A 246,385-nucleotide genomic window follows, 5' to 3' on the forward strand; every position below is an offset into this window, starting at 1 on the left:
GGTAGAAAAACTAGCTGTTCTTGCCCAGGTCAAATCAGCCCTAAGAATAAAAATCTGAGTTCTAATACTCAAAAAGACCCTGAGGTTATTATAATGTTATGAGATGACTTTTTCTTATCTGAAGACGCAAGGAAGTCCTGAATTTTCCTTCCATTATTCTTAGTACTCATGTTATAAATGAAAATTTCCTACTCAGTAAACTCTATTGATCATTTAAGTGCCTAGCCTTGGAGACAGGCAGACAATAAGTTTGCATTATTGTGGTATGCACTGACACGAATTTAAAAGTACTGTCAGTCTTCCATACCAACGTTTAGATCATAAGATCGCTAGAACTTATACAATGCTTAATTCTTTAGTCTCTTTATCAATATGCCCTTTACCAGGGGTATTCAGAAGTAGGAAAGCATGCATGCAGAGCAAGATCTATCTAAAGCTTAGAATGCTGTACAGGTCCTACTTATGCAAAGGTTTATAATTTCACTTAATTCTGCACACCATCAGATCAACAGGCTACCTTTCCTTAGGTCCTAAACTCCTATGCTAACAGAGCTATTTGTGTCTCAAGTTGAGGATGTGAAGCATCAAGGCTGTTGATCAAAGGTGATTACCAACATCCAAAACTCATTAGGCAGACCAAAAAGCCCACAAGATTCACTTCAGAATCGTGACATTTAAAAATGACTTGTTTTCAGTTCTTTTCTGCCTTCTGGGATTGAAGTCCACAGGCACCACATCTTTCAGGCTTTCATCTAGAACAAGAAGGATAAAAACCCAATTTGATTATAAAAAATGAAAGTGCTAGTTCTTACAGATTCCCAGGAGGGGTTTAACACTCCACACAGAGCGCCTAATATGACAGTGTTCATGACCAACCCAAGATATTAGCATGGCTAATGCAGCCACTTGAATTTTGTGCTCCATAGAACTGTCCCAGAGAGCCTCACACAGTTATTAGATTTCAAATGGAAAATTTGATGAAAATAATGATGTAAAAAACTGATGCAGCTATGACAAGAAGAAACGTTTAGAATCTCTGAGTGTTGATGCAGCTCAGAGAATCTTGCAAGACGCTAATTAATGCATAACAGGCTACAGTTTTACTGGCACAGAAAAATGCAATCAATTAGAAGTGAAATACATGACTCTCTAAGGACAGCTCAAAGATCTAATGGAAATGGAGATGAAAGGAGGGAACCAATGAAGACTACAGAAGACAAGTTAAAGCTTGCAGAAGAAAAGATAAAGGCAGCAAAACAGAATGAGTAATTGCTAGCTACAGGGGCTGAGGGGTGTGAGAAAGTCTTTATCAATTATAGAAAAGAAAAGAGAGCAGTGCAAAAGCTGGGAGACCAGCCCTGCACTTAGCTAGGTGGGTGCCCCTTTCTCTCAAATTAATGAAGTGTTGCACTAGTATAGCTGAGAACAGATTTGTGCCCCAAGACTGTAACAATTCCCTGACAGTGAAGGTCTCATGGCCTCTAGGAACTCCCAAGGAAAAGGAGTGGAAACTAAAAAATACATGGAGGAAGAACCCTGGAGAACATATTGTAAGGAAAAAAACTTGAATCACCAAAGGACAGATATCTTATTTTTCCATCTCTAATTCTTATTCAGCATGATTTCTGTTCACAGTTTTATCAGCAGATTGTTGCTCACTGACAATTTTTGTTGAAGGTACAGAAGATGCAATATCTGTAGGGAGAACAGATCAGTGATCGTTATGGGCCAGATGAAAAAATGCTGAATTACACTACCTAAGTATATGTGTGTCATCTATTGAAATACCTTATCATTACCCATAACAATATCAAGTCAGATTTATAGCTTATGCCTTTTCTAAAGTGTTCAGGAAAGAAATAAAATTTAAAAAAAAAAACAACCTTCCCTTATTCCTTACCTAGCCCATGTAAAAGGCACCAAGAATTGCAGTCTCTGCGTTTTGAGGAAGCATTATTATTCTCTCAGTGTTCTTCTGGAGGGTGAATAAAAAGTTGATGATGAGATCTGGGTAAGAGGCAAGGCTGCTGATCACCAGGCAACTCAACATGATAGGAAGGAGCAGTGCAGTCTTTCTGCACAGTGATTACACTAAACGTCCCATAACCAGAGACCTCCGTCAACAAGGACGAGACATTTATATGCAAGGACAGCTGAGTGTCTATCTCTAGCCTGAGATATTTGCAATTGACTGTAATCCTAGGGACTTCATCTGCTGTCCTATTAAAGTTTGCCTTGATGTCTAATGAAATTGTCCGTGCTCTGGTTTAAATCCAATAATTCCTTCTCAGTTCTCACCAACTAATGAAAATAATAGGCAACTACTCTGAACTCTATGAATTTGTAGGCATCTATCAAATTTCTATTCTCTAGTCTGAAGATGTTTTTTTCTCTAGACTCTTTCCTCTCTGACAATTATAATTTCTAACTCTTCAGTCTCATTACTAGTATCTGTCTGTTTTAATCATTTCTTTGAAAAACATGCTTCCAAAAATCAATATTTCGATTGAGGGTTCAGTACACAGGCCAGTCCGTTGTTTCTGAGTGAAGAAGAATCACTTCTCTTTTTTTTTTTAATATTATAGCATAATTGTGTTAGCTTAATTTGAATTTGGTGTACTAGTCACTATCTCTGCTAGTGATTTCTCCACTGGTGGAAGAATACTTCATATTCAGTTCTCTCCTGCAGATTCTAATATTTCTCTCCCAATTTGTCTGTTCATTTTTATGATGACCTACAAGCAGAGCTGCACTGTATAAGAATAGAGTCCAAACTGACCAAGCAAGAATCCTCTCACCCCAGGCCAGATTTACCAAGTTCAACACCTTAAGTATAAGGTAAATACAAAAAGGTATCTCACAGCAAGGGCAGTATATCACATGTGCATAGCACGTTACCTATAGTCTTCACTCAACCTTCCTGATCCCACAGGCCAAAATGTGTGTCTACGTAACCTTTAACATATCAAGAAGCTGTGCCTGGCTTAAGCACCTGGGAGCAGTAGAAACCCACCACGCTGTTTTACAGCAAGGAGCATGACATGTAATAGGCCACTGAACCACAAGGATCTCCACCTGAGAGCACAATGTCCCACTGACACTCTCTGCCCCGTGCCCCCCACCTCCTTACTGCACCCCATTGCGACAGACACACAAGCCAAAGACAAATGAAAGGTCCAGCAAAGGGAACTCTCCGTTATTAGAAAATGTGCAGTCAGGCTGTGCACCTCAAGTCTCACATCTTGCCAACACACACATGCACGTTAAAAATCAGAATAATCCTACTCGAGGTACCTAGGCATACAGGACAACATGCACCTCTGTCTTTCTCTCAGTTTTGTAGTTGCAGCACTCACTGGTTGAGCCTTATCCCAACACCACTATGATATTTGTTTATGAACACCGGGAGAAGCAGCTGAGTAATACCAAACAGCTGCAATTGTTCCAGCCACAAGCACTCTGCATGGTAGCTGGAGATTAGAAAAATTTATTGAATAAGTGCTGTAACTCAGCACTCCCTGACATACCAGAGTCCTTCTGTATATTATTATGCTCCCCAGATCATGGACCACAGCAACTGACAGCAAACTCCAATTTCAAAGACTGGTAAAAATGCAGATATTTACTATCTTTTATATTGAATTTACAGTATTAAGCACATGTGTGTCAAGAATAATTTCTGGCTGAATTATCTTACTATAAAATTCTCAGGAAATACACATAGTCACAGACAATATCTTTAAACAGAGATCAGCTATGGCATGTATGTATATATATCTCTGTGTGAACAAAATTTCTAAGCAACTGCTATACACATGCTTTCTTTCTTATTTCTGCTAATATTAATAGAGGCTGTCTTAGAATATTATTTGCATGTTACTTATTTGTTCATAACATTGATTTCCTGAATTCACATATCATATTAGCCCAAACAATGAAGAGCATAGCATGCTGATATATAATTACAAAGCTGAAGCTGGAGTTTGTGACTCGATGAAGAACAACTCACAGTCACTGAAAATTTAGAAAATAACTTCTCTTTTTTTCTTTTTATGGAAGGATAATGTCTCATTCCCCCCAAGAAGATATGAAGATGTAAGGGTTCCATACTATCAGTATCACTCTAACAATGATTTTGGTATTTTTAAAGACTTCTGCTGCCTTCAAAATTTCAGTCAACTCCTGTAGTCCAGTGCAGATGACCTGTTCAAGGTCTTTTGTATCATTTAAGCCTTACTTGAGTCCTCAAAGTAGTTTTTGGATTAAATGTACTTCCTGTTGGCCTTCTGCAGTCTCTATGAATTTTCCCTATCTAGTTATCACTATTAGCTTCTAGTGCAGCTCTCTCCCCAGGCTGAGAATTATTAGGTCAGAAATACTATGTTAAACCAGCTACCATATTCTTGTGACCAGATGTTGTGGTTTAACCCCAGCCAGCAACTAAGCACCACACAGCTGCTCACTCACTCCCCCCATGGTGGGATCGGGGAGAGAATCCAAAGAGTAAAAGGGAGAAAACTCAAGCGTTGAGATAAAGACAGCTTAATAGGTAAAGCAAAAGCTGTGTATGCAAGCAAAGCAAAACAAGGAATTCATTCACTACTTCCCATCGGCAGGCAGGTGTTCAGCCATCTCCAGGAAAGCAGGGCTCCATCACACGCAACAGTTCCTTGGGAAGACAAAACACCATCACTCCAAATGTTTCCCCCTTCCTTCTTCTTCCCCTTAGCTTTATGTGCTGAGCATGATGTCATATGGTGTGGGATATCCCTTTGGTCAGTTGGGGTCAGCTGTCCCAGCCGTGTCCCCTCCCAATGTCTTGTGCACGCCCAGCCTACTCACTGGTGGGGTGGGGTGAGAAGCAGAAAAGGCCTTGACTCTGTGTAAGCACTGCTCAGCAATAACAAAAACATCCCTGTATTATCAACACAGTTCCCAGCACCATATAGTAGCCCCATACTAGCTACTATAAAGAAAATTAACTCTATCTCAGCCAAAACCAGCACACCAGAGCTGTGTTGGATGCCTCTGGACTGCACTGCAGTGTGTAGTTTAGATTCACTCTCAAACCACCAGCATCATTGCTGCGCCACCAGCCCTGGTCTTAGGAAGATTTTGCTCCAGGGGAGGGTGAACACCTTGGAATAATGGACTGCTTGGTTTGTAGCTGCAACCAAAGGAATGAAAGAGAACTAGCAATGAACCAAATAGGGTTGGTTATTTAAATTTCACTTACTTGTCACATCCGCAAAGGTAATCAGGTGCCTCTAAAAGTTATAAGCCCCAACCACCTTTCACCAGCCTTATCACATAAAAGTTTCAGCAAACTGTAGAAGCCTCTCTTCAACCTATGTAAGAATTATTTATGATGGAAGACACTAGAAGCAGGAAATGCAATCATTGCATGCATTCGTTTTCCAGGGACTTCACTGGGTTTTACATGCAATTGGTTAAAGTTTCATTCAAGCATGAATCACACTTTTAGATAGATTTGCACATCAAACAGGCCTTTCAAAATTACACAGAAGATTTTCAAACTGCACCTTTTTGCACCTGAACTTCTCAGATCTTGGAAAATGTATTATTTTTAGTATAAGTTCAGGTAAGATTTGGGGCAAGTGTGGTTTAATATTTGGTATCAGAATGACTCAGTTCTCTAATTGCAGTTTGAAAGATGTCAAGTAGAATGGATAACACTGTCCTCTCAGTTGCTCTGATAAATTTAGTTATCTCACTGATCTCCATGGAAGTGAAAATGAAAAAGAATTTATGTTCTATTTTTTGCCTAGGACAGAATGTTTCCAAAGTGGTGCAATATATATTATGCTTAGTGATTCAAACCCATGTATTTGTATTTCAGAAAAACTCAGGCTCTGTTGGGCTAGTTGAGTTTAAAGGCCAAGGAGATCTTCTAAACTGATAGCATTTGCATTTCTGTGGTTGAAGAGGAGTTTTTGCTGATTCAGGCTTTCTGAAACTCAAAAGGTCAAAGGTCAAAGAAAATCTCTGTGCTGCATCCAATGAACCAATAATCTAGAGACTCAAGGTATTTGGTAATATTACGTTCAAGAAGGGGGTATGAATATCTTCCCTCCTTTTCCTTGCTGTATATTTCAAGTTACTTTTCTAACACGGCAGTAAATCTGAAGATAGAAAAAGCATTGAAAATATATCACTCCATGAAATGGAAATATTTTATTTCCAGTCACATGCAGTACTTTGAAGGTGAACTCTATTTCATTTTCTGATGGTACTCTTTTCTTTCTATTTTTGAAAGCTTTGTGCATAGGAGAACAAAGGGAAAGGATTCATTCTCTTCAGATGTAGTTAGAAAAAGGAAAATACAATACAGTTAAATGCAGAACAGATCTGACTAAATAGGTATTGTTCTACAAGAAAAGAAGACATTTAATCTCTTGAAAGCAATATGACACTAATAAGTTTTGTAAAGAAACCTAGTTAGTAGAGCCCAGTATAAAAGCTCTATTTAGCATGTGTAATTCTGTATTATTCTTTTAGTCATGTATTGGTGTAAAGAACTTGTGAAGAAAGAAAATGCACAGGTTATAGGCTTGCCAAGGACCTCTAACAGATAAAAGACCATTCCTCTGATATTTCATGCAGCCAAGTTATTTGATTTGAGTCATAATCTTGGCAAGCTCTTAAAAAAATTGTGGGTTGGCTGCCCCTGCAGTCCTGTTGGGTAGCTGGTCCAGAATGACATTTCTCCCACAACAAAAAAAAGCTTTCAATTAATTTCCATCTTAAATGCATTCACAGTCAGTTAATATGTCTTGTTTCTTCCTGCAGTTGTTTCTTTTTTTATTTCTTGTATTAGGTAATTACTTACTTTGCAGTTTAACTGGTTAATTACAAGTTGTACTTTAAGAATTATAAATGGTTATACTTAAAAACCAAAAGGTTGCATTTAATTTTTATGGGAGAGGCTTGTGTTGTTTTCTGTTGCTAGATAACACTGAAAAATATTTAAACCCAAAAATTACAATTTGAAATTGGGTTGTAAGGGCTGGATTTCACAAACTGCAATATTTGGTGTAGCAAAGTTAACTGCTACCCAGGGAGAAATTCTTTCCTTTATACACAGGCTACGTATCCATTCATTCCTACTGCATCCCTCAAAATTGGGATTAAATTGCTGGTCAGGAATCAGAGTGTCCCTTTGCCAAGGGATGTATTCTGCTTGATTAAGTAAATTGATCTCAAGGACTCCAGTGCCTTCTTGTTCTGCAATTTCTTGGTTACGTTGTACTTTAACATTAATATTGTGGCTAGATAAATGGTAATAAATACAAATGTTTAAGACTCCCAGCCACAGGCCTCAGCATTTTGTAGATTGTAATAAATAATTCTTGATGTTTCCTAGGGGTATGGAAGAGGCAGTTATTAAGGCCTGCCAAAAAAGAAATGCTGTAAATCCCATAAGCACAAAATATTACCAATTCTAGCAGAGATATAAAGATTCACTGGAGGAAGAATTTGTACTTAAAGATTTCTGTGAGCATCTGTGTCAACAATCAGGTACTACAGGCATTTGCAAAATTTCTCATCTCGCCCTGGAGACATGTCAGCACCTAATTTTGCTCCTGTCAAGTCTTTCACCTTACTTTTTCTCTGGCCTTTCTTCCAATCCTGTAAGTGTTGGCATCTTATTGCTCAGCTTCTGCTTCAGAAAATTATATTCTCTCCTCACCCAATAATCAAATGGTCAGAACACTCACCTATTTTGTGAAATGTTGATTCTCTGTTTTGCCTGGGAGTGTGTAAACTCACATCTTCCACTTTCCATGCTAGTGCAGCCTAAAGAATGCTTCAGAACTGTATGAAAAAGAAGAGCAGACGTGGGAAAGCCCTGCTTCAGAGCATACTTTAACTTGGAGCATGAGAGGGGCTGAAAATCCTGAAGAGGAGGAACTAGGAGCCTTATCTCCTACATCTCAGGAGAGAGAACTCTGCGAAATGGGGTATGTGGTGGGGGAGGGTGTAAGCAAAAATAGTTGCTCAAGCTCCTAGGGGTTAAGGTGCCCAAGTCAGCACGCTCTTTTCCAGATTCAAGTATGCCACTCACGGCACCATTTGTCAAATGTACTTGACATGACCTACCTTCTAGATATTATAGGCCTCCCAAGCCCCACAGAGATGAGGCCTCTGATCCTGCTCCCTAACAGCCTTCAGGCAAAGCCAAACTCATTAGCTCAATCACTCTCTACTGTCCTTGAAGACAATTAAAAAATGCTTGCGCCTTTTCTTCCACCAGAAAAGTCATGACAGAAAAGCACCAACAAAGAGCAGGAAGCTGTACATTCTCCAACCAGAGCAGCTGTTTGCAAACTTCACTGTGCCAATGACCTTAGTGCAATGGAGGGTACCAGGCTGTAAATCCTTTGCAAGAGAACAGCTCTGAAAAGGGCCTTGCCACTTCTTTTGTGGTGTTTCCAGCAGTTTAACTTAGTATACTAGATCCAGAAAAAAAACCTTTTTGTGGTATTTAACTTTTCACACGGACCACACAGAGAAGTAAAGCACCTACTTTGGATGTTTTGAGTTCCACTATGCTATACTTGGTCAGTCTGGCCAACAGCGTGTTTCTCTGCTTAAGCCCCAAAGGAAACTCCAATAAGAAAGATAACCTCAGCCTTGGCAAGCTTTTCTGTGTAGTTTTGTCTAGGAGACTCCTTAATCTCAGACATCCCAAGAGCATTGCCCCACACTACACTGCATTGTCTCCACAGCAATCGCAGACAGGAGAGGAAACATGGTCAGACAAGGAAGGGTTGCTCTTCTCAAATGACAATTAGGATTCTCCTCCAACTTTCACATACTACAGTGCAGCATTTGCAGGGACTTGACACAACTCCCAGGACCTGAGATACCCATTTTGATCATAAAGCAACTGCAATGGGACACCGAAGAGGAGGTGACTGCATAACCATATGATGTTGGACCTTCTGTAAAATGGACCTTTTCCAATTCAACAAGCTATCAAATATACACTGCAACAAATATTTACACATCCACAAACAGTTCCAAATCTGAGCATGGCTTGATATTGACAGCCTACCTGAATCCACACTCAAACATGACAAGCATATCTCTACAACTGATTAAAAGAAATCTGAATTTATATATAAAATAAAGCAGTTAATTTTTTTCTCAGAATATTTTCCTGAATATTCCTCCTACTTCAGAGTAACAAAAAGAAAATGCTGAATCTCAACATCTTATGCACGTCTAAAAAGACCCACAAAAGCATTCAGGTATAACGCTCCAGGAAACGGAGAGGTTCTGTTTTTCATGATCAAGACACAAAAAAAAAAGATCCACAAGAAGATGGTTCATTCTGCTTCCAAGAGCTGACTTTTTTCAATGCACTTCACTAAGTGATTAGACCTTATTTCTCATAACGATGTCTTTCCTTTGTCAGTGCTGATTACCACTGATTCTGACCCCAGTTCATCTCAGTTATATAAAAATATGGTCTTGCTAAGAGGCCATTGTTAATGGCCATTAACTTCTCAAGCAAAAGATCATTGCTTTCTGTGTGGAGGAGATGCACAGGGTGAGGAATGGAGAAGACCTCACTGCATGGTTTTCAAAGCTGCTTTATACTTATGTCTGAATAAATCACTAGAGTTTCCTGTAAAAAAAAAAAAAAAAAAAAGCCCACTTGTTTTCTTTGTTAAAGTTAACTAAGTTAAAGTTTTCTTATGTCTAAAGTTAACCTCTGATATACAGAATAAATAAAACATTCCTGTAACTGATCACCTAATACAAAATCCAACAAGTTTCTGATCTCCCAGTATCATTTTAACCTTTTTAAAAAGAAACCTTACAACATTTGTTTTAAAGAGAAATAATTGAATTCTGACTCACAGCAATAATATGTAGCACAATAGCTGCTACTAAGATATTATCATTTAATCTGTCATATAAATAATTCTATGGTGGTGTAACTCTATTCCCTAGGGAATATTCAGCCCTCAACCCTCAGCAGGTCAGTCTAGGTATCACTCAGGTTTCACTTAGGCTTTAATTTGAGAGTTCACTGAGTGCATATGGCTCAATTTAGCCCTCTCTGCAAGTGATTCTCACCCAAACAGTGGTTATGTCTGAGATTTTTTCTTGCTAATGTCAGTAATGATGGAAACTGAAATAATTTTAAAAGAATGCACTTAGGGAACAGATAATATATGATTAGATCATTATGTCAATGTTGATTTCTTGAATGTTTTTAGAATATGGTATTTGTTATCTCCTTTATTAGTGGTCCAATATTTACTAGAGGTTGCAGATGTTACTTCCAGTGAACAAATGCCCAGTTTGTCCTATATATTTCTGATTCTGCTTAAAAGCTCATTTTTATGTCTTTTTGCTTCATATAGGGTATAACGTGTATATACCATCCTGTTTTTCTTTCACACTTACTTTTTTGGAAGCAGGCACATATTTTGCAGTCTCTTTCTCACAATTTTCCTTGACAAAATATTTAACAAGGAGTTGTGGCTCCTCTTCTCATCCTTGTGGAATTTTTCAGTATGAGGGACATGGGGTTTAGTGGGGGACTTGGCAGTGTTAGGTTAACTGTTGGACTCAATGATCTTAAGGGTCTTTTCCAACCTTAACGATTCGATGATTGTGAGACATATGACTTGCTACCAATGGCACTAGAAATTAGAATCAACTTTGAGAACCGCTAATCAAGGTTCGATACACAACATTTTTTAACATTCTCTACTTGCCAGAACAGGAGTTCTGTGAATACTACTATCTCTAGTCACTGGGGAGCAGGATCACACATGCCATCTGGCTAATGCTTTGCTTAGCAGCAGTTTAACACTTAAATTTTGCCCAACACTGTCTGCTAAGATGACAGTCATCATTGGTAGCTTAGTTATTTTCTTTTCCTGTTTTGCACTGATTTAGAGACAAGTAAAATGACACTTTGAATGGAATATTTACGGATTTAATTCTAGAAAATGCAGTTTATAACACAACATTTTTATCAACAGGACTGTGATTCAGATGTTTAAACTGCTGAACTGTGCATTGATATTTAAAATTCTATTCTCAACTGAGCAAATACTGATTGATACACCAACTACTGCCAATAAGAATTAGTGTTTTATGAAGTGTGTCATCCATCTGTCTATTTAATGGAGAAGTAAGATTGTCCAATTAACACAAAGCTGGCAGCACCTTAGCGATTAATTACAAATACTTTCCACAATGTAATCTAATGATTTAAAATACACTATTTATCATGTGAGGGTTTGGGGTTTTTTTTAGTTTTCATACCATTCAGGAGAATTTTATATTTTAAATCAATGTCAGCAATTTTGATTTCTGCTTAATGTTCACAACCAAGAATGCCCGGGGGGGGGGAGGGGGGGGTGTGTGCACATAAGAACTCCCTATATATTTTTAGAAGGTAATTCTTTTTTACACACACACACAAGCAAAGTAAACTTATTCCCATAAGTAATTCTGTCCCCCTGAGGTCAGCGAGATTTTTCTGCCTGAGAAGCATAACTCCAAAGCATTAAACAGTGAATAAGTTTCCTACCAATGGTTTATGTAGCTCCTTTGTGCTTAGCTTCAGCGTATCTCTATTAAAACTAAAGGTTTGATTCAGTGTTTATTCTAGCACCAAACATTGAAGGACTCATATCATAATCCATCATTCTGAAAATACAAATGAATAAGGCAAGGTCTGTAAGTCCTTTTGCAAAAGTATGAAGTGCTAACCATTTATCACTGATGAGACAGGTAATACCAGGACATTAAAAGCTAAAATGGTTCAGAAACCTTTAAAATAGCACTTCTTCCTACATGAGATTAACTGAGATTCCCATCTTCCCCTCAGTATTGTTAATTCTTTGAAGCAGAATCCATTATTTCATATGTCTATGTATTGTAGCACACAAGCCCAATTCTGATTTCAGCCCCTAGATACTATCAAAAAATAAAATTTAAAATGGTTTTTTGGTATCTGAAAAAAAAAAAATTCTTAAAATGAGAAATACATGCTTCCATGTCCAAAACAAATTGTATAATGTACATAGCTCACTGAAAATTTGACATCAGGGGAAAATATTGCATTAAGTTCCTGAAGGGTCCTACATATATATGACTAAAAAATAAGATTTCTTTTGAAGCAGATTTCTTTGTACTTTCCTCTAGTTCTGTTTCAGCATCAGACCTGGTCACAAAAACATCTTGCATATGAAATGATAAATAGCCAGATAATAAGATAATAATACAAAACAATAATTACCATGAGTGCTTAAGATAAAAGCAGCTATAATATTTCAAGCTGTAGTCCTGTCCACTGAAATATATCTTTTCAAGAGCACTGAGGCTCAAAGCCAAATAAAACACACAGATAAGACTTCTATAATCTCTATAATGGAAGGCTACTGGAGATTCCACTTCACATATCAAAAAAACACATGCATCTAATGCCTGCACAGAACCAATCTTTCGGGGGAAAGAACACCCATGGCATATCCTGATATTGCAATTTACAATCTGTAAAGACAAACCCAAATAACAACAACAAAAAAAATCTCCGTTCAGACTTTTTCTGAATATTTTGCTCTAAGGTTTTGAGCACAGACTCTAACATACTCCTTTCTTGGGCGTAACTGCATATTCTGCACTAACATATTTAAATTAGTTTTGCCAATGGAAACAAACGGTACAATAAGATGAGGAGTGACCTCGTCTTGCATCTTTTAATTTTTTTCTATGTTTTGAAGTTGTTTTTTTTTAACAACAAAGGAGCAAAATGTAGTGAAACATTCTCACATACTATCCAACTAAATTCCAGAATAGGCTGGGAAGAGTTAAATGAGCAACTCAAGAGGATTCATACAATAGCTCTCTGCTCATTGTCAGTAACTGGAATGCAAAAATTTTTGCTTGATGTGTAGCATGATAGATGCAATAGTAGTTTTTGCTACAGAAAGCAATAATTTTTTTTTCATTTGGATTAATAAAAAATTGAGATCACTGACTCACTATGGATAAATAAATCCTTACCATCTATCATAAAGGTATCACAGACAACATATTGGAGTGCTCCCAGCAAATGCAGCTGCTGCTTCTTCTGGTTAAAAGACCTGAGCCGCTCTCCAAGGTAGGCATCTGCTCTGATATCCCAGGTTCAGTAGTTGAGTAGCCCAGATCATTCAGAATTTTTATTAAGACTGCCAACAGCAGCAGCAACTGAATCCGTAGATGGAATAGCCATGCAAAGAACACAGCGCTGACACAATGTGATCTCCCTATTTCATTCTACAATGAGCAAAATGTGTTTCAAAAGGACCTTTATCAAAGTCCCAAACCAGAAATCTAAACCTGTTAGAAAGGGAAGTGTGCTGGAGAGACTGGCAAGAAAAGGGGACAAAGACCATAGAAGACACCTGAAATGGGAGCCAGGTGCTCACCATTAAAAGCTGATCTCCCTGCTGACATTAGAAGAGGAAAGCACATATTAGAGCTCTGCAGAGCCACAAGATAATACTAAGTAGCACCACATCTTTGACTTGCCAATGGGCATCCATTTGTAGAAAGACAAGACAGAGACCAGCAATAAAAACTCATTTGAAAGACCCTAACCAGTGCTGGCAGGAGACATTCCACTGAGAAACCTGTATGGAAGATGACACTACAGAATTGATGATGGTATAAAAACCCAAGTACAATGGAAAAGAATGGTGTAAATTGGGGAAACATTGTGGTTACACTTGTAGCATCACACAGGTCTTGGAGATCCTTTACTTCTTTTATGTATACTATGCTACACGTGACATAAATGGCTGAATTTGAACATTGTTTAGGGAATGGAAGGAAAAAGCAAGAGGCAAAATGAGAAAAGCTTGTTCATGAGGTGGTACACCAATTTACTGCATCTGTTATGGGAGGTTCCCCTATATTTTGCATTTACAAATAACTTTTTTAACAAAGCAAAGGCAATATTGTTCTCGGCAAGCCATGGTGTGCTCACATTCATACTAATGTTCATGCTGCTCTTTCCCCTCACTGTGTTTGTCAGCTGTCAGCCTCTATGAGAAAGCTGGTGAAGTAAAATTAAGGGGATTCAGTTCCTTCGAAACACTGACATTCAGGAGCTGCCAGAGGCTGAACACCCAGGTGCTGCAGTAGAAATGCACTGAAAGGCAGAAGACAGCAACAGAAAGGCACAGAAAATTTGGAAAGAAAAGCAAGATACAGAGAGAAAAGCAAAAGCAAAATGACTGTGCAGGATATAGTGTAAAGCAAAGCCCCAAATTTTCAAATGTCAATGTCTAATGATAAGTGCTGAATCTCTATTTTTCACCCACAGGAATTTGCCTGACTATAAATTCCTATACAACACTGTAGACAAGGTTATAGTACCATAGGAAATAAGGCTTGTATCTATCCCTGCACAAAAGTGACAGCCCTGTACCACTCAAATATGAAAACAGGATCTCTATTCCCTGAGATATACGTGCAGCCTTTATTCACAGGGGTGGGACCTAACCGTACTCTTCATTTCAAAAAAAGGTTCAGGATCAAGCTCCATATTTGTGCACACTGGTTAGGTACAACAGAAAACAAAAAAAATTTCTTTGAATCTGCTTATTTAAATCAGTACCTTAATTTTTCTGGGTCAGGGGCTGGGAATCAGGATGAAGACATCTACCAAAACCACAAAAACTGAAAACCTCGCAGCCAAATATTTGGGAGGAGGGGAAGAGAGAGGGGCATTTTTTGGTACAAAAACACTTCTCACTTATAAATTTTCAAACCACTTTTAAGACAAAACAAAAGTAAAAAAGTTAAAATGCAATTTTAAAAGTACGAAAAATTCTCTCCCACCACCTAGTTAATGTATATGCGATCTCAAATTGTGCACCTGATGTGATGAACCGGAACTTATCTGAGAAATTCTGGTATAATGTTCATCAACAGGAACGTAAAGAATTTACACCAGCAGGTCTGAGAACAGAATCTGACTGTTTCAATATGACCAAGATTTTCAGTCAGCCCGGCTCTTCTGCTACCCACAACATGCCCTGTTAAATGGGCTGTTAATCTGTGTTTAAATGTCTTCATATATACAACAGGGTGTTGTGTATGTGCACAGTTAGGCATGTAGTTCGGTGTTTTCTCCAGCTAAGATGCTTATCTGAATAATGAAGAATTTGAATGAAGTTGGATTTCTTTGTGATTTTTTTGGTTGTTTGGTCATGACAGGGACAGAAAGGATTTGGCAAAAATATCTTACAGAGAGAATCTTAAAGAACTCTATAATTGTTCAGTTTATCAAAACAATTAAGAAATGTCTTGACTACTATATAAAGATCTTCACAGGGAAAAACACAGAGTACTAAAAGCCTTTATAATCTAACAAAAGGCAGGTAAATAAGAAGACATATTCTTAACCACGATGATGATACATCTGTGGAGACTGGTGGCAGATTCTCTAGAATGCCAAGTTTTAAGACTGAGATTGGCTCCCCTTCTGGGGATGATAAGCTTTGGCTGAACATTATCAAGAGCATGTGTCAAAAGTCAGAATTCAATGGGGACTGAAGGAGTGAAAGTGAAATTGAGTGGGCACATCAGGGATCAGACCAGATGATCTCCTTTTGGTGAGCAGTCACTTACATAGCAGGCCCATTGACCTCAGGCCCTTCGAGGGGTCAAGGAGATTGGGGAGGTGGAGGTAGTAATGCATTGTTTTGCTGTAGACTCTAATTGCATGGGGAAAAAAAAACATCAGAAGAATCTTTTCTGAACACTTACTTCAGCTTTTCCAAGTGAACTTTTGTCAATATGCAGCTTTAATCTGAGGCTTAAACAGGAAAAATCTGATTGCTAGAATAGATGATAGTTTTTTCCTCCCTTAGCTACGCATTTCATACCAGTTCTGTAGGACCAACCCCAGAAGAAAATGAATGGTCTGATTATACAGTATCGCAGTGTCTCAGGTAACAAACGCATGACAGCTATTTAACCAATACCTGGGTAGCCAACCGGTAAGGGCGGTATTAATGATTTTGCAGAAAGTTAACTAAGTACATCTATCACTTTGTCATGTAGGGTAAAAGAAAGCATCAGTCACAGAATAAGAGGGCAGCAGTCTACGCTTCCTTTTTAGGTTCTGATGAAATCTGCTCTAAGAATCAATACAATTGGAGTGGTGAACTACACTCAGGCTGATTAAATGTAACAGGAATAGAAAGGGGAGGAGCAGGGCCAGCAACTGACCCAAAAGTAAATAGAAGGAAGCATGTTATAGGTCAGCAAAACACCAGGGGTTTACTAAAAGGCTATCCAATGGTCATGCCCTAAAAATCTGCTCCAGGGGCTTAGCCATTCCAGTTACCTTCAACTGAGTGTTTCATTTTGGCCAGTGACAAAGTTTCAAAATCCTCCTATTCACACACTGACTGCACTCCCACAATCAGATATTTCCAATACCTTCCTAAGAAGGTCCATGCTGAAATTATCCCTCCTTGGGATAGATTTGCAGCTGGAGTGAATTAGCATCTTCAACTGTAACCTCAGTTTACAGGAGCTGGGATTTCAACCAGCTGATTTTTACAGCTCCTCACTGCAGTAAGCAAGTGTATACGATTCCTCTCCTCTCCTTCCTCCCTTGAAGAACAGGCATTGTATATGCTCTTGTCCATCACTTTTCCATTTGCTAACCCCTAACAGTCCACTTCAAGCGAGCTTCTAGCACATGAACAGCTCTTTTGATCTTTTTTCATTCTTAAGACAACCTGTTCTTTGCTGAAGCCTTATCTTTTCAATATGGCCTGCAGAGTGCTTTTACGCAAAACTGTAACTAGGGTTGGTTGAAATATTTTCACTTGCAACTGTGTTTTAAAAGAATTTGCTGCTTTTCTAAAGTTTTTTTCTGATTTTTGAAAAATCCATTTTTACAGATTTTAGATTCTTTTCTAAAAATTTTTACTTTCTTAAAAGAAGGAAAAGTAGCTGAGGAAAGTAAAAGTAAAGAGTAAAACAAAAAGGGTAACACCAGAAAGCCAGAACATAGCATCTGAAAAACTCTAAGTTAAAAATAAGTCTTCCCAGGAATATATGAAAAATAAATCTATCCCTTTAAAAAAAAAAAAATTTAAAAATTTAAAATCTGTGGAAAACATCTCATTAAAAAAAAAATCAGTATTCTAATCCATATTCATTTTAATTGCATTAGTAGAATATACACTGAAATCTGTTTCAAAAGAACAGTGCTCTATAAATAGTAATCTATAAAGACCATCTACACCTAGTTTTTAATTATTGTGGAACAATGCATTGTTTTGTTTATCCAGGTGTGAAAATAGAAGAAAGAAATATATCCCCATGGTATATTCCCTGAGCTTAAGTAATCTTTTGTTGTTGTTGTTAGCAATTTCCTCCTTCTTTAAAGTACCATCTATCTCTTTAAGTAGGCAAACTCGTTACTTCATAATAACTTAATTGCTTGGGAAACAGCTTGTGTCAGTTTGAGTGGCAGACAGGAACAGGTTGCTCGTGTAGCAGAGGGCACAAGTAGCACCTGACTGTAGCCTGCTCAATTAACAACAGGCTGCCCATTCCACACCCTTAAAACGTGGAGGGTGAGCCTTGCTGGCACCACAGCTTGAATCTGCTCTGCTGCCTATCAAGTGATTAGTAGGTGCTCCCTGGGTCTTCACCTTTCACCATCAAGAAAATCAGTTCCAGAGGGACATACAAGAACTTGCACAACACTGAAGAGAATTAATTTTGCAATGGTCACTACCACAAATATCTTTGCTATGGAAATAAACAGGCAGGAGGAAAAATAATAATAACAACAACAACAACAACAACAACTTCATGCTATGCACTGTATCTCTGCATCAGTGATTTTTGCCTTAGTTTCTCTATCATTAGCAACTTGATTAAAATACTTAAAATTAAGAAATGCTGCAAGGATTAGGATATTCTTTGAGCTGTTTAGGAGCCTAAGCACCATGGACTTAGGTTGCTCATGGTGTTAGTCCTGTATGTGAGGCCTGCACAGGACTTTCCAGCAAACCAGCTGCAAGCTCAGGTCCCACTCCAGCAAAGCGTTTAAGCACAGAGCCCTTAACTGATTCCAGTGGGATTATTTGCTTGCTTATAGTTAAATGCACACTTAGACTTTTTGCTGGGTGAAGGGCTAAATTACCTCAAGGCAGCGATCCAATCCACGCTGCTTGGGGCACTCTGAAAAGGAAAGAAATAATGGTATTTCACACTGCTCATCCAGCTTGTGCTGATTTTCTATTCTCGGGCCAGATAGCAGGGGCAATTACTGTCTCACGTTTGTGCAGAGGGTCACCATGTCCCCCAAGGAGAATTGGAAAGCTGCCTCCAACACTGTGCAGCTGCCCTCCTACTGCACTGTCATTACTAGGGAACGCAGGCTGCTCCGCTGTATCAGCATTAAACAGGACTGGAGGCAGTCTTACAACAGGACTGTTCTTAAGCTTTCAGCTGCTGCTGTTGTTTTTTCCCCCTCCATGTAAGACACTTCACAAAGATGCTTTTTCGACTTGTCTGCTAAAAGAAGTAGGCTGAATTGTTTTCTGTAAAAACTCTAGGAATCCAAAATCTCTTGTCTTAACACTGGGGCAGCAAAACAGGATCTTCCACCACATTTTGATTATGTCAGTAATCAGAACAAGTTTCCCAAGATACATCTGACCTTAAAACAGTAGGAAACTGCCACATGCCTGCTTTCCCCTCTTTTCCTTTACAACTTAATTCCCTGCTCAAATAAATAGGATACCTCCCCCTGATCACTCATGCAATAGAAGTCGTCTGCCTCAGTCAGGGAATGACAAAGCACCTTAAGCCTTTGGCTTGTAAATATTTAAGTCCAAATATTAAATAATACAGATCTGTGCCCATAAGAAAGAGACAAACCACATGAACCATGGGTCCATGGAGGGACATCTGGAGAGGTATTTCTGCAAAACTCAAGCACCCGTTACCTATGTTCTTCTTTGGCCCTGATATACAATCAGGAAGAAAAGACAAAAGGTTGATTAAAAGGCACTTGGATCAGGAAAAGAAGGAAAAGACTGTGCTTAAAGTGGTGCTGTTCTCATACGAGTTACTTTTTTCCTTCCCACACGTGGGCAGCAAATGCTTCAACAGTTCACCAGATTCCCCCTACCCCTTATCTATAGACTAGTGCTTACCTATCTCACAGAAACTCTGTAAGAAAAAATATTAAGTGCTGACATACTAGAATGGGAGAAGATTTATAAGTGACTTAGATAAGACTAAAGGAGGCAAGAATTAGTATACACTGAAGGAGACCGGAGTGGTTATCGACCTGGAAACGTTACATTCTCAGCAGCACCCCAAAGGCTCCAGCTTGTGTCCTGCAGCACTCTACCTCCCATGCCTCCTCCCACCTCTTTCATTACAAAGCGTGACATTGCATAAATGTGCCCCTGACTACCAATAAAACAAAAGCTCTGCAACTTTGATTGCCTACAAGAACAGTTCTTCTTTGCTTTGATGGGAAAGAGTAACACAGGAAAGGTATCTGTAATGTCCTGGGTAAATCCAACTTCTACTAAGCACACAACTTCAGATGCCCAGAAATTCTCAGCTGCTGTCCTTGGAGAAATCGCCCCCTCTCTGGGAGCATGCAAGCACATGAAAGTGCAACCCTTTCCTCTGTCAAGGTGCGTAACAGCCCAAATATAAACGAGAATCAGGCCCGGTGATCTTTCTCTATCAAATTAGGGGAACAAAGGAAAAATAAAGGTAACACTAGCACACCTCATCACCAAAGCACAGACCAGCAGAAAACCTACAGACATTCAGATGTCCTCCCATATTTCTTTTCCAAGGAATAGCCTGCTTTAAACAGACCTTCCTATCTCTCTGCACAGATCTGAAGATGTCTCAACAAGAACAAAAAAGCATTTTCATCAGAGTGGCTTTCTTCTTTGCCTTTTAAGAGTGATGTATTTCTTGTTCATTTTATGTGAACACTGAATATTTAGAGGCCTAATACATGCATCTGTAAGGCATCCAAGATTTCTCATGTAATCCCAAAGGGAAAATTTACTGATCCAATCACTTTGGTACTGCATCACAGGGCACCGAAGAGAAAAGTCAATAAAAAGCATCAGAGCACAAAAAGGCAAGCTGTAATCAATATCTGATCTTGGTTGGGCTGTCTGGTAAAAAAAAATCATTTAAGACTTAAATTTACTTCCTTGTGCACTCTCCTTAGACAGTGAAAAAATTGAGGGGCTATTTCCTAGTCTTTTCCTTTATCCTGACTTTTTTTTTTTCCTTTTTCTTTACCCGAGAAAGCAGGCAAATATTTTGATACTGAGTCAATTGACCAGGCAGAATTTGGCAAGAGCACAGCAGTCAGTCTTCTATCTTCTGCAAGTCAAATGCTGTTATGCCCAAGTCACCTGCCTGACAGCTATTCAAGGGCAGAGAAAGTCACCACAACAAAAAATTGCTTGTGCTTTGATAAAGGAAAAATAATCTCAGACCAGAATACCTTAGCAATTCCATCCTTATCCAGAGGAAACATTATAAAGTAGCTACAGCTGTATAAAAAAAGAAAGGAAAAAAAATAAATTTTGCCTTTCCGGTGTTTATGCTTTTAATTAAACAGTGTAATGCTTGGCTAAGTGCAAACCTCCCTGACAATTTCTTCTTAGAGATTCATCCTAACACAGGATAATCACACTCTGAGAAAAATCTGTCACTCAGTGAGTTTAGAGATAACCTAAGCAATAAACTTAAACTAGGCACCTAACTATCAAGCAGTAAGAAGTCAGACGATTGCCAACAAAAATCTGCTGGATAATGATAGGCACATGCTTTGTTATGAATGGCTCTGTTTTACTTTGAAGTTTGACCCTGCTGTTTATCCATCATTTGGTGACTGTAAAACTTACCTGTACTCCTATCACACATTTTAAATTTAACAGTGGCTTTTGTTAGATTTGACACATTTCTGCATTTTTAATGCCTTTGTCTTTTGCCATGTTAGTTGTTTATAAACCCAGTTATACATTTTGCAGATGCTTTCAAGTCTTTCTTTGCACATATTTTAAATATTCAAATTTCACTTCATCCCAAGTCTTTAAATCCTGGCTGTTTTCTTTTTCAATTCATTGTACATTCATTGGCCTCACTCCCTGTTGAGTGGCCAAAAACAAGGTGTGAATGTTTCATCCCATATAGGAATATGTAGATTGCAGTAGTGTCAAGCAGTTTTAATCTACATGCAAAGTGCTACCCAATGGTTACCTAATAAATTTCTGAGTACCTAATGAGAATATCTGTCTCTCTATACAAAAAGCTGAAATATTTCAAAGGTGCAAGGAATAATAAATGAAAAATCATCAATAGCAATGCAATCCTTTTCCACTGTGGCTTATCACAAGATTTTTGCTCATGCTAAGGTCTGCAAGCCATTTCAGATATGTTAAAGTCACAAAAAACACATAACTGGCAAAATACTAAACAAATAATAACACCCACGCAAAAAGTAAGAAATTGATTTTTTTATCCCTCCCCCACCCCAATTTATGAAACAAAATACTTCAGCAGTCTGTAAATGATCAGCTGAGAAGGCCAAGCGATTTAAAAATAACCAAACAACAAACAAAAAAACAAAGTACAAAATCAGGATATTTCAGCAGTATTCTTACACGCATCAACACATTGTTATCCTACAGGTGCTGCTCAGCAGTTCATTTGCCAAGGGTGGGCCCTGCCAGCACCCCCACAGGTAATACTCATTCCCACCCACTCTACCACCAAGCTCAGAGAACTGGGAGGACTGACAGCAAATCTTACCATAAAAAACAGAGCAAAAAAGGCCTTTTCCACGTCTATTACAACTTGCTGCCCTGCCCTGATTCATGACCCTTCCACACTTGGTAAATATGACAATATATACACATTTTCAAGCAAACAATACTGACTATATCAGAAAATTTTAACACTAGCTTTTCCAGAGCTTCACATCTGTATTTTCATAGAATCACAGAATCATAGAATCGTTAAGGTTGGAAAAGATCCTTCAGATCATCGAGTCCAACTGTTAACCTAGCACTGCCAAGTCCATCACTAAACCATGTCCCTAAGCACCACATCTACACATCTTTCAAATACCTCCAGGGATGGAGACTCAACCACTTCCCTGGGCAGCCTGTTCCAATGCATGACTACCCTTTCGGTGAAGAAGTTTTTCCTAATATCCAAACTAAACTTCCCCCTGGTGCAGCTTGAGGCCGCTTCCTCTCATCCTATCACTTGTTACTAGGGAGAAGAGACCAACCCCACCTTGCTACAACCTCCTTTCAGGTAGTTGTAGAGAGCGATAAGGTCTCCCCTCAGCCTCCTCTTCTCCAGACTAAACAACCCCAGCTCCCTCAGCCGCTCCTCATAAGACTTGTGCTCTAGACCCTTCACCAGCTTCATTGCCCTCCTCTGGACACGCTGCAGCACCTCAATGTCCTTCTTGTAGTGAGGGGCCCAAAACTGAACACAGTTCTTGAGGTGCGGCCTCACCAGTGCTGAGTACAGGGGGGTGATCACCTCCCTGGTCCTGCTGGCCACACTAGTCCTGATACAAGCCAGGATGCCATTGGCCCTCTTGGCCACCTGAGCACACTGCTGGCTCATGTTCAAGCGGCTGTCAACCAACACCCCCAGGTCCTTTTCCGCCAGGCACCTCTCCAGCCACTCTTCCCCAAGCCTGTAGCATTGCATGGGGTTGTTGTGACCCAAGTGCAGGACCCGGCACTGAGCCTTGTTGAATCTCATGCAGTTGGCCCCGGCCCATCGATCCAGCCCGTCCAAGTCCCTCTGTAGGGCCTTCCTACCCTCCAGCAGACCAACACTTCCACCCAACTTGGTGTTGTCTGCAAACTTATTGAGGGTGCACTCAATCCCCTCATCGAGATCGTTAGTGAAGATATTGAACATATATTGAAGACATATTGAAGATATTGAAGACATATTGAACATATTGAAGATATTGAAGGACTGGCCCCAACACTGAGCCCTGGGGAACACCACTCGTGACCGGCCGCCAACTGGATTTGACTCCATTCACCACCACTCTCTGGGCTCGGCCATCCAGCCAGTTTTTAACCCAGCATAGAGTGCACCCATCCAAGCTGTAAGCAGCCAGCTTCTCCAGGAGAATGCTGTGGGAGACAGTGTCAAAGGCCTTACTAAAGTCCAAGTAGATAACATCCACAGCTTCCCCTCATCCACTAAGCGGGTCACCTTGTCACAGAAGGAGACCAGGTTAGTCAAGCAGGACGTCCCTTTCATAAACCCATGCTGGCTGAGCCTGATCCCTCGGTTGTCCCGCACGTGCCACGTAATGGCACTCAAGATGATCTGCTCCGTGACCTTTCTCAGCACCGAGGTCAGGCTGACAGGCCTGTAGTTCCCTGCATCCTCCTTCCGACCCTTCTTGTAGAGGGGCGTCACGTTTGCTAGCTTCCAGTCAGCCGGGACCTCCCCAGTTGACCAGGACTGCTGCTAAATGATGGAGAGTAGCTTGGCAAGCTCCTCTGCCAGCTCCCTCAGTATCCTCAGGCGGATCCCATCTGGCCCCATGGACTTGTGAGCATCCAGGTGGAGGAGCAGGTCAGTGACTGCCACTTCTTCAACAACTAGGGCTTCATTCTGCATCCTATCTCCATCTCCCAGCTCTGGGGCCTGAAAACCCCAAGGATGATCAGTCTGACTATTAAAGACTGAGGCAAAGAAGGCATTAAGTACCTCAGCCTTCTCCTCATCCTTCGTGGCAATGTTTCCCTCTGCATTCAACAAAGGAGGGAGATTCTCCCTGGCCCTCCTTTTGTTGCTGATATATTTGTAAAAACATTTCTTGTTATCTTTAATGGCAGCGGCCAGTTTAAGTTCTAGCTGGGCCTTCGCCTTTCTAATCTTCTCCCTGCATAACCTTCTAAAGTTCAGGGTAGTGGTTTTGCTAACCCCCTTCCTTACTTCTCCAAGAATCGAAAACTCTTATCACGTCATGGTCACTGAGCCCAAGACAGCCTCCGACCACCACATCACCCACCAGGACCTCTCTGTTTGTAAACAGCAGGTCCAGCGGGGCAGCTCCCCTGGTTGGTTACCAAATACATTTCAATCCTATTTTCCTTTTCTTTTATGGGTTTCTTCAGTCCTTTTATTTTCTGAAAAGTCCAATTGCCAAATTCTGCTTATTCACCTAAAACTTGAAAGCTAAGCAGAAAGGAACTACAGACCCTGAAATGAATGTGCATTGCCAGGAGAGGGAGAAAGAGGAATCTTTCATGCAGTTTTAATGAATATATGATCTCTGAACTTAATTCTTGACCAAAATTCCCTCCTCAAATTCTGTGGTTACATTTTCTGTTTCAACTTAACTAGCTGATGCAGCAAAGTTTTTGTCTGAGAAAGTTACCAAAAGTCTGGTAGAAAGTGAGAGAGACTCACAAAAACTTGGAAGTAGACGTGGAAAAGAGCTATTAAACTATTACCTTTACAGTATTGGACTGTTCTCTGCAATGTGTTGTCCTGTCCAGTCACTAACATTAGCAATGATAAGGCTTCCATCAGGTGTCCTGAGAGACCACACTGCTGCCTAAAAAGCATCATGGAGATAACATGGCAAGGACAAGACCAAGAAATAGTCAAGAACATTATTATAACCAGAGTTGGTGATACTGCTTATCATTAAGACTGCCTGATGTAGCAGCATAAAATTGCTTTCAGTTGAGAGTTAAACCATTTTAAACTCTCAGGAGCACATTCCGTTGCCCTCTTGCCAGTCGTTGTGCTCACCAAGAAGGGTCAAGTCACCAGCTTTGATTGCTAACGTCCATGTATGCTGCCAGCCCCATATGGGACTCACCTGAGAATACGCATAAGGTTTTTTTAGGTATGTGCTGGAAGTGGCTCAAGTCCAGTCAAGCAGAACCAGCCATTAAAATGCAGCTTTTTATTGAGTCAGTAGGCCACAACCAGCAAGCTCTGCCTCCTGAGGTTGCTCAGCCTTATCCACCCATGTTTCCTATTCTGGTTCACAGGTCCAGCTCTTCCCTCCTGGTCAGCCCCATGAGGTCCCTGCAGATTTCTGCCCCTGGTTCTGTCTCTGAAAAAACTGGCAAGATATCCGTTTTACTCTTTTTAAAACTCAGGAAACAAAACTCTGCAATAAAAGTACATTAAGTTCACAAAGATAAATATTCAAAAGTTAACAAATACCAGAATTACAAGCTGCTTCTGAAACCTTGTCTCAATCCCCCCGTGCATTATCTAATGGTCTTTTAATTTCCTGATTGTGTGTTATTTTTCCCATTGGGTCTTGTTATTTCTACCGATGCTCCTTAACATAAATAAAATTGCCTTCTCTGTACTGGTGTTTACATCGTATTTGTGGGACCATATCTTCAACTCACGTACATCACCATTGTTGCCATAGCTTCCAAATTATAGTACCACACATCACCAGAGACTACAGTCCACAGACTGTTACCAAGTTCCTTCATGCTTGTAGACTGGCCCATCGCATAGTCATTAATCTAACCTCATCATCCAAAATTTTCCCTCTTGCTCCTTAATCAGTTTAGTTGCTTGGCTGTGAAACCTACCACAGAAACAAATCAGATCTACAGAAAGGAGTCTCTCATCTCTCTGCTCCATGGCATCATGCCCATATTGCTACCCTGAACTGAAATGTAAGTCTCCGAGTATCAGACTAGCACATGTTAACAACTGGCCCCACAGCATCAGACTGAGAGACCACCTATGCCAGCATCTTGCTTCTGACAGTAGCTAAAAGTGGATGATTAGGGAAGAACGTAAGAACAGTGCTGCTGCCTCACCACGCTCTCCCACCTTCTGGCAATCTACAGCTCAGTAGCTTTTCAGCCGGAGGTGGTACCTCTGCATTTAATTGCCCATAAAGTATTTCTCACCCATGAATTTGTCCCATCAGTTTTTGAAGCCATCCAAAGATTTGGCATCAACAGTCTCTTGCAATAACGTATTCCACAGTTTAGTCATACATTCGGTGAAAAATCACCTTTCTATCGTTATTGTTTTGAACTAGTACCCAATTAACTTAATATCTCTTAATGTGTTTTTTTTAAATGAGAAACAGTGAACATCCATCCCTATTCATCTTGTCTGTGCTACTTGTAATTACAGATCTCTATCTTCTTCCTCACCAATCTCAATGACTATTAGTCTATGTGGTCCTCTCCTATACAGAAATAATTCCATACTTTTGATCATGTTCTCTTCTCTGTGTACTTTTGCAGCTCTAGTTCATATAATTCAAGGTCTGGCTGCTCCACAGATTTAGAAAATGGCATAATTATTTCTTTCTTCTTTATTCTCTTAGGTCTTTCCCTGTAATTCCTCACATTCAGTTTGCACTTCTGTCTGCTGTTGAAACCACAACTTGACACTTTTCATAAAACCATAACCATTACGACATCACTTTTTTAGGTGGCCTCAGAACTTATCACTGTGTATTTGAAGTTCAGATTATTTTTCCACAGATGCATCACTTTATACATCCACATTAAACTTCATCAGTCGTTCTACAGTTAATACCGTGAGATATTTCTGCACATCTTTGCTGTCAGTTTTTATTACCCTGACTATCTGAATATCATCAGACAACTCCATCTACATCTCTTTTCCATGTTATTAAAAAATATACCACACAGCACAGAACCTCATGTGTCTCCAGTAGTGGCAGGTCTCTACTGATAAAACCAACCTTTACTTCTACCTTGTTTCCTATTCTAAATTCACATTAGTTACAGTTACCATAATATCGCAGTTATATATTGGAAGTCATTCGTGTTCCCAGGATGCCCTAAGCACACTCTTGTAACAATACCTTGAGCACTATAGTAACTGAACCTTTATCCCTTCTCATGGGTTGGGGGATGCTTCTTTCCATTCCCATTCCACATGACAGCCTAAAGACCCTCTCTCTGTGGCACTGTGAAATGCCTATGAACTTAATATAATGTCCATTCTTCTCTGTTAACTTTATAGTTCTAGGGAAATAACTTCATTTCTATAAGCTCATTCTGCTAATTTCACAGGAATTATGCCTTATATGACATTTGTTCCACTATCTTACCAAACAGAAGAGAGAACTAAAAAATATATCTATCTTTATAAATGTTAAGTGCATGGCCCGTTAGGCTTAGATCAAGAAAAACAAAATTGTTATGCACTTTGCTTCCAGATTTCTTTCCCACTGGATTACTGTTAGCAGTCTTTCCCTAGCACAAAAATCAGAAGGATAACATCTCAGCCTACTGCATACCTATAACATCTCAAAATCGGCTGCTGTTCACAATATACATTTTGCATTAAAGTGTCAATATCGGTGCAGAAAAACAGTTTTTATATGCCAAGAAAATTCATCCTTTCAAGGCTGAAGCCAAAATCTTCTCTTAATGTTAATGGAGCTCATCCAGCCTTCTACCAGAAACAAGGCTTTGAACCAATTACCCTGTCTAGACTTTTCACTCAATAGTCATCTTTTTTTTAAGTTCAAAACTTCCTTTGTGAATATTGTTATGAGTGATACAAGCTAAAAATTTCAAAAGCATCTATGTGACCTGAAAGACCAGTTCTCACTTTAAAAATGACAGGCATGCAAACGTCTAGCCATCATTGAGGAATTTCAAAGGTGCGTAAGTATGTTAACCTTTTGGAAAGGAGTTACATGGTCCTAAATCCTTTCAAAAATAATGGCAAGTCAAGTATGTTACAGCACTAGTCTCACTTCTTCATGCATGAAGTCATCATTGGGGAAATAAAGTTATCAAAGCCAGTGCATCAGTCATGGTAAATAAGGTTTGCAGGACTGGTCCTATGTCACACTAGGAAACTGCACAGTGTTAACATCCAGTGCACATGCAGATAAAGTTCTGGAGGCATACAGAGAAGTAGCTTTGTTGTAACTTTTCTCTCTTTATTGAAAAAAGTGAATTAAAGAAAACTGACATTATTGCTCTTGATTTTTTTTTTTTTCAGAAATTTTAACTTCTGATAATAAAAACATTATATTGTATAACCCCAAGCTGATGTCTTTGGGACCAAGACCTGAACTGATGATAGACTTCTTAGGTCATACCGCTCCTCACTGACTTGACTTGTTGAGAAAGAAGTGGAGCTTTAAAGCATACCAGAGCAAATAATCTCTGAACTCTTTTAACTATCTCATTGGAACAGATTGAAAGAACATGTTGAATCGCTACACAGCTAAGATGCATTTTTAAAAACATCAGAGAGAAAAGAGGATAAAAAGGAGGGGAAAAAACCAAATTAAAAAAAAAAAAAAAAAGATAAAAACTTGTCCCATGTACCTGGGCTATAATCATCATCGTACACCAAAGAGCTTCAGTTGCACAACCTTTAAAGGGGAAAATTGCCATAGAAATGACAGCAGAAGTGGGCGGGGAGGAAATTAATCTTATATCTTGGAATGTCATTTGAGTATTGGTTGGTCTTTGTTAAAAGATGTGAATTTATTCATTCTTGAGTTTATTAATTCTTGAGTTAATTCTTCCTTTAGTGAATTTGTTTAGATAAATATCAGTATATGAGATTAACCCACGAACAAGTGTGACTTAGAGGGCACTTAAATATACCAAACATTCAGATTTCTTTTTCAGGCAGTTAGATGAACTTGGCCCAACAATACTTTATCAGCAAGCCATGGGAGTTTAACTACCAGTGCATCATTTTCCTAATACATGCCTGCTAGCCTTTAAAATTGTACCTTATAGTAGTCATCAACAGTACTGCAATGGTAGAAGCTAAAGTCAGAATTTGCAGCAGCAGAACATTGATAAATAGTTAATGAAGCTTAAAATGATTAATAGATGTTTCAAGAACATTTCAATAATTGATTATTAATATTGAACCCAAAACTGAATCCAACATCTTTATAAGCTATAAAAAATTGTATGTCCAAGATACTAGTTGAAGCTAATTACCATTTATTACTGGAAACTTTCAGTGTGCTGTTTACAGATGGCTTAAGCAGTGATATTGAGGAGTTTTTCAAATTATTTTGCATATAAGACATCTTTTAAAAGGGAATTCTTCATCTTAAAAAGGCTTAGAGTAGTGATAAGTTGCTAACCATAAAGCCCAGCACTATGGCTTTGCAACAGAGCACAACACAGATATGAACTTTCAGGATCTTTGTGAAAATCAGTATCATTCATCAAAGGATACTTGTTTGCCAGCTATGACAGCATCTATGACAAATTTTCTCTGGTTTCTAGGAAGGAAGACTCTGGCTATGCTGTGCATTACAAACTCATTTGTCTTGAATCAAGCCTGTCTCAGGCTCCACAAAGCTGACACAATGCAGAGGAGAATAAACTCTGCATTGCTTCACCTGGTGGAAAAAAGTACAATGTACACCAAGTTAGAAGAAAGAGACCAAAAAGTACCTGTCTACCACACTGTCTAGGTGTGCCGACAGGACAAGCATCTGTTGGCCCCTCAGCACCTAGATTTGCACCACCCAAACAAAGATAGCTAGCAGGGATTTTGGTGCTCTGCTCCATCATCAGTTACTGAAAGAACTGGTGGAGCGAGAGAGCACTCATGCTGCCGAGGGAGGAGAGAACCAAATCTCTTCAGCACACCCAGAAAGTAAGCACGAGGGGACAAGTGCAGTTAAGTGGAGCCCTCTGCTAGCCCATCCCCACACATAAACTAATAAGCACTTCTACAGCAGGTCTACAGGATCTTCCTATTCCTCTATCAGTTATGCCTCTTAATCCTGTTCCATGGGATCAGTCAGAGACTGATCTTCCTTTGCAAGATTCTGCTTTTGGTTCCACTGAACAAGTGGAACCCTAAAGGAGGGGGGGAGCTGTGCCTCTGCACTTTCACTGCACAATAAGGTTAATGATACCGACATACTTTCCAAAGGGCTTCGAGCTCCACCACCAGAAGTGTATTATAGACCTGGGGGACAGAGCAGGAAAGCCTCCAAAGTTGTCTGTGTCATTTCTATCAGTAATGCCAAACAATAAGACAGCCTATAATAAAAGTAAGAAACAGAAAGATGATTGCTTCTTTGTGCATCTGATGTTGCAGCAGAAGTAATGACTTTGCTGCCTGTTGGCAGAACCCTGAACTGTACTAAAACAGTTTTCATCCATCTTTTCCTTTCTTTTCTTTTTTTCAGCTTGACAAACAGGCAGTAAATATAAATTAGCATTGGTTAGACTCAGAAATAATGCCCATAGGCATATGGAAGAAATGACACTAACAATTTGTAGGTAGTGTCAGTCAGTTTGCAACTTTCTCCACTTCTTGTTATTTGGCAAGATGGGAATCACAGCAGATTCCAGCAGCCAATTCAGAACAGCAGCCTCTGATCTGTGCATTTTCTTCTACTTGCGAGCTAAAAAATATTCAAACATATCCTTAGAAAACTTCATATTCAGCAACTAGGCTTTCTGGATAAGACGCACTTTCAAAGACATTAGATTTAACCTGTAATTATGGAAAAACGGGCAAGTAAACTCTGAATCTAATTCCTTGTGAAAAGCTGTGGGTTGCAATTGGTGGCTCAGAAACTTTGGGGAAACTCTCTGAGAACATTTGGACAAATGAAAGCTATTCAGTTCAATGGTGTTCATGACCCATGTTTGTTGCTTGTGAGCATGCTGATGGATGAAGTTTTACTCACAGTAACATTTGGGAGAAGCTTATATTATTGCCAGTGTGTATGCTTGCACATAAATCCGCATGCTAACACGAGGACACATTTGCAAGACAATCTGTTACAGTTTTCCCAGAGAGAGAACAGAAGCAATGTAAAATAATTTGAATGACCAAGTATACAGCTTGGAAGAGCATGCAAGAAATACCATTCATGCACAAACAATCCCCAGTAAAAAATACACTAACTTTCAGAATTTTAAAGACACAGGGCTGTTCAGCAGAAAACCCTGGTGCCACATTTGCAATAGCCAGTTATTACTACAAAGACAGAGAGAGGCAGCCAAGACAAAGGTTGGGAAGAGATAGACTATCAAAATAATCATCTGCAAAGGAAAAGCAAAAGCTTTGGAGAGTGTAAGATCAGAAAAAGAAAAATCAAATGCATCTCTGGATCTGTAGCGGGGATCCCCAGTAGTGGGGATTCAACAGTGCCAGCCTCTGCATCTAAACACCCAACTTTCCCTTGACTGAACAAAAGACCACTTCTGTTCTCTAGGCTACATCTTCAGTTCCTTTCTTTGGCTGTGTCCCTAGTGGAAGATCTGAAAAAACCCACAAATGTAATGCAGATCTGGCATAAGCACATGACTATATTTCCATCAAATTAACCACAGCATGCACCATGGCCAAGCTATTTGGTATCCAGCTCTGCATTGCCTGCTGCTGTTCATATTCACTGCAGGATGTGGGCAATGTTCCATCATAAAGATATTTGTGGGTGGCTCCTTGATAAGAATAATCTTTCTTTTTGTGATGTGAACCACCACTTCAGAAAAAAACATTGGACTATCTTTGCACTATGGAGATGTGTTTCATCTCTAAACACGGCACAGACACCAGAAATACATCTTAGCATTTCCTGGATAGATTTGCAAGCTGCAATGAGCAAAAGTCCACACTTGAGCCTCACAACAATCCTTTCTGTGGCAATACAGCCATACTTGAAACGGATTTGTTTCATGTTCAGCATGAGCTACCTACAACAAGATAACCTATGAGCAGAGCTGGGGATGCATATGCAATTCATTGCACTGCTAGACATTCTGTCACGATGACAACATTCTCACAGGAGCAATAATTGCCATTCCCTTTGCAACATCTCTGACCTAAGAAGAGGTATACTACAAATGCAAGAGGTTTAGCAACGAAGGAAGCACTGCAGAATAAGAAACATTCATTAATTCACAAGTGATCCTGAGACAACTACTATCGAGAGGTGTTAGCCACTGTGAGGCCCTATGCTCCTCCTCCCCAGCTGGCTGGTCATAAACATTGTCTTCTTCCTCTTCACCAGCAGAAATGGCTAGCCTCATACAAAATGGTATCCCAGATCTTCATGTAGAGAATCCCAGAAGTAATTAGCAATTAGACCTGTGTAGTAGCTTAAAAGTCAGCCTCCCCTATGAACAGAAAACCATCCCAGTGTTCACTGTAGTCTTTGGCTTTCTTGTAACTTCATCGCAGATCCTTAATCTTGTTTTGCAGTTATCAAAGTCAGTAAGGTATCCAGGTAGATACACTTGCTGTGGTCAGTAGCATTGTCCCTTGAGTTCCCAAATGAGGCACTCCCTTCCCATAATCACACCATGTCCAGTGCTCCAGCCCACACTGGGTGAGGGTTACAGAGCTGGGGAAATGTGATTGTCAAGTTCATAAGTGGGGTGTTCTGGCTCTGGGTCAGACGCCAGTGCTGCCTCTGGTGACTTGGTTGATTGATGTGCAGTGGCATGCTGTAGTTCAATGTGCATGAGTCAAGCTATTAGGTGTTGAGACAGGCAGAAAAGAAAGATTAAAATCCAACAAGCATTCAGATGAAAGACAGAGTGCCTTGGGCTTATATAAGGATGGCAGCATCTGGAATAAATCCAGGGACTGGAGCACTGAGATTTGAAATAGGGAACTGAAAAATATTGGCAATAAATCTCATGGTTTTCTTATACAAGATCCAGTCTTCAAAAGGGACAGAAACAGTCTAAATGATCTAGCCAGAAATTTTCAAAATGAATGCCTTCCTTTCAGAATTTGTTGAAAACCATAAGCTGGTGTTTTCTTCTTTTGCTTGCAGATTTTTTGATCTGGTATGAAACACCCTTAGATTAGACTGACACAGGACTCAGCGTAATAAGCACAGGGGCGTACTCAGGAGCTAGCGAGCAGAGGAACATCTCTGAAGAGCAGGCATCCAGAGCCTTTTGTGTGTCTGACAGACCACAGAGTTAACACAGAAAAGCCCTGGTGTCCCACATTAAGCTGAAGAAAGGGTTAGCGTGACCTGGCTGCAGGTTAGGAAAGAAAGGATTTCTATCCCCGTAAAGATACACATGGGGAGCTGTTCATAACCAATACAAAAGGAATCATCTGCCACCACAGTGCAGGAAGAAATTGTTGCATCTGATGGTGGAAGGGATACATGATTGTAATAAGAAACTGGATTTTGTTCCATTTTTCCAATCCATTATTCTATATTCCTACAGTCATATGACTCTGAAATAGGTCAAGTAATGACATAGATCATGGGACAGCCAGGCACAACCTCCAACAGCTGCTGAAAAATGAGACTGTGGGAGCCTAAATCAGCAAGAAATACAGAGTTTTAACATCTCTCAGCCAAGGTCAGACTAGACAGAGCTTTCTCCACCAAAAGTCCTAAAGAAAACTTCTTCCCTCTCCAGTGGCCTATCTCAAGAGACCAAGTTAAGAAATCAATGGTTTCATTTACATTATGCATATAATCAGACCTTCCATACACAAAATGGCTTTTTTACCCTGGCAAGACAGCTGAGAGGGACATTGCCTTGCTTGCTGGAGCCCAGCAAGTATGGGAAATTGTAGAGTGAATTTAGCTGCTAACACAATATTTCTGAACTTCAAGCTCTTTCTGATACCTCTGTCTCTTAACAACTTTTTATTCATTACAGTATTTCTCCTCCCAATTCAAAAGAGACTATCAACAAAATTTTTAAAAGACTTCAATCATAAAGTAGTGCCCTATTTTTAATACACTTAGAACTACAGCACTTCTGACAAGTTTATTTTCCTTTATACATAAACCATTCTAGTTTGTATCCGTTATATCATATTCTAAGTCTTCTATTAGTCTCCTTTTCCTTATAGTTTCAAGCAATTTACTATGTGCTAAAGGAAGACGAGATCATGGTCTGTAAATCCTAAAATCATCACAAGTGCCTTTTTAAAACATGAGCCTGCTATTTTCTATTCATCAGTACTGCACAATAATAGCTGATTTAAAAGCTAAGACATTTCATTCATGTTAAAAGGAAAAATAATACAAAGGAAATTTAACCAGACTTCCTTTGTTTTTCAAATGTGGTTACTCTCTCATTTAATCTTAGGACTAGATAATGGATTTATGGTGGAATTTTTTATTTTCTTTCCCTTGACTTGCCCAACCACCAATATATTATAATAATTTCTATATAAACATCTTCAAGACTAGGCACTTTGAATGCTTTTTCTTTGAGGGTTGTACTTGTAACCTCATCCATTCTTTCTTTTCTTTTCCATTTATGTGGACTGGTTAAGGTTTACTCTAAGTTTAAATGTGTTTGTCTAGTTTAAACAACACTTCTGCTTTATTTTAGGGATAGAAAAAAAAATCCCTAAAAGCTAGTCTGATACAAGCAGGCTATAAATTGTATATTTATTATATTTTTTCTCTAAATTCCCTCACCCATTACACAATAGCTTTTCATTTGCTTTTCTATTTGTTCTCTCTGTGCTGCCTTTTAGTTCTCTATCTCTTAAGTGAAACACTAGTGATATAGCAGCAACGTCTGAGGTGGAGTCAAAGCCACGCTGTCTGAGTGGGTTCGAAGCTAACCAAAATAAGTATGCACAAAACAGACTCTAGAAATAGCACCTTCCTACCCAATAGACCTCCTTCCAAGATGTATTCAGTCATAGCTGTGCAATTTAGCTACTACCTATAGGGTTTTACTGCTTTCCACTCCACATCTCACTGACAAGCCACTCATGAGCCTCTTCTCACTGAAGAGGAAAAAAGACAATTGTCTTCTTTCTTGCAGCTCCCCCCAGAACTGTGTGCCCCATACAAGCCCCAGCCACATCTGTACAAAGGTGCTAGGAACAAAAAGTTTTGCCTCACGTAACCATGCGTGCACAGCTGGGTGCATTTGCCAAGGAGTGAAAACAAAAGGAGCCAATGCAACACCCACATCACAGGGTGGCTGTGGAGGGTAGTGCGCAGAACAAATAGCAGATGTTTGCTTATAAACTGAGAACATTTTATAACAGATATGGAAAATGCTTAGAAACAGCAACTGCATTGAAAAACTACTTTAACATTTTTTAATCTATGTTCTTTACCACTTGGAAAGTTTGTAAAATACAGTGATCTGTACTCTACAATTTTGTAATTTTTAAACATAGTTTCCTGCAGATACAACAATACTGATATCATTCCCGCTGATACAATAACAACATATGTGGCCAACTCCATTTATTTTTTCAATGGTTACCAAATTTCAACAAAATCTGACAGATACACAGAGGACTCAAAAAATCATTCTGTTCCTCCAGGCTTCTTGGAAAAGCATAGCCACATAGAGGAAAGTGTCCTGCAACAAGACACCAGCTTAGTGCAGAAACTCAGGTACTGCTGGACCCTGGGGATTCCACATGAGATAAAGTGAAGTTTCTACTGACGTTTCACAGACTTTACACTCACTCATAGGACAGAAATTGTCATAAACTTATGGCCCCAGAAGTGCTTATTATTATCTCACAAATATTGTCATCAGCCCCCAACATAAAAGATGTTAATATTATAACATAGACAAACAGTTTTAAGCAGGGGCTAGTTTGCTTATCTTAATTTTATGACCAAATTTCTGAGCCACCCTGAAAAACTCTGGCCACCTTAACTTTTCTGGCAATTCAAAAAAAAAAAAAAAAATCCCACAAAATAGTGGCAGAGAAAAGAGAGTTTAAACTTAATTCTAAGTGTAGGGTCTATTACACAGCAGTATAGCATTCCTGTGGTTAGGCTGTTATGAGAATACTGCACGCCACTGCCTGCATATCTTTACATTTATTTAAGGGATAATCTTTATTTCTTAGTGCTGTACTATATAATGCCATAAACAGCTGCTGAGATTAATAACTGAAGTTAAATCAACCTCCAGAGCTGTATATAGAGAGCATACTACAGTGCCACTGAGAGCGCCTTATTGTATTTTAAAGCAAACCGTAGCATTGTAAGAGACAGCAATATTTTTCTCCGCTTGGGGTGGGGGGGTGTGGTGCAGATCTGAACTCTTTCTTGAGGTTTCTGGTGACATACAGCATACACTAGATGATGGGTAGGATGCATGAAATCTGAAGTCTGCACTGATTAAGGGACAGAGGGAATGGAAAGAGTAATTAAAGACTGCTGCAAAGTGAAAGCACATTAGCTAAAGCTCATTAGATTCCTGTATGGGTACTTTGCTTCTGAATGAGGGTCCACACAGAGATGAATTCACCTTCAATTAACATGGTTTTACATCACACTCTAACTTATTATATCTTGACTCTACTGGACACGTGCAAAACGTTATTTTACCTCACTGTTAATGCTTCAACTAACGTGGTTTGACATCACACTCTAAGAGATAGTAAGAAATCTTGTTAAAGTTCCTAAGGCCAGTCGCTTCTAAGCACCATCATGCTCAGCAGCAGCTGACAGAGGTGGCTACTGCCACCTCTTTGTCCCACCCTGTTATCCATTCTTTGTGCTGCAGCAAAGGCTGAAGAACAGGCAACACAGACTCACCACAAAACACAGCCCAGCATACTAACATAGAATTGAAGCAACGACCACCTAAGTTAACATGCTGAGCCATGGCTGCAGCTGCTGTGCCTCTTATTTCCAGTTCCCATGAGATCAGCTGTAGAGGGCTAAAGCTGTCTCTGCTGGTATGAAGGTGAGAAAGCTGTCTCAGCCCACTGCAGCCCACAGGTCCACCAGAGGACTCGAAGCCCAGCACCAGGCACGTGCAGCCTTCCCAGTGCTCACAGTAAGGACTCCTATGCTTCATTCTTTTTCACGAATGAATTCAAACAACAAAAGCCTAACCTGTCTGAAAGAGGAATGCCCTTTTTCAGAAGGGCTATGACCATCTTTGAACTATTTTCCTTAAGTCCTACGTGATGTCTTTAAGTTGTGACAGCTTCAAAGGAGCATCAACAGCCTTTTACACTCACACAAGGTACTTCATGAAGGCTCAGCATCTTATTTTTGCCAGATTAATTTGTCATTATTATAATTCTATCTAACTGCTTTAGCATCCCTTAAATTTATGCACATTCATAAAGTTTAACTGTGACCAAAAGCTGTAAGATTAGGCAGAATTTCAAATTTTTAACACATCTAGAGCACCCTAGTGACATTTCTCAGGGAGAGGAAAAAAGAAGCAGTAGCAGCAAGCAGAGGAAAACCCTGAACAGAAGGGGGGAAAAAAGGCACTTAAAAATACAGGACAGAAAAAGCACATGATGAAAAGCAGGAAACAGAAGTGAAGAAAAAATAATTGCAATCTATTTATAAAAGGTTTACCATAAAAATGGTAAAAGGGAAGGAAGGAAATTGACCTAACATAAAACCACCATGGTGTAAAGCTGCTCATGCAGCCTATGACTTTAGCCTTCCATTATGGGGCTGATGAACTACAATGAGGATTGCACAATACATGGTCTTCACCAAAAGCACAAGTTGTGATAAAGTACCCTGCTCTTCAGGAGGTTTGTTTCTGTCAGTTTTCCTGTTAAGAAGTGACAGTTGCTTACTGAAACCGGGGTGGGGGGGAACAAGAAAAGCAGCCCTGAAGTTCTTTGAAAATATTTCTGCACTCTATGAGCTACAGTTAAACCTAAACCTCATCTTTGCTAACAGTATGAAATCGTGGTCCAATTTCCACTGAAATCACCAATATTGCTATTGACTTCAGTGGGTTTGAATTAGGTCCAAGTGTCTCCAAACAGCTTTGAGAAAAAAAAAAAAAAAACAACTGGTAATTTTAAAGCTGATACTATCTCATTCTTCCCCACATTCAGCCAAGAAAAAGAGTTTCTTCACCTTCAGAAATTGTCCTACTTCTTCCCAACTTTCAGTTCTCCTTTAACCTACCAAATCTCTCCCACAACAAAGTATTTTGCACAAACACATTTATGAGCTGGAGGCATTCTTATAAAGACCTCCAGGATTTAGGGCTCTGTTATTGACTTTAAAATGCAAGTTCCAATCCTGGGAGGTTTTCAGTGTCCTCTAAAATGTGAGCACTGTCCTTATTCCTCTTGATTCAATTTATGCAAAATTAAATGCTTTCCTGGGATATGGACCTAACAAATCCATTGCTTAGGTTCAGTTTCTATTAAGTTGGAACCTTAAGACCAGATGCAGAACTGGTATTAAATATTGATTTGTTTCACTTTACTAGACCATTTGTGTAATGATACATTTTCAGCTTTGGACTTTGTATTAGAAACACTGGTATTTTCCTTTGCTTTTTTTAATAAATTTTGTGAAAATATGATAGTGAACATCCAAGATTCTTCTACATCTAAGGAAATGGATTTTAAGAGGAAAAGCAGCTTAATCAAAATAATGTTTTGTGCCATTTAAGAGAGTCACTTTGGCAAGTACAGCTATGATGTGAACAATAATCTAGGCTGGTTATATTAATAAATCAATAGTGGTTTTAATAATTCAGTAATCAACAGGACACTGCATTAACTTATTTTGGAAAGAGGGTAAATCTCTGAAGTCAAAGTGCAGAATTACGCATTCAACAGTCTCATTCTTCTTAGCATTTAGCAGTTGGTTTTCAATTTAATCATCCCTTTACAAATATAAATACATTCACTGAAAGAAGTTTCTGCTATGAATCGTTCTAGTTACATTACAAAGAAAAAGAGAGTAGTAAAATAATTCTAATAATCTAGATAACAGAATAAAATATACAAGGACTGCAAAGAAGTGATTTAGGATAAATTCAAACCTGAATGAAAAAGTACATCTGTACTCTGCCCTTTCAATTTTTCAGTGTAACAGACCGAGAGCCATTGCAAAAGCTAGCTCTCCATTAATCCTGCGCAAAGACTCTCTAAACTGCCGATTCCTCTATGTGGTAATTGTCCCATTTGCCAAAATTAGATGAAAAACAACCTGATTACACACCTGCAAGTATGCAACTGTCCATCAAGTTGGCAGTAATATATATCAATTACTCAAATTCATCTTGGTATTATGCGCATGGATCACATGGATGCCCTGCGTTGTCAGACTGCTTTGGTCTTACACTTGGAAATGAAAGCCATTCCAGAAATGAAAATGAATAATCAAGGTCAAAGAGCACAGGTAGGATAAAGGACATTGTGTACTGAGAGATGCTCATATCTTGGCAACTTATGTGCACACTGTAGAGAACGATCAATTCTTCTTTGTTCTCTTCAGACTAAAACACTACAGAAGCAGCTGAGTCAGAGATTTGGAGCTGGAGCTATTTTTCCCAGCAATCGTCCTTCAAGAATTTTGAGAATATGAGACTTTTAAAAACAAACATGCTGGCTATCTGAATTAGAAAAAGAAATCCTTAAGGAGACTGGAAAAAAAAAAAAGGGGGGGGCAGGGTGGTTAATCAGTAAAACAGTCTTCCTCAAGGATAAGGTGGACAAGGAATGCCTGTGCAGTATCAACAGCCAGCATTTATAAATGAGCCTCAGCTCTTGTTGCTACAATTGTCTTTTTAAAGAGAAAAAGCTGAACCCTGCCAGGAGCTCCTCCTCCCAGCGGGGCCAGGAGAGCCAAAGGTACTCTGCATCCAGCACAACCAGCTGCTGATTGCGTCACTGAATTGACGCAACCTGCTTCTCACCTACAGAGTTGTCCAACTGCACATGAGAAGCCCGTTGGGAGCAGCGGACATGTAGTCAATGGCTGTGATTCTTAGAACCATTAGAAGTAGGAACTGGAATAAATAATGCTAAACCTGAACACATGATGCAGTCGGGAAGGGCAGTACAGGACACTGAAACAGTTATCGGACCTAAGCTCCAAAACACCTACCAGCAGTCCCTGCTGGAGGGTCTCTCTACCAGAACAGGGCACCTTTCCCCAGCACCCTCCTGGAATATCAAGCATTGCTGCTCTCCAGAAATCACAATTTGGTACAGTCACTTCTTCCTAAGGGTTAAAAATGACCTTCTCAGTCTACAAAAGCAAACATTTATGGCCAAATCTTGGAAACTAGTAATAAGCACCAATCTCGAAAGCAATGCCACAGATGATGCGATGGAGGCTTCCAGATCAAAAGTATCTTTTTCACTTGCAGTAAAAGCTCATCTTTCTCTACTTCAGCTTCTCTTTTACATGGCAATCTGCGACTCAAGGTGCGTTGGAGTCCAAAGACAGATAAGTGTTTATTAATGGAAAAGGTAGAGAGTGCATTAATGACAATTTAAACTTGATCTTTTTTTCCATATGGTCTAAAGAAAACAAAATATGTGCTAGTCTTGATTAAGATAAGTTCTGTTAACTTTCAGTGTAACAAATGAAAATTTAAATCACTCTTGCTTCTGTCACTTCAGAGTTTATTTGTTCTGAATATTGTTGTTTCTAAGTAGCATGGTGAACACAGTTTAACAGCAAGAGGATTAGCGTAGTCTTGGTATTTGCAAATTGTCAAAGCTATAAGTATTTGTACACTTATGCAGTCTAAGAGATATGTTATCATGTGATTTATTTTAACCAATCATTAAAAAAATGTTGATGTTTTGCTAAAGATATTAGATTATGCTTAGAGCAAACTCTAAAGTGTTAGGCCAGAAATTTAAATTTACTTATAAAAAAAATCACAGTAACTGCTAATTAGAAACACATTTGATTAAATCATGCCTTTTTCATAGATATATTACATTAAAAATTTGATTAAGTGTTCAGAAATATTTTTCTTTACAAATTAGCCACTTCTGCTGAAATAAATCAGGAAATACCACAACAAGAGTGACGTGTGTAACGTCCATGTATATCTGTGGGTAAGCATAGTAATACAAAGTCTTGTAATAAAAAATACTGTTTTGCTAATAATGGTTCTAAATTCAGAAATTGGTTCTCAGAAGGATTAGGACCAGCAGTAGTTTGGTGTTTCTTTGGCTCCATCCACTCATTCCACCTGCACTCATTAAAGAGTAAGTAGAACTGACTCAGAAATTTAAAAACTGTATTTCTGTCCTTCACTGAAATTGCAAAATAATACTTCCTCTCCAAATCAAAGACAATGTTGTTCTTTCAGGCGGAGTGGCTGTACTGTAAGCCTGCTGAAATTATCAAACTGAGTAGTTCTCTAAGCATTAATAAGATGTAATTTTAAGACAGCATAGCCCTGTAATTATTGCATTTTTACAGCTTCTTTAACCTGTGCTTTGTCTTTCCACCTTGCTTGTTTTGTAAGAGCCCCTTATTTAAATAAACATTAGTACAAATGTGGTTTTAGGAATTCGTAATGAGAATAGATTAATGTGCAGTTTTCCCATGTTCTTTCCATTTTCTGTGTAGGAATAGATCAGTGTGCTGTCATTTCCCTGCCACTTCTTATCTCTAAGCGTTGTCATTATGCCTACCTATTGTCAGAGATATGTATCATATTAGTCAGTACCTCATCGTAAAGATATCAACTTTTGCCTTTGATGCTGGATCAGGCAGCACTGATTTCTACATATGTACAATCATTACCATAAAGACTTAGCAAAAGACAGCTGCTACCTCACAGAAAGAGCCTGTGGTTATGTGAAGTTTAAGCTAGAAACAGTCAAGATGCCAACAGCACCTTCCTTGGGAAAACATCAAAGAGGATTACTCAGCCTACCAATCTCCCCCAAAAGAAACTCCTGCAAATTGTTTGAATAAAGTGTACTCTATGTTAAATAGACTGGCATAAACAATAAAAAAAACGATTAGAAGGCACTTAATTTATCAGAAACTTCATGGGGTAAATGCTGATCTAATGCATATTTCCCAGGTAACAGGCAGCTGTTGGTACCATAGCAAGAAGAGCTGCAGGAAGCAAAGAAATGCTGCCTCTTGCTGGGGCCCGTGGTTCCTCATGCATTTAAGGTTTTGCTTATCTCTGCCTGCCCTCACAATAGCTTAGCTTTGCTATGTTGTGCATTTGGAAATTGTGACTCCTGTCTGTGCCTCAGCTGTTTTTATGTCCCCTAGCCAATTTGATCCTAAGTGTCCGAGTGTGGCATATAAGAGGACCAATGTGTCAAAGCTTTCCTGCCTCGACATATGACGAAGATCATAAAACCCCACATTCGCTTTATCACGTACATGGCTGTGCAGAGCAAAACAGAGCAGACTAAATTTTTTAAAGCCTTTTCAGTGCAATTTAACAAATATTTCTAACAGAAAAACTATTAAATTTAGAACTATAAAACTCTCAAATGGGAGAACTTTGGAAACCAAAGGTCCCCCATAAAGTTTTGGTTTTGTCAAGTGGGCATCTTCCAACAAGAAATAAATATACCAGCAAGTTCCTGAGCAGCTCTACTGTCCTGCCCTATACTGATGACTGAGTTATAACGCAATTGTATCAGTGCTAAAACAGCAAGATGGAAGAAGTAAAGGTGGCAGCTGTCACATTCAGCACGGGGGTTTACCTTGCACTGCGCACTGGAAGAACATAGAAAATGAGGTGCCAATATAATATTTGCTTCAGTGCCTGCTTTTCACACAATGACAAGAAGAAATAGACTGTGTTGATCCACAGGAGAAACTCAGAAGTTTTAATAAGACTGTAAAGACTGCCTGTCTGGAGCTGCGCTACGTGCATTTCTGGGAGAATGCTGGCAGCACAGGCTGCTGCCATTTGCACCCATCTCATATCCTACCTGCTGCAACTATGGCTCCATAACAGAGATTTTGCCCTCTGACTTGCCTTATTCCATTTACAAGCAATAAAGACCATTGTTGACACCGAAAATACACAGTTGCTCTTAGTGCACAGTATTAAGTGTTTCCAGTGGCATGTGCACAATGACACTTGGAGGCTCTGTTATAAATTACTGGCTCTTTACCCCTCTCCTGGACACTTTTTCTTCATCTCTTTCCACTTCTTCCCATGTCTTTCCATTTCTAAACTTGTTAGAAACGAGAGTCTCAAAAGAAAGATTTGTAGGAGACTTTAAAAGGCAAAAGATTAGCTAGGTATTTTTTTAAAACTCCTCCAACCTTGCCACTTTTGGCACACTACTTTTCTCCTGACTTGCTAAATGGCTTTGCTCAAGTATCAAAAGCATACAGTCCTATTAACTTCTCTGCAGGACAATTAGTCTGGGGACAGCTACCCCCCACTATCTGCACCTCGCTTCACTTGTTTAGAACTTGCCCAAATATATCTTCAGATCATTTAATAGTGCCACATATCCACACCTTTTATTTGCACAAATTCTATGCAAGGTGTTTTGTTTTTCACTACTTTGACATCTCAGTAAACAGCAGTCTGATCCTTGATGTCGTGTTGGGTTTGCTCATTTTCTCTTTGAATACGCTGTTAGCCAACAACACTGCTGAATGCCTCTCTCCGTTGGCAGAGCCTTATCAAAGGAGCATCTGTTCCCAGAAACTGGATTTACTTTTCAGCTAAGGGAAAAATATCCATATGGCTCTCCATGACTCATATAGAATTGTTCTGTGAGTCAGTGCATAGATAATGACCACTAACCAAGTTTCGATATTTTCAAAAGTTCTGATGTTCCTGCTTGTACTAGAAAGCTCCAGTAAAAACTCAAATACATTCAAAATATTAATAGCTTGTTGAGAAATTGGTATTCCCTTCCTTGTCTTTCATCCAGCAATCTACACAAAAAAAAAATTACAACAGAGTAATTGAAGTAGGAATAGTTGGAATATGAGTTTTCTTAATCTCACACATTGCTTTGCATTTTTCCAGATCAAAGAAGCGACAAAAGTAAGAGGGGTATGGAAAATACTGACCTACATTGCTACTTTACCCAATTATAAATATCAAATGCTGAAATATATTCACACTAATGCTTCATGGGACAATAGCAGGGTTTAGCCCACTAACTGATGCTATTAATGTTCTAGTGACCTGCGTGAAGCTATTCTCATAGCACAACCAAAAGTGGAGAGAAACATCATGAATGCACCTTCCCTACTACATGATTTCTCATCATAGTGAAGCTGAACTAAGAGTTTGCTGCTGAAAGCAGGTTTTATTCTTCCTCTTTAAGAACCCTACTTTTCTTTCCTTCTTGCTGTATTCCTCTTTCTCAGTCTTCCCTTATCACTCAGATCAGCTTTCCCAGACCACTATCATGCTGGCATTGAAAATATTCTTTTTTTTTTTCCTCCCCCGGATTACTTCTTTGCTGATTTAGCAAATTCTAAACACACAATTAGATAACTACCAAAGCTGGCAAAACATTAAGTGACACATGGCACAGTCTGGAGCAAGAAGAATAGAGGAAAATAAGATGTTAGTGATCAGCAACAACAATCTGTTAATTTGGATCAAATCCTAACACAAATCCACAGCCTTACAGTTCCTGGAGTCTTCAGGTGAGATTCTCAATCTGCCATGCTCAGTAACCTGCCTTACAAATTCCTGATAGCCCCCTGCCCCCCGAAGGTTATACTCTAAACAAATACAGCAAGGAGCAGGCAGGAAGACAAAGAGATTACTCAAAATCATCCAACATTTCAGCTGTCGGGTCAAGAGCAAGATTTGGCTTCTTTATTTGCAGATCAGCATCAAACTCTAAAGATACTCCAATCTGAAACTTTCAAGGCCTTCTGGTGTGAATTTTCCTATTACAGGGGTCCTGATAGTTCTTGGTCTGACTTTACTCCAGCAGCACGCAGATCTTCAAGTCGAGGTCTAAAAGAATATATAAACAAGGTCGAGTCCCAAATATCAGTTTATATCAGTACTCTTGCTGTTCCACTATCCTGATCAGATAAGTATTAGTGAAAAGAAGAATCACAACAGAATAAATTCCAAAAAAAAGAATTTCAGATGTACATAAAAATAAATGTTGTTAAGAGCGTACCTTATTAGCACACTAAGATGCAGGGAGGCAAGCAGCCTGGTTCATAAAAACCTAAATCGAAAGGCAATTGTTGGTCATGGATCAGCCTGCTAAGAGGTCCATATGCAGACTAATAAATTTAGGTATACAAAAACAAGCGATACTAGACAGATTTCCTATATCATTTCTTGGTGTAAAACTTATGAAGCGGTAAAGTGGAATATTTAATCATGAAATATAAAGATGCTATAAATCCTCTAATATAAAACATATGCATTGCTATCCAGCCATTGTTAAGAATGGAAATTTTACAATGCAACACAGCAGCTGTTCTCTTATATAAACTGGTCTGGAACAATGGCCATTGCAAGCAGGAAAGCACAGAAGCCAATGGCTATGTCTAAACTAAAGCAAAGGAGAAGGAAAAAAAAAAAAAAAAACCAAAAACACAAACAAGGTGAGCCCCTCCCAAATACTTGGAGATACTGGTACCACCTCCAAGGGACTTTTTCTAGACAAGTACACTAAAAAACCAGTTACATCATGGCTCAGCCCCTCCATTCCTGAAGATTTAGTAAATTAAGCAGCTTTATTGGCTGAAGGTCCAATTAGGAGCTCAGCCCAAAAGCTCTGTAACTTACCAGTATCCTTAACGTACTCCGCAGAAAGATATTTTGTTGACTTATTTGAGAAACAAGTTCTCTTTCATTTTTTCCCTACACACAGAACCAAGCATAGCTGTGTAGCAGCTACTGACAGTGACCACAAACCTAGCTCATCAACCCCTGCTAAGCCCAGCAGTTACCAAACCACTGCGGCCTTAATAATAATTATAGTACCAACCCACTCTCTAATGCTGCATCACCAGTCCTGCCACCCCACTAGTCACACAGTTATGTTCATCTATCAGCAACAGCCCCAACCCCAGCTCAGGAACCCCTTGATACCACAGCCTACAGTATATCATAGTGCAGTAACAGTTTTACAGTGGTCTGCCTAAACCCAAACCTACCCAAACCTCTGAAACCATAACCTCAGTGCTAGAATGAGCAGCTCCTGCCTGAATAGAATTAGGCATATCTAGATGCCCCTTTTGGAAACAACTTGAAAATAACTAAGCGATCTGTTCAAAAGCAGCAATTCAAATGTACGCGTTTATGCCAGATGAAAACCTAGCCTTCATCCAGCCTACAACTAGATCGATGACCTCTGCCAGGCAGAATGATACATAACTGGAATTTCTAACATCACCAAGTTATAACACAATCCATTATTACAGTTGTCATCTGACAATGCCAACGGCAATTGATAATTAAGTCTGGAAACCCTATAAAAACTTGTTGTAATTAACAAAGTAATAAGAACTTAAGGTAAGAGTTGTTCTATATCCAACCAACCTGACTATCCAGACTTGTGTTTATGGTTTTAGTTTCAGAAATAAACCTGAAAGCCCTGAAATCTGAAAGTTAAAATCTCAGTGTTAAATCCTTTGTTGCTTTTGAATGAATGTATCAGTCTTTACTAGCTCCCAGAAAACACTGTGTTTCTGTTTTTAAAAAATTTACAACTACTCTAGGAGAATGAAAACATGGACTCTAAAATGTCCAGCAGACTCATCAAAAACATTGGCTTTCTGGCACACTACCAGCAAGAAACAACACCACAAGTGAAAAATGTACAACATTTTCAGAATAGCATTTCTACCCCTTCTGTTTTAAACCCTTACTTCTAAGCAATAGAACATCTTCCCTGATGAGCACACGCAGAACAATAACTGAAAATCCAGTCTGTTCTTATGCAGCCCTCCTCTGCATTATGCTTCTGGGATCAGTATATTTCCATTAATGTATACCATTTTTATAACACCTCTCAGTTTATTAGTTTACTAGATGACCACCAAAAGGATATGAACCTTTCCAACTTGTTAAATAGAATATTTTTTAAAAAGATAGGACCAGAAGTACAGCCATAGAATAAGTTTAAGGTAGAAAAAGCAGTGATTACCTTCTTCTGTGACATATTTATGTGTATTTGTACATAATAACCTGCATGCAAATACTGAACTTATACTTTTTTTTGCTGTTGAGAAAAAAAAAGTATACATTTTCCCCCTACTTGGATTAATAGCTTCATGTTACTAAATTTGCTGTCAGCAATGCATTACTATCACAAAGCAGTAATTTCAGAGACCTATGAAAACCTATTGTGAGTAATTGTATTTTTTTTCCCATTTAGGAACACAAAGAAATCCATTTTGGCAACAATGTCAGGTGAAAGTAAAATTCTCCACTCAGAATACGGTCTCCTTCAAAGTTTCTTTTGCACTGTTTTTGACAAGTAGAAATAATTGCTGAAAATAATTTATTCAGGGGTTTACCTATTTGTTCTTTGCAAATTCCATATCACCAAAATGCAATTACAGTTCACACTAGTAAGTCTTCCATAGAGAATTTTATGAACACTTATGCAACTGATTACGTGTCACATGAAATTTCCTCTTAAAGTCCTGGGGCACATCATCTCCATCATCTGCTGTTGTTCCTGACTTCTGACTAGATGACTTCACAGCACTCTTTTAATTCATTATAATTATTTCATTAAAAATCAAATTTTATTGCTTGCTCTAGCAAATCTCATACAAGAAGCTGCAATAGACAGGCTCTGCGTATAATAGATAATTTTGCACTTGCCCAGGTACTCATAATCTGTGAATGCCAAAGAAGCACAAATAGACTGAGTCTTGCTTTCAGCTCAATGAACAGTTCATAACACATTTTTATGCTGTTGATCAGCCATATTTCTGCATTCATTGTCATGGGTTTTGTTCTTTAAGGAGCTGAATGTAATCACAACATTTCAAAGCTGCATTCTGTTTCAAATCAGAAAGAAAATTTTAAAAGTTTAAGGGATGAGAAAATCTAAAGAACAGCAGCATGAAGTTGCCAAAGTTTCATTCTGAAAGAGCTAAATCTCTGTACAAAATTAAGTTGATGCATTTTGGTTCATGAAGCCAGGGTTGGGTGCAGACCAGTGACAGTTGTTTTCAGTCTGCTCCTTATGAAACTATTCTTTTTCAGCCCACCCCTTTGCCTGGGATAGGAAATGGTTTTCACCATACCATTGGAATAGCTGTTCCATCCACACTGTGTACACAGCCATGTGCAAACCCACAATTACCATGTCATAGGCATCATGAGAGACAGCACAGCCTGTCAGGGAAGCCAGCCACCACAAGGGATCAGGATGTTGAAGAAAAGTGCAACTGATAGACAGCTTTATTCTACTTATTAAAAACATTCAACTAAATTACGTAGTCCAAATAAAGGATGAAATAAAGTGAAAACATCTATTTTGAATTCTATTAACTAAAATTGAAAATATGAGTGAAGAGACCTCCAAGATTTGTCACCATAAATATCTCAGGTTTGGAGGAACTGCATTTTTCATCTGAGAAATCTTTCCAGAAAAAAAAGAATTCTAGCCAGCTCTGTTTCTTTATTTCTTAATTCTTCTACTCACTGTTCTGCTAACATTCCAGTATGGGATTTCTCATCATTGTCTTCGTTTCCCCTGAATTTGTCTCTGTGCTCTTAGTCCCAGCAACTTTAGCATTTTTCTAAGGACAAAGTTTTCAAAATACCTTGCTTAATAACCAAATCTCATTATCTGGAATTTGGGGTTATACTTCTAAGAATATTTTCTGACATTTCTGTCATAAGAAATTCTTCATTTTCATATTGTACCTGTTTGAGAATAATGTGGGTTTTTCCACCAACGCTGCCAAAGCTTGGAGCCAAGCTTCCTTTTATTGTTTCCACACGTGCTCTTCACTTTCCCTCATTTTCAATTTATCTAGTGTTGATGTGAATTTAACCCTGAGGTTGCTGGTATTAGCACCACAAGGTACTGTGTACTCCATAACCATTATCATCTAAGCAGACAATGCAAACCACAGCAAAAGAAAGTCTGAAGAAATTGAGCGGACTGGATTTCTGCATTATCTGCTTATTGCTTTTCTTCCTCAAACTCCTATAGTCTGCAAAATATTTATAGCATTTTTTACTGAAACTTTTTGAGATCCTGGATGAGGAGTAGAAAGACTAGAATTTATTGTCGCTATTCAACCTAATAGAAATTCTAAAAAAATCCCACTGATTAACTATTGTAATTATAGGTCTATTGCTTAATCCTCAAATCTTTTGGGGCATGAAATTAAACAATTTTGTAGTATCTATGTCTTTGCAGTGTCTTGGAAGGAATCACAGAAGACCCTCACAAAAGCGCTCCATTCTGCTGTTGTCTGCAAAGAAAAGTGGATAGGGTGAAATCAACACCGGACAAGAACAATAGACAGCAGCAAATAAGAAAAAGCAATGTGAAACACAACTAGCTGCACTGTCCCCAGACCATACATCTTGCATTTCAAAAATACTTTCACAACAGCTTCACTGGATCCAAAGCACAGGGCCAGTTTAGAGAATACTTTCTGCCTTCCCTACACCCAAACCTCAATGTATTGCCCAGCCACAGCACAGGCAGTTCATATCACCAAGGGCAAGTCCTGCCTGACCAACCTAGTGGCCTTCTATGATGGAGTGACTACATCAGGGGACAAGGGAAGAGCTACGGATGTCATCTATCTGGACTTCCATAAGGCCTTTGACACAGTCCTCCACAACACCCTCCTAAGTTGGAGAGATATTGATATAATGGATGGACTGTTCAGTGGATGAGGAATTGGTTGGATGGTCACATCCAGAGGATAGTGGTCAACAGCTCAATGTCCAGGTGGAGATCAATGACAAGTGGTGTCCCTCAGGCGTCTGTATTAGGACCGGTACTGTTTAATAGCTTCATCAATGACATAGACAGTGGGATCAAATGCACCCTCAGCAAGTTCGCAGACGACAGCAGAGGGACAGGATACCATCCAGAGGGACCTGAACAAGCTCGAGAAGCAGGCCTGTGTGAACCTCATGAGGTTCAACAAGGTCAAGTGCAAGGTCCTGCACCTGGGTCAGGGCAACCCCTGGTATCAATACAGGCTGGGGGATGAAGGGATTGAGAGCAGCCCTGAGGAGAAGGACTTGGGGGTACTGGAGGATGAAAAGCTGGACGTGAGCCAGCAATGTGCTCTCGCAGCCCGGAAAGCCAACCATATCCTGGGCTGCATCAAAAGAAGCGTGGCCAGCCGGTCAAGGGAGGGGATTCTGCCCCTCTACTCTGTTCTGGCAAGACGCCACCTGGAGTGCTGCATCCGGCTCTGGAGTCCTCAGCACAGGAAGGACACGGACCTGCTGGAGCGGGTCCAGAGGAGGGCCACAAAAATGATCAGAGGGATGGAGCCCCTCTGCTCTGAGGAAAGGCTGAAAGAGCTGGGCTTGTTCAGCCTGGAGGAGAGAAGGCGGCAGGGAGACCTTATTGCAGCCTTTCAGTACTTAAAGGGGGCCTACAAGAAAGATGGGGACAAATTTTTTAGCAGGGCCTGCTGCAATAGAACAAGGGGTAATGGTTTTAAACTAGAACAATGTAGATTTAGACTAGATATAAGGAAGAAACTTTTTACAGTGAGGGTGGTGAAACACTGAACCAGGTTGCCCAGAGAGGTGGTAGGTGCCCCATCCCTGGAAACATTCAAGGTCAGGTTGGACGGGGCTCTGAGCACCCTGATCTAGTTGAAGATGGCCCTGCTTGTTGCAGGGGGTTTGGACTAGATGACCTTTAAAGGTCCCTTCCATCCCAAATTATTCTATGATTCCATGTGCACGGGGAAGCTTGCTAGCCCTTTCCAGTGAGCCACTGGTACATCAGCGTTATGAAGGGAAGAGCAACAGTGTGGATGCAAGCCATTGTCCCACAGCAGCTTTTAAGACTCACTAGGAAGCTTAATCATGAGAGCTAGGAAGAAATCAGATGTATAACTATCTGTGAGAAAGAAGGACATCTATCTGGAAACAGAAAGAAATACAAAGCTGAATTTCTCTAATACTTTTCCCAGTATTAAAAGTTATGATGGATAAAGTTGCTCAGAAGCAGTGGGATAATGAACTGGAGAGAAGGATGAGTTGATGATCCAACTGTGATGAGGGAAAAGAGATCTTTTTGATGAAAGCCTCAAACCATACCTGAAACCATACAAACATTCGCTTGCAGTAGCTAGATCTTTGGGTACTGCTTGACACTATAGTAACAATTTAAGATCAGATTCTTGTTCCTTCACAAACTTTTATTCCTAGCACCCATTTAAACAACTGACCATACCATCCCATAACCTAAAATCCGTACCCTAGCTGCCTTCTTAGCTCTTGTCATAAGAAAACAAGAGTAATAGCCCCAAAAAAGCAATGCTCACCATATTACCTACTTCAATTCAACAGCCTAGAGCCATGTATTTTACTGCTAATAGAATAATACCATTGTGTGATTTTGAAGTGGACAAACAGTATTTGAAGTGAATAAACACTAATTGCAAGCATGGGAAGGATTTGCTTAATTAAAAAAATCATAGCTTTCAGCTTAAGTCAGAGGAACATACGTACGCACACCACCATAACCAAGATCACACTATTAACAAAAGTTTTAGCACCATTTCATACAGCACAATATTCCTTTCCCAGATATGTCTAGTCTGCAGGCAATCATTTTAGCTTTTCCCCATGTTAACTTTCTCTTTCTGAAACCCATTGAAAGATTTCTTAAACAAATATTTGACTTTAATCCTAACAAACCATATGTTAGACCCTAAGGGTAGTCAAAGAAAACAGCAGAGCTGCCTGAAAAGTTACTAGATCCTATAATCCGCACAGTTGGGTTGCTGAAACCTGCAGATCCTGCTAATTAAAGGGGAAAAAGGAAGAGGTTGAGAAAAAGTCTACGTAAACCTACAACTAACAAAGTTTCAGTTGGAACATACTAGGTTTTTCTAACTAGAGAGTAGCTAAGGTAAAATAAATAGAAGAAATTACTTAAATGTAACATTCTTATATCAAATTAATCCATTTTCTCAACTACATTTAAGGATTTTTTTGTTCCCCAAAACTATTTTTCACTTTCGATAAACTGCCAGGCAATGCTTAAGGGGCCAGGGTAGACTCTGCGCAACAGCCCAGAGTCTTATTTTGAGGATTTAAAATCAATGCCTAGGCTCCCTGCTAGCTCTCCTTACAAACAAGAGTTTCACCCAACAGAAAATGCTTCAGTGGTGTCAAGACCCACTCTTACATGTGCAGAGGGTGGTGACAATACAGATAGCATGCATATCTTTACTTAGGTTTCCTTCTCATGAAATCAAGAAGGCTGCTTTGATACATCAATGTTTATAAAGGTTGGAAGAATTTTTCTGAACATAATATGTCTAATAGATTTATGTCTACAGCTTTAGCATGTTTGTTTCATATTTCAATTAAAAAAAAAATCCTAAGAAGTAGAATTATTACTTCAAAGGAAAGAATTATTTCAGATATTTGAATGTTGCTCTTGGTTTAAGGAGTGGTGGGCAGTTGAGCAAAGACTGTACCATTGCAAGGTACATGAACATGTCAAGAGGCACTGAACACAGTGTATCTTCAAAGGAATTAATAAAAACAACCTATTTGTCTCTAAAGAGATTTGAGGAACTTCATATCTATTTTGAGCAGGTGACAAGTGCCACCCTCAGACTAGGATGTAGAAGTTAATCAAAATCCCTTTGATAGAGCAGGAAAGGCTTCCCTTGGCTTCAGTGAGCTTTGAATCATGATCACAAGCCAGTAATCTTCAGTTTTCCAATTGCAATAGCACTGAGACTGTAGCCTACTGACTTAAGCAGTTCATACTCTTTAGGAAGAACACCACTAGCAGCTTTTTAAGCCATTGTGATTACTTTCCTCTTAAGTTTAATTAACATGTTTCCATTTGCCATTATTGTTTTTCCTCACATCAGAATACTATCATCATTTGGGAAAAAGAAGGCAGGGGAGTATCCCACTGCTGAAGCACAAGATCTCAGGGTTTTCTTTCTTTGCTTTTTTTTGATGCAGGTACCCATGAAGCTCTCATACTAATATCCTTGGTAAAGAAAAATCTTGCATCCTCCCCACAAATGAATAGAAAAGATGCAGTTTTGCACAGAAATCTCATTAAACCCATACTCTAGTCCATATCCCACTAAAATTTAGCCCAGCTATGCCTCTAATACATGGAACCAAGAACAACATATGCAATTCAGCATTTGGATGCTTCATTCAATTTTGAGGTCCCCAGTACAAGAGAGACATGGAAAAATTGGAGGGAGCTCAGCAGAGTGTCACCAGGATGGTCAGGACTGGAACACTTGACCTGTGAGGAGAAGCCAGGCTCAATCACCCCAGAGAAAGAAAGTCCTGGGGGAGTCCTAACAGCAGTCCCCAGTACCTATGAGGAGGGTATCAAGATGACAGAGCCAGGTAATTCTATGAGTCTGTGATCCTATGATTCAGTCACTGGACTCTCATCTTTCACCAGTTTCTCCTGACCACATTTCCTTTTCCATAACAGGGGGTAGCCATTACTTTCAAGCTGCAATTCTGTGTCCTTTATGACCGCTTATACTCTCCTAACCTCATTTACCTTTACAGAAAACCACGTCACTACAGCAATGCAGTAGTAAAGTATTCGGAACATGACACATGAATAGTCATACCCAAAATAGCACCAATAAAAGAAAGAAGAGTGAGAGTACTATATTTTGCAAGAAATTTTAATAATTACTCATTTTTCTGGTGTAAACACAGATATGTTAACACTCAAAACAGCATTGAAGTCATTGTAAATTAAAGCAGCATGATAGTTGACGGAATTGTAATAGGAGGAACCTGGATACAAAAACCTGAGGCAAAACAATGAAGTTAAATGATATTTCTTCAAACAATAAACAGATTCCAGCTATAACAATCTCCTTTTGTGAAAGGCAACTTTTAGTAGTATGCTACCTTGAGGCAAACTGTCAGTATTTCCCTTTCTTGGTTACTAACCAGTAATTTGCCACTGTGAAGGCACAACCCACTAACCCAAGCCAGTAATTTGTCACAAAACATCACAGACATTCTTACTAGATGTCAGCATGTAGTACATCGATTTCATTATTTATGGGAAGGAGCCCCCACCAGGAAAAGAAAAATCCAGGAAGGTGCCACATGTCAGACATTACCCAGGACTGAGCAACTCCCAATGGTGCCATCTTGAAGTCAATCCAGGTTTTCTCACCCTCCGCAATTATAAAGTGGCACTTTCCTCCAAATTACTCATGACTGACTTAAGTCAACAGTGGAGTCTAAGAACATACGTAATTATGATGTCATTCTTCAGCAAATTGATGAAATCCGAAGAGAAACCCTCCTGTGAACCAATCTTTTCTCACCTTTACCCCTCAGAAAAATTCCTATTCATAATGAAGATGGCATCATCAGAAATGGTCTGTGTGGTAAAACAAATTACAGGGATGGGGATTTCCTGTTTCTTTTTTCTGGAATAAATATCACATTGCCCTTCTCTGCAGCAATCCTTTTTAAGCAAGTAAGACCAGGTCATCACAGGTGATTCAGTGCTTAAAGGTGAAGAGAAAAGCTTTGTAGGATTTTCTTTTAAAAGCAGCTGTCTGCAATTCCCATCAACTTCAGTGTTCCTTAAAGGTAAATGTTTGCTTAAACCTTTGCAAGAATAGGTCTGGGATACTCAAATTAAAAAAAAAAATAATTAAAAAACAGACACTTGTCCTTATCAATGTCTAGCCTAAATATTTATATAATTACGCACATAAGGCTAAGCACTCCAATATCTTTTCAGAATTGGGGTCATAATGAGGAAGCTCACATTAAAATAATATTCCATTTAATGTAATTAACTTACAAAATACAACAAACCCCAGGAACAAAACATAATTATGACACTCATCTTCCCCAATTACATCCAAACAGAAAAAAAAAGTCCTTAAGAATAAAATATAATCATTGCACTCATCTTCTCACTTTGAAATACTCCTTCCATCTGTATTGGCAAATTAAGCCTGAACAGAAATACAAATTAATGTGAAATTACTTAAAATAACATCATTGAAGCTATTTCCCAAGTATTTTGCTCAGATGCATTATGATTTTGTTCAGGCACAAAGTTTTGAAAAAATCTTTAATTCTCAGATTGCCTATTTATTACTTTCATAGCTTACATACATAGCCCTCTGTGCTAAACACACTAATTAAATGTTTGCACCATTATGTGTGTAACTAGAACCTAATGAATGTTGTTATCCCTATGTAGGACATTGATACTCAAAATGTAAGTTTTATATTTGAGTAGTAGAAGCACATTCTATATACCATCACAGTACTCAATTTTCCCCTGTTCTTTGACTACAATTATTCGAAACTGAAGACTTTCTGTTGCCCAGTATAAGTCCACTCATTGTACCTAAATATTCAGCCTTAATATGTATAATGCTACTGCTTTAATGCACTGTAGAATGAGACTGAACAATCCACTCACTTGCAGTGTGCTCAAGCTGTCAGTAAATCCAAAGTAAATTAGATAAGGTCATACATCAGTACTTAAGTGGAAGATTTATCACTTTTGATTTTTTCCCCCCGCTCTCTTTTTGCTAAAATTTACATCTCCTGAATCTTGTGTTGCTCTTGTAAATGCAGAAATATTGAGGAACCAAATTTGAGACTCCCAACGTAGCTCAGCTGTCATTCCGAGCAAGGAGCCATGCTGGGTTTGTCTGCCCACCTGATAAACACTGAGCAGTCCTAATCAGTAGTGATTCAAACCGATGTCCCAGAAAAAGATTACAGGCCTCAATTTTTGTTTTAGGTGACTAGGCAATCTTAGTACCAGCAAATACTGTTCACACTGACCCCAGCTCCTCAGCACTGACCTGAACAACTCTGTTCAGCAGAAGGCATTGCCGAAGCTCTGAAAGGAGCTGCATTTCATTAAGGCTGACTTAAAGCCAGTGCAAAGTGCCAGGTCTTTAATGAAAGGGTCTTTCAGGATACCCAAGTCCTTCATGCATCTCATCAGCTGCATTTAGATTCTCTGTGTACACTCTTCTGCTTGTCCTAGCTGTAGTACCAAGTAAATTTTGTCTGTGAACAGCCTTTTATACAACGATGGGGAGAAGGGCTATTGGCCTGAGATGTTCCCTCCACAAGTGAGCAGTCCCAACACCTCCTTGGACCAAGCATGAAAAAGCTGATCGAGGGAGCCCTCCATAAGCCCATGTGAGGGCATGAAGAAAGGCCATAGGCACACAAGCCCTCCCCAGAAATCAGGTCAGCAGCAGTCTGAGATCATAAAGTACACAGCATAGCTCCAATGGATGCTAAATCTGGGCCAATTTTACTTTCTGAAACAAAGTATCTGGCTTCTTAGGAACATCTGTCTTCTGTTAAAGATGATTTTTCAAAAATTGAAGTGCTGAGGTTCACAAAACTTTTTTGTTACGTGTGGAAAATGTAGGTTTTTTCCAGAAAGTCTGAGTCTCAAAACTGCATCTTATGTCTCTGCAACAAGAAAAGTTTTGGGGATTTTCACTCTTAACTGCAGCCTTTGGACATAGGGACGCTTATTTTTTTAATATTTAACTGGATTTGAGGGATTTTCAAACAGAACAAGTAAAATCACGTTAGCTGAAATCAGTAGGTGATGTGTTGAACGAGTGGATAGTTTGCAAGGTACAATGTTTTTATACCTAAATGAAGTTTCTGTTTAGTAGAGTAAACAAAGAGAGATCTACTTAAATCCTGAACATATTTAATTAAAATAAGGTAATTATTGTAGAGTTATATTTGAACAGACAATACAGTTGCAGCAATTATCTGCAATTATGCAGCTCCAATCACAGAATAATAAACGTTTCAATGTCACTAAGCACAATAAGGATAATTACTCTTTCCATTATTCTGATAGGCATGTAATTAACAACTTTAGAAAAAAAATCTTTATGGGGACGTAATAGCCACACTTTAACTACAGGCTGATTGAGAATGATCAAGGTATTCAGTGCAGAAAGGAAAAGCAACATCCTCAGTTGGTTCCAACCCAGCTGAATTGTCAGGTACTTCCTACAGAAATGGCATTTATTCCATGGTCACAATAAAGGGAGTCAATCATGCTTGAATAAAATCCAATGCTTAACCAAACAGGACCTTAAGATAATAGTATTTAATAACACAATTGAAAAAGCCTTAAATAAAAACTTGTCCTGGATAACCAAATCCAGAACAGCGGTGACGCCATAGGTTCATTTAAACATATAAACTGGTTCTTAAATATTACATCCTCAGCCTAAGGAAGAGGAGATTTGAGCCAAACCATACAGTTTCTTTAAAATTGTAACTGAAAACCAGATGGGAAAGAGATCAGAAACTCTGGTGACAGTACTAACAGAGTGTACTCCGGGGATAACACAACTCCTTCTTACACTGTCTCCAGATTGTCGGTTTTTCTGTGGTTCACCTTCAGTGCCACACAGCAACTGCTGCCTTACAAGAACCGGTACATCTAAGAGCTAGACACTACCTCACGCTTCAGTCTGTTCCTTGATCTGAAGCACTAGGCTTTACCTATTTTGCAACAGAGAACAAGCGTTTACTTCTACTGGCAAGAAGGCACGGTATGTCATGGCCACACCAAAAAGAACAGTCACATTCAACCAGCTGGACATGGCCATGATACCACCTGAGACCTGCCAAGCAAGCCTGACATTTCAGCACCCATCACCTCTGTTGACACTACCAAACACTTCTCAGACCACCTGCTTCCCGCCTGACAGGAATGACCAAGAAATCCCCTCTCCACATGTTCTTCTCAGTCACCCATGACCGCTGTGGTGTACCAGCTAACTCCCAGATTGGTTCCCTTGTACTTTAAGCATATTGCTGACTCGCCTACGCCAGGGAGCAAAGTTACCCTGGGTTTTCCATTCAGTCAAACAGGGAAAGGGAGATGTCTCTAGGTGAGGTCTGGGGACTGAATTACCCCTTAGAAAGGCTCGTCTTACTTCACTGGCTCCTGCAGCTAAACTGCCAGAGGGTAACTCAGCTGCATGCCTGAAGCCAGATAGGATGAGTCTAGACCTAAGAGGAGAGCAGCCTTCCCTTCTCTGCTGTCCACTCTTAGCAAGGGTGGCACAGCAAAAAAAGGGGGGGCCTGGGCAGGGTTGCCATAGCATCACGCTGTTCATCACCCAGCACACAGTTCAAAGCTTCAGGAAGAGTGACAGATCTGCTGCTGTTCCCAAACCCAAGCTAGAAATTTTTTTCCTCCCTTCTAATGTCATATCTATGGGACACAAAAGACAACCCACAGACACCTCCTCGCTCTTTGGCCAAGCCCTCAGGAAAATATAGCTCTCTTACTGGAAAGGAGTATCTCCTATCTGTACAAAACTCAGCAGTGGCCATTATTTTCAGGGGAAGTAATGTGGGTTTAAAGTGGGATTTTTAAATGACAGTCAATTCTAGACAAGGCCCTGACAAGCTCCCAGATTTTCCCTTTTATGAGTGGTATAATATTTTCTGCACATTTTCAGAACCAGAAGCCCATCTAGGAGTCAAAACACAGGCTTTCAAACACAAACATTTTAGAGTGTGAACTAGAATCAAAAATACTAAAAAAATCTCATTTTTGTCTCCCTGGCCTAGACAAAAATGATACGCAACACAGAAAATACATTTGCTGGGGAAAAAAAGGTACCACTCTTATACAGTTGCAGTTATAAGACCTGAAAAAATGAATGCTCCATTTTGTACAGTTGAATGAAGTAAAGGTTTTAGAAGCCTCTTTCCATGTTTTCCCTCAGTGTTTAGGTTTAAAAGAAAATTGAGGAAGCATAGTGCTTTTAAGAGAGACTGCTGAGACCTTCTGCTAGGCTAATGGCTTTGCCTCCACAATATGTATTTAGATTTGAGACTTGACAAATACCATGCACTGATTGCAAGGTTCAAATGACAGGCTCGCCCCAGCCATGGTCCTCTGCCTGCAGGCTGTTCATCATGTATCTGCAGCCCAGGGCCACAGCCTCCCTCTCCCAGTCTGGGATGCTGGCAGCGAGGTAGAGCAGGTCAGCCTGAGTTGCCACCTGACGGGCAGGAAGGGGGCCAGGTACCTCCAGGGACCCAAGGAACATACTCCAGCTCCCCACTGGGTAGAGCCCTACAGAAAGGCACAATCCCTGCCGGCAGCTTGTGCTTGCCAGCACCTGCTCCCTCAGACATCTGGTGTGCACTCACCACAAGACCTTCATACATGAGTTCACCTGAGCTGGTAGAGAAGGCAGCTAGGAAGTCAGGATTTTAAAAAGAAGCAAATCCTTACCATTAAGCGCTACCATTGTGTATTGGTTTTGCGCAGCAACGTTTTGGTAGCAGGGGCGCTGTAAGAAGCTGCTAGAAGCTTCCCCTGTGTCTAACAGAGCCAATGCCAGCCAGCTCCAAGACAGACCCACAGCTGGCCAGGGCCGAGCCCATCAGCGACAGTGGAAGCACCTCTGGGATAACGTATTTCAGGAGGGAAATGTTACTGTGCAACAGCAATAGCAGCCAGAGAGAGGAGTGAGATTACGTGAGAAACAGCCCTGCAGACACCAAAGTCAGTGAAGAAGGAGGGGAAGGAGGTGCTCCAGGCGCCAGAGCAGAGATTCCCCTGCAGCCCCTGGTGAAGACCATGGTGAAGCAGGCTGGCCCCCTGCAGCCTGTGGAGGTCCATGGTGGAGCAGATATCCACCTGCAGCCTATGGAGGACGCCATGCCAGAGCAGGTGGATGCCTGAAGGAGGCTGTGACCCTGTGGGAAGCCCGCGCTGGAGCAGGCTCCTTACAGGAACTGTGGAGAGAGGACCCCACACTGGAGCAGGTTTGCTGGCAGGACTTGTGACCCTGCGGGGGACCCACGCTGCAGCCATTCCTGAAAAACTGCACCCCGTGAAAGGAACCCATGGTAGAGCAGTTCATGAAGAACCGTAGCCTGTGGGAAGGACTCATGTTGGAGGAGTTGGTGGAGGACTGTCTCCTGTGGGAGGGACCCCACGCTGGAGCAGGGGAAGAGTGTGAGGAGTCCTCCCCCTGAGGAGGAAGGAGCAGCAGAGACAACATGTGATGAACTCACTGCAACCCCCATTCCCTGTCCCCCTGTGCCGCCAGAGGGGAGGAGGTAGAGAAATCAGGAGTAAAGTTGAGCCTGGGAAGAAGGGAGGGGTGGGGGGAAGGTGGTTTAAAGGTTTAGTTTTTATTCTCTTATTACCTTACTCTAATTTGATTGGTAATAAAATAAACTAATTTCCCCAAGTTGAGTCTGTTTTGCCTGTGACAGTAATTGGTGAATGATGTCTCCCTGTCCTTATCTCAACCCACAAGCCTTTCATTATATCTTCTCTCCCCTGCCCAGCTGAGGAGGGGGAATGATAGAGCAGCTTTGGTGGGCACCTGGCAGCCAGCCAGGGTCAACTCACCACACATTGCTACTGAACAAAACACTCTAGTCTTATCTCTTAATGGATTTCAGCCATTTTGAACTAAAATGTAGAAGGAAACCAAAACCAATCAAGCACTTGCCCCTCACAACTTAATCTACCACCTCTTCACTAATAGTAGAAAGAGGAGCCATGCAGTTTGCCCGTTAGGCCAATACTTTTTTGGCAATTCAAGATGAAGGGAAGAACACTTTCTACATTCAAGCAAGGCCCTCCCAGCAAATACTTGATCAGTCATCATGCCATATAAAAGGGGTTGTAGCTTAATGATGACTACTGACTCCCATGATGATTAGAGAGCATGGGGAGGGCCAAAGTCTCCCAAAGAGACAGTCTGCATCAATAGAGGGTAAAAATGTCCTCAATATGTTCAGAAGCAAAATTGCAATGACATCTGCACTCTACTGGTCAGACTTTGCTTATTACACAGTATAAAAATGTCTTCTTATATTAGGTTTTGTGACAACTACCCATCCCTTGAGTAAGTTACAAACACCTCCCCTGGAACTGGATACCAATTGTTGCCTTTCAGTTTGTAGCATTTCAGTAACTAGGCATTCTTCAGAATAATGAAACATTAGGATAGGAACTTCAGATTTCGTCTACAGCAAATATAAATATACTTTTCCTCTATGTTTATTCTACACAGTTTCCAGATTCTTGTTTTAATATGTTGGTGATGTTTGTGCACTTTCGTCTAAGGCGACTGAATTATTTTTCCTCCTAGTAGTGTTTCCTTTTTTGGGGGGGAGGAAAGATATTGTCACAACAGCTCTATTGGTACACATTCTTCACTGGTATGTTAGCACTTATCTTTCACTTTTTTTCCCCCAAAAGGCTGTGCTATTGCAGTGCTCCAGTTTTCTTCTTTCTACTTTCTATGTTGTTTTTTTTTTTTTACTTAATTCAGTTCTGAACTTTGAACAGTTTTCCTTTTGAGCAAATTCTAGTTAGTTCTCTTATTTGGAGGATTTGTCATAATGTTGACTAGCTTTGTATTTATGAAAGTTAGTACTCATACCTATTCTGCTGCGTTACATAGATGGCTTTCAACGTCAACGCTGTCTTCACCTTTCCCTGTGCCTCTAGGTGTGTAGTGTACAGACCATTTGGGGGGGGGCGGGGGGGGGAAGAAGAAAGAAAAACCACACCACACCCACACATTTGTATTGTCCTACTCTGTAAGCTGTTGGAAACCCTGCCAGAGAAAAATGCAGCAACAGAGAGCCCTAGAGGCCCTGTCCTGCATTGCACTGAATAACTCCTACATATATACATATTTTCACATACACAGAATGCATGCCCTATCTTTTCTGTACATCTGATGCACAGAAAGCTTACAAAACACTTCAGACATAAGCTGCAGTTATATGACATCCATCGCTTTGTTCAGTTACTAGGTGCAGGTTCGTTTAGTTCTTTGAAAATGAATGAGGCAGAAGAGTGTTTTGTTTGTTCTTTGTTTGGAAAAGTAGATGGTGATGTTTGAAGACTGCAAAGGACCGTTCTTGCATTGTTCTTTCCTATTCCACAAACAACAGACCTGATTCAATGCCTACAAAGTAAGAAAAGTGTCATTACAGTGGATTCTAGACCAGCTCTGTAGCCTACTAATTTTCCTAAAGATTTAGGAAATCACAAAACCCACAATACCTTTTCGGTTCAGATGAGGAGCATGTGGCTGCAGCAACTGCACTCATTAAAATCTCTTTGAGGTAAGCTTGAAGTGGTGAGAAGAAACAAAAACCTTTTTTAAGAAATCCCAAATGCATTATTATATGTAACACAGGCATCATCAGGTACCGTTTATCTTTCCAAAGTACTGTCAAGCCATCTGGCAGAAGGTAGGTGAAGAGCTTGTGTGAAGGAGCTTGTACCACACCCATGCTCTGAGGATGAAAACTACTCTACCATGTGCCTGACCACCAACCATGAGTCTTTGACAGAGCACACCCAGAATAAGAGCTAAAATCCTACTACTACTACCCAAGATCCGAGACTGAACTTGCTGTACCACAAACACACAAACGTAGGTCTGTTTCACAGGGACCGTTTTATCTCAGGTCCTGATGTTTTGTGATTATTTTTGAACCAGAGCTTGCCTTTCTAACGGGAGAAGTCCCCAAGCAGGTGTATCCCAGCTCAGTGACTGCCCCAGGACACCTCTCTGGTGCCATTCCAGTATCTCTGGGAGCCTCTTTCCCTGCTGCTTCTGAAGGAAGAGGGCTGCGGGCATGCCTGCCAGCTCCCAAAGCAACACTTCCTCTTAGAAAGTGTCAGGATGTCTCAGGCACACTTGCAATGAAGAGCTAAGCCAAAGGGCAAGGGCTTAATTACAGAACACTGATTTGTTCAGTACCCAGAGACATAAAAGTGTTTAAATCCATCCCTGTCTGCGACTTCTCCTCAAGCCTGCTCAAATCATGTTCTTCCACAAAAACTTAGATAGGAGCCACGCAGAGATCTCTTCTGTGGCATACAAAACAGTTTGTTCCTCATCTTTACCCTGCCTAAACAGAAGGGCATATTTCTTAATATCTGTCAGTTTTTTCACTTTTTTTAACCCGTTAAATTCCATGGTAAAACAAAACAGCATTCACAGCCTTCAGGAGAAATAAAACCATAAGGATCTCACAAGGAGGCCTCAACATGATAAGCGAGAATGTCTGTCATTTCCTAACACACTTATAGACAGAGATGATGCGTGTGGGAGAAAACACTAAAGGATCAAATTCTGGACATCCTCAAATCTATACTGGATAGGGAATCACACCAATATAAATTGCCAGATTCTCTTCTTGTTTAACTCATATGTGCATATTAAAATATTTTATAACCTCAATAAGTTTCTTAGCTACATTCTGTTTTAAATACAAGACATCAATATAGGTATAGTACACCATATGAATCAGCAGAACTCTGCAATGAGAATTATTTGACTGGTATTGATTACATCAAGCCACACACAGATGCAGGAAAAAACCATAAAAACAGTTCAGGTATACAGCCACCTCAGCTAGACAGATCACACAAAACATCATGTCTTTGCAACATCCCCCTTGCTTGTGGTAACTGCAAAACGGATGCTTGTCTTTAAATTGGCTCTCCTCAACCCTCAGCTGATGGTGACAAGGTAGTTTGCTGGGATTCTCCTCCTTTGCCCACCTCCTTCTGCTCCGAGGTCAGCTCCAAAGAGGCAGGTGGATTTTTCCCTCCCCAGCTTTAACCATCCCTTTTCTTCAAAGCCTCTCTCTCCTCTTCATTTCTTCCCCTCCAGAACAGCTACTGGTAGTCTCCTTCAGAGACCACATCTTTCTCTGAAACTTTTTCTACATTTCTTTCTATTGGCAGCTCTCAGATTGCTAGCCCCAAAATTCATGAACTATGGATCAGGCTCTAAAATACCACAAAACACTAACGACACAAAGCTTAAAAATAACAGCTGTAGTTTGGGGATGTTTGCTGCTTACTCTCAATATCTGTGCATGATACTTACAGCACTGCAACCCGCACACCTTTTAGTGAGTACAGAGATGTTGACTACTGCTGTGGTACCCTCAGCAGAAGCCCCTGTGGGAAAATCAAACCCCTTTGGGATTGATACAGCACCTATGCATAGTAAGAGAGAGTAGAGAGTCCCCACACCATACAGCACCCAGACAGCTGGCCTATCATTAGATGAGAACAGGACAGGACAAGACTCAAACTGGTGATCTACCCATGAAAGACTCCACAGCTTGCTTAGCTAGGGGCTAAGGCAGAGCATTGCAACTGAAATTCCAATGACCTGCCATCATCTGCCAGGCTTCACAGGGACAGAGGGGGGACGCGTTTTCTGGCAGTATGTGTGTGTGTGCATGTGAAGCTTCCCAGCTTTTGTATGTGTGTGTGTGCATGTGAAGCTTCCCAGCTTTTGAAGGCTTCCTGCAATTGTCAACACTGAACCTCACAAGCTTCCCCAGTCATTTCTACAAAGGAAGAGGGGACTATTGGGATCCAAAGAACAATGTTGCTGGCCAGTGGTCAATTACATTTTTGGATGAAAGAACCTCCTAACTGATCTATTATCCATTCCACCACGTTAAAAATTTTGGACAACCTCATGTCCATATGTACAATGTGTGCATTGTGTGGGTTGGTTAAATAGTCCCAAATATCTGATGTCAAAAAACCTAGGAAAAAACCCCACCCTCCAGCAAAAGCTTGAAAAAAGGTCAATAATGATCAGCTTGAAAGTTATAAGGAGTGCCTAAAAATATAATCAAAAAGTGTGGATGCTTTCTCAACATATAATCACCAAAAATGATTCACATGAGTCTAATTATATGTAAAACTGTTTGCATTTATCTGGTTAAAAATAAAAAAAAAAACCAAAGGAAACTCAGAAAAGAGCAAGCCTTAATTCAGTCTGATGTATTTATGTATTTGGGAAAATATTCCTTACAAAAATTAGAGTCTATAGTCATAACCAAAATTAATGCAGAGAAATAGCTGTATGTGTGTATATATAAATATATATATATGATTCTCTTAAGGAAAAATAACTTATTTCCAGTAACTGAAGTCTTACTTTTCACTCTGAAATTAAGGGAAAATCCAAGTATTCAGATGTTTAATAATCACAGTAAGCAATGTCATAGCTAAACAGAAAAAGAATAATTTTTGCTAAAAAATGTGCCAAGAGAAAATAGACAGCTTTCTGGATAAGTAATAATCAACAGCAAACTGCAATGCCATTATGTTTTACAAAGGACAGAGTGGAATTTGTGGAAAGATTAGAACAAAAAAATAAAGCAAGCTATAAAAAGCCTAGATACCTGACAGAAGAATGAGAAAAGGACACGGTCTGGTGTTCTGCAGAAATGATTCAAATAAATCTGTACTTTGGCAAATAGGAAAAGGAAACAGAAAACATGCAGTAGAATCCAGTTATTTTTCTTTGCTATTTCATTTGACAGCAATAATATCTAAGGTCATCTCTCATATAAACTTACCCTAAATAGAAACATTTTGCTTCTGTTTACATTGAGATTGCACAGTAAAGTCATCATAGTTTACTCATGTGGTGTTCTCCTTTATCTTGTATGGTTCCTTACAAAGTAAAGTAATACATTTTCTAATTGGAAAAAAAAAAGCTTGTATAACACCAATAAGTGTTATAGGTAGTGAAGACAGTTTTACCAGCTTATAAAAATTGAAACAGGAAGACGGCCACAAAAAACTCATATTATTCACAAGAATACAAAACTCTCAGGATACTAACTTCAAATCTCTCTATCTCCTACTATACCATATTTTTGGCAAGGCTTATAAGCAATGTTTCTACCTCTCAAAACTGTTAGGTTCCCATAACATACTGCCAGCCACCTTTGTTGAAAGAAAACAGCCTTTACTACTCTGACTATTTTTCAAAAGTTTCCATTAGTCTGCAAATAAAAATCACATAATAGGGTGCTTTTACAGGCTGCATAAAAGATGTTTTCACAGGAGTCTTTATACACATATGTACATATATACACACACATAGAACTAGTTTGAAAGCAGTTTTTTTCCTGAAAAGAAAGGAGAAGCACCCTAAAATTTTTCAAGGGATAGGTGCTCTCTGGTTTTGGATTTACAGTACCAGTACCTGAGTTACAAAATATACTAATGTTACAAAGATCTTGGAGTAATCACCCTAAAAGTTTGACTGCAGGTATAAAATTCTGTATCTGATCATTTCTATGATGTATTCAAAAAATTCTGCCCTACATCTTCTTATGTTGTCCTTTCTCCTTTTTTTCCATACATTGATGATACCACTAATAATGTGAATAATATTCATGCATCAGTCTCATACAACGTATGTTGCCATGCTCTGTATCTTGTTAAGAGGGGGAATGAAGGTGCTGATCTCTGGCAAAAACATTCTTTTAGCCAAAGTTCAGATCAAAGTGTTAGCACTTATAATGAAGTACCACCATTAGAATGAAAACAAGTCTACGTAATTGCTGTGACAATAAGTAGGGTAAGACTGTATTTAATGTCCCCCTTCATTACAAATCCATTTGGCATCCATTCTAATTGCCAGCCTATTCTCAGAAAAAAAAAAATTATTTGATGTGCCAGTGGATGTCATATGTGCCTTGTACTTTTATAGCACCTCTGTTGTAATTCAACATTAATTATATTTCACATTGATACACTGCATAATGCTGCAATATGAAATGCTCACATTTTGTAAATGAGAAAATTAAGCTCACTTTTGTCTGTTCTAATCCCATTTTACCCTTATTAAACTTCAGTACCAGAACTCTCCTCCTCTTCTGTTGTATTACCAAATCCATGAACACACAAAGTGCAGCTCTTTCACACTGAAGAGAAAAAAAAACTTTGCCACCCAAAAAAAAAAACCCCACACACACCCCACCAACCTAGTTTTCATCACTTCTGTATCTTTTTAATATATTTTCCTGCTTTTGCACTCTTACTGGGATCATGAAATACAAGTAAGCAGAAAAAAATGGAGCACTAGATTCCAGTCATCACAGATATAGAAATAATAAACATCCCTGACACCACACTACTGGCGAATGATTTTAAGAAATATGTCACTTCATGTGTACCCTGACCTCTTCTCAGTTAGTATGACATTTGCTCAGAGATGTCTAGCGTTTATTTTCCCATAGCTGTGTTTAGCACAAGAACATAGGATAAAAGATAAAGACAAAAAAGAAGGCAGTCAGAGGTTTTTGATCTTTTATCAAGTTACAGACAGCTATCCCTGTTAAAGTGAACATGATTAGTATAGAATAAGGAAATTAAAAATTTAATAGTACAGTGGAAGATACACATATTTGTGGGGAAAAAATATTTTTAAATATCAGGACAGTTTTTAAACTTTTTCTGACGTCCCATCATTCACATAATTCATAGAGGGGCGTCTCACCTATCCTCCACCTGTAGGAACTTGTGTCAGTTGACTTCATTTCACCAGTACACCAGACAGCCTTTCTAGGGAGCCTGTGCATGTGTGAAAACCTTAGGTGCTTAGTGTGGTTAGACAGGTTGAAAACCCAAGTATGTTCTTTAAACAATTTAGCTAAGCAGTCCTTCTGTCAAGCATTTATGTCAAATGTGATGCTTCTCAAACACAAGCTAAAAAAAAAAAAACAAACCAACAAACCAGGAAGAAACAGACAAAAAGGGAAAAATAAGAAAGTATGAACAAGAGAAGAGCTTTAAGGTCATTCACTTACTACTATTTTAGAGTGGAACCTCAGGAGACATTGCTTAACTCTGTGGAAAGGTTGCCCACACTACACCAGAAGACCTGATCTCCTCTTCATCAGTGAAAGCAGGAAAACCTACATTTCCACATACAATCGGTTATCTCAGGTTGCAAGTTGTGTGCACACCGAGGAAGCAAAGGATACGATGACTCATGCAAGACCCCAGCTACAGCTGCCTAAAGCCCCTTAGGCAGAGCGCGCCTAGATGGGCACTCTGCATGCAGTGTTTCCTCGAGAACTCGGTTGATTTGCCACCTATTTCCCTTCAACAGAAACAGGCCCTTTCTGTACTGGGTCTCAAAATTTATATAATCAACCACAGTCTTCATCCAATTTCCACAGGCCTTGCAACCTTACTCATAAGTGCTGGAATCATGCTTCTTTACAAACTACTTGGGAGGGGAGGTCTTGATTTTCTAAGGTCAAGTACCTAGGACCCTTTAAGATATATCACACTGACCAGCTAAACACACAGAACTACAAAATCCTCCCTTACTTTTAAGCCTGTAAGGAAAAAAACTGTGTAAAGCAATACCCTGAAGAAAACTGGAAAATAAAACTACAGCAGAAGAGAGGAAAAAGAAGAAAGAGAAAGGATGAAAGGGGAGATAACAGTGAGATTGAAGCTTAAGACAGAGTTGTATGTACCTCATTCATTTCTGCTTTTCAAGCAAGGCAAGAGGCCCATACAGCAAGCTCCTCCAGAGCTACACATGAACAGCTATGTCGTGAATTGAAAAACCACAGCTGCCTAGCCTAAAGTAATGCCTTTATAAACCACATTTTTACTCAGTAGCAATTTCGCCATGTCATTTTCCAGCTAGAGAAGTAGGAAAGAAGATATTCCTGTTTTTTATACAAACACACACTCCACAACAGTGTACCATATACTGAAAGTGTCAACCAGTGCCATGAAAATTGGGAACAAACTGGGGACATCTCTGCAGAAAAGACACAGAATAAATACTGCATAAGAGCTATTTAACAGAAGTTTTCTGAAAGTACTCCAACTATAATGGGTGGGACATTCCTTATAAATCTTAGAAATTATTAAAAAGTTAAAGTTGAACCTTGGGACTCCCATATGAAAAATGGATAGGTAGGTGCTTGTAGTTTCCAGGCCACTTTCAAAGAAAACAGTCTTACAGTTTCTCAGTAAAGTACACATTTACTGCATCTAGGAAACATCATAAATAGACTAAAGTGAATAACTTTTTTTAATACCATAAATAAGCTTTCAATAAAAACTCCTAACAATTCTCCTACAGTTAGTTACACCATTCCCAGACATGTTGCTGTTACCATATACTTAAATATAAGGCTTCAATACAAGAGCCATGTTTCTGAAACTTTATCATACACCTATAAAAGTTTCATGTTGAATTATTAGATTTTTACTATGATTATAGTATGTACATTATGTATTTCTAACAGGCATTACAGGGCTTGAGAACAGGGACAGTGCTTGCTTTCTCTATCCAACACTTCAGAATTAGCCAGCTTACATTCAGCCAGGTATCTCTGCACATAGGAACGCTGCAATCCTGAGGTGGAGACTTAGCCAAAAAACAAAATCTAGAGCCTTTATTCAAAGGATCACAAGTATCAGCATGTCATGCACACAGCAAAAACTTGTTATGCGTGGATCAGCCACTGAATCCATAAAAGATTTCTTTAATATTCTGCCTTTACAGTGAGAATTTCTTATGCCATTTCAGAAACCATGACTGTGTCCTGGACCTGTACCAAGCTTCCCGAGCACAGCAGCCTACCCTAAACCATGTATGTGCAGGCTCAGAGTATCCTGTGAAGGTCTAATGAGTCTCCTCTTCGCTGCTCTCTCTCAGCCAAAATCAGATGCTGTAGTAGCAAAGCTCTTTACTTCAGCCAAAAATCATACATAAATTAATAATACAAAAGACCAATACTCCACAGAGACAGTATTTTTGAAAGTTGTCTTCACAGCATGACAGCGTTAGAAGAAATGTTCTTTGCCAGAGTAGGTTAGCCATCTGGAATACTGCAAAGGGATACATTGTCACCCTATCAGCCCATTTAAAATTTACTTGACAGTTCAGTTGGATTTAACATAAATACTATTGTTAAGTTAGCTAAAAATGAAAAAATAACCAATAGAACAGAAATTGCAGAAGTCTCCTCTTATGGCAGCTTATACTCCTTAGTCACTTTGTATGTAATCAAAGCAGTCCTGTCAAAATTTGTCACTGAGAATTTGCAGTAAAAATTCTGGTTATGCTAATCTTTGTCCTCTATTATCCTTAGTAGGACTTTCAGAGGTGCTGCCCTAGTGAGCTGCACAAGTCCTGACATTTAAAAATCAAGCTTTTGACATTTAGATTTACTTAGAAGTACCCTAACAGCAGCTCAAAATAAAGGTTGCATATGTGTGGGTGTGAATGCATGTAAGTACGTAGGTTTTCTTTGAGACACCTCTACCTTTCTTAATGCTGAGCCTTTTTTCTGAGCCACAATATGTTTGGTACTTGAAGTCAAATAATAGCAAGTTCATAGTCAAGATTTAACCTATGTCAGTGAAAGAAGGCTATTGAAATGCTAATTGCTTCAGAGTTACACCGACTGCTGGCTGTTCAACTTCATTTGCAACACATACTGATATGTGAAAGCCCAGATTGCAAGACAGTCCACTGCAACATTCTCTGGGACCTTGCAGAGCCAGTTTGGACAAAGTATTAATTCACCAGAAACTGGTCAGTTCTGGGCTTCCATTCTTTTTAGCATAGGTCAAAAAAGTTTTTTAATACAGTTCAAGTCTTGCAGTGGTTTACAAGACAGAGAAGTACAGTTATGCCCATTGTACAGATCAGAAATTCAAGCCTCAGATATACACAATCTGTACAATATCACCAAGTAGATCAATATCAGAATGGGAAGAGAATTTACCCTCTTTATTCTGACCAGTGTGATATGCAATGAGTTATCTTGACACCTTTGATTTTCTCCAAGATTTACCATTGTCACTACTTAGTATCCCAGTTTAAAACATCTATTTTAAATGCATTTGATGAAAGCATAAATAATATTAACATGAAATTGAAACAGATTGTTTTTGAGGACAGAAAGAGCAATACACTAATTATTACTTAACATCATTTTCCAGACAGAAGGCAGAGAGAACTGTCTAGCTTCACATGTAGGCTTCTCTTACCAGAAACTCACCAATTAAAATTTCTCTTCCTTGCATAACCCTAAGATTCTTTTAAGAGACAATAGAAATAGCACAAGGTCTCCAAATGGGATGTCAATTTATGCTGGCAGTTAGATGTTGAGTTATTTTTGTTTCTCAGCTTTAAAAAATAGGAACAACTAGAATGGCAATGATAACTTCATATTACATTAGATAAAGTGAATTATTATGCTCACATTTGCTCTTCAGAGCATAGACCATAATGTATCTTGTTTTGAAGTCCCAGTCACTTTAGACCAATATTAGGGCACTACCTAATATTGCCACATTAGGCAACAAGCACTGACATCACATTTTTGTCTCTCTACTGTGCTTTGAGATCCAAAGCAACCACAGAAAGGAAGTTCACATGTAGTACCTAACTTCCGAAGAGGGCATAAGTCATCCCATGCCGAGCTACAGGATGTCACAGCTGGACTGCTTTTGGTATCCAGATCAGTTAGGTCAAAGCTGCCTGATTTAGTCTGCAGTTAATTCCATACTGCAGACATACCTGAGTCCTTGTTCTGTACCTTCAGGCCTTGTTTAGCCACAGGACAGTGGCCATAGCAGAACACATAAAAGTACAGTTGTTTTAAAGGAAATGGCAATGACAGACCCTTTATAAGGCTACAGAAGAACCCAGAAAGGAAATAGTGCTGTACCTTAGGTGATTTTTATAGAAATACAGGTCAAGATTCAATGGATGAATTATTAATAAGAGAAAAAGTATCACTTTTATTTTAATTGGTTATTTTAATAAACGTTGCCTCTGATTATTTCCTGACAAGGCTTTTTTCTCATTATTGCTGTGAGAAGCGATAATATAAAGCCTTCAGAAAAATGACAATGCAATAGAGCAACTGTACAGCAAATACAGACATTTCCAAAACACAAAAAAGAGCCCCAAAAGAACCTCATCCCTGTCCTCACTATTTGCTGTTTTATCAAGCCCTATATAGTAAGAAACACTCAGAGAAAAATAGAAAACACTTTTAAAGGACTATTGTTGCCAACCCCAACTGAAGCCAAAACAGTATCATTAAACAATCCAAGAAGAAAAATATCCTGCTGCAATCAAATACCTTTTCAGCAACCTGAAAGTGAAGTTATTTAGAAGAATGAGAACAGCTGACACTTACCCATTGCTGTCCCTTGACTCATCTGTCTAGATGAATCATGATCAAATAAACCCACATATTTGCAATGGTCTTTTTTTATAAGGCTATGAACAAACTGCATTACCATACCATAGAGATTTCAGAATTCCAGCTAGACCAAAAATTTATTTCTAGTGTCCCAACTATTTTGCAAATCACTGCACCAAAACTCTGCAGCATCCCCACTAACTCCTGCAGTACTCATTTTTTCTGCTGTGCTTCAGTGAACAGTTCACCAGCTGCACCTTTCTGCATCAGAATAAAACAGACATAGAAAACCTTTCAAATCATCAAAATGTAAAAATAATTTTTCCTTTCCCCTCTGTCTTTCTTTACATCCACTGACTGCCCCAGGTGCTTGCAGAAACCACGATATGTTCATCTGATTGCACTAGTTAGGAGACACAATGAAACTACAGTCACTGTAGGAGGAAGTACTAGAGGTTTTAGCTCATTTGCCTCTCAGCTTCCACTTTTTGTTTTCCTCACCACATCCTTGCTCCTTTCCCTTAGACTAGAGCATAAGCACAATACTTTATAGACCCCTCTTTATTAAAAAGAAAATTATGCATATTGTGCACTAGAATGTCTTGAAGCTTTACTATTCCAAAAATCTATTTGGTGTTTCTTTCCAAGAGTGACAAAGCAGGACCAGACCACAGTAGAGATGCCTCATGCATTCACCTAGAGTGGCTGCTAGCAGCTCATCAAGAGTCTGGGGATGGCTGTATAGGTTTTATCAAAGCCAAGAAACACACCCAGTCTGTTCCTATAGGATTGGAAAATTTAAATTTAGAAAGATATTAAACATCCAGTCATACTTCTCAAGTACATTCTGGTCAGAAGAAAGGCATTGTGCAAATTAGCACAGAAGAGCCAAGTTGGATGTTCTTGGAAAAAGCTCTTGCCATGCTCACACAATGGAGGAGGTTTACACCCGCCACTTCTTATCACTGCAAAGAGTCTTGCATGAGAACAGGCACCCAGGAATGGAGGAACAGCTAATGAAAATATAAACAGATTGTACTTTGCAAAGGGCAGAGAAGATCAAAGCTAACATGTAGTCTGAGCCCAGCACATGTCCATGACTCTCTTTTCCACCAGAGAAGACAAAAGCAGGAAGATATTCAGAAGAATACAATCTAGATGCTCTTTCTTAATCAGATTTCTTGTTGGCAGCTTTGTTGAACCACTTAGTAAAAGAGAGTCTAGTAATTAGACAGCAATCTCTATCTGCCCTGTTCTAAAGTGTATTATTCTTTTTTCTTCTGATAATCTTTCCCTAGTACACGTATTCCTTTTCCATGTTTATTTAAACAGATTTTATCATTTGCATTCTGATTTACTAACTCTTCAGAGCACTCTGCATTTACATTTGTATTTCAAAACTGCCCTGGAAGTCAGCAGGATGCCAGTAGTCTCCACATCCCCCTGAGAGCAGACGGCATGGTGAAATAACACCACTAATTGATAGTACATGCATTCAGAGCAAGTGGTGTTGGATGCAATGCTCTTACCACCTGGTTTTATCCATGAATAAGAAATCAGAAGAATAGCAGTAACTGGCAAATATTGTTGATATCATTAAGTTGTGCCTTGAGAATTAGCCAAGTTATAGATATTACACAGAAGTACATAATTGGTCCTTCCCTCAGGGAAATATATTAATTTGATTAGTGGTGAACCCATATTCTTTTCATTAGCTATTACTAGCCTTGTGGGAAAAGGGCCTTCTGTGCACAGGTGGCTTGGACATGTCTTCATGCTTTCAGGATCTCTCTTTATGCCAGTGGGACAGTCTAATAGAGGCAGGGAAGTGATTCAAATTAATTTTCTCTGGGCTAGCAAAACCATTTAATTTAGTCTTGTGAGATAAACCAAGAACATGTAGTAATGAAGACAGCTGAGGCTGCAGAAGCTGGCCAAAGGAGTTCAGGGCTCTTTAACAAGATTCTGCTTGGAAGAGCTCTGCTGGCTTTGATTTCACAGCTTCAATGTGAGAGAAAAAAGCTGCAGTTTATTTACATATGAGCTCCTTTCCTTTGCCCTACTTTAAATGGTTCCTCACCACCACCACCCCACTTCCAGCCTCTGGATTAGAAGCCAGCTTTTACCAGAACACTTTTTTCCAACCCTATCAGTAAAGTCAACTCGGTCCATACTACTGGTACAAACACAGTAGAAAATAACCTGAAGATTAAGAAATATATTCCTGCAGTCCCAGTTTCTACTAAAAACTCACTGTTCTCTGAAATTCAAAATAGAGTAAAATCTAAAAAAGCTTCCAAGGGAGAAGTCATCACAGCTAGACTGGTCCTCTCCTTCTATGACTATGACTAGGTCACCCACTTAGTGGATGAAGGAAAGGCTGTGGGTGTTGTCTACCTGGGCTTCAGTAAAGCCATCATTTCCCACAGCATTCTCCTGGAGAAACTGGCTGCTCATGGCTTGGGCGGGTACACTCTTCACTAGGTAAAAAACTGGCTGGATGGCTGGGCCCAAAGAGTGGTGGTGAATGGGTGAATGGAGTTAAATCCCACTGGCAGCCAGTCACAAGTGATGCTCCCCAGCACTCAGTATTGGGACCGGTCCTGTTCAATAACTTTATCGATGATCTTGATGAGGGGACTGAGTACACCCTCAGTAAGTTTGCAGACGACACCAAGTTGGGTGGAAGTGTTGATCTGCCTGAAGGTAGGAAGGCCATACAGAGGGACCTGGATGGGCTGGACCAGTGAGCTGAGGCCAGTCATATGAGCTTCAACAAGGCTCAGTGCCGGGTGCTGCACTTCAGTCACAACAACCCCATGCAAGGCTACAGGCTTGGGGAAGAGTGGCTGGAGAGCTGCCTGGCAGAAAAGGACCTGGGGGTGTTGGTCGACAGCCGGCTGAACATGAGCCAGCAGTATGCTCAGGTGGCCAAGAGGGCCAATGGCACCCTGGCCTGTATCAAGAATAGTGTGGCTAAACAATTCTATGATTCTGCCATCACAATCCCAAGGAGAAGCAGCTAACATCTGACCTCAGGCCATGGTTCACATGTTTTTTCAATGCAAGTATGTAACAACTGCTTTCAAATCCACAAAATCACAATGTACCCCAGTTCTATGCAGGCCTACATTCAGGCTTCAAAACATGTTCTCCATCTCCCACAGAAATCTCATACTTTCAGTAATAACTCTGAAAAATTATTCTGATTCAAAGTCTGGTATCTTCCACTACTTGTAGTTCTACTAGTGCCTCAAGCTCAAATTTTCCTTCACCTCTGGATGTGTTACATCCTTTCAACTGATACCAAGAGGATCTATGTCACAGGAAAGAACTGTGATTGAAAGTATTCATAAAACTAAGTCCAGCTTGGGAGCTCAGCCCTTAAAGAGGAAGCCAGACATCAGACAAGTAAACTCTAAGTGCCAGAAAGCACTGCAACAGAACATCCATGCCAACGTTTTTAGTTTAGAGTTGCAATATTTTAGCTTTGTGTTACTTTAAAAACATATATAGATTTATATTAAAAAAAAAAGGAGAGGTATCTCCCCACACAGCAGTTATTTTTTATGCAAAAAGATACAAAGAAAATTATTGAACTGGAAAAACATTTTTTCATGAAGAGAAACCGCTTGGATAAAAATACCAATCAGCCTTGCCTCACCACCTGCTGTGGCAGAACCCAACAGGTCAAGGAGGTGGCCAGCTCTTACGCACAGAACCCGTTCACTCTCATGTGCACCTGCACCAGTATCTCTGACCATGACTTTCCATACACTCCCTGCTCATTCCTCTTTCCTGCACTCACTCCTGTCTCCAGGAAGGGAGCACTGCTCGGAAAGCTAGCCTCCCTATCTCCCTGCAAGAGTCCCCCAGAAGCAGGCTGATAACCAGGAAGAACAAACCACAGTGACTTGCAGGATGGAGCCAGCTGTGCACCACACACAAAGGAAAACAGCACAGGGGATAGTTTGGCTTCCCTGAGCATACCACCTCATTTCTTTTGCGCTGGGCAAGGCAGCTTTTAGTACTGCTCATACCACAAGCTGTGGCACAGAGCCCAGATACTCACTTCCACTGCAATTGCTGCTTAAGAGGCTTCCAGAGTACATTTATACAATCCATTTAATGATTTTATTAGCAAATACACATTTATTAGGAAGTCCTAAGCTAAACAAACAAGGAAGTCATCCTGTGTGCTGAAAAATAAGCTCTTTCACAAAACTGAAGCCTCTCAATACTACACTTTAGCATTAACCTTTACCCTATCCCATTTTTGTGTTAGGGTTTCACAGTTCATTCTTAAATGCTGTTAAGGCTTCATGTACTCCATTGAGTGTAAATGAGGGCCTATGACGGCTTATCACTTTGTGAAATGTGACCTTGAATTATAGGACTATAACACTGTTAAAGAGTGCTAGGACATATTCTAGTGTTTTCTGTGTTCTGATCCATCTATGACAGGACTGGAAACCAAGCAGAGATACTCTCCATGGAACGTTATAGTACTTCAGGTAAATGCACTGAGGCAGATAGCTGAATCCTGACCTCCTTTTGTACCGAGTTCTCCACTCCTCTTTTTTCCCTTTATCAAGGCATGTCACTGTAAAAATACCATAATGAGGAAAACTTTTCAAACAATATTGTTCTGAAAAGAGTCACCTTTTTCATATTGCTGTATAGTTGCCATAACAACTTGATGCAACATCTTATTTAATAATCATTTGCTGCATCCTTTTTAGCATTTTAGTTGTCATGACAACATGCATTTTATTTCAGACCTATTTCCCCAGTGCTCTTAGGCGTGTTTTAGTTGCTTTGAACGAAATCATACTGTCTCCACTGAAAAGATCAGAAAGAAATCTGATGCAGTGTCTAGGAAAGAAAGCATCTTTTTGGAAAGATGTTCTAAAGCTATTGTATAACACATAACTGTGTCTTTCCCAATGTATGTATGATTACTTTAACAAAAAGCTTAATGCAAATACTGTATTTGAGAACTGAATGCACAGAATGGAGCTATATAAATCTCCAACATTCCATCTAAAAATAAGCAATAGCTATTGATTTAAAAAAAAAAAAGAGTTGTTTAAACTAAGGTAGCTATGCTTTCGATGTATAGCTTATAGTGTAACATTGGCTTCAACCTCTCCTGCCCTACAGCTAGGTCAGATATTTATGTTTGATCAAAGCACAATAATGTTATTTTGCACTCAAATATAACATTAATCTAGAATAATTCTGAGCTTCAGTGGAGGAAAAAAATGCTGTGACAATCTGATATTGATCTAAACTATATGCTGTAGTGGAGATTTACACTTCTTTATTATTCGCTATGAGGTGGTTGTCATGAAAGTGAGCTAATGTGCAAAAAGCTACACAATCAGTGACACTTTTGCTGTTGAATGTCAGAAAAGAGTTTACAAATTGTAAACTGAGATTTGTAATTTACAGTATCACAAGTAGTAAATTCACACTGCTTATATAGAATAGACAGATCACAAAGTTCACCATGGAAATAATTATTCATAGATATGTCAGGCCAAAGACTGAACAAGTTCTGGTCTCTTTTTCCTTTTTTTACCTCCATTGACACCAACACAAACTTTGTTACCTGGAACGTACCCGTTTCCTTTTGAAAGGAGTGTTACTACCTCATCACTTGAAGTGCAGACTGCAGAGATCTTACAGTGCTCAGCTTTTTGCAGCTGTCTGAATTGTAAAATATTTACAAGCTGTGAAAACTTAAGATCATCCCAAAAAGATTTCCAACCATTTCCTATTACACATCAGAATACACTTTATGCATTTGCAGTCCTTAACAAATGTTTTCTCAACCACGGGAAATGTTTCAGCCTTCCTTGAATATTTCAAGCTTCTTTTCCCACAATGTGAAATTTGGAGTCATCCAAAGTGCAACATGTGGTTTCTAGGGTGCAGTAGCTGTAATGGTAGGAACAGTGAAGCACATATGTGTAGTTAGGGAGATAGAGGTTATGAATTTTAGAGATATGAATCTTAATTTCCATTTTATTGCTTCTGTGAATTGGTATCATGTGTGCTGTATGCAGGTGCAGCTTGACTCCCTCATTAACATTTTCTTCAGATCTAATAAATCCTATTGCCCAGGCATCCTACTCTGGATCTGATGCTTCCCTCTAAACACTCTATTTCAAAAGTACATAGCAGAAGCAAAAACATGGAAAAGAAGGGGGTTGTCTGATTTTTTAGAAATATGGAGAAATAATTTATTTGCAAGAAAAATGCAGAAAAGACTAGAACCCACAGTAAAAGGAGAAGGCATGGAAAGTAATTAACAGATCAGATATCTTAATCTTTTTCTTAACACAAGAACTAAGCAAAAATTAAAACACAGAATGTTTTGTCACTTATTATCAGTGAACTTAGTAGACCAAATATTAAGAATTTGGCTAAAGAAATAGCTGCAATTACCTAAACAAGATGCAATAAAAGAATTATAAGTCCTCATGCTCAATTGTTAACTGCAAACCATGTGAGAATGGAAATTTCCTACTGGTAGAAAGTTCCACGGACATTTACCAATTTATAGACAGACAGATACATAAAAAGAGCATTGCAACAGACAGTGGTAGAAAACGGTGTACCTCCTACAAATGCACAACATGCAACTAAGAGACAATTTAAAGAGAAACTAAATTAAGATCTAATTGTTTTGAAGGGAAAGAGTGAGATAAGAGGAATGTGAAAGTGAGTTAATATAAAAATCTTTGAGATGAGAAATCTTTCAGTTATTTAAATCTTGCTGCTTGCAATTATGAAGATACTACATGCAAGATCTGTGCTGATTTATTGATCTTCAATTTACTCTTGACTCTCAAAATGTTCTTAACTGTTACCATTTGTGTTAAAATACTTGAAAGCGGCTTGCTTTTTTTCCCCCACAACAGTATTTCTTTTGTGTGAATTAAGAATTTATTTCAGGAAGAGATCAACATGAATGCTTCTTAAGAAATGCAGTTGCTCTAATGATGTTTTAAAGGAAACATAAATGTTCATATTCTTCCTGAGCTTTATATTGGGATAAAAGGTAATTGATAAGAACCTATACTAGTACAAATGCACTCCCCTCCTCCTCAAACACATTTGTATGGCCTTATTTTTCAAGTATCAGCACTCTTACCAAAGTCAATCCAGTTTCTATGCTGTTACTGTTTTAGCTAGATGATAACAATATTTCCCAAACTCAGTTTTCTTTCAAATCATCAGTATCTATGTCTGCTCAGACTTCCATTTAGCATTTCAAATAGGAAATACTACCTTTTTAGTTTAAAGGTACAAGTCTCCTTCAGTCATCACTTTTGCAAATAAACTCATGGCATACAGCATATAAGAGGAAAATACTAGGTATCTTATTTTTATATCTTTAAGTTTCAAATATGAGCATTTTGCCTGAATATTTTTCCTCTCTTGCAATATTAAAATCAGGTTGTCTATTTTGATCCATCAAAAAAATAGAAAAAAAAAACTCTGCTTTTTCCTAAGTGCTAGCTTTTCTTTAGAAATCTTTAACTTTCTTATGCAATAAAGCTGAAATACAGTTACAGCTACAAGGTTTTTCCTCTTGATTTTATTAGCATTAATTTATTATTTTTCAAATATACTCCCTTAACATACTTTGAGAGCATTTAGTAATTAGAAGAAAACCTGCAATATCTGCTAACATTTTCCACCAAGAAGTATTGGAATCCTGGTTGAAGTAGGTTTGCAGAGCCTGGCCTCCTAGAGTAGCCAGCTCTGAAACTGGCCTTTAAAAGTACCTGACAATAGCTTCTTGCATTGCTTTTACAATGCCAGCCTGTTGACTGTAGCATACCAGGCGTTGGAGATAGGAATTTATTTTTAGATATATCTCATTTTATTTCATGACATAACAAACAGAATTGAGAAAACATTAGAATAAAAAAAAAGACAAATTTAGAAAATCTTAATTATCTGTAAGAACTTACATAGGTCTGTGCCTGTGGGTGCTTTCTGTATGTGGAAAGAACAGACAGGACATCATGTCTAAGAATAAGAGGCTAACAGTTCTGCCTCCTACAACACCCTAGTTCACTTTTAAGTCCTTATTATCAGAACCAGTACAAAGCAATTGGAGAGGGAGGGACAATATGAGTAGGTGAGTCCCTTATAACAAATAGTTGTAATCATTCAACACCATAGCTTGACTCTATGGTAAGACTCTTCCTCTCAGTTTCAGTGTTTGGATATGAAGCATAGCACTGGCCAGTCACTACCTTGTACAGCTCTGAGAGGGGAAAAAAAAAAAGAAAAAGAAAAAAAGGCAAGTGAAGCAGCTTCTGCAGCTTCCCAACCTTTGCAGGTGAGGTAGGTACCCAACAAGTCTTAAGGAGCTGCCTACAGATTCACTGGGCTGTTCTAAGTTGCATCAGCTGCAATAAGCTCCAGCACAACAGTTTGGCAGGTGGAGGTTGCCAGAACACATCAGTGATACAGCAGTAACCCTTCTCTTTCCAACTCTCTTCAACACCTACAGCTCACTAGAGTACACCTCAATGACAGGAGAGAAAAAAAGTTGCCTGCTTAGCCAATCTTTACAGCAGTTTTTTGCTGCTCTAGCAGCATACAATGGACCCAGGAGGTGCCAGAGACTGTCCCTTTAGGCAGTTCTCAGTAATGCTGCTCTACAACTGCTCAACCAAACTACCAGGGAAATAAAAGCGCACAGTTTTATTCCCATTCAACCAGAACAAAACCAAACCAGTAATCTCAAAGGCCCCTAGGTTCAGGTGATGGCAAGACATGCCTTTAATAAAGGGAGGCAGGCATTAGCATGTATTGGGTGTAAGAGGAAAGAAGAGGGCCACTTTATGCCTGAGGAAGTAATCTGAAGAAAAGAAGGTGCATGTGGGACAGAGTCCATGTCATATTAGTCCCTACAAATGACTCCCAAAAGTAAGAACAGAAAATATAAGTAAGGAAAAGGGGTAATAAAGGGATTTTCCAAGTCCTGTCCCAGCATCTGCTCCTTTGTGTGTTATGCAGCAAAACCCTGTCATTTCCAGGCCATGTCCACAGCAGTATCTCTGTCAATCATAATGGACCATAAAACACAGCTCCTGGTCACATCCTTTCCCAGACAGCTAGGAGGATAACTTACTTTATTAGAGTGACAGAAGTCTTTCTGGAGCAATTTGTTTGCATTATTTGTAATAATGCAGAACACTGTTGCATCCAGTTACCACCATCTCCATGGAAAACAATGGCTCTTGTTCGCAGTAAGCAGAGCCAACTTTATTATTATGCAGAATCACATTCTGCGTCATGGCAACTGGGAATTTGATATCATAGTGCTGCCTTTTTCCAATGAACTGACTCATTGCTTTGATAGCAGTGTTAATTATACCATTGACAGAACTGCAATTAAATTAACATGATCACAATTTACCGTTGACCAATATCAAGCAATTTACTTCAGACAACTACCAATTAGATAGTTTTCCAAAAACGCCCTCCAGAGACATGATTTGCAAGTTCAGCTGTTAATCTAATTGAAGCACAAACAGTACTATGATTATTTATCTAAATGTTATATGGTCTAACAGGTCACTGCTGCCCTTCGGACATCTTGGAGTCTTCACTATTTACCTTTAAGCAGATATGAGGGAAGAGAGTAAAACAAGTACTATCAGTACCATCTCCCTTAGAAAAGCAAAATCTACCCCCACTTATATATCCAGCCCCTGGCATGTTTTACTGTAAAACACTGCAAGAGTTATGGGGAAATTACTATAATCTTGCTGATGAAAGGCCATACAGCAACTCACAGGAAGTATTCTGTTCAGTAGTTATTTTGACCCTAAGTCAAATGGAAAGGATACCAAAATTTTATAAAACTTACGTGGCAGAATTTTTTCAAAAGCTAAAAAATTTCTCTCAGAATAGCAAGTTTTCCTGCTTTCTGTTCCGAGTTTCATTTTTTGTAATTTTGTTCATTTATAAGATCTTTGAGGAGATTCCAGAGCCATCCTTTCTACAATATATCTAAAAACTTAAATCCAATTATTGATTATACTTCCTGTTTAGAAGATTTTCCCATATTTAACTGAGCCCTTTATATTTTAAACTGTTTAAACAGCCATTACTAATTTTTTTTTTTTTTTTTAACCCCAGAGCAAGTAAGCTTGGAGTATAAAAACATCTGTTCCCTACAGTCAACCAGCATGACCGTGGCACTGGCAAAATGTTCTGCCAGGTGTGAGAGTGCCTCAGTGTCCTGGACCAGGCAGACAACAGACCCCTCTGTAACAGCATGTCAACACCCCAGACATGAGCAGCATCTTGCTTTTACCTGAATGTGCTAGGCAACACTGCAAGCAGAATTAATAGACTCTAAAAGAAGTTACACCTAACCCATGAGGGCCAGAAGAATTAGATTTGATTTGTGAACCCTATGGAAAAAGAGGAAGTTAAAAAATGGAGCAGTTTTGTTCCCCAAAAAAATGTTTGCAGGGATGTAAGCTGGATCAGACCTAGTGAACTCAAAGACCTATTGCACAGTCTGACCTTTTATTTTTATTTTTCTGTGTAATTTTCAAATATTTACAGCACTTATCCAGTTATGTCTCCTATTGAATAACATCACAGCACAGTAAGGCACATTGTAATTATCAATATAGAACCATATCTGCTGTAGATAGTCACCTTTTATAAACATTAGTCTGAAATGTAATACACGTAGGTTAGGACTGATTCTAATACAGAATGAGAAATTTTTAGAGAAGCTAGTCAAGGCCCTGATTTCACCCTCCTTTTAAAGTTTCTGGAAAACAAACAAAAAAAGAAAACACAACAAAAAAACCCACAGAAGACACAGTGGCAGGATACCTTACAAAATTACTAAATACATCGCTCCTCTTTAATAACAAGAGGACAATAGTACCAAAAATTTGTCTGGTGCTTTAGCAATCTACAGATGACATATCTGTTCAAGAATACAAAATTAATTTGAAAAGTCCTTTCATGACAACAAGGGTATCTTTTATTTTATAGATTCCTTTAAAAAAATAAATGAATAGGTAAACCCATACTATACACACTTCTCGAAACTTTCCTGCAGTGCAAAGCAGTATTGAAGAGCAAATCCTAAACACCAATAGAGGAGGTTACACCTAGCCCATTGACAGAGCCACGAAACATTTACCTTTCACTCTGATATGCCTACATGCAAACATTTTTTTGAATTTGCATTACTGACAGCACTCATTCTTAAAATACATTTTGCACATGTTCCTCTCCTTTGCCCTTCTCCTGTTACCTCAGTGCACACACATCCTACTTCTCTGCCCCAATCTAAAAACCCACATGAGCGAGCAATTATACAACATAACCTGAGCAACGGTGCGCAGCTTTGGACAACAATCCCGATACTGCAACAAAATGAAAAGCAACAGCATATACAAATGCCATTTTTCGCAGGGCTGTCTTGCTGCCCTGCATCACTTACTAACCTTAGGGCTGCCTTGGCTCTCCCATAAGCTGGTTCGTCTTTCCAGATCCCACAAGCATTGAATCCCATCAATTTTCCTCCCTCTCCTACCCCCCACCTTTCTTTGTTGTGGGCTGGGGGAAGAGGGAAGGAGGGGGGAAACCAGGCAAGAAAGTAAAGCCCTTCTCAAGGTCTATTGGGAGGCAGCTCCTCCTCATTTCTCCTTAAGATACATGCAGCACCCCTTTTCCTTGAGAATCTTTGAAGTCTTTGAAGCAAAGCACAGTTTCTCTCCTATGCAGATCAAATATCAGAAACTAATCTAATTTTACTCTTAAATACAGCTGCTTCTATTTTGAATGATACATTTTAGATGTAAAACAAGTAATATTACATTGCTAGGTTGACATAGGCAACAAAAGAATGTATTAAGTCCTGAGGTCTGGTTATTCATCCTGGGGGATTTCTGTTTACAAGACCAGCTGACCTATTGCATTTCACTCACACTAGAAGAAGCACAAGGCAAATGTGTTCCATAACGCTCTTCATCTATTTACTATGGTCAGTCTGAGAGCACGTAAACTCTTATGTCTTGGGTGAACAATTTAAAGTCTCCAATACAAACTCTGGAGAGGTTGTCGACAGTCCATAAAGCGTTCATTTCTCACTTACACTATTAAATATTAATGGTGGAATAAAAATATTATTATACCAGTTCACAGGAATTGTCAAGCTTCACTGAGGAGGACAAAAGACATTACCATTTGAATGTGATGGATACTACTCAATCATGGCTAATAAGTGATGCAGTAACTTCGTGTTAGTACTGTCAGCATTTAAGTGGAAAAAAAATCCACTTCAAATAAAGTTGGCTATTTTCGCATCCTGAACAATTTCATTCGGGACATTGCACCAAAGCTATAACTACGCTGAAAGCCTTGGGACTGTGGGCAGACTAACCATAAAGACAGCTACAACAAAACCCCTAGCCCATGATCCACAGGAATCTATTTAATACCTCCAGCATTCATAACACTCTGAAAGTACTGACTACGCTTTGAGCCACTTTACAGCTGAGACAACGACCTCAGGATTAAAAGAAATTACTTACTTGAAAAAGGGACATTCAAATGGCCGATGCGTCAGAGTATAACTTAGTGGGAAGTCCCGTTCAGGCTCTGTGTCTGCTGAAACAAATGAAAAGAACAGCCAGCATTAGTCTTGTGTACTTGCAGACATGAATTGAGAGCTTGTTCTTCTAAGTAGTGCCACTGAAATAAACTGTCTGTAAAGAAAAAGTTGATCCGAAACCCACTGGCTCTTTCCTGGAAGTCTTTCCACTGACATTAAAAGACATCCACTCAGGCCACAGCCTCATACTATTAAGTACAACTCATTAGGATCAAAATCTGATCCTAAATATATCACTACAGACAAGAACAACTGTTACCTCAACAGATTACACATTCATCTTTATGGCTGAATCGTGTATTCCTGCTGCGAGTTTTGCAAACGTTTATTTGGTTGATGTTTTTATTTCCTTTTGGCATTAACCAGTGTGTCACTTATCTTTCATTTGGCACACTAGCATGAAAAACAAATAAATACATCTCCAAGCCTTCAAAAATTTCAGCAACTGCCTTTAAAAGAGAATCCTGCTTACACATGAAGCATTTATTCCAGTGACCACCATCTAAGCTAGGGCTGGCAAAATTATTGCCCCAAATAAATCAGCAGCCTGAGGTAGGTAATCTTTTTTCCTGTTTGCTGCCTTCACCTCTTATAAGGTATTTGTTCACTGCATCTGTTTTTGGGCTATGTGAGACTATTAAACTACTTGTTGGCAAAATATTTTGACACATTCTTCCTTGGCTTTGGCTGGTCACACTAGGGTAACGTAATATTCCTTTACTCTCTCATACAGATACTTCCATAACAAAGAAGAAAGAAAACCTGCAAACTGACAGTGGTTAACAAATGATACACATTATAATTCTCCAAGTACTACTGTAAAGACAAAGCAGTTTCCAAAACATCCACTAACAGCCTGGCCACTTGATCAGCTCTTTAGAAAATGAGTGTTCAAAACCACTTCTTCCAGCTACCTATGATCTTGCACTTTAAAATAAATATAGCAGACAAAAGGCAGAGGCCTTAGCTGAAAACACAGGTCTGCTGTAACAAAGACTTCTACAACCTCATCTGCTCTGCACATGTTACAGTGCAAAATGGCTAGAAGTACCAAAAAAATGAGAAAGCAATCTACAAGTTCATTAATGTGTTTTTTAAAGGATGCTGACTTATGCTCCCATCCATCCTTTTGATTGCAGCAAAGGATAATTTTGTAAGAAAAGAAACAATCAGGAGGAAGAGGGGAGGCTGTATTTTTCTGTTTCTATCCATCTTCTGCTCCAGCTCTTCAGCACATCCAGCATAGATCTGCACGTTCCCCAAGGAGCTTGTCATTTATCTAATAAAAGGTGAGATTCTCTTAATGTCAATGGAGCTGACTGGGGCTGTGCTCCATTAGAAGGCTCACTGAAGTGAATGTGGCTATTTGTACAGCAAGAGAGGACCCAGCAAGAGTCAAGGCAGACTCAATATCGAGCATTAAAGCATTGCCTTTGGTCAACAACTTCCCCAGCCAACTTGACTCACTAGCATGCGAGTGTATTCTCGAGTTGATAGTTCTCTTCCAAAGCACTGGGGTTTTGCAGGTTTTATGCATTGTTTTTTGGTTGTTTTTAAATCTCTTGAAATGGGCAAGTCCTCTAAGATTTAGTGGATTTAGCTGAACTGCATACCAGACAGTACAAATCATTCAAGGATGCATTCTGTTCAAAGGTGAAATAGATTTCAGTCAGTACAAAGGGCGTAGGATGCCTGGGAGGCTCATTTGGCAACAGAAGTGATGCATGACATCGTTCAGTAAAATACATCTTTTCAATTAAAATTTTATCTACTGGAGGTTTATTTAAGTTACAGCAAACAATTTAAAAATCTACAGCTCAGTGATGTGTCAGAGAATACATGCTCTGTTATTTGCAAGCCGTTAAAATCATTGGTCCAGATGCTTCCTTCCATTTTCTGCCATAAATGTGAAGCAAAGTCACTGCAGCCAGGGGAATTATCCCACTTCTGTACTGCTGAAACTGAGATCAGGATTCAACTCATCATTTGTCATTAGCAAAAAGGAGGAGGAGAAACCATGCTTTTTCAAAATAATAAACAGTGAAGAACACAGTGCTCCATAACACATCTATTTTTATTTTAAATGGTTTATCCATGGCTGAAGAGCTTGTAGAAAATTAAGCTTCATCAAAAATCTTATTCATGCTTTCCAAACTGGAATGAATAGTCTGTCATTTTACTTATGCAGCTCTTTCAATTCTGTGCTTATGGAACAGTGGTTTTCTGATTTGTTTCTTCCAGTGTGGGCTACTGATTGTGTGCTGCAGTTAAAGCCTCTTCATCTTAGAAAAGTTATTACTAATGCATTGTGGGATGCCAGAGCTACTGTTGAGTGTCCGGTAGCTTCAGCAGTTCATCAGACTGAAACTAGGAACACACAGCGGGTGGGACATCTGCCTGGAAAGCTACAATAGCATCAGTCAATGACACACACACACAAATTATTATAATGACTCATTATAAACTCTTTGTGCCTCTAGAAGAACACACATATCACAGCTTGCCATCTTGTTATCATCAAGAATGTGAAAATACTGCTTAAAAATGGGGAAATGTATGTTCATGTAAACGTGCATATTTATAGGAAAGGAAGAAAGTGACAATTAAACTATATTGAAGTAGAGGCAAAACACACAACACTGATGAAAGAAAAGCCTCTTGGAACTATGCACACAGCTCTTTCCAAAAAGTCAAAACAAAAGCAGTTCTTTTTTTAGAGTGAATATGTGAACGTGGAAATCCATTTGTATTTAAGGGAAGGGCAGTTACACAATATTGAGTGGCCATAAGAAAACTATGGAGTCTTTCACGTTACAGACATTTTCTTCTTAAATTACTAGGATTTTCCATCTTCTAGGTCATTGTATCTGTTGTCCAGGCTCCTTCTTACACATTATATTAAGGTCTAAATTTAAGCCTATGTAACCTGTTTCCATTCAGGGCCTTTTCTCTTTGCCACATTTGGAAGCGTGTTCTAGCACGCTAAGAGTTTGTGAAAGTGAGGTGAGCCAGTCCACAGCTGCAAGCGCAAGATTTAGAACAACTTTGTATTACAGAATAGATTAATGGTGAAATAACGACTTTGATAAACAGTTAAATGATAGAAAATTCAATACTTAATAAAAAGTTGAAATGAAGGTTTATTGACTGGAGGTCAGATAGGCAGAGAGAGAAAAAATTCTGCCTTATGCATCTCTAGAACACTTTACTCCCAGCCTGAACTAGATCTAGGAATATAGGACAACCACGAAGTCAAGACCACTTTGAAAAGTATTTGACAAGCACGTACCCTGTCCTTAGCCAGGTTTCTTCCACTCTCAAGATGGAGAAAGTTACATTCTGATAGAACACTTTCTGGAGGTTTATCCAAAACGTATACTTTACTGGGGACTACAGCTTTGCAAGAAACTGATTTCTCAGACATACTGAACAAAAGAAAATGCAGAAAGCAAAAAATGATTAACCTAAAACGTTGTTCTTTGAGGTAGCTTACACAAAACACCGAGTTTTGGAAGTACTAGTCTTCAGGGCACCATTTACAAAACAAAGTTTTAGCAGCAACCCATCCTTTCTGACTCTGCCCCTCACCAAGAATGTAATGTCAAAGGGTCTCCATCTCTGCTGCTGGTATCCTATCAGCAACAGAGCGTTTACAGGAGCAGAGACACATAATCAAATTTCTTGCTTGCTCTAGCCCATTGCAGCACCACTAACGGATAGTGCAGAGAACCCACTTTCCAAAATAAGCCTTACACATAATGTCGTGATACTTTCTTGGAAAATAAGAACATTTGGTTGCAAATTCTCACAGATGAATGGTGGAGTGAATCAGGATCTCCCACAATCCCAGCAAGTTCTCCACATAGCAGAGTGTGACGATGTTGAAACTGCTGCCTGCTGCACTGATGTATATGAACGAACACGTGCCCCAGGACAGAAGTAGTTACAGGATATTAAAAGAGTGAAATAGCATAGACACTTTTTATGTTTTATAGATACTGGTTAGTGAATAACAGACAAAAACAGCACCTCAACAATGGGCTTGCCTATGGTTAGCATCATAGAAACACCTTTCAGCATCCTAGCGAAGGCCATTTACTAGTATGCAGTACAAACCACTGCTTATAAGCTTTCATAGCTACTTTGTGCTGGATGAGAAGTGCCTCTTCCCAGCTGAGCTCTCTGCATGCTATCACGAACACAGTCAGCACAGCAAAATCACAGTACACACAATGTTAAACCCACTGTCACCTCAAGGGCGACTTTTGGCAAACAGTCCCTTTTATATTAATCCAACTTTTCCTTCAAAGTTGTGATCCGTTTGTCCACTGGCTTTTCCCATCTAAATTCCTCTGAATAAACTGTGCACCAAATCAGAACTGACAACGAGCAGACATCAAAAGTGATTTAGTTCTCCAGACCACTTAACTATTGAGTGGCAGACACAGCAAAGGAGATGCATGGATTCCCTATGCAGCAAAGTTTGTGCTTTTAAGAAAATGTCCCACACAAGTCAACTTCACAAAATAAAAAAAAAATGTTAAAAAAGAGAGAGGAAGGGAGGAGGACAAAAAGGGGTGCTCTGTTGCTTTCTTAGGAGAGAAAGAGAGAGCTTACAGAAACTAAGAATAGGAATGAATACTTGAATACCAGGCAATGAAAAGACACAGAAAAAGAAAACTAATCCAAAAAGAAAAGAGGCATTAATTTGGAGATGCCTTGACACGGAAAAGGAAGCATACAAACTAGAAGAGTAAATGGTAAATCATTTACTAGTTATATTTCTTCACCAAATTGGTGAAGGAGGTTAACAACACTGAGGACCACCTACCAACCACCAGTTCCCAGACACCACCAAGGCCTACTCCTCTCACTCTGAAGAGCTGTCATGGTGTCATGGAGGCTGGTGGCTCCCCAGGGCCTTAGTGCTGGAGCCAGGACCCATCTTCACTGCCCCAGCCAGGGGGCAACAGGGCAGCCCCAACCATCAGGCACCTCCCCAAGGCTAGGCCAGGGCAGGGCTGTGGGGCAGCTGTTGCACTACTGGGGCAGGGGCTGATGGCCCCCGGGGGCTGAGATGGGGTCCTGGGCTGTGGGCAGGGTGAGGGGACACCCCAGGGCCCTGACAAGAGCTTTTATCAGCAACAGTAAAGAAAGCGCTTGGGGCAAGGCCTGACTGCTCTGGGAGCCTGGCCAGGCACATGCTGATGTTCAGAGGAAAGCTCCCAGCCCCGCACGCGCCGAGGTCAGTGCTCCCCTAGATTGCCTCCCGCAGCCATGCAACCCCACCTAAGGCCGCCCCATGTACCTGCACCCTGCAGCGCACAGAGGCTGCGTCCACCTCCGGGAGCGGCGCAGCCCAGCGGCAGTGGATCTGTGTGGTAAATCCCAATACCACGAGGTCTGCTCGGGCTCCAGTGGGGCCCCTGGGACCCGAATGCCCATTGGCACCCGTGGCGTCTGTTGCTGCGCATAGCTTGCAGCTAAGCTTCCTCCCAGAGATACCCAGCTTGTTCAGCCTGCAACCAGGTGAGGACGCACACCGAGGCACCGCAAGCAGGGCTGGCAGAAGACTCGCTTCTGTAGGTGCGCACTCAGATATAGCTACAGCCTATTCAAAGAAAACATGATCTGAGCCCATAGAATGCAGTAGAAGCTGTGGACATCAAACAGCATCGAATCCAGGCCTTTCAGGAGGCGTATAAAACTCCTTTCAAGCACTGCCCCATCACACTGACATCCCCCCCATCTCCATAACTGGGAGGTAGTTTAAACCCTTGTCTCCTCTTTCAGTTCATTTCTTATCTGAAGATCAGAATGAAAGCCAGGCACTCACATCTCCCTAGAAGAAAATGATATTTTTATTTATGGAAACATATTTCCTAATTTACTCAGAGACCAATATTCTTGCTCTTCTCTCCCAAAAAATACCTGGCATTTCAACCTAGCAGTCCATAATATTCACACATATACAGGATCTCCTTCAGGCAGCAGGAACTGCTTTTCACCTTAATCTCAGTGCATTTAACAGGAGATAGTGGGTTTTCTTATTGGCAGCTTGACTGACGACTACTGTACCCAGCAAGACAGACCAAAAGTGGGATCCCGAGGTTACAAAACTAACAGTAAGTCATCCCAGGTTGCTTACTTCCCAAGTCACAATATTTTTCTTATCACCCTTGTCACTATCAGGTAGCATAACACCCACTACAGGGAACAACTACTGTTATTCAAAGTAATACTGTTTCTTGGGGAAACTATAAACTTAACTGAAACGTAAACAATATGCTTTGCTCTTATGCAAATATGTCTGGTAATAAGACAAGAAAAGAAAAAAATCAATGGCAAGAAATGGGCAAAATCATAACAGTTTGAAAAGTTCTCCATGACACATCTGCTGTTCTTTAAATGAGACAATCTGTTCATTGCAGGAGCTGCTTCCCGAAATCCAAGTTTTCTCTTCTAATACCAACCACTTCCAGCATTACTACTAAAGCCTCGTTCATTTCCTTTCTTCTGGCCCTTCTTCTGTTTTTATAAGAGGCATTTCTATAGCCTAGAACTATAAAGCACTTGAAACTTTGAAAAGTCCAGTGCCAGTTTCCAGAAGGCATTAAAACAAACTTTTGTGATAACAGCAACAGTTAATACAGTCACAATCAAAATCATGTTGAGTAAGTAGTATAATTTCACAGCCCTGTAAAACCAGACACAAATGTGAGCTCCCTCAAGCGAGTCTTATTCTTTTTCTTCACATTTTTTTTTTTTTCCCCACTTTTTGTTCTGTTTCCAGATACCATCCTCCCTGTTGGCTTCCAGCAGTGCCTGACAATAACATGAAATTACTGTGATGTTGCCATGCATTAACAAAGCCAGTCCAAATCACCTTATCCTGAGAAGCTGACCACAGAAGTATTCCCTCCTGTGATAGCAAAGTATTAATTGTTACTCTCAAAGAGTCAGTTAAACAGGTTCTTTATTGTTAGAAAAGAATTTCTAGATAGCGGAAGACAAACAATTTTGTCTGGACAGCACCACATATACATTCATAGAACCTACACAGACTATTCCTGTCATTCTTGTCATTTTATTTCCTCTGTGGGATCATTTTATTTTTCAATAGAAAATTAAGCATTTTAGTATCTTTACTTTTTGGGGTTATTTACAAAGATGCTGTCTTTAAATAATACTGAGGGGAAAAAAGTTTTAAGTGGATCAAGGTATTGGAAACTCATGGCTTGGACTAGGTAGTCCTTTTCTCCCTTACTAGTCCAGACTCATCAGTCAAATTTATCTCAAGTACCAGAGCCATTAGAGAGATTCCTCTTAACCTGTAAGGTCAATACGAGAATTCAAGAGAGTAGTAATACATTTCATTAATCTGAAAAGTTTTTCCAGTTAAATAAATAATACATTTCTTTACTCCATTCCCAAGCAGAATCTCCAAATATTCATTGCATTCAACACATTATCTTCCGTTGATCCCAGAACAAAACACAGACTCTCTACTACGAGCAAAAAGATCAGCCTTCAAGAAGAGCAGAGATATCTTAGAAGCATGTGCAATACTTCCTTCTCTTACATGAGGGAACTGGATCCACAGCCTTCCTCACACATACAAGCCCTACCCAGAGTAGGGCATTGCTCTATTCCTTATTTTTCTTTAAGTATATCACACAATGTCAAGCAGCTCCCAACAGCAAACCCTCAAGAAAACTCCATATTCTGTTCATGTCATATGAACACTTGAAAAACAACAGGATTCACATACAGGTCTATCCAACTGCTATTTGCTCTCATTTTAACTCTAATACTTCATACGAGAGTCACGGAGAGAGCGAACAGTGAGAATGACTGTTTCTTGATAGTTGGGACACTCACATAATAGGAAAGAGCATCACCATGCCATGATAAATTCAGTAAATAATTGTTTACACAAAGCAGAAAATTCAATAGGAGAAACAAAAAAAAAATTCACCCCCACACACTCTGGCACATTTTTTTAATGTGGTTTTCTTGAAAACAAGGGACATATTGGTTTAGGCAGAATCCAGAAGAAAAAAAGAAGTTTTATCTTGGCATTGACATCCTGAATGCCTTCATTTGCAGTTACTGGATGAAGTTAGACTCTTCTTCCAGCAGCCTTCCAGGTCATAGGATGCATCTAGTTTGGTTCAACAGTGGTTTTGAAGTAGATCTTCCAACCATCCCTGCTTACTGTGCCTTGCTTCATGTCAGGCAGAAGTTTCAGAAAACATAAGGAGGAAGCCTTTTGGAAAAAAACAAAACTGAAAGATGTTCTCCAGGACCACACCCAATGCCTTCCAGTAACTAAGGGGCATCCAGCCCATGTGTCAAACTAGGACTAGTCCAAAGCAAAACCTGCTGAAACATATAGTGCAGATGCCAAGTTCTCATCATCAGTTAGTCTGCTTTTCAGTTCTGCTTCTATTGTGCCATATTATTTTCTAATATAGATGTAAGCCTAATACTATTTTCTTTCCTGGGCAAATATATTTGGCAAATTTAAGCCAACATTGTGAACAGTTTTGAAATAATAAAGCCTGTGCATTTGGATTAATTTTAATGTTTGCCTGAAAAGGTTTACCTTTTCTAGATTGACTCGATGGGGTTACCAGAGCTAAACTGCATAAATAGATACCAGTAGAAAAAACAGTGCCCACTTAACTTGGAGCAGTCACATAAGATTTACAGTGACCCAAAATGGCCAGGTTGGAGTGGGTAGCAGCTTTGCTGGTATTCTGAAAAGAGCCCAGCAATTTAACAGGCTTGGTGGTTTAGCTAGTCTAATGAGGGGTGGAAAAAGGCAAATGGGCTACAATAAAACAAAAAAAAAAATGCTCATGGTTCATGCCAGTTCGCAAACACATCACTAACACAATTAGAGGAAGCAGTTAACCAAGCCTTAGTGTTCCATGTCAAGTACAGCAGAACAAAGACCATACCTGCTGAACTTTACTCCTACTCACATTTTTCCTGTTCAGTGAGTAAAAAGAGAAACTGGCTGTAAATCTGCTGTCCCACCAGAGTTGTTTAAGTAATATTTGTAAGCAGTTGAAAGTGCAGTACCTAATATTGTATTGCCCCAGGTGGTCACCAAGGAATGAAAAGATTAGTTTTTCTCAGTGGATTTCCAGACAACACAAAGACAGACTGCAAGGCCTGTCTTTGTATTTGCTCAACCCATGCTGGAAACTGGAATGAGTCTTCAAGTTATCATTAGAATATAAGAGATAATCTGATGCCTGTCATAAAAGAATTTGTGCATTATAAGAATCTTGTTACCTACAAGAAAAATAGAAACTGACTTTTTTCCTAAATGGGGCTGATTTAAAAACTGCTGACTAGGAAAAACAGTCTTAGAATAATGATGGTATTTGATAAACTTCTGAAAGAACATAAAATTCCGCATAATTCAGGTCGAATTCCCCATTAAAATGGCTGAGAATCAAAAAAGAGCTGATCTTTGCTAGTGTAACAGAACAAAACCAAGCTAGACACATTGAAAAAAAAAAATCTTAAGAATCCAATTTTAAAAGCTCTCTTTTTCAGCTTTACTAGCATTAATGCTACAGCATGTAAAATGATAATATTGAGCATAGTATTTTCAAATAAAAAGATTTATTGAAAATATTAAAAGTAATGCATTATCAAATGTTATTTGCAAGCTAACCAAGAAAAGCCAAAGTCTAATATCAGAACTGTATAAGTGACCCAGAGTCCTTTAATGATCCTGTTTGCCAAAAACATTCAGAGCAGACTAGAGCAGACTAAATGCATTTTGAGAACATTTACACAAATAACCTAAACTGAACACCGAATCAAAAAATCTACTCAAAAACCAGTAATTAAGAATCTTTGAGGTGCTCTTTGTGAAGTTATTCTCTCTCTATTTTACTGTGAGACACTACACAGACACCCATTGTACAGGTACACCATACCATACTCAATCATCTGTGTTGGCCAACTGACACTGAAAGGCTTAAGTCAAGTGCCACATTCATTTTCTAGTGAAGAGGCTCGTTATCTCATGTATGGCTTTCAAATGAACAGTATCTAACTACTGGTTTTTTTCCCCTCCTGCAAAGCATGCAAATTGTTTAGAATTTGAAACAAAACCCTCTCATAATCATAACTTCCTGATGAGCTGCTGAATCATGTATCACTTATGTAAAAATTCTTAGGGGTTTATTTTATCATTATTTTCCACAGCCAAATGTGTAATGTCTTCTTTTAACACCTTGGTTTAATATCAGCAGGTAAAAATACTCGCTCGTTAATATTATAGCCCATTCTTCTGAAATAATTTCCCTGAGAATAAGAGCTTCTGAGTCATCTTCTTATGGTTTGCTTCGCATCATTCTGCTATAATTCTGAGTCTCTTCCGGAATATATCCGTCCCCATTTTGCATAGGATTCTTTTTAACTCTAGCAGTTAGATGCAAGCAGATGCCTAAAAGTTAAGCTTCCTTTACAGGCTATGGAAAAAATATAGAAGACCCCTAAGGGTGATTCAGCTTATCTTGAGCACCCACTTAAAGCAGAGGTTGATTCATGTCTTCTATATCTCTTCTCCTGAGTAACAGATACACTTTTAAGAAGCTAAAGTCAGACAAGATGAAACCCATTGCTAATGCTTTACAGTTGTATCTGCATCAGCAGCTAACATGGTGCAACAGGAGTGCATCTGTAGAGCAAAACACTTGGTGCTGAGAAGCACCATTTTCACACTAGGTACAATTCAGGGAGAGAGGGGGAGCAGTATTTCAAACTTGCTGTAGTCTATCCCCACAGGCTGAAAGTCCATTAGCAGCTGGAGCTTATTTAGGTGTGCTTCTGCAGCATGTCTGGCAGTTTAGTTTTATTACCAGTTTTCACAGCCCAAGACTGTTCCACAATGAGAACCCAAATCAGTAAGTGGGAAAATGCAAGAGGTTCAATTTAAAAGCATGTTCTTCATCCAAACTAAACTGCTAATGTAGATGTATCCCAAGTCAGTATTTGTGCACTTTGAAACACAACTTTGGGCTTGTGGGCACATTCAGTCAGTGCCCTGCCATCCATGCAATTACAATCCCTTTGGTAAACTGCCCGCTTTCCGTATCAATACTGCATTTTTGACCCTCGTTGCTTATGTTAGAGTGCCTTTCATTAACAAGTGGGGCACATGTGATGTTTCAAATGAAGGCCCAGCACCAGCTACACCGCCAGCTCTACTACCCTGAATGGAAATGCCTTGCCTGGTACTTCTGTGGTTGCATCTGACACCTTCATATATAGAGACATCTCCCTCTTACTCCACAGAGGACCAATTTAAGAGACAAACAGCAATGGGACAACAATACTGTTGAGGGTGAAGTGAAAAGCTGTTGGCATGAGTTAAAGAATGAAGGATTCCAATGCTCCCATTTTCTCAAACACCTTATTCTTGCCTTTGACCTTAATGAGTTTTTCTCACTATTCAGGTTTTAAAAGTCTCTGATGAATCTAAGGGCAAAACATTTTTGTTTTCAATAAGAAATCAGGCCAAACACAGTATGACACAAACTAAATTGAAAAGTACTCCCTAGGAGCAAAGTAAAGACTAATAACAGACACTCTGAATCACCTGATGGTTTATCTCACTAGCAAGTGTCACTGCTAAATCAGGCATCCTTTGTTACCATAGGCAAGGGATTGCATGGAAAATTTAAATCTCACAAAGGGAACCATTGATTTTAGAAGAGAAGAGAAAGACCTACTAATAATGAACCCAGCAACAATATAACTTCACAGATATTTAGCAGTATAAACTGCATGTCTTGCATCCTTTGAGTAAGCACAGACAGCCAAAGGTCACTCTGCTTTGTTACTCACATCAGCGCATTTCACTCAAGAGGCTCATCTACCACCCACAAGAAAGAAATGTATGGATAGAAATCAGCGTTTTGCACATGGAGCACAGTCACCAACATGCTCCTTCATTTCAGGAATGCTATAAATTTAAAGAATTTCCAACCTAGTTGTAAGCAGTAGAGTGATTCAGCAGAGATAAAGCAATAATTCACAGTATCTTCTAGCAGGAGCAGGGACAGAACTGGTATTTCTCTCTCCTCCTGCTCCCATAGCACTATTAGAAAAAAGCTACCAAAAAGGCTTCTCTCATCACCAGAAAGAAAGGTCTATCTACTCCCACACCACAAGCCTGCACTCTCATTTCCCCCTTGATCCTTTCAGAGCCTCCCTCCAACCACCTCCATAGATGAGAAGAGAGCACAGTTAGAAATCACTCCTGGCCCCTGAACTATCTCAAGTGAATTCACCATACCCAGAGAGCACGTGGAGAAGGCCAGCCATTAGGTTTCCTTGCCTTCACATCCCAGCAGCTCTCTGCTCCTCCGTCTACATCGTCCCTTGCACCTGCAAGTCAAAAGGGGTAAAAATATGTAAAGTAGAACCACCCTAACCTTTATATACAAATACTTATGTTCCCCTGCCAGCTCTTTCCCTTGTACCCCTCAGTAGGAGTTATGTCACTCCTCAAAAGCAGCAGATCAGACTCAGAGATAACAGAAGTAGCACGTAAATTGTATGTTTGCATCCACATAATGCTAAAGCTATCTCTGCACCACAGTCAATGCGCCTTGAACTTAAGTCAGGTTAGACAGAGCTAACTGCAGCAACAAGCTGAGTGCAAGGCTGAAACACCTTTCCTGGAAGCTTAGGAAATTCTTGGCAGCTACCCCATGCTACTGCACTCTTGCCAAGCCAGCTTATTTAAAGTTAACTTGGGTACACCCCACTGCGCAGTCACGCTAGCAACTATGCACGAGTAGATAAACCCTAAATAAGAAGTTACATCTTTCCTGGTCCAATTCCCCACTGCTTTGTATTTAGTCACTATATAACTGATAAAAAGTGATTACAAAATATTCCAGTTCTATCTGAAAGCATTTCATATATAATATACATGTTCACATAATTAATGTGAAACAAAGCTTTAAGTATCTATTATAAAGATTCAAGGGAAGCTAGAATTAAATGCAAAAGGACTAATTCAGTTCTCTTTGAGAGGCTTTACATCAGATTTCCATTGATATTAGTGTATTACTCCCAATTTGCATCAATGTAAGTATGAACAGATACAGGCCCAAAGACTATAAAGAGACTGAGTCCACAAAACGGGAAAAGCAAGAGCAAATTACATAAACAGAGGAACCCTTTAAGCTATGCAATTCCTAAATTTGCAGCACCACACATCATTATTGCTGCATTTATTTCTACTACAAAACAGTTTTTAACCAACAAAAAAAAAGTTGCCTTACTAAACTAGAACTTTGAAGACTAAAATCTGTCAGGACAGTCCTGAGAAAAGCTAATCAGAATTTGTGTTTCACAGGCAATTTGAGATCTGCTCTTGATAGTCTTTAGTATGGAGGCTTTTTGCTGAACTCTACCCTAAATTCTAAACCCAGAGCTTTACAAATTTTATAGAAGTTTTTAGTTAAGAATTATTTAGTGCTGGTGTCAGCTCTGTCAGACTACTGCATTCCTGTCTTCACATACGAAATAGAAAAGCTGACAGTTGCTTCTCATACAATAAAATGCAGTGAATTACTACAGTAAGAAAGTTTATTGAAATAGAAAGTGCATGATTTATGTCAATTTATTCCAAAATTGCATAGAAGGACATTTTTCACCATCCCTAGAACATCACGCTAAAGCTTTTGGCATCTTACTTAGTGCTCTTTTTACTGACTGCTATAATGTGTCCTACAACCCTTTTCTTGCCTTATACCAAGGCAAAAATGAAACAGAAAGTGATGTGTTCAGTGCTGTCATCCCACTTCATGCTTTACACAAAGATACAAAATTGGTTTTAGTCAGTGGCAGAAGCTTCAGTCAATAGCTCAGCTGAGCATCGTACTTTATCTGGACTAAAAGTACAAAGACGTTATACCTTTATACTCTGAATTTTTAATCAATTCCCTGCAGCTGTTATTTGCAACATCTTTGGTTTTGCTTACTAAGAACACTAAATGAGATTCAATACCATGAATGTTTTCACATAGTAAACATTCAGCTCAACAGTTTAGGTATTGTGAACTAGTTTCAAGTAACAAATATATATGACAAGAAAGAAAAACTGTTCACAAGCATTCTTCTAATGAGGCAATAACAGCTGTCTCATACTATACGCTACCAATTATTCTCATGTAATACATATACTGGTACCAGTTAAAGTTTGTCCCCAGCTAGCAGCCCAGGCCCGAGTTTGCAGTGCAAGTTTCTCCTCTTAACACAGTGAAGCTGAACAGGGAATACAGACCCTAAACTTCAGGAAAAAATGATCTCTAGACTCAAGTCTGGAAACCACGTCTTATTACAGAATCCCAAAGGACAAATTGAGATCCAGAATTTTAATCTGAAATTCACTATAGCCTGAGAAGACTCGTTTCACATTTGGAGACTACAATTTAGATAAGACAAATCAGCGTCAACCATTAACAGATACCCTTCCACAACCAGTCTAACGCCTGAAACATCTACCTGTAAACCATGTCAAGTGGCATTAGCAACAAGGTCTATTCTGTGGTCTTTTGTCCTGGTTATTTGCAAGGTTGCTACACATTCATATTTTCCATCCAAATCACAGACTGTGTGAAGAAGTATTTGGATATTGAAACTTGACCCACACACACACACGCTAGTCAGTAATGCTTCACCTTTTCTCAAAGGTTTCTGACCTTACGTCAAAAATTGATATGTCATGAATAATTAGACTTATAAGACCTCAACATTTCACTGAGTATTGGTATATTATATCTGTCATCCTAATTATGCCTCATCCTATGGCTTCATTCTGCAGGTTTTCCTTGTAGTGTCAGATACTTCTCAAAGGGGTAGCGCTGCCAAAACACGTGGGATTACTCACGTAAGAAATGTAGTGCTTGACAGCAAAGTACTGAGATACATGAAGCCCAGAGAGACGAACAGTGCATACAAGATACACACTATAAGAGGAAAAAGCTTTGCGAAGGGGAAGTAAAGAACAGCAAGCAGTCCATTTCCTTTGTCCAGATGCTGCGTGCTGCCCCAGAACACGCAGCTCCCAAGCCCATGGGAGGGGGCTCCTCTGCCCACCCTCAACACTCTTCCTGGCCGCCTGGGCTGCCACTGTGCACTGGCTACACATTTCTTTGCACATCCACACAGGGATTAACAATATCACCCCTAGACTATAAACTGTTCAGCAAAATGCCTAGGACACTAGGTAAATAAAATATTCTCATTCACATTTGCTTCCATAAAACAGCTTTGACTTTTCTTTTCCAAGCAGTTAAATATCTCCCAGGGAACATTCATGTCGCAAAGCCTTAGGAGTAAAACAGAATGTATACTTAGCTCTAAAGCTAGGTCTATCCTATATCTGTGCAGCCGATCACCACCACCACCCTATGAAGTTTCTCTTGGAGCAGTTGGTCTAAAAAAAAAGTCTCTGTTCTCACCTTGCAGTCACCTTGTAGCACAGTCTGATGCCCTGCACTTCTGGATCACAGCCTGCCATCTGGACTTTTGTCTTCCTCTGAGCTCAGTCCCTGTCCTGGGCCACCTCACAGTTGTTAATTAGTCGCACTGTCTACATGCAAAGTACCCTACCCATCATCATTTATATTATAAATGCTTTTTCCCCCCTGACTCTCTGCTATGTTCCTGCTGCTAAATGTCCTTAATTTCAAATTCTTTATGCTAGGTTTTACCTTTAATAACACTTGAATGAAAAGCAATTTTAAAGCAATCCATACTGTCAGCTGCCCCCTCAAGCAAATGTGATTTCTCTTAGCTTTGCCTTCATGTCTAGGTTAAGAAGTTAAAATTAATTAAAAAAAAACAAAGCAAAACAATAAATTTTTAAGGTCAATCATTGACTAAATCACATTTTTATACATTTCCCAAACAGCTGCCTATATGCTTGTGAGTTCTTGCAGAACATCAGTTTCCACTCCAGCCTACTTGCATCACTACAAGTTTTAGCTTGTAAGAAAAGCTAGTGTAACACATGACAAAAGGAAAGTTTTAGCAATGGGAAACCAACTAAAGTGAATTGATAATGAATACAACGGCTGACTGCCAACATGTTCTGTTCTGCTGATATTATACCAGCATGGTGGCATCAAGGAAAATGAGGCTTTTTGAACTGAAGAATTAGGCAACCTTGAGAAATCACCCAAACAAATGAAAAGCTATTGCAGTCACAATTAAGGAAAATATTGAGAAAGCATATTCTTACAGACATAATCCTAGACCAGGATCCAGAAAAAGAAAGCTTCAGGTTCTGAGGTTCTTAAGTTTTCAGAGATCTATGGTATGATCCTCAAATCAGTTGCTTTGGTAATGGCAGAGCAGAAGAACCTATCAATGCAAGTAAGTGTTTTTTTGAAAATCCTGTACAATGGTTAAGCACTCAAAAAGCACACAAATGTGCAAATGCCATCCACCTCAAATTTCCCACAATGCCAACATGTTTTTGAAAGTGTCATCCCAGTGACTCTCTGATTCTGCTCCAATAAGACAACTATTTTTCTGCTCTCAAATTTCCATCTCAGCTGAGGTCTCCAGTAGCGTGTGAAGTACAAAGGATAAACTGGTCAGTAGCTATAGCACAGGAATTCTCTGGGACTTCCTCTACCCAAAGAGGTAATGGAGCTAGCAAGAAAGGACCAGCACTTGTTCAGATAAAAGTTTGTCCAAATACTGCAAAGCCAAACTGACCTGGAACAGCACGGACTGACTGTTTTGCATTCTTTGATGCAAACAGACAGAAGTGGAGCATGAATGTGAGGGAAGACACAGGTGATTGAATAGAAACAGCATAACCTTGGGCACAGAAATATTTCAGGGCAAAAGCACAAAAGACACTGAATTGTGCAAGAAGAGGAAGAGACCTTTGTGTAATCCAGCAATTGATTTATGCGTCCCCATTGTGAGATTGCCGTCCTTCGCAACAAGGGACTCATCACAGCAACAAGTAACAGGCTGAGAGACAAGCCATACTGAAGTCCACAACAGTCCTGCCAAGGATGTCTTGTTGCTCCTCTCAGATTAAAAATAGCTTGCACTTTTGTCTTTCAGTAGCTCCATGTAAGCTATGGTCTTTGTCTTTTTTTTTTTTTTTACTTGCAAGTTTAAAAAAATGAAGACATTTCTCAGGCCTATCAAACTCACTCTTCAATTTGAAATTAAAGCTAGGTTCTTTGGCTTTCAGTATCAAAGGCCACACCTGACCTTCAGCTAAATCTCAGCCCCTCCTATTACTGCCCTTTGTTACATTTGTGCAGAACCAGCTCAATGTGTTTGTATTGTAGAATCATAAGTGATCACCATCAGTGGGCTTGCACAAGGGTATGCTGACATAGCAGGTCAAGGTTGGTAGTTTCCTGCCGCAGTCCCACTATTTAGGTTACCTGTACCACCACTTTTGGAAGCCACGCTGGCTGCTGCTGGGAGACAGATGGGACAGCAGCAGCTCTTGTGCAGAGGATGAGGGAACGGCCATTCCCACAGCAAAGGTCACTCATTCCCTCGTATCCCTGACATAGAGAAGTAGGTTCAACAAGCCTCATTCTACAGGCCTCTCATTTCTACTGTCCACCCCAACACCGGCCTTTCCCCCTACCTTTGTCCCTACTATAGCATGTGCAGCCTGGGTGCCTCCCACTTGGGGCAAATTCAGTACCAGCACAACACTGAGAAGCCTTGAATGGGTTAGAGGACACGTTCCGGCCCTGCCTCCAGACCTAGGAACTTGCTCCACAGATAGTGCTCCCCAGCCAGAAGCAGACCATGCACACATCTGCTCAAGCTCAGTGCTGCACGTGTCAGAGTCCTGCAGCAGCATCTCTACTACCACAGCTGGCATCTGACCCCACCTTCCCGCCAGATGTGAGACTGCTTTCCTGAAGAAGCTTTACACTCTGGTTTTGTTTTTAAAAGAAACGTAGTTTTTTTTAGGAGCAGAACTCAGCATCCCTCTGGAGACACAGGGAAGCCCACTATACACTGCATGGCATAATGGCAGCCCACCAGGCAAGCATTACAGAAGCCCTGGAAACCAGAACACCCTTTAAAATTGGTCCACCATTAAACAGGAAAGGGTGGTGATGATGATGATAAAGATATGCAACTCTAAATTTTGAATCCCTTAGGAAAAATTTTATAATACTATTTCTCATGGAGCCCCAAGGCAAAACACACAAAACACCACCAACACCCCACCCCCCCAAAAAACCCACCACAGATCCTGAGCCAGGAGATAACAGTATACCCACATAAAGCCTTTAAATAAAATTATTCATGAAGACATGCAAGAAAAGAGTTCTGCTGAAGTTTTAATTCTTTTCTCTCAGGCAGTGTAATGTACATCACTGCAAATTAAATATTCTAATGCAAATCAGGTCCATTTCTGAAAGTCACAGTGACCCAAGCAGCCACCCAGAATAAAATCTTGCCAAAGTTCCCTCAACCAAAGGACAAGTCTAATGGTTCTCACAGAACTGTAGAAATACATTTTCTCCGTCTCATATACAAATGCACACAACTTGAAATGAATTCCTCTGAAGAAAATGAGGTGGCTAGCAGTTGTATGAAAAACTAATGGGAAATTTAATAAGGTACCAAAAAAAAATTGCGATGGACACAGCTATTTGATATCTCTTACATTTCATTCTGACTTTTAAATAATTAATTTTAAAACCAAACAAACAGTAATTGGGTTTTAATAATTGAGAGAACGCCAGATAAGGAAACAATATCTAACAAACAGCAAAGAAAATTAAGAAGTAATGGAAATGGTCTTAGAAGATCCAGATAATTTCAAAACACGGTTCAATGTATTTCATTTTCTCTTCCTGGGACTTCATTCACCCTTGAATCTCATTCATGTTCTTGCTTAGTTTCTTCTTAAGCAAGGCTTCAACATTTTATGTACTGCTGCAATACTATTGTGAGTTCCATGACTTGCAGTAGTTAACACTGCAATAGGATGGGCTTGTACTTATTCAGAAGCAGTTCTGCTAATGATGTTCATGATCTGCTCTGTAGGATGTATGAGTAAATTCAAAGATGCATTCTTGCACATTACACCTGCAACAGCTCTTTGAATAGCATACCATTTATCACTGCCAACTCTGTTTTTGATGGATGGCTGCACAGAAGAGAGGACCTGCATACAAGCAACAAGCAGGTATGGGCAAGTTGTAAACAGAGAATCAGTGCAGACAAACAAGAGTGTGTGACATGGGTGGGCACCGATGGGAGCCATGATCACTGATGTCCAAGAACACTTAATTTTGCTCTGTCTTGCAACCTATTTAAGAATATAGGCTGTGTTATGTATAAGGATCATGAGATAAAGGTCAATCTATTGTCAGCTTTTTTCATCACATGGAAGTGTGAGGGCTGAAAGGGTGCTGTGAATTTACAGTATTTGAAAGCCTGCATATTTCAAAACACGTAAAGGAATTTCACAAGAGCCTTGTATGGAGAACTCATGAGAGACCTCAAGCAACGAGTCTGGATTCTCTTAGAAAGAATAAAGAAGCACTTCGACTCATGCCAAAAGCCCTTGGAAAAAAATTGCAGTGTTTTTCCAATCCCTCACTATCCTATACATTTGTTTAGTTAAATGAGTCTAATGTGAGATTCACAGATATGTGGTATGTCTCTGATATGACTAAGCCAGGAGCAATTGGCTTAGCACAGAAATCCCTAAGAATGCACTCAAAGTCCCCAGATGGGCAATAAGCCCATTGGTGATGTCTCCAAGCTGTGCTCTGGGAAAGCTGCTGCCCCAGAACACTCCAATGACGACCAAAAGGCCTACATGGCTGAAAGTTTCCCAAGGGCCACAACACAGTTCAAAACCTAAAAAGTCACTCATGCTTAGCAAAGCTTTAAAAAGTTACAGCAATTTTTTTTGTTGCTGTATTATTGTAAAGCATAAAATTAGCCAACGGCACTCCTCTCAGTCATGAGCTAATGCATGGTCTGCTGTGCTGAAAGTCAGCAGGATTATTCCGACTGTTGGACTAAAAGTCAACAAGCATGTACAGCGATCCAGGTGCCATATGACTAACATGGGCTACATACTGTAACACCTTATCTCCTACAAACCACTGCATAACTTTTATTCCTGGAGTAGCTGTACCTCACAAAGTGGAGTATATCTTGTCCCAAGACATATTACTACACCCCTGAGCATCAGCAGTTAGAGGCCTGGTCAGGAAGTGAATCAGAGCCAACTCAGCAGCTAAACTGCTTAACCGTCTTTGCTGGGTGGCCCTTATTCTTTTCTCAAACCAGTGCAAATCAATTGACTGAAATTTTTACCACTGTAACTGAGAGAAGAATGTGGCTCATTCTTCTCAGGGGATGCTCTGAGCTAGATTCTAGCCTGCACAGCACACCTCCGCAATCCAGAAGTCCTCCACTGCACACAAGGACTTTATTTCCTCTCTCCCTATCAAAAGAGGGGGTGGGAAACCTGCTGTTTCCTGGTAGGATACACCGCAGTGAGTAACCAGAAGTTGTGTAGGACTGAATCACAGTCCTTGAGAAAGCTAAAGGATGTGCTAAGTTAAAAAAACCCACCTGCTTGCCGTTTGTCATATTAGGGTGGCATTTATCAAAGAGCTTAATTAAAACCCACTTTAAACAGCATTGATGCAATTATAAACCAGGTTTCACTGTTTCCAATATTAAAAAAAAAACACAACACAAAAACCTCACTTATTTCTTCAGTAGCACCCATTATGGAGTATTTACAGGGGTCTTTTTCCTGTGATTTGTCTCCTTAAATAACATTTCCAAGTTGTTTGTTAGTATAGTTTACCATCGGCCAACCTAACACCTGACTATCCCAGGTAACACTATCTGAGAAGCTAAGTCATGCCACCTTTAAGAAAAGGTCTTGAATGTCCTTTAACCTTTGCCAGACAAAGAGTTAGGAACGAGGAATCATTCTTCCCCTTTAGGAGTGATGCTTTTGAAAGAGTGATTGAGAGGGGAATGTAAATGTCAGCCTGCTTCTCTCCCTCTTATGAAGATGCTGCTCCCCTGCTGCGCTACAAGAGTAGCACAATGCTCCAGTTGCTGCAGAGAAAAGCCAGTCAGCTTCTGCAGGAGGCAGAAGGGCTGTACCACTCTCCTGCCTCACTCTCTGACTGGAGCCAGCAGAGTCAGCAAGCAGAGCCTTTGATGGGAGGTCAGCATTGGCAGCTCTCCTTTTCATATGCTTACTTGAGTGGGTTTCAGGCAGCCAGGGAGATCACTGACAGCAGAACCCATGGGGCCTAAAGACTCAAAGGCCTTCTTTTCACACATCCTTAGAAAGCCCTGGCAGCCTCCCTCCCTCATTTGCCACTGCTGCCAAGTTCACTGCTGGCTGTCAGACTTACGCCCTATTAAAACAAGATTACAGGAGCAAAAGCGTACCCGCAACCACCTTGCAAGCTGTTTAGAGTCCTGCAGTGATGCTGGATCATCACCCTCCGGCATCTCACTCAGGTTCTTTAATGTTGTTCACTCTACACTGCTGCTGCTTCAAAAACCTCTCCAAACTCCCCTTTTCAGCTTCTCATCCTGCCAACATAGCCACAAGGAGCCCTAAGAGGCACACTCACAAGCCCCAGCAAGGCCCAGGGTTTTTTCTCGTTTGAGAGCATGGGTCTCCCAGGCAATTTTAAGTCCCTCTTTTCTTGCTTCAGCCCCGATAGTATTTGCTGCCCAGCACACACATTATAAACGCACACAGATACAAATGAGACAGGTTATCATCCTGCTTTCTTGACAAGATCTGCCTTTTAAAGTCTCTCCTGGTAATAAGAAGAAACAACTACTGCTGGAAAGCACTTGGAGAGAAATAGCATCAGCAGCACAATGTAAATAATTAACGAAACCATTCTTTTAGATTGCGTTATGCAGAGAGGAATAAATCATCAGACAAGCATTAAATATTTCATGAAAGTTATCGTACAGTTGGAGAATCAAGTGTCCTTCTATATCATTTCAGAGCATGGAATAGTCATCAATACATTTAAGAACTGCCTCTTATCCCCTTTGCAGCACCGAAGGAGATGGATTCTCTTGAATTCTACATACATTAAGTTTTCTACATCCGCTAAGATTTCGGGGGGGGGGGGGGGGGGCGGGGGGCAGGGAGAGAGAAACAAACCACCACACAGGCCTTTTTATGGCCTCTCAAATTGGGTAGCCAGAAATTGAGGCATACAAAATTGCTAGTAATTTCTGAAAACACTGACTCACTGAGCTAGTAATGAGCAGTCGTGTTGCTGAATGACTATTGAAACAAAAGACATTATCCACCTCCCTAAGTGATACTTATTAGCAATAAATCTACCCTCTAGAGAAAGAAACAAAGCAAAACCCAACCCAACTCTATTTATAGAGTTGTCAAATGAACACCTAACGTAGTATCATCAGAATTAATAGGTAGAAAACTGTGGAGCTCATTCAGCCACATAACTTACTCTCCAAATCATTTAACATTAGGTTTTTTAGGAACAATGGATGTTTTAAGTGTCTTGTGATTTTTGCTAATGATACATTTTCTCTTAACAGGCTGATAAAATTCTTAATACTACCAAAACAGAAAACAATTTTTTGCAACATAGAGCCCACGTGGAACTGAAAAAGTATAAATATTTTGCTATTTATCTGGTTTACATTCCCATTTATCTATTTTAAAATAGATATTTTTCAGGTTTCTTTTTATCACTTATACTCATTACCAATGGTAAAACTGCTCAAGTTTCATCATTTTCTGCCAAGCTTTTCCCTCCCTCAATCTTTAGCTGTTCTTTTTCATCCTACACTGAAATCCCAGGTCCTCCTCAGGCCTGATAAAACTAAGGCAGTGCAGTAACCAGAGAAAAAGCAAAGGAGAATTAGAGCATCATGGTTGCCTGCTTTGCAGTTGTAGGAAGCCCAAAGTAATCACTAATCTGAATTGAGATCATTATGTGCACAGGACCTGCACCTCCTTCAATTTCTAATATTCAGCCTACATTGAAAAAGTCAGTGCAAAAAGAGTTGGAGCTCTGTAAATACAAGAGCTTTTTTGCTGGCAGAGTCTCCACACAAAAGCAAGATATGACCAGAGCATTGTATTTCTAAGCTTCTGACATTGTTTTAACTTGTATGACAACACATGCTGAAGCCATTAATGGGTATTTTTACTTCACTATTAGATCAAGATAAAGTGAGTTATGAAAGTTCTCATGTGAAGAGAAATGATTTGTAAACAGCAAGAGAAAATTTAAGTTTGCCCTCAGAGTAAAAACTTTACTTTTACTTATTTCTAGAAGATTGTTGATGATGGGAGAATCATAAAATTATTATACTGCATATTGCACAAACTCTACAAAGATAAGACTTGTGAAGCAGTGATTATTGGAGACAATTATTTTAAAACACACTGGTAGTATGCATCCCTGCATGTAACACACACACACAGATTCAGTCTAAATCCTAGCACCCAGACAAAGCCTGAATAATACAATTCTTTCTTAAAAGCATGGGAAGGGGACATTTCACAATTTCTCAAAAACTTCAGCAGTTGTGTAGAATCAGAGCACTTCAGAAGTGGTATCAAAATGCAGCCTCCAAGTTCAGAGCTGAGAAGAAATAAATGCAGCAAAATTTCCTGAAAGTCCAGATAACACAAAAATATGAAAAAACTGAAAATCTCCTCATTTTAAATAATGAGTGAACAGTTGAGCACAAACTCAGTCTGTTCAGCAGTTGCATCTCCAGTAGGCAGCAGGTGCAGCTTCACGGCTGGAGTGGGGAGGTCCTGGATTCTGAGCCAAAAAGTGCTACTGACTCACCCCCACATTAGAAAGGTCTTTGACTGCATCTGGTTTCCAGTTTTGCCTCAGATTCATCAATTTCCAAAGCAAGACATTGATACCGAGAGCAGGTTTAACACACAGTTACCCACAGTAACACCATGATAAACAGGCAAAGCTTTATATATATGCACTGAAGTGGTTGGTTGCTTCCCCCTTTTTCCTAAAAAGGCCAGCCCTATTGCTTTCTACCATCTAGTCCTGCCCTCTACTCTCAGACAGCCTTTGCAATGCTGAGAACACCAAAATATTACATTTGCAGCTCATTATAAAGCCCAGTTGTACAGGGAGGGAATAGATGTGGGTTTTTTCCCCTCTTCCCAATTTACACACAAACAGGCAGCCAGGCATAGCCCAGCCCAGAATACACATCATCATATTTTATCTGAGCTAATGGGCTATAGCTGGTGCCCCATGTGTTCCGTAGTAGGGCCAGATGCATTCAACCAAAATGCATTTTGGTCTCTGGTGCTGCTGTTTTAATCAGACTTGTTATTCTCACTTCTCCTAAAACAAATTAGTCAAAATGTCTTCTTCTAAAATAAATTAGTCAAAATGCCATTATTTTACCCAGTATCTAGTCAGTCTCTGCTATGCCATAATCAAAATATACCCAATCGATACCTTTGAAAATTTCATTTTATTTATTCAAGCCTATAAGAGGCTCATCAAGCTGCCCTATATCAAATCCAGTAGTCTGATTAACCAATTAATCATCATCTTTGCACACCATCCAGCATAGCACAACACTATTATCCTGCTTTCTCCTAGCAAGCAAAACAGAAATCCACATGATCACATAATGAAACACCAGTGAGACACAAAGCACTGAGCATATTATTTGATATTGTTCTGCAGAGAGCATATGTGTCCAGTTGTCTTCCAACCAATGAAGCGGGGTGGTTGTGTCTGACTTGTGTTATCCTATAACATTGCATAATTCTAACAGCAAACGAGATTAAAATAGGCAAGCAAGGGACTGGACCATTTCCCAGAAAGGTCTCTGAAGGCAATCTATCCTTCTTAGCAACTAGTTAGCAACCAAGAGATTATTACTACGGATTAAAGAATTAGATAATAAAACAAAAAGTCTAATCAGAAACACTATTGCCAGCATTTTACTGTCACAGGGCCCATTGAAATAAAATAAAAAAACAAAAAGCTCTAAAATGATTTTCATTTTTTCACAAAGTTAAGTAAAGGAATAGAAAAAGAGGTCTAGAGACACATGACAAAGATGGAAGAAATCCAGATTACTGAAAATCTTTCAAGGAACATGAAGGAAGGAAAAAAAAAACCCACAACACAGTATTTTTTAGTAGCTTTAATGGCTTGGCTAAATCTAAAGTCATCAAATCTCCTGGCACTGGAGTTTGCATTTGTGGACACTGTAATGACTCACACATTTAGAAGAGCTGGGGCATATTCAGATCTGGTTCAAGCAAGCATAGTTCTCCTAAAGTTAGGACATTCTTCTTCACCTGTACCAAGGACAAATCCAGACTGTCGGCCACACAAAAGCCGGAAAAGTTAGTGATTACATTCTGAACCTTAAGATCTTACATGCTACTCAAGTTTTCTAGGCAACTAGCAGTACAGTCATAGGGAAAGATTAGTTGAGCCGTGTAATCCAGTACAGAAGACCAAAGGAAACACTGCAGGAATTAAATGTGTTTATGCAGATCACATAACACCTATACTACCTCTATTATTCCACTCCATACACTGGAGCAGCAAAGGCCAGGATGCCAGTCCAGAAACCCTGACCCTGGGTTCAAATGGGATAAATACTTGAGATTTCTAAATAGAGTGAACATTAGTCTGTCTGAGACAAGGAAAATTCCAATGCAATTGCAAACACCCATAGCAAAATTCAAGAGGAACCTAACTAAATAGTCTTAAGACTAAAGAATTTGTCAGGTTCCCTCTGAATTTTTTTTTTTGCATGCCAGCATGCCATGAAAGCTCCAGAGGCTTTCTTTGAAGTTTTCCTTCACTGTTTCTTCCTCCAACATGAAAAACAGTAAAATAAGACTATATTAATGACAAATTAAGGAGGCTACATGATCAAACCCACAGAGTTCAGAGAATTCCAGATTTAAGGTTAACCTAACTTTCACTGTTCCCCTACACATGTGTTTTCACACAGTTCATAATGTACAGTGACCAAAGTGATAGATCCAATAGATTTTAGGGTTTATATGCAAATTTATACACTTCCAAGTAATTTTACCACATATTTATTCAGTTCTAATAGCTGGTTGAATAATAGTCACTACAAACCTAAAATTTCTCTTTTGGTCTTTCAATGTATTGTTAATTTAACTATTTCCTTTTAGCTTCATCTTAAAAGGGATGCTGTAATAATTATTAGTTTAGGTTATTACATACACAGTCTGACATATCAGCTATTTGCATCCCTTTGGGTATTAAATACTGTAATTAAAAAAAAGGTATAATTTATTTCAGCAGAATTACTTGTTTATATTTCCACTAAGAACAAAAGTCAAGGCTTCTGGTATGTTACCATTTCTTCTAGACTCACTGCAATATGGAGATACTGTTCATTAACATTCCTAAATTACCAGGTAAGATGTCAATAGCTACATATTTCACTCAGCTTCCAAAAACCTTAGAAAAATTGTACATTGGCTAAAATAAACTGTTTAAAATTACAAAAAATACTGTCACTATTATAAACATGTAGGACACATGAGTTTATTAGTCAGCTGACAGACTGTATTGTCTAAGTTCTGTCTAAGATCACTTGATAACCAAGAAACATTACAAGCGCAAGATATTTTTCAAAAAGATTAACCCCTTTCCTAAGGTCAATAGACACTAAGTGATGAATTCATGGAATCCACTTTAAAAATAAAGAAAACAAGCAAAAACCACCTTCCAGCTTGAAGCTTTCTCCAAAGTTGACAATTACAAGCCAAAATCTTCAAATTCTGAGTCAAACCCAGAAAGTTAGCAACCCTAAATTCTTTTAAGGGTTTTTCCTTCAGTCAGGATCAATGTGTCAAACCTTGTTCCAAGCCAGTACAGATTTGTGATCACTCTTGATTCTTTGAAGCTCAAGCACCAAAAATGCTTATGTTCTCTAGCACCAGGGAAACACCGCTAGTTCAGGAAGATATGAACAAACATACCTGCACAGGTAAACCAATGATTTTTCTCATATCAAATAATTACATTCCCAATTATATTTGCACCAAACATGTTAGCTATACTAATTTTTCCAGAATAAATCTGGAAAATGTTTGTTTTCTCTTTTCTTACCCATTTTTCAAAGCTCTGTAGGCACCTCAGCATTTTTCCCATATCAGCTCATACATTTGCAAAGGCTTCTGCATTTATCATCATCTGTATGTTTAATTAATATGTTGTTTACTTGACTTTTCAGATCATTAATAAAGATGTTAAGGAAAATGCACTTAACACTTATCTCCATAGCACTATTGGACATCTCTCCACAATCCATTGCTTTTCCATTTATCACTTTGTCAAGATCCTTCTTCTGTACAAATCAAATTAGAGTTGGGTTCCTAGTAAAAACCCAGAGTTTCCTTCACAATGAACCAGTCTGACTACAACGTGTTTCATTTGAGCCACCATAATAATTCATCTGCAAAAAGAATATATGGTAGAGACTAGGTTAAACGTTCAATCAACTGCGCTTGATGAAGTTTACTCTGGATTACTTCAGGAACTGGCCAGGACAATCTGAGAGCTGCTCAAGATTACTTTCATGAATTCATGGAAGTTGACTAAGATCTCTGAAGTTTAGAGAGCTGTGGTTAGGACAGGAGGGGAAACCCCAGTATCATTCATTCATTTGTAAAATACATTAGAACAAATAATAAACCAAGCTTTTTACTTATATCATAGCTGCTTACAAAATTCAGCATGGATTTGCCAAACACATTTAAATTTCTTCTAGGGTATGAAAACAATGAGAACATAAGAGTGAGTAAGCATGTGAGAAGTACTGCAATGGTTTTTCTTGCACATAAAACAACTGATATGAAAACACAAGCAGACCAGGATAAAGATATGTCAGTAAAATCTAAGCTGAGGTACTACCAGGTTCAGGGCATCGTACATTAAGAAACTTGTAGCCTGATCACAGGTGAATCCATAAGACTGCAGGAAGAAGGTTCAGAAATCTAGAAAATCTCTTATTTGGTGGTTATTTCTTATGTCCCCAATATATTACAGTACTGCATTTTCAATTAAGAAGATGGAGACTAACAATTTACAGAGACTCCTGACAGCTAGGAAAGAACAGTGATTTTAACACCTACACTATTACATCAACTTCAATCAGTTGTGTGTCACATGCACACAACTAGTCTTACTGAAAACAATCTGACACATTGCAAAGAAAGGAATTCTAGACATAGCTACCAGATACTTTGCTATAAAATTCTGGAACTTTTAATTAATAGCAAACGTTTGCCAAGTTTCAGAAGGCTAAATAACCAGAGTCTCATTTAAATCACAGCCCTTAAAAATTGATCCATCATGGACTGACCTGGCTCTGAACGTTCTTTTCCATGTACTAATTAAACTAAGTTGGGAGCTTATGGTGAGCAAGGCACTGGAAAAGCACTGCAAACTGCTAATCTCTCAATCCCTATAAAAAGTTAACAAGTTATCTTAATGGACTGCTGCCCCAAAGCTGTGCTGGCATTTAAAATTATAGCACAAGTGTTATTCCAATAACACTGTTTACCAGGAAACACATGCCACTGGCATCACCCCAAACAGTTTAAGGTAATCGCACTTTTAAGCCATGGAGAGAAGGAATAAAAGAGCTGGCACCTCAGGGGAAAAAAGTCTCATTCGCATCTACTCCCCATCCCAAGTCAAACAACAGCACAAATTAGCCCTTATGCATCCTCCTTTTCTCCCCAGTGTTACACACAAACTGCACACAGAAAAGAGAGCTGCAGCAACAGCTGAAGGATAATCATGCCAAATTTATATAAAAAAAAATAGCTCATACTACAAGCAGCTGAACTATTTCAGCCTGCAGCCTCTCCATGGGGCAAAGCGCTCAGCTATACAGCTTCCACAAAGCCAGTGCGCCTCTAGCAGTAAAAGCATCCCAGAGCACCTATAGAAGGCTTACGCTGGAGAGATTACAGTGCAAGCAATTGCACTCACATCCAGCTCTGTCTGCTGGCCAATGGGGAAGGACAAGCAACCTGTCGACTCGTCTTCCAAGCAGTTTGTAATTAGCCATTACCCAGGCTCTAGAGGGACTTTATGCTTTCCACTGCCTCTCCTCTATTGTGCAAAGAGAAGGATGAAGGTTCCTATCTCCCTTGCTGAACCAAGCCTACCAAAAACCCTGGATCCCTCTCAGCAACTGTGCAAGAGCAAGCATGCCCAAAGGCTTTGTTCAGACATCTTTTTGTCACAGAACTGAGCTATTTACTACTTTTAATACAAAATGAATTAACTTCAGCACACTCGGACAGGACACTTGCCAGAAAATTATTAGGTTCAACAGCATGCAAGGTACTGTTAAAGGAAGGAACATGAGACCGATTTCAGCTGCTCCCTCCACCCATCTTTTTACCACCTATACTGATTTAAAAATGATCAGGACAAGCAAAGCTCTTCACCAGTAGAAAGAGCTCTCTACCAGCCTCAAAGAACACAGCAAGATCTGAATGACCACAAAGGAGAGAGATGGCAACAAGTCTTTGCCCTAAGGACTCCATTTCTCATGGCCATACCAACTCAATGATAAGTTTAATCTTGCGCATGCAGAAGGTAGGTTTTCACAGGTGCCACTCCAATTGAGTAGAAATACTAAAACTTATTAGCCTCCTTCTTCTGCACATAAAGATAAAATAGTAGGACTTTCTGAGATTGTAGGTGAATATATCTGGGATTATTATCCTCCTAAATTGCAGAAACTGAAATAAAAAGAACAAGTGGGATAGGTCCCCTGGAGCAGCCTCTTATCCATCACATCAGGTCAAACTAGGTTTTGCAACAACATAGTCAGCTCTGCCGTAGTGTAAGGGTACAGGATGAGTTTAGGGGCTTTTGTCACTACATAAGAGAGCCTTAAGCAGCACAAGAGACACTCACCAATGGGAAAATATGGTTAAAACACTCTTCCCTTGCTCGGGAGAGCTCTACCATTGGAAATCAGCTCAGGCAAAACAAGAAAGGAACTGCATGGTTGGAGTTGCCCTTATCTGACAGAACATCATGAAAATGTCAAGGAGACAATCAAGAGTGAAGTGTCAGGATTTGGTATAACATGCCTTTGACTGGCACTGATATTTTTGGAGACGAGAAAATTGTACATTCAATCTATCTGTACTTGAGAAAAGCATTTGATGTAATACCACATGATACCAGCTAAAATATAGAAGAGAGGAATTAGCATGGTGAAGCAGAGTCTGACTAAAAGGAGTTGTGCTGAAAAGCAGAAGGACTGGAAGCAGATTAGCAATGGGCTTTTCTCAGGCTCAATCTTGGGATGATATTGCTCACTATATTCACTAGCAACCTTACAGAAGCAATCTTGCCATGACCCACACACTTTTCTTTCTCAAGCAAATGCTTGGATAAACAAATGATCTCTCCTGTGTGCCCCAAAACTCAGCAAAATTTCCCTTCAGAAAACCTAAAAAGAGAGCAATACTAAATGACGTGCTCCCATCACTAGCTAAAAATCTGTCACTTGTTCTAGTTGTTTTTGAAAGCAAACTCTTTACAGAGAAGTTAGAAATAGCATGGCCAAAGTGTTTATATAGTACAGGAGGAAATCACAACAAACTGAACTACCCAAGGTCTTCAAGACTAAAGCTAACTGAACATTGACAGTTAAATTAAAACTAAAAGCATTTACAGTTAAAACTGAAAAGCTGCATTAGATTTTAAAAGTTCAGCACATTTTCACAAGTTAAAAAAGTGTTTGCAATAACTTATAAATGAAGTACAAGTCCCAGTGTTATTGAAAAAACTTTCCTGCTTGAAATGCCTGAAAACTAAGGTTTATGACAAAAACATCAATAGAACTTTAAGGTAATTGAACAATCCTAGTCACCAGAATGATAAACAGATTCATACAACTATTACATGTCATTTCACAGGAAACAGCTTTCAAATATATATATTTTGTTTTCACACTTAGAGGCAAATAGGAAAACAGACAGAAATGCAGATAAAGTTGTATCAGATATCAAGGGTGCCAAAACAAGCTGTTAAAAGCTATGAAAAGAGCAAACCTGGAGTAACTCAAACTGTTCTGCAGCACATAAGCTCTGCAGAGAAAAAAATTGCAGACTAAATTCAGTTGATTTATTTATTTTCTTATACATCAAGTGAACAAAGGAAAAGTGAACTCTTAATCCCTCAGTATAGTCTTATTTTTCTTTATTGTTCCAAACTGTACACATCAACCTCACAGGTAAGCCTGAATCATTAATTTATGACCAGAAAAAATGATTGCAAAGAACTGTTATACCATTTATACAAGTAAAATCAATTTATTATGAAAGATATGAAGAGTAGGAATAATAGATAAGGAAGAAATTGTTAAAGTCAAAGCTTTGCCTGCTCTCCAGATACTACTTTAAAGAATAAGTGTCAACTCAGATTTACTGACAAATCATGTGTTAAAAACAATTATCTCTCTTTCATCCTCTGTATTTACTTATAACTTTTAAGCTGACTTGACCTTTTTCCTTTTCCCACAGAATAAATGAAACACATTTTTCCTATCACTTAGCAAAATAGTTAAGTAATCAGAAACTCAGCAGTATGTTTTTTCTGGCAAATGTGGCTGTTGACACAAGGAGCTAAGTTATCGTAAGTGCATGGACAGAGCATTACGGGACAACTTCTCACATCTGTTCTCAGACCCAGGACCCTGCAAGGAGGATTTATAGGTATATCTTCTGGCTGGCATACTCTGCTTAAGACCACGGGGTTCCAGAATAATCAATGCACTGGTATGATAACATTATGGATTTGATGCAGATTCTGATCAGGCAAGGACATGCAGTTGCTTTTTCAGCGAGCAAGTTGGAGTATGTGCTTTCTTTACTCCAGGAGCTGAAAATACAGACTCAGTAAAGTTCAAGTGATGCACACAGACAATATCTAATCCAGAAGTCCTGGTACATATTACAGACTTACCCCATTAAAATTTTTGAATAGTTGAATTGGCAGAGCAAGTTAATAACATAAGTGCTTTTCATTATGTAGCTCCGCAGTTTTGATCCTCAGTAGGTACCCTTAATCCAGACTTAATATATCTGGGAAAGTCTTGAGACCATATCCCACAGAATTTACAATAATCCTAGGCAAGTTGAATTTTCACCAAAAACCCTGTGACAGCACTTTTCTCCATCAAACATGCTTTTTCTTTTCTATCCCAGCTAGGCTTTGAGGAAGCCAGAATGGAATTTTCAATCAGTGCAAAAAACATCACAATTCTTCCTGAAACCCTAAATCTCCTACCCACTCCCCCACTCAGTATCTCAACTGCCCAGTTGTATAGGTTTTGCTTGCTAGGAAATGTTCTATAAAAGGCTTGGTTTCACTTATTTCACAACAGGACAAAACCAGATCTTAAACCTTTCTGATTTTCGTCAAAAATTGCTGTTTCAGAGCATCCCCCAGTTTTGAGTCCTGCCATGCTGCACATATGATAACCAGCTACTACCATGTCCAGCACATTTGGGATCAGAGAATAATTGAACTATTAGGAGCACAAAATAGACAGAAACTGTTCAAAGCTGATCAGTGAAGAATTCCCATTACCCTGGGAAGTCTCCTGTGACAGGCTAGGAGAGCCATTTTCACCATCCTGCCCCACAGTTAGTCTGCAGGAGAAGAGACCAGAGCAGAATAAAAGCAAGAACCCTTGCGCATCTGTGTGCCAGTGATGTACGGTCATGAGGTGCCCTGGCAACATGGACCCAGTGGGCTACAACCAGTTCCTCTGATCTCCTCCAACCTCCTCTGCTTCAGGCCGCAGCGTAGACCAGCAGGACAGCCCTGAGTTGTTTGTCTAACTTGAGCTATACCAAAAGATTTTCCATTGAAAACACAACAATTTGTCTTTCATTTTCCAATTCAGAATTTTCCAATGCAAAGGAGCTCTTAAGGTTTAGTGATATTCCAGCTTATGCATCTCAAATATCCTTATATATAATGAACTACTCATTGCCTGTTAGTTAAAAATAAATTGGCCATATATTCCACTTAGAGTAGTTTAGTAGCTGTGTAATTTACATAATTTTAAATTATACAACCAATAAAGTACTAATTATTGTACTTTTCTGTTATATTTGAATTTGCAATAAAAAGGTCTAAGGCTGTAATTAGTATAAAATCAAGTCATTCAATTGCTATTCTGAACATGGTATAATTACAATAACAAAATCAAACTACAAAGTACTTTCAATAGGTGGTTAGGATACATTAAAGTAGATCTTTAAGAGCTATGCTGATTTAATTGCAAATTAACAAAACTTTTTATTAATACAGACATATTAAGAATCCTTAATACTGTCTGGAGGGAGAAATATATTTTATGGTTTAATAGAAGCGTGAAACTTTTGGCTACGATATCTCAAGCAGTACGTTTTTAAAAGAAATTGATTCGGCCCAGATCCAGGAAAGGATTTGCTGTCTGAAAGTCTGAATTTGCTTTGTTCAACTCCTGGATGTGTAGATCCAGAGCAGAACCCAGGCTTGGTACAAGCAGCTAGCCTTTTTATATGATATATATCCTTGGCACCTCTTCTTAAAGCTCTCGACTTCCAGGGTAAGGCATAGCTTACCAAAGGATTTTCATAATGACAATTCTGGTGACAATACTCCCTCTCACCCCTACTTTCCGTCTAAGTTTATGTATTTTAAAAAACAAACAAACAACCGAGTGCTCTGCACTAGTTCATGCCTCAATAGACCCACAAGAGAAGCCTAGCAGAAAGGTCAGTCTCTCAGCCAGCCATCTCTCTCAGCACACCTTACACAAGCAGAGAACACCAATGAACGACACACAGGGCAGGACCCCCAAAGAGAAAGTCTCCCATGATTTGGGCAAACTGAGTTCTCCACATTGAACAGAGTTTTTCCTGTATAAATCCAGCAATGACAGTCTAAGACCACACCATTTACACTCTGAATTCTGGCATTACCCAGATTTCCAGCTGGCTGATTAACTTGGCTTACATTTGCTACTTCTAATACCTGTCTTTTCACCACTACTTTGAAATTCTACTAAACCTTCACATCAAAAACATACAGAATAGTTGTGCCTCTCTCTCTGTAGATAATAAACACTGCTATATTTGCTTGGTAAGCCCTGCAAAGATGTTAGTCTGTGCAGCAATAGACATAGCTGTTTTTCCTCAAAGTGGTGAAACCAACTACCCCCCCAAACATGTTTAAAAGCTCAGAGGGAAGGCGGGAAAGTTATTCACATAGCAACAACCTAACAGTTCAGTCGATTTTATTTATTTATTTTTAAGTAAGAAGAGTTTTAGTGCCACACTGACACAGCTATTTTTATTCATTTGTAAGCCACTTCTCAGCAGTAGCAATTAATGCTATTGCATACGCAGTCCGCTGTGAAGTACATTCTGAAATGGTTTCTAAAAACAGTCTAGCTAATTTTCCTAGCAAAATCTTGGAACAGCTCTGCCAAAACATCCAGACATAAAGCAATCTTGTTCAGACAGGTCTTAAATATTTGTCCCCTCACTCTGAAGTATTCCTTTCAGCCACGTCATTACATTTGGATTGCGCAGATGAACACAGATTGCAGTGCTGTTTATAGTTCTATAACTGTAATGATGTAATTCTAATTTAGAAAAAGATATTAATCTGTAAAGCAAATTGCTTTTCTTGTTAGCAAGCCTTATCCTAGTCTGATGGCTGATTATAAAGTAGTACTGTAGGTTGAAATTAAGCTTCATTGTCAACTGCAGACTCATTTACCTAGGTAAAATGTACAGCCAGGACCGATGAGTGAGTTTGTTTTCCAGATTTCCTTCTGCAGCACAGAAGGGAACACAAAGCGTGCATTCCCTATGCATCCAAGCATGCCAGTGACCATGAGCACTTAACTGCCCAAGGAGAACTTTGCTCTCAGTAGTAAAAGACCAAAACTACAAATATTATGAAACATGGCAAGAGATTAAGAGAAAAGAACCACTAGTGTCCCTAGTCTGGTCCCATGCAATAGCAGAGAATTTATTAGGTAAATATCCCAGCTATCCCAAGTGGTCTACTGTCATTAATAGTGCTACTCATAGCAGTTTTAAAGCTCTGCTTAAGCTCATTAAGAGCTTAAGATACAAAATCAGGTCATATTCAAGCTGTTCAAAACAGCAATAGTCTGATTTGTCAGTTTATTTGACAAACTCTTTTTATGTCATATATAAAGCATACTCATACATAGCAGAGAAGAAAACGCATGCAGGTGACAGGGGACCACAGACTGATGACTGGTAAGCTGATGGTCTCTGATGCAATGTAGGAAATTAAGAACTCAGCCTCATCTCTGGAAACTATGCCTCACAAGAAATTTCACATGTGACTTTTCTGAGCAATTCTGCTGTGCCCCTGAGGCTTAAGGAGATAAATTACAAGTTATGAGGGCCTAAATATTATCTTAATAGGGGCCAAACAAGTACAGACAATGGTATTGTGTCAGGCTGATATCCACATAATTAGTTTCCTAAAAATAAAAGCTCTTTTTTGCTCTGTACTGCACTTCATCTTTTCCTCTTCAAGAGGTACAAAGAAAGTTTAATCATCCTAAAGGCTGAAGAGGCTGAAAGTAAAGATTCTCAAGCACTGAAGAGCCCTCTGCAGAGAAACACCGCAGAGCTGACTAACCTCTTCAGAGCACAGGAGCATCTCTTCAATAATACAGAACAATTAATACTTTCAATTCTTAACCTCAATCATCTGACAAGGGAAACTAACACCTTTTACCTTCATGGCTTCTTTTCTTCATCTCTCCTAGAGCATTTGGACTCCTCACTGCAAAATAATACCAGTACCTCTTCCAAGCTGCACAGCAACAGTTTTGAGAGAGAGAGAGAGAGAAAGGAAAAAAATAAGTTGTCTTTGAAGTTATTGAAGAACCAAGGCCAAAAAAAGTCCAGAGGGGAAAAAAAAAAAAAAAAAAGAAATTTCCAAGGCAGTTATCCATCAGTTACCAGGCATCTTCTTTATAAAGGCGACGACAATTCTTCTGTTAATTACTGACACTCTTGTTTCTCTACAAGTTGCAGACATACCACCCCAGCTACCAAAGCAGACATTTTCATTAGACATCCCCAACAACTCCAAAGAGAATTTGCCACATAATGCACAGAGCACATTTGCTTAAGAAAGAGGGAAGCGGGCAGCAATCAAGGGCACATGCAATTCTTTTTCAAAAGCTGCCTAGTCTTAGGGATGGATAGTACCACTGAGAACATCTTTGGTCTCCCAGCTATTTGAGCAGAGAAGTGCAGAAGCATGAATCACAACCTCCATGAACTTTAAAGGGTCCTTTTGAGAGGAACACAGAAAATTTTGGGTTTTTTTTTTTTCTCCCCACAGTTGCACTTTTCTTGTAGCTAAGGCAATCCTTTGCAAGCAGGTCTCTTCTCTGACCTGCGCTGATGCAATTCAAGGGCTTTCTGGGAATTTAACATCAGCCCACAGTCAGTAGGCACAGAAGATGGCCTGCCCACAAAATCACAGTGAGAAAGAAAGCTTTGTGACAGATAGCAGTAACCTGGGTCTCATTAAAACAAATGAGAACTTTTCTTTAATTAGTTTGAGACACTATTTAGGTGGCATGCGAGACTATGGAGATATGTAGCAATCACTTTCTCTCTCCCTCTCCCTCAACTTGTCACTCTAGCTTAATAGTTCAGCAAAACAGATGCATCACTCTCCTAATCAGTTTCTAAGTAAACAGAGTCTATTGGGTTTCACATAGCACTTCTTACACTGACTTTAACTTGCATGCCTGGACATTCCTGATTAAAGTCTCACCTGCCTTTCTCAAATCCAATTTTAGTCTATATCATGGCTGTCCATCTGTAACAGACATAAGTTCAGCTCAGCACTAGAGCATTATCAATACATAAGAAAGAACTTAAAGGAGAAATGCAAAACTAAGAACAAAAGAACATTTGACAAAGAAAAATCAGTAAGAGGTCAGGACCCCAAAAACCACACCATGTGCTCTCCAGAAACAGAGGAGTGTTCACATCATACTTATGCTGTCCAGAACAAGCATATCCTTCTGCCATCTATTCGTCTGTGTATGAGCACACATTTGTAGTCTAAAAGCAAAACTCCAATACACAGCAAAAAATGTATTTCCTTTCTGTTAAGGCCAGAAGTACTTTTAGCCTTTCACACTTTACCTCCCTTATGATTATCTGATCTTTGTATTATATTTCCTCAAACCTTCACATACTTTTTACCAAGTGGAGTATCATATTGTCAATTTATGTCTTTATTAGCTCGCTTTGTCCTTCTCCTACTTTCAGTGATGCATGCAATTCACTTCAATTTGATATTATCTGTTAATGTCATTAGTGTGTTCTTACACCCACTCTGATGTAATTAGTGAAGATAACTTACTGAAAACATTAAGACACCAGGAACACAAAAAACCATATATATCAACAATTAAGAGGGGAAAAGTCCAAGTCTGCTACAGGGCCAGGTTTCATCACAATAATTATTATTGTGACTATTCATCATCTCTTCCTATCCTAATAGGGAAATATATAAGAACAGAACTAACTTTATGCATCTTAAAGGCCCAGCTGTGGAGAAAAATCAATCCTTACCTTTATTCCCAATCTCTGAGGAAGTTTTTGGTCTGAGTATTCAGATCTCCATCAGATATCCACCCTAATTTAAATTAATCAAGCAAATATTACTTTATGAGACATTGTATCAAGTGCTGCACTAAAATCCAAATATTATAATAGGTACAATACATTGTGTTCCTTGCCTTGCCTTCCCTCCAGTTTCCCTTTTTATGGTTTTATCTAGGAGTATAACCTAGTTTGCCTAGCAATTGTTAGTTTTTTATAGAGAGACACTGATTGTCACTAATAGCTCCATCATCCTCTGGAACAGACTTGTTGATGAAATGCCACTAAGTCAGGGAAAGACAGTGCATCTCACTGCTGGCATGTGCAGTGCTAGGATAGGATTCGCACTGATGCATAGTATCACAGAATATGACCTCTGGAGGTCACCAGGTCCAGTACCTCACTCAAATGGCCAGTGAGACCACATCACTCACAGTCTTGTCAAGGCAAGTTTTAAAATTTCCAAGAATGAAGACTGCACAACTCTGGACCCTTGTTCCAGTGTTTTGACCACTCTCCTGGTAATAAAAAAGAGTTCTGAAACCAACAAATACCTCTTAATACCTAATTGGATTTTCCTGCATTTCAGCTTAAGTCCTTTGCCTCTTGTCCTATTACCACACATCCACAAGAAGTTTCTGGTTCTGTCTCCTCCATACCCTCTCCATTAGGCAGCTGATTACAGCCCTAAGGTTTCATCTTTACCCTCCTTCTCAAGGCTGAACCAACCCAGGTCTCAGCCTCTCATCATGGATCCTAATCTCCAGACCTCTGACCAGCTTGGTGGCCTGCACTGGACTTGCTCTAGTTCAGTATCTTTCTTGTATTAGGGAGCCCCAGGCTGCAAGTGCTACTGCAAATGTAGTCTCACAAGTGCCAGAGGGGAATAATCATTTTCCTCAGCCTGCTACCTACAGTCTTGCTACTGCAGCTCCTGAGGTGGTTGGTCTCCTTTAATCCTTAACTGCTGCCCTATCCACCAGGCCCAAGAGGTCACACATGGTCTGGAAGATGATAGGGTTTCCCCTGTTTTGGGCAAAAAGCAAGCATTACCCATCTACAATCAGCTTCCACAGGGTTCCATAGGATCAGGTCCAGCACAGTTATTTCTCTGCTACTACTGGCCTACCATTCACTGCTGAAGACATTCCCAGCTATCTCTTACCCTGAACATGACTAGAATAAAGTGGAACACCTATCAAATTAACATTTTATTAGCAAGTGGACATAGGACCTCTAAACACCACTGACTTCTAGATCATGCGGGTTGAAGTCAAGCAAAAGGTTTTGCATGCCCAGAGGAAAAACTGTTCCTTTCTCTCTTGTTGCCTCTAACCTGCACAGCAATCTCTCATCAACCCCATGCTCCCTCTTTCTGGAATTAGCTTACACTCTGCTTTAGCTTCAGGTTTTACTCTTGTGATAATTTTTTTTTTTTTAAAGCAGCTATTTCTGCCTGGTGAGCACAGATGAGGAAGGTAATTAGGCCATTTGTTAACTCTTTCCAGATTTTGCAGTTGTGGGAGATGAATATAGCCAATTACTAGTAGGTCAGTCTGGGGAACTACCAACATACGATTCATGCATTCATTTGGTGTTTCAGAAGAACTACAAATTAAAGCCTGTAAACACAGCTAGACTGAACACAGTTTCTCTCCCTCTCTGCCTGGAAAGATTTTTTTTTTTAAAGAAATATTTAGTATTAATAACAATTTTCACCACTATTTTTCATAGCCGTAGCTGGCTCAAGGTATAGGCTCTAACTCTACTCAATCTCCTCTAAAACTCAAACAAGCTTTCCCAGATTCTCAAATTTTTACTGACAGTTCCTAATTTTCTGAAGTCCTTCAAATCACCAGTGAGCCCATCCAGACTCCCAGGTAACCCACCCACCATTGGATCCTCCATGCTCCTCTTCCTCCCTATAGCCCTATTAACATTTCCCAGATTCCCATTGTCACTTAAATCCACACCAACTCTTTCCCATTCTTCCCCTCTCTACTACACTTACAGCCACAGGAAAACTATGCTAACAAGCCACAACAGTTCACAACTGAAAATAACACCAGCAAGCAAAAAGTCTTCCCTTCAAAGGGAGACTTTTGTTTGTTGAGAGACAACAAACCCAGACGTCCGAGCAGGACACGTTAACCTGTGCAGAGGTCCAGTACCTGTTAGTACCTAGAGGCTTGTTCATTTGGATACCCATTACGTTCCTCATTGTAAGTGTATCTGCAGGCATCTTGAGACTCCCGATACCCCTTGGATTAGAGCTACTGGGAGAAAGAAAGGTGCAGAAAGGAGATCAAGTGATGCAACTGCACCAAAACCCCCATGCCAGAAAGGAAGAGGTGTCAGGCTATAAAGATGGATGACAAGTTATGAAGGTAGAAAAAAGGTGTTCACAAACACGTCGGGCCAGAGTTTGTAGTAAGCTGCTTTCTACTGTCTGGAGCTAGGATCTGGAGGGACTACTGGATACACAATTTCTTTTTTAAATGCAGTCCGATTTCTACATCACCATTAAATATTTTAAATATTAGCCTATTCCTAATTCCTGCTCCTATTGCTTTCATAATTCCTTATATATTACTTTATAACAAAAATTATGAAGACTATCAGCAGATAGCCTCCTTTCCTTTTTGACTTTTCATTAGTTAAACAGTCCTAAAAAGGGTTTTCTACATATAAAAATCTCACACGCCTTAAAAGACAACAGGAGCTGCTTGGGCTGCACACAGCTGTTTCACGGTCCACTGGAAAGAACATGTGAATGAATTCATTTCCAATGGCATAATGTTCATGCTCCCAGCCCAAAAGAGGTCTGAGATATGGCACTTTAAAACTGTGACATTTTTTGGAAGGAAATGTTGTGTCGAGTTATTTCTAAAGGTATTCATTTCTTTACTGATGCTCAGTACCTTTGTGTTCATGGTGACTAAGGAGCCTAGCTTTCATACAGCAGTCCCAGAGCTTTCGCCCCCAACATCTGACTATCTCTAAAAAAATGCTTTTCACACATAGGATATATAGAATACATGATGTGTGTTGTGACAGAAAAGCTTTTATGGTTACTTGTCAGGCTCTACTTGCCTAAATCCTTTGGGCCTTTACCCACACTTCTAGGTATGTAATAAGACTGCTCCCAAGGTTATGCTGAACAAACCTTTATCAGGCAACCTTTAACATCAATGGGACTACAATTATTTAGGCCAGCCACAAGTTTCCCATGATACAGTTGTACTGTATTAACCGCTTTTTCTTGTATTTTTACAGTCACCATTTTTGAGTACTTAGGTTTTTAATCTCAGCTGTTGAATTAGTTCTAGTTTGTATGTATAGAGAGAAAGGCAAATACAGTTGTCATTCTGAAAATAATAAATGTATCTGTTCCACATATAAGCTGATGGTACTAACTGCATTCCTTTAGAAGAAATAGATGAAGCTGACCTTTTAACAGGATATCTGCACCAAAAGTACCACTGCACAAGGGAAGCGTCTTCCATTCAAATTCTTACTTCAAGAATTCCATTATTAGAGTACAGCCACTTCTTATTTCACACTGCTGTTACTATCTTTCCTTTTATCAGATGGAATATTCACACTTCAGTGTACTGCCCATTTAGTGTGGCTAACTAGACTCCATTCATTTTGTCTTATGTGACAGCAATAAAAATTTCTGTGATTCTTTTTTTATAAATCTTGCTGACCTCTTTGAGGAGTGAAGAAAAATAAATATGTACCTGAAAGTAGCATCAGCTCACATCTGATCCAATAAATTCTTTTTTTTTTTTTGTTCATGTCCCTAATCTTTTGTGTTAACTATGCAAGTTCTGTTCTTCAGGTCAGGAAGATTATGTTTATTTGCTTCTGTTGGGCATTTACCGCAGATTTCTACCATAATTTTAACTACCGCATTAAAACAAATTTCCTACCACAAGATCCATACATCTATTTATGTAGTTAAAATGTAATTTTCCAAATGGTTTCAGCCATAAGTACTTTTCAAAAATGTTATCCGCTACCAGTATATTAAAATGATATTTTGTGCAACACGACAAATGTGTATAACAAATGGTGGGCAGTGAACAGGAAGTAAAAATACCTCATTTTCTCTTGAAATTACAATAGACTCAACTCCAACATCGTGTGCTTTTCTACCCATCAGTGCACTCAATTAGAGTAAATTCAGCTCAATACCCAAACTCTCTCTGTAACCCCAGTTATGGCAAGAAGCTTCTTAATCACATTTAGCCTACGTCCCAATCTCTATCCTTTTTCTAAAGAAAATCACCCATTCGTCAGTCCTTTTTTTTAAATTTAAAGGACAGCTCAAACTCATTGGGCAATCTTTGTAGCTAGACCAGACAGAATTGCTTCAAAAGCAGGCAGATCCTCCTGTCCTTCTCATCAAGCTGTGCCACTGAAGCCTTTAGAGCGAGAGCTCCCACCACACTGTGCAGGCAGCCTATGGGAAACATGCAAGTGATACACCCTACAAAGAACATCAGGCAACTTATATGGCTCATATAAATAGAGAAGTAAAAACTGAGACATACACAAAAGCAGATAATAGTATCGTAGGAGGAGTGGCAGGTTTCAGCAAAGGTCTCCCCCTCTACTACACTACAGATTTTTTTTCTTTCCTGACTTGGGCAGGCACTGTCAATGTATGGCTTCCATCAAATTTCTATTTTCTATAGAGTTTCTGCTTCTAACAGCTTTACCATTGCCCTATACATGCTTTCAGATGGGCTGCTTTTTCACTTCCTTCCAAAATGTTGATACTCAACTTCAAGAATGCAAAAGGGCTAACTTTTGCTCTATTTTAGGCTGGCTTTATTGAAAGATTCTTCTTCAGTTCAGGAAGGAGTTCTGTTGAGCTGTTTTAATCAGCACAGACACTTCAAGAGCAAGCATCAAGCTGACAGAATTGCCTGTAGCACTAAGTAAGTTAAGGGAGGAATGCACTACTTCAGATTACAGTTCCACTATAAATTCCCAGCTGGGCTGGCATCCTCTCTAAAACAGTATTAGAAGATGGAGACAGCAAAGACTAACTTCAGATCCTTCCATCTTCATTATAAGGGCCTCTCATAATACATTTTTTTGAAATCCTGGTAAGCTTCACACCGCTCCCCCGGCTGTTTCACACTCCATTATAGCTTTGCTGTAACACCTTCTGATCACAGCCTAGATATTTGAAGGATTGTGTTGCTCTTTTTAGTCCTGAAAGGCAAGCTTGACCTAATCATGCACTGCCCCTCCAATTAGCAAAAAGCATCATATGAAGACATTTCTCAGTGCAAATCTTATACCTTACATTATATAGTTGATAGAGAAGATCATTCAGCCACTTATTCACTTAAACCTAAAAAGATTATTTTTTTCCCCTCTTCCACACCATTTGCTGGAGAATTCAAAGACCAAACTCACAATAAGTCAGACCATGAGCTTTAAAATGTTAACATGCTCTTTTTCATCACAGGATTTCTCGTCTGTTTTGCAGGTGAAAGATTACAACGCTCAATAAGAGATGAAGGGATGAATAAGAAGATTAAAGACAACAGTGCTGCAGCCTCCTGGTCTTATACCTTGATCTGCTTTAACAGGAATCTTAGGACCACAGATTTCAAGACTCAGCTGAAGAACTGGGAAGTACACCATAGCAAACGCAATATAATCTCAAGCAACATCCCTCAAGTGGAAATCTTATGCTAAGAGCAGATGACATGAAGTAGAAAATTACTAGAAAGACTAATCCTTGCTCTCAGTGTTGGTGTTAGAGAAAGCCCAGTAAAACAGAATATAGCTTAAGAAGGCAATTACCAGACAACTTTCAGTATCACTGAGTTTCTGCAAGCATTTTCCCTAGTGGCCTGCATTTAAAAATAGACACCATAAGCAGAAATTCTAGACCCAGACTAGGTCTCCTAAATTTTCTGCAAGCCCAGCCAACAGTCTGGAAACTAGGACTGAAATACCAGAGCTGCGTAAGCCTGCTGTTGGATGTATTATGGTTGAGAGCAAAGCGTAAGCTGCAGACTAAGGAGGAAATGCAAACCTGGACCCAAATACAAATCTTCACTGGCTACATCATCTGTATTGCCGAGAAATTCAGCACAACAGAAACAAATTACTAGGTGAAAGCAGCCAGTGCTAAGACCTGTCCTCAATACTTGTTTGATGACCCTGTGGGCAAGGTAACCCATGCACTGGCTCAGCACCTAAGCTCTCAATTACGCATAGGGGAGCACATGGGGTACTCCAAGGGGAACACTGGGGCAACCGCTTTGACCAGCAAGTACCAAAACCACTCTGCAAATCAGGCTGACTTGCAGGGAACAGAGATCAACATAGATTTGTTAAAATAAAAATAAAGTGCATTTGTGAAAGCTCAGGGGTTATGACCACGCCTAGCATCAACAGTTACTGGCTTGAAAGTACAGCAGTTCCCACTGGCACCTATGAAGAATAAATTTGGAAATTACTCTAAGTTTTAAAAAAACAGTAGAGAGCTTAACTTCATTTCTTTAAATGTTTCTCCTTCTTCAGATTAATTCTCATGAGAAAGACACTTCTGCTCTTCAGGACACTTGTCAGAGGCAGGACACAAGTTCATGCATTAAAATTATACATGCAGCTGACATAAGCCCCTCTCACATCCTCCCCATAAATCATGAAACAACATTGAAGCAAAAACCCAGTCAGACACAACTGAAATTATTTTCATGAAGCCATTTGGATTTTTGTTTTCCTTTGGAGCTTTAGAGCAATGGGAAAAAACTTCACAGTGAATAGCCGAGACATTTTAATTTTGAAATTGTAACCATGCAGAAATACTTGAATTCACTTTTCAATATCTACATTTTGTGAGGCTAATTTCTCAGGGTAGTATTTTTTGATGGCAGACAACTACATATCACTGACTTTCAATAGCGCCTGAACATTTAAGTTCCTTCAAAGCTTTTAAAAACCTGCTTTTGAAATCCATGTTGTTTAACTTACTACAAATTACTCACTTCTAGCAGAATTCCATTATTCTCACCTAAGTTGCTTAGTAGTGCACAAAGCTACTGTTAGAAGGCCAGCTTTGGTTTAAAGAGAAATCTGGACAGGGATTTGTAGGAATTCATACACTACCTCCGCCAGACTTTTCTTTGTCCTTTGCCTCACTTTGAGTCCTCTATCCAATAAATATTCAGGCATTTTAATTCAGCCTCCACAGAACACCATGGAGTAGCACAACATTGTCTATACATGCCTTCAAGCAACTGGACTCAAGCCTGAGGCTCCAGTATAGCCAATCTCTGCCCAAGTTTTCTTCTGCAGTGTGCAGTAGTCCCATTCAGGCATCATGTGACATCCTAGTGCTAACAATTCACTTACCTCCTCCTACCTCCACAGTAAACTGCTGATGAGTTTTCCTATTTGTCCTTTGAAAACAGGAGTCAAATGTATACAAATATATGAAGTATTATTAAAAACAAGCCCTCAGAAAAACTAACCTGCAACTCTGTTGTAGAAAGTGAATTATGAACACAACACTTTCACTCACTACAGGCTTTGTCCTCAAGTTTTGGAGCAGGAGGGATGAGGTATTCTTATAAGCACTTAACTCACTGCTTGTGAGAAATGAAACAATAGTCATCATGTCTTTAATTATCTTGTGAATGAAAGTGTTATTAGAACATACAACACACTGGCTGCTGTTTGTTTTCTATGTCCACAAGGTGCTGCACAGCATGAGCTTGAGTCGAGCACTGGATTTCAATGCTCAGATGACATGCAGTTTTAAGGAGGTTTAAACCACATCCTACAGAATAAGTATAGCAAGTACCTAAGGCAGAAAGCAAAACCCACCGGGGCTGAGTCCTGAGCCCATCTTATATTCCACCCTGGCTGCATAGCTTTACTTTTCTGACATCTGCTCTGGATAGGACAGCTCTGCCTACCACTTACCTGTCTGTTCTTACTCTCCAGAATTATTTGACTTTTTCTTAGCTGCCTTTTCTCCAAGGCATGCAGGTACCCCATCTTGTCTTCCAGCTGCCAATCCCTACCTCTTTTTTGCAAGCCTATCTACATCAACTTACTTTCCAGCTTCCAACTCACTTTATCTTATCTTTAGTGTGACTTGTCTTCTACTTGTCAAAACCTTTTCCTCAGATCCCAGACAGCTAACCACATTCCTCACATCTACTTCCCTTAACCCCCAATGCATTCAGCTTCCCCTTTTGGAAGCTATGCACTGGGTTTAATTAATGTACAATGATGAAGTTACAAAATTCGACACCATAAATGTTGACCGCATGCTAAAACAATTGCAAACCAAAGAAAATAATCAACCACCGATGAAATATATTTACATACTAGGGAAGCCGTGCAACTGGCAGCTTTAAAAAACAGCATATCACTTTTTCTGTGGTTGTTTCCCTTAGAACCAACTCAGTCCAATGCATTCAAGTACCCTACAGATGGAATTACTGATGTGCAACTGCTTCTGGCTGCTAGCACCTGTCAACTTACTCATAGATGTTATGAGATATAAATTTCTATTAGCATAAGTCTCCTGCTAATGCACGCTTCTGTTATTTTCATGCTGCCTTCCCACTCTCTTGTAGCAAATAAATAGGCCAGGTTTATTTTTTAGTTTCTGTAGTGTCATGGTTTAACCCCAGCCAGCAACTAAGCACCACACAGCTGCTCACTCACTCCCCCCACCCCAGTGGGATGGGGGAGAGAATTGGAAGGGTGAAAGTCAGAAAACTCGTGGGTTGAGATAAGAACAGTTTAATAATTGAAGTAAAATGAAATAGAATAGTAGTAATAACAGTAATATAATAATACAATAATAATATACAAAGCAAGTGATACACGATACAATTGCTCACCACCCGCCAACTGATGCCCAGCCTGGCTGGGGAGCAGCGATTGCTGCCTGGGGACAATTCCCCCCAGTTTACATACTGGGCATGATGTCATATGGTATGGCATAGCCCTTTGGCCAGTTTGGGTCAGCTGTCCTGGCTGTGCTCCCTCCCAGCTTCTTGTGCACTGGGCAAAGCATGGGAAGCTGAAAAGTCCTTGACTGGTGTAAGAACTACTTAGCAACAACTAAAACGTCAGTGTGTTATCAACAGTATTCTCATACTAAATCCGAAACACAGCACTATACCAGCTACTAGGAAGAAAAATCAACTCTATCCCAGCTGAAACCAGGACATGTAGGTGTTTTAAAACGACGGTTAAGTTCACTAAGCTCTTGTGAGGATGAACATATAATGGGCACATATATGGTTCTGACAACGTGTCAACTGAGACAGCATTTTTGTAATATTTTGGAGAGGTCAGTCTTGCTACTTTATGAACAAGGTTGTTTTCAAAATTTCCATGAATAGAACGTTCTAGACTCATTTGTCTTTTGTGATACATGAAAACAAAATGTAACTACAAAAATTTTGGTTGTAGTCAGTTTAATATGAAGACAGCATTGAGAATAGTTCACCAATAGCATAAACTTTTAAAGTTTAAAAGATAACCTGTTACTCCAGACACAACACTGAGCATCACCTTTTCTTACTCCTGTTAAAACTTCAACTGTGAAGCACTCATAAATGCTTTTTAGATTTTATACACAAAACCGATGAAATGGAAACTTAGGACTTGATCCAGACACCACTAGCTACAGTGAAGGCTCGGTCAGATTCTATATTAAAACCTAACTTAAGCGCATACTGAGATCTCTACTGGCTAGAATACATACACACATTTAGGATCCACTAAAGCTGGAGGAATTTCTTTTTGTGATCGCATAAATTTGAATAAAGAAGAAAAAGTTGCCTTTCAAGTTTTGGTATGTATAACCCTACATCCTAGGACCTTTGGGATAACAACAGCTTTTTTTAATATCTTTCTGCATGCTGTCTTCATCTTTTCTTAGCATCAGAAAGGCTGCTGTAGTCCCATTAATGTGTGTTCAGAGCAAGGTTAAGTTCATAGAAGACTAACAGGGAAAGAGAAAAAAGCTAATATAGTCTCTGAAATGAAGGAAAAAAGACCCACCATCACCTGTGAACTCCAAACCAATAATCTCATCTGTGACTAAAGAAGTTAAGGAAATAAAATTCATGTTTGCACTGTGTAAGCACAAGCCTGAAGCAGGAGTGGTGTGGACGGTCCACAGTCCCCCACAGCCAGGCCAGGCTCGAAGATACAGTGTCTCAGGAACAGCCTTGAGCAGCACAATTCCAAATTTCTCTCCTTATCCCACTGGGCTATGTGAAAGAGCAAGCAGTGCACACAGCTCGCCCCCACCGCTATTCCTGTGCCCTGAGCCAGGTAATGGCATAATGAGAGTACAGAGGAGAGAGTACATTTTTGTTTGACTCATTCTTACTCAAAATCCAGCTCTTTCTGTTACCACGCACCTTTGAAGAAGTTCTAAAGATTCTTTAGCATTAAAAATGTTTAATTATACTTTTCCCCATTAACATTTTAGTTCTCACAAGGCTTGATGTATTTGATATCTGCCAACCAGCAACCTCAATAACAGAGAGCCAATGCTTTGTTGAACAGATACTGCACTGTATCACAGAAATGATATTGAAATTCATCCATGTTGTTTTATTCTTTCAAATATGCAACCTCACAGTTACAGAGCCAACCTTTGCCTTCATCCAAATGAAAAAGAGTCTCCAAGTCTTTCTGGATTCTGATTAAGTCTCCTGAATTTAATAGTAAGAATGGATGAAAACATAGAGAGATAGTGACGGAAGCAACGGAGGCAGTAAAGTAACTGCCTTTACCAGATTTTTGTTAAGATGTACTTATTCCAGCACACTTATTGTGGCATGCGCACCTAAGCATTCAAAGCAATTCTTCTGAAGGATGTAACAGAGAGAACATATCTTCACAATTACTAGGCCAAAAGGTGACTTAAGTATAGGTTTCCCCTAATTTCTCTCTAATGCTGGCTGAAAGACATGGTGAATGATTTCTTGAGTTTGCGTGCTGGAGGAAAGGGAACAGAGCAGGACTGAAGGGGAAGAAAGATACAATGCCTCCAAGGCCACTGAAGAGTAACCTGGCCAGAGGCACATGCTACATTTTTAAATAGTACAGCCAAGCACCTCCACTGGCATGCAGCTGTTTGGCATTAATCAAGGGTTTCAGTGAGGTGCATGAAGCTATGAAACTAAATCATCTTGAAATCTTTACGTCTCCAGAGACTCTATGCACATGCTCAGTCCACCAGCCATTTTGTTTTCAGAGAGTGCTTCTCATGACATAAAACCAGAGATGTGGCCTTCTCTTAACCGTCTTCTCTTCCAGAGATTTGCCTTCCCACTTCCTCCTCCTCCTCCTTTTTTCTTAATTTAAGATCATCAATGTAGAGCCCAAGTTAGTAGCTGTCCTTTGCACATCTTGTAGATGCTCTTTGTGTATGTGAAAACATAACAGTAAGGCCACAAGCTGGCATGAACCTGGAAGTTTATAAACCTAAAGCCACAGAACCTAACTTGTCCTCACCACATGCCTCACACTGCTCAGCTAATGATACCTACATGCTCAGAGAAGTAAAGTAGTGATGGGCATGTGTAAACTAAAAGGGGGAAAAGCTTACTTTCATCATCTAATACATCCAAAAGCCATAGCTTTGAATATAAGTGGTTTTACCTTCTCCCACAGAGGCTACCACTGCAGCCCTCCACTACCAAAGCCTTGCCACATACACCCACTACAGGATTCAAAAGTATTCTAAAGGCAAATGACACCAAATATTTGAAGTGTGCTGTGACGATTCATTTCCCAGGGAAACTTTTCACTGTTTTCTAATGAGCTCATTAAAGAGAGCACAGAAGTCTGATGAATGCAAAAGGAAAGACATTCATGTAACAGATGAAAAAAAATGACATAAAAAAAATGATCAGATCCTGCATATACTGCTGATTTTAAAGGATAAAGGTCAACATAAATTCACCTGGAAGCAAGTGGTTTGTAGAAGTCACCACCCCTCCCAAAAAAATAACCATGCCGAGACACACATCATATTCTATCAATCTTCTCTCTTGCATGATAAACAAACATCAAGACCACAACTTTAACACTCATAAGAAGAACACAGCTGTACATCATACAAAACAGGGCCTGCAGAAAGGAAAGTCAATGCTCATCCGACTTCAGAGATTCCCCAGTTCTAATGCAGGGGCATGAACATTTTCTGACAGCTGGAGAACTGGACAATCAGATGCTGTTACTTTTCTTTTTTTTTCCCCCAATAAAGGAACAATAGAAGCAAAAAAAGTGATGAAAGAAAGCAAAATAAGCACCATAATATAGCTATTAAGACAGAATTTTTATCACACAATCTTATCTAGAAGCCTGTGACTGTTCTTTCTCTCTAGAAATAGTTTCTGTCCTGTCCACATGAAACTCAAACGAGGAAGAGGTCAAGCAAGCTGTGTGACTGTCACTGCAAGGAGATATAGTCCTCAAAATATTCTTTGTTAACATGGGTAAAGCAGCACTGGGAAAAGCATTAGTTCTTCCAAATACCTCCCACAACACTAGTCACATCATCCACTCACTGATGAAATGCTGCTCCGAGGTGCAATGCAGCTGTACATAAGAGGGCGGTAACAACATGTTCGGTCCCACAGTTGAGTTAAGGCCCACCATCCCCTTCCTGCTGCAGGGGGATCTGCATGGACTCCTCCATCCTAGCTTCATGTTGGTAGGACATAATCACTGGAAGGGTTTGGCTATCCAGACTCATGAAAGGTTAATTTGATTATAACAAGACTAGTTAAACAGTAAGAAAATGGAAAGAATATTTCAGTTGGAAGGGACCTACAACAATCATCTAGTCCAACTGCCCAACCAATTCAGGGCTGACCAAAAGTTAAAGCATGTTGTTAAGGGCATTGTCCACATGCCTCTTAAACACCGACAGGCCTAAGGCATCAACCACCTCTCTAGGAAACCTGTTCCAGTGCTTGACCACCCTCTTGGCAAAGAGATAGTTCCTAACATCCAGTCTAAACCTCCCCTGGTGCAGCTCTGAACCATTCCCACACATCCTATCACTGGATACCAGGGAGAAGAGATCAGCACCTCCCTCTCCACTTACCTTCCTCAGGAAGCTGTAGAGACCGATGAGGTCACCCCTCAGCCTCCTTTTCTCCAAACTAGAGAAGGCCAAAGTCCTTAGCTGCTCCTCATAAGACATTCCTTCCAGCCCTTTCACCAGCTTTGTTGCCCTCCTCTGGATGCATGGAAAAAAACCCATAAGATTGACATGTGGAAAGACTTAATGATCTCAAACATGCCCATATACCCCTTAACAAATTTTCTTAACCTGACAAAGCTCTGGAATGGAGCAACTGTCAGCATTTAGACTCTTGTCCTGGAAAGCATAAATCAAAAACTTACTTTGAAATTATAGTGTTAATCTGGGTTACACCGATTTTATCAATTAGCTGCACAATTAGATCAGTACAGTTTGCTGATCAGTTTCCCTCCTCTCAGAGCTCTGGTTCTACTGAAAGCTCATTTTGTATCCAGCATGAGGGGTTTTTTTTACATCTATCCTCTGGCTATACTAAATATTCCTTTCAAGGTCCATTTACTTTCCCAACAATAACTAATTTAGCATCGTAATATCATAGTGAGGTACGTAAAAATTATCATCTCCATGCTGCAGATCAGGTCACAGAAGCACAAAGCAGCTTTCTCATGTTCACATAGGGAGTCAACAGGGAACACAAACCATACCTCCTCTGCTCCATCAGCTGCAAGACCACACTTAATTTATTTTATAGTCAAGAATACTACTGCATTAATTTCACCATGAAACATATTTAATTATTATTGTATTTTTAATAATCTGGTTCTCTTTCTTGATCTCTATCACTTAATTTCTTATCTTATTGATGTCAAGTAGGATTTCTTTTAATTAAAGATGTTCCACGATCAAAGTATTTTCAATGATTTGATACTCTGTTGTCTAAAAGGGCCCAAGTACCTCTCCAGATTTTTACTTTCATATTTAGAAATTGCAAGATTTCTTTCCTATTATTTATGTCCAGTAGTGTTAATGAACACTGTGGCTTTTCTTTCAGCAGAAAGACTAATAGAACCAACTTGGTCATCTTGGTTTTATGAAACTCCTGGTAGCTTCATATTTTATGTCTCCAAGTTTGAGGGCTGGAGGATTCAAAAGTTGCTAGGTAAGGTTCACATCTACATACCTACAAAGAGTAAAGTCATTAACCCCTTCGCTTTAGAAAAACGTAACAAAACAGGTTTTCAACGAAGTTACTCCTCTACGCACCACAGTATATTCTCCAGGACTGACACCAACGTTCATTCATTTCTACAAACACCCAAGGTCAAAGTTCCTAGATATAATGCTAATTTGCACTTCCCACTCTTCTTAAAGGAAGGCAATGTCTCCTCTTCCCCAGTTTTTGGCTCAACTATCCTAAATGGACTTGGATCTTTACAAAGAGTTTGTTGAGTCTCCTTAGGAGACAGTTAAGCATTAATTGTCTAGGCTTTCCGTACCTAATAACAGAAGTCCATAGGAGCAACATCACCTTTTCACTTACTATTTGAAAGTACTTAAAGGGGAAAAAAAAAAAAAAAAAAACCACACACAAACCACCACAATGCATCCCTTAAAACTACAACTAAAATAACTCAATGCGCAATTCTCTGGAACTACTTTCAGATGGTTAATGACTCACATGCATAACTACTTTAAACTGAAATCTGCTGCCAAAAGGGAAGCAGATTTAGCCCAGAAAAAGCCTTCCCTTTCTCTTTTTTACCATTAGTTCATTTTTCACATCATAAAAAGCAACAGGTTCACATTCCTGGGAACTGTAGGAGAAAAAACAGTGATAGAGGAACTACTGATGTTTGCGGTGTCCTTGTGATTTTGACATTGAGAGAGTAACTGCCTATACATGCAAGTTAAGGCCACACTGCCACGGTCATGTTGACAGTCAGAGCCAGCCACAAGCTATCCTAAAAACTAGAACGCTACCAACAGTGCACAAGCTGTAGAGTTATTAGACACACATTATAGTCATCTCACCATCACTAGATGGTCGCAGAATACACAAAGAAAAGGAGACATATGCTTGGGGAAGCATCTGTTGGACTATTCATGCATGCTATTCCTAATGGTTCTGCATACACAGAGGCAAATCAGACACTTCTAGGACATACGAGACTTACTGCACACACAGTTTTTGTGTGGGTACCCTATAAGGTCCCTGAACCATTTCTAGAAGTGTTACATTTATTGTGCATCTGTGAAGCCAGTGTGCAGCAAAGGCACAAAAATTCTGACAGTTACTGTAAGTGTTGGAGCCATTCACCACTGTATTGTAACACAAGGTCAGAAAGCTGGAAAGGGACAACACGCAAACTTTCTGGCCTGATAAGCCAAAAGCATCTATCCCCATTTTAACAGAGTATTCAGTCTCTTACAGACAGCTATACAGCTATGTGCTTATAGTGCTTGGTGGTACCTGTTGCTTTTATATTTCCCCATCACAGACATTCAGATGACCCCTGTTGCTGTTCTGTACCTTGAGATTTTTCAAGACCGGCCTTCCAAAGTGAGATGAAACAGAAGACTAGGATTTAAGTGAGCTTGCATCTGATCCTGGAAAAGAACAAAATCTGCGATTTGACTGCCCCAGAAACCTGGAATATTTGGGATCTGAATTCTTAGTATGTGACCCATGCTTGTGTTTTCTCAAAACAGAATTTAAAGATGATGGGGGGGGGGGGGGAGACATCCATAGGAAGCAGGATGAAAAAGAGCCAATGAAAAAAATATACAGAAAAAAGGGTGACTTAGGAGAACAGAGATCTGACAGCTATCACGTTTGAACTGTTCAAGAAGAATGCTGTCCTTTCACCTACAAAGCACCCAGTAGCATTTGCAGAATAAGCTTTTGTGTATCAGGTGAGGAGCAATAACTTGCACTGTTCCATATGACTGCATAAGACTATCAGAGCCCACTGTCATGATTGCAAATGTTGTTTATCATCTTCAAGGCAAAACCCCACTAAAATTATTAGAGTAGTTTAATAAAAGAAAAGCTAAAATAATAATTTGATATCAATGTTATCTATTGCCATCAGTTTCCCTTTTTTTTTTTTCCTAATTTATGGATTCAGTATATATATACTTCCCGGGGTAACAACTTAATTCAAGAAGTTAAAAACTGAAACTTGTGGGCTTCCTAAATCATAGAAGTGCTATCATTGCATTTAATTATAGGTTTGTCATAATGGATTTTGTTATATTTACATAGTTATCTTTGAACCTGTGTAGAGATTTAGGATCAACAATATCCTCTAGAACATCTTGTGGCAAGTTATTCCTCATGGTAGCATTTATCCTGACACTTGCTGGTTTAATCTGATGCTCATTCTTATAGAAGACAGAATGAGCAAGTTTACTTCCTCTATGTGTCCCATGATTGGATAGCCTTCTATCTGATCTTATCTCTATAATTTGTTTCTCAAGGCAGAAGGAATCTTTCTCCATTTAACCATTCCTTTAATAAAGCCATTCCACATAAATCTGAGTGTCCATAAGGAGCTGAATATTCACTTATGAAAAAAAAACAATACCTGTGAGACCTTTGCACCCCTACTTTGTTGCAGGACAGTTTCCATTCTCTCCTAGCCACACTTGATCTTCAGGCAGGAACCTGAAAAGGAATAGCTAATCTTGCACAAGACATCTCTGTAGGTTTTAAAGTTGATGGGTTACGCCAGCCTCAACTTCTATAGCCTAGCAATGACCCCTCAACAGCTACAAATGTGGTGAAAGCATTTTCTCTGGGCACAGAGGGGGGAAGAGTATACTATAAAATTTTGGTCCCTTCCTTCCAGTAAGCTGTGGTCCATTTAGGCAAAGTGGACATTACTTTTAGTCCTTACCCAGGAAATACCTGATGGTATGTTATGGCCCAATGAAAGAAACTGAAATGAAAATACTTAGCACACTGTTAAGCTGTCCCACAAAAGTGTCAACACATTAGACTTCCTTTTTTCCTAAGGAATTTCCCTAATTTGTAAAGAACAAACATTCCCTTCCTGTTATTTTTTGCACTTTATATGTTTGGGGATACTCTGTGAACAGGTACAATAATTCTGGTTGTTTCAGATCATATTTCCAAATACAAATTTGATATGTGTTTTCACAGCCATTTTGGCCCATCAATGTCCAAATATATTTCATAAGTGCGAAATCTCACACCTGCAAAATGTAATTGCCTTTTTCCCAAATTGCCGACATATTCAGCCATATTGAGAACATGTACATGTGAATCAAGTCCACCAGGACCCAAAATCTGCTATTTCAGTAAATTCCATTGATTCAAAACACATTGGAAATTGTTATTTTTCCAAATCCCTTCAGGTTAAGTCGTTGCTGTAAGAAACCACTCAAGGATTTAAAGCTGCCTCCCACAGAGAAATGCAGAAGCCAGTAGCCTAATTCAGCAAGGCTGATCACCCACAGATTGCTAGCTTTTTCCTCTGCTCTAAGAAGACGCCATGGATATATCAAGGGCAGATAGAAAGGAGACAGATAGACAGAAATCAGTTTCCATCCCAGATGAAATCTTGGCATCTTTTAATGCCAGCTAAACAAGCCTCCAACTGTGAACGTCCACCCAGAAAAGACTGAAAACTCTTTCCATGCAAAGATGCAGAATCTGTGTTTCAATGAAGAAGGGACATAATATACATAACTCTGAGGCCTGCTTCACATCAGCAGGCTCCACAGGACACGCTTTCCTACTCTTCACATGGAAGAAGAAAGCCTGATACCACCATTTGGACCATCAGAGAGAGGGAGAATCTTATCAATACACGTAAATACCTGATAGGAGGGAAGGAAGAACAAGCCAGACTTGTCAGTGACACCCACTGACAGAACAAGAGGCAGTAGTCACAGATTGAAACAACGTGAAGTTCCATCTGAACAGAAGAAAACACTTTTTGTACTGTGTGGGTGGTCAAACACTTGAACAGGATGCCCATAGAGGTGGAGAGGTCCCCATCTGCAGATATACTCTAAAGAAAATCAGGAACAGTCCCGGGCAACCCATGGTAGCTGACCCTGCTTCAAACAAGGGGAATGGCCTGGAAGGGACCTCTGGAGATAGTCCAATCTCAACCATTCCATGATTCTGTAGTGAAGAGACAGGAAAACAAAGACAGCTCTGCTGTTTTGCTCAATTGTGTAGAAGCCAGATCCGGTCTCAGTCCCCATCCCTGGTGATGGAGGTCAGCACCAGTTAAGCCACACTGGCAGCATTTAGCTATGTTTAGTGATGTTCACTGCCCACTTTGGGCCAAAGATCTCAGCGGTGGGACAGACCCAGCACTCAATTTGATTTGGTAACCCCTGCTGCAAAGCAGGGCCATTCTAAGCAGGGCTCAGTGGCACATCAGCATGACTACACAGCCTTGATTCAGCACAGTTTGGTTAGAACTCACCTGCATCTGTCTATAAGAGATCATGGAAATACTCCTCTCTAAAGGAAGCCAGCTAAGAAAAAAATCCTTTCCCCTTCCCTTTCTGTTTTTTGTTCCAGTGGGAGCGGTTGGGGGGGCAGTTGTTTGTTTTGGTGGTGTTTTGTGGTGGGTTTTTTTGGTGTGTTGGTTTGTGGGGTTTTTTGTTTGTTTTTTTGTTTGTTTGTTTTTATATATCTGCCAGTAGAACCAATAAGCCCTGCTGCATTCCTCTGGGAGTTTCACTGAGAAGGTACTCCTGGTTCAAGACTTCTCCATTCAAAGGTTATCTTGCTCAGCTAGCTCTAACCTCCTCAGTGGCTTCTGCTACTACAGAGCTTTACTGCATCTTGTCTGTCCTTCTGCAGTCTGAAGAGAATCAGCAATACAGTCAATGACTTAAAAGAAGTATAAGCTAGAGCTAATTTATGGCCTGTTTCACTCCTCCCCAAAGAGACATGAAATGGAGAAAATTAGCTTGTAATACCATATAATTTCTTAATATCCCAGACAGAAAATGAGGTTTTGTTTTCTTAGTCTGAAAATGTATCCCTTTCAAGTAGAAAAGAATATATGTTAAAAAAGAGTATTCCATTGATCTCTTTTTGATACAATCAGTTAAGACAGACATCTTTATTTAGGTATATTATTGTTCTTCTGCACTTGAGGTTTTATTCTCTGTTATTCAAGAATTAGTCTCCAAACAGTTTTTGACCAAAAATAAAGTGATCCCTTACCCTTCTCTTTCCCAGTGCTCTACTGATCACAGCAGCAGCTGGTAAGGTGGTGGCCACAATTAGAATTGTAATACTCTGCAGGTCACTCACTGGTCCTCTTTCAAAATATACAGCAAGTATAGTCCCCATGCAAAGAAAAATCATAGCTGTAAACATTTTAGGTCCATGTGTAATTATTCCATTCTGCTTGTAATGTTTCTCAACACAAACATTTTTCCAAGAAAATGTAAAATAAAATTTGCATGCAAGTATCTACCAGAAGAAAGTAAAAGTCAGCAGTATCGACACACATAAAGAATGCCATTATTCTCCTTTCTGGGAGGCTTCAAAGAAGCAACATTTTTTCCTTTGGAAATCTACAACTACAAAACAATTTGAAGATCTGAGGTGCACCTGGATTTACAAGCTATTGCAGCATGACTATTGTGATAAACTGGTTTGGCATAATATAGGCTAGAGACATTTCACCCTGGGATTCCACACCTGGCCCCACAAGCCACTGACCTCTGGTCTAAGCCTACCATGTCTAAGGGCTGTGTGTGTTACTTGGTCTTGCTAAAAGGGAGAGAGAGGCATGAAGACCATGCAACTTCCCATTCTAAGCTGTCATCCACCCCTGCTTAAGCCTCCATTGTGTTTAGGTCTGAAGTTCAGCACCCACCTCTTTCCTTTGGGAGTCAGTGGCGAAGGAAAGTGGCAGTGACCAGGCAGTGTTCTGAAAGCTTCAAGGGCACAGCACACTTGAAAAGCTTCTGTGCTTTCTCCAAGACTATCACCTGGTCTAGTTAAATGAATCCTACAAATCTCATTTCTTTAAATCCTTAGCTCACCCTACGCTACCCCATTTACCTGCAACACCAATATTGCTACAGTAGAAAGTAAACATTTACAGTAAACAGCAGTACACATGCCCAACATGACCTGGCAGTCTGCTGTTCCCAATGACAGCCCAGCAGACTATCCAAAAGTCCCATCCAAGAGAGCTCCAGGTAAGTCTAAACATCTTCCCTGTAGCTGCTGTGTCAAGAGGGAGAAGCAATGAGGATGAAGTCTTGCTTAACTGTTAGTTATTTTGATGCCCAGATTACAAAAGCAACACTAGTTTTAAACCTGGCTAAAACTTAGTCTTTTTATAGCTAATAAATTAGGTGTTGTCCATTAACCACCTTGAATAACTTTTCAGCTAATTCTTTAGTTTCCCTTACATCCTGCTACTATCCAGGAAATATGAAAGCATTCTCCTTGACTGCTGTTTGCTGTTTACATTTGTTTGCATCACATTTATTATTGTATGCATTAATTGCACACTCCAAGGATGCTGATGCAGGAAGAGTTTTTCTTCCCCTTCAAGATATCATTTGGCAACCAGAGAGAGGTAAACAGGGTTAACCTTCTTCTGAAACAAGAGAAGCTGGCCAAGGTTAAAAACATGACAGAGGTGAAGTGCACTAATCCTACCAGAGGCATTGAACCCTGTCAAGCATTAAACTAATCATCAGCTTTGGGATCAAGAATAGGAGAGTCTGAGACGAGGCAACTAAATAGCCATTGAGCTCCAGATAGTGGCAGCAGGCAAAAAGCTTGATGAGCAGCTGAAGGAGGAGACACAAGGGACTGAAAGGACTACATAACTTCTGAAAACCTGGCAAAACATCAGAGAAGATACTGGGAGAGGATGAAAGCTTTCAAGCAGGATAACGATAAGGCAAAGATAATTCCATAGCTCACACTACTTGCCAGCAAGGCCAGTTCCCTCAACCATGTTAGAAGCATAATCTCAGAGCTGAGAGCTTATAAATTCAGTTTTTCTTCTTTCTCGAATACTATTTTACTACAAATTGTCTCCGGACTTGAAAAGCAAAAACCTTCCTCCTAGACACCCTACAACTGACTGAAAGTGAAGATATTTTCTGAGCATCTGTGCAACTACAGACAAAATTGACTTAGTTGCACCTATTACAGGAACGTGCATGCTCAGTTTTGTGTACATCAACGTGCATAAATGCATTGCCTTGAAATGCTTGGTTGTTTCATATAACATGAAGACCTTATTTACAGTATATAGGGTGTTTTAGCAGGGGAGAGACAGGTATGGTTGATACAGCTTCTAGAATCAAGATTATATCATAAGCTCAGCTTTCATGTAAAAAACAGCATTCTGGACAGGCATTCCTTATTTTGTAGGATCTCTCACATCTCAGTCAATCACTATAAAAAAGTTTAGAAGGCTCCCTCCTGATTTTCCATGTGTTGGCGTGCCAGCACTCTGTCTTACAACATACACTGTTCTAAAACTTCATGCCACAAGTGAGCTATGCATGTAATTTTAAACAGCCGCCTCCTAAAACCTTTATATTATACATCATCACCATGAGATCTCCCCTCTAGTGAAGGTGCTTTTCTGTATTCAGGTGATACTTAAACATTCCCATACATATAGGTTCTCAGAACATTTGTATGCTTTTTATTCTGTATGCTTCTCCTTGGATGGCTGAGTCAAGCATGATAGATTAGAGTTGCTGTGCAAATACAAAGTCATTCAATGATAGTCTGACAGAGGGCATTTGCTTAAAAAATACTCTGTGAACTGGCATTTTGGGCATTACTGCTTCAAATAAATCAACTCAAGCATTTTCTGTTGCTTTTCTCAATAATATTTTGTTAAAACTTCTATGTACCATCTTAAATGTCATCTTGATTAAATGCTGTACCTGATGCCTGAAATCGAGCAGCAGCTGAGAAAAAGTAGCACAGAAGAGTGCTATGTATATCACAGCCAAACTCTTGAATGTTACTTCTCCTAGTTAGCTACAAGTCCAGTGTAACTACATCGTTCTTTACATGCTCAGCTAGTAGAAGTAACACATGAAAAACCCTGACCATGACAGCTGTTAGCACTATTAGAAAACTCACTGTGTTTTATACTACCAAGGTAATGGCTCGAGAAAGCAAGCTGAACTGCCAGCTAGAAGTTATACCAGTATCTGATGGGGCTTTTAGCAATTACCTGTCTGCATTCCTCTTGGCTGTTTTTCCAAGAAGATGGAAGGGCTCTTCCATTTGCATAGATGTTCTTTTCCATTATGTTTCAGACAAATAGCTACTAAAAATAAGTTACTCACTACTGCTTTTGGACTCAGGTCCTCAGATGTTAAGCAGATCTTCAAAGTTGACTCTGACAAGAACCCTTCAAAATATTTTTATCTGAAACACAGTGTACCTTGCGGAATCCACAATGGTATGCCAACATGCACCTTCATTATTGTAATTTACATCAGCCACAGTTTGTCTGGTTTTTTTGAGAGAAGTATAGAAGAAAAATCCTGCAATGCAGCAGTAGGACAAGTTGTAAAGATAGAGGAATAATAAAAGGAGTCTCCAGAGTATCTCTTTTTTTAGTAGCCTACTCCCTTGCCATTACTCATTCTGAATTTTGGCGAGTTTCCTAAAAGTATATTTTAAAATCACCATTCCTCAAAAAACAGTACGGGTTGTGTTTATGAAGTCATGGTAATCTTCAAAACACTCCCAAGACTAACCAGTAAAGAACTCAATACTACCACTTAAGTGTCTAATCTTTCACTTTTTACAAAACAGCTATTGATTACAGTTGGGCTCAGCAAAGAGCACATCACTACAGTAAAACTATTGAATAAGAACTTGAGTTAAAAAAATTTAAGGTTATTCCGATATGTGAATTATTACAAGAAGTTAGTATCTACCTTAGACAAAGGCAGCTATTCTCCTCTCAATTACTCAAGGACAGTCACATTTATGTTACTTAAATTTGTGTCCATATAACTGAGAGCATAATGTAGTATGCTCTTTGCAAACCAGTCTGGACTAAGGAGATATGCATATGCAGACTATGTGCACCTAATGAAAGATAACTCAGAAAGCCTAAACTGTGGACATAGCCTAAGGGGCAGCTTATCTTTTGGAGTGAGAGAGAAAGAAGAACCTCGAGTTAAGTGTATGAGTGCTGGAGCTGTGACATCCTGACCATCCAGGAGGTACCTATGAAAGCTATTCATCCTATATCATCACATGAGTCACTTGAGACAGGCCATGAGCTGTAGTAACATGATTTAGAGCAATACAAACCCCTTTTTGCCATGGTACAGGACAGACATTGCGGTACTGACTCCACAAACAGAAAACATGTCTTACCCTGCCTGTCAAGTGCAACTGTCCAAGGCCTAAAGGCAATCAGGGAAAGTATGGCCAACTACAACGCAGCAGGCTCCCAACCCACCAAGTGCTTGCTGGAGATTTGCTCTACTTGAAGAAGCAGAACATGTCCTGTGCTTGAACCAAAATGTTTCTCCCCATGAGACACTGCAATGTGTAATTTGCCATTTCAACAGTTTTGTCAAGGGCTTTGCCTGAGCTAAGATAGCAGGTTATATTCTGCCGAAGTGTGACATGTCACTGTGGGTCAGTTCATTATCTGAGGTGGTGGTGTTGGGTTTCATGGCCAGCTAAATGCTGCTCAGAAATCTTCTTGATAGTCTGTGGAGAAGTATTTCTGTTTCTCACAGGAATCAAAGCTTCAGCCACTGATGCACCTGCTTATTAATATTAGTTACTAGTGCCACTTTATTTTGTGTTTTCTTTTTCATACTATCAGTAATTCTGTCTGTCTTCCACTGAGCTCTAGATGCTGTTGTACACCCACAGCTGCTGCTGCTTTTCCTGAGGCCCTCAAATGATCTTGGTAGAGAAGAGGCTGGAATAGAAGACAAAGAAGTCATGGGACTCCTGTAAGCTCTTTGTATTTGAACCTGAAGTGACACTATTGATTTCTTCAAGTAATGAGAGCATATATTAGAGATTTCAGCATATCTAGGTATATAATGGGGTTTTTTTTGTTCGCTAGACATTTTTAACATTTAAAAATCTCTGTTCCCAAATGTTGCAAGAATTAGAGTTTTATTAACACTGAAAAACAGAAAAAGTTAGTGAAAACATTTAGTTTTAAAATGTTATTTTGACAGAAAAAATCTAGTTAAAATGCTCAGACATTGCACGTTTTTAATTTTTTTTCAATAAAGAATGAAAAGCTCAAATAAAATTAAATGCTTCTTAAGACTGGAAAAAATCTAAATGTTTCAATTAAAAGTAACAAAATTAAGAATTTTTTACATTATGTTTCTCCCTCAAAAAATAAGTAATTTGGAGAAGTAACCACACATTCATAAAGTAATCATGCATTGACCATTTTTTTGTGGTGAAAAAGGTTGTCAATGAAAAAAAATCATTCAGCCCTAAATACTATAATTTGAAACTATGTTTCTCGCAAATGTACTAGCCTCACTAAAAGTCTAATTTAGGGTGAATATATTAGAATCAGAAAGGCTCCAGGAATGTGGGGTTTGCAGTGATAATTCTTTTCGTGGTATCTCATCTCCCAGAAAGAAAAAAAAAAAAAAAAACACACAACACACACACACTCCCAGGAATCTAACAACAGTTGTCAGCATGGTCCTCCCCCACACACCTCAAGTCAAATGTTTCCCTTTCTTGAAAAACATCCAGGCAATTGCTAACCACTGAAGTAATGAACAGTTAAACTGAAGATGCATAAGCAAATTCTGTAATTTGAGGTGAGATTAATGACATCTTTTAAAATACACTTTACTAAATACTTACAAAAAATATCTTGGGACAATTTTGAGGTCACCGAGGTAAAGACTGCAATTCAGCACCACACAGATATGGCTCCTGATTCAATTGCCAGGAAGCCCAAGTGCCAGGCTTCATATGGTTTAATAGCCTTCACTGACAGCAGCTTAGTCACCGAGCTGCTTGTGGCAGCAATGAGTTTTCTAAGAGCCCCTAGCAGAGGATTCAGCTCCACATATTCAGTGCATGAAAAATGAATATCCACTGTGATGCAGGAACACTCGCAGCAATTCAAGGAAAACGTTCTTTCCCTTTTGTGCCCCCAATTGGCTAAACAGGGATCATTCCTCCCCGCGTGAACAATTACCAGCCATCTGACAAAGCCTCCGAGATGAACTCGGCTAAAGAAACTGCCTTTATATTCTTACAGACTGAAAGGTGGGAATGTATGGGGCAGCCAGGTCAGTGGAACTTAAACTGGCAATTTAGCAAGGGACACAAAATCACCAAGTGACCAGCAGTGCTACAAGAATAACCAGCACTTGCCATGCATCCTAACTACATCTTTGCTATTGAAAAAATACAGAAGACAAATGCATGATTCATAACTGCCCCGATATCTTGAATGGAGTAAGCAATGAACAAGTGTCTATTGAATCTGACACCTGAAGAAGCCATGTGACACAAACATCTCCTCCAGCTAATCACAATAAGGGACTGTAGATCACATTCTGGCCATGCTTATTTGGGCAGATATTAGAGGTTTCATTCTGCTATTAGAGATCACATTCTGGCCACATTTATTTGTACAGAGGTTACAGAAGCTCTTGTACCTTTTGCAAAGAGATTGTTAGAGTAGTAAGCAGTGCTACTTCATCCTTTCATCAAGGGCAATGGATAAATACCTCCTACGTTCTCTCTGGGAATGAGAGTAATACACACTTTCCCCTCTTTACTGATTTTTTTTTTTTTTTAAATATCAGAGGTTTCTATAGCCCACATCTACACTAGACCTTTAGGCCTAGTAATCAGGTCTTCAAGGCAGGCAAGTACAATTCCCAGTAACAGAAGAGGCAACAGTCTGATGTTCTTTGCTCAGCTACAGTCTCTAAAGGCTTGGCTTTGACTCTCCCCGGGCTCATGTGAAAGAAATATTCTTAGTGCTTTCTTTATGTCCTGGTTTAGCCACAAGGCAATATACAAAACAGAAATCAGACATCTTACTGATGTCATGCAACCCATCCATTTTCCTCTCTCCGAGAGGACAGATGAGAGTATAGCATCCATCTGTTGGTCAGCACTTGGGTGACCACAGACAAGCCAGCCCCATGGGCTGTTCAAGTGGTGGCAAATAGCCACAGCTTGAAATATATCAATGCCTGATAGTTTCAGTTTGGAACAAGGCTGCCAGTACAAATGGAAAGTGTCACAGCATCTTTCAGATTTGACCAGTGATCATTTAAGCATTTCAGTTTCTTAAAGGCAGGATGTCCTGTTAGCATTGTATAACAAGGTACCAGTATCATGGAAGTACTCGCTATTTAATCAGCTGTAAGTAATTTGGAGTTTTCCAGAGAAAACTAGCCCTCAATTCAAAATTACCTTGCAGACTGCACTCAGGGGAGATGTCCAGTTCAAGTGTTCTACTCTGTGTCTCATAATGTGGCATAGGAGATTGCAGAAGGATATAATTTAGGGATTGTATTTCTTTTCCCTCTATTTAAAAAATATTTTACAGTTTCAACTTTATGCTAATGCAAATGTCATTACTACAGGTCCAGGAACTTTTAGTGTTGAGTCTGGGCAAATGTAATGGGCTGAAACAAAGTATCATGGAAAAACTATGCAAATCACCATGTACAGTAAATCAAGCTAATAGGCAGACTTCAGCTTTCTTCCACAAAGGTCAAACACAGCCTGAAGTCAGGAGGAAAAAAGGGACTCTAGTGCCCAGCAAGGAAATTTAGTGGCAATCCGTTCACAGAACGTAAGTACAGAAATACTAAATATCAGTGGCAGCTTTGCCTTTGTAGATGGCACAAATAAGAATCTTACAAAAAATCTCCTTTGACAGTATATCTTGCACTTAGTCTACCCATTTCTGGTGCCCCCACTTTGGCACACTGACAAAAGTAAGAGTTTAAAGAAGGGAAAACAGAATTATGCAAAACAGCCAAAAAAGTTCGACACAAAACATGTATCAAAAAGGAGACCAAAAGGCAACTCAGTCAAGATCTGTCAGAACCTATGCCATGAAGTGATTTCTGACAACAGACAGCCCTTTACCACAGACAAGAATCATACAACAAAACACCAAGTCTGAAAGCTGAAGCTAGACCGATTCAGACTAGAAATAAAAGTTTTCCCTGAAGAGGACAAAAAAAAAAAAATACAGCATAAACTCTGAATTACTTGAACTGTTTAAAAAAAATGGACACCTTTCCAAGAAAGCATGTTACACCTGATTTAGACACCAAAGGCTTTATTTATTAGATTACCAAATGAAAATCAAGATAGGTATCTACAGTTGGTAATACTAAATTATTATAATAGTCTCTTATAGTTCCAAAATATAAGACTCCTCATTATTTCCAATGCTTTGCACCAGTTAATGTAAACATCACTCCTGCACCACATAAGGAGAACATTTTTCTTAAGAGTGTGATCCTTTTCCCATTTGTCTATGCTAAAGCTTTGGCCCGTGTCTTTTCTTTGCCTTCAGCACTAAAAATCCCCATCCAAAGTCCAGCTTTCTCTATAGCTGCACAGCAGAAATCCTTAGGTACCTATCCTGTTCCTTGAGCCCCATCAGGCAATTGTTCTTATACAGAGTATTAACATGAGACTAATACTGGCTCCCTGGATCAATTGCTCAGGTCCCCTCCATTTTGCCTTGGGCAGCATTCCTTTTTCTTACTTTACAGAAAAAAAAAAAAAGCTGTTTTTTAGGTCAGGCTTCTCTCCTCCTTTAGGCTTGGCTGCCCATCAGCTGCCTTCAAAGGCAGAAAGCTTCCACATGCTCACTACTCCAAGCCTCCTCAACAAAATGTCTATTTAAAAAAATGAGATACCTCTCTAGAGTGGATTACAACCTACTTGAACCAAGTGTGTAGGTTCAGCTTTTTTAGGATATGTCACTAAAGTATGTAGGTTAAAATAATTATATAACCCTCTCCCATTATTTTACAATCCTATAATACACAGGCCTCATCTATTTAGACCACAAAGAAGTTAAGTCATTGCAGTTACCAAAACATATTGGATTTTAGAAGGTATACCAACAATTTCAGTCATTTAGAAAGACTAAATGGTAGAAATGCTGTATAACTTTTTATTCCGAAAGAATCATAATATGGATGTCACTAGGTAATTTGTCAAGGTAATTAAAAACAGCTTTGAAAGGTAGGAATTCCCTTCAGTTTTCACTGAAGTCAGCTGGAGTTGGGGAGAAAAAGCTACAGACTTCAAGACCAGATTATACCTGAATTCTCCTTTTACCTCTGTTCATGTTTTCTGTTGAAAAACATAATATTGTGCTATTGTTCAGTGATCAATTTTAAAATTAAGGTAAAAGTGTTAAAGCTATCTATGCCATCTATTTCTAGGCAACAGCTATAACAATGCTAGTTAAAATGTATCTGCTTCTGTAGAATACTTTCTTAAGCTGGCATTGCTTAGGCTTAGACTTCTCAGACCACAGGTTTTCACCTTAAGCAATACCATCTCCCAGCTGCCTTATGCTTCCTTTCCCCACTGTGTTAGTCTTTCTGTAGTCTCTTGGATGAAGCACTTTCAAGCAAGGGATAACAATCTTTATTCTGTGTGGCACCGTTTACAAAACGGTATGGTTCAAGCTTTTCTCCAAAATCAACGTAATTCCTCATAGACATGGTTTTCCTGCTTTTTCCCCTCTGAAGACTTTTGACAGGGAAGAAGGAATGCTCTGTCCATGTTGGAATGAAAAGGAAAATACTATTCATTTTTCTGTCTCATTTTTTGAATCTTTACACAATAAAATCTAAGATCAATGAGATTTTATAGCCAGTTCTAGGAGTCATTGAACTCTGAGAAATAATCAAATTCCTAACAGCAGGAAGAATAATCATCTCATAAAACACTTTCACAAACTGTAGTATTCTCCTAGAAGTTGTACTTAGTTGTTAAATCCAGATTCAAAATTTAAAAGATAACAGAAGGTTCCAATGACCATTTCCCACAGGAGTTCAGAAAGGCTATAGATTGCTCCTATCTTCATCATGTGGAAGCAGACACAGCACATTACTAGAAGATGAATATTAGCCTAAATAAGTACATCTGTGGCTCAGAGGGAAAGTGAGCATTATTTTAGTAAATTTACTACAGGACAGGTGTTTAACAACATTCAACACCGATTTTATTTTAATAGCCCCATGGAAGTCAGTAGAATTTTTTTTACCCACTGAAACTTAAAAAAAACACTAAGTGCTTCTAAAAATCCTCCTTAAATATGCATGAAGAATTTCAAAGGATCATTGGGAGAGTCAGATGCATTATGGTGAAGTACACAGCTGTACAGAAGTCTCGCATTCTGCAAAAATTTTTCAGGTTTTGTAGGGAATACTATGCCATCCTTTTGTTCACTTTTTTTAAAGCTTTCTCTGCTGAGCTACAATGTAAGCACCACAGTGCCCTAGATCTCCTGGCTCCCCAGAAGCCTCGTTTTCCCTTTCCTTAATTAAGTTATATTTAACTAATCTGGGCTGTCAGAAAGTACCTTGGGGCAGTTACAACCAGAGTGTGAACCACAGCAGACCTTGGAGATATGATGTGGTCACACTACACTTTCTGTCTTCACGGACAAAGCCTCGGAGTTTAGCAGAAGGCAGGCTGCAACACATCCCATCCACAACCAAGAACTTAGTTGTCTATTAATACCTCCCCCACCTACCATAGCCACTCACAACAAGATATATGTTCATCAGTGCTGGTCTTCCTGCTCAACAACTGTGTTTAAGTACATCAGTATCATCCTTTAAGCAGTTGTGTTTGCAACAGTTTAGCACCTTCCTAATTCAGTTCATCTGACTTAATAACATGCCAGGTTTCACAGATTTCAAGCATGTTTAAAAGAATCTACCCTTAAGGGTTTGTAACTGGTAGATCAGTTGTGGACACATACCAAAGCTTCCACGTAACAGAGGATTAAATTACACACTTCATATCTCATATTCCGAAAAAGCACCATATTCCTGCCCTGTTCTTCCCCCTCCTGATGTATCCAGTTATAACCACTGTTTGAGACAGGCAACTGAGCTACAGAGGCCCTCGTGTTTCAGCACAGCCACTTTCATGAGGAGAAGCTGGGCACACACTTTGTTCCAAACCCATGAGTGTTTGCACTGGCAGTCTGAGTTAGCTTGTTTGTTAGGATTTTATCTACCCAGAATCCCCCACAAAACTCTAGTGCCAGTCCCATTCTGTGGCCCCAGTATGGGAGTTTTACTTTAACAGCTCAAATACCACAGGCTGAACACTGCAAACCTAATTCATTTAAAATCCATTGTGCAACTTCTGCCAAAAAAAAAAACAAAACACACCCCCACCCACAGAACAGGACAATTAAGCCTTTCTAATGTTCGTAAGCCAGCATTACCCTCACAAGAGCTCTGAGCTAATATCTAGTTCTTCCTCTTCTCCCCTCAGCTTGTGATGGCTTGTACTGTTGCCTCACTTCACAATTACCCTAGTTGATCCCTCCTAAGGCTGACTTTGCACATCTGAAAATGAGCCACAAGTACAGCAGGGAAAACAACTGAATGAACAGCATCAATTCATACAGGCTACACATTACTTACACCCTTATCTGTCTCTCCCCTAGCTGCGTTACTCCATCAGCCAGCACATTTGGTGAAGCTTCTGCATAAAGAATGAGTTCTGACCATAACTTCCAAAACATCTAACAGTGACATACAGGTGAGAAGGCAAGAAATAGACACTGCAGATAAGCAACAGGGTAGATAAGTACAGTACACACAATCAGTGAATATCATTTTCTTCCATCATCTATAGCTTTCTGCAGCCTCCATCCTACAACTGCTGAAGCCAAAGGAGTTTGCAGTTAACTTCAAAGGCCTGTGTCCAAGACCTACTCCTCACATCTGATGCCTAACACAAGAAGATTAGGAAGAGGTCCTACTAACAATCAGGTTGTGTCAGAAGTAATCCCAAAATAATGGGCAAGCTTCAATCAGCAGCCATGAAGCAACAGCACAAACATTGTGTAAACACAGCTGCTCAACCAGATCCATCACACAGGTCACGTAGGCATGGATTTACCTGGGGCTCTCCCCATGTAGTTCTCTCTGATAAAGCTCAAAGACTTCCTGCCGCAGCTGTGACTAGCCAGCCCTACCATGTACCAGGATTTTCCTCTGTCTGGAATCAGAACTATTTCTCTGTTTAACAGTGTCATTCATTATTAGTCAACATTGCCAACAGCTAAAAGAGATGAAGTTAAAGAACATGCAGAAGTGTATGCAGTATTACAAAAAGAAAGGAAGGAAAACAGTCTTGCAATTAAAGGGAGAGAGTTCAGAAGCTGACTCAGGCTTTTCAAATGACTTGAACAAGCAAGCAAAGAACTACCTACATATGTCTAAAAATATTTACCTATTTCACATAATTATTTAAGCAAAGTCTACAGTGGCTCAGATATTATGCTGACTGGGGAATTATAAATGCCTAAATAAATACAACCATATTCACTAACATTGAGGACATGTTGAGGAAGATTAAGAGTTTGGTTCCATTGTATTGTGAAGCACAAGCTATGGAGCAACACTGAAACACTATTTACTAACAATGAGTCTTAAAATAAAATATCATTCCCACTTGGAAGCACTTGGTCAGTAGTATATATTTACAGAACTGTAGCCTAATTAACTACTAGTAATTAAATCTATAAATAAATAGAAAAAGAGTAGATCCTATTTTGTTTAATCGCCTTAAAGCTGGAAGTTAGAAAGTCAGACACATGGCCTGTTTTCACCGAGTTAACATTGATAAAGCTTTCTGTGAAGTTAATGTTCTTGATTCGGGCACATTACTACACTGTTACTATTAGCTAGGAAGAGACACCCCTCAACCAGCTATCATGACATTATTCATAATACATTAGTCTTCTTCTAGGTGCTTAACAGGAATTGCTGATTCAGCAGAGAAAGACTAAGTACAGTTTATTTAGGTAGGCTGGAACAGAGCTGGGGGAGGGCGGGGGGGGGCACAAAAATCACAGCATTTGGGTTTCAGTGATTTGAATGCCACAGCCTTTCCCTTTAATCTTCTCCCTCCGGCTAAATTCCAGGCACAGATGCCTGGAGGTAGGACAGCAAAAATTTGAAAACACACACTTGCATTCCTGACCAGTAACCTAAAAACACAAGTCATGTCCAAGCCAATTTCTAATGTCTTGGACAATCAACATTCAGTCAGTCTTAAAGAAAGAAAGATAAAGGAACCTCCAATTAACTTAAGGTTCCTGGTGTTATAATTTGAAGTTGTTCAGGTTTTTTGTTTGTTTTAAATGGAACAGCTATGCTGTATAAGGTTAGATACCACAGCAAAGCTACTCCACGCCACAGCCTTGTCAGACATACACAAAAGTAGCAAGATTGCTTTTATGACTTAATGTTCAGACTGGAATAAGGCCCCAGAGATACTCAGCCGTCATGAAAGCTCTGCATGCCATTATGAGAAGAGTGAAAAGCAAATGAGCCAGTCATCTGAAGGGTAGATACAGAGAGAAATAATTGAACATCCACTAAACAAAGGAAGAGAGAGGATCTAATGAGGTTTTGGTAGTAACAGCCACTGCAGAAGTTCATAAGATAATGAGGAGAGGCAACAACAGGTCAAGAAAAACAGGAGGGCAACTTGTTCAGCTGGCAAGAGCTCTCAGATGCTATGACTGCAAGACAGAGCAGCTAGAGAGACAGAGAGAAGCATGTGTTTATTTTCCTCGCAAAATGAAAACATCTGAATTGGGATACAGCTCAAAATAAAAGCAACCAATCTGTTAATTGTAAAGCACAGCCCCACACAGCTAATAACCCGTGCATGTCACGCACACAGTCAGGAGTCAAAGGAATATGCTGTTTTCCATGAGTCATCAGCAGTGGGCACAGAGACTCTTGTAAACATCATCAAGCAGAGTTTTATTCATTCTGAACTATGCATTAGGGAGTTTAGTGGACGCTGTTAAAATTCTTCAAGCAGCAGTCTGGAAAATCATGCTAACAAATAACCTACCTTTGTAATCTGCTGTGCATTGAACATAACAATAAGTCGCAACAGGCTGTGCATCAATAGGCTATTGGCACATGCTTTGGAGGCATTCTGAGGACCAAAGCAGAAGGCTGAGTGCCTCCATCCATCCGAGAAGAGCACCAGCAGCCTACTAATGCACACCCTGGCCTAGCTAATGGTTATAGCAACATGGCTCAGAAATTTCAAATTTTGGTTTTTCAAAGATATTTCTCAAAACACTTAGAGGTAACTCTTTTTAAAAATAGTACATAATAGGTACCTTTTTTTTTTTTAATGTATGACTTGTCTTGAGGCTGATTTTCAAAAGGTAGTATTAGTTTAGATACTGTTATTACAGTAAACACTTCACAGTCTATGCACTTACAGCCCCTGAGACTGGTAAGGGCCATTACTGGGGTGGGAGTTTGTTTTATTTGTTTGGTCCCTGCCCCCAGTTAGGGAACAACACATGAAGAGCTGGAGCTGACTTTCCCAAGGTCACAGAAGAGTCTAGCAACAGGACAGAGATGAACCTTGTTCCCTACATTTCAAACTAGCCATGCAAACAGTGAAAGATGTAATGAGGATCGATCAGCAAAGGTTTCCTAAACCTTTTATAACCCTTGTCTCTTCCCTATACAGCTTATCTCCTGCTAAAACTGAACACTGAGAAAATAATTTCTGGTGAAAAAAACAGGGACAGCTTGGTGAGGAGGGGATACTGCTGGCAGAGGCAGGAGCTGCATGCGCTGCAGAAAACTCTTTATTCATTTTTTTTCATCCTTAAATTCTGACCAAAAAAGCTGTATTTCTGATGGGAACACAGAAGCAGAAGCAATGAGCTCTTTAAGGAATGCTATGCAAGAACAAGATTAAAGGCAGAGAATTATGGAAAATGCAAGAGATCAAGCTACTTGCTCCAAAGAGTTTCATACACAAGCAAGCAACAACCAGCATCCAGTTACCATTGTAACATCAGAGTTACTGCACATATAGACTGATGAAGCACATTTGAAACCGGAATTTTCTGGGTCCTCAGCCATTCTCGATTTTCCTACAACAGGCTGGAACAGGCACAAAAATTCTGTCACATACAGGCTTGGTCCAGAACTGGTGATGATTTGCCCACCTTACCTTCCCGCTGGGGACCTGAATCTGCTAGGTATCCTTTCTTTGGAGGAAATAGGGTTTCCACAGAAAATAATCTCCACAAGCAAATTTACTTAGAGACAAGGGAAGTGAGGAAATTCAAGAAGGGGGTGCATCTCAGAGGCCTTTATATTCCTGAGGCTGTTAAATGGGAAAGTTTATGGAAACAGCTGAGCTGACATTTGTTTAATAAAGTCATCTATGGTAATAAGCCAATTATTCTTTTCTGGACTTGCTAGCTCTCAGGGGAGTGCTGGTTTTACTTTAGGATATGGTACTTAAAATAACCTGAAGAAATATTACAGGATGAAAAATATAATTAGCCAAATAAAAAAAAATCTTAATACCAAACAGAAACAAGAAACTAGCACACTGTATAAATACATCAGATGATGTTATAAAGAAGATTAAACCAACTCTAGCCATTAATCACAAGACTTGAAAGAGAAACAGAGGCCTTAAAAGCATCAGGGAAAGTTTAAGTGTTAGGAACCTCTTGTAACCACAACAAGCAGACAAGAAGATACTAAGGAAAACGTTGGAATCTGTTATGAGCAACAGATTGGACACTTGTTCATCTTGGAGAGCTTAAGATTAATTAGTTCTGCTTTGCCACAACCACAGAGAGCTGACCTCTCTCCATCTCAACAGCAGTATACACAATCAGCTTCCCCAGAGCTCCTCTGCTAAGAGGTCTTTTACAAAACACTGGGCTCCCCTGTAGAGAAAAAAAAAACATACAAAAAATTGCACAGTGCCACCATCTGCACAGAAACCTGCACTCAAGCAGAGCAATGCCAGGTTTCACTAAGACCTTTCAAACCAAAACACAAAGCAGTATGCTGACACTTTATACACAGGTTCCTTTGGAATACACTAGGAAGCCATTCTCTTACACCAAGGAACACTTCAAAAGACACTCATAAGTGGAAAGCAGTCACAACTAGGCAATACCATTACATTAATGCCATTCCATGTTTCAGGCCATCTCTCCTACCACACGAGAGCGTTCCCATACAAGGTGAAGCACAATGCTACCATTACAGCTGAATATATTCATTCAGCTCTCAGAAAAAGTAAGTGCCTCTCATTTAGGTAAAGCTTCTGTGGTTCTATGACCTCAGTTCATTAAATTTTGTTTATTTATCTCAGTTTGACAACTGGGCAACTGCCTACAGCAGTAAAGAGGGAATCTCCCACGTAATAAACTTTCTAAAGTCTGGAATATATTGCGCATACCACATCTCTCCAAAACCAGTGTTTCAACTGGTTTTATCTTCCACCCATGGCTTCCAAACATGTCAATGCACAGTAGTATTAAGTTCCTTGATTTTGTCCAGATTTTTAACTACAAAAACCCACCAAGTTAGCTGCAAATCTAGTTTTGCATCTAGAATTAGATGCTACAGTCTTTCAAAAGGGTGGTTTAGGTCAGTGAGGAGATTTGGATCTACCTTGAATGTACCCTGAAACAAGGACTTCCCAAAAGTTCTTCTTGATTTCTTTTACAATATTTCAACCTTAACTATTTGTATTGGCATAATGCAAGACATCTAATCTCATTTCTTGGCCCTGTACTTAGAGCAAGATGTTGTTTCTCATACTGTTGAGAATCAGAAGAGGAAAGGCTTTAGGCCACCTTCATAGTTCCTAGATGTGGAGATTAACAAGAGCATAGCATCCAGCCCAAACTACAGCAGGCCAAAAAGGTATTTCAATTTATTTCAGCCACACATGGACCTAAATTGCCCACACAAAGTGCAAGAACATCTGTAGCTTAGACGAACATGAGCCACACCTCCTCCAAGCGCATGGTACCGCAGCACTGCTGGTGGCCCTCTGCCGCCCACAGGGAATTCCCATGCAGCTGGCTAAGATGGAAGCAGTGGGATGGACTGAAGAGATGCCAAATCTTCACTAAAAGATAGAAAATATGCTTCTATCTCTCAGCCTAAAGTCTTCCAGATTTCCTTCTAACACCACTTCAGACCACCAGTTTGCAATTTGCTCATCCAACCATACACACTCTTCAGTTAGATTTCTGGCTGTCTACTTTTTAGGGCATTTCCCCTATTTGTCTCCATGACAGAGCACATAGTCCCTTCAGGTGATGTATCAAGCTGCAAGATCTGTGAAAAATGATCCACAAAAGCAGATGTAGAAATAAAATGTGTTCAGTTCCTCTCACTGCATCAGTTGGAGCACCACTGCAGCTCACAGACTCTGATCAGATGCTCCCTCCATCACCACTAGTGTAACTTATTGCTAGCACAAGCTCAGCTCTACATCAAGGAAACTGGTGAGGTAGCTAACTCTCCTCCTGACCTTGCCCAGTTTACAAAACAATCACTCCAGAGGGTGAGCCAGCTGACCACAAGTGCTAGGAAAGAAAACCATAAGGTAGATGGGAACCATTTTCATGGCTCAGAATCACTAACTTTACATAGGTAATAGGAAAAGGAATAAGGAGGAGACAATTAAGGTCTCTTCCTTTACCCCATTTCCCTCATCTTCTCTTTGCCTTCCTCTTCTTTCCCTCTCAGTTTCTTGTTCTCTTTTTCACTTGTTACATCTTCCAGGTGTCCTGGAAGGGTTTGGTCTCAAACAGCAAATTAAAACTATACTGAAAGTTTTAGATACATCTGTGTTTATACTAGAGTTGTTGAATCTTCTACTTGCAGCAAGAAGTTTCTCCAGCATAAACAAATGCCACTTCTGGGGAAGATGGGGGAGTGCAAGAGAAATGCTTTTCTCCTGTGAGCTGGCAGCTTCACAGGCAGGCTGGAGAAGGCTACAAAGTAGGGCAACCACAAGCAGCCTTTATAAGAATAGATACTGCCTCTTTAATGCTGCTATGGGCTTCATTCAGTATGACATGAGGGAGGAGGCATTTGATGCAAGAGCAGTCTGCTTCTCCCTGTATTAGGGCATAAAACCACCCAGACCCTTTGCTGAGAGAAAGCAAGATATGGGAGTTGGTTCTTGCTTCAGAAGTAATTCTGAACTGCTTGTTACCTTGAAACGTGCAGAGGATTGGAAATTCAGTAGCAATAGCACCTTGGAGCAGGACTAGAGATGATTATCCTTCATAGTTATGCTTATCCATTTAGTTTATTCTCTTCTGGGTAAAAAAAAAAATCTAAGCATCTTTGAAAATATTCCCAGTAAAGTGGGAGCGTCCATTAGCTACTTCTGAAAATACACACACCAAGAATACCTTCCAGGAGAAGGCTTTCCCTAATGTACAGTGCAAACCTGTAACAGGTTCACGATGCAAAAGAAGTCAGTCCTGTAGTGAAGAGATTATGAGGATTCAATCCCAGGCAGCTGCTGCAATTCTGAAATTATAAAAGCAGACGCTTCTAGATTGATTCCCTCAATTCCTTCATCTGGGAGCACGTGGAAGTTTCACTCAAGCCTGTTAGATGGCTACAGGCCTCCCAGTGCTTTCTAAAATGGCACTTCTTCCTAAGCTCTTGAGTTTTAAAACCCAACAACCTTCCTCTCAGCCTAGGGAGCCTGAGGCAGGTGCAAACCAGTCTTTATTTTGCCTTAAGGCAACATCATTCTATTCTTTGCAATAAAATGTCAGCATTCATTATGCATTCACCCACTACATATGAAAGGGCAATGGGATTACTGCCTGTGAACCTTAAATTTGTATCGCTCCCTGATGCCCTTAACTGCCATTAAGCTATAAGTAGCTCTTGTACTAAAAGAAGTTCAGACTTCCTCCACCAATTAGCCTTCTCTCCTCAGAGCTTGCACACAAACCTACACATATCTTACTTTGACTGTGCACTGCAAAGAAAAAGATCTGGTTTGGAAGACCTGATGCTCCTGAGTTGAGGGTAGAAGGTCACCAGACAGTGTCTCTGCTCATTCTACTGACTTGTCTACCTTCAGAAAAACAGTAAAGATGCTGGCTTTTAGGCCAGATGAAAGCACTTACAACCCTCATTTGCTGCAGGTTGATTTATTTAAGATCTCTAGCTGCAATTCTCATACTCAAAGAATTCATTGTTTCATGAAATGGGAACAGTTCTTGCCCATTGCTCCCCACTTATGCTGCATTTGAGGGTAACCATGTCTGGGCCCAGTACTGTCAAGTCCTGAACATAAGTAAGCTCTGAAGTCACACATCACAGGATGCAACAAGCATACAGGGAAGCACAAGTGACAGGGAAAGCATTCAGTCAGAATCAACCTGTGCTACTCCCAAGCAGACCCATCTGCAAGCTGTTGCACACATACAGTACTCACTCACAGCAGCAGTCCCACATGGTTACGTGGTATTAAGTGCACAAGCAACGTTCTCATGCAAGCCTGCCTACCTCTGTTGCCCCCAGTTCACATTTTACATAATTCCTCCCGTATGTTTCTTCCAGCACCAACACTTTACTCACAGAAAATTAACGTGTTTATAGATGCAGTACTACTAACCACTGCAAAAATTACTCTACAAACTCTGAGTCTGTGTTGAAGGTGAATTACAGCACACAGATGAGCCACAAGCGTGTACAAGGACAAGACCTCACCAAGCCACCAAGTTTCATCACAGTTACTAAAACAGGGACAGACAAGGATTATTCCTACGTAATGCTGATACTTGTCACCAGCAAGGAGGTGTCGTCCTGCAAGTTTGCTGGCACCTCACTTAAGGAAAGAAGGAAAACTTTATCAAATTGATCAACTGTCAGGTCACCTGCTACACAAGCATTTTATTTGAGCTCCAAGTCAGGCACTTCAACAGTTCTGTTCTTATACAATCTCTTTTTCTGGCCACAAGCATCATCCTGACAGAGGTGGACCTTGCATGCAACCAAAATGCCACGTTGGCTATTTCTAAGGCCACTTCAGCATCTCCCAGTAAGTGCCCTAAGAAACGGATACCACGCAAGTGCCTTTTGTCCTACTTTTCCCATATCTTCTGCTCCCACCCCCTTATTTTTGTCAGAGTTCAGACATACTAAAAAATATCATATTTTAAAGGAAACTTATAAATGTGCAATGCTCTAAGCTGCAGTTTAATCCTACTAAGGAACATTATTATTCTCTATAATTCAACTTACAAAGTTTCGCCCTTGCCAGAGAACTGAATGGCAGGTTTTTTCTTTCTTGCCAAAGACCAATTACAGCAGGGTTTTACTAATACAATTTAAGCCTCCGTGCCCCCTTTACGTTTTTCATGCTGGGAATATCATATGTTTTGATAGCTTTATATCGTGCAGTTTTTCACAGCTGGAGATTTCAAACACTGTGATTGTCCTGCCAGGAATCACATAGGGGGCTTTCCTTTAGAAATTCAGCTGCTGTGATTGTCCTGCCAGGACTCATATAGCTGTGTCCTGATGTGGAATGCCCTACAATTTCACTGTGCTAAGAATTTAACTCGTATGTTTACCTTGAGGGGAACATGGGAACACCAGCAGTGAACTATTTCACTCTGACTTGTCCGAGTTCCAGGATGTGATTTCACCTCCCTTTGCAGGATTTGTACCAATTAGCAGGCACTGAGGGACCTCCTTTCTGAATAGGCACATAACAGCTCAGAGGGGATTCAGTTTGTTTTTCCAAGCGATTTATTTACATGAAATTCTCTTACAGTCCCTCAAGCTTCAGGTCCCTTCTCAGAGCAGCCAAGGTGTTTGAGTGAAGATCCTGTGTAGATGTCTGAATCATGTTTGTCTTGCTCCTCTGACTGTAGGTGCCACCACACTGGGACATAAGGAACACATCCCAAGCAAGCTGGATTGCTGAAAAGGCTGCCTGCATTGAGGGTCCTTTTGCAACAAGCAAGCATGTCAACAGGCTTGACCCAACTCTCTCCTTCCAGAGCAGCATTATACTAAACAGCTGCAATTAGTAGAGTTAGATGAAGCGCCTTTGCCACAGGAGACAAAGAGAAGCAGAAGCCAAGGGAACAGCAGTTATTGTTACAACGTACACCAGTTTTGATTTCTATGGGAAGGGAAACATTCTCCTGAATGGAAGTAGAGGCACTGTTAGGAGAATAGCTTTTCAATTCCTTGCAGTTTAGGAGTAAGACAGACATATCACATGTACAGCTCCTACGACCAAAAAGCAGCTTGAAAGTTTTTGTGTATTCTTTCTACCCAGCAACTCGGTTACATTGTAAAAAGGGACTGTGATTCCTCTGGCTGTATCCACACCACGGCATGCCTCTCTACCATCTGCTCTTTGAAGACAGAGTGCTGATTTGAGCAAGCTAGAGAGAATTCCCATCTAGAAAAGACACCTGCCCAACAGTTACTATACAGTCCCTTTGTACAGCCTGCCTCACACAGACTGGACACGTCTGATTTTTTCCTGACACAGTGCATCCATGGGAACAGAAAATCCTACAATTTTTTCCATTTCAAATGGACTCATTAGGTCCATACAACACAAAGCATACTTAATGGTGAAGCAGCAAACATTTATGCTGCAAGACAAAAATTATACTTGCTGCTGCAAGTCACAAGTAAACAAAAGACCACAAGTAAAACAAACGTAAAACACAACCTTAAGTTAAACTCATCAGCAGGAATCCTTCCCAGCTTTCAGTGCCCTTCCTCAGAGCACCACATCCCACCAGGCTGTGCACCCAGCTTCCCCGTACAGCCTCTCAGGATGACTGGGGGTTAGATTTTGCATTCAAATCCAAACATCCAAGACAACCTTCTAGAACCACACACAATAGATACCTGAAGCTGACGTCCTAGGACTGGCCCAGCCTCTGGGTATTGGAAGGGTTAGCCATCAATGGCTCTTTTGGAAATCAGTCACAGCTGACAGTTTAGAAGGATTTTCTTTTTGCTCCTGGCTATCCCACCAGTAGCTACCTGCATTACTCACATGGAGTCGTGGCTACCAATACATTCATATAAAAATATTACACAAAATATACAAATATATTGTCAGTCCCATGATTTCTGAGGTGCTGGCTGATTTTTAGGGAGAATACACACACCACCACAACCAGCACAGAGACTCAAGGTACTTTGCTAGAGGCAGTTCCCCACTTCCTTATCTCCCTATAAAAGTCAAAACTGTGAGCCTGGCTACAGCCTTTACTGTAAGCACAGCAAACTTCTGCGACAGACAGCTACTTGCTCTGCCTGGTGGTGTCCAAGCTCTGCGTTCCACAAGCAACTGGGAGCGTAGAACCAACCTCAAGAGGAGCTTACATGTGTGGGAGATAAAGCGTGTCAAGAAAGAGGATATCAACCCTGAAAATTTTTGCAATCATTAAAGATGACTGCAGACACCGTGATTTTCTACTTTTTAAAGTATTTTAACTCTGCTCCCCCCCCCCCCCCCCCAAAGATTTCATCTTCCTTTCAGAAAAGGTCATAAATTATAAAACAGACATAGAAGCAGACAGAGGTTTGGTTTTAAAGCTCGTTCAAAGTAGTAACGGATTTTCTGGCATACAACTCCCAGCTCAGCATACATCTTTGTTATTGGACTAGAACTGTGAGAAATCTTGCCTGTTATGGCAGTATTGTCAATTTATTGATAGTATACATGCACAGACAGGACATTTGAGTATGGGATAAGATAATCAAAGATGTTATTCGTAGTCCTTTCAAATGTTTGGTTTTTTTTTCCCCCCTCCAGCATACAGAAACAAGTGATAATGCTTTATCCTATTTAAACAGCAGTACTTCCAAAATTCCTTCAGCAATGTTGTCACCTGCAGATTTACTCATCTACAATGCAGATTCATGCAGATCCTGCTATCCTGAAGAGCGTGCCAGTTCTAAGTGAGGTAATATATTTTTCTAAGCTGGGTTACACCAAGACTTTTTCTTTCAAGAAACCCTTCAGTGTTTCCAAAATGGAAAGTTTAAGGTTTCCTGAGTAAATCTCAAAGTGTGGAACTTTAGTGACAAACATGTTGGCTAAGAACCTTCAGACCTCTCGCCTACAGAATTTCATTTGCATTTTATTCACAAAAATGCCTCTAAATGAAAAATGCAATTGAATGCCATCCAGGTCACTTCTAGGTATTGTACTGCCTATTAGAGACAGGAAGCAGATAATCTAATCTTATTTAGTAGAGGCATGCATGTCAAAATGCCTGCTAGTTGCTCTTCAACCCAAGTCATTTTACTCAGCAATGAAATAACATCTGAAGAAGGACTTCCAGAAATGCCACTTCAGTCCCAATTAATCAAGCCTTGCTCTAAAGCACTGTACGACATGCCGAGGGGGCAAAGCTCCCAGAACGTCAGGAGGTGTAGAGAGGGACCATGCACAGGCACTGTGGACAAGGAAACTATTCCTTCAAGGCAGCAAAAAAGCGCTCTTGTGAAGTAACACCAGGGTGCTGATATGCTTAAGATTTGTAGTCAGCGTTACTGTACTGCCTCACACCCGTGGGTACAAGGTAACCTTCATAGGCACACAACCCACTGCGCTGCTGTTTGGGCACATATTATAAGGAAACATAACTCAGTTCACAGCATTATTCAAAGAGCAATTTCAAAACTGTGCACAGCAGATTCAGGGTGTGCCTGCTATTATTTGTAATAGGAACACACATGCTTGCTTGCAACACTGAACATTCGCCTCTTTCAATTATTTGTCAAATTACAAGAACATAGCTCATCACTAAGCTTAATGATTGAAAGGGACTATTTGTCCTGCTTTTCACGTAGCGTATTTCCCAACACCGTGCTGCCTAGCTTCTTCTATAAAGACCTCAGTGGAAACCTCTCCTACTACAGGGATGTGTGATACCTTGTATCTTCATTTCTGAGCTCTACATACAGGTGTCCCTGTGTGATATGAGCACAAGTTTATTTAGACTCCAAACAAAATGAAACTGCTTTGAGAACTTCAATGAAGAATCATGTGGACTTCACCAAAGACTTATGTTTGAGCTCCCAAGCTTTGAATTTCTTCTCAACTGTGCTGTAGCAGATGCTATACTAAATAAAGCATTCAGGAGTTTTTGCACCCAAATCACCTTGTATACATTAGCTCCCCCCCAACATATCTGAGCTATCACTAAACTACAGTGGGGGAGCAACGAAGGAGCAGATAAACACCTTCACGCATTGCAAATACTATCTTACTTTGCAACAGCCCCAAGCAACACAGGGTCCATGGTCTGCCAGTAGGATAGAATGAACAACTGGAAATAAGTTAAATAATTACTTCTAAGTTTATAGTCAATAAGATTATTAAGCAGCATAACACCCAAATAACCTCATGAAGTACATAGCCAGAATTATCAGCAAATATTCAAATATTAAGTTTTTGAAAAATGGCTATTGATCTCAAAGGGTCTCCAGGTCAGAAATGGCTTAGCTCATGGAAAATACAGTATATGCACTTCACAAATTACTACTTTTGTATATTGCTAACATTTGATAATAAACAGCTGTGCTGCAATAATATTATAATACATAAATGCTAGCGCTTGCTCAAAAGTGGATAAAAGAAAAACTATAACCTTCTGTCTGAATCAGCTTTCTCATTTTCAGAGGAACTTTTTTTACATTAGTACTATGAGAAGTCAAATTCACTGCCTTCATAATAATAACACAGACAGAGCCAAGCTCCTCTTTTTATCTGCCTGAAGGCACAAGAACTTTCCTAGGGGCATAAATTATGGGACAGCTAGGTTCTTTCATCTATCATCTTTCATCACAGTGCTATCAGTTGAAACCTTCACCATTACTCTTTTATGCTCCAACTCTTCTTCAGTTCCCTTTTTCTTTTCACAAGGCAAAGTGCTTGACTTTTCTTTTTAAGACCTAATAACAGTTAAATACTTTTTTCTGCTGCTATAATTGCAACCTGCATCTCTTCCAATCTGTTATTTATCCATATGTTTATTTTACATACTTGTTTGCTGAAGATGGCCAACATTGCCTCTTCAATCTCAGATCTGTCCCAGCCTTTTCTTAGACATTGTTTTCTTTTGTGCTGTATGGGAGTGGGGGGAATGTATTGCTCATTTACCTATCTGTTCCAGTGCCTAGGCATCTTCCCTCAGTGCTGACATCACTATTTCTAGCACAGGCGCTTGTACCCAAATTAAAAGGAATGAACATGGGTCCAGATTAATTTCAGTCAGGCTGGCAGTCTGTTCATCATCTTTATCAGAGCAACAGATGAGAACATAGAAATGCTCTGGCCCAGAGAACATCATTCCCTTCGTCTTTGCTATGCACTCTCGCCTAGTGCTCAGAAGCTATGACAATGCGATAGCATTTGTTGCTGTTTTCCATGTTTTGTCTTGCCTGGTTTTATTTGCCACAATACACATTGCCAACTTCCAGATGCTTCTCTTTTCTGCCTCTAGACTCTTATCCTGTGCTATTTGGGATTCTCCACAATTTTCATGTTATCAAAAAAAAACCAACTTTCTCCATGATCTTCAGTGTAGACTAATTTAGTCTTCTGCTTGGTTAGTGCCAAGCAATAACCGTGGTAACTGCTAGTTCTTGGTCTTTCAGTAGCTGTATTTGAGTCGGTGGCCCCCAAACCCTGCCACGATCCAATTTCTTTCCATGGTTCAGGCAATTTCTCAGTACACACAGATATGGTTCACTTTGCATACTCAGCCATCAAGGCATTTTCAAATTATGGCTGTGTGCAATAAGATACTAATGCTATTTATTTACAGCAAATAGCATCCAGCCCTGGGGACTGATGATCCCCATGTATGAATCGGAGACAGGGAGACAAGGAGGATTTTTAGTCCAAAATTCAAATGCCAGTGTAAGCTTCCAACAAGCATCTAAAGGTGGCATACTTCTGCCTCGAATCTGAAGTTTTACAGCTCTCCACAACTATTTTCTTCTCTCCAGATACTGGCAAAACTTGCTTCCCTATTTAGTAGATCTTCTAGAACAATTAAGGTCTCATAATTAAACTCACTGGGCCATGATTCCCATGTCCCTTTTTTCTTTCCTGTGAGTAAGTATATTTGTCCTTTTGAAACCTCACCTGTCCTCTATGAGTTCTCCAAATTAACTGAAAATGGATCCAATTAACCAGTTCACTGAGCACACTATGTTAAATTTCATCTGTCTGCCGATTTGAATATGCTCAGATTCTCCAGAAATTCTTTAACAAGCGTTTTCCTGATCTGCAACTCTCCCTTCTTTCCTGTCAGCTTCATCAGAGCTCCTGCTGCATTCATTTCTAAAGTGAACTCTGAGGCAGAAATAACTGTTAAGCACTTCAGCCTCCAGAATTTACTCCCAAAGGACAAACTGGACATGCACTTGCATCATCCCAAAAGTCAGCCTGTTGCTTATGTAAAAATACATGTATTTATTCTTCAGCCCCCTCCACAAACAGCAGCTGGTAACTGATGAGGAACAAATATGACTCTTCCATACAGCCATCAGTTTTTGTTTAGCTGCATTACCAGCTTTCATATCCTAGTTCTCCACTACGGTGATCTCAGTAAAATACAAAGCACATGCCCATCTATAACCAATATCATAGACTTAAAGCTGCTACTGGTTAGCTGACACTTCAGCCTGTTAGTTGTGTGAGGTCCTCAGATGGTTTCCTGGAGTTATCAATGTGTTTAGCTGTATTTAAGCACTTGCCCAGAGCCGAGATCTGTATATTTTCAGTTTCCTTTTTAAGTACTCCTTCCCAGTTTACACCTGTTCTTAGTCCAAAGGACTCTGAGGGACCATTATTAAACTTAATCGCAAAAATACCATCCTTTTACTGAAGTGCTTCACTGTTGTGATCTTATCAGCACTTTTGCTCTCAAGAATGTCTTTCCAATTTATTTAAAAGGTAAATATATCAGAATACAAACACAACCGTAATCTCAGTAAAGCACCATACATCAAGAGAACAGCACTATCCTGTCAAACAAACAATCTCATCAAAATTCTGTCAAACCATTTTGATAAAGGAGAAAAAAAATACATCAAGTATATCAAAGCGCGAGTACATTTGTATATCAAATGACAACACGCATCCTGAACAGTATAAACAGGACTACGGCAATACTACAATAAACAATATTTCTGTTGCACAAAAAACCTCTCACACTGCTTACTGAAAGTTAGACAACACAGAAACAACAGTCCTGTGTCCGAAATCATTTCTTAATTATGGAGAAAATTTTGCTAATAGCTTCCTGAGAATTCAAATACATTTACAGTTATGTAATGATAAAGCAGATAGTCCAAAACTGATGGTAATTAAGCAAACAAGACTCTGCTGCAGTAAATGGAAGTATGACTAAATGTCATAAGCACCAGCAAAGTATTTCAGCCACACAACTATTTTTCTCTAAAAAGCTTGATTTTTGCAAACAAGTGAACAGGAATAGCAATGCTAATGAAAAAAGTCAGCATGAAATACTGACAAACTTTTGCCTTGAGTAGTTTCAGAAATGTCTGGAAAATTATACAAGTTGTACTTCTCCAACTTTATATTTTCTTTTCCCAGAATACCTGCATTGCACTACCATCTTTTCCCTCTTTTTTTGGTAGTTGGAAGGTATAATGAAAGCAACAGCTGAAGATTACTAGACTAACTTAAAGCAAAGTTTTAGTTTTTCATTAAGAAACTGACCAGGAAAAAAATAATCAACACTTTCCCATGGATTTATGAAAAACTGAGAGGAACGACAAAGCCCACCACCAAATAGGAAGCAGTGCCACTGGATTTCCAGAACTTGTCATCCCATGCACAGTGTTCCTATTAATGAGAAGATAATGCTTCATTACGTTGTTCCTATAGAGCAGATGCTTCAGCACAAACTATTGTTTTTGTAGCTATTCACTTCATGACAGGATCTATGTAGCCATCTACTCAGCCTGCATTTGAGGACTACATTGTTGAGATGGGTCTCCTTGGAGAAAATCCTATTAAAATCAATAGCAAACCCCTACAAACTGCAGCAGAGAAGAATTTATTTCTTGTTGTACAAAGCAGCATCAACATTTTTTTTATAATGCCAGATTCCATCCTGATGCAACACATTAGTTGTTAATAAATTGGAAAATTGAAATAAATACTCAAATTCCCATTTCTCCAACCAACAGCAAAGCCAAGTCACAGGACACAGTTACACTTCATTAAAATGGCACAATATTTAACAAAGAAATATTTTCATATCATTTATTCTCACTCTGCGTGCACCCAAAATTCCCCTTCCTTATAACACAGAGTTCTTTTTTCCCTTTGTGTATTAGTTAACTAAACAGCCTCTTAACCAACTGCTAATCTCCTGCGACAGTCTCCCATGAGCTGGATAGGTGTGCATACAGTATGACTAATTACAATACAGCATTAACACGATGGAGAGAAAGTAAACAGACATCAGAGGCTGAGCAATCTCTGAAATCTGATTCATTGTGATTCCTAGAGCCCTGCTTGTACAAAACACTAAGTACACGGGGCATTAGGCAGACATCAGATAATCTTTTCTGCCATATAGCCACTTGTATGAAGTTAAGATTGGAAAGTCAGAGCTGCAGCAGTCACGCACAGATTGCTGAGAGCTACAGTGACTTGCATGTTATCAGAGATCATCTTTCTAAAGCTCTCGGGATAGTTTTCCTGGGTCAAGAGTTTCATTACAAAGGACAACTGTGCCAGCCCTAACTGGCGCTGCCTCTGACTGAATATAGATAAATGCTCTCGGGAAAAGGGCGAGTTGCTTATAATGTCCCGTTATTCATGGGTGCTTTACCAGCTGGCAGCAATGGATTAACATGTATTCACTGCTAACACTGATCTTTAGGATTCACTGAGGTGAAAACAAAGGGATCAGCCATAGATTTCTGACTTCCCTGCATCTAAAAGTTAAATATATTTAAGAGCAGCTGTGCTAACATACTGAGCCTAGCTACAGCCTCCCCTCATTGCACTTGATCATGATCAGTCATTCAGCTGCAATAACTGAAAGGTTTAATTAGTAAGAACAATGCCTAACAAAGGGGTTTGGGTTGTGGTTTTTTTAACCAGATAAAAGCTAAAGCACATAGGAGAAGTGTCACCAGTACATCTCTATTTTATGCTTATGTATTTTATACTAAAACCCACTGTTTAAAAATAACAGTCCCTCTCTACCAACCCAGACAAAGGCCCTAAAATACTGGAGGGAGAACTGCATTTGTTCTTAAACTCTGCTTTGGACTCAGTAGAGAGAGAAAAGAGAAGAAGAAAAAAAAAAAGAAAAAAACCAACACCCACCCCACACACTTCTAAACAAGCCATTAAGCCATTACAGAACATAAACATTCCAATCCCCATAGACCAAGCTGGGACTTCAACACAGGTCAGGCCCATCTGGGATGGGAGCTCTAATTACTAAAAAACCCAACCAAGAAAACACAGATTTGTAAGGCAGATCTTTTTACACTACTTCACAGAAAAATACTTAAAGCCCAGGAAGCAATCTTTATGAAGTATAGAAATTGGCCTCCTTTCAGGAAAGAATATTGTAAGTTTTATTCTTTAATTATGCTCTTTGACAAGGCCAATATCCAAGGAACATTCAAACATGAATCTGTGGTAGAAAAGCAACATTAGCAAATTAATTAGGTTTTTCATTGCTAAACTACTAATTGACATGGGATAAGAACAGGAATTGAAATATAATCGACCACAGCAGTCTTGCAAAACAGCCACAGAATGTTTTAAATTCTGAGTTAATTAAGAATAACATAAATTACATTTATAATAAAAGAAGCTACTACTTTATGCTATTCACATATGAAAGTCTGAACATTAATCCACAGTAAACAGAAGTATGACAAAAATAGCAGTATAAACAAAGATAATCTCAGGCATTCACAAAATCATATATAGGTCCCAAAAAACAGTAGGATTAACTTTAAACTCTTGAGACTTTTCAACCTGTATAATTTAGAATATTTTTCATGGTGTGATAGCACAGAAGGACTTAGAGATGGAATTTTTAAGTTTTCACTACTATAAATACTGTTTGTGAATGAACTCTAGGATCCCCTGGTCTTCCCTAGAATGACTATTTTTGCACCACCCTAGTAGGACTGGGCTCAGGCCCTTCAGTTAAATTAAGACTCGTAAGTATGAACAAATTTGCATCCCCAGTGGCCATTTCATTGGCTTCCATTTTGGCACTTTTAAAGAGCTGACAAGGCATATGACTTTCAATTGCCATTAATCCTACTGAGCTTGATCAGCAGACACACAACATTTCAGACACTTACCCAGCATAACACCAAAAGTTACTTCTGCAGTCGGTGTGAGTTTTGCCATTAGTTGCAGTGGCAGGAGGTTCCTGCTCCACACTCTCCATCTTCCCAGCAGCAGAGTCCCTCTTTTCATAAGCAAAACGCAGACATTTAAGTTCAGCAGCCTGCGGGGTTGCAGGCTCCCCAAAAGTACCTCCGCAAGGCCTGAGCCTTCAGCTCTCCAAAGTCCATAGATCTGCAAGGTCCACAACCCTACAGCCCCTGTAGACCAACCAGCTACACATTCCCAGCAACCCCCCACTCAGGCTCCAGCCCTAGTAGACCTCCCTTCTCCCTTTTTCAAATGCAGCCTTGTTTAATTTCAACAAAGGCAATCAAGGAGCAACAGGATACAGGTTCTCACTCATTAAGCAGTGCACATACACCTGTTTTACCTAATGCTCAATCAGGCGTAGCTGCTACAAACACCTGTAGATGGCAGGGCAACCCACTGGCCACTGAGCCCCTTTGCTACCATACCAGCACCTCAACACAAATGCAATAAAACAAACCCGTGAACCTGCAATATTCATAAAATAACATGTGGATCACCCACTTTTCCCACATTTAACATATACCATCATCTATGAAAAAAATAAGCATTGAATCTTAACTGTAACTGTGTGGAAGATTGAAGCCAGTCAGGGAGAGCTGAGTAGTGGAGGGAAGGAAAGCATTTGCATTTCTTCTCCTCTCAACGAGCTTGTTAACAAAATAGAATAAGAAGGTCTATACTCCACAGTTTGTTAGAGCCCCCATAATGAAATCTTCATAAATAGCATTAACATAATTACAAACTGACCAGAAGAAATTTAGGATTAATTTGGCATGGTGTGCTGATTTTGGCTGGGATAGAGTTAATTTTCTTCACAGTAGCTGGTATGGGGCTATGGTTTGGATTTGTGCTGGAAACAGTGTTGATAATACAGAGATGTTTTTGTTATTGCTGAGCAGTGCTTACACAGAGTCAAGACCTTTTCTGCTTCTCACCCCACCCCACCAGTGAGTAGGCTGGGGGTGCACAAGAAGCTAGGAGGGGACACGGCTGGGACAGCTGACCCCAACTGACCAAAGGGATATCCCACACCATATGACATCATGCTCAGCACATAAAGCTGGAGGAAGAAGAAGGGAGGGGGAAACGTTTGGAGCGATGGTGTTTTGTCTTCCCAAGTAACTGTTACACGTGACAGAGCCCTGCTTTCCTAGAGATGGCTGAACACCTGCCTGCCGATGGGAAGTAGTGAATGAATTCCTTGTTTGGCTTTTCTTGCGTGCGTGGCTTTTGCTTTACTTATTAAGCTGTCTTTATCTCAATCCATGAGTTTTCTCACTCTTACTCTTTGGATTCTCTCCCCCATCCCACTGGGGAGGGGAGTGAGTGAGCAGCTGTGTGGTGCTTAGTTGCTGGCTGGGGTTAAACCACGACACATGGGTGGATAAAGAAGTGCTTCTAATCTTCACAGGATGTAATTCCATCAGGTCACACTCCCTAAAACATTAATTGGATCATATGATATTAAGAACATAACAAGAAATTGTCTCCTCCCCTCTGGTGTCAATGCAGAATTATTTCTTACAGCATATTCTCAGTAGTTTTAAATTAATCTGGCAATGGGATCCAGAGCTTCACAGCCCTCACTGATAAAAAGAAAAATAACAGAAGTGGGCTTAAATTTCCCTTTGCTCAGTTTCATTTCCTAATAGCAGCCTTTCAATACCTATAAGGCAGTTACCAAGAAGACAGAGCCAAGACTCCTTCCAGAGATGTATGGCAGGAGGATGGCAGACAAAGGACATAGATAGAAAGAAGAAAGGTTCAGAGCAGATATAAGGAAAAGTTTTTCACCCTGAGGACAGCCAAGCAATGGAACAGGCTGCCTAGCAAGGCAGTGCAGTCTGCATCCTTGGAGGGTTTCAAAATCCAACTGAGCACCTTGGTCTGACCCTGCCTTGAGTAGGGGAGTGGACTAGAGACCTCCTAATGGTCCTCCCAGCCTGAATTTTCCTATGATGTCATTACATCTTGTCACACTTGTGGACCACCTGAAATAATTATGTCTTCTTTCTTTTACCTTTGTTAAGTATTCTGCAGGCAGTGACAGGGACAGAGCTCTGCGTGGATTCGCAAGATTGATTCAGGAGAATCCATCTGCTACAGGATGGCCTGTTTCACTTGCTCACCAGCCTGGTTTCTAGCTTCCCTACAGACAACTTTGTAGTAAGGCTGGCATGTTCATTTCAGTAGTCATCCATGGCTGAAATTTTTCCTTGCCAGAAATGAAGAAGATATGTTCACTGTTACCAACTCTCACAGTATATTTGAAGCCTGAGCCCCTAAAGGCACTTGATTAAGTAAGAATCTCAATTTTCTTTTCTTTTTTTCCACACAGCATACTTGTAATTACACATAGCTTGAGAGAAAAACATAAAAACATGTCCCAGATATAACATATCAGCTCTGATCCCAGAAGACATATCCAGCATGCACTGATTTCTGTTTGCATCTTAGAATTTTGGTGCCTGACTTGTAAATACCTACGGTTAGCAGTAGTGACATTGCCCATACATTTTGGGCTACTAGTCCCACCTAGCACAACATCTGCAGGTAGAAATGTAAAGGAGAACAGACAGAAGGGAAAGAAACCCAAGCAATAACCAATATGCATAACTGCAGATGGACAGGGGAGGCATAATTCATATGCAAAATGTAACATTATAGCAATTTCATTTGGCTTTGAGTTTACGAGGCAATAAACAAGCTCTGCAAAGGTCTTCTGAGAAGCATCACCACTCCCTTGGGCTGAGGTCCTGGCATTTATTTGCCAGAGGACTTTATTGTCTCATAAAGCAAAAGCCAAGTGAGGCATAAGCAAAGTATTTCTTGCTCTGTAAAACTGTAATATCACACACGGTTATTTGCTGTATGGTAGCCCCATTATTTTTTGGTATCCTCACAATGTTAGGTGTTGACATTTGAGGAAAAAAGTGTTGCTCTCCCAATTAAAGAGAAACTGCCTCTTTCCCTTTCCAAAAAAAAATTGTGCATTGGGAGCTTCTGACTGCTACACAATTTTGGCATTCTGGACACTTCATTTAGGTGCTGTGAACGGGGAACAGAGAAGACAACATTACCACCTTTCAAACTTTGATATAATCAGAAATCAAGCACTTGTAATATGACAGATTAACTCAAGAGCATGATCAAGCTAAGGAACTGAAGTACTCTGCGTGGGTAGAGAAACTAGTCCTTAAGTCAAAATCACAGTCGCAGGCAAAGATACCTTGTTATAAGAATTACGTCATCAGGACAAAATTTAATTGGCTGACTCTAGGGCAGGATGTGGTTGGCACACAAGTTTGTATAAGGATTATTTTTTATTTTTTTCCATGTGCACCGCTGGGTTCGTATTTTTAAGTATTAGTATTGGTGTATTAATAAATGCTTTATGTTATCCTCTATAACTGATAATGTGGGAGACAGAAAGGATCCATCAGCAGAAGCAGGTAAGAGGTGTGTCTTTTAGTTTTCATAATGTAAATTTTCTCAAGTAAAGAATCAGGATCTTAGTTACACCTTCTTCTCATTCTGTGCCTGTGTGCATGCGCAGTGAGGGAGAAGGATGGATGACTGTTGAGTCCACATACAGCATGTGCATTCATTTCAACCAAACCTCAGATTTTGGAGGCCAAGCTAAGGAAAGAAAAGATGGGAATGGATGTGAAATTAAAGCAAAATCAGAAACAAGGGAAATAAGGGAAATCCCAGAGAAGGAATGACTGAAAGAGCATGGATGACAAAGAGCGTGTCAAAGGGACAAATGCCGTCGTTAAGGAGGCCTGTGTTGCAGGCAATAGGCCATCCTGGGGCCAGGCTAGTTTCCCATATGTGCAGCATCCATGAAAGAAGCCAGTTCTGTTTCAAAACAATTGAACTGAAGCAGTTTGCTGGACCTTTGTTCCCATAACAACAGCAATTCACTTCTCTCAGTTCTGCGGTTTTGGCACTGTCATGAGAAATACCCTATTCTTTCATTAAAATACTGGATGAAGCACAGTAAGATACTGAGAAACATCTGATCAATTTACTGTACTTCAGAAATAGTCACTTTAATTTTTCTTTGGGAAATACATTAAAGAGAACCTGTGCCTTGACTGGTATCAGTGAATTTTTGTTGGTACTACTATAAGTTCACACAAACAGATCATTATAACACAGACTATATAAATACATTATTACTAATAGTCTCTGGCCAGAAGAGACTAACAAAGGAAAGAAAGGAGAAGAGGAAAGCTGTTATCTCCATTTCACAGGTAGAAAGCCTTCCCTGAGAGAAGATTTTCCAGTTTTCAGTGGTGAGGCCTGAGATTTTCATCTCCCCTGGAAGGTTTGCATTTTGCTTAAGCCTTTCGGCTTCCATAGCCATCCTACATATAGAATATTAATTTTGAAACTCCAGGTTAACATCTGGTCCTAACTATACATATTTTTCCATTTGCAGTATCCCAGTGCCAGTAGTGTCTTAATAATTTATTCCTTTAGCTCATATCCCATCAACAAATCCTGTGGCATATTAACTGAGAAACCATACACCTTTTTTTCAATAGGTACATACATAACTCTCTAGGCCTGCTTTCATGTGCAGCCATAGTAAAAAGTACATACCTTGCACTTTATGAACACAGAACAACTGTAAAATAAAAGGGATAAAATTTTAGCCTCATTGATGTCCGTGCCAAAACTTCTCACTGATTTCAATATGATCAGGATTTCATCTAGGTTCTCAAATTTTCCCAAGAGAATGTTTGCAGGTAAAGGCTTCCAAGCTGTGGTCCCTAGCCCACAGAGCCAAGTCCGTGGAAAGGACACTTTTCTTATTATTTCCACATGATAAACTGCTCAAAATTCTTACATGTTCCTTTTGTCTTCTTGCTGTGGAAAAACAGTGAATTACCTCCTTTTCTATACAATGCCATTTACTTTCCTGCACGGCCAATGCCAGTAATTGTCTAAAGGATGTAACCTGTCTCAGTAAAGTACAGATTTTATAACTCTTCAGAAATTAGATTTTAGTTCTGCAAGTTTTGAGAAGAAATAGATCTTCATCTATTTTTCTCAAATTCTTTTCCCAAACATCCCCAAGTTATCAGGTTAGCTTTTACTTGTGTCAGCAATGTGCAGTTTAAGGAGTCAGGGCGTTCTAGGTTTTTGCACTTTGGTATTCAGGACTGGAGAGAGGGAAGAAGAACAAGAGATAGCAGCATTATAAAGAAAATCATTCTAGATTTTACCAAGAACTAAAAAATGTAAGTGAAAATCAATTTTATCTATAAAGATGGATTTTAAAATAATATTTCATTATGGTAAGTCAAAACAGTTTGAGCAGTTGTAATTGCAAGTAAATGGGGCCAGATCAGATTCCTCCTGCTCCTTTCCTTCCCCTTCTCCTCCCAGCCAATTTGCTCACAAAAGTGAGCAAAGTATTAGGCAAATGGCCCTCCCTGTATGGGGCTGAAGAGAGGATGAAGAAATTTAGAGCTCAGGAAGAGATAGCGCAGGTTAACCTACTTCTTGGGGTGGCAAGAACGGAATGATTTATACAGAAGAGGATTAAGCTCTCCACAGAAATACAACACTGGAAAGGACCTCCAGAGTCACTGAGTCTAGTCTCCTGCTATTGTATATCTTCTACTACTAGATTTATTAACTTCCATCTCAAAGTGTTTTCCATTTTTTCTCCCACACACACTACGAAAATGTCCCAGAAACTCACTGCTTTGAAGGTTTGAAACATTCTCTCTTTCTGTTGGCACCGAGTGTCTTTGAGATTATACAGGGGGAGAGAGAGAAGAGCTGTAACGTCTGCTAGCATGGTAATGGGTTGTTACCACATCGCCTCCCAGCTTGCATTTTCCGGGCAAGCCAAGATTTTCGATCCGCTGCTTGTAAAGCAGTACTCCACTCCTCTGCTCCTCTTAAAATCTCTTGTTCTGTTCACGCAGTTGGATGTGGGTGGCCAACTCTATAGACAACATTACAAGAGAATCTCACTAGTGCCTCACATAGTGGTGCAAATCTATTGCAGCTACCTCATGAGCTGAAGTATATCAGAAACATGTCCTGGCCCCCGCATTAAGATCAGATTATCTCAGAAAAGAAAGGGTAGTGAAAAGACAGACAACCCAGCCCTGACTTTTAACTCTCTAAAATAGTCAAATAGATAACAGGCTCACAATACTCGATAGTATCATTATATTTCTTTTGACATCTGTATTGTGAAAGATTCAAGTGGTACCTCCCAACGTCACTGCACTTTTACTAAGAGTTGGTCATAGACATTTTCAGCAAAGCAAATACATTTAGTAGTGTCCAGGCAGATAGACACACAAATACCTTTTAGATCTAAAAATAAGAGCAGCACATAAGACTTAGATCATATCATGAAAATGTTTTTGTCTGAAAAGACTGTCAGAGGAAACCAGCATGTTCATCTAGCTTGAAATTTCACAAAACACAGGAGACAGACTCTCAACCAGCAACCTGTATCAAGGCTGTAAGTAAACAGTCCTCTGCTAGATTATGCACAAAAACCAAGTTCAATATCACAGTTTTAATCAATAAGGACAAAAATGTCACTCACAGTTTTGATAATGGTGCATAGATAAATGGGACACACGACGAGAGCAAAGCAGTTTTTAATGACAAAAAACTCTTGCAAGATTTATTCATGTACCCATGGCAGTATACGGATATAAGCAAGGTTGATTAGCAGAGGTTACACCTTCTTTAGACCAGCTGATAAAGCAGAAATGAATAAAACATCAGGCACATAAACCCTTATTTGGGTCTGAAAACACAATTAAAAAAGTATATAAAGTCTGCATAAAGTTTATAAGTGGGAAAAATGTATAAAGACAATCAGGCCTACCAGTCTTGGTAGTATCTCTTCAAAAGCGCAAGTAGCATCAGAAAGGAAATTCCAAAACAACGTCTCTGTTATGCAATTCCCTGTAAGGGTCTTGCTCAACAGATCTGGTCACTGTGGAATTCAAAAAGAAACGTAGGGACCTGCCAGGCAGCCAAGTTTATTTCATTACTAAGACAAGGGAAAAAAGAGTAGAAACAAATTTTGTTCACCTTTCTTTTTTTGCATACCTCCATATTAAGGCAACTATTTAGACACTCCAATAGCCTACAGAGGGAGAAGGGATCTTCCAGGAGACAGTTCATATCTTACATGACCTGAATCAGATTGGATTGCTACCAATCCCTAAACAGCTTTTCCCACTACTGGAAGACAAGTTTTACCATCTTTAGCTAAGAATTCAGATTCAAGTGACAGATTATATTTCTGCCACATTAACACCAAGTAACCATAGGACAGGGTAAGGGCAGTGAGACACAGCTGAGCCACATATTTTCCATTATCAGAAAATGCCCCCCCCCCCCAATAAATACCGTGATGTATGCAAAACCGCATCTTACATTTAACTATATGTATATATAGAGAGGAGATTTTATATATTTAAGCATATATGTAAATTTTGGCTATACTTTTCTCCTTTGCTTACCTCAATGTTGTTTGCCTTTGCAAACTGCAACTTCTTAAGGAAAAATCTACATATTAAATCCTAATTGCATAGATCTACCATGGACACATTGAGTGAGATCAAGATTCCTTTATTCCTGTACATTCCTTTATATTCAGAAAAATCATTATTACTTGGACAAGGCCCATAGACCCTCTTTTTCACCTTTCACTGTATGAAGTTTGGGACCTGGTTGTGAGACCTGCCATCTATTCAGCCCTTTGGTACTATGTCAACACAAATAAACAGCTACCTTAATAGTGCTGGCATCAAAAGTGTATTCATTCTATTATACTATACCACAGACGTAACACAATCATGTCACAAACTGCCCTGTGAGAGAAGAAAACAAAACAGAATAGAAAATGGCTGAAGTGATGGATGGATTTTGGACCATAATGTGTATCAGTGATAAGAATGATGATTTTACTGCTGTATAAATATTTTAATATGCACAATCATTTAATAATTTCCAATATTTTCTTAGAGAGCTGATAAAAATTATTAAGCTTCAGGCTCATTTCAGCAATGTTTAAATGAAGGTGGAAACCTACAGCACGAATCAATCTACTAGCATAGTCACCTAGGATTTAGGAATATAACTCAAGTAATTTTTTCTTATCTTACAGAGAGCACTGTGACAGGTATTTCCATTTATTGTGGATAACAATCTATCAGAATAAACCTGCTCAGGACATACCCTGAATACAAATGAGGCAGCATGAAAATAAAAAGGAAAACATGAATTTTAATTAACCCTGTGATGGTTCACAGATCCTGAAGCACTCAGTCTGAGAACAAAGATCTTCTAAAGCTTATATTCAACTTTATGCTTCTATAGCATAAAGTATCAAATCTATTAAAACAACATCACAGGACATTTGTAGATTAGGAAAGTATAAAGATGAAACTCTTCTGGTACTGTAAAGAGCTACAAACTCCTGGATCAATACCAGCTCCAACCAGGTACTGCATGCCAGTCCCTCAAGTCATCACTCAAGGTACAACCCCAGCTGCTTCTTTACCACATCAGGTTTAAATCTCCCACTCTGAACCTTATATTATAATCCTGCCATGAAGTAGCTTGGCCACGGGCTATTTGGTGTTTTACTTTCAGCTCCACGATTCCTCTCATAACTTGAGGACCTCCAGCTCTCATATCCTACAGTGGCAGAGATGGCGTATTCTGAAGAACCAAAAGGCAAAGAGGAGAAACAATAAAGAAAACCCTCGGGATTTTTTAAGACACACTTGTATTTGGGCTGAGGAAGTAATGATTTCTTAATGCCTTGAATGCTAATAACATCAACGAATTTATTGAAGAGCATACAAGAGCTTGAACTGTAGGAACATTAGCACTGACTCTTATCACATCATCTCCTTTAGTGGGCTGCCTAAGAGGGGGCACTGTGAACACCACCCCTTATCACATGAGCCATCTGATTCCTAGAGCAGGACAAACCTCCAGTTGGCCAAGGCTCAGTGCATTGTAACAAGTGAGCCAATGCACAACACGGATTTATTCTTTCGTTACCAAACTGCTACAGCTCTTAGTCCTCTTCACCCTATGTGTCCCCGGCTCATTCTTTCATAGCCAAAGGCAGCAGGTGATATTTGCTTCCTTCAGTTCAACAGTAAAACTCCCGTGGACAAGAGCAGGATCCAGGATTGGGGCTTCAATCTGTGCCTAGCAGACTTCCTGAGGAGCACCCTGTGCCAGCCACATGGGCTGCCCAAAGCTGGTCAGAGTCCTGATGTACACTGATCAGGACACAAAAAGCACAAAACTGCTACCTTTCTGTGTTGCTAGTGGTCACATCCAGAACATACATCAACTTGTGAACAGCAGCGTTTCCATCTTGTAGCCATCGGTTTTCACATGTAAAAGGCTGAAGACTACTACCAGAGGTCAAGGAAATCAAGAATTTCTCAGTGCCTGTGCTCTGAAGAAAGATTTCCATAAGCCAACCAAAAGGATTCATTAAAGCAGCACAGCAAGGCATGGGCTTAGGAGAAAGCAGGAGGCAGTGATAAGGCTGACAGAGACCTCAGAGTAACTGTCTGCAGAGGGGTAGCTTACAGAGCACTAAAGCCACTGATACAACAGCCACGAATACGTTGCCTTTCTTTATTTCCAAACAGAAACACCCTGGTGAGGGCCCTGAGATCAGCCCCCTCCTGGAAGCCTGGCTGCCTGTGCTCAGGGCCAACCTGGAGACAGTGCAGCTGGGCTGCCCTTTCCTCCTGGCGCCTCTGGAGAGCTCGGTACAGTGCTGTGGGGAGACCCCCCTCCCACCGGAGCTGCTTTAACCCGAGCCTCTACCCCTCGGCCCCCACCAGCGCCGCAGCTCCCGCTGTACCACAGCCACAATTGTGCCTGCCGCGGGCACCATCGGCCCAGACATGGACCCCCACCCGCAGGCCCACATCCAGGCCCGGCCTCAGCCCAGCACCATCCCCAGGGAGGTACCCAGTGCCCAGGGCACGGGCTGCCCCTGACTGCCCTGCTCCTGGCTGTGGTGGTGGGAGAGGCCCTGGCTGCCCAGCCAGGCCCTGACGGAGCCCCCATAGCACCCGGCCCACGGCCCCCCAGCCCCAGGGAGACACCGGCCCTGTGGGACCCTGACACCGAGCGTTTTTGTGAAGACTGGCAGAGAAACCTATTCAGAAAACACAGGGTATTTAGCTTAATAGAAACTCCACCAGCATTGGTATATTAAGCTTTTGTTCCTCCTCTGTCCATTAGCAACAGTAATCCCCTGAAAAATGAAAGACTTTTAAAGAGTAAAGTAATTAGCTGATAAATAGGTGGTTACAAACTATTATTTCTGGCTAAAATTAATGTAGCAGCAGTATTTTGATAAATTCTAATAGGAAAAACTTGGAAGCCTCCTCATAGTATTTAACATAAGGCAAATTAAAGTGCTGACATTTTTATGGTGTTTTAGTTAATGAGAATCTAGAGTGGAATTCTCATGCAAATACCGTACGTATTGTATGACAACCCTATTAATACCAGAGGAGTTAATTATGATTAGTGCTATTACACTGAGTACTAAATGAATTAACAATAATGAGGCACTCCTAATACTATCATCACATTTCCGCATACATTTTAATGGATAGGTTTCACCCTGATCAGAGCTGATAAATTATTAGCAGCAAACAAAATTATCTCTTCCATTTATTGCTTTTTCTCTCCACCCTCTATTCAGAAATTAAAGCTGATTTCTGAGAAAGAACCGTTACTCATGAATATCCAACATATTTCTAGCCTTTATCAAACTGTTCTCACAACTGTTCATTGAAAGAAACTTCCATCACAGGGCATTATTTCTACCCCTAAACGTTTTAAGCAGGGAATATCATCTTCTTTGAGCTTATTTACTAGGGTGTCAGCTATCCGGAGCCTTCCTCTAAGTCACTGGGCAACAGATAACTGCATTGCCATCACTTAGCAACCTGAGTTGCTAAAAGCAAAACCAAAGAACTGAACTTACTGGAAAACTTGAAAGATGAAGAGGTCAGCGTCAGACACTGTGGTGAGCAAGTAAGTTAACAAGGCACCACAGCAGTCAGAACGGACCCTGGCTGGACTTGCACACTTCTGTCCATAGTTCCCAGTCAGAAGTAGGCATGCATGTGCTGCAGGCTTTGAGCACAGCAAATCCAACATTGCCAGGGCATTTCAGATGCAGAACATGTTCTGCATTCGTGCAATAAATCCAATGTATAGGGAGAAGGGAAAGGCGATGTGATCGGAGGCGATGAATTTACCGCAAAGGTGAGAACACATGGGCAGCACGTACGCAGTAAGCACAGTGCTTCCTCCACATCCTCAGCACAACCGCAGCACGCCAACCCATCCATGCACAAGCGTGCGAGCACTGAGTGGCTGCAGTATGCAACATGCATGCTCTGGTCATTTCTGGAAGTTCAGCACGCAGGAGCACTACCAGGCTTGGCCAGGCTAGCAGACATTTTCAAATCTTATACCAACATAAAATGTCATCACAATCCACTTGTGCACCATTTATGACTAGAAGATGAGATGTGTCCAGAAAAACTCTGTCAATTGCTATCCTTAACATTTGATGGAGGAGTTGACTGGCACCATTTCTTACTTCGTCTTAGTTGATTCGTCTATTCCTGCCAACTGACGTGGTTTTCTCTCCCAAGAACTGGCTCTGATGCAGAGGTGCACAAAAAATAGCAAGGAAAAAAAAATTTAAAATTACTTTTAGACAGGAAAGAAGGGCTGGTAGGGAAAAAAGCAGGAAAGCATCAGAAGTAGAAATCTATATAGAACAAAGGAATCAATCTGAGCTTGAGAGGTCTGTTTTTATAATGGCAGTCAGGTGAAATATACTTCATAGAGAGGACAGCTTTTGGGTGATTTATGCTAGTTCCTGATGTTCATTTCTGCTTATCTCTATTTATCTATATTATCCCTGGCTGCTGTATGTTGTTACAATTGCTATCACAAAGTAAGCTAATTTCATATGCTCACGAGATATCCTTTGGATCCTCTCACTGCTGTACTACTCTCAGAAACTCAATAGCCAGAGCACAACTAAGTGCTTCTTTAAAATCAGCTCAAAATCAATGTAAGCAAGTGTTTTGTGATAATTTAGTGCATTGGTTTAGGGAAGAAATCAAATTGTTTCTTATGGTGAGCATTCAAAATCTATCTACTAACTCTGTGGAGACAGCCATAAATCCTCTTTGAGAAGAGGTTCTCTATCTTCCAAATCTTATTACAGCAAGGCAGTTACCAAAGCAGTACTTGCATAGTGGTACCTAATATATAAAAGTATATAAAAATTCATGCAGAGTAGTAATTTTTTTTTTTTTAAGACAGAAGTAGTCTGATAGTATTCTTTCACTGTTCATGTTTCTGATTTATATTGACAAAGGCACTCAGGACACAAATAGATTTTGCTGTTTGCTGTGAAATACTGTTGTTCTCGCTGACTTCTAATTTCAGGCATATTCATGCCTTACAAAACAGTGGAATACAATCTAATTAAAACTTGCAGTGTTTTCTTTTCATTTGCTAAGGTATTAAAGGAAATAAATTTTGAAGTGTAATCGGGAAGCAGCAGGGCTGGTTTTCACTTCACTTATACTGGTAGCTCAGTGGAAATAATAGTGTTATGCTAGTGTAAAACCAACCGTTGAGAGAAAACCAAATTGTTCACAAGATCCGGTCCTGGATCACTAACTTCAAATGGTGCCTTACTTCCTGAATAAACCTGCTGGTTTCATTGGCCTCCCCAGTAGAGAAAAACCTCTTATATTAACATGAATAAAACGATCACAACATAGTTTTTAGACAGTATATTTGTCAATCAACATCTACTCATCTGTACATGCCTATTTCACTGTGATGTCCACTTTTAACATATGGCCAGTTAAATGTTCTGGCTTGCAACCCTGAGGCAGATCAAAGAGTGCAGACAGGATTTGTTTAATAGCTTGCCAGTACACGTTGTGGTTATGGTCACAAATCTGGTATCAAACCTAGCAGCATAATTTCAGGTAAAACTTACATTTTTCCTCGTACTGGTAGGGAAGGCAGGATTAGAGCCCTGCTGGTCTGGGTTCATGTCCTACTCAGCATTCAGGCACAGCTTGAAACTAATGCATGATTTTAAACACGCAGCAGCCAACAGAAGAAACAAATGGAGTATGTCTTTTCGTAGGACGCTTTCAGAGGGGAAGAGGAATTGTTACCCTGGACTAGATCTATACATTTCTGTTTGTCTCTCTCACATTAAATTCTTGTGAAAACCCCTTCCCCAGCACACCTAGCTACTTAGTGCCTACTAGTGTGCAATTCTTGTGAGGGAGTGATCTGCTGCTCTGCAGGCTGATGTCTGAGGTTTAGCCTGTCTTAAACACTTGTCCTGATACTGTTTCTAGTATCTTTCTTCACCTTGTTTCCTACTAAGTTAAACAGCAATTTGCAAGTACCTCCTCCAGTTATTCATCACTCCTGAATACTTTCCAAAAGGAATTACCTTTGATAAAGAAAGGCAGAAGCACAGGTAGCTAGAGGTGTGGGGGAAGATAAGTAGTTTAGGTGCACAGTCTTAAAATAGCATGAAAATTTTTCTTAAACACTAGAAAGATTTAATGTTTCTGCATTGAGAATTCCAACTGATAAAGGAATGTGAAAAAAATTAAGGCGGCAGGGAAGAAGAGTGAAGAATAAATTGGACAGGTGGGAAAATATGAAGGAGGATAGAGGAAAAAGTAGCAAGAGTTCAGCTCTTCTCTACATGCTTCAGCTTATCTCCTCACCCTTTTTCCCAAATATGTTTGTCCTCCTGCTAACTCTTTCTTTCCTTCTCCCCTTTCAGTAAAAAATTAATTCTCCAGTGGACTTGCTAAGCTATTTGATATTTTTAACTGTTAAACTATATACAAGTAGCTTTATTTGTCAAGCAAGGCAGATGCTGGAAAGCTCTAGAAGGCCCTGAGTATGACATCTACAAATGATCAGCAAAAATGATAAAAAAAGTAATACAGTAAAAAAAAGATATTATCAACGTTGACTGATAACAATGGCATAAAGTCCACACTGGGAAAATCATGTACAGTTCAGTATTTTAAGATTTCTGATTCTTAAGCCCAAACATTTATCAAGTTGATTACAGCATTATTCTTGCTGGTTCAACCAAGCACATGCTGTCGAGACATTGTGTCCAGTCTGGATGTCCAATTTTTAAGGCAGAGGTTGAGAAAGAGTTTTGGACTCTGGCAAGACACAAAAGAATGATTCAAAGACTGTAAAACCTTATTTGAAAAGTGAGAGACTGACAGAAGCTTTGACTGTTTCATTTTTCCCTGAGAAATGTAAAAATATGATGAGATCAGAGTCTTTCATGGAGACACAGTACTTACATGGAGAGGAGTTTAGAACAGAGCTGTTAAGAACAGGACTTGCTTTAATCTTTCACCAAAAGGCATGGCAGGATGCAGAGGTAACAAATTATTTTAACAGATTATTAACAAACCATCATTAATTCAGGTACCTTGTAGATTCTTCCATCATTTCAATCCCTTATATCAAGGTTGGATGCCTTTCCAAAATACGCTGCTGATTGTATAGATGAAACAAGATGCTCAGCACTGTATAGGAGGTCAGATTAGATTTTCCAAATGGTACTTTCTAGCCTTCAAAACTAAGAGTAAAGTTAATGATTCAGTGGGAACAAGAGAAGCCCCCTTATAAGGAAAAATGTTATAAGGACCCAATCCAGCACAGCAAATAAATATGTGCTTAACAGTACAGTTCAGAAGCTCAGTATCCTACATGCTGGACAGTCATATTGTAAGAGAACAAAAGAGCTTACAATTTAAGCAGAAAAAACAGAAGAGTGGCAGAAATTAAATATAATCCTGTATCCACTCATCAGGAAGCACAGTGTGACATGGAAGCCAGACAGGGACCACACAGGAAACTAATAATGAGCTGGTAAGGAAACATGGCTCTTAAGACATTCCTGTTCCCCGTCACAAAGCCTGTTTTCCCATAGCACACGCAGTAAGTACTGGAGAGAATCCCTAGTGCACACACTGGCACGGTGGTAATGCCCTTGTCGGGAAGTTGTTTTAAGCAATACGCTTCTCAAAAGCGTGTTTATATTCTGAACCTTATGAGAGAGAACAAACATTACACAAGAGAGAAAAAAATTATTGGGGAGCTCCTGTTTCTTATTCAAAATGAACCGACTGTGATTTGTGCAGGAGACTTTCAGTTGGAAGAGGTTTATTTCACCTAAAAACAACAGGCAAATCAAAAGACAATTTTTATGCAGAGGGTCATACAGAATCACCTTCTCAGAAGTACAGAGTGCATAGAATATTCATCCAAATCTTTTAGACAAAATACTGAGTGTCTAGCTAGTGTGCTCCAGTTCTGAAGAATAAGTGTAGAGTATTTGAGCAGACAAGAATGGCAATGTCCCTCTTTTCACTCACATGCACAGGAGACAGTCTAACACACTCATAAAACCCTTACTAAGTCTTTTCTGTGCAAGAGGTTCCTTTACATGCTCACCTGGTACCAGACACGATATACATCTTCAATTGCATTTCACCCTAGCTTCAGCTCACATATGGGTCATGCTAAGTCTTATTGCAACAGATTATCTCCTACGATGATGATGATGATGATGGCTTCAACCATGACAGAAATACTAGTAATATTAGTTTTCATCACAGTGTGAACATAAGTCAGTATTGCCTTCTAACTCTGCATTTATAAAAGTATGAATCTCAAGATCACGTTGAGGTACCTGTCAGAATGTACCATTAAGTTGCGGCTGCTGGAAAAGTATATTTAGATGTATCCAGCCTACAAAAATTTTCAACACATCATCAGTTTAATGTATATAAAATGTAAATTAAGACATTAAGGCTCACGATGAAAAAATTAATGGCGAGTTACATGTACACTGGTCCATCTGTAAAGACAGTACAGTAGGTTGTAGTTAGTTTAGTCCTTGTCCAGGTACTTCTTACAAACGCATTGACTTACAGAGATGCTGCACACCTTTGCTTCCCAATGAAATCATGATGATTGCAGTTCTTGGTACGCCAAGTGCTACACAGTTCCATTTGTACCAACCTTCCCTGTCTATTGAGATGATCAACGTAAGCACACCGACACCAAGAGTATATTTACTATTCATTACAGAACTTTCTTTTTATGTATCTTTGTAAATAGCCAATACAATTCCTTTCTTAAGGATCAATAGACCATCAGTATTCTTCCCATGTTTATGGAAACTTTCTGAAACTGGAGATCATTCTGGGAGAACTTACCGATTTGCTCGCTGCCTTCACTGACAGATACTGATTTACTGATGAAGACGGGCCACCCACCTCTCGCTCCTGTTCTGTCCAAGCTTGTATCTAAGACATTGTTCAGGTAGTATCTTAACACTTCTTCAGCAATTCAAGCACTCAAAGTTTTAAGATACATCTTATTCAGGGTCTTTACCTGTGGCAACAGGGAGATACTGTGCAGCTGGTTTTCTTTGTATTGATTCTCAGTAGCGAGTCCCCTCCTCCATTAATAGCTGGACACTTCTAGTAGGCTATAACGGTGGATCAGTTTGCCATTCCAGTAAGACTGTGGATGACCTGGCTGCTGAAATCAGTTCTGTGAGGCATCTATCAATTCTTTGGTTCCCAATATTCCTGAAGTATTGTATTTGCAAATACATCAAGACTTTGATAAAGTCTTTTTAAGGTAAAAAAATCTATAAATTGGTAGAGAATATTGAAGAAAATTAATCTTTTTTTTTCCCATAAAACTGCATTACATTTTATAATTGTTGATCTATATTTAAGGTTCATTTCTTAATTTTCCAGTAACATGTATTCATTTCTTAGTCAAGGCATTTGTTCATTGCTTTGCTTTTCTGGAATGAGTTTGTCTCTCCACGGCATCACAGTATCATTTATCCACATGTTTAAAATCAAAGTTTAGGCAATTTCCCTTTTAGTCTTTTAATGACTTATGAAATCACATTCTCTGTTGATAATGATACTTCTTTTAACATATCAAATGCAAGATGTATGCATTCCATTGTTGTGTATTTAAACTCAAGCACATGAAGGTAATTCTGCATTATTTCAACTTTTGACTTTTATAAAAGAACTAGCTCTTTATAAACTGTTTAACTTATTAAAATTTTACAAAAATCCTTTAGAAGAGTTTCTCATTTTATCCAAATACTATTCATCAGCATTTCTAATTTCATTTTAATAACTCCTCTTTTTAAGATTATGAGTAATGTCATACATATCTTTTACATTAACATTAAAAAAGCCATAAATGGAGGATAGCTAGGGGCTTTTTTCTGTTCTATAAATATACTGGAAGAAAAATAATCTCATTTTAGTGTAATATATTACTCCACATTAAACAAGGAATTTTTCTTCCAAACGCTTAACTTGTACATCAGCCAGTCTTAGTTTTAGATGATTAAAAAGAAGCAAAATATATTATTCTCTTGCATTGTATACACTTTGAAATGTATAATTTGGAATATTAAAACTTCCCTCTCATCTTTACAGAAGAGAAAAAAAGAAAGATGAAACAGATCTCTCTTGCAGGTGTTTCATTAAAAACAAGCTGTGACCTTGGAAACAACGCTTCACTGAACCAACATAGTTATAACTCACTATTTCACATGTTGTGCCCTTTAAACATATGTTAATTCAAAATTAAAGCCTCTGTTTCTCTTCACAGAAAAAGCTATTTAACTCACCATAAGTTTTGTTGTTTGGGGGTTTTTTTAGGTCTGTCATAATACAGGCATCACAAGCACACAAAATCTTTGCAGATGCAGTTAGAGCTATGTTATACTGTATCATGTCCATACCAATCCTGAAGTCAAGTGATCCTTATAAGTGTCTGGGAACAAATCCCACTGGACAATGTCAAGCAGTGCTGGATGTTAGAGAATCATTTCCTGGAATGTGCAAACTACACTAAATGACTAAATACTGCATTGCTGTGGAAGATGCACCTTACCACATCCAAAAGTACCTCACATAACAACACTACTGAGTGAGAAGTAATAGACTAGTGCATAACACATTGGCTGCACCAGGCCCTTGTGGTCATACTGAATTGTTCTAATGCCAAAACAGGTTCATCTTCTTTTTTTTTTTTTTTAAATAAGAAATTAACATTGTAAAAATGAATGCCTGCAGTCAATTCCACGTAAACCATGACACCCATTTTTAAACTGCAGGAACAGGTTTTTCCCTGTCAGATCCTCAGACTCAGTTTTTAAAAATGTATGGGTTTATTGCAATTTCTGGGTTAGAATAAATGCACGATATGTCTTGTCATAAAACTTTTTATTATACATGAATAAGGAATAAATTTAACTTTAATATTAATAGACCACCAATATGCTTCTGGCTCCTATTACAGCTTCATGGTTATAACACTATAGCTTCCTATAAATCCATTATTAATAAGAGCTATCACTATTATTTTTCATTTCTCCAGTAGTACCAGCATGTGTATGATAATATTATACATGTAGCTAGTTACAACTTCCACCTCAGAAGTTTTTGCTTTGTTTTAGTGTAACACAAAAGAGCAATGTATACAGCTGTGTTTGAATAAGCTTCGTTACGAGATGCAAAGAAAAAGTAACTGGATCTTGTACGCTAAAAAGGAAGTTAATTGACTCAATACATTAAAAAAACAGAGCTCCACTATTTTTTAGAAACTTATGAATACGTATTTTGCTTATTGATTTTTACTGTAGTTCAGCTTTGAATATTTTTGATTGTATTTTATAGTACAGGGATTTCTAAAGTTGATTTTGAAGTATAATAAGGTCTCAACAGTATAAGACATTTTATAGTATTGCATTGTAAAATTATAGCTAAGAAATGGTAGGATAGCACAGATACACGTGGGAGAGAATTATACAGTAATGAATTAATAAACTTCAGCTTTGTTTATTGGTTTAGTTCTGCTCAAGGACAGGGTAAAATGCAGTAAGAGTGAGGGGAGTAGAAGATAGATAATTACTAGAGAAAGACTGCCTGTGACGATACAGTATCTCTCTGGAAAGACAGAAAAACTGAGGAACATTACAAATTCACAGACTTAACTATCCTGCAGCTGATGTTGAGCAACAGATATATAGTCTCTCTGAATGCCATGTACTACCTTCATGAAAGATCATTGTCTGGGCAAAAATTAAGCAGCCATCAGAGGAAGTAACAATCTTTCTGGATTACCTCTGTCAATAAGTGCTCTGCAGATTGCTTTCATCCTTATGTTTAATGGATCCACTACTTCAAAAATATGCTAAGCAAGAGCAAGCCCGTAATGAGGTGTGCTCTGGGGTCTGCGTCGCAGAGGGCCAGCACAGGGCTTGCACAGGAACTTTGGAGGCAGCAGACCTGAGCAAGAAAATGCTCACTGGCAGAATATTGTTAGTTCGCCTCAGAGAAAGTCGCTCCTTAGAAAACAGATATGTTTCTTACCTCTTTGAGACCTTGAGTTCTACCAACCATGTCTTCTACCACTGATTTATTCAAGAATAGCTCTTTGGTTGTTTTTTTTCAGTGACCTTGATAAACAAAATCTAGATGTATTTTGGTCATCATCTGTGTTCAAAATTAAACATGGCTGCTGTTCATTTCCTGATGTTTTCCATTTTTTTGATATTACAGCATTGTTCTTCAAAGCAAGGTAAAAATTGCCTGGAGATACTTTCCATCTGAAGTGGTATAGAATGGTAAGGTGATATTGAAGAGGTAGTAAAAAAATACATCTAACCAATTCTTACCATTTCATCTACTTCTAAACTCATGTAGTTTGTGCTTTCATCATAGTATTTTCTCTTAAGGGTAAATCCTGGCATAGCAATATATACAACAAACATCAGAAATGGTGAAACATCAGAACAGGAGAATCACTTGTCAGATTATTCTAAATTGTATTCTTCTAATGATCAATGTTTCATCACTTCTGCGACAGTCAATATCATATTAACTATGAATCTTTTGGACTAGGTACTCAGGTGACATAAGCCAGGGTTAACTCCATCACCTTCTTGTGGCATTTTATACAAATTAATTTACTGCATCCTTGGTGTTTTCTAGCTGTGGAATTAAGTGGAGCTTAGTAAATGTTCTTTTCCAGTCTCTGGCCCCATAATACTCAGTAAGGCAAATTTCCTCTCACCAGCTGCGCGTGCCCAGCATTCTCCCTCTTTGGAATTCATGGGTGGATCAGACTTAATATTGCTTTTCCATCAGCAAAAGTCTGATAGGTCCCCTACATACCTGTGAATGCCATGCTGCAAAAAAGATTCTGTGCAAGCAAAAACCCCTTTAGTCGTATTGACCAAGATTACTGACCCCTGCACAAATTCAGCATTCATTCAGTCAACAGAATTCTACTGACATTCAGTGGTTGTTAGAGCAGGCTTTTACATGCAAGGGGGATGATCCTGATTTGGCTGTTATCATTTGATTGGTTTCAGTAGAGCAAGTGCTGTTATTTTCAAAGATGCAAATAAGATCAGAATGAAACCTTACTAATTACATGACTTGCCTACCTTGCTGTATTAAGGAGTTCCAAATTAATTTAACGTTAAAGAGCTTCTAAAAGAAACTATTATTTGGTAATTGTTTTCACCTGTTTCAGACACTTTTTCAGATTAGTTACATTTAACAGTTGTCCTGCTTTTTTTTTAAGACGCATTCATTCACTTTTCACTACTTTTTGGCAAAATATTGCTGTTAATTAGCATGTGAATACTAAACCTTTTCCTTGTTGATTTGATAATTTAGTGAAAGAGAGAGCCTGATTCTGTTTTCAACGAAGCCACTGCAAAAAAAGCCTTATAGGTTTCCATGAGTGTAGGAATGGTCTCTCCAAAGGTGAGATATTCAGGCTTGAAGTTATTGAGCAGGTATTTAACTAGTTAACTAGCAATCTTCTTAAAAGCCAGGATGAAGGAGGGAGGCTCAAGTTCTTCACCACAAATTCTGTGCAGGTCTCAAGAAGCAGTTCTGACTGAAGTTTTCTTAGACCTTGTATTCCAAAGTGTTGCGTTGCTGTAGAACTAGAGTTTTCTTATTTGATAAGGCTTATTTATGAAAAGGAAGCCAATTTCACCAAGACCAAATGTTCGCCTGATGTATGCACTGAGAATGTCCAGAGCCTAACAAAGGAGCCAGTAACCATCGGTCACTCTGACATGATTAACTGGAAAGCAGCCTGTCCACACTGTGTCATTCAGCATGCTGCACCCTCTTGTTCTATCTTCAGCCCCTCATCCATTTCTCAACAAGAACTGCCCCTTTTCACGTATCCCAGCAGGGCCAGACTCTTCATGGTAGGAAGTGTTGACTTCATTAATGCCCTGTATACTGCAGGCAGACAAATCTGAATGCTAAGATAATTAGGAGTTTTGCTACTTGGCATTGAAAAATGAATTATGGGCAGGAGGATCCATGGCATAGTTTGCTTTTGACTCAGAATGCATTATCCCAGTCTGTATTAACTGGAAAATAGGAACTGACTTTGTATTAACTGAGGTAGAGAATATAAAGCCATGATCATCAGATTTATTAGATAGAAAATGTATAGAGTGATGAGATTTTTTTCACCTGAGGTTAAATTGTACTAGTAATAATGTAATCATGATAAAGCTGTTACTGCAGAAGTGATATAAATGTAAATGAGTCAATGTTTAATCAACAAAATAAACCCCCCAATGCAATATGAAACAAACCACCATATATGGTTTAGAGGAATATGTAAAATATTTGTCTTACATACAGTAAAAAAAATGGCATGGTCTCTGGAGCTGCTTTTTAAGTTTCTTCTACATGAATCATTCTGTCCCGCTACAAAGAGGAGGTTGAGTTTGCAAAAGATAACAAAGTGCTAACAGACATTGCTTTTTCAAGGTGTTTATTTTGATGTTGGCAATAATAAGTGTCAATCAGTGTTTTGTTTGGCTCCTAGTCAGGATCCCCAAACACACAGGCACTGGAGCAAAGCTGACCCATCCCTACACTTCCAGAAGTACGTCTTGCCAGCTCTTACAGCGGGTTTGGAATTGTCAGGTTTAAACGTTATGGGAAGAGATTTCATCCAGATCAAAAGTATCACAGTTTCCATCTAATCCAGCAATACTCATATCTGCGTTAATTTCCACTAATTCTTATTGTAAAAATCTGGCCCAGTAGCTACTACGCAAAAGATGGGCAGCGGCATTTCGGTTTCTGTTTCTTCATAATACTTTAAGTCCACTAAATGCAGGGTCGGTACAATTAAGAGCTCAGTCCTGCAAACACTTCCGATCAGATACAGTTACCACTGGCATAGTTAGGGACAAATCGAAACGGACAGTGTTTACCCATTAAACTTGGGCAATACAGAGCTTTCCTCGCTATTGCTGGAACACCAAACAGGTGAGTTTTCTCACTCATCGTTTAGTAATTTTGTAATTAGAAATACAATAAGTATACGACACAGTCATACAATAGCACTCGGTTCTGCTAGCACGTTCAGTTACTGTCTAGCGCAAGGCAGGGATTACTAGCTAGGTAGCACTACACGGCTCCCATAGGGAGTGTTTTCAGGATCAGACCCTTTTCTTCCTAAGTCATCTTCCTGCTCAAGGCAACAATCAGCACATACTCACAACCAAAATTACTTTGGAACCGAGTAGAAATTTCACGTGGTTTGTCAGTATCGCTGTGCAGGGAAGTGTGCATATTATCACACTAGACGCTGAGACTAGCAAGGATGAAGAAATCACAGAATAATGAAATAACTGGTATTTCGATAGATAAATTCCACTCCTACAGCTCATATCTCCGCTGTTTTACAATGCTGCAACAAATTTTTCCTATATGCAAATCTCTTTGTTTAATTATTGCTTCTAGAGGAAAGGGAAAAAGACTCTGTGGGTTTTAAAAATATTTCGTCATCCTTCCAGCAGTATCAGAATTAGAATTTGTAGCAGTCATGCAGGTTTGATACTATTTGTGCGTCAGTGGAACAACACTGGGAGAGGAAATGGGCAGAAGAATGAGGATGTCAATTTAATTTAGAGTTCAGCTCTGCCAACACTGTTCATGCTGAGTGCTACCTCTGTCAGTGAGAAACCCTACTGATTTTAATGTGATTATTCCTTAGGCAAAGTACTTCTGGAGAGAAGGAGAGGGCGGGAAGGTTCATTCCTAGGTTATGAGGGAATGAACAACAACCCTTGCATACCATATTGCCACAAGGCCCAAATTTGAAAATAAACAATGATGAACCCAGTGTGAACTGGACTTTGCATTAATAATAATATGCATTTTATAAGAAAATACAATTAACTACCCTTTCTGAATGTTTTTTGCTTTGTTGGCATTTTAATACCTAGAGTCATTGTCTTAGTTTGAACTATGACAATATTTTAATCAAGTTCGAAAGAATCAGGATTCTACCCCCAAATTTTTATTGAATAGTGATAATTTTACAGCAAGCTGCTGTATATCTTATAAATGTAGTATTTTTTCTACACAATTCTTTACGTTATGTTCTTCACACAAAATAGACCTTAGCTTTAAATCATACAGTTGTACTGTCTTTCAACACTACTGTTGCATGTTGAAAGTGAGAATTTGCTGTGAAACTGAGAAATCTGTAAATGCACTTGGAAATTACAGTAGATGAATTACTAAATTCCTGATTTTTTTTTTAATCCTATCAGTTAGACTTATTTTATCAGAAATTGGGTGTTATTACACTAGTTGCCAGAAAATTCTCTTTGTGAATGTCTCTCGCATTTTGGAAGAGATTAGAATCCCACAGATGAGAGGGGTAAACAGTTAGGTCTGTGGTGTATGCATAGCTGTAAACATGGCTATTTTACCTCTTTGTACTGCTGCTTCACAGCACAAATAAAAATCAGGAAGTTCAACAGTACTACTGGAAAATGCAAGTCAGCAATCCCAAATTTTAAAAGCATTTTTTGGGTGCAGGGAGGGTAAGCGGTAAGCTTTCAAAAGGATTTAATGTCAATATCAACTTATTTTAACATGGGAATGTGATCCCAGAAATTCTGTTGGGTTTTCATATTTTGTTTTCTACAAAGAATAAAGAATTGTGATTGATATAGTTCTGCAACCTGGCAAGTTTATTTTTCTTCAGAATGGGTTTAGAGCAGTTTTGTCTTCCAATCTTAGTAAATTAACATTGATTATAAGAAGCAATGTTCAAGCAAGACATCCATAAGAATCTCTCTTTGTATATGCTCTGTAAGGTGAAGGTATCCATCATCTTCATGCCATGAAAAGTTGCTCACAAAATTGAAATGAATCTATTAGTGCATTCGTGAGGCATTTCAGATGCAGGTCGTTGACTGTCTTGGGAACTAACTTAGGAAGCAGCAAATTTTTTCCAAACTAAAAGCCTATTAATCAAGTAGAAATCCCTATTTATTTTAATGTGAACATATTTCTTTGCATTGGCATCTTCTCTCCCACTCACTTTGATTTTAGAGATCAGAGTAAACCGTTGTCAGTGTAGTTTATTTCCAACAGTGAGCTTTCAGTTTATCTTTGCCTTGAAGCAGGGAGGAATCTCAGAATAGTACTCTAGGTAATTCCAATTATTCTGGGATACTTCAGACCTGGCGAACCATTAAGTGACACTGCTCAGATGTGAGAAGGGAGACAGAAACGGAGAGCTGTGTAGACCACCTTTTTGTGTAAGGCTCAGGATTACCTGGTTTGCTCTGCCTGTGCACTTGTCTGCATCAGTTCCGCAAATTCAGAGAAGCTGCAATTTCTTTCTACTGTTTGAGATGGAATCTGTGCAAAGCTATGTAGTTAAATTTAATGACAATCATCTTTCTGAGGAAATAAAACATGCTCTGCTTAGACTCTGTTTTGAAGCCAAAGCTCAGGATATGTTGTATACATTTCCTCTTGCTGATGATGTGTACATGTACACGCATATACATGATACATACATGTACATTTAAGAACATTTCATTTGCAGGATATATATTATAGCTGGGTACTATAAATTACATCAGCATAAGGAGAAAGTGAGTAAATTAGCAAAACCAGACTGTTGCTTTGCCAATATCACTGTCATGTACGATCTTGGAAGCATGGAAGATGAAATGCTTCAAATTTTAGCTTCAAATTACAATTTGTATTGAACATTGTTTAGTCACAGAAGACTAAAATCATTGCTAGTCAGATTGAGTCAGCAACAGCACAAGGAAGACTGATAAGTTATGGAATGAGGCACCACTCAAGCTAGGCAGCCAGACAGAAGACAGGGTGTAAAGCAGTCTATGGAAAATATCTACACTGCAAAAATTGAGCCACGGGTTCTGCAAACTGCAACACCCACAAGGAAAACCAGCTCTGTGGTCTGCACAACGCATTGCATATAACCCTGGATATCATGCAAAGTAATTTGGGTATAAACAATGCAGAAAAATTGAACATTTTGCTAGAGAATGGTGTATTGCTTCCTGTAAAAATGGGTAAATAAAATTAGTGTTCTGGGCATGCCTCTTATCTTTGTACATAAAAATTCCAGTGTATATTGTATTAGTAACTTACTAATATTTCTGCCACATCAGGAGGACAGAGAAGGGTCATTAATTAATGTCAGATACTGGCTCTGCAGTCTCTGTATTACCTGAATTCACTTACTTGCAATTCTTTAGAGGTTTGTCACTTGCTGACCCTCCATTATATGCAGTGAATGATCTGGGCAACCAATTTCTATGCTTGGCTTACTGTACATGAATGTGATTTTTGACCCAGATAGTACACTTGCTGAATTCCATATTGTGCATAAAGGTATGCTATGCACAGTACAGTGTATGTATGTGCAACACAGGCACCTGTTTGTAATGGGAAACATGCAAATACCTGCTTGTCTGTAATGTTTTAGCAGCACTATACACTACTGTAGCAGACTGTAATGTCAGTGACTATAACAGACACTACTGAATAAACACTGCTATGTAAAAGAGTTTGTTCAGAGAAACAAAATCCAATCTTCTGTTACTCATACAATAGAAAAGACATAAGCCACCATTTGTATTGCAACCCACCATTTGCATCACAACCCTTTAAAAATAATCCAGAATATCATTATTGATGAAACTGAAGTTTCAGAATGTGTCTCACTAATAAAAGTGAAAAGACAAAGATTTTTCATCTTTGCATATATTCGAGGAACTCAAGCAAAGCTAAGCAACTGCTCTTCATGTATTTCCATAAAAATCAGATGTCATATTTGCAAAATGCACAAAGATGTCATTTACCCCTAGTAGACTGTGTATTGCTACATAATGTTGTGCAAGGGCTGCCAGAACTACACAGCATTTAGCTCTCTTGATGGCTTTCTCCATTTTAAATGGGTATGCTACAGACTTTCTTCCATGCCCAAAGCTTCTTAAAGAATGACAGCCATATTTCTCAATAATCAGTCTAAAGCCTGATATCAAAATAATGGCATCTATTGGGAAGATTTCTCAAGCCCTGTAGTACAGCCTTAGCTTTGCCTTCATGCTGTATTACGGCACCTTGGCAGGGTGAGGTGGAAACCAAATTTTGCCAGTTGCCACTTCATGCTGGCAGAATTGTCTTGGTTTGGTCCATAATGTCTCCAACAGGAGCAAAAATTCAGAACAAACAAGTACAATTACAAAAGTTGCAACACCGCCGTGATCACAAATATGTTCTGGTTTAATGTGTACAACATAGTATGTTTCGCCTTAACTGTGCATCTGCTGCACAATTGTTCAGAGCAAAATTTTGTGGAACTGCGAAGATTTGAAGCAGTGAAATGCTGATTCGCAAACAGCCAGGTATGTATATTATTCAACCCTGTGTTGCGCACTATTGTGACTGCCACTGCCTCCAGTTATGACCGTGGACTCATACTTGCAAAAACCTACAGGACTGCTGAAAAGACCATTGCATTTGTGCCCAGACCATTTGAAGAAACTGAGGAAAGCATTCCATTTTAGAGCAAAAGCTTCTGTGTAGCTACAACAGAGAACCTAACTTAGGGTTACAGATTTACAGCTTAGTGCTGTAATTTATACAGCACTAAACAAGGATTCAAACCAGCACTAATGCAAGTCATCCAGCAGTGCAGAAGACTGCATCTATGCAAGTACGATACGGAGTACAGACCAAGAACTAGAAATATGACTACTCAGTGCTTATCACATGTGCTTTTCCTTCACTGTGTATCCAGAGATACAGGCATAGTTGCACAAATAAAAAACATATTCCTCAGCATCTACAAAAGAGCCATTAAGTATTCCTCTCTTAATATGTCCAGTCCAACAAAAACGACATGGCATCTTGCCTAAAAGACCTGATAATTCCAAACCCCGCTGCCCAGCTCTATCTACCTACTATTTCAACTCCAGTGTCACCCTTCCCCACCAGAAAGCTACATACAAGTTGGTCAGTGATTTATTATTCTAGAGAATTTACAAATATACTGCAATAATTTATACATCTGGATTATGACTCATGTCAATGGATTGTCAGAACAAAAGAGCAACTATAGAACCTATATTGTCAGTCTCCTGGCAAGGCAGCAGAGACTCATGCATCACCATTGCAGCCTATCCCTTTACGTGATTCATTGTGGGGAAGGTTTGCTACTGATATCAAAGACCTATTTGTTCATGCACCATTGACTTCTGCTTTGCCATCATCCTGAGAGATTGCTTCAATAAATGGCCAGAAACAGCATTTACGTCACAAGTCACACCTGCTACTGTAATTACTTTCCTGTCCACAGTTTCCCGCAGAGTGGAGCCCAGAAGAATTAGTATCCAATAATGGATCACAATTCACCCTCGTAGAGTATGAAACTTTTCTGGGGAAGCGAAACATCATACACAGAAGATAAAACACTTTAATTAAACTTTGGAAGAAAGTTGTACTGACTGCTGGGTGGAAGGCTTCCTACAAACTTACACAGCACATACTTCCAAAAGTGTGACACAGAAGACGCTTCCCGAATGACTATATATGAAAGAGAAGTGAAAAGCTAAATGTTACTGCATTAGAGATAACCTACTCTGAAACAGAAGCACAACTGGATATAAGATAAAACAGCCCAATAGACGTGGTAAAATCACAAAACAGACAGAAGTTACCAAAATGGTGCTAAGAATCTGCAGGTATCTCACTTGTGACAATATAAAAACTTTGATTATTTTAAGGAGGAGAATCAAAGTCCGTGTTGCTTCTCAAGACTGCCAGAAAAGCAAAAAGAAAAAAGAAAAAATCTTACACCTCCAAACTACCCGATAAGACAGGTCAGAGTGCTTCTCCATAACTAACATAGGAAACATAGCTTATCTGCTGATAACAGGGGATACATAACAGTCCCCAAACAAGAAACACAGGAGGAAATAAAGACTATTCAACATTCTGCCAAATCCTGATTAACCTCCTCCAGGCACTGGAGACCACCAGGTAAATAAATGTAAAAGTTCAGGCTTTAATTTTAATAATTTTGCCCCAAATCAGTGTGTCTGTTTGGTCCCTAAGTATATGACTGCCTAGCAAGTAGCTATATAACTGCTGAGATAGTAGGATCATAAAATTACTATTTCATTATTGTTTTGGCATTACAAATACGCAACATCTTTCAAGAATTGGGGCATATGTAGTCTTGCAGTAGGTGCTTGGAAGGTGCTGCTTACATGTTTGGTGCGCTGTCCTCTCTCTGCAGATGGCCGAGAAAGGAAACTTTCTGGCTTGCTGCTGCCACTGCTATACCCTATCAGAATATACATCCTGAAGCCTGTGCTTCACACTTTATCTTGACTACACTCTTAACCACATGGAGAAATTCATCCTGAGTTATAATTACCAAGGATTACTGAGCAGCAAAACTCCTATAACTCTTTTCCTCAAAAAAACAAAGTTAGATAAGCATTTGCAATATTCTCTGTGAAAGAGAACATACAGAAGCTAGAGAGACATGGGGGGAGGGAGGCCTTACAGGGATGCAGGCTTTTATGCTTGGTTTCCAAGAATTATAGATATCTGTTGGGTTTTTGCCTAGTCTTTTCCCCACAACACTTTTCAAGTACATTTGAGATCAGCAGAGACATATCAAAGATTAATAAACTCTCGCAAGTTTATGAAAACAGGTAATTAGATACACAGCAGACTGATAAATGTCCAGTTGGAAAAAAATGAATCATTAGGTAACATTTTAAATGAGACTCCCAACAAATCAACACATGAGAAAGCTCATATATAACCCTTCAAACAGAGCTTATAATTAGTTGTGAGGTGCAAATCCAGAGACATCCCAGCTTCAGTTTCCTACAACACGTTATTGCTGAAAAGAAGAAAACCATTGTAAAAAGTACAGTGCTCAGTTCTTGGGTACAGCAGTCATCTTTGACAAGTCAATGTTCCACGGGAGGATTTGAGAAGCTGCATTTGGCTGCATTTGTCACTATAAAAAAAGAATGGGCAATGCCTTGGCTGCCTTACCACCATGGAGCTGTGGACAAATACTGATATTAATGGTCTGAGCACAGTTGTTAATACCGGGATCAGATAGCCACTGAACTCTGTTGGCAGCAATGCGTTGCTTTCTGCCATTCCTCATTATCTATCAAGGAAAGTGGCATTAAAACATCAGAAAGTGAAAGGTGACTAATGCTATAATATCCTGGCTAGTAGCAATCATTTTTTATTACGAGATTCAGTTTATTTTGTCAAACTATGTTAGTATTCACTGATTTGAAATATCCATTAGGCTTAGAGGGGACACATGCACAAAGAGATAAAGATAACAATTCTGTGCCAGGCATTGATAAGCTATTTACTGCACCACAAATCAAGGGAAACATTTTCACTGAAGAACAGGTATACTATTACAGCAATCACCAAACATCTGTCTCATCCAGGTCAGAGAGGCATGCAGATGCTCAAATGACTTGAATGATCCAGAGTCTGAGCACAAAACACAAGTTTAAAGAAAAAACACTACCACATCCTTCCAGGATAACAGCTCTCAACCCATAGATTACTCCACCCTGCCCTCAGTGGCTCAGCTGAAATTAAACAGACATTGTAGTCTGTCCAGTTCATCCTAGATCTCAGCTCCCACCTCTTTTGGTTAGAAACCATGCTGGGGGGAAAATTAGGCTTTGTTCACCATTATTTTGACCGAAATCACAGCTTGTCTGACATTTTATCCTCTTAGGACTTGACTCCTCATTCATTTTTGAGTGCTGTAGTGCTAAGGTACTAATCCCATCCTAAACCTTGAAAAGACACGCCACAGCACTGTGAACAAATACCAAAGTGAACGTTCACCACTGTAAATAATACTTCAGTCATATTCACAAGGACATATTTCTATCACAAGTTTTTCTTTTGAGTCTTTGCTGGTTTATCTAAGTGTTTTCTAACACTTGAACAAATTAGCTCCTTACTTGAATCAAGTAAAATATTCAGTGGCAATCCAGCTTCCCTAAGTCCAAGACTGTGTCATTTTATTCCTGCATAAGGGATGCAAATAGTAACAAGGCACCCCCAGAAGGAATAGTCTCAGCTAAGGATACCTTCTGATAGTGATGTAGCTCTAAGGAAATGATTTTTCCTCTCCTCTTCCTACAGGGGCACACCACTGACAAGAGTCGCACAAATTTCAGTCTATTCAGATGACTGTCTCCCCTCCCCTCTTTGAGCTGGCTTACTGTTTGCCAGAAATGTCAAATCTCTTTCAGCAATGCACTAAATTCTATTGTGTTAGATGTGGGGAGAAACTTTCCCCAGCTTTTAACCTTTCAGCTGTGGTCATTTTAAAAATGAAAATGTCTGTCTGTGCAATAAAAACTGTGCTAACATTCTGAAGGTTAAGGTTACATACTGCGAGATTCAGACATCTTTTCTTACAATTTATTATAGTGGCTTTAATATCATCTCTTTCTCTTGACAGCATGCCAAGGACTTGTTTAACTATTGGTTTAATCAACTGTTAATCCAAACTAAAAGGCTAGATTTTGAAGTAAAATTCTTCCACACTTTCAGGTTTTAGGACTTAAGTTTTGATTCAAGCCTGCCCCTTTGCTGAATATTGTCAGTGTTCCCTTCGTTTCAATGCTTGCAGAAACTGCCTTTATCTTATGATGAATTGGAAAGGGAAAAATGAGCCTTAGCGTTCTTTCCTTTGCTTCTGTACAAGGCAATTCTGAAAGCTTACTTGAAAAATAAAATTGTGAGGTTTTTAAGCTTCGTTAGGGTAGGGCTTTATGTCTGCTTCCTCACTGGGAGATTTGTATTTTTCCAGTCAGTCAAATGAGTCTTCCTTCCTTTTTTTCATGCTGTGGTATATAGGGCCGTAAAGCACAGAAAACAGACTTTCCTGTCCCTGGCTATGCACACCCTGGCTTCCCTCCCAATAACCTGCTCTTCTGGTAGCAATTCTAGTCTGGGTTTTCTTGCAGTACATCTGAGATCTAGTTATAAGCTAGCAAGGGAATTAATTGTGGTAGCTCCAAGCTACAGCTTTTCTTCTCTGGCAGACCGGCAGCTGGTCCTTTTATAGAGTATCTCATAGCTGCAATTGAGAGGGGGCAGTCCAGAAGTCCATTATGCATGTTTCTGGTTTTATTGCACTAGCAAAGTTCAGACATCTGTCAGGTAATACTGGTGACGAGATGCTCACTGGTCTGTTCAACACAAGTAGATCAGGGATACATAGTCCTTAAATGCACTAAGTAGTAGAATACGTGAAGAACCATTTATCTGGAGTACAGTCTGGAAACAGCCCTCAGCCACATTTCATGAAGGGACTCTAGGAGAACGTTTTCATTCAAGTTCTCTCCCACTCAACACGGTCTATGCAGGGTCCTATGTTGGTGTAAGGGCCTACCAGTATCGTAGTCTGCTGGGCTACCTATGCCTCAGCTCAATGTGAGAAAGAAGCTAGAAAATTTCTGTCTTCCCAGAAGAGCGCATTATTCTTCTCATCTCAATTTTTGATCATTTTTGCCCAATGCCCCCATCAAAAAGAAAGATTTCATGCAAGAAAAAAAAAAGATCTGTTTTCCAGCGACCCATCGCTCTGTGCATCATGAGATGAATGAGAAGATATGCAGGTCCCCCAACCAATATGCTCAGTCAATAATCACATATGTCTAGTGAGGCTGGAGCCTTCCTCAGAGCTGGAAGGAAGAGACGTTGTAACCAGGTCTCTTTGTGATTACGATACAAAAATCAGCACTGCAACTCCTGGCTCTCTCACTCAGACAGGAAAGCGACATCGTGGTAAGCTGGATCCAAACACACCTTCACTGGGCACTTTTGGTTACTGCCTGTTCCCTGTTCAGCTTCGAGCTCTTTATCTAGCCTACCTGACCTGACTCTCAGCTACTCTCTGTTCCAGTTTTCTCTCCTCCTCAGCCCATTCTCAGTCATCTGCCAAAACCTTCACAGGGCTCTCAAACTCTTGTCTTTGATCACTTCTTTTCCCTGTTCTCAAGGGATCCAGGAGCACTAACTGTACTGTCCAAAATTACTGGAGCAAGCCCTTTTCTACCATTTCATGTAAGAAGCCATAAGGTTTTAATCATCAGATTCATGTTCATTACATTATCTATAGTACCTACAGTTTGGTCAATATTTTCCTCAGGGTACTCTGAGATAAACCATCAAAAATCCAAACATGGTGAAAATTCATGTGGCACTAAGACAGAAGCATAAAGAAAGGAGAAAAAAATATGGTACCAGTGCTCAAAAAGAAGAGCAATGAGCCCGATTACCTTCTAATGAGTCTAACCTGATCCAACAGAAACACTTTAGAAGTGAATATTAAACTAGGAATCTGTTAATATGTGCCGAAAGATAACTGAGCCAAATTCCCATTGACATGACTGGAAATGACCAGGCCTTCGCTCCTATGAAAGCAAGCCTCACAGGTTCTTAGGGGAGGTAGATGTGCTGCTTGAACAAGAAGGGATGTAAGATTTTTTTTTTTCTGCCCCTTATATTTTTTTTCTTTATTATATCCTTGGACAGTACATAAAGACCACAAGGCCATTGTTAGGTACAAAACGGGAAGCTCAACGCTGTAAATTTGTAAAGACAAATTTATCATCTAAGCACAGAAAAAAAATATTTTAAGCTAACAATTAATGCAAGAACATTTCCTAAGTGGCATTATGTCACTGGATGGCTTTTATAGGTATTAATTCAGACATTTTGCTGTACACCACTGGTAAACTTCAAGATTGTACCAATGGGAACTGATTGCTTGATCTGGTGCTATCGCAGTCATTTTGGTGGGCCTCCACAGGAACCAATCCTGACCTAGCACAACCGGAGAGGTTCTTGTTCCATATTTGCACTGGGGCAACAGAGCAGAATTTTGCCCGTCTGCTTAATGATACATAATAATTTTTTTTCCCTTTCCGGTGAGGAAGAAAAATTGCCTGGATTTAAGAAAAACTGTACCATAAAGTGAAGCTATCCCATTCTTCCAATACCACTGGGACAAAATGAAAAAAAATGAAGGGTCACCAAGACTTCAGTCACGTTTACATTTCCATTAAATTTTTATCTTCTGTCTTTCCACTCAGGTACCTCCCAAAATCAGGTCCTTAAACTACTGCTCCTGAAACAAATAATTCCTTGACACTAGAAGCACAGATGGATTATAAGCAATTTGTACTTGAAGTGGAGGCACTAATGCTGTCAATGAACCCATTTGTTTTTTCTTGCCCTTCCACTACAGCTGCAAAGCACTTACAACAAAATACCTTGTCTCCAGTCCTGACCTCTTTGAGAAATGCAGTGATGAAGTGCAGAGGTCATTTAACTGAAACAGCAGCATCAAAACCTCTAAATATGCCCTGACTCTCAAAAGGAAGCAAGGTAGCAAGTTACTTCGCAGAAAATAACAATGCAAAAGAAAGCGGCCTCTTTCTCATGCGGATGTTTTAATGGTGGCTGTGCGACTAAGCTTGTTCTAAAAGACCCTCTGATTTTTTCCAGAGGGATGAAGGAACAGTACTGTAACTTGGAAAATGAGCAAACAGTAGTGCTGATTTTCCATACTGTTGATACATCTAAGTTCGTTTATCTGAGACTGCAAAAGCAGGACACATCAGAGTGACCTGTAAAGACCTGAGTTCAAATCTCAGCCTTTGTATGACCTGTATGAGCTGTTTCATCTCTCCTCATCTGTTTTATTTAACAAAATGAAGATCTAATCCTTACTAGTGTTAAGAAGTAGCAGTAACTGTGAGACTGCTCTGCCAATAAAATGAAATCTAATTCTTTAATATCTGATATTTAATGAACACTAGTTGCTTTCTGGTTTGGAACCTGAAATGTAATAATCTATCTGGAATAAAACTCCAAAGCTCTGTATTTGCCAGTACCCTTACCAGAAGAACACAACTTTGGACTTGAGAGTTGGGATGCCAATGCCTCATCACAATCGCAGGACTGACATCCAAACATTCAGGTACTGCTTGCACCGCTCCGGTGACGAAAGCAAGATGTGCTAATACACCTGCACTGCTCAGATTTTATTGTGGATAGCATCAGTTCTAATCACAAAATTATTTCATTTATTTTCATAGTCAACAAATCACTCCATTCTCTATATCCAAAGAACAATCAATGCTTATACTCATTCTTTACTCACTAAATATAACTGAATTGTGATTTTGTTCCTGACAACTTTTTCCAGGTTATTAACCAGGTGACTTCTAAGTGGTTTGTTTGTGCCACTCAGTCTCTCTTGTTTTTCACTTCTGCTCCTGTCTGACAGTTCTACAGAACAGCAATTATCAGCATACCCACAGTAGCAGCATTGTGACTATTAAAAATGTTACAGTTCAGAGCAATGTTTTTAATTACTCACCAGAGCCATGCTTAAACTGGGCTTACCACTCAGCTATTTTTACCAAGCTTCCTTCATTTCAAATGGTTTGATAAAACCTTTTAGTCACAGATCCAGGATATTCCACATTTTGAAATAAAAGGCTTTTTCTTCCCACATCCTCTATGGGCTGATTAGTGTTTCAAATCTTAATATTCCTAGGATAATCAGTATTCTCTGTTTATAACACTCAATAGTATCTACAGATGTTTCTTGTGTTCATCAGAGCACAGTGCATGAAATTTATATCTTAATGTCTACTAAAATCTTTCCGGGAGAGGATTCACCACTGGCTAAGGTGATTCTCCGCAAAGTATCTATCTCATTCCCATATATTCATGACTACAAATCATCTTGGTTTTGGACAAAAACAATTAACAATGAAATAGGAGGACTGTATTCTCCATTTGGAAACTGTCTTATGTCCCACCAATCTCAAGCTAAAGCATGGCAATTTAGAAATTTTTAATTAACACTAAATCACTGAGCAATGTTGGGAATATTTTCAAACGCAGGGTCAATGAATAACACCTAAAACCTGTAAAGGTCTAAACCTTTTTTTACGTAGCATTTCTCTGCCTGAAGTGGAAGTCCAGCTCTACTTCAAGACACAAAGTCTGGGCAAGTTGAAAGTAGCAGAACAATACTAACTGGATCTAATAAGAAGCCATTTGTTTTAGCTGCTCTTAGCAGTGCGTTAAAGATATACAACCCACTTTCTTCATTTCCTAAATGTACCAAAGGATATTTGTAGCTGTGTCTCTTTGGCACTTTAACCATGCATTTCAAATGTTCCAGTGGCAAGGGTGGATGAACAGGAATGATGGATGGTCAACTATCTGATGGATAATGCCGCTATTTTCCATCTCAAAAACTGAATCCAACATAATTAAAGTTTCTTTTCAATATTCTTTTTTTCCTCTCCAATGCTCACTGCCTTCAATTTCCCCAACTATCACGATTTTTCCCAATATACAATAGGCACTATTTATCAAAAATGACATTCTCATATAAAAGCAGCTCCAGAATCTAAGTACACAGTCTACAGCCTACAGAGCTCACTTCCACTGCCTTGGCTAGGCTGAGCTTTCTAGGTAAACAGTGGTTCCCTGTCAGTCACTGAGTCTTTTGCACTGACTGCTGTGTTTCTGTTCCTAAAAATTGTTTATCATGAAACATCAAACAAGAGCAGCCTTGCCCTGGAAGTCTGCAAAGCAGTTAGTTGAGAGGGAAGGGGACGGACTTTCTCAGCTCCACATTTGGTCACTTTTACCCTATGTTTGTTTGCTTTACTGAATCTCTATCTTACCCAGGTGCCTGTAGAAAATCCATCACTCAGATGTATGAGGTTTTTTTCCCAGAATGACCTGTGGAAACGCTATCAGCTATGTGGGATTATTATTCCTGTGAACAGAGAAGCCCAGAAAATTACCGTGAGCAATGCTCCCACTAAATGAAGTGTTTTCCTCACAGTCAACTCAGCTTTTTATATTCCTTACCCTCATTAAGTATTGAGTATGACAGTACTGGATATTCAATGCTGCACTAAGGGGAAGGGGTAAGCCTCCTGTCTGTCCCTCCCCTCCCCCCCATTATATTCATGAAAGATTCAATAGGTATTCCCTTAAAACACTTGCAATCCCATGGCACCACAAATGGCTCTGAATCTAGCAGTTGTCTCCCAGATGCTTTCCCACATTCTCCAAATAATTTTAGCCACTGATGCTCTCAAGCATGTCAAGGGTAGTTCTGATGAATAAATTTGCAGAAATTACAATGCTTAGCTGTTATGTCTGTAAATAACTTTGTGACCTTTGTGTCTGCTTTTAAGAGCAGACAGTATTTCCAAATGTTATTCTTGACGGTAGTCTTAATTTTCAGAATGTAATTCTTCAAAATTCCTGAAATCTGGCATTCTTAAAGGGGAATGCAGGTGCATCGATGGCCATTTTATGCATCCAGTATCTAATTCTGGAAAATGTTGAGTACCACTGAGATGGGCTCACAATTTTTAACTCTCAAAGCCGTTTCAAAACCTTAAGAGATTAGGCCTTTGGGAGACAGACTTCCTGATAGAGTGATGGCAGCAAGAAAGCCAAAAAGAAAAAGTCAGTTCTAAACAAAATCATTTTGGAGTCTATAGAGAAAGCACCTTGCTAATCAGTCATCCTGGAAAATCCTAATGGGTCAATCTTTACCCCACTAGCAGACTGACTTTGCCATCTGTTCTAACATCAAGATAAACTACTTTGCATGACTGTTGTCCATCATATGAGTTTATACCACTGTAGGTCAGCTGCGATGACAATTGTACATTCATAAAATGGAGAATCCTCAAGTGTAGGTGGCAAGTTAGCACTGTCTCAGCCTGTTCCCTGTTTGATTAAATATATGAGACCCACAGTGTTTTCTAGCCAGAAGGTGAGTGCTTTTCATAACTCTGCAATAGGGATAAAGCACAGACTTCAACAAGTAGGAACTGCTACAAGCAAACATAATGAGGAGCCATGAGGAAAGTTCAGACACATGAAAAAGAGGAAACTTTGAGTTAAAAACAAAACAAAACAAGTCTAGAATTGTCAAAATGCTGCTTTTGCTTAAATAACCAAAAAAGGTCTTTTCCAACCTAAATGATTCTATGATTCTATAATGTGATAGGATTTCTTTAAAGCAGCAGTGATTTAAAGCAGCATGATTTTCCATGAATAAGGGTGGAAACATTATTTCCAGTAAACTGCTCCATGCAGAAGTTCAACTTGTTATCAAAAATCAAAACTATTTTTGTTTCCAGCAGCCCAAAACCTAAACATTTTGCCTCAGGCCGCCAGAGAGGGTGAATGGGAAGTCAGTCTCAGAATGAAAACTATGAGGATTTTGGTTTTTTCTTATGAGAAATAGAAAACATTTCAGACAGAACTATCCTTTAAATGTAAATAAGACAATTAGTTATAAACCTAATCTTCTTCTTTTTTTAAGAAGGTATTTTCTTCTTTTATCAGCCAAGCCTGTGCTGCAGCAGATATGAGTGTCATATTGCGGGCAAGAAGATTATTTCCTGCCTTACTAATATTAAAGCAGCCTTTAGATGAACAGCATGAAAACATCTCCATTAGACTGTTTATCTAGAGAAGAAACATAAGCCTGTTGGCTTAGAGTTTTCTGCAGACTTCCCTTCACTTTCAGCAATTTCAAGGCTTGTAAATCCAAGCCTACCCAATGACAGACAGTCTGTTTGCTTGTTCCCTTGTCTAAACTATAAAAACCAATACATTGTAGAGAGCAGGCCTTTCTGGCATAGCTCCTCATAGTTTTCTACCTGAGAGACTGTGCTGACTCTTGATGGCTAGAGAAAAAGAGTAATTCCTCAAACATTCCTAAACGCACGCATTCCTAAAACATACCTAAAACAGGAGTCAAATTGTGACCTTCAAGCAATCAGGACAGCAGAGCACTGGATAAAGAAAGTCAGCAGATAGCTAAGAGGGTGAAAACGTGCCCCTGAGCAGACAATTAGTTGTCCTGCAAGAAGCAGCCAGTAGCCACAGCCCACAAAAAACTGAGCACTGTGAAGTGCTCACGATCTTGAATTGAAATGTTTCACATCCAGAAGGGTTTCTCCCGGTGTAACTCAAGGCAGTGGTCAGCAGACAAAACTTTTCAAAAAGTTTGGCTTAGGTCATTCCTGTAAATGATGATGCCAATTATGTTGTCTCCACATTCAACAAACTCAGTTTATTCACATACAAAGAGATTTTTTGCATTAAAATTCCTTTTCTCTCTCGTGTCTCGTGTAGCATGTGTTATTTGTTTTTTCTAACTTTGTGAATTCTAAGGACAGGTATCTTGGCTGAACTATGGCCTCTGTCCCTACATGCTCTTCTGTTCTTATAACCTCTTTTTATTCATGCTTTTATCATGTTTGGAATAATTTCTGTTCCTGCTCCACCAGTCCTCATTTCTCTTTTCCATCCAAGCCCTTATACATGTGCCTGTTTTCTGTTTTGCCTTCTGCATTTCTTTCTTAACAGCCTGTTGCAGCCTTCCATTCTCATACAGTCAATTTCTCTGGGGATTTTCCCACCAAAGGACACCAAATATAATCTTAGGATTTGCTGCACAAACAGGTTCCGAAAACTTGCAATTTCTATTAGCTTCAATAAGAAATGAGCCGGTTTAACAGCTCTGAACTTCAGATCATTATTGCTTTAGAAAATACCCTTATCAGTGAAATCCTAAATGCATACCTGGGGGAGTGTAATCCTACAAAATCTGACCACTCTCAGCTCAGACATAATTTGTAATATGAAAACATCATGATCAAAAAGGTAGTTATTAAAAAAAAAAAGCCAGTAATCTGAGAATGCTGTGTTAAAATTCATCACCTACACTGGTTTCCGTTTTGTGATTCCTTAAGCATGCAGTTCTCCAGGTGCTGTTTTTATTTACTGTGCCTCACTGCATTCATTGTTTATCAACAATATTACCATTTTGCCAGTTCGAGGGAAGGGGGTAGCCAGAAATAGGCACATAATGCATATCAACTCCTGACTACGTGGCTGGTGCCGTCGTGAGGGTTTTGGCTTTTACGACAATGAGGCATTCTTTGATGACTATAACATGCTAGGGAGGGATGGAATCCACCTGTCTTAGAAGGGGCAAGGGAATTTTCAGCAACAGGCTGGCTAACTTGGTGAGCTGGGCTTTAAACTGAACGACTTGGGGGATGGGGTCTGAAACAGAAATGCTCATGCCACCACATCCAACTGGGGAGTAAGTCAGGCCAACCAGAGCAGCAACGGGTGTTCCTCAGCTGTCTCCCAAGATGTGTACCAGAGGAGCAACCACCTCAAGTGTATGTATACAAATGCACACAGCCTGGGAAACAAACAGGAGGAACTGGAGCTTCATGCCCAGTCAGAAGGTTATGATATCATAGGAGTAACTGAGACATGGCAGGACAACTCACATGACTGGGGAATCGCGATGGACGGTTATAGGCTGTTTTGCAAAGACAGGCAGGGAAAAAGAGGTGGAGGAGTCGCACTCTATATTAAGGAAAACCTCGAATGTATCGAAGGCAATTACGGTGATGGTGAGTGCTCTATTGAATGCCTCTGGGTTAAAATCAGAGGGGTCGTCTCCAAGCAGGACCTTACAATGGGCACCTGCTACCGACCCCCAAACCATGACGATAAAGCCAATGAAGCAATATTTGGGACACTAAGGCAAGCTTCTGGTCAACAGAACCTGGTTCTCATGGGTGACTTCAACTACCCAGGCATTTGCTGGAAGAACAATACAGCAGCTCGCCTGTCATCCATCAAGTTCCTGGAATGCATCTCTATGTATTCTGTTTTCTCTTACAAATGTTAGATGTGCCAACCAGGAAGGAGGCACTACTGGACCTGCTATTCACAAACCAAGAAAACCGGCTTTGTAATATCTCGGTCAGTAACAACCTTGGCTGCAGTGATCACAATATTGTGGAGTTTGGGATCCAGCTGAGCACGCTGAGGGTTAGCACCAAGACAAGGGTTCTAGATTTTAGAAGAGCAAACTTCAGCTCGCTCAGAGCTCAGTTGGGAGGGATTCTGTGGGAAGCTTCCATGGAGGATAAAGGAGCCAGTGAGTGCTGGGAGTTCTTCAAGAATGCTCTCTTGGAAGCACAAAACCAGTTTATCCCCTATAAAAGAAAAGGAAGTAAGTGGAGCAAGAGGCGCCCTTGGCTCAACCACGAGCTCCTGGGTCTGCTTAAAACCAAGAGATGCATACCAGAGGTGGAGAAGTGGAAGATTGTCCACTGAGAACTACAAGGGCATTGCCAGAGTGTGCAGAGGTGCAGTTAGAAAGGCAAAAGCTCAACTTGAATTCGAACTGGCCAGAGACATGAAAAATAACAAGAAAAGGTTCTTCTGGTATGTAAGTTGCAAGCAGAAACAGAAAGAAAACATAGGCCCACTGTTAAACAGCAGAGGTGAATCAGTCACCAACAATGCTGAAAAGGCAGAGGTTCTCAACACCTTCTTCACCTCTGTCTTTACCAACAACTGTTGGGTCCCAGGCACTGGAAACAAAAATCCAGGAGGATCCAAACCTAGACCCACCATCAGTGAAGAAGGAGTTAGTGTGAATTATTACAGGATCTTGACCCCTACAAATCGATGGGCCCTGACACGATCCACCCAAGGGTGTTGAGAGAGCTGGCTGATGTCATTGCGGGGCCACTCTATAATCTTCAAGAAGTCGTGGAGATCAGGGGATGTCCCAGAGGACTGGAGGAAGGCAAATGTTACCCCTATCTACAAGAAGGGCTCAAGGGAGGATCTGGGTAATTATAAGCCCATCATTCTTACTTCAATCCCTAGGTAAGTCATGGAATGGATCCTCCTGGGGGCCATCACAAGTCAAATGAAGTACATGATTGGGAAAAGCCAACATGGCTTCACAAAAGGCAGATCATGCCTGACAAATCTGGTGGCCTTCTATGATAAAGTGACCTGCTCGGTTGACATGGGGCAAGCGGTCGACGTTGTCTACTGGGACTTCTCCAAGGCCTTTGATACGGTTCCCCACGGCCTCCTCCTGGAGAAACTGATGTGTTATGGCCTGGACAAGTGGTCTGTGCAGTGGGTGAGGAATTTGCTGATGGGCTGCACCCAAAGGGTGGTGGTAAATGGCTCATTTTCAAACTGGTAACCTGTTACAAGTGGGGTCCCCCAGAGATCGATATTGGGCCCAGCGCTATTCAATATCTTCATAAGCAACCTGGATAACGAGATCAAGTGTAGCCTGATGAATTTCGCAGATGACACCAAATTGAGTGGGGAAGTAGACACTCTGGAAAGGAGAGCCACCCTGCAGGAAGATCTGGATAGGCTGGAAGAGTGGGCTAACAAGAACCTTATGAAGTTTAACAAAGACAAGTGTAAGGTCTTGCACCTGGGAAAACATAATCCAGGAGTGCAGCACAGGCTGGGATCTACCTGGCTGGGGAGCAGCTCTGTGGAAAGGGACCTGGGGGTCCTGGTGGACAGGAAGCTCAGTATGAGTGAACAGTGTGCTGCTGTGGCCAAGAAGGCCAACAGGATGCTGGGCTGCATCAACAAGGGCATCACCAGCAGAGATAAAGATGTCATTATCCCTCTCTGCTCAGCGCTGTCAAGCCACACCTGGAATACTGTATACAGTTCTGGTCCCCGTTACACAAAAAAGATGTGGACAGGCTGGACGGGTCCAGAGAAGGGCCACCAAGATCATCAAGGGTCTGGGAAGCTGCTGTATGAGGATAGGCTGAGAGAGCTGGGTTTGTTCAGCCTTGAGAAAAGAAGGCTTAGGGGAGACCTTATCACCACGTTCCAGTATTTAAAGGGTGGCTACAAAGAAGATGGAGACTCCCTTTTTACAAGGAGTCACATGGTGAGGACAAGGGGTAATGGGTACAAGTTACTTCCAGGGAGATTCCAATTGGACACAAGAGGTAAATTTTTCATGAGAACAGTCAATCATTGGAATAACCTCCCCAGGGAAGTGGTTGACTCCGCTACACTGAACACGTTTAAGACTCAGCTGGACATGGTGCTGGGCCATCTCTTCTAGATTGTGCTAGAAAGGTTGGACCAGATGATCCTCGAGGTCCCTTCCAACCTGGTATTCTACGATTCTGTGATTCTATGAAGTGACTACAGTTCAGATCCCTTTTGGTGAATTTTTTGCAACCCTGTACTGTTGTCTATCTTAGCTGTACCCTTTGCTTGCACAGCTTTCCAAGCATCTTGTTCTCCAAATACACAAATTTTGATTATATAAAAATTTCCTTGGACTCTCAATAGCTTGTTTCTAAGAAGAAATGTTTACTATACTATTAATTACGCAAAAGCACACAAGCAGCTGCTTGAAACAAGTGGAAAGCACACACTAGACCTTTCTGAATGGGAAGTCCTTCCTTCTGCAAAACAGAAATACCCAGAAGAAAACTGAAGGGCAGCTTCCCTGAGGGAGCAAGTTTGCATGGAAGTATTTACTTAGGTGTGACACAGTCCCACAGTTTTCAAAGGCCAAAAATTACTGCATTCCTCCATAATTTTTTCTTATACATATAGAGAGCAAACAGGACCTGTGTCCTGGCATTGGTATTGATGTGTTGAGGCCTCCTCACCTCTGCTTCTTACCTACTCTTTCAAGTTTATCTTGTCTTGGTATCTAAGCGCCTTCCACAACAGGAGAGGTGAAGTCCCTGCTGAGCATTACAGAACCAGCAGCATGTCTTCATTTTGGAGGTAAATATTATGCAGCGTCCTAAGGTTTTAAGCTTAGTTAATTTATCATGCTCTATCATCCACTTTCCATGCATTGCATTTATTTAAAAAGTAGAAATCATCAGGGCAGAACCTAGCTGCACTTTGTGTTTGTAGAAAGACTTCCAATATTTATTAATGAGATCGAAAACCCCACGTTTTATGATGAGGACAGAAGTACAGAATAATGTATAAATAATGTATAAAATATATTTCAGGTTGTCTGACCCCCCTTTACTTTCTCTTTGTTCTGTCCTAAACTAGATCTTTACACCCTATTTCAATCAGCCCTGGACCTGAAAAGGTTTTCATGTATGCTTAATTTTTAGAACTATGAGTAGCTTCAGTGTTACTGAAGTAACTCGCTGTCTGCAGTTATATAAATGAGTAACACTTTGCAGGACTAGGGCCTAAACCTTCAATAATACATGGTTTCCTCCTGTAATGCTTTTATTCTTCCAAATTATTCTTTAATTCCTCTGTTTTTCAGCTCTCACCAGTATCAACAGATGACCAGTGTGGGACTGATTAGCACATGAAGAAGCAACATTAAAGTCTAGCTTTATGTTCTGCATCTAATTTAATCCAAGAAGTATCTTATAAACCTATGTTTAACTTTTCATCAGATCAATTTTTCTCATTTTAGAGTTCAAAGGTTTTATCCTCCCAGTACTCATAACAGGAAATACTATCTCTACAAAGCAGATAATAGGCATGGACAGGGTCACTATTGTACCTCTTGGCACTTTTGGGGAACTTAACAGCTCCACTGCGTGGAGATACATACTTTGCACTAAAATTCCCTCTCCAGTGTCAAGTGGGTATTAGACATTGCATTCGTGTGTACTGTTATTTTGTGCAGGGTATTTGTGGGCTGTTTAATAGGCATAGTATTTCACTCTAGAGGTGACTGCACATAAGGTATGCTTGGAATGAGTGCATGTCTGTATGCTGTGCTTTGCTGTTTTGCAGGAATAAAGTTGTTATAGATGTTACATAGCAACGTATTTGTATAGAGTTTTAAATACAATCTAGCAATTTTTATCTCAAATGGATTAACAAGATTAAAAGCTAGTTAGAGAGGTAAAATCATAAGCTGAGATACGATCATAGGCTAAGATAGGAAGAAAGGAGATGAGAGGGAAAAGATAATCGAGATGAGGCACAACCAGATGAGCTACAGTTATAGAAAGGCAGCACCCAGTAGCTGAAGCTCCAAATAAGAGACAGATTCTTGTTGCTGCACTGGTGAGATTATTTGATAATAACAGTCAGTGTGTTAAAGAGCAGAGAGATCCAGAGTCATTTTATTGGCAGTGTGTGCAACAAAAGGAAAGCAGGCAAACGTAACCATCAAAGTCTTTGCAGGTGAAATCATGAGTACAGTAAGAGAATATCATCAATAAAAAAATATCTAGAGCACTAGGTGGGAATCAGAAAAATAACAGGATCTCCAGAACCTGGATTGGACAGCAAGAGATAATAACATGAGAGTTGCAACACCAAGGAATTTAGAATGAAGATTTGAAAGGGAAAAGCAGGAATATTGGAAGCTTTTTTAAAGGAAAGGAGGAGGGAAATCAAAATCAGAGAAACTGCAAAGGAACCTGAGGGACTTCAGAGGAAATAGATGCATAACAGATGTTCAGACATGAACAGCACATAAGAAGCAGTTCTGCATATGTAATGCTACGCATGTATGTATATGTGGGTATGTAACGTATTTCTGAGTACACAACACCACCTTCCTAGTGCAATCAGAGAATGGTCCAGCAGGCAAGCAGATTGCAATGACACAGAGAACAAGAGAGAGACTTTCCAGGTGAAAGAAAGAAGTCAGTAGAGAAAGTAATTAGAGTAGTATGATAGTGGCAGGAAAAGTCATAGCTAAAGGGCCTTTTTTGAAGAATTAAGCTGTTACTTATCAGAGGGGAATATGGGTAACAGAGATTTGGAGATGCTGAGACATTTGGATATGATAGAACTTAATCAAAAGAAGAGGAGAGGTGCAGATATAAATAAAAGGGATCTTGGAAATAAGCTTCCAAAGAAAAAATGCTGTTCATGTCTCACACTCCACAAAGAGGTAAATGAATACTGGAACATACAGAAAAGAAAAACAGATAATGAGCAGGAAAAGAGTCAAGAAACATGCAGCGACTAAACTCTGTAGGTGAGTGGAAGCACATGAATGTTCCTCTAAACATGGTCAGGAAGAATATTTATACAAATTACTCTGTAGAGAAATATCGTATTTCTAAAACGTTGAAAGAAATTTTCACTGTAATTGCACAAGTTACTCCAAACCAGAATACAGGCTAGGAGGAAGCTGTGCCACCCAGAGAACAGTTTACAGTATAGCTTATTAATTACTTCTGTGTCTGAGAGAAGTCAGTCGTGATTCTGCTTTTCTCAGCATCTGCTCTATCAGCGCAGTCTTCTAAGTATTTATTGCTTTCAAACTTCATAAAAATTATCTATTCTTTTATTTACCCGTGATATTTTTGTCTGGGTACTATGTAGCCCCATACCTAATCCTTACCAATAGTTTGTGTTCTCCAGCAGCAGGGTGGAGCAACCATCTCTGAAGCTCATTCCTTTTCCTGTATCCTGCTTGGAGTCTGGCTGAAAATACATTTGCTCCTGCTACATATTTGTGACTCTTATTTATAGAAATAGAAATTTGGGGATTTTTTCCTCTGAGATACTTTATGTTCATATTCCACATCACAGACTAAGTGACCCCTAGCTATGCTTCTGTGTTATTCTTATGTATCATTTCAGCTGGGTTTTAATGAGTCACTACCGTGAGATTGCTATAATTTCCGATAGCACCACCAGAAAGTTACTGAAGGTAAAATGCCCCAAAGACATGATGACAGCTTTTCCATGCCAATATGCCTTCAGTCCTGAGGCCAAGCTCATACAAGTAATTTATATGTTTAGGGGGATATTGCTCCTGACTTTCAGGGACAAGCTTCAACCTGTGCTCTTTCAGGGGGAAAATTAGTAGGAAGAGTGTCTCAGGAGTGCTAGGCAGGTGTATCCTGCTACCAAGAGGCTGAACCAGAGAGTGAAGATGTTCCAACAGAGAAACAGTGGTTACACTGACACTTTGTGTCAGTAACCACACAGGCACGTACATCAAAAGGAAAATATCTCAATCTGCTCAGTCTGGTTTCTCACTGTGCATGATGTGTCATATTTGCTGCAGTCTCAGTATAGTATTGATCTGTTACCCTTCTCCTGTCTCCTCGCCCTTATCCTCCTTCTCAATGCAGGGCAAAACCCCATGAGTGATTCCTTCATTGTACTTGCCTCTTCCCCTGAATTGCTTCCTTCACTCCACACTGTGCACTCCCACTTTTTTACTGTACTACCACCTCTCTTCCTCCAAGTGCCAAAAGGAGACTCAGCTGCCATTTTCTCTTCCCTTCACATAACAGAAGGCTTGATTTAAATTTTGTAGAAAACCTAGTCGTTAGGTTGTGTGTTTGAAGGCTCATCTTCACAAACATGAAGGAGCACAGATGTACAATGCCAAGCAGGGGAACACCAGTAACTTGATAAGAGAAAGGGAGCCCCCTGCCCTGGCTCATCCCGGAAGGAGTGATCAGCCCCACTGTCCAGCTGTGAAACCCATCAATATGAATCAACAGAAGCAGCTCCTCAGATTACCTTACAGACTGAGGGGGCAGCAGTTACTGCCTAAAGGGGTATGGGATTCATCATGGGATGCAGGAGAAGAGCATCTTGGGATTGCACAAGATTTATAGGAAGTTTAGGAGAGAAACCAAAGGTGGGGAAAAGGATAGATCAAGGTAGTCAGGGGAGGAACAAGCATAGGAGAGCAGAGAGATACAGGGATAAATGGGACGGATCGCATGTAAACAGGCTGCTGGTCAGTATGCTTATTCAGCCATAATAATCACTGCATAATGATCACTGCAGCCTGTCCTTATGAAACTCCTTTTCTATTTTCCTGGGTGAGGAGACTCTACTTTGTGTGCATGTGTGTGTATGGAAGTCCAAGCACACCTGCAGTACCAGCAACTGGAGTGCACGAGTGGTCTAAGTGCCAGCAACTGGAGTGGAGACCAGAAGCCATAGGCACCCGTGTGTCCATAGTACCAGCAACCGAAGAGACTGGATAGAGAGCACATGTATTTGCGGTATGCATGTCAGTATGAAACTGTTAGTAAGTATCAAGCTGAATCAGCCAGCAAGTAGGATAAGAAGCTTGGGAGCCAGGTACCAAACAGCCACAAGTCTGGGCTGCATACAGGAAAGACCAGAGGGTCTGAGTTCTGGCTACTGGAGGGACCAACAAGTCCAAGCAAATTACTAGAGAGACCATGAAGTCTGGGGTCAGCTGAGACCCACTCACATATGCATGTCCATGCATGAGGCAACTGAAGACTAAAGGATCCAAGGGCCAGCTACTTGATAGACAGAGTGTCCAAGGCCATCCATAGTGTGTGTCTGTACATGTTTGTGTGTGCAAGGGGGTCTGAGTACCAGCGACTGGAGTGGGTGCCAGCAACTGGGGAGACCTGCAAGCCAGATGCTAGCTACTGGGCAGACTGAGTGTCTAAAATCAGCTATTGGAAGGACCCATATTGTATACATGTGTATACACATACATAAATTTTCCACTAACAGACTTTCATCTTGATCAGCCAGAGGAACAAGATGAGGCCATTGGTGCTGTTTACATTCATGCTGTGTTTTCTGTATGTGTTGATCTGTGCAGCCAGTCACGTGCATGTGTATATACATACACATAGTAATGCACACTCAGCCTTGCTACTGTCCAGAACTGGAAAGATAGAGCTTCGGCAGCCTTGCTTCAACAATCTTTCCACTGGCCTCCATGCAGAGACATCTGTAGAGGGCATGCTGTACCCTATCCTCCCATCTAGAAGAATCAGTGTGCAGCAAGTCCGGTGCATCAGACTCACAAGTGCTAACCCGTTATACGCAGGCAGGGCCACGCATCTGTCTGTTGCACACATGTAGTGTATTTGCATGTGAACAGTGGTCACTGCTTCTTATGCCTGCAAAATATCCTTTGTGTTTTTAATTTGTAGTCAGAACTTGTCTACCTTTACACAGATCCACGTTATATGACACACCTGATGTTTCTGGGACCATACTGACCCAGGATGTTTTCCCAGAGCAATGCTGATCCACATACAAAGCCTTCAGATGAAACGTTATTTTGATATCAGGCATGTTGGTCACCAACACAAGTGAGCTAATTGGTGACATCAAGATTGGAGGCAGCCTGGGCTGCAGCGATCGTGCACTGGTGGAGTTCGCAGTCCTGAGAGATATGGGTCAGGTGAAAAGTAAAGTCAGGACCCTGAATCTTAGGAAAGCAAACTGCCAGCCCTTCAAGGAGTTAGTCAATAAGACCCCCTAGGAAACTGCCCTCAGGGACAAGGGAGCCGAACAGAGCTGACAGATCTTTAAGGATGCTTTCCATAGAGCGCAAGAGCTCTCAATACCCAGGTGTAAATCAGGAAAGGAAGGCAAGAGACCAGCATGGATGAGTCAAGACCTGCTGGTCAAACTAAAGGGCAAGAAGGAAATGCACAGGCAGTGAAAGCAGGGACAAGTATCCTGGGAAGAGTATAGGGACGCTGTCCGGCTGCATAGGAATGGGGTCAGGAAGGCCAAAGCACAGCTGGAGCTGAACTTGGCAAGGGATGCAAAGAATAACAAGAAGGGCTTCTACAGGTATGTCAGTCAGAAAAAGAAGGTCAAAGAAAGCGTACCCTCTCTGATAAGCAAGACTGGCACACTAGTAACAACAGACAAGGAGAAGGCTGAGGTACTCACCTTTGCCTCACTCTTCACAGGCAACCTTTCTTCCCACACCTCTCCAGTGGACAAACCGCAAGACGGGGACTGGGGGAGCAAAGTCCTTCCAACTGTAAGAGATGATCAGGTTCATGACCACCTGAGGAACCTGAACATACATAAGCCTATGGGACATGATGAGATGCATCCCAGAGACCTGAGAAAACTGGCTGATGTAGTTGCTAAGCCACTCACCATGATACTTGAAAAGTCATGGCAGTCAGGTGAAGTCCCTGGGGACTGGAAAAAGGGAAACATTGCCGCCATTTTTAGAAAGGGTAAAAAGGACGACCCTGGGAACTACCAACCTGTCAGCCTCACCTTGTGCCTTGAAGATCATGGAACAGGTCCTCCTAGAAGCCATGCTAAGGCACATAGAGGACAGGGAGGTGATTCGAGACAGCCAGCATGGCTTCACCAAGGCCAAGTCTTGCCTGACTAACCTAGTAGCCTTCTACGATGGAGTGACTACATCAGGGGACAAGGGAAGAGCTATGGATGTCATCTATCTGGACTTCCATAAGGCCTTTGACATGGTCCTCCACAACATCCTTCTCAACAGCTCAATGTCCAGTGGTGTCCCTCAGGGGTCTGTACTGGGACCGGTACTATTTAATAGCTTCATCAATGACATAGACAGTGGGATCAAATGCACCCTCAGCAAGTTTGCAGACAACACCAAGATGAGTGGTGCCGTTGACATGCCTGAGGAACAGGATGCCTTCCAGAGGGACCTGAACAAGCTCGAGAAGTGGGCCTGTGTGAACCTCATGAGGTTCAACAAGGTCAAGTGCAAGGTCCTGCACCTGGGTCAGGGCAACCCCTGGTATCAATACAGGCTGGGGGATGAAGAAATTGAGAGCAGCCCTGAGGAGAAGGACTTGGGGGTACTGGCGGATGAAAAGCTGGACATGAGCTGGCGATGTGTGCTTGCAGCCCAGAAGTCCAACCATATCCTGGGCTGCATCAAAAGAAGCCAGCAGGTCAAGGGAGGTGATTCTGCCCCACTACTCTGTTCTGGCGACACCCCACCTGGAGTGCTGCGTCCAGCTCTGGAGTCCTCAGCACAGGAAAGACATGGACCTGCTGGAGCGGGTCCAGAGGAGGGCCACAAAAATGATCAGAGGGATTGAACCCCTCTCCTATGAGAGCTGGGGTTGTTCGGCCTGGAGAAGTCTTGTCTTGCAGCTTCAGCAAAATTGCTTCACCCCATATCTCTCTGACTGTGTATCTAAAATTCTAAAATTTAGAAACCTTACTGGCCATTATCCTTCACACTTCCATATGCCCATATTGTGATCTGAACCAGAAAATAAAAGAAAAAACTTTTTTCAAAAGAAAGGTCATTGTAGAAGAGCTCAAAGTTGTGAAGTGATATCGTTTGAAGTTGCCTACTGAACTCACACATTCCCAGTGCTTCAGACACAGGGGTTATGTAGGATTTTTTAAAAAAAGAAAATCCGCTGTTCAGAAGCTTTTTCTAGCTTTGATGACAACTCCTCTGAAATTGCTTATTTTTCAGATCAGTGGAGAGTGATACAGAAGGTCTTGGATCATTACAGAACATGAAGATCCTTACACATCTGAGCATATTGCAAGTGACAGCAGAACATACAGTGAGCCCCCTACAACATTGTCGGCAGCCAGAGTTAAGAAAATAACATTCACTGGAATTTTCCTTACTTAAAGATGTTTTCTGACTTTTTTATTGACCCAACATTGTTGTATGTTTAAAGCAGTCAAAAACATATTGCATCAGCCCTAGTGCTTGATGCAGAAACACAGGGAAAAGATCATCCAAGGAACCACATTGATGATCAGGTCAACAATTCAGTCTGTATACAGATGTAGATGTCACCTATCTTAACAGCAGCACTTTTCCAATTCCTCCATCCAGGAGGAGGCTTCTGTAGGCTCAGGGGTCTGCAGTCAAGGAAAAGATGGGAAACAGAAAAAAGTGCACATTGCAGCTCTCCCATAGAAATAGGAACTGTTAAAGCTCAAGGCTCTGAGGCTAGCTGCAAGCTCAGCCGCACCGTAAAGAAGAAAATGGCTATTCTGGAGCCAGCTCAGAGGTAGCGCTCCCACGGGCATGCCGCCAACATGTTGTGTAGGTCAGCTGAGCGGTAGCAAATTTACCTGCTAAGGGTATACAGCAGCAAGCACAACGAACCTCAGGCTGTTTGTTTCTTTCTTTAAAACCCCTGGGTCTGACATTCACAGGCTCACATGTGAATGATTTTTTCTTCTTTTTTTAAAGAGAGTCTTTGAAACTTACCACCTAAAAGTTTGAAATTTTAGCCACCGAAGGGATAAGAAATCTTTCTTCTTTCTCTTAAAGGCAATGTTTTAAATACATTCCCTTCATTTTCATAACATTTGGCACATGATTTCCGACCACAAAATTCATGTGTCACTGAAGTTTCCATGCTAAGCAGTTTTGTACAGTGCCTGCTCAAAACGCTTTTCTTGTGAGAGAAGGTGAACTGCCTCACTGGAAGTCAGTGACCCTGGGATACCAATTAGCAGAGGAGCTGCTCGACTTTATTAATACTGACCCACTTCACACCCAAGCAAGTGAAGGCAAGTTGCTGTAGTCACATCAACCACTACAGAGTGCAAGCGCATGTACAATACCTTCCCAAATCTTTAAGCAGAAGTTTGTTGTTTCATTCTTGAAACGTCAAGCTGAAAAGCTCACCATAGGCTACATCTAAAATAAGGCCATCCATAGCACAGCAGCATTGTTTCTCCTCCAGTGTGCCCTTAGAGCAGAGCACACAGCCTGCAAAAGGGCATATAGGTGGCACATCTGTGCTTGCCTTATTTGTGCAGGCACCTTGAAAGCTCCAGCCTACAGCAGGCAGCTGTGAGCTGGGGAAAGAAGGGGACCGCCCACATGAATGATATGAAAAGGCAGTAACTGCTTAACAGAAATGACCAGAGAATAAAAAACCTGAAGAGTTATGCATAACTAAGGTACAAATCCCAAGAGCCAATGGAGCCACTCCTGGAAGAAGTGTGAACACAGTTTGGTGCTATAAAAGATTTCCATTGACTATTATGATCACCTGGTTTGACCTCAGGGTGTCATCTTAAATTCTAGTTTCTCTTCACAGCACCCTCCCATTTTGCTCCTTTCCTAATGACTTCATTTCCACTTTAGAAGTTTAACTAGCAGCTTGCAGAAAGGGCCATTGACATGCCATTATTGTTTCCATTTACTCAAATAAGTAAGAAGTTTTTAGTAAAGTCTAGACCACCCTGCAGCCTCTGGGTTTTCTTTTCCAGGAAAAAAAAAAAAAAAATGGTTGTTGACCCACTTAATCCACCTTCACAAAGGGGAGGAAGATTTGTTTTTATTTGCTTTATAGTTGTAATCTTTCCCTCCTCAAATTGCTTTCTGGGAAGATGATCAACAGAGAAGAGAGAACTGCGGCACCTTGTGATTGATTACAGCTTTTCTCCCAAGTTGCTCTCGTCATCTATTTCATATGACATTTGCAAAAGCTAACATGATGTTAAATTCATCAGTTTCTAGAGAAAGAAAATGTCTAGTGATGAGAGATCAATTTGTTTCATCAAAAATAATTCTATTTCTTCCCAGTCTATCTTGGGAAACATAATGAATACTTTAAAACACTTTCCAAAATATTTCTCAGACATATTTCCTATGTTATATCACATAAGAAATATTTAATTCTGCTTAGTTATCAGCTGGTGCTGTTTCTGAGCTTTTATAAGTCTGTTTTTTCCAAGCCCTTCCTTTAACTGACTCTGCAGACACATGTATAGCACACACACATTCCCATTTACTGCACAAAGCCATAGAAAAGCTGACCAAAACAACAATTTATGTTTACTTGGTTTAGGGCTGTGTTGCATCCTTAACAAAAGATAGTACAGTTCTGAGCTGCTCCAGAGGCACCACAGGAGGGAATTGCACTGCAGGCTGGTGGTTATTTACTGTAAGCACAGATGTAAGCTAGCAGTAAATAACTACTCTGATGCTCAAGTCCAGTAAGCATCAATTATCCTGTACCCGTCTTTTGCCAGACCATGCCTTGCACTGCCTGCAGGGGAAGAGAAAGCAAGCACATGATGGTTTTTACTTGTCCAGTGTCCTGGGAAAGCATGGAAGGAAGGATGTACCAGTAAGCCCCTGCCTTGGCATGCAGCCTTCCTTCACGCCCAGCTCCTGGAGAATAGCTGGGGCTTCAATGAGTCAGACACGGGCAGTGTCTGCACTGAAGCCAGACACAGAAACTGCCTAAAAGCCCCATCTACCCCCAAGTATACAATCTCGGGACCACTGCAGAGAGAGACAGGACAACATTAGCAGTGATATATCCTCTCTACTCTTGCAGTGATCTGTGAGCCAGGCAGAGCAATAAAGCATTAATGTGAACAGCAAGTGTGCATTTGAGTGCCCTTCAATGCATAGACAGACATTGGCTTCTCGTCTATAAAATACTACCCCAGTTGCCATAAAACCAGTCTGTGCATTCTCCAACAGGTCAACAGTCTAGTTAGTCAGGGAATCTGGCCTCATGTCCCACTGAAGGCCACATTAAAATACGGTGTAGGAACAGCCACTGAGCCTACTGCAGAGCCCCTTTAATTCAACAGGAAAGGTCCTTATTAATTTCATTCTCTTTATTGCTAGTACTAAGACTTAGAAGCTGTTCATTAACACAGGAATCTGGTAACATTTAGTTCCTATTAAGCGGTTCAACAAAACGGGCTGTGTTGTGTTGAAGTACATTATTTCAGCCCAGTGTATGAAAGGAATATTCACTCATAAGGATGTGAATTGGCAAAGACCAGTCAGGGCCATATTCGGAAGCAGGATGTACCAGTAAAAAGCAAGCTGGCTAATATCAAGGGCTTGAGAGGCAGACACGTTTTGCTTGCTTTCCATTGCAAAGTGCTGTCTAACTAACATTTCAGTCCACCCTGAAAGAATGAACAGAGGGCTGTATGCAGCCCCGTCATTACCCAGGGCCTCCCATGTGGGCAGGAAAACTGTCTGCAGATTCCAGATAGAGCAGTCCAGACAGGAAGGTACGCTAGCTGGCAGATCAAAAAATCCATTCTTCAGCTAAAACCATGGAAAACATACAGCCACAAGAGAAGTCTGAAGAAGAGATGAAGTCCAAAGACAAGACTTTCAAAAATGGGTGCCTACTCCCAACCTTTAAAATCCACCTTGCAAGTAACTTCATCCACACATCTGTTTTTTCTGCCAAACCTTATTACTTTCCCTTTTCCTGCTACAATTGTTTTATTTGCCATTTTACCCATTTTGAGGGGTTCCCTCACTTGTGCCTTCTATTTCTGTGCTGGTGACATGGAATGCTTTCCTTGTTTTTTCTGGTTTTCATTGGCAAGCATCTTTTTTTCCACTAGGTAGCTTCCTCTCAGTTTCCCTGCAGTCAGTCACACCTGCAGCTCTGCTCAAGACCAGGAATACAGATGCAGATTTGTTACTGAGGGCTGCCAGCATCTGCTTTTGAATGAATGATACACAGGCAAGCCCCCAGTGACTGCATTTCACAGATCCAGCCACAGCTTTCCAGGATGAAGGACTGACTATCTGGGTGATAAAGGAAGATACAGGAATAAACACGGCTCTGAGGAGCCTCTCATGGCAGCTGGGCTTCAGTGGCCTCTTTTAGAAAGTGCAGATGATAGCCACAATCAAGCAGACTAACTGTAGCTGTTCTGCTAGGTGTCAGAGCACCAGTATTCAAGGGACAATGAGAGCAGGTCAGACAAGCATATTTAAAAAAAAAAAAAAAAAAAAAAAAAGATGCCCAACTAAAAGACAGAAAAGTATGTGTGTTCCTGGGGCCAGGCAGCTCACAAAAATCACTCCATATTACTCACACTGCAGTCCTAACCAAGCGTTCCAAGCATAGAAAGAGCCGTGAGGCTGGCAGATCCACACCATCCATAAAGACAGGGCAGTCAGCCATCACTGCTGAGCTTCTGAACAGACCCATTCACCCACACTGCAGCTGGACAAGCATGGCCAGCACACAATAGAGCGAACACAGTAAGACGGACTGGCTACAGGCTTTAGCCCCATTAATGCAGTACCTCACACCTACGCCGCAGCAGCCTGACCTCAACAAGTGATGAAATGCAGTTATTAGATGTTACCCAAGACAGTCAGAGTGATGTTAAAACACAGGACCTCGTCTTGATGTCCTCCTTCAGGATGCCATTTTGCCCAAGATTTTCGAAACTGGATACAAAACACTGTGACACTCCCAGTCTGTGACTCCACAGCGCAGATTCAACTCCAGGCTTAACATCCCTTTCCAGCTCACTCACTTCAAATAGAAAATGGTTAAAGGGAACATGCTCCTATTTCATTTCCAGTAGGTACAAGCTCTGTATTTGTTTTTCTTTGTACAAGGGGAAAAAAAAAATAGACGAACATACACTTTACTCTCTTCTTTTCCTGGATCCATGCCCAGAAATCAGAAATGGAAATACACACCAGTTCCAATGATTTACAAGAAAAATATAAACCCACATTTTCCCTCTGCGCAGCTTCCTGTGTCTCCACCACATTCAGCTATCAAAACTTTCAGGTGCAGGCTGTGGTAAATTGGTTCTCCAGGGCTGCCTCCCTGCAGTTAACAGGGAGCAGAGTACAGTACAGCAAGGAGCACACTCCTGGACTGACTCCAAAGCTAGGGAGGTCAAGGGAAAGATCCTCCCTGACTTCAGGGAGATTGGATGAGGCTCTGGAAGACATATAAAAATAAATGGCAAGGAAAGAAAAAAAATCTAGTCCCAGTAACACTGAAAGAAAAAGAAGCCTTGCAAAAGCATTATGCAGCACACTGAATATTGCCATTTTAATTGGATACTGGAAAGCAAGTTGCAGGGCAACCCCCAGGTCACAATATACTCAATATAGAGCAACAGTCTCAAAAACCCACCATCCAAATCCACATAAACTGCTTTTTCAGTAGTTGCACTACATGTCACCCTGAATATCAGTGAGAAGCACTTGCAAATGCTGGAAAACTAATGGCTAACAGTTGGTAGCCATCCTGCACCGGGGTGAAAGGCCAGTGAAGGGGCTGGGCACTACAGAACCTGGTTGTCTTCTGCACTTTGTACAGTGGCCACCAGAGCTGCTGCAGCTCCCTGGTCTGGGGGCCAGTTCATGGTCCTGCTTGAAGCTGAGGCCCTGCTCTGCTCCATCACAGAAGAGTGGCTGTATTAGGTCAGACTAGAAGTCCAGCTCCCCCTGCCATAACCTGTATCCAGCAGGAGCCATAATTAGAGAAGATCAAGTACCAAAATAAGCACAGCATCCTTAACATTGTCCCATCCTCCAGTTGTTTTAGCTCAGGAACGTGAGCTGCTGTGGTTTCTCTATAGTTAGTAACCCCCAATCCCAACTTTCTCTTTCCTGAACTTTTCCAGTTTCCCTAAAACTAACGTAAATGTGTTCACAACATCCTTTAACAAAAAGTTCCACGTGCCTGCTACCCTTTGCATGAGGAATTAACTTTTTTTTGTCTATAAGCCTTTCTCCTAGTAGCTTAATTTGACGTCCACCAGTTCTTGAATTGGAACACACAGCGAGTATTCAACAAAGTGAATATTCAACCCTCTACATGCCACTTCTGATAGACTTATATCAGAGACTACCCAGCTGTCTCTTTCCAAACTGGAGTCCCACCTCACTTCGTCACAGCCTGCTACAAAAGATTTTTGTGCCTTTGATCATCCTTGCTGTCCTTCTCCAAACCTTTCCAGCTCTACTACATGATTTTTTAAATAGAGATCAGAGCTTCACACATTATTCAAGATGCAGGCAACCAACGTATTCACACATAATGTCATGTTTTGTTCTGTGTTCCTTTCTTTATAAGCTCCAACATTTTATTTTCTTTTTTGACCACTAGTGAGCAAATTGACCTTTTCACGGAATTATTCACTAAAGCCCCAGGTTCTCACTCCAGAAATCCCACCTCCTGGTATGAGCTCAGCTCACTACTCACCTTTTATGAGAACTGGATTGTTTGTTCCCCACATGGATCACTTTATCATTACCTACACTGAGTTTCATCTGACATTTTATTAACCAGTCATTCAGTCTTATGAGATCCTTCTGCAGTTTTCCAGCCAGTCTTCACCCTTCCTGCCCGTACTGTGGTAACCTAGCATCACCAGCAGCTTCTCTCCAAGTCATTTGTGAGCAGAGCTAAGAGCACACAGGTCCCAACACACATTCCTGGGTGATCTCCTCCCACTGCAAGAACTGACCATTGAACTTGTTTTCCAACTTTTAGCCAAATTATCTATCCATACCAGAACTGTCCTTCTGATGTCACAGCTGCTTAGCTTCCCTAAAATCCTCTAATGAGGAAGCTGTTTTTTACAAAGGCTTCTGACAAAGTAGACCATACCACACCGATCATCTTTATCTACAAGCTTGTTGACTCCTACAGAGAACAGTAATACATTTGCAAGGCAGATGTACACTCTAACTCATCCCAAGTACACAATACTTATCCAGACATCCTCTCATTCTACTTTTTATTATAGTTTCTATACTGTACCAAGTACTTATATCAGACTTACAGGCCTAGAATTCCCAAAATCACCTGGGAAACCTTTTGAAGTTGGGCATCACATTTATCACCTCCCGCATCTCAGGTACAAAGGCAGCTCTAAGCCAGAGGTCACACAGCGCTGCAAGCTCAAGTTCCTCTGGAGTTTTTGGATGAGCACAATCTGGTCTTGGTGATTTGTTGCTGTTCATTTTGACAATTTGTTCTATAACCTTCTACAGTCACTTCAGTTTCAGAAAAACTTTCTCAAGGGTACCCCATAGGAAGGGTTCTAGTATGGGAAATCTCCCCAGGTTATTCCACAGAGAACAACAATGCAAAGAATTAATGAAATTTCCTTGCATTGGCCTTAACAAGTTTAAGTATTCCTCTTATAACTCAATTGTCTATTACTCCTACACAGATTCTGGCAGGCTTCATCCTCCTGATGCATTTGAAGAAATATTTGTTAATTATTATAAAAGTTTGTATCCCTCTTGGTATAGGATAAACCAAAAATTTGAGTACCTTACTGAGCTTCATATATAACCTGCCAGAGTAGGATTTTTTTTTTTTTTTCCTTTCTTCAAACATAACTTCAGCTTCTTGACAGATTCTTCTTACTTCTGATAATCTCTGTTTGGGGCAAAAGAAATCATCATGACTTCCTGAAATCTCTTTTAACAGGTGAAGTGCCCTTAAGCAGTCTTCATGCCAGCTTGGTGGTAACACGCTCCTTCACGCTGAACCAAAGTACGTTATAGTCCTCAATACAGAGTTTGTAGATTCAGGACTTACACATCACTTGGCACAAAGCCAAGCATACCTGCACCCCTTGTATGCTTGCCAATCAATTGCTCCCTGAACCAGTCATTGATGAGTACCTCAACACTTGATTTCTACATTACATCTTGTTACCTTCACCCAATCGACAAGAGGGGAACCAAAGCCTCCCATTAACTGTTGTTTTTCTTATCCCTTGCAGGCTTTCTGTTTTTGAAAGGCACTGTGCTGGCCGCTGCGTCCTTCACTAGAGTTTTCACCCCACATGAAATTCCTTTTCCTTGGAGGCATTAGCAGCCACAGCACATTTCTTAGAAGCTGACTAGTTCCCCAGACAATTTATTGTGTTACTGATGCATGTCATGATCGACAACGTAGTGATGGACATCTATTCACACTGTAAATAGAAACAAAGGTAACGGGACTCTATGGTAACAGTGGAGAGGCTGTTAACTGATTAAGGCTTTGGAGTGGAAGACATGACTATAATACCAGCCAAAGTGGATAAAATGAGTAAAGAAGACAGGGGGAAAAGAAGAAAGTGAGTGAAACTAATCCAGGACTGTATTTGTCCTATTACCCTAATGCTTCATATAGTCTCACTGTGCTCACAATTCCAGTCAGTGGAAGGACCATAATAACATCAGGCAGAAAAATCCAGGAATTCACATACATAGTTTCCAATACAGGTCAGAAAGAAACCACTCCCTACAGTCTATTTTGTTGTACAGAACAACAACAAAAAAACCAAACAGAGAGGCTTGTTGATAGGAAAAAATCCCCTGCCCCCACACACCAACAAACTCTGATGCAATGAGATACCAGCAAGCTTGAGTTTTAGCTCAGCAGGGTAGCTCCCTCTCTCTGTTAAGACATTCTCAGCTTTTTTGCTGGACCAGGGCTTTAGTGTGGACCCCATTAGGACTATTACCATTCCATGAAAAATACACCTGCCAGGAATATGTAAAGAAGATACTGTAAGACTGTTTCATGCACTGTGTACTTGGCATATCATTTCAGGTTTGTGTGGTGCCATGCTGTTTGAACCTGCTGCCTGTTCTGCCACAGCAGTGGTAGTGCACCTTCACTATTCAACTGGAACAAAATCCAGCTTCAAGTCAGTGGGAGTACGATTGTCCCTCACATTTGTACTTTTGAGCAACACCACTAAAAAATACCAAGTTATTGTATTCAGTTATACAATGAAACAAAGTTAATGCTCTTCTTCCTGGTGCACTGGAAGGTGCTGCATAACAGTACTTCTTTTTGTACCTTGAAAGCCAGGGTTACTTACAAGTAGGCAATCTGCATTTAGGAAGGAACACAGGAATGAACATATCAGATGAGACCTCTGGTTCAACCATGCTGTATTCCATCAGCACCAAATTCTGCAAGGGAATGTTGTAGAAGCCTCACAATAGGCAAATATGGGATAATGAACACCTTATGCTTCTGATGTCTTAAAAGTAAACTATGTCAACCACTTCTTTACGACGTGCTTCAAAATTTTGTTTGATTAGAGAGGTGCCGTTTTCATCAACAGAAACCAATTCAGTAGGGTTGTAACATAATATGACCGTGCATGCATTCCCTTACTCTGTGAAGATTTTTAAAAATTATTTTTGACCTATTTCTTGGTGTGGCACTCACTGAACAATAGTTCTTCCTCAATAGTCCTTTGCACAAAAGCTGCAGAAAAAGTGAATTTACTTTTATGTAAATCCCTAGTGATGACAAGTTTTGGCGTATTTGCTTTGTTTTACTGCTTTTTGAGCCCACTGAACAGTTCACCCTCCATGTATCCATGAAATATAACATCCCTAACAGACATGCTACATTAACTTCAGATTGCCTTACACTCAGGGAAAAACCGAATGAAAGGAAAACTATCTCTGCAGGTAATCTTTAAATAATATTATTTAGATGCCCTATGATTTTGGTAATGCAAAACTTCCTCTAGAAGAGGAAGTAACTTACACAAAAAATACCTGAATGCCAAGTGACCAAGACTAAGGCACGCTGAGTTTCCCTACTATCTTCACCAGAATCCATGGCAGTTTTTCCAGCTCAGTCTGAAGCAGCCTTCATTTTATTCCATCAACATCCTAACCAGACCGGCCATGAATAAAAGACTGTGATATTACCATACAAAATGCCTGTCCCCAAGTCATAGTACATGCACTCTTTCGGAACATGTTTCTTTTATTACCTGAAAGAACTGTTAGCACACAACAGCTCTTGAGTTATGCCAACTTGGCTGACAAGGCTTAAGTCACTTTAATGCAGAAATTGCAGTACAAACAAAAACATATCCTCCAACAACTACAATACCAAATTCAGGGCCATTTTGCAACGTTTTCATTTACGTCTTTCAGACTGCGCTTTCCAACTTTACTTACAAATAAAATTAGACTAGACTTAAGAGATCAAAGAGAACCTTGTTGCTGGATAGATGTAGGCTAATTGGCAATGCCTTGACCCCCACAGGGGTCTGCAGTCAGTGTGGTACATAAAGAGTTATTACAGTTAATGGGTTAGTTTTAGTTGCACCTTCTTTCCCCAAACACTGCACTAAAAATATGCCCCACGGAGGCAGAATGTGCTGCTTGGTCATTCACACAAGACTCAGGCACTCAGGAAAACTTAAAGAGTGCTTATAGTTGGGACTAAAGCACACAGCTATTACATGATCTGTTAAAACTGAAAGATAGCAAATACAGGGAAGGGAGTACATTACAAAGCAGCTGACTTAGCTTCTTCCTCTCAACTTTTGCCTTCACAGAGGCCACAAGTTTCTGGATGGAATCTGCCTCCATACAGACAACCGCTTTCCTGTCATCTTTTTGCTCCTGTAGGATATTAATTTCCAGAAACACTTCATTAAGAAAGCCACCTATTCATAAAAAGATTTGACCTGCCAACAGCCCTACTTACATTCCTTTTTACTGAAGTCAATCACAAATCAGAGCATGAATTAAGCAGTAACCACACAGGAAGTGAAGACCACTGTCCTTCCCATCACACCAGTCATCACTACGTTGCTTGAATCTTTCCCTGGATCATAAAGTACCGATCAGCAGCAGAAGCAGTATTTCACAGGATGAACCATCAGGTTCATCTTGAGGAGGACTCCTTTAGTCCTTGTAGATGGACGTGAAGTATCACAAGAGCAGAACCAAGAGTCCAGATTTATCCCTAACATGATAAGGCAACGTCTCACACAATTTTTTGCCTGATCAGAGTACCGGCCTCTTTGCAGGCTGCAGAGCAGACTTATTTCTGCTGTGACTTTTTCTTGTGCAACTTTATTTTAAAAGAATAAGAACACAGACCACATTTCTGACAGCTGTATCAGTCCTACAATAACTTTCAGAAACCAGAGAGTAGAATGCTGTCAAACACTAGGTATTCGTCAACATGGAGCTAGGAACAAGATTTAGCCTTAAAAATGAAAATGTTCAGGTTATTGCTGATACACTAAAGCACTTTGCACAGGTTTCGGGTGCTGTAGGTATTTTCTAAGGCAACAAAGCAAGATAAGCAGCTAGTGATATAATGACTATCAAAAATGGAAATATCTGGAAATGCAAAAAATTTTCCTTCCATCAAGTACATCTTTTCACCTTTAAAGGATGCATACAAACTACTCGAATTAGTAGGGCTGAGAAGGAGGTAATGAGATTAAAATAGATTAGAAGAAAAATACTCAGGGTAAGGTAGCAAGACTTGGAGCTTGCCTCTAATTTTCTGCTGAAGTTAAAATACCACAGAACACAACTTTCCCTGAAAATATTTTGGCATTCAAACTGTGCTAAAAGTCCTGATGTTTGCATACACAGCAACTGGATTTTTCAGTCTACTTGCTTAGGCAATGAGAAGAGCACATCTATTTCACACACCTCCTTATACATTTCTTTTCAGCAGCATAAATGCCATATTTCCCCACAACCATAATTTTGCACTTCAAGCTAAAACCTGTTGTAAACAGCTCAAACCCAGAGGCAAAAAATTGATACTAAATTTGAAATCTGGTAGCTAAGCTCTTGCCATGGGCCCATCCATCTTCCATGATCGAGAGACACTTCCTACCAGTTTCTCTGTGGGTGGCTGTGAGACAGTATAGGATAGTGAAAAGACATGCTATTCTTTTTCCTCAGGCTTATTTCTGCCATGGTTTCAAAAGCAGAAAGCAATCATCCTGTAGGACTCTTCATTAGAAGAAAGCTGACATTTATGTCACATTGCAAATGCTACAGGGCTTTCCCGTCCCCCTACAATAAAAATAAGAAGAATCCCATGAAATTCTATAAAATGAATATAGAACTTTTTTCTCCCCATGGCAATTTTAGATTAGTAAATTGCCTTTAATGAAAAAAATGTGTGAGCTATGCACATGTTCCTTTGCAGTTTAACTCCTTCAGGCTCCCTGTATCGCATGGGAAGGCCAGGTTGAAAACTCAAGGCTGAGGATACTATTAAGTGTCTGAGACTAGAAGTGACGACAAGCCATTCAGTGAAGTCCCTGTGAACTTCGGCACTGTTTGCTCCATAAGAAACATCACTTGCTACGGTGATACTGCACTAGGAAAATCCCAGGACTCTGAGAAAACCCAGTTACTACCCTAAACAGTGGCAAGTCCCATGGTCCTTCTCCTGCATCTCTGAGGGAGCAGCGACTAATTCCAAAAACCAAGTACCATGCTTAGACACAGCACAGGCAAATGTTTCATCAGTACCAGGCTCAATTTGGAAGGAGAGGTTCTAAAGAGACACTCTTCCCCAGCAACACCATAACACATGCCTCAGCTGACATTTAAAATACGTCTGTTATATCCCTATCCAAACCAGACACATGCCTAAACACCTCCCCAGGGAGGCTGCTTTCTCCCTTGCAGTGCCCACTGCTGGAGGTGGGAACACAAAGTTGGAATTGCTGCTGTGCGGTGAGGTAGCCAGAACTGCTCCCTTACCCCAGTGGGGTCTGGGCTTCGCTTGCAGCCTTCTCACAGCCCTGTGCCCCCCCCCCCCCCCGACTTTCTCCCTCACCACCGCACCAGGCTTGTGCTGCTCGAGACACCCACCCAGCTTTTGCTCATGTCTGTGATACTCCACAGGTGTGGAAAGTCACATTGCTTTATTCAACGGTGTTATTACAGGGCTAGAAGCCTTACCTGGCCAAACCATTCTACACGGTATCTTTAGAAGCCAAAATAACCACTTGTACACATTAACTTTGTAGCACGAAGTTGATTCCAGGCTTAGGCTCAGCATTTAAAAAACTTAAAGCTTAAAAAATTAGCAGTCCTCTGTCACTTTATAACTCCAGAACCAGCTTAACAGATCAGAATCATTTTATATTAAAAAAAGATTGTGCATTTAGCCTGACAACCTGGATATTAAGTTTCATCATTGTGGAATTTCAAATGACTGAATGTAAATCTCCCAAATCAGGCAACGTAGAAGCTGATGGGCCCCATCACAGCCCACTAGCGGCTCCAATTCCTCACTGAAGTACCAAAAGGACACTGGGAGATGGCATGCTTATTGAACAATGCATGTTCTTACACAGCATGCAAGGTTATTCGTAACAGGTAAAAAATGAAGCAGAACGAACATGATCAGCACAACATCTTGCCTTTTAAAATATGTGAAATTATAACAGCACTGGAAGACCAGAGTGTGGCACATCTTTAAAGCCATTAATTGAACTTCAGTACTAGGCAGCCACCTCACCTAATGATCTGATTAATACAAACTATATTTCTTGTCAAGAACATTCTATTTTCTTTATTCGTTTAAATCACACATCAGACAAAGAGTGACTGCAGTGATGGTAGCTCTGCAGATAACGTTTTGGCCTCTTGCTCCAGCTTCTCTCCCATCTCCTGCCTTAGAATACAAAAGCTCACAAGAGTAGCTTGTGTTTTAGTTAAATATCAACTGTAATTAGTCAAGACTATGTTCTGGGAGGTTGACACAAGACAACTGAAAAAGTTACCTCTTTTTTATTTATTTCCTGGTTGTGGTTCCTGGATAAGAGTCATGCATAAACAGATGGGCTGCTGATCTCCTGGATGGATTTTACCAACTTGAAAGATACAGGGTTTTAAATTATTTCCCAGTCCCAAACTTCCTTACAGCTGAGCTGGTGTTAACACATTTAGTGAGTAGGTATCTCTTATTTAGAAAAGACTACATGCAAACAAAACGTATACAGATATGCAGATACACACAAGATCATCCTACATGTTTGGGAACAAAATTCCAGAATAGTAACACCAAGGCTAAATTTGACCTGGAGCCTCCACATAGAGTGCTGAATCTTTCCTCCACTAGTAGTTCATTCAAACGTTTCAAGGCTTTATTTTATTGCTGGTATTCAGGGTTTTAAATCAGACCAGAATAAGTCTTGTGGGTGGGGAGAAGTGATCAATACAAGCAAAATGCTGATCTTGTCTTCAGAGCTACCTGTAGAGGGAATGGGTTGTTGCTGGCCATGCAGGTATTTCACTGAGCTGAAGAAATCCTCTGTGAGCCTCTGACTTAACAACCTTTCTCACCTTGCAGTTTCAAAGGAACTAATTTGGCACACCATAAAATGTTAATTTTCCAGGTGTTTCCTTAGAGGGAAGACATGACTCTTCTCTTAAAAAAAAAAAAAAAATCATCTCAGGCTCCAAATTGTAACCTTTCTTTTTTATTTTTAAAGCAAGCCAGGGGGGAAGGTGGTGTCACTTACAATTAGGCAGCAAAGCCAAAGTCACAGATGGGTGACCTCCACTGTACTAAAACCCTAACATTCACACCAAGCAATAAATGATAGGAGCCTTATGAACTCAGGAAACAGTAATGAAACTGAAGCACAACACCGTTTTTTCTCATAGCCTCAAAGGTGAGTGGATTCCTCACAAATCTGGTATTACACTCTCAGTTGTGCTTCCTTGTTCTCCCGCGATGGCACGACAGGCTCAAGAAGGGCACAGATGCCTAGTGAGCCTTCCCTGTACAACCCTGCTCAGAAGCAAAGGACAATTTATGCCGCTGCTTCCTCCTGAGCACGTAGCAGCTGCAGGCTGGCAGGGGTGAGCTGGCCATAGGACAGCCTGAGCTTCAGCCATCTGACCCATGTCCCTGCCCCAGCTGGAAAAATGCACACACTTTAAAAGGTCCTTCAAAATAAACACAAGCTTCAAACAAACCTCTCCCAAGCGCACTTTAGTTGCCACAATCTCCCATCCCACTAATATACTTCATGTCAAATGCCTCCCAAGGGAGAAATGTCTGCAGAAGTAGCCTGAGTACACTCAAAAACTGGAGAAGGGACTTTCAGCAGTAGGTCCTTGGTAGGTGTAAGTCAGTATGGCTCCTTTGGGTTTGTGCCGTTTGCCTCAGAAAACAATAAGCTATGTCCAATTTCTAGTGTTATTCTTTCTTTTTAAAGAAATAATCCCCCCTCAAAAGGCTAGTCTTTAGATTTCAAGGCTGATGTGGCAGGAGGAAGCATGCATAAAAATTAAGTTGGAGAGAAGACAGAAAAATATGCAGGAGGGAGGGAAAGAAGAGTGAAAGAGCATGAGAATCAGCTACTTGATTATGCTTCTGGAGAAACTGCCCTAGTAAGCACAACAGCTCAATGTTACCTATTTGTATCTTATCACATCCATGTCAGCATTGCCTAATTTATTATATACTTGAATAGCCATATTTGTATTAGTCTCTGCTCTACACTATCAACATCACTTGCAAAACACAGGCTACAGCGTTTCTCCCATGCATCAGCACCACCAATAGCCAGAAAAGAGATAACAAATTCTGGTTCTGGAGCATACGGTAGGGCTAACAATTTATATACAGCAGAACAAAGGCAGCTGGAGTTCATTTTTATTACCTTTCAAGACAAAACTGCAGACCTGGCTTTGTTATTCATCTGGACAAGATGGCAGGGACGTCGCTAAGGAAACATAACGAGAACTCTACAAGACGCTATCTTACCCCTTTGAGTTTTTCCAGGAGGAAACAAAATGAATTGTACTTGCAAAGAGCACAAGCACTTCAATTTGCGCAAAAATCTTCAGAGCCAGAGGACCTGCTCCCGTGCTCTCTGCGCAGCACGGCCGACAGGCGCTGCAGATGCCACAGCAAAGCAGAATCAGGCCTTGAAAGAAATACCAGCACTGCTGAAAGCAAGAGACCGGTAAGGGGGAAGGGAAGAGGGAAGTTAAACTCATTGTCACAACAGGCTTCCTGGTACTAAACCATGACCCAAATACTATGCTGAACATAACTGCTCAGCACCCCATAGAGGGGGCTGGGGGGATCCTAGCCCTCACAAGCTGACAGTCTCCCATCAAAAACTGACACCAATGAAAAACACCACAACTGAAGTCCTTTATTTATCCTTAAAAGAGCTGGAGTAGTCTCCAGGTCATTCCTTTTCTGTTCCACTTAGTTACTAGACAGGGATCCTTGAATTACTAATACAACATTCAATCTTAATGGTTAATTTTAAATGCTTCAGTTATGGATGTGAGCCACTCCCTCAGCCTCTACACAGAAACAGTCTCTGGTTTTATACAGCACTTCCAGAATGAGGATCCAAGAGGCACTTAAATTCTAACATTGCCTTTCCGGCAGGAAAGGGTGCAAGTGCCCGGGGTTTGCAGACCTTTCCCAGCAGGGCAAGGAATTTTGTAAGTGAGCAAGACTACACTAAGAAGAACCGGGGAGGTAAAGTCCTTCCCCTAAATTCAATAGAAATGCACAGTAAGCTGCTCTCTCACTCAGAGAAATCCCAGGCCAGACATTTCTGTAAACTCTCGACCCAAAAATCAGTCATCTTGCTTCCTCTTAATGCCTTACAGAAGTGCCCGCGCTGCCTCTAGCTCCTGGGCTTCCAAGCACTCTTCGCTTCTACATGTGCAAAGGGGGAGAGCCTTCCAACCTGCCCTGCATTTCTTAGACACACACAAGTCTCCATAGCCTTGAGGCACTAGCTCCACAACTCCTACCTGTCTTGAAGAACATAAAGGGATTGGTTTTTTTGTACTGAGCTGGAAAAAACATTTGGTATAATCCCACTCCAGAGGCTCACTTGCTGGTGGTCATTATCAGCTTTTAACATTGAGCCTCTTGATGTCCCCAGGCAACTGCAGAATCACATTAGCTTCATTTTCTAGATGGATAGCGGAGGCAAAGATGCTTACCTCAACACGAGCAGGGAGTCTGACCAAAACAGCCAAGGTACAATACAAATCTCTTGACACCTACCCACATGCTGTGCTCCTTTCCATGACCACAACCTAATCCCTCTTCATTACAGGGTCATGGAGGAAACAAAATGCCACAACATTTAAGCCTCTACAGAGGTAAAGGACAAAGACCCCTGTGGCTTACTGTGCAATAGTAATCAGTACTATTTTCCATGGTCCACTTGCAAGAAACCACTTCTGCAACTAATTTAATGTCTCAAATTTGCCTCTGCATTTAATCAATCACAGAAGCCCAGTTCACGCTGGGACAATCAGATGATGTTATCAATTTCACTGCTAATGAGCACTGAGGAACAGAACAGAGTTTTCAGCAGGTACAAATGAAAGTGTTAGGCACTGTTTGTGTTCACTTAACAGTGAAGAACAGTTGCATATCCTTCCCTCAAAGGCAGGCAGCTGTGCCCAGCAATGACAACACAGGTACCAGCAGGTCTTCTGAATGTTATGATTTCCTGGAGCCAGTTCAGCCGTCCCTCCAAATCAGAAGCACCACCCTTGCCAGGGCAGGTACACTGTTGTAAAAACTACATAGGCAAGATCCAAATGTGGGTACTAGGGCTGCCCCAGAATAAAAGTGTTCTGAAGTGAGATGAGAATTAGGCTTCTAAGTGAAGTCAACTACCTTGGGGTATTTGATTCAGCAATGTGCAACAGCAAGATAAAAGTAAGACTTTAAGAATGTGTTGGTTTCCTGCTTTTGAAGTGTATTTGTGCATTCAGCTGGCAAAGGTAATGGTAGGTGATTTTAGAAGGTGGCACTTTAATTCCTACTCACGTTTCAAATGCAATTCATTCTAAAAAAATTTTTTAAAAAAATTTTAACAGGTTCAAAAGGCTTGATCCTAGTCCCGTTAATGTCTGGGGAAATTTTGCCAATCATGTCACAAGAACAGATTAACTGGAGAGAGGAAGGCAGGAATTTAGATGTCTGTAATCCTGCCACCTTCCCATGCAACACTGCTCAAGGAAGCACATGCTCTGCAACATGTAACAGGACAGAGTGACACAGCATCCTTCACTAGAAAGGGGGCTGCATCCATCAGAGTCAGTGGCAGGTAGCCCCAAAGCCATCAGTGATCTGCCTTCACTAGTAGGTTCATGGCTATAATCTAAATGGAGTCACTCTCCAAATAGAAAATTCAAAAAAGGTTAATGCATCCTGGGATATTCTCCTGGAGAGCTCCTATGTAACCATGCCCTCTCGTGTGAGACAGTATGTAAGAGACCTTCCCACAGAAAGGGGTCACCTTCGGAATAGAAAGCAAGAACTATGGTCCTTCTTCTACCAAAAGGAAACCAAGACGCAAAGATGAAGCAATCCATCCAGTCACGCAGCAAGCCTATGGAAGATCACAGAGCTGAAAACACGTTTCTTTTGTCCCTTCTAATACCTTAACTTAAAAGCAGCTGAGTGGCAGTTTTCAGGGGGAAAAAAAAAAAAAAAGTCAGATCTGATGTCTGTGTCAATTAATGCCAATTACTTTTCTTTCTGAAGCTACCAGAAGGAAAATCTAAAACATACACTGTCTACAACCTTCCCAGTGTAAAAGGCTATGCACTTTCTTACTCAAAATATGAAAGTGTTCTCTATCCTCATACAATCCCACAGACTGAGGGGAAATGCACCATTTGATGTAAATCTTCAGAAGGAAACACAAATGGTCCCTGTGGAGAGATAACCCCTTCTTCTATCTGCATCTGTCAAGTTTGACTCGTGACAGAATTATGACCCCAAAATAACATTTTAATAAGTGCTTACATGTTACCGCTCCCCAAAGACTAGGTTGATAAAATTCTTCCTCAGAACTAATTATGCTTCAAGACAAGGCTACCCTCGGCGGATGAAGCAGTGAAAAACAGGACGGGGCTAGACCCTTTTTCGGCAAGCGTGGGGCTCCTCCTCGTGGATGTCTTTGCAAAATTGCGTGCGTTGCACGTATTCCCATGAAAAAACGAAAGAAACTGAAGTCATGTGTCAACATGCCTGGAATTTCCACTACCTACGTTAGTTACATTAAAAATATGTGAACATATTAGCATGTTTCCCCTGCTTCTCGCACCCTTCTCCCTGATGGAACAATGCAGGACAGATCAGCTGGCTGATCTTAGCGGAATTTTTCCTTACTATGGGGTTCAGGACCAGGGAGCATTGGAAAGGTAATGCCGCAGCAGCCATTTGGCATTATCGTCTTGTGCTATACAGTCTGTGAAGTGGACAAGACCAGACATTGCCTTTTCAGGTGTAAAGAGAAAACACAGAGACACGTACCTGAAGATCTGGGGGAGATATAACGTCTTGGCATACTACATTCCATCCTACGCGTTTCAGAACAGTTTCTATCTGCCCCAAACCATAGGAGCAGCAATGAAACAGCATGAAAGTGAATGGAGATTTAAAATCTTGTCCTTTTCATCTCAAGGTCCAACAAAAAGAAGGCTTCTACTGCTGACAGAAGCTCTTCAGCTTGACAAAGATCAGAGGAAAAATTAAGTCTACACCAGTATCAGTAGAGGTGCAGTTCAGCATTTGAAATGCCTGTATCAAGACTCAGACTACAGCTACTAGTAAATATTCCCACAGCAATCCTGAAAACAGTGGGCATCTCAAGCACGTTTCTTTGAGCTGTCCAGCATACAATCCTTCCCAAAGCAGTCTGGTTTGGAGCCACAGTACAGTCCACTGTTGCATGATTATTCACAGGAGCATCAAACACTTTAGTTGTATATGTGTTTAAGGAATGAAAAGAGCTGAAGAGATCAGTTCTCCCACAGTCAACCAAGCCATATAATTCATTCAAGAAAAGCATCGGTTTGGTTTGTCTTGCCTACACCGCGCCTATCAGAAGTTCATGTAGACCTCCCTGTTCTGCTGGCAAGACATACTTATCAGCCAGAATGTATGCCGACTTGGTCTTTTGCAACCATGGTTCTTTAGCTTCTCCCTCCCCTTCTCCCCCTGTCATCGTCACCCCTAAACGCTCAACCTCTCAGCCTTCATTTTGCTGGTTAAACAAGAAAAGCTGTTGTAGTCTCTTCTTGTGCCTTATGGCTCAATAGACCTGGGGCTGTGCTAACACTTGTCCTAGTCTGAATTTATCTTCCTTGAACATGGAGTAACCAGAACTATCAGAGAGAGATATATATCAGGATCAGAGATTAACTTCTCCAGAGCATTCATTCTTCCCTGTCTTCAGTGGGAATACCTTATCAGAAACATCCTAGACTTACTTTTGATACCAGGATGTCATGGTTACATATATACTGATGTATACATGTAGTCTTTACCCAGTCTGCAATTTCCAATTTGCAAAAGAAATTCTTCTGCAATACGGCGAATCTGGAAGAAACAGCTTCATGTCTCTGGAGTCACTGTCCTCATGAAAGTTATTGAAATCACTGTTTTACAATGTTCACCTGCTACTCTATCTGCAGAAAATTGTTTCTCTTCTGCCACAGGTGAGGCTTGTTATTCTGGTTAGCCTTCAATGTTCATACTGTAATTAAAGGAATATATTTCTTTAACCCACAAATGATCAATCTCATTTTGATTTGTTATGATTAAGAAATAATATTCCCAGACTTCACTAGTGATTTTTGAAAGCTACTCCTCTAATAGTATATTTATGCACTCCAAAGAGATTCTGTGTCCTCACCTCTGGAAACTGCCTTGGTGGGAGCTGAAGCAACCTCAGGGACAGACTTTTGGCCCCAGCAAGCTTCCTTTTGGTACAACCTGTGATGTTCACCAGAACCTCTGACCAAAAGCAACCAGAACTCCATGGCAGAGAGATCTCGGTGCACACCTGGCCTCTAATCCCTCCAGCTCACACCTTCCAGGAAATCCACATTGATTGCTTTCAGCACAACGCCTGTGCTGTAAGATAATATTTACTCTTTCTGGCACATACAATACATCGCATTATCATTCAGAGTTTGAGTATCAGTCTGAAGTGCATGCTCTTCATGTTTAATTTATTTACTTGTACAGAACCTAGACAGCGCTTTGCTCTAAAAAAGTAATGTGAAAAATCATACGTCAACCACAGAATGGGCAAAACTGCACCAGTGCACAAGGTCACTATCTCAGACTAAGCTTAGGGTTGTCAGAGATCATTATGCCTTCAAAAGCATATTTTCATTAAGAAAAAAAAGCAGTAACAGTCCTTCTTTTTATGTTTTTTAAAGGATCTTTATCCAAAATGCAAGCCATTACCCTAAGGAACAGTAAGTATAGGAGCTCTTCATTGGTGCAGAATGGCCTGTCCTTTGACTACCTGAGAATGATTAACAAGAGCTCTCTAAATAGTTATTTAATTTCCAAAATGGCTGTGTAATCTGCAGTGATAACTTACTTCTTCATCCTACGGGCTCATAGAAATCTTCCACCCTGGCTAAATAACCTGGGTGAAAAAGACCGTTTCATCTGCTGATTATATGAAATAAATAAAAAGCTTGCAATAGGAAGACGAGATCGGCCCTTTCAGCTATGTAACGTTGCCATCTAGTGATCATCTCTAGATGTTACGCACAAGAGGGCCCACCTGCTTGTGTTTCAACCTCCTGGCCTTATCCTGAATCACCAGGGAACTTCACACCTACAACTCCATCCTGGCTGACAAAAGTCAGTCAAACCAATTTGTAACAGTGTTGGAGAGACATCTTTTCTGTATATGCAGCATAAATATATCTTCAGAGCAAATTGGTACAGACCGAATGTTGGCTCCTAATCCATTGACCAAAACAGATTTTTACCCTGCTTAAGGCTCTAAGTTAACGGTGATCTATAAAGAGGGATAATAGAAGAAATTGTCTGCAAGTCAACAGTGAGGGTAGCTACTGGAAAACAGAAAATTTTCAACAAACACTTATTCCATATTCAGATTTGAAAACTCAGCAGATAATCCATCACTATGATTAACCTTGGCTAAAGAGCAGTTTTCCACAACAGGAATAATACAGATATCCAAAACATTAAAAAGGGGAGTGGGGGAGAGAACAATGGGCAACAATCAAAAAAAAAAAAAATCACCAAGTAGAAAAAAACAACCAGGGAAAAGCCTTTAAGGATCAAAGCACACCAGAATCCACTCAATGTGGAGAGCTTTAACCTATCTGGCAGTGCCAGCATTGGGCAGTCTGAGAGCCAGTATTTGTGTGGTACTGGCTGTGTACCTGCATTGCAGAATATTTTGAGAGGGAGATGATGATGATTTTTACCCTTCGGTCTGCCTGTCTGACTCAGATGGTGGCCAATGGAGAAGATCACTGGAGTCTGGCAGACTCCAGATAGGCCACTAAAAATTTACTGCTAATGTAAAATTCTGCTGTGCCTGGGCAAACAGCAGGTCTAAATAGCTTCACAGGGAGAAAACAAAAGGAATCACTGACTTATGTACTGCCCCCTGCCAAACCCTGGGCTGCTGGCACACAGCACTTTCTTTCAATTAAAAAAAAAATTAAAACCAGTATTTCAAAAACTGGAGTGAGAGAAAGTTGGGCAGTAAGGTTTTACTTTTAACCATTAGACATGGTTTAAATATGCTGAATGGAGTCAGAACTAGAAAGGCCAAATCATCAAAAGAACAAACTTAGTGGCAAGTCTGAGGCACCAAAACGAAAAGACTCAGAAAAAGGCAGGAAGTGAGCACGATAGTACAATGATATAGATAAAACAATGAAAAGTTGTTTACCTGATGTCTTGTTATTCTCAACTATTTGACAAGGCAATTACTGTCAACATTTAGCACTTTCCTATGTCTTCCAGGAGACAAGGTCTAATTTTTCATTCATTTGAGGAAGCTCATCACACCAAAATGTCAAGAATACCTAATGAGCTTTTTGTACACACTTGGCAGAAAATCCATTTACAGGGTCAGTTGTGTGTGCATACAGATACTTCTATGCAAGCTTCTAATTTGCTATCCTCTCTCCCCATAATTTAAGCACTTATTGTGAAAGCATAAGTATTCTTCAGAAATAAATAAATACAAACCAAAAGCAAAATAACCTGTGGAAGAAAAATTATCATCTGTCTGCCTTTTTAACAACGATGTACTGAAAAGCTCTATAATTATCACCTGAGAAGATGCACACTGCCCATAAAAGCTGAGTACTCTGAAGAAGACAGCAGAGCAACAGCTGCAGATATTTATGTTTCTCTCTCCCTTCATTCTAAGTATAAATTTCCCATGAAAAATTTTACCCAAACACAGATCATGAGCTGATGAAAGTGTATGATCTATTTCCCTGACCTGGGGAAAGGTTTCAAATAACCTGAAGCACGAAGTTTTGAGTTTGTTTCTTACGGCTTACTGTTTCTGAGCACAAAACACAGTAGAACTGTTTTTCAACTGCACTTTAATCATTATATACCTCCTTTTTAATTCTTACAGCTGAGTGGGCTCTTTCTGAGCCCACTAAGTTTTCAGACAAACCAAGTCCATATTTTGGATACAGCACTGAC

At 40.0% G+C, this 246,385-nt stretch overlaps 1 long non-coding RNA gene across 1 annotated transcript; it reads right to left on the reverse strand.

The window, feature by feature from the left end:
• Positions 1 to 61,689: 61,689 nt before the first annotated feature.
• Positions 61,690 to 172,324, reverse strand: LOC148053259 (uncharacterized). The gene is made up of 4 exons (XR_015708726.1): positions 172,035 to 172,324; positions 84,599 to 84,674; positions 62,029 to 62,095; positions 61,690 to 61,930 (listed from the first exon to the last, which is right to left on the reverse strand). It is a non-coding gene; the product is annotated as an uncharacterized LOC148053259 (long non-coding RNA).
• Positions 172,325 to 246,385: the final 74,061 nt, after the last annotated feature.

This window comes from Nipponia nippon, unplaced genomic scaffold (genome assembly GCF_047370975.1).
Source record: "Nipponia nippon isolate SJK-2023a ecotype South Korea unplaced genomic scaffold, ASM4737097v1 scaffold_4, whole genome shotgun sequence".
Lineage (NCBI taxonomy): Eukaryota > Metazoa > Chordata > Aves > Pelecaniformes > Threskiornithidae > Nipponia > Nipponia nippon.